Source organism: Trachinotus anak, unplaced genomic scaffold (genome assembly GCF_046630095.1).
Source record: "Trachinotus anak isolate AG129_WGS33_773 ecotype Australia unplaced genomic scaffold, CSIRO_AGI_Tana_v1 ptg000009l, whole genome shotgun sequence".
In the NCBI taxonomy this organism is placed as follows: Eukaryota; Metazoa; Chordata; class Actinopteri; order Carangiformes; family Carangidae; genus Trachinotus; species Trachinotus anak.
Genome location: NW_027273860.1, coordinates 9344103 through 9581418, shown reverse-complemented (window position 1 = coordinate 9581418; position 237316 = coordinate 9344103). Strand labels below are relative to the sequence as shown.

Genomic DNA, 237316 nt, shown 5'->3' with positions numbered 1-237316 from the left:
GTATGGTCCATAACCTGAGCAGGACATAAACTGAAATGAGGTATTGAAACTACATTGGGGCACCTCTGTAACATTGGTAATAACAATACAGGAGCTGCTTTCAGGCCCTGACCACGTCAGCTAGTGCACTTTATTCATTATATGTATATGTATACGTGGAGTATGCACATATACCCCTGAGGCCCTGGGCCTCTTGCTACTTGCCATGAGATAAAACACACACACACACACACACACAAAAAACCACAAATGCCAGAGAGACTTCAACTCAATCGATCAACTGAACACTGGTTATGCCTAATTCTTTTTATTGTGTCAAGCAATGAAGTGGATCTTGATAGCTACTGACTGCAAGAAACTTTTTATTTTTCAAATATCTGGTGAATTCTGTACCCAATGTTTCCCACATAGGAAACATATTTTTAATCATAATAACTCTACCTCATTCAAGTGCACACTTTGACAGCTGGACACTGTCAGTAGAGAGTCTTGTATGTAGAAGGAGGAAGTTTTGGCCAAAACCATAGAGCTTCATGTGCCCAAACAGACCATCTAATCCTCGCTCGTGGTTAAAGTCACTGTTAAAAAGCTGCTGCTATATTTTGGTTCTACTTAGGTTCATCTGGACATTTAAGGAGGTTATATTTGATAATTATCATCTATTATTTGTCTTTTTAAGTATCGTTACTGACATTGTGCAGCTTTTCTTTCTTGTACTGTTCACTTTGCTTCTTTGACAGACTAAATTTTCCCAATAAAGACTAGTAAAGGACCATCTTGGTCTGAATCATAAAGCAGCATACATTTTCCAGACCTATCAATTAACAGCTGAGGCTTTGACCCCAGTATCCCCATAAACACTAACAGTTATTCTGTCATGACATGTTTTGAAGCTCTTCGTCCCATTTTATTTTGCTGGTGGTGGTGGAGCAGGGGTGTGGCAGGGACCACTGGACATTAGTGGCTGTACTTCGCTCTGTCTGCCACCTTTTCACAACTTGATAGAAAACATTACAGTTGTATGCCCGTGTCCAGTAAGTGCTGGCTGTTTTTATTGAAACTGTTAAATATCTCGATCCAATCTGCCTGAAACCTGGAATGGTGGAAGCCTCCTTCCACTGACGACTCAAAACAACCTGATTACATTTTCTCCCTTTTAAAACATCAACATGGTCATACATGGATGAAATGTTGCTCATCAAAAGAAACAACAGTCCTGTGCAAGCTTTTCCACAACTGTTAGATATGATGAATACATGACATTTTTAGTGATTGCAGTGGTGGAGAACACAAGGAGGGCTCGGTGCACCACTATAGCTTATTACAATACAGTTGCAATATTTTCTTTCCTTGTGATGCATACGCAACAAGTCTGTGGATTTTCACGGAGTGGCTGGCAGATGAGTGAGTTTTACTCTTCAACTGTGTCCTTCTTGCTGGTCTCTTGTCCTTCAAAGATGGGGTACTTGTTCTCCACTTCTGCCCAGGTCAATGTACCGTTGGCCAAATCCCGAACAATCACAGGCAACTCGCTGACCTGAGGAGAGAGCAGGGTGTTTACTTGATTCTGTTGAATGGTGTGTGTAATGAAAATCACTGTCAAGCTATTCACCAAGGACTGCTATTCATTATTCAAAAGAATAGTGCCATTTTGATGGCTATGTATAAACACACTGACTGCATTGTTCAATTCCTTTTCATTTGACACCCGTGGCACAAATCTGATGCATTACACAGACAGAAAAAAGTGACTGTACAGTAGCCGCAATGTCAAGACTGGCAGTTGCCACTTTTCTGGAGTGCTGACATGCACTGACGCCGAGACACGACACAGTGACACGCCTTAAAGTGATGTCATTATGCCACCTGGAGTGTGTAGCCCTTTGCACCTTTCTACAAGGGATTCATAGTGAAAGCAGCAAACCAGCATCTGCAGTTCAACTGTTTAGTGACTCATGTTTTGACAGCACTCAGACCCCAATACACACTCACTGTAGTTACACAAGTTACACTGTCTAATCAGCTAAAATGCCTCCTGTGAACACACTGTGTTCAGCTCAGTCTCATTCCACCCAGTATCCCCCTTGACCTTTACACTCAACCTGTGTTTGTGGCATCCCGCGGAGGGCTTGCCACATATACTAAAAAAAAAAAAAAAAAAAAAACAACATGTGCACACACAGTAAACCCTTGCTACATTCACTTTGTCCCTAAATTATTTGAGCTTGTCTTGTTATTATAAACAGTCTTTATACATATAAATTTGAAAAACAGTCTATAGTGAAGTGGTACAAGGGAATGATGAATTAGCTGCATCTGATTAGTAGTAGTATTAATTGAACCTAAAAGCAAAATAAATACATTTTACACACACACACCCACACATATATATAAAAATAAAAAATAATCAAGGGAACTGCTGTTGTACCTCGGCCCTGATCTGCCTCATTGAGTCTCGGTCTCTCAGCGTGGCTGTGTGTGGCGTTTTGTTCACGGTGTCAAAGTCGATGGTGATGCCAAACGCCACTCCAATTTCATCAGTCCTGGCGTAGCGCCTCCCGATGGATCCTGAGGAGTCGTCCACCTTGTGAGACACACCATTCTTAGTCATGGCCTCAGCTACGGGGGAGAAGGAGAAAAATAAAAGTTAACCAGGGCTGTAGAACATACCATTTCTCCTCTTGAGACAAAAATGGAACACATACAATATCATTATGTGGGTACTTACATAATTCCTTGACGAAGGGCACGAATTCCTGGTTTTGACTCAGAGGCAGGACGGAACATTTGTATGGAGCTACAGTAGCAGGGAAGCTAAAGAACTGTCCAAAAGAAAACAAATGGTCATTACATAGAACATGCAAAATACAACAGTGTACAAAAGCAGTGGTTGATTGGGCCAAGTTTTTATCAATACTCAGCATTATTTCTAAACAGCTTTCATCTACTCTGTATGGTTTGAGTCATTGAAGAGTATGTGCAAGTTGTGAACTATTTCAGTTTGAGTAATATTGTCAAAGTTAGCAGCCACAAGTAACCTCTGTTATCTTCAAGGTCATTAATGCACAGTAAACACAAAGCAGATGTTAGACTCAGATTCTAATAATGTATCAACTCCATGTTCCTTAAAGCTGAACCTACCACCTGACTTAAGTCTAAATTTATTCAGATAATAAAAACATTTATGTATTCTGTTTGTTCATAAAGAGCTTTCACATTGATGTAATGAGGAAAACAAGCTCTTTAACAGTTCTTACATAGAGTGCCATTAAAACTGCATTAAATACTGTAAAATTGGTACAGTAATCCTCGACAGCACAGTAAGGCTTTTACTGTGAAGCAGCTGCACATTTTCAACATGCACAGACGTGTTAAATTAGTCTCTAAATCCAAAATCTGTAATAATAGTTATAGTCACTATAACGAGCAGAACAGGAAATGCTGTTATGTGAATGGATAAGAACATAAACAGATAAACAGTAAGAGTACAGGAGCATAGCAGTACTATAAGTAACAGCAAATTCAGCGAGGCTAGCAGGGACAGTAATGTCAACATCATTACATAAATCATATCACCCACTCCCAGTGTACAATGGTCATCAAAATGATCTGCTCACCGTTCTTTGTTCGTCACCTTCTCTGACGTGGAATGTGTGCTCAAAGATGGTGTACATGATCCTACCAATGCCAAAGGAGGGCTCGATTACATTTGGAACAACTTCTTCCACTGTGGACAAGAAGGACAGAAAGAGGCTGTACGTTGCAGAAGTTGTCACACTCAGTTTCCCCAACATAATCTACCTCCCATCTTTAATTAGCGAATCTCACCGTGCAGAGTCTTCTGGAAACGCTTCACACTGACCATGTCCTTTGTGAGTTTGAACGTCTTGCCTTCTGTCTCGATGGTGAACTCTCTGTGGAGTAAAAACAAAGACGGTGACCTATTTAGAAATTACAAAACCACAATGTTTCACCAGGTGCCCATTTTGCACCATATGACTGCCTGCCATTGACAGCACTCACCCATTCTCATTAAGCAGCTGCTCCTGCTCTGTAATGAAGCATTCGTCACACACAGACAGATACTCCATGGCTATCTTGGCATCCTTCTTATACGCTTTTCCAATGGCTCCTTTGTTGGGCTCAAACTGGACGACATTTACAACTTTGTGTGGAGAAATTAAGGAGAATGACTGAAGAACTTAGAATTTGTTCCACATTTGATGGATCAGACGCTTTTTTGTTTTGCAGCATTAAATACAACAATTTAAGGATATGGGTTCTTTAAGAGGCTTCTCAGCAACCAGAGGGACCTTTGTGGCTCTTGCATGGCATTTCAGATCATAGCAAGACCGGTCAGCACACCCCACAATCTCGATCCAGCCCTGCAAGGGACAGAACATCACTCTGAGTAACAGTATGTGGACTTCCTGAAAAGACATAAGAGAAAAAGTACAATGGAACATACATAAGAGGTTTTGGCTTCGGCGTCCCAGCAGTCACAGGCATAGTGAGCCATCTCGTTGTCCATGTGCTGTCGGAAACGCAGCTTGTCTTTGGCGATACCAACTTTAGTAAGGTAGAGGTAGATCCTCCCAATGAAATATCCCAGGACGGAGTTATTGATCACTCCCTGCATGAGACAGGAGGTAAGGAAAAAAAGAAAGTAATAATTTTGACCTTGGAAACGGCAGTTTGACAAATCACATTCAGTGACTCAGTTTCTGAGCTTGTTTTACTGAGTGAGTGAGTCTCTCTGTAAGCTTGGTTCCATAGCAATATTACTTGAGATGTTATTCATTAATTAAATTTAAATCTGAAACCACCAATATTGATCTATAGTTTAAATGTACTTAGTCCAAATATCAGTGTTCGTGTAGTGGTTCCTACCTGCTCCACAGCATCTCCCAGCCTCATGATATGTGCAGACTGTCCACTGGTCTGGGCCTTGGAGGAGTATAAAATTATGTCCAGATCAGCTACACTGGAGAATTTAGGGTGGACCTTCTCAATGGGATCCACAAAGTGCTCAATCTCAGCCATGGTGAACTCTCTGTGTGGAAATGTAGAGTGGTTACATTCCTATTTAATCTCTTGAATCATTTCTCTTCAAGTACAGAGACAAATGATGGTTGAGCCAGAGTACCGCTCACCTAACTCGGATGAGTCCAGAGCGAGGAGAGATTTCGTTCCTGAAGGAGTTTCCGATCTGAGCAGCGGCAAAGGGCAGTTTTCCCTGGTTAAACTCCAAAAGACGCTTGAAGTTGAGGAAGATTCCCTGAGCTGTTTCAGGCCTCAGATAGCTGCACATCAAAATATACGTTAGAATAACTCAACAATGTTGCAGATTTGAGAACATTTAAAAACATTTTTATGTTGCATCTTACCCTGGCATATTCCCCCCTGGTCCAATGGACGTCTGAAACATCAGGTTGAAGGAAATAGGAGGTGTGAGGTCATTTCCTGTGGTGGGTGACTTGACGTTGTATTTCACAAACAGATCAGTCAGTTCTTGCTGGGTGTAGTTATCCATCTGAAATATATGTCAGAAAAAAAACAGTACAGTGAACCATCTATAGCTTTGTTGGCAACAGCTTTTCCACATGACCCCTGAAAAAAAGCATTTTCACTCAGTTTCCACTGACCTGAGTGATGACTTCCTCCATCTCAGCCTTCTTCTCTGCTGCACACTTCTTATCAGACATCAGCTTCTGGAGATGGGCTGTAAGACACAAACATGAAAACAATACTTTCACAAACAGCCTTGATGATACTTCACAGTGCAAAACATTAAAGTTACTGGTTCCTTTGCCAAAAGTGTGAGTATTCGCTCAAAACAAATCAGCAGGATGAAATGTACATCTTTATAGACTCAGTCTGTAATGCCAAGATGTCACTTGACACATCTCAGGTGTTACATAACATTATCAAGTTTCATAATATGCTTTGTTTCGGCATTTGGGCCAATTTGTCATGAAGTCTTTCAGGGACTGACATGTTCTCCCTATATCTGAATTTTTCGCACCAGCTTTTTGGCACAGCTCCAGCCTCTGATTCTACCAGCTTGTATTGCTATGAAAGCCCTGTGTGATTTCTGCTGGTCCAGTCACTTCCATTCTCCCTCGGGCACAACAGTGATACTCAGAAACTAGCCAACCAGCAGCAGCCACAGACAGTGCAAGTTTGGACTGTGTCCATGCCTCCCACTGCAGAATCCCATGAATAATACAGATGAAAAACTTTCAAAGACCTCCGCTGCAGGAGCTGTTAGGATGACTAATCTTTAGCTTACACAGAAGTGGAAGCTGAGTCTCTACAAACAGATGTACAAAAGGCTTACCTTTGAGGAGGTGGTCAGCCCTGAAGCATTCACCATTCTTGACATCTTTCACCATGTAGTCAGCGAACTTGTCCACATGCCCTGACGTCCTGGTAAAATATAAAACCACAAACAAGGAATCAGACGCAGCATAATAAAAAGGTGGCAATATTTGATTCTATTCATAAATGTATCTACAGCCGGGCTATGGAAGGCTGCTAATGTGACAGCTTCCATGCATAAAACTGCAGAATCAATATGCGCCTGTTAATAAAAACCTACAGTTCAGCACTTTGGAGCTGACTCTAGGAACCACCAGGCACTTTCTTCATATGTAAACAATAATCAAAAACTGTTTAATACCTATGGAAGATGTGATATAAAAGGAAATTACATTGGATTTAATTCCTGCACATTTTATGGTGTCAAAAACACATTTGTATCGGCAGACAGAAAGCATTTACGTGCACGTACTTGAGGACAGGCTCAGGGGTCAGCATGGTGCAGTCGATCTCCAGGATCTGCTCCTCCTGGATGAAGTGCTGCCTCCAGGCCTGCAGGATGTTGTTCTTCAGGGCACAGCCCACAGGGCCGAAGTCATACAGGCCGCTCACACCTAAGAGGAATTACTACATGGTAACAAAATGCCTAAAGACTATGTGTGCTGTCATATCGGAACAACCGAAACCTTAATTCCCACTGTTAGCTGTCCTTATCTTACCTCCATAGATGGCAAAGGCCTGGTCGTAGAAGAATCGCCTCTTGAGGGTATCCTCCATCTTGGTTCTGTCAACGATGTCATCTTTGGGTTGTAATGCCAGCTCCTGCAATGAAAATTATGTTTTATGACAATTTTGCTATTATATACTTGTAATCTCTGAGCCGTGCTAGTTTTGGAAAGAGTATAGAAATTCATGCGATAAATATTATTTTTTTTTAAAAAATAAGTCACACATGCTAGTATGTGGATGTTTTATCTTACATTTTATTACATATAATTTAGGAATAGATTCCATGTTTGATGGCATATTCATAATGTCTGAATCGAACCCACCCTCTAGTTGAATCTATCATTATGTCTTGAGCCAGCACTGTGTATGTGAACATGTGAACAAAGGTGTGGGTAAACTCATCAAAATCATTATTTTGTGGTGAATAAACACAATTGCAGATCATATTTCACATGTCTGTTATTCTCCAATAAACGATGCAAGAGCTGGCAGAGAATGTGGAAAAATTTTGATTCACTAATAAGACTGCATTCAGATTTAATGAAGTGCATCACATTTGCGGTCGAACTGGATTTTAATGACTCACCTTGGCCTCCAGAGCTCTCTTCCTCGCTTTCAGTTCAGCCACAGCTCTGGTGACATCCACATCAGGGGCACCGTCCTGTTTCATTTGGCGAACCAGGTCCCCCTAACACAGAGAGGTGGCTTGAGATTTCCACACAGAAAATCCCTGAGCCAGTTCCAACTACTCGACTCAAGTCTGGGCATATTTAACAAATCCATTAGCCAACTGTTGGATTTTTTTTTTGTAGCAGCATTTACTTGACCTCCTTTCTTAACCCCACCCTGCTCACAAATGTCTGCAACACTGAAACGTGGCAAAGGGCGCAGACATGACTGTCAGCTAGCGTTAGCGCTTAACTAGCCAAAAAAAAAAAAAAAAAAAAAAATGGCTCTCCTCATTCATTGACAGCTTTACAAGCAGCCGGTCTGTTAGCCGGTTAGCCTGGGCAAGCTACCCGGCTGAATGTGACTGAGTCTGAGGCAATAAAAGTATATCTAATCCTAAGAAAACAAACTTAGTTATCAGTTGAGAGTGTAAGATAAGTGAGCTTTACCTGTTCTTTGACTGCGAGCCTCAGAGGGGCGAGAATCTCCTCAATGTTGCCGTCCATGGTTTGTACTTCCGCCAGCTGCAGCCACAGGCTTTTCTTCTTCTTCTTACACAAGCAGACCGACGCTGAAAACGGCCTGTTTTGGGGCGGATAGCGGAGCGACTGCCGAACAAACCGGACCGTGGCCACCGGACAGAAGGAGGAAATCTCAGTGCTGGTCCTCAGCAGTGCTGATGCTGCGCTACGAAGAAGCATGGACCGCCGTAATGCGAGAAGAGGAGAATGATGAAATCGCTGAACATAAGTAAATGCTGCTTCCGGTCCCGACGAGCACTTTCGCTACGCGCCGGAGGCACTTGGCGACTTATCGGCAGATTCGCCACAAACTGTAACCTAAACTAAAAATGAAATAATCAATCAGAATCAGAAGCTGGTTCATTGCCAAGTAGGTTTTCAACATACAAGGATTTTTTTTTTTTTTTTTTTTTTTTTGGTGTTTTGGTGCATAACGATAAACATAGTTTGAACAAAAGAAATATAAACAAAGACAAAACAAGCAAGTACTGCAGATTAGATTAAATATGAATAGAAAAATTAACAATGAAATATAAAATATCTACAATAAAACTGTGAAGAAGCAACCAGGCAAAATATATTTTAAAAATATCCTATGGCTATTACATGTTATTTTTGGTTTACGGTTGTCTGGAATCCACCTTATGCCAGGAAAAAAATTAAATAATAAAATACAATGAGGTACACATTCATGGTAAGTCAAAATAATGACACATCATGAAAAAAATCAAACAGGAAAAATTATGAGCTTGAATCAAATAAAATAAAATCTGGACTTACAGTGACTTGCTCTCTCATTATTTTGATTAAAACTCCCTATAGTAATTGTGCCTTCTATTTTTATTTTATTTTTCTAACTTATTTAATAATTATCACTTAGTTTTGACTTACCATGCATATTGTACTCATTTCCAGAATTCAATTTTGGTCTGTGCTGCTTTAAGTACTGAATGTAGTCTTACATAGACAATTGTCTTCCAAAAAAAAAAAAACCCCAAAAAACAGTGATCACATTAGAGACAAGGGAAAACAAAGGGTCTTCCTGTGATGAACACTTAGTTCATCATCAGTTTATTTATCACCAAGACCATTGGAGCTTGCAGTAATCAAGACACAGTGAATTCTGCTTGTATTTATTTAAGGGTCAGAACTCCAGAGCAATACTTGCAGCATTAAGAAAATTTTTCCAACACATTTTGGATTGTGGCCTTTTCCAGGGTCAAGATAGTAATTATTAAAATGAATAAAACAAGATTTTTTTTTCACTCTAATTCTGCTTTCCTTTCTCTTAGCACCTTGGAGGTAGATGGCATATCAGAAATGCTTTATCTACTTCTGCAATTCAGTGTTTAAAATAATACATGTTTGATACCCTCCTAATCAACTGTATTTGCACAGTCATGCTGCAGGCATTGATTTAATTAGATTTTTTAAAGATTGATTTTCTTTTTCAAGGCTCAGAAAACCATGTAGTAGTCTTCCTGTAGCTTGTTCTAAAACTCTGTAGTACATAAACACTTATTAAGAAGTCTGCTTGGGAACAAGGGATAATGAGCATTTTTCAGATCCTCTTTGTTATTTTAGAGTCTTGTTATGTAGGAGCAGCAGAAAAGCAGATTTAATAAGTACTTCACATACTTCACCCAGATATCATTGAAGCCGCAGTAATAATCCATCCTGTGATATCTGCTCTATCTGAATCCTTTACCAGAATTGCATTTTGGCAAAGACGGTCAATCAGTCTTTCTACAGGATAAATCCCAGAGACTCCATGTATCCCCAGGGCTCAAATCTAATAATCTCAGCCTTATTAAAACCTGTTCTGATTTTGCAGGGGAATGACAAGATGTGCTCTTTACTGTTTCAATCATTTTAATACCTGTCAATGATAGAAAGATTTCCTGACATTTGATTGATGATGGCTGGCTTCTTGAGCTCTTCTCAGTTCTTTTCAGTTCCTGCTCTTTTGAAGGGTTGGTTTGTGTGCTGCTTGACAGTAAACAGCTCGGAGCACAGGTGGTCATGTTGGATTGTTGACTCAGCAAATACCATTGATCAAATAGCCCCTTTTCACAAATGTCCAAGTGTGGTGACATGTGCACATTTTCATTGTACAAATGATGTATAGTTATATCTATAGGCTACTAATATTTATATGTTACAATATGCAGTGTTTGCTGAAACTGTTTTCGAGAGATGTTGATTCAACTTTTCAACATGATCATCATAATCATCATTCAAGATATATTGTAGGTGTATTTCTGGAGGCTGTAGATTGTGTTGTCAGACTGTGATTATGTTGAATTGTATTGTATTTAATTGCTGCATTAGACTGTAGGAGCTTTGGTTAGGTCTACTTAATAAACTCTGAACTGAGAGTATGTGACTTGACATTAAAAAAAAAAACATCCACAAGGTGGCGCCACAGGAAAACAAATCATTGTTTTTGTGTAGAAGCAAACACACAAAAACACCAGTACAAAATTTCCAAGTACATTTTATTTTGTACAAAGAGTGATGTGAGGGAGCTCTTCAGCTCTTTAATCAGGTGTACATTTACTTTTATACTTTAAAAGGTTGCAATTGGAGTCTGTAATCAACAATTAGACAACAATTAACATGCATTTTCAGTTGTTAAGCTTACTTTTGTAACATCTGTTGGCTATCAGCTTGCTCAAGAGGAAAAGCAAGCAGGTTATATTTACATTTACACCTGTTTTTAACTTGTCTCAGGTATTTTCTTATTGTTTGTGTTCTTTAATTTGTGTCCAGGCCTCTTGAAACTTCCTGAACTGAAACGTGTCTCTTTACAAGCCTCACCATGCTATTGTTTAGCTGTGTTTAACAGCTTCAGGAATTAAAGTGAAAGAGGCCCATGCAGAGAGAGAGGATTATGTGATTGCAACTCCTTACTGAACTACACCCACATTCATAAAACATTCAAGCACCCACAGTCTGACAGCACACCAGATGTATTTGAAGGCAGTGAGAAAGATCATCTGTGTCCTATCAAAGTTAATATCAAGACCATATTTATTTTAATTATTCATCAACAGAAAGACGCTGCTGGAGGGCATCGCCACTCAATTCTCTCAAAGAGAGAAATTTCAGAGGCCAGCAGTGTTTGATGTCGATGATCAAGAAGTGAATACTCCAGTGTTTGGTCTCATGTCTTAAGGTAATGTTGGTGCATTATGTGTGGATCTTTCTTTCCCCCTTCAACACTCACCACACCCTTTACCAGAAAGGCTGTGAGGAAGTGTTCTTGCCCTGTAGCTATAATTTATCAAAAAAAATGATTATGGGTATCCAAATAAGCTCACATGTTTGTGCTCTGTCTAACAATGATACAAAAACCACACAAACATTCATTCTAGACTGACTGTTGTTGGCTGGCTGCTTGTTTCATTAAATTGATTTTAATATATGCAATATTTAATATTTTGCAGACCAGAAATCAACCAGGAGAGAGTGTTTGAGTTAGACAATCCACCAATCAGAACATGGCTTTAAATCAACCAATAAGAATGCGCCTTTAAATTAACCATACAGAAGCCTGTTTTAAATCAACCAATCAGAACGCAGCTTTAAAGCGACCAATAAGAATGCGGCTTTAAATTGACCAATCAGAATGCGACAATAAACCGGCCAATCAGAAGCCTGCTTTAAATCAACCAATCAGAGCCCAGCTTTAATTCGACCGACCAGAAGACTGCTTTAATTCGACCAATCAGAATGCAGCTTTAAAGAGACCAATCAGAATGCAGCTTTAAATCAACCAATCTGAAGGCGGCTTTAAATCAACCAATCAGAAGCCTTCTTTAATATGACCACTCAGAACGCGGCTTTAAATAGACCAATTAGAACTCTCATAACATAATGAGTAATTGTAGTATTACATTTTATTAGGATTATTATTATTACGGTAGTAGGTGTTCTACTACTCAGTCAGTCCTACTTATGTGTTACGCTGCTGTAACTATTATTATGTTTGGTTTAGGTTTATTCATAAATGACCATTAGAGTCATATAGGGTAATTAGATATATATCCTCTAATATCCTCTAATGATCAAAGTGATCCTCTAATCTGGACCATTTACTATTACCAAAAACCAACTGAAAGGATAAACAGTACAAGGTCGTTTCCTATTTGTGTATTCCTTATAACTGATCTATAAAGCATTCAATTCTTTATCAATCACTGATAAAGCCATTGATCACAATGTCTAACCCTCTTTATAAAGATGGTTTGGATATGATTACTACTGTACCTGATGTTAAACCGCCATCATTAACCATTCACTGATCGATCATTTCTTTCTGACAGGACACTTTTGCTGCAAAACTCCCACTACCTCCTCTTTCCCCTTTGAAGAATTATTCATCTCATCTACATGAAGTAACCATGCTGTGGTTACACATACGCTCTGTGTCATCAGATTTCAAGAGGCCATGTAGTCTTCACAGACACGGAAACCTGACACTGACTAACAAGTGCTGAGAAGAGACTGTGATTGTGTAAAGTGGTTTGGAGACCTGTGTTGAGGTGTCAATTGTACACATACATTATAGTAAACACTGGGACAGACGCACTGACCCGCACCAAGAGCATCATATCAGCTGTGAGATTACATACTAATTATGAGTGGTATCAACAGATGACAGCCTGCACTTACTGGTGTTTTCCACCTGTCCGTATGCCATCATACACTTGTCTCTCAGGTGGGGTCATTCAGGGCTGTGTCGGCCTCAGCTCCATTAAAGTGACAGCGAAGGTGAAGAGGGACGAACACTCAGACACGTCACTGCTGGCAACAGACCAGAAAACCACTTTATCTCCCTTGTTGTTATTCTACGGTCCACCGAGTCTGAAATAGCATGAATAATATTTGTTTATCACTGCATGTGGAGGGTGTAGGTCCCTGGTGCACAGGAGGATATCAGATCAAGGGACGGGGATGGGCTACATGATGTAAACCTTAGAGTAAAGGGGCACTCCACTGATTTTACACACACGGTGTAAAGGTAATTCATCATAGGGAGAATTTGTAAGCATGTGAAAACAGCTTTTTAAAGTCTTCTGTGTCTCTAGAGTTTTGTGAAGTCTGAGAAAATAACCCTGATGATATCACTATGATGTCATCAGGGTTATCTCAGCCTGGGCCTGGACGGTATTTATTTTTATGGGAACACACTAGTATATATCTTTTCTTCCTATTCACTCAAGATTATACTCAATATATTTAGATTTTGTGCTTTGGGGAGTTGATAAATGATGTTGGCCGGCAATGTTTTTGCACATACTGTATATCCCTTACAATATAACACACAAACCCTTTGATTAGATTTCCTTGTAGATGTACTAGAGAGTGTACTGACCTCAGTGTTGTTTTCAGGGAATTTTAGGGTACACCACCCTGACTCTTTTTTTACACATACATTTTACATAGTTAATTTTTGAAGCCTTGTTAAAATGTTTTTGTTCAGTCTGACCTTTTAGGCCAAAAACAATCATAAAAATAGCAGGATTTGTTAAAACTCCACCAGGATTTTATAAATATTAATAGATAGGTTTGATAATAATTTTAAATATTATTATAAATATTTTTGTGCAATATATATTTGAAAGAATCAAACATATTCTCATTCCTGTTTTGAATTTCTTTTAAGTCTGTCCTGAGGCTGTAAGCTGTGTGAAACGTTGTCCTCCAGCGTTTAAGGATAAGAGAGAATAAGAATAAGAAAGCAGTGAGCGGTGGGCGGACTGAGAGGTTTTTCAGGGATAATAGAAATGTTGAAGGCGTGTTGCTGTAGTGAGCTTGCATGGCTCTGTGGCAGGAGGACGGTCGCCATCTCCGGGTAAACACTGTAACCGTATCACGCAGTTGATATTGTAGTGAGCGGAGCGGAGCGGAGCCGGAGCGCACAGTAGCAGCAGCGGCGGCAGCAGCAGCAGCAGCAGCAGAAGGCGGGGGCTATGCTGCCTGCAACAGCCACAGCGGACACACACGGCTTCAATGCAGGACTGACGCTTTGTTTGTCTCCTGCACATCGGACTGTCACCTCAGATGTTGGACGCGCTGTGGCCGCTTTCCCCCGCTGACACTCCGCCTTGTCTGTAAGCTCCGGGGAATGGGACTGCATGCTTCGAGTAAAATGGGATTTTAATGCTGCAGACAGCGGACGCTCTAGCCTGTGCACAGCCAGGGGACTGTAGTACACTTGGTAATGTTCACCAAGGAATAAAACGGTGTAGCCGAAGGTGCATAACATCTCGTTTCCATGGACAACACGTCCATAATAACACAGGTTGCAAATCCGAAAGAGGAGGAGAGCATTTCTTCAAGTCAAGATAAAGGTAAGGCGCACAGAAACTGCGAATTGCCACACGCTGCTGTTATTCTGATGCTCACATGCCTGAATTTTTGGATTCCCATCTAATTTGGTGCAGCCGCGGATTGTTTACGCTGCTCGGTGCCAATCTGATCTGCAGCACCTCAGTGCAGGGAGAATACTGGGCTGCAATAGCAAACCAGAGTATCGACGGAAAACCTCCATTGTTCAGCTGAAGCGGAGAAACATTAAGAGCTAGAGCCCTCAGCCAGGCTGGCAGTAAATATCATGTAGTGTGAGCACTGTAACTTTATTGTCAAGAGCATTATTTTGTAGCCTGACAAGATCTGATTTTTCAATCTTAAACATAAAACATGTGATATTTTCTTATCTGTGTGGAGTGAGGTGGGTTTACTACAGGGGGCGGGTACTCTACTCCTTTTCCCTTGCACTGGCGACATCCCTGTATGCATCACTGACACTGTAAAATGCCTGGTATACTACCAATAACAAAACCCACCAAGTATAAAGGGTAAATCAGCAGTTTGGCTATAGTACATGCAAAAAAAAAAACAAAACACATTTTATTTTAAAAAGTATTGAAATAGCAACGTATATAACTGTGCATTTGTGAGTCCCTTTATATGTGTTGTAGAAGCTGCCTCTGCACGTTTATCAAACACAAAGCAAGGAATAACATTAGATACACACCCATTTTGCACGTTTTGTCCCTTTCAGAGTAAAAGCATAATACTGAATCGAAAATGTGGGGTGGTAATGCTTCTACAGCAGAAACTGTATTGTTTATCAGTGTTATCTGCTCCTTTGTGCAGCGGTTGATGATAATAAAACAATTATCATCATATAGCTGGGAGTGTAAAAACACATTGTTAGAAATGTCCACTTCCAGCTGTGCAAAAAGTGCCTGAAAACAACAGCTCGGCAGCTGCTCTGCAGATTACAGAGGCTGAACGAAAACACATTTTCTCTCTGTTGTTTTGCACAAGAGTCGCCACTAACCATGTGGTGATGACATCAATGACAAATCCCCCTCATGAGTCAGGAGCTTTTCAGTTTCCATTAATGTTGAGAGGGGTTTTTGCTGGTCTATGCAGGCTGTGGCTCTTTTTTGAACTCTAAATAGAGCGGAAACTCCTGCATATTTTACTCATTTCCATTTTGATTGGAGTTCACATAGCATATGCTCATGTCCACACAAGAAAATCAGGCTTTGAATACACACGTGAGGGACATACAGGTGTCCATGGGAGATCACAGCAGGAGGGCATGGTTGTTTGGAGCTCAGGGCCCCGTCATTCCCCCAGCACCCAGGGTGCTTGGAGGCCAGAGGGACCACAACTTCCTGCTACACCCAGTGCTCTGTGGGAGGAAAGGTCACCTTCCTGCATCACCCTCTGCTGAGCAGCACTGACAAACATGAACCACTCTGACCTCACAGCTGGTGGTCATGAAATGAAGTAATATTCTGGACTTGCATGCTTTGATAAGTAATTGGACACAAACTCAATTCAAAATCAGAAGTGAGGCTTTGATCAAATCTTTATTTTCATGACAATAATGCATTACGTTGCTTGAAACCACTCCATGATGGACCTGCATGATCATGGCAACCAGAGTCATTGTGATTTATGTGACATATTTTTTTCCCCTCATCAGTTTACTCCAATCTTATGGTGCTACTTTGGTAGTTCAAAAACATTTTTTTTAAAAAGCAAATATTCTGCTTCATCAGTCTCTGTACCGCACTGGAAAGGAATAACATCACCCAGGAAATTTGTTAGGAGAAATATCTAACTGTTGCTTTTGTCCTTTTTAGCACATTGCTTAATCACTTGCACAGAATTCCCACACTTTCTTGTCTGCAACATCCTGCTCGTCTTGAACAGTAAATCCCAGATGATCTGGAATCTGACAATTAATCTGGCAGGATAAAATCCAGGCTCAGTCGCTGACCAGAGCGGTCAACACACACACACACACACACACACGCAAACACACACACACTATCACCAGGGAGCTTCCTGAATGGAGTCCCTGCCCTTCACTACTGGCTCTGTCAAAGCAGACAACAAACAGCACTTGTTGTCCAGGACAGTTACTCTGTGACCTGCTCCGGCTGCACTGAAGCCACAAATGATTCCACACACACAGACACACACACAGACACACACACGCTGAATATTTCAGAACACTGGCAGGCTATTTTCGGAGTCCTATCAGTTTCATTCCAAGCAAAGATGTAGTAACTCATTAGAGCCAAGATTTCTAGACATTTGGTCAGGTGGAGATTATATTTTTATGCATTATGGATTATGTTAAATGAGGTTAGGGTTGGAATCATAATGTGGGTGGTTTCTCTCTGTAGACAGAGCACGTGTACTGGTACAAAGTCAACCATGTTATACTTATTGAAGTGTGACAAGGTTATGCTTGCTCTACAGAGTCAGCTTTGAATGTATGTTTTGTAATACATAATTGTGAACATATTCATATTACAATGATAAAGATAAAAGGTAAAACAGCAATGTTGTACTGATTTAAAGCTAGATACTTTACAGGAACATAGGAGGCTGAGAAAACAGCCTTTCTTGTCTCCAAACCAAAATTAGGCGTTTCATTTGGCATCCGTTTACTTTTCAGGGTCTGATGCAATGAAATGTAATGGATGGACTAACAACGCACAGGGAGTCAGCTACCGGCCAGCCTCCGTCTCGCTTCACAAATCAGTTAGGCTTTGCTCTGATGACTTCACAGTCCAGTAGGTATCAATGGACGAGCTGTTTACCTTAATCAGATTATCTCAAATCTGAGTTTAGCTCTTCACTCCTGCCGGGTGGCTGATGATGGACACTTAGACCAACACATACAGTTGCAAATCTTGAGTTAAGCAAAGATTATAATATTGATGGGTTTGGTTGTTTTTTTTTCGGAAGGACAACTAATTTGTCTCTTGACTAGATTGCTTGTCAGTTTTTCTAAATTTTCTTAGTCAACAAATGCCATTAAAAGTCCAAAACCAGGAATGTGTTTAACCATCTCTCAGTAATTTTTGACTTCCCTAATTCCTCTACCAGAAACACAAGTCTTAAGGAAGGGTCAGTAATTTCCTCAAATAGCTGGACACTGTAGTTTTTAGCAAACATTACCCAAACAAGCCTAAATTGTGGCTTAGTTGGGGACTATCTTCAGCCATGGATTAATACACATTTGATAATCAAGTAAATATTTACAATATAATATCTGGTATATGTAGGTTGATTCAAAATAAACTACAGTGCTCATGTTCATGATAATGAAGATACATGTACAATATTCAGTTGTATCAGGCTTTGGGTACACAGACAATACTTGTGAGTGGGATCAATTTATTGCTGAATTGGGCTTTTCAGGGGATTTACTGACAATAAGAAAAATACAGAATATCACCAGTCTTATTCTGTAAGTCTGTGCCTGTGTCACACAGGGATAAAGCAGTGTGTTTGTCAGCTTTACTTCTTCCTCATGGCTGAATATCTGTTGAATTTTTCCCTAGAGTCTGTGGAATAACTGTTTGCTTTTTTAAAATCCCTTTTTGGGGAAGAACAAGAAACACAAATTCATTTTTTTTATTGCATGTTTGGTTTTCCTGGCTGAGGCTGAGTAATATACTGTACATTCTCCTGAACAGACATAATGTCATTCTCCCCTGTCATTACTCCAGTGGCAGCTCAAGGCTCCAACAACAGTGTAGACACTAAACTGTATATTTTACAGAGCCCATTAACCTTCAGCCTTTTCAAAACCCTGTGGTCAGTGTACTCTACCTGTCCTACTGCATGTGAATGTCTCTTATGGTGATGAGATGTATAATTTCAGTTGACGCATAGACAAGAAGGAGCAGCAGACGCTTATATTTATGTATACTAATGGAAAATGGCAAATATCAAGATTCCCTCGAAGGCTTGTTGGTTAGAAAACATTTGGACTGCCATAAGGAAAATGAGAAGGAAAATACTGAAACTCTAATTTTATATTAATCTGGAGAAAGGCCCATGAGTATATACATACTTGGCTTTCGTGGTTATTCCTGGAACTCGCTGCTGTACATTAATAAAGTGTTTACGATGTGTGGACCACACCTGCAGGGGTGAGCACAGCACAGTATGCGAGGGGAGCTTCTGTGAGTTTTGGCTGCCCTGGAGTCCCTGGCACAAGTTGCCACTCTGCTGTGTACAGCACTTTGCTGTAATGACTATACTCAAAGTGTAGGGTAAAGGAGGACAAATATATTTTATGTGATCATAGGTGACATAGATTTCTTTGATGTATTTTGGCGATACAGTATATCATTCTCAAGCCGTCCACCACTCTTGAGAATCACATTGGATCACTGGGTGCATTCAGTGAAGTCAATATTCAGGGCACCATTTTGACTGAGAGAAAGAGGGAGAGAAAAGCTGGACTCAGTGCTCTGAAGTGCATGTCCTTATTACAGATTTATGAGCCTATTTCAGCCAATGTTGCTCAGAAAAGCTGATTATCTGCACCTCCAGGGAAGTGTTGGAGTGTTAGATGTTTCCCAGCACATCTTCATTACTTTAGTCCAATACCATACTGGGCAGCTGATTGGGAGGAGTTGAATGTTTTTCTTCCGAGCCTAAGCTACTTGACTTTTTTTGTTAACTGTATGTGCGAGATCGGCCCCCACGTCAGTGTGTGCATGAACGTGGCTGAAGTGGAACTTGGGGGATTGTATTAATTTATGTCTTTAACATTCATTCAGCCCACAGCAAGAAACAGTGTAGTGTTTTTACAGCTGTAAGTAGAAAATAAATGCTTTGTTGTAGTAACTTTGTGTTATTGTTGCTCTGCATGGAGCTTGTTTGGCATTGTAAGTAACCACAGTGGACTTGCCAGCACTGAATTTCACATTATGTATGAGCTCATAAACAGTCAATCACCAATAGTGGCTCCCTTAGGTGTCTGCTGATGTATCAATCTCTTGTTTTGACTTGAAAATAGTGCATAAAAATCACAGTTTATGTTAATATGTTCCCAATGATGTTGTGTTTGAGGCAGTGCTGCAATTTTAACCAAAAGTGTTAGCTTTGAGAAATTTCTAAGATGTTGGCAAGAGGAAATTCATAGGCTATTGATGTTGATGTCAGCGAAGATAGTTTTTTTGCTAACTATATTGTAATTAAAAGAGTACTTTGACATTTTGGGAAACACACTTATCGCTCTTTTTTACAGAGAGTTAGATGAGAAGACCAGTACCACTCTTATATGTGCCCATTTAACAAGAAGTTACAGCACTGGAAACAGGCAAGGAGAAACAGCTAGATTTGCTGTATCTAAACATAAAAAAAAAAAATCTGCCTACCACATCTGAAGCTCACTAATTAACACTTGATATCTCATTTGCTTAATACATACAAAAGCTCAAGTGTTTAAACAAGATACAGTGCCAGGCTAGCTGTTTCCCCAATTCCAGTCTTTATGCCAGCTTAAGCTAACCTCCTGCTAAGATACATCATATTACTACCTCATACAAGGCAAATATTTCTTAACTTAAAAAGTAATGTTTATGGACAAAAATGCTAACATTAGATATTGGCCCACTCTGTTAGGTCAATGTTGAATGTTACCTAATTTTAAGGAACCACATTATCTTTAAAATATATAAATATTTTGATATCAGGAAGTTGGCTGAATATTCTCTCTCTTTTGTGCATTTACTCATTGGTGCACTTTAATCCTGGCAATATAGCTATTATAAAAATGTCTTTTTTTTTTTTTTTAAGTGTAATTACGGCTGGTGGAGTTTTTTTCCAGAGCCCATAAGGGTTATCTCTTCTGACACAGAATGTATTAGAAAGATTCATGTCAGATTTTCACAAGTTAAAAATCAGCAAAGTGGCCCTTAATTAGGAGGAAGCCTGTAGATCTATGGATTGTAAGACACAATGAAGTAGATGCAATCGCACTGCAATCCGTCCTCGGAGAGGCCACAGGGGAAAATAGTGTGGGTTGACTCTTTCTTCACTCCTACACTGGCTGACTGTGAATACTTCAGCCTTCACTCAAAATGCAGTTAACTGGGAAAATAGAGAAAAGAGTTCACATCACTCCGGCTCTGAAGTCCAAGCACTGGCTTCCAGTTTAAAATAGGCCGTTAACATCCTTTTACTTGTTTATAAATCTTGTCACAGACTGTATAGTTGATATGCTGCCAGTATGTCTCCAGCAGAGCACTCAGATCTACAGATACTGTGCTACAATCTGCACTTAGGGACCTGAACTCAGTAATAATCTCCCTGTGGGTCTGACCTGAGAACAGTTTAAAGTGAAAGATACTTTCAACGCTGGTGACAGTAACTAGAAATTTAGCGTTCAAAATCTTAAGTAAGTATTTTGTAGGAGAGTGACTGTCAGTGTTATATTATTATATCAATAATGCATTATAGTGGAAGTAGCATTTTAATGGTGTAGCTGGTTACTTTATACACTGTTAAGCAGTTAATCTATAATAATGCATCACATTTAATCATTTGAATATGCTTTTTATAAAAAAGAAAATATTTATATATGCATTGTAATAATTAATTGTATAAAAACTACCTTAAAATTTATGTAAAATGTAAATCACATCCAGGCTACACTGACTCTTACTATGTCAAATTGTTTTAATTAAAACTTATTGTTTCATCTTACTTATCGTATTGTTTTTTATTTGTGTAATTCAGCTATCCTGTTTTTGTCAGCGAAAGTACTGTAGGTCCTGAGAGTCACATGAGGACGTGTTCCTGTTTCTATTCCTGTTCATACAGTTCATACCAAGAGTTTCATTCCTGTGTTACAAGATGATGATGGGCTTGGCTACAGCACAGTAAATACACAATACACAAAAATGTATATGCTTTATTCCTTTTCTTACATTGTGAGTGGAGAGTTTCAAGATGAAAGCTGCACATCAAAAACTCAACATTTCTCTGCATTCTGCAAGTACTTAGCCCTGTTAGTTGGTTCCGCTGCACAACAAGGTTTGGGTTTTTCTGGGCCTCTTTTTATGTCTGTGTGCTTTGGACTTTATGTTTGGTGGCATTGTGGGAAGTTTTATGTTCAAACGTGGTCTCAAGTTTAGCTCACTATGCTGTGGTTGCTTGTTTTGGAGCAAACACTGTTTCAAAATGAAAATGAAGAGACTATTACAGTAACATTTCAAGCAAATTCTTCATAAAACGATATTCTGCCCAGTTGGCCTGAGTAGTGACGTTAATAACGTTGTTTATATTGACTTACATGAGAAAATATAACAGAGAAACTCTATTGATACTAAGCTCTAATGAACCCCAGCAGATAGGGGCATTGTCTTGTATCCAGTTTCAACCTTTGGTTTGATTGACTGCAGCCACAACTGAAGACAAACAACTAACACTCTGGTTCTTCTTGTGTGTGCTTGTCATGCTCAGCATTAAATGCACAGTATTGTTGTGGGATTACATCACTTGGCCTTTCCTGTATATCTTGACACATTGGCATTCAATGGCTGTGAATGAGTGAAGACCATTATTAATGCTCCGAAAGCCACAATCCCACCGGAGCAAAAGGACCGCCTGCCACATGGCCGCAGCAGCCTGGATGCTACTGCTCTAAACCGTCTCTAACAGGACGGGACTGTTGAGCACAGACTCGGACAGGCCACGAGCTAGAATTAATTTAGCATCCATTCAGCCAAACGGACATTGTCAAAACAGATCAATACAGTCAGAGAAAGGTAGGGGTCAAGGAAGGAAGAGTGGTGTGTGTGTTTGTGAGGAAGGGAGAGCAGAAGAAAGTGTTCCAATAGCATCTGTGTGTCTCTGGGGTTGCAGGCAGGTACCCAGCCTGGCTCTGACAAGGGGATGGCCTTTCTGCATATTTTGCCCTCTTCTGGCTGGCATTCATCACCAGTAATTGGCTATCTAAAAGGGAGATCATGTTTTGTCCGTAATGATTTTCTGTCACCCTTCCTGAATTATGCTGCGTGCCAGTTTGTGAGATATTTGACAGAACATAAAAGGTTTATACATTTTTAAAGGGATGAGCAAGGAATACGCAAGTACAGGAGTGCAGAGGCTGGAAGACACACAAGGAGATATTTCTCTGCCTCTCCAGAGGTAAAGGTGAATACTGTTTAACTGTAAATCTCAAGGGGCACTAAGTAGGACATGCCGCGTGTGGAAACGTAGAGATCAACCCCTCTCAGTGAGCAGAAGCATGGGAAACTGTAGCAGCGATACACAAGCAGGGTACGCACGCGCTCACACCAACACATGCACAAAAATATGACCTATTTGTTTATTTCCTTTCCACTCATAGCAAGCAGCATTTTAATGCGCCTTAATCTGATTTACCATTATTTTGATGCCTGCTATGTTTATGGGTGAATTTGTATGTGAGAACAAGACTTAAAGGGTTTAGAGGGTTTTACACATTATGGTTTGCTTCACCCGTTATAGTACTGTTCAGCCAGTGATGTGAGTTGTGTAATGTTTTTTTCTTTTTTTTTTTTTGTGGCTGTAGAGAAGTTTTATAAATCCTAAAAAAAATAACCCCAATGATGTCATAGTGATGTCACCAGGGTTATCTCAGCTTTGACTTTGACGGAAAGCCTAAGTTACAGACTGTGGCTGAGGACATTGAAAGATGTGACCATTCATTAGGCAGGGAGGGTCTAAAAAAGATGTTGGTCTCACTGGATGAACGTCCAGGATCCAGTTTTACAGCTACATGGACAGCATCTCTTACTCTGGGGTCACCAAGTGTACGAGCATGTCCATGTTCAAGTGAAGCCTGAAGCCAGGCCTTTAATTTCATCTGACATTAATTCATCAAATGTTTTTCTTTTTTAACCAACAGATAGGCAAGCAGGATTCCCCATCAGTCGCTGAGCCTCTGGCATTGAGCGCACAGTTGTAGATGAGAATATAAAAAGATATATAAATAATGAACTGCCACAGCCCCAAACAATGTGGGCTGTGTTGCTGCCGGTTGCGTAACTCCAGCAGAATAGTCAGATCTCCCTCATTATTTCTCCCTGAGCTCTCAGTTGGTTAATTCCCCCATGCTTGTCATCTCCTTCATTTCGCCAAGCGCTCAAGAAGCAGCAGCCCTCGTCCCAGAGGGGTTACATGCAGGCTGGCACTGCCACCACAGCGCCTACACTGCTATACTGCCAGGGCTGCAAAACCGGGGCAGACCCACCCACGTCTCTTTGTCAGGGTTCACAGCAGTAGAGAATTTGTACTTTCATGACATGGGTGCCAACTGAATAGTATATGTGTTCAGATCTCAGAAAACTGCGTCTTGACTTGTTCAAGTGTAACTGGGTTATTGAGTGAATGTCAGTTACATAAAGTCATGTAGGATGCAAATGTATATATAAATCCTCCTGGTTAAGTAGGGAAATAAACCCAGAAGGGCAGCTGAGGGTCAGTCAGTGTGAGTAAAGGCATCTGCTAGAACTAAGTGTACCTCCACAGCCTGTAATTTTCACCCCAGCCTCAGCTGTCTGTGTGGGGAAGTAAGAAGGCTTAATGGGAGTTTATTTTATCATACTGTGCTATTATTGCCTTGATGGCCTCACACATAACCCACCAAGGACCTCGCCACATTGAACACACACAGGCTGAACTGTCAGGCTCAGCTCATCTAACGTTACCTAACTCCATTCAGCTGTTTGGATTTACTGTTTGTGTGTGTGTGTGTGTGTGTGTGTGTGTGTGTGTGTGTAACCAGGCACATGTTCAAGTGTATTGTGAAGCAGATGCTTTTCGGTGTAAATATTGTTTTGGAAGCCGATCTGTTGTAATTATCATCGCCTCTCTTGGTGGGATTTTGCTTCGCCTGGAAACAATCAATAATCTGCTTTTGATAAATGAGGACACAAGTCATTCGTTAAGATTCTGTGTTTTAAAATTCTTAACTAGTAGTGAAACAATTATTTTGTTACTTCAATTAATCAAAGAACAAAACACACAGGGTGACTACAGCTCTGCTGGTGCAACTGGCCTGCACTTTAGACGAAAGCATCTGCTAAATGTGTGTAATGTAATATACTGATTCACTAACCATTTAAATAACTTAAGCAACATTTTTCCAGCTTCACAAATGTGATAATCCTTGGCCTTTAGGTTGCTGATCAAACAGAATTAGCATTTTGAAAACATCTCATTGGACATTCTTACGGGAATTTTCCACTATTTTCTTACATTTTATGGACTAAGTAAATAATAAGACTAAATATTTACAAAATGCTGTATTTAAGCACAAGGATGCTTTATGGCATATGCTAACATCAACATGCTAATACGCTCTCAGTTACAATGCTAATATGCTGGTGTTTAAGTATAATGCTTACCATGTTCACCATCTTAGGTTACAATCTTAGCATGCTAACCTGCTTAGTTAATTTGCTTAGTACTCAACTTAGAATATAGCTGAGGCCGAGGAGAATGTTGTAAGTTTGGAGGTATTTTAGTCATAAATCAAAGCACTAGACACATTTTCATATGTTGATGGCGCTAAATCAACAGCCAGTGGATCACCAAAGTGAGTACGGTTTGTCCTGTCGGGAGCATAATTGCAAACAAAAATGTCAACCTGTTAGTGGCGCTACAGAAAAAGTCAAACTCAGCAGGTTTCATCCATTTGCGGCAGTGAATGTCCTTACCAACATTTGTGCCAATTTACTGAGTACAATCAGGGTAATGCCAAAGTCATTACAATTTATCCTCTTGGCACTCAGCAAACTCAATGGCAATCCATTCAATAGACAGACTTTGCCATCCCAAGAGTCATCAAGCATGTACTTCGCATCAAAAATGCCAGTGCTGGTTTCTTTGCTGTTCATGCTTTGTTTCATGTAATAGTTATTTTAATATCATTGGGTGGACTGTTGGTCAGGCAGAACAAGCAATTTGAAGATGATACCTTAGGCTTTGGGAAATTATGATGGACAAAATTTTCACCATTTTTGGACATTTAAAACTATGACTGGATAATTAAAAAACAGGCAAGAGATTAATTCAAGTAGCTATAAATTGCAGCCCCTGTTGAAACATAAGAAGATAAAAATGTTTCCTTCCTCAGTATCATTGCAGTTGGAGATTACTGCAGGGATTTCTTCCATAGTGTAATTTTGCTGACACAGTGCACAACAAGGTGTTCCCCCTTGCTGCTGTGTGTTGCTGTTAGTAATAGCCAGGGACAGAAACAGCTTCATCTTCAGGTGCTCACTACCTGTTGGTGTATGCATGTATGTGTAGAGTACTGTTCCTCATTTTGGCTGCAGCCGAGTAAGTACTTTATCTCACATGGTGTTATATAAGCCCTTGACAGCTGGTTCCACTTGCAACGCAAACACCCCTCACTCAAAATCTCAGTGACAGGAGGTGGCGAATAATCTGTAAAATTGTGCCCACTGCTTGTGGGGATGCCAGGCTTGTAGCATGTAATTTTAGGCTGCTGGTGTCTCTTTACCATGATGTCAAGTTCTCACTGTATCATGAAGGCTTTTTCTGAGTTTTTCAATAGCTTCACACAGCAGCGATGGCATGGAAATCCCACTGCCTGCTGGCTGTTTTATTCCAGTGTACGTTAAGTACCCAGCCGTGCCATTTAAAACCGACCTGTTTTCCATCTGAATTATTAAAGCCACCTTCACGTGGAGTGTTCTCACATTTACCGTCATGCCCCCCCAGGACTGTACACTTTACCTGCCTGGGTGCTCAACTAACTGCTGCTGGAGTGCAGTTCAACACTTGTCAAACAGGCGTTACCAATACCAATATATTATAGGATAGCTTCTGTCTTTTGTTTGTAGTTTAGACTACATCAGTCATGAACGCATTACTTACAAATTACAAGAATGTGATTAGTATTTTAAGTTACAAGCAGTTAAAGAATTAGAACTTCAAATAAATTTCATTCGAGTTTCTAATACCAGTAATCGACTTGTTTACCGTTTTATTGTTTCTGTGCATTCAGAGGACAGACTCTAAAGGGACAGGACATCAAGTTAGCCTCTACTAAAAGTAGAGAAATAAACCTGCTTTCTCAAAAGTTGTCTTGTTGAGTTTTCAATCGAGGACAGGATTTCTTCGGCTAAGCTAACTGTAGACTGGCTGATTGCTACAGTGAATCACAATGTCATGTCATGTCAAATGTTTTCCATTTCTGTACGTGTCAAATACAGAAAATGTGACGTGTAGGTGTGGACTCAGTAATGAAAGTAACATAATTAGGTTTGCAATTGAGTAATTTGTGAAGTAATGTCGTTTTCAATGAGTTATATGTAATGAGTGATTATATTTTTCACTTAAATTGCCCAACACTGATACTCACCAAGATAACTGCTGAGATCTGGGATTCTCTGACACTGGGAAAAAGTCAGACGGGGCAAGAAACGTAAGTGGTTAGATAATGAGACAGGTTTTTTAAACAAACTCCCAGGTCTGCCAAGCAAACTGAAGGAGAATGGCGAAATTATTACACAAATAAATTCATTCCATTTTTTTGTGCACACACACAATATTCTTATGCAACGAGGGATTATTAGAGATGTTACATGCACGGTCTTTTCGGTTTATCCTCCAAAAAATTGTTTAGATAATGTGGCTGGTTTACAATCTTAAGTTTATTTTTTGTTCACAGCTCTTATGAATTACTTAGGCAAGTACAGTGTTATTATAACCAATAGTAATGACAGTCACACTGACAAAAAACTCAAGTTGTAATAAATAGGAATTATTTAATTTTCCGCCTCGCCCAGGACCAAATGTCCCAAGGGGGATGAATGTCCTGCCTGACATAAACCTTTGAGACTTCATGCACTGTAAAGGAAGAGACAGCTCAATTTAAACCTCCTATCATCTTCTAAATGTGTCGTGTTGTGTTTTGATTGCTTGCATACATTCTGTGCTTTTAAAGCTACAGTAAAAGAGCCCACCTCAAAAGTCTTGAGCTAAGCCGGGGATCATATTGCCTCTCGGAGCCTGGCATTATTCCACGCTGTGGGTCACGGGGTGATTATCTCTTCCTGTCAGGAATGCTGAGAATTTCCTGCGTTTTCTCCCTCTTCCGGCCTTGTTAGTGGTTGTGCCTGAACATGTGACAGAGAAGCCTGGGCCCAGCTGGCTCTGATTGACTAGCGAACGTTACCTAACGTTCAGCAGCAGCGTTGACACAGCCAGTGACTTAAAGGGCTGTTTTCACAGCTTTCAGATCAAGGGAACATGCTGAATCGAATGAAGTGTATTCAGTGGGTAAATAATATGCACCTGCTCAGAGGAGGCCACAGATTTGGCTTAATATCTCTCTCTCTCTCTCTCTCTCTCTCTCTCTCCAGGGAGCTTTTGTTAGATAAAACCACTTGCATGCACCACCCTTTACCGAGATTTTAGAGGGGACTATTCCTTATTAACAAGACTGCAGACTGTCAGCTAACTCTTTTCCATCTGGGTGCTTTAGTGTCGTATTTGCTAGATTTAACATGTTGTGCTGTTGCAGCTTGTGCAGGTTTAGGCGCCCGTGTTCTTAATGGCAAATGCTGCACTTTAACCTTACTCTTGTTATTCTCAGGGCTGACGAAAGCTGCATTACTATGCAATGCAAGCTGACTCCAGTCACATTCCTGGGCAAGGACATTGAAAGGAAAAAAGTTTCTGTGTCCTTCATGTGTGTCAGCGTGTGAAGTATTCGGTGCATACACTGCACACGTGGCCATTTGCCTAAACATGTGAACATATACTGCATATGTGTGTGTTTGTTCAGTCTCCGGCACCACTCGACTCTCAGCTATGTTATTTGTGTCAAAGGGAGAAAGGAAAGCTCTGTTTGTGTAGGGTGGTGTTGCAGGAGGGGGTGGAGTAAGAATCAGACCCAAGTATAGGCTGTCTCACCACAGTAACTCTCCCCACCCATTCTACGCCCTTCTCTCCCCCTTCCAGCTCCCTCTCCTTTCTTTCTCTCTCTCTCTCTCCCTCTCTCTAGCACTCCCACCTGCTTTTTCAGAGCAGTCGATCGGGGCAGCCGACCAGGGCGGGAAAATGTTAGACGGTCTCAAAATGGAGGAGCGAAGAATGACATCAAGGCATTTGAGGCCAACTTTAGAGAGAGTGAGGGATGATTCTGGAGCTGGAAACTTGCTATGTTAAAGGGTCCAATCGCTCTAATTTCACAGAAGCATTTTCCCCACTTCCCTCTCGTAGTATCCAGCCATGCAAATACTTTTGGCTTCATCAGCCGATCATTCTCTCAGATTTCTACCTTCACACAAATACAATTGAATACAATTACATTTTGTTTGTTGAGCTCACAGCGATGTAAAATCACATTTACAAAATTCAAGCAAGCATGCTGCACTCATTTTTAATAAGGACTTTTTTTTTAATTATTTAAAAACATGTCAGAAAATAGTAAAAAATGCATGTCACAATTTCCAAGGCTCAGGGTGGCATCTTCAAAATTCCTGGTGCGTTTGACAAACAGCCTAAAATTGAAAGATCTTAAATTTACAACTATACAGCAAAGAGGAAAGCAGCAAATCATTTTTTGTAATTTTTTACAAATTAATCATCAAATCAAATACATTTTTTGCTTGTAGTAGATTAATTAATTGTTATTTAATGAAGCGACTCATCATCACAGCCCTAAAAGCAGCATGTCCTGCTGGAGGAAGAATCACAAAAAGACAAAGAATGTCTTCTTATTAATGGCCTTTAAGTCATGTATAAGGCATTGGTCAGTGTTTTATTGACAAGTAAAAAAGCTGTTAGTTACAACCTAGAAACCCTTTATAAAAGGCACCTTATTAGAAAGTGGCTGTGAGCACCACAAACGATATTCCACTCACCTAAAATTAAACCAAATCTGATTTGTTAGTTCACAAATGTCTAAACATTGTGCCACAATATAAAGTTTGGCATATATATTTCATTCCACCTCACAAACTCCTGGCAACTTTATGAGATTTTCTCAAATGTATGTGTGTGTGTGGACATGTGTGTGTGTGTGAGTGTGGGACCTTGGTTTTATGGGTTTAATGCTTTCAGTGGGTGTTGTTTTCCCTGTTCTGTAATCAGATGAAGTCTTGTTGTGCTTCAGCTACCATTATATCCTCACACAGAGAGAAGTATAGACTCTGTAGCAGTTTACTGTTGTCAGTTTTCTGTGCTGCAGTGAGGGAATCAAGTCTGCAAGAGCGGAAGATCTCCTTCAATCACCGCACAGCCTGTAGTAACACAGGATGTTGCCTTCCTTTCCTGACCATATAGCTGTGTTTGTTTACTGAAGTTGCTTCTTCACAACATCTATCAGGGAAGAGGAGGAGCTACAGTGAGTTTTGGACTACAAAGATGGAGAGAACAAAGAAGTCGAACTGCCCGCAGCCTGTCAGATCCAGTTGGAGCAACCCAGCTATAGTTCCAGGCGTCAATCTGAAGACACTCAGAATAGGAGCGAGCTGCAAACAGCCTCATCATGCATGGCTAACTGGGCTGCCTGTGTCACACGGCTGTATGAACACGTTAACAAGACTGCAGTAAACAGGGACACTGTGTGATGGCCGCTCCAAGGCACGAAAATGATGATTGCAGCTAAAGTCAGCCTATGGACACTTCAAAGTCCCAAACTGATTTGGAATTTCCATGCCCAAAAATTACCTTTGAAGCAATTAAACTGGCTGAATTTCTACTTCAGGAACACCTTGGGATAATTTCACTGTCAGATTTTACCCTTTGTACTGTAGCTGCCCAAATTTCTATTTTTATCCACTCATCCTCACCAACCGAAAATATAAAAAACATAATCCATGGAGGCCCACAGACCATTCGAGACCGCTTGTTTCTCCTCTTTCAGCGTGAAAGTAGGCCATGGACTTTAGAGACAGGGAAGGAGGAATGATGTAACCAGGGACCTATATGTGTATGTTGTTTTATCCCTGGAGCTTTGCAGCACTCAGCCACTGATCAGTCCTTTTTTTTGCCCATGCATGTGAATCTAGGTTTCATTATTGTTGGATATAGTCACATAACAGAAATAATTTCATCTGATTAAAATATTGAATCAACTAAGTGTTTATAGCAATTTTTAATCTTAACTGGACTTTCAAGGTCTCTTTTGTATAAGAGGTATAGCGTTTTCTTTCATTTCTATAGTATCTAATATATTAATCTGTCTATTTTGCTGTCATCTCTCTTTTTGATGTTAATTAACTGGACTACTTTCCCAGAGGGTACACTGATGACAGCTATTTTTGTCCCTATGCTCCCTATTGCATGAACCGATGCTGCACTGTGTTGTACAACATACATTTCAGTTCCTTTTGTCACGATGATGCGATGATGCATATGAAACACAGTGTGTCTGCATCTCTGAGCATCACACGTGTCCTTTTGTTTCAGAGGCTGCAGCTTTCATTAGCATGAAGGTTTTTAAACACCTACTCTCAACAGGTTACATTGCAGTGAGATGCCCTTAAAGCAGCACTAGTCAAGTCGAGAGAGGCTATTTTTTGCCTCACAGTGTTCTTCATTGGCATCGTTGGTTGAATGTAATTAAGCACATTAACTCAAATAATGTACCTAAGTACGTTTATTTGGCAGCTACTGTTACTAGTTATGCTAAAAAATAAGATTTAATGTACAGAACATAAAATAAGCTTATTAAAAGTGATGCATTTGCGTCCCCAAAAAATTTCAAGAGTCTGTGGATCTATCTTAAACTAAATAATATTTTGAAACTAATATTATAGAAGATGTTGCATAGGCTACTTTTATTTTGGATACTTTTGAGTAAATTTTAGTAATACTACTGAGAGTTAGATGAGAGGTAATAATAACACTCACATATCTGACTATCAAATCTGAAGCTATAGGGAGCTGTTGTCTTAGCTTAGCACAAAGACTTGAAATGGGGAAACCACAGCCTTGCTTCATCCGAATGTGACTAAATTCACCCACCAGTACATCGAAAGCTCACAGATTAACATGTCTTTGTTGAAGTTGTACAAAAACCAAGTGTAAAAATTTGACATCTTATAGTCAGTTATTTGCTGGACTATTTCTTGGCGAGGCCTTGTGTTTTAATTCGTGAGGTTTAGCTATGCTTTCTAGCATTTGCGCTAAGCTAAGCTAACTGGCTGCTAGCTGTAGTGTCATATTGAATGGACAGACATGAGAGTGGTATCTTCTGATCTCTCTCTCTCTGCCAGAAAGCAAATTATTATATTTACCAAAATGTTGAATTATTTGTAACTCCTTAAATCTGGGACATGTGAGGAGTTTTTAAGAGATGAGTTTTTATGCAGTGTTGTATTGCTACCAAAGAAAGGGATCAAAATGTTTCCTCCACCACTGGTTGGCATATGCAAAGCAGCCTAATCTAACCTTGCTTCTTCTGTCTATTTTGGTTGTTATCTCTTCCAGTCTCCCAGTCCAACAGCAGCCTAAAGAAGCACCGGAGCCGGAGCATTTTCAGCCCCTTCTTCTGCTGCTTCCGCAACTACAATGATTACCACGTGGAGCCACCACCCGCCAACAACAAGACACTTTCTCTGCCCCCACCACCAGAGGAGAATGGCAGTCCTCCCAAGGTGAGGCTCATTTTTCTCTCACATCATAGCTGGCCAGAAGCCAAATTACATACGATTTGCATCCACATGACCAAAAAAAAAAAACAACATTGTGGGAATTAGTTAATATTTTATTACAGAAATCCCAGTTTGACTCAAGAGATCCAGTAACGAGTAACATTTGTTTGGTTTTGTTACAGTAAGCTTGTTAGGGTTTGCCTTTTCCTGCAGAGAGCCGAGGCTGAGGCGCTGTGCAGCCTCACTGAGCTCCCTCCACAAATTTTTCCAGCTGCTTCAAACCCGTTGAACCCAGAGCTTGTTTACCATCCACTGCTTGAAAATACGGGCTCGCTTCCCATCTTGCATTCTTCGATATCTGCCTACGCACACAACCGCACACACAAAATAACACACAGAGCACACAGCACGCTGAGAAGCTCAAAAGACGCACACACACACACGCGCGCTTGCTCGCTCGCTCTCTCTGGCGCCCGCTCACACAAGCTTGCACAAGCCTTACCGTATACCCATGACAACACATGTACGCACACACACACATGCACTCAAACTGCTGCTTCTTTAATCCCCATAAAGCGGGCCTTGTGTGTGTCCAGTGTGATGGATTGCCTGGCACCCACGCCTCCCCCTCTCCTCACACACACTCTGACCAGTGTAGTGAGGATGTGTGAAGCGAACGTTCTGGCCGTGGAAAAGGCGCCAAAACCCCGAGCTCCTCCACAAACACGGTGTTCTGCTGCCAAGGCAGGTACACGGGGCTATAAATGGAGCAGAATCATATCACATTTCCACTCCTGTTTACCTGTAAATGTCTCTCATTCAGGGGAGGAATGTGTGGCCCCTCACAGACACTATACATGTGGTCAGCGCTGACCCGCTCCGGACCCCTCCTTAACAAATGAGTTCCCATTAATTTAGAGTGAACCTAGCGAACCTTGCCATAAAAAGCCTTGTTATAAGAGAGGGGCTGATTTCTGAGCTGGGTTCTTGCCCACAGTCCCTCCCAGCAGTGTACTGTTGCTGGATTTCTGGCCAGCCATATTTGTTACTATGGCAGCTCTGTTTGTTTTTGAGCGAGTTGTTCTCACTTTCTATCACCATGTGTACTATATGTCCTTTCTTTCTCTGTCCCTCTCCCTCCTTTTCTCCCTGTGCATTTGTTGATTAGAATATTGACGTTGTCGATTTCTTCCTTGCAACGATTTTTTTCACTGTTTTTCTTTTGCTTCCCTGTCTCCTTTCTCTGGTTTTCCACCCTATCTTTTTCAATCTCTCTCTCTTTTTCTCTCTCTCTGTTTATTTTCTCCAGTGTGACCAGGTCCAGGTCATCCCCATCCCCAGTGTATGTATTATTATCTTTCATTTTTCTTCATCTCACTCCATCACAGTAGTGTTCTCCCACTGCTTGCTGTGCTTCATCATTCTAGCTGCATGAGGATGTTGACAGAGGTGATTTTTCTTTGTGCTGTCCCATTCTGATAATCATGTGGTTTTCCAGGCTTCGCTTTGTGCTGCTTACCCTCCACTCACACAGTTGGTAGAAATAAGTCATTTAAATTCATTTATTATCATGATTTATTTGTTGCTTTGTCCTCTTGTCTGTTCCTCCACTCTTTCTCCTATCACTGGAACAGAACATGAGATTGATTTTCTTATTAGATTAAATTTATTGAATCTTTGCACTAGACCTTTACAGCTGCAGTTTGGGTCAACAAATGGATGACTCACCCTTAAAAGACTTGATTAAATTAGGTATCTGTCTATATTGAGAAAAATTACATTGTGGTTATGCGCTCAGTGGTCAATGGACTACTGTTAGTCTATTAGAATAGGGCTTGGTTTCAGTGATTTGTACCTTGTCAGACACTCACCAGAAAGGGGGATTTATCTCATCCCTGCTTTGTTTGTGCTGAAACAGCAATTCATTTCACTATTTTGGACGGAACGTGGTGCCTGCGGTTTACTGTAATTTAGGATATTCACACTCACAGCATCCCACATCACAGCCAAGCTTTAAACTACACCACCCAGCAGACACCTCCCTTCAATGGCAGGAAGTGCATGTGGTGATGAGGTCTGCTCTTTGTATTCCCAGTGTGGTCCAGGCAACTTAAATAACTCAAAATGACCTGGACAGGTCACGTCTGCGTCACTATTTATTGTAACCCAATGTTACAACCGACACAAGACAGTCAAGTCAGCAAACAGGATGTCTCTGCAACTTTGTGATAAGTTTTTAGCCCTACTGCAGAAATATCAAACACTCAGTACAAATTAGTCACAAAACACTATGTTGAAGAAACTTTTTTTAGCTACAAAAGCAAAAACTCATCACAAATACATAAGGACACACAGGCACCACAAAAAACCTACAAATACGTGCTCATTCTTCACTTTCACCCTCCCCATTCAACACTTACATAGAGACACTTACCAAGTTGTTCACAACCCACTACAAATTAATAGTAAACAGATAAAAGGGCATTTTTCAACTGTTAATGTAGGGTAACTGGAAAATAATAATTTGCCAAACGATTCTTAATTCAAGGTCCAATAACTAGATTACATCCAGAGCTTTTGATAGCTACATCAGAAGGCCTTCATCAGTGTACAGAGTGTGCTCAGTTCTCATGATAGTGAAGCATAATCATTTATTAATACATAACTTCTTCATTATTAAATATAATATATAATAAGTCCCAAGTTAACAAATAGAATTTAAAACTGCCCATTTGACATTATTATATAATATACTTATGATCTGTTCCCTTCAGATATAACACAAATGTGTTCCCTGTGGGTTATGTCTGAATGTGTTCCCTTCAGATATAACACAAATGTGTTCCATACTCTGTTATATAATTTGAGAACTAAAAAACATGATGTACAAACTGGCTAGAGCTCCTTGGATATGTGCAGGGGTGACAGGAAGCTAAGCAGCTTACAAGTCTGACTCCAGTGTAATCACAAACATCACACAACAAGAATAAGAAAAATAACAGATAATAGAATATATATATATAAATGAGTGAGTCTTGAATAAACAATGCATTTAAAAAGATACTCTGAAGTTAAAATGGTAATTATATCATTAATGCAAATGGCTATCTTCTATACAACCTTAAATCTGATGCTGAATTCTTGCACCTTGAAGGTAGCCCATGTATTGCAAAGGATTTAATATTTTCGTTTGCTTATATTGCATGGAGCTTCAAGGTACATGGGGATTTCCATTGTCTCCCTTACTCCTAACAGACAAACATGTTTTCAGCATCTGTTTGTTGGAGTTTTCTGCTTCACACTGATCAAATGAAATTCTTATCAGTGAGCTTTGTTCACTGTGGTTGAGATTTTAATCAGTTTGGGAAAGCGCCCCCTGGCTGTGGTTTCAGGTGAAGGGCTTTTTCTCACAGTTGCAGCTGCTTGGTGAAAAGGTCAAGTCAGTCTCTCTTTCTTTGCTCAACATGCATGTGTAAATCACATTCATCATGGCCTGACAGTTTGTCATTCCGTGTCCTTGCTCACAGGGTTTTCTTCCTGTGATACATCAGCATGCGGTCCCGCGATAAGACATGAGAGATACAGTCAGCCTGGCCAAAACACACCAAAACACAGATACACGCAGAAAATGGCTGGCATATTGATACTAGTGTGTGTTTGTGTGTGTGTGTGTGTGTGTGTAAGATGGACAGAGTCCTTGCTCCTCACCTCTATATAGATTTGAGAGTGCATGTGTATGAATGTACGTGTGCATGGATGTGGTGAGTGCATGCCCCCCTATGGTAGTACCATCTGCCCCGTGCCTGTCTGTAACCCCAGGCCTGCTTGGCAGAGGACACAACTGTTTCTCCTTACCCCCCCCCCCCGACCCTGAAGGCAGCACAGTCACAGAGCTCAGTCACCATGAGGTACTACAGAAAATATCCGCAGGGACTCGTGAACAGTGAGCAGGCAAACACTACCTGCTGAAGAAGTCATTTTTTTATATGTAATATCTGGTGACTGTCACCATGTTTTTGACACAATACCTCATGTTACTGAAGATCTGATTATAGGTACTCCAGCACAATATTGTGATGTGGGTGTTATGGTTACCAAATAGCAAATTCAGTTTACAGCTGAGCAATAATTCAATATTATCTCGTATTATTTATTAACATTCGTGAGATGAATGATAAGGTGGAATACACATTTTTTTTGCATTGAATGTTTGATTCTGTTTCTTTTATGAGAAATTTGGCATACATATTGTGATGTACATAGCTCAAGTAGTAAACAAAACAAACAAACAAAAAAAATCTGCTCTCTACTGTCTATAATAAAAGTTTTAAAAGCCCAGAAAAACACATGGTCTTCCTGAGTGGATGGAGTTTGTTCAGTTGTCATAGCAATAGCTACTAATGTCTTCAAGTCATCTTCATTTCCTGAGCAGTTTCAGAACGTCTCGTCCATATTATCTTAAAATATGAATGCAGACTTAATCTGATATATATGTTAATATTGTAAAAATGTTCTAATTAATATGCCATCAACCATATTGCTCAGCCTTAATTCAGCTTCTAAGAACGGAAAAGAGTACATTTAGGATACTTCTAATAATACAACAACCAAAGTCCCAAATAAGTATCGTATCAAGTCATCAGTGCATTGACACAGCTCTCATCTCAAGCCCTCCTGCAGGTCATTAACGCTCTTAAGTGTTTCTTTAGTGTCACCCAGAGCGGACAAGGAATCATCTCCAACACTCTAACTGAGCTGCCATCACACCTACAGAACTGTATGATTCTGTGTGTGTGTGTGTGTGTGTGTGTGTGTGCGTGCGTGTGTAGCAGTCTGTTCCCTCTAATCAAGCTCTGTATATCCATGATATTGTAAAGGGTGTGTGTTGTCTCTGCAGCCTCCAGCCAAGTTCCTCCTGCCAGAGGTCAGTATAGCAGACTACGGCAAGAACTGTGTGGTGATCGACCTGGACGAAACCCTCGTACACAGCTCCTTCAAGGTATTTCACCACACTAGCTCTCTTAAACACACATTTACAAGACACTCATGTTCTTTTTTTCATTGTTTCACTTGTGTCATACTGTTATTTCAAAGCCTTAGAGGGATAATAGGATTATACAGAAATAAATCCTGAGTATGCCATTCTTTTCTGTGAATGTACGATGGTATGATGACAATTAATATGAGGTGTTGCTGAGCACTGGCAGCATTACTGACGTACACATAATCACAAGAAAGACTGTCTGTGAGGGTATTATAGGCTTTTATACACCAGTTAAAATACTAGAAGGCGAGAGGAAGGCCTAACTACTATAACAAGCTGTTGGCATAGCAACCAATACATCCTGTGCATCACGCAATTGATCAGCGTGAGTGGGATTTAGCCTCTGCCAGTCCAGTTGTTTGGCAGGAGGTACCTCCAGTATCATCTCTGCCCAGTGAAAACCATGCAGTACATCCAAAATGTCAGATTTCAAGAGCTTACAGCTAACAGCCATTAACCCTTTAAGTACAACTCCCCCTCTGAAAGTCATCCACGGACATAATACATAATACACCAAATTGACTTTTGATGCCACGTTTTTAAAGTTTCAGTGTTATACATTGTTGTATTTTTTGAAACACAGAGGCAAACAACAGTGACCCTAAAAGATGAAGATCTTAACAATCAAAGGGTTTTCTTAGATTAAGTAGAGCGACAATTCTCTCAACCCATAAAGGACTTGTCTGCAGCCACGCTAGCAGCTCTGTGACTTTGTACTTATTCTATTATATACTACAGTTCCTCCTGATGGGGACATGAATGGCTGTACCAAATTTCATCACAGTACGTCCAATACTTAAACTACCAAAGTGGTGGACCAACAGACCAACAGAGGACATCCTCAGAGCCCATAGTGTTAACACCACATCATTACTCAATCCCCAAAATGTGTCCTACTACTGCCCAGCTCTTCTTCGTTTGTGTTGATGACCTGAGCCTGTATCACTCTGTCAAAATGTTCCCTCTACTGACACACCTGGCACACCTAGTGACCCACTTCAGCACAGCCCTGCCTCAGCCCCAGCTGATCTTATTCTGCCTGTGTGCACTGTATCTGCTTCTTTTGTCCTCAGCGTGTGTACAGCTCGAATAATAAAGCCAAAAAGGTGAGCAACAAAACAGCTCAAGATGAAGCTGAAGAGTCCTTTGTGTTTGCTCCAGTTTTATTCAGCAGTGAAGGGAAAGTATTTGTCAATTTAAGAAATGATGAGAAAACACTTGCAGGACATTTTTATATTCCCTGGAATTAATTCATCATTTACTGTGGAAAGGCAAAGGAGAGAGAAAAATGTACAACACTGTACTGGACCCACCCATTACACTCACATGCCAGCAGTACAGGGCCACACACACGTACATGCTCACCCACACACAAGGGTGTGTCCAGTAGTGTACTGTTGCCTTGAATGACTGCGGGATGAATTTCGCAGAAATCCTGGATCTGTTCTAAAAGTCTGAAGGATTTTATTTTCTCTCCTGACAAAACAAGAGAGAAACTCACACAGGAGCTGGTTTTTCCCCTTTGATGAAACTCGGTTGCACATCGGATACTCAGTCCATCAAAATTCATTTAGTTCATCAGTATGCGGTATGAAATGGATTCAAGCAATGCAGTAAATGGAGATCGGTTGGGAGAGGAAGAGCAGGAAACAGAAAGCAACACACGCGCAGCATTTTCAGTTCCGTTCAGAACCCTGCAGGATTTCCTGTCGATTTTCTTTTTTTTCTTTTTTTTTTTCTAGATGTGGGGTTTGGAGGTAATTGTGGATCAAAATATGAAGCACTTCAATATACAAGTTAACACTGGAATTGGACAATCAGTGCAGTGAAAAAAAAACACAACCACAACTAATAAGGGACATTTCACACAGATGGACATCAACTAAAAAAGATATGTTACATAATACGTCACATACTGTATCCTTTATCCTGCATGTTATGAATGAGAGGATAATTCCAGGGCCCGCTGTAGGATTAGATCCAGTGTGTGTTAAATGTGTAGAAGTAACTGAAGGAATTTATATATTATATATACATGACAAGTGAAGTTTATTTATATGGCATTTCTCAAAACCAGCGTTTCAAAGGGCCTTATATAAATAGGAAAACATACACTTTATGGTCAAAAGTTTGTGGACAAGCAGACTTTACACTCGTATGTGACTGTTGAACATCTAATGCCAAGGGCTTCAATCTGATATTATATCAGCCTCCACTCTTCTGGGAAAGCTTTTCACAAGGGACCTGGTTGCAGGGATTTATGATCCCGTTCAGCCTCCAGAGCACAAGAGGGGGGGGGTCAGGCACTGATGTGGGCGATAAAGCCGGGCTCACAGTCACCATTACAGTTGATCTTAAAGGTGTCAGATGGGGTTGAGGTCAGACTCTGTGCAGGCCTGTCAAGAAGAAAGCCTTTGATTTATGGACCAACAAGCATTGGCACTGTAGTGTTGAAACTACTGCCAAAAAGTTGGGAGCACGCTATTGGCTAAAATATTATGAGCATTAATGTTTACCTTATCTGGCACTAAAAGGCCAAAGCACGTTGTGAAAAAGCCAAAAAGCACCAAGTCCATGAACAGAGTCAGGCCCTTTGTGTTTTAAATCCATATGCAAGTCTAAATAAAGGCTTTACAGCTGAAATAATTAGAAGATTCATCGAAAAATGCAAAAATTCAGTATCTCAATTGTGAATATTCCCTTAGTTTTTTATGATAATCTGAATATCTTTGGATTTTGGAGTAGTGGTTGTACAAAACAAAGATGCCTTGGCCTCTGGGAACTTGTAATTGCCATTTTACAGTGTTGTTCCATTTTACATTACATTTGGGTAAAAAATGTATTGATTAATTGAGAAAATAATTTGCATATTAACTGATAGTGAAAATAATTGTTAGATGAAAAACGAAACAGTTTGCGGTGCATAAAACAAAATTTTAATACCAATGTGTATATGAAGGAAACACTGGATCCCAGCCAGACCATAGTCATCCAGTGAAACAACCCAGAAGAAATTCCCTCCATCAACCATGATGAGATCAGCTCTGGTTCAGCAGAGAGCCATAAAACAAACCCTCTTCCTTCTTATCATTTACTTCATCCCTCTCCCTCCATTTCTCTCAAACATACATCCTCGCCCTCCTCCATTTCCATATCTCTTGCTGTCTCGATCTGGGTCCATTACAGAGCAGCGCGACGAGCAGCTGTTGTGTGTTCAGTCTTCAGATGATGGAGTGATTCAGCAGAAGAGTGATAGGCAGAGGCCAAGTCTGTTTCTGCATCTCTTCCTCCATCTGTGTCCCTCCCTGTTCCTTCTCTTCTCTTTGTGAAAGTAGGACTAATGTTGCCTGTTTGTTCTCTCTTCTGCCTGTCACTGGCTTGGCTCATTACTGCTTCTGTTTTTAGAAAACTGAAGCTTCGGTCTATACGCTCCGCGGTGGTAACGTTAAACTGAGCTGAATGTTACCAAACCTCTCACAATACATGAAAAAACCAAACATCTCTGATAGATCCATTCTCCTACTGTCATCATAATGTTCATAAAAGACACTTTATACAGGTGACAAGTGGAAGGTCAAAGTGCTGTGTTAGTAGCAAAGACCCTGTCTACTGGATGGTATTAAACACTTCCTGCTCTCTGTGGTTTTATGCCTGAAGACAAATGGCGCTGAAATTGCATATACCGTAGAATCACTGAGGATGTGGGAAGGTTCACATTCGAAAGCAGCTGCTTCAGTGTTCATTAAAAAATGTCAAAGTAGCTTGATGGGAATAGGAGTGAATCATTTCAAGACCTGAGGACAAGCCTCCCCTAAAACCCAGGTAACACCTCCCTTTGTCCATTATTTAGCATTTATAAGCACTATACACATTTAATACGTGCTTATAACACACTATAATGCAGTTCTACACAGATATTAGGGCAGTTAAAGAATTTATTAATGTACAGTAATTTTCAACAATTATAATTGTGTTTTACTATACTGTCATTCATCGTTTATGCAGCAGCCTCCAACAGGAGTTATAGTTGTTGCCAGACACATTAAGAAACAGTTATATCTTTCATTTCTAACTACACATTAAATGTTTATATACTGTCTATGTCTACATTGGGATAGTGTTGCCAGAAATTATTAAAAGGACATAAAGTTAAGGTTTTACCACTGACATAGCTGAGAACTATTTTTTCTCAACTTGACTATATGCGTGGTTACTGCTGTCTGACTTTGTGAGGCAGAAATGTAAATTAAAAACAGATGAAAGCACATTCTTGGATACAAAGTAAAGATTATTTATCAAAGAGTAATGTTTTGGTTTTTTTTTGTTTTTTTTGTTTTTGTTTTTTTTATCAGCGGATGAATTAGTCAGTTTGAAAAATGATACTCCTAAATAACCCTCTGTTCTTTTCTGTTGCTGGAACAATCTATCCAAACCGGTGACAGCTGAGGTCTTATGGAAGTATCTGTCTTTGTGTTCTGAAAATACAGAGAAACATTTTTTCCTCTGTCTCTGTCACCTATTTTTCTTTCTCTCCCCTTTCCGAAATGACACCGCTGTGCCTCCTACCTAATCCTTTCATCCTTGTCTTTACGCCCTCCACTTGTCTTCCACCCACACCCCTCTGGCATCTCCCTCCCTCTACCTCCTGCACCTCTCGTCTCCCTTTTCTTGCTTTTAAAGATGACACGAGTCACGCTGAGAAAACGCTGGCACTCCTCCTGTCCGCGCTCACGTCTGTCATCTTGTTCAGCTCCTAGGTTTCTCCCCGGAGTCTCACTTCTGGTTTTTAACTAACATTGAGACGTAGAGCACTGGAGCAGAGGGAACCACATTATGCTTAAAGCCTCCCTAGTTTGCCTGGGGCACCTTAGAGGAGCATTTTATCATTCCAACCAAAAATGTGGCGTGTGGTTAACCCGCGGTCTTGTCAGATTGTGTTGTTTTGAGTAAAAAATAACTCAAGTTTAAAATCCTTTCTGTATTTTGCCTCATCCTGCAGCCTATCAGCAATGCAGACTTCATCGTTCCAGTGGAGATTGATGGGACCGTTCATCAGGTAATATTGCGCTGATATGGAGCACTTCCAGAAGTGGGCTTGAATTAAATAATATGCATCAATTCATAAGCGCTCCCAAGAAGGGCTTGGCTCCATTTTCTTTCCTTTGGAATTTATTATTCTCTGTTATCTAACAACTACGTCAGAGTGGGACGACTCAAATTCTCCTCCCTGAATTTGATATTCTCTGTTTTATTCTTTGTGTGTTTGGAGTCCTTGCTCACTGTAAAGAAACAGGAGCCATGACACGACTGTGTCACCAGCTAAAGAAATGTCACAAGTTGTCTGGAAGATGCTGTTGAGTGCACAACAGAAGAGATGTTTCACTGCATACAAATGTGTGTGTGTGTGCATGTGTGTGTGCGTGTGTGTGTGTGTGTGTGTGTGTGTGTGTGTGTGTGTGTGTGTGTGTGTGAGAGAGAGAGAGAAAACTGTCAACAGAGAGTAAGAAACAGAGGCGCCCTTTACACTTGCATTGTAACAAGAGACAATGTGCCTGTGTTTCTACACTATATTGATGTTAAAGGTTTGTTTTCTGTGTCCTGTTTAAAGCAGAAGAAGCGATACTGTAGCTGTAACCTGGTTCAAGTAATCCAGGATAGGCTTTCTGTGTCTGCTTCGGCCTATGCTTGATTACTTGCACTTGGGGGCAGTAACTAACCCGGAGACGCTGACTGAAGAGGACGAAATTTAAGTCTGGAGTTATTTGTGCCACTTGCATTTATCTAACTCTTTTCAGCATTAAATTTAGATGTGCTGTATATATATCTTTTTTTCAGGATGACTAGGGTGATTTGGAGATAGGAGACATTTTTGATGTAAATAATTGTATTCAAGATTTATGACGCATTATAAAGAATGTAGATTTTAGGTTCACCGTGAAAAAAATTCAGTTACAAAATGCATTTTATTAGAATTTTAAAGGTATCAAATATAACAGTTCATCACAGAAATCCAACTCACCAATGACATCTATGGTGAAAACAACACAAAACTGATAAAGTGCAACAACAAACATTTACTAAAAGTGACTTATATTCAAGTCATACACTGTCACAAATCTTTCTGACTTCATAAGGGTCAAAATATAGAAATAATAGTAATTTGTTTTAAAAAAGCATCATAACCAATTAATAAGCTAATGAATGAATCTTACATGGCCTCTTTCCCCTTAAAGGAAACTGGGATACATCCAAACTTTGATGCAAACTCGCCAAAATGCTCATTTTGCTCACTCGGACCAGAGTTATTGGAATATGGACTGTTGTGCGATTTTGTGAAAGCATCAAAATTGTACGGGTGTGTTTATTTTTGTGTCCGTGTTTCAGGTGTACGTGCTGAAGAGGCCCCACGTGGACGAGTTCCTCCAGAAGATGGGGGAGCTCTTTGAATGTGTCCTCTTCACAGCGAGCTTAGCTAAGGTTGGCTCTCAGGTTCCACCACTGTTTTCACACAGTCACATTAATGTTTCAATATATACCCCGTATCAACCCGATGTTTGTCTGGTTTCAGTACGCTGACCCTGTGGCAGATCTGCTGGACCAGTGGGGGGTGTTTCGCGCCCGGCTCTTCAGGGAATCATGTGTTTTCCACAGAGGAAACTATGTCAAAGACCTCAGCCGGCTGGGCCGAGAGCTCAGTAAAGTCATCATTATAGACAACTCACCTGCCTCCTACATCTTCCACCCTGAGAATGCAGTAAGTTGTATTTCTGCTTGACATTTTGACCTTAAACCTCCATTATCCTTGACAACAGCATCCTCTGTTCACGCTACGGTTGATTTTGAACATTAAAATGATCTCAGATAGGTGAGGGAAGGCTGGGTGATGTGTTTGACTCCGGAATCTCATTGCTTTTGTTTACACAAAAACTCTACTACTATGTAGAAAAAGTCTGGATGCTTTTAAGACGAAGCTGCTTTGCAAATGAGGCCAACAATGAAATTAGATGCATTATGTGGTTTTAGACCCCAAAATCCTGTCTGAAAGGAAGAGCAAAACACACTTGTGGAGCAGAAATAAGTTCGCTGTAAAGTTAATAATGATGTAAATTATTATCTCTGTGAGGACTTGTCAAAGTTTTGATCTGAAGTGCTGTTTTAAGCCAGAGGCAGTGTTCCCAGTTTTATGATATTTCTCTCCTCTGTAGAGGAGTTCCTCTGTGGAGCTGCTGCCAATCCTCATGCCTTTGATGCATTTCCCCCATTAATTATTTACACAAAACTCGCACCAGCTCCTCACCTATAATGCAACATTTTAGCATCAACTGTCAGCTGAGTTTTCTCCCTTGATCATCTAAATTTAATCTTGTCCCTCTACCGCTCTCTCTCTCTCTGTTTCCTCTGTGCTGTTGTTTCCCCACAGGTCCCAGTGCAGTCCTGGTTTGATGACATGACAGACACAGAGTTGCTGGACCTGATTCCTCTCTTTGAGGGCCTCAGTAAGGAGGAGGACATTTACAGCCTGTTACAGAGCCTGAGGAACAGGTAGCAGATGACAGCTCCAGTTGGTCCTTCCTGCCTCGGCCCCGCTGCACAGAGGCCTCACCTCGCTGCCACGGCCCTGCAGCCCGGCTCCCATCGTCCGACCGGCCCTGGAAGTCCCAGCGTGGCTCCCGATCCGAGGACTTCAGGCAAATTATCTGGTTATAATCAAATCTAAAGAGAACCTCTGTATGGATTCTTACCATCTCTGGATTTTTGGACTCTTTGTACAGGACTCGTACTGACAAAAGATTATATTACTGTATGTACATACTATATGTTTCTAAGAGCAAGACATACATAAAGTAATTTTTCTATCAGAGAGATGAGGTTTTACTATTCTATCTAGTAATATTTTAGTTACCAAAAATAATCAAATACACAGAATGAAGAGTTTTTTGTTGTTGTTTTTTTCTGAGAATGGGTGACCTTTTGTTTTTTGTGTTAAGCTATGCTATGCAGGCTGTTTTCTCTTGTCTGACCTTTTGTTCAAACAACTGTGATTTATCTTCTCTTACAGAATGAAGTGCCTTCATTACTGTGCTGATTTTGTTGTGTCGGGTTATGGGGTGCACATTTTTATGCTGCATATTTACTCAAATCTCCAAAAGCATATAAATCTTTAAATTGAAGTTGAAAATGAGTCTTTGGTAACTGTCATTTAATCTGAGAAAAATGAAAGGATTGATTCCTAGAAATTTATAAACTAGCTTGGATGATTTTTTCTTTTGAGCTTAGATACATTGAATTGTTAAATTTACCAAAGATTTGTACAATTCAATGTGATTGTCATCATTTGATCTTCGACAGTGACTGTAAATTGATGACATTGATGACAAACCCCACTTTATAATGAAAAAAAAAGAAACCTTTGTAATAAAATCACCGTCCACCAATAAATGTTAAACTTTTGAGGAAAATATAATAATTAGCTTAGATAATATGAAATTCTATTTATTGGGGTAAAGGGGGTTGGGTGCATTGTAAAGAATGCTGTTGAAATCGTACTGTACAACATTATTAAAGTTGCAAGTTTGCACACTGTCAGTTTGCATTGTGGTGCTAATCAATAATTTTACATGAACATTGAATCAAATGAGACTCTGCAGCTCTACTGAGCATTTTAGTGTCTTTCAGCTCATTGATTTGGTTTTGTGGCCCTCAACTTTACTGTTTCAGTTCCGGCTCACTGGTGAACATGGTGGATAATTCAGCAGCTAAACAGCCAGATATTTACCTCAGGGAAATATCTGGAGAGTAAGACAGAGCTTAAAGGAGAGTGATTATTGAACTTACATCCATCAGGTGGACAATATTTGCCACATGACCTCTTGATAGGCAACTGTTTGCTAACTGGTTCACCATATCAATTTAAAAGGTGAGATTATGTCAGTGTTGTGTTTATGGCTTGTTTCTGCTGCCCCCTAGTGAGTAGAAAATCAGTTGCATGTTAATAATGTTTTAGTTTGCATTTTGAAACATCTGAAAGCTATTTTTCTTTAAATTGTCTTAAGTTTCAGGGTCAAAGTTCATACTAGACCTTGGAAACAACAATTAACAAAACAATGTCACACATTAGGTTCATTTAGTAACTGTTCGGGAGCTTTCAATCATGGCATTGTGTTTTGTTGATGTAAGTCAACATGGAGGAGGGAGGCATGCTCAGAAAAAAAAATGGGAATTTGAATATAATAGGCCATTTTTCACCAAACACTTGACGTATCACAGTTGGAAAAGCACAGGTATAAATGATCAAATTAGTGATGGCTGAATTCCATTTTGCTACCTCAGGGTCCTACTGTTGTGTAAGCAGCCCCACTGTAACACTGTCATGTCTTACTGGGACACTTGAATACATGACTAATGTTATTAGTAACACCTGTGCTTTTCCTACTACATGAAGTCAAAATGTCAGCTTTGAAAAAGGCCTATTCCTGTACACAATACCTGGGAATGATTATGTGATATGATGAAAGATCAATACAGCTACACAATGGACCTTGTGGTGTCTTAAGATTGTTATTACTAGTTATTTCTATTTTTTCCCTTCTCTTTCATATCCTTTTAGTTAAGAGTTGTTTCAGTGGATCAAACTGCAGTGACATGAGATTGTTGAACTGCTGAACTGAATTCCTTTGAATCATCACGTTTCCCATCTGCAATGCAGAAAAAATTGTATGGAAGAACAGAATAATTCTCTTTCAGCAGTTAAATCAAGCAACAAATACAAAGCTTGACCAAAACTTCATTTGTCAAATGCTGAATAACAGCTGAAGAACATCCAAGTATTTTGTGGTAAGCCTGTATGCTTTGAATTCAAGGACATTTTAACAGAGGAAACTACTAAGCTTCTCTTCAAAGGGTCAAGCTCCATTGTCTGCAGAGTTAAATGATCTGCAGGTGCATTAATTACATGCACTGGTTAATGTGCAACCAAGAGCAGCTTAGCTTCATGTGATATCTTGATGTGAGTTTTTCGCTTCCGCTTACGTTGCAGCCACTTTAACTGCAGCAGTGGATTAGGTATTGCAGAGCCTATTGTTCAAGCCTGAGGAGTTTTCTTTTTTTTCCACTTCACTTTCCACTTGCCCCTCAGATATGTGGGGACTGAAGTTCACCATATTGTTGAAATGATCATATTTTCATAATGGAGTACAGGACTGAATCTAAAAATGAAAAGCCGTGGTCAAAGGTAAGAAAAACTTCAGCCTGATAACTTGAAACTGTTGGTTAAGAAGAAAGCTAGTTTGGTTACATAACATTGTGGTCTTCAGGTTCCCTCGCAGGGATTGCGTGAACTATATAAGACAAAGAGTATAATTAGATGTATCCCTGAACAGAGAACATCACTAAGAAGCCTGATCCATGATTCATGCTCTGACTGCAATGTGTAACAAAAGAAGTTTAGATTCTTCACACAAGCTAGGTTTGATGATTTTGGTGGAGAAATCTTTAACTCTTTATGAAAGCAGGCTGTGTGAATACTGATGTGCCATCTTCTTGTAGCTCAAGGTTATCTTTAGCTACAAAAGCAAGCAACCCATAATTTATTTTTTCTTGTATCTTTACATACAATTCAGTGTTGACTAAGGATTAACATCCGCACTCTGCAAAAAGACTCCCCCTTTCTATTACTTTAAGAAAGTGTGCAAATCACTTTGGATACAGTGTGTTAATACATCTCTGCAGTCAGCAAACAAATGCAAACACAAGCTGCCAATGCTGTCTCCACTGGGAGATCAAAGCCCAGAGCTGTAAACCTTCAATAATGTCAAGCGTCCCTTCTTGAGTGTCTGTGTGAGTAGGCACAGAATGAGAGATTTAGCCACAGAAAGCCTCTGATTCCTTTCCAATACCACTCAGAGCTCCTTGAGTCCAATTCCCCCATCTGCTAGTCGTAACAGTTGTGAAATGAATAATTGGTGTCAAGTGGCTCCTGTAATGCCCACTGTGCTGCTGAGGGCTCACTCGAACATAAACACAACTCGGGCAGGCTACTTAAAACCAGGACCACAAGTGAGGCTTGAGTCCATCGCAACCCAGGAAGTGTAGATGATTTTCTCAAGCATCTTGACTTTGTGATGCATTTTGCAAGTCTGGCTCCCTTCATTCAGGATAAAATCAGGCCGGTATCTCCACATCAAAACTGGGAAACAGTGTGAGAGGAGGCACATTTAAGGCTTGTAAATATCAGAACAGGAAATTGCAGGTGTGTTCAAACCTGGGCGTGGAGATAAATACATCCAGCCCTCCTTGCCACATACACCCCAGAGTACACACAGGAGGAAAAGCCAGCAATACTATTACATAAAGACATCATCTCACCAGTCTACCTCCACAACTTGCAGGAGACAGCCAGGTCTTCACTCTGCCAGACACAACACAAGGTAAGATCCATACTTTTATTTTGGTGACATATTTCCAGAGATTATTTTAAATATCTGTATTCATTTCTTTTAACCGACACATTTCTCTCCAATTTTGAAAGAATAACATCTTTATTATCATATTTGTTGATAAATATTCTTTCAAACAGACTTTATATACCATTTTTGAACCCACATCATTTCATGTTATCCTCAGATGACCACATTATGAGATTAAAGGGCATTAGGATATATTTAGAGCATTAACAAACCTCATTGTGTATGCTGAGGCAGTGGACACCGCAGGTTAATTGATGTGGAACCAGTCTTTCCTGTCACAGTAATGGAAGCAATGCTGGTCTTCATTTTACATTGTCAGAAATTATTTGCTCAAGATTTTCATCTATTTTGAACAGGATCAGATTTCACAATACAATAGTTATTTTCCATTCACAACAGGGAGTTGTCACCGAGGCCTAAGACTTCTCCGGCTTGGAATCAGCAGTGCTGTTTAGTCATGTTATTATGTCAGTTAAGTTCAATAAATCAATTAAAGCAAAGTGGGGAAGAGAGATACTTATTTTCTTGTTCATCCAATTTTTGTGGGAAACTGAATTAGATAATAAACTCTTGTAACTGGTTATTTCATCTCATCGACTGAGAGTCAGATCCTGCGTTTCAAATGTAAAGTAGGTTTGCTTTGATTTGATTTTTGTTTGACAAAAAATCAATAGTCTTGTTGACCTTATATTCTCTGCCATATTGCTACTTGGTTTAATTTCACTAAGGAATACTGTTACCTTAGTCACAGGCTGATATGTGGATTAGACATGCCTGCAGGGTGTGGTCCCTTCTTTGCTCACATAATAGATAAACCTGTGAATGGGAAATGTGATTTCTTTTTTTTTTTACTCTATCTTTTTAGCATGTACAATACTAAACATAAATGTTACCATTTGATTTACTGGACCAGAGTTAGCTTAGAGCTACTTTTTCATCTGCAGTCACTTAAAACATACATACAGCAAACAGGGCAGGACACATAATACAAAAGTAAACCTTATTCATTATTATAACATTACATTGCATGATATGTTATGATGTAAATACTTGTCATAATAAGAGTTGCTTAGCCTTTTAGCACACTATCCAGTTCAGCTTCAAAGTGAGACTGTGTAACTCTTGAATTAACACGTAACAGTCTTGCCCTTACAATCAATAGTTGAGCGATAAGCAATAAGCAATAAAACAAACCTTTGCTCAATTTAGTGCACTCAGGTTGATACAGCCTCACTTGGTCTGGTAAGATCAGTGGCTTATCGCGGCTAACATTAGCTAATGTTAGCAAACTTAAAGATAGATATTGCTGTGTAATTGATATTAGTCAATCAGTTGGCTGATTTTATGACTCTTCTTTAAGTACTCCTATTACTCTATGTTTTAGCATTCATTGTAATACCATACTTGTTACTATTGGCCACATTGACAGCAGTTCATATAAAGTTAAGTAGTATTGCTTTAAAGCTACTAACTGTAGTGCAACTCTTTATGTATTATATCATTCTTAAGATATTGTAAAATTATTTCAGCATGACTCACTCTTTGCTTTTCAGCCCTCCTCAGACTCACACACCCAAAGCCAGATTCAGCAGGACTTTCCAACTACTGCCTAAACCCCATCATTTTATTCAAATGTCAATCTTATTTTCTTTGTATTTTCTTCTTTGCTTTGTGCGTGTCACCTCTTTATCTGAATACCAGAATGCCAGAGCCTTGATTAGGGCGTGGTTAACATCCTGGTCGAGTACAGCTGACCTGATCTATCTCACCTCACCTTACACCAACCGCTCCATTAATCACTGCTCAGTGAGCCATTTTGTTACCTAACCTGGGGCAATGATTAGAGTCCGAGGCAGAGGGCAATATAAAAATGAATTATAGAGTAACTGCAATCACAGTTCCACAAGCTATTGACAAACATAGGCTATCCTGTATGCACGGACACTGTATTTGCATTCCTGATATGTTGCAAGCAGCCTAACATCCCACTGAGCCTTTTTCCATACAGCGTGTCACCACTAAGCCTATATTCTTGGTTCAGCTGGCGATAGTGTGTTTGTTCATCAGTGCTGTTGTTTCTGATATCTGAGTCAAGAGGCAGTTTAAGCGCTGCTGATTGCAGAACTTGAATGTTGCTATGGCACCAAGCTGACACTCATTAGGGGAATAGAGGTGTTTTGCTGTCAGTGATCCAATCTTTTGAAATGGTTCAGTTGTCACTTTAGAGACATCTGTTTCCAATGAAAAGATAGAAAACTCTACAGGGTTAGCAATAAGGAGGTCTCAGCACTTCATTTTGGAAGGGTTTCAATCGAACATGTGTTCTCTAATGGACTATTTACGGTTCTCATCTGTGGTTATTAATGTTTGACATGAGCAATAGTGAAGGATGTATTAAAATCTGAGTTCTCAGTTTACTGTTTTGGTTTTCCTGCCAGCAACCTCATCGTTTTGATTCACTCTTATTGCTCATTGCATCATTTTTCACAACAGGTAGCCATTTACCGAAAAGGCTAAAAACCAACTGTACACTACGTACTGTAACAGCACCAATGGCAGACAGACAAAACTCACAACTAACTGGTGAACATAGTGGAGCACTTAGCAGCTAAATAGCCAGATGTTTCCCTCAAAGGCTGTAGACCAAAAACAGCTAATGTTGCTCTGTAACTGATGGATGCATAAACTAACTAATAAGGAACCTGTTGACACGTTTTTGTAGGCCAACCCAGAAGTTAGCATCACCCTGGTTCCCTGGACAAAAAAAAGAAAGGATAAAGAAAGAAAGAATCAAATATAGTAAAAGTTAAGTAAAGTAAAAAGCTATAAATGGCTATAAATGAACTACACCATCGTCACATGACTTCAACATCAAACTTCCAACTAGTTAGATTTTTGCGCACTTGCCTCTTCTAAAAAAGCCCTTCCTCCTCTTACAAAGTTAGTAATGATTTGCAAAAGCGCAGGTATTAACACAATGAGGCCATCAAGGCGGACTGGTCAGTAGATTAGTTTGCGTAATACGGTTGATGACATTTAACATTCCCAATTTCTATAGTCTCATTTAGCCACTTATTAGCAATTGGCCTTAAAAGCTTAAAGAAATCTTGACAGCAGTATTTAATGACGTATTTTATGCCACAGAATAAAACGTGAACATGTCTTGAGCTTGTGTTAACCACAGACCTCATTTGAGGCATTGAACCAAAAATCCATTCAAAAAACCCATAGACTTTTGGACAAGGAAACCGGAAGTGCTAAAATGGGAGTGCTAATTTTTGGTATTAGAATTAATTCTGGGACTAATAAATCAATACTTTTATCAGTCACTTAAAAATGAACAGGGAACTGGAAAAATAAAATGTTTCAACACAGGAGCTGTCAAGTAAAATACAAATACCTTAAAACTGCACTAAAGTACAATACATAAGTAAATTCATAAGCTACATTCCACAATTGATCTCAAATTCTTTTAGTTAAAACAGACATTATGCTTCAGTATCAGAAACAGTAGTCATGTAAATTTCATACAGCTCACCTTCTTTAAATTTCTCTTGTTGTATAACTCAGACACATGTAAATGTATATACTTAAATATACTGTACATTGCTTGAGAAAAATAGTGAGTTTAGTGCACGCAAATGAGAATCTCATTGCTCTTTGCTTTATATGTGTTTTTGTTTCAGTTCAGCAGAATGATGAGCGATGACAATCAAGATGCATTTAGAAATGTCGGTCGAAAGCCAGGCCTGCAGATATGGACCATCAATGTGAGTCAGCCCTAAAACAAATATCATGCAACCCACGTTACTATGAATGTGGGCATTACTGTGGCTCTACTCTAAGTCAGGTGTGACCTGCTGAAATATTTACATGTTTTTGTTGTTATTCAGAACATGAAGATGGTGCCTGTTCCAGCCCAAGCCTTTGGTAACTTCTTTGAGGGAGACTGTTATATTGTTCTGTATGTAAGTACAATGCTGGCTGATTTCCCAAGAGGCTGCAATGAGACTCAGCATTAATGAAGGCATGTGACTTGTGCATGCCTGGGTAGTATGTGTGCAAGTGCTAAACCTGTGTCTCCATCTGTGTTTTTCATACTTACCATCAGATAAGTCAGAACAAGGGCTCAGGCCAGTCTACTGACATTCACTACTGGATAGGAAAGTCCTCCTCTCAGGATGAGCAAGGTTCGGCGGCCATCTATGTGACCCAGCTGGACGAGTACCTGGGTGGGAGCCCGGTGCAGCACAGGGAGGTGCAGGGCAGTGAGTCACCCCGATTCAGGAGTTACTTCAAAAATGGCCTCATGTGAGTCAAAGAAAGGGGATGGTATGTGAGCTAGAGGTTGGTGGTGACCAAATAAAAAGAAGGAGTCACACGCGCGTGCGCGCACGCACACACACACACACACACACACACACACACACACACACACACACTTATGCTGTAATCTCCCCCCAACATGTCTTATAACACTAATCCCTCTGTATGAAATCATTATGACACAAATTACACTTGTTGAGGCTTAGCAAAGAAAAACATTATTTTCTCTCATCCAGTGAATTAACCTCCAACTTCCCACTGTTATTTTGTTTCATGGTTATGAAACATTGAGGAAAATTTCAAAATTAACAAACAAGTTTGCATTACTTCACACTGCATTACTTCATACTGTCATAGTTGTTTTTTTATCACACTTGAACTTTGGTCATGTACAATATACTGATGTCTCCTCAGCTACAAGAAGGGAGGAGTGGCCTCAGGCTTTCACCATGTTGACATCAATGTCTACAATGTCCTGCGACTGCTGCACGTCAAAGGGAGGAAGCATGTCACAGCGACAGAGGTATACAAAGAGGAATATAAAGAGCTATGACAGAGATTAATGACCGGGGGGTACTGCCTGCCCAGTACTTCCCACTGGAGCTAACTCAGACTTCACACAGTATTGGCACTCCCTCTTTTTAAAATTATAAAGAATTATTGCATGCTTGTTAATAGAGCTGTAAAAGTGGGTGTTAATTGTGTGAGGAGTGCTTTGGCTGCGTGATATCTGTTTAATATTTTCTTATGTTGACAGTATTTGTTTCTCCCAGAACATTTTATGACTATGGCAAACCGTGTAACTGTCCATTTAAATAAAGGGAAATTAGTTAATAACCCTCCATCATGTTGAAGTTTGTACACTTGTGTGCAGGTGGAGGTGTCGTGGAACAGCTTTAACAATGGAGATATATTTCTTCTGGATATGGGGAAAGCCATAGTGCAGTGGAACGGCCCCCAGAGCAACAGGAGAGAGAAGCTCAAGGTAATCCTCCTCTCTGATTATTCACAAGGGGATTTGAAGTATTTGGTATCATTTATGTTCATGTTGTTTGCCAGCAGCCTTCTTCTTCCCTGCCGTTGTTGAAGCATTGCTGTGTATTGGTGTCAGCAGAGTAGCATAAAAAAAGATGCCACCTGTGTTCACGTCTGTGCACAATACCAGTAAAACTGGGATCCACTCTGAAAAACATTGCTACTAATGGTCAACAATGGCGATATATGAAAAGACATTATTCACAAATGTGTGGAATCACATTTCAATATATATAAATATATAAACTATATTCAAATGTATTAGATTTGATGTTTAAATTTCATTGCATTTTCAGTTTTTATACATCATTACTATCAGAGCACGGGCATCCTTCTCCATCTTCAAGAATCTCTTGAAGACTCATCTCTTCTGAGAGCACTTCCTCTCCTAACACCTGTAACACCCTAAATGCCTAAATAGCACTGGGCACTTTCAGTGCACTTCTTTACCTGATCTCCTTGCACTTATTGAATAGATGTATTACTTTGCACTTATACCAAGGCCTCCTGCTGCACTGAAGCTTTAGTGATGACCCTTACTTGTAAGTTGCTTTGGATAAAAGCGTCTGCCACATGAGTAAATGTAAATATAAATCCTTGCATAGACCATTACACATTACATCCAAATAAAAGGAAAAATGAAAATACAAAGAACATTGTTGCCAGACACCATGCTGCAGTGACTGAAATGTAAGGAGAACATTTTTTTAGCTGTAAGTTTTTAAATCTATTAAATGCAAAGAACACAACAGAAAGATAAGGAAGAGGTAAAGTTGTTATCCATTTTGCCAGTCTCATAATTTGTAGATAATTTTTTAGTATTAGCAATGAAAGCTTTCCATCTTGTGGGTCCTTTTATTGACTACAAGCTGGTGAAGTCTGTAATCAATAGCAAATATTTGTCTTCAAATATGTTTGTATGTCACGAAGTTATACTTTATTCTGTATTTCTTAAATGGGTTTTAAGTGTAGAAAGCCAAAAAAATAAAAATGATTTTGAGCAAGATTTAAGTCACTTGGCTTCATATCTCCCTTCTCTGCAGGCGGTGTTGTTGGCTCAGGACATCCGTGACAGGGAGCGAGGAGGCCGTGCTCAGATTGGTTTGGTGGAGGGAGGAGATGAGCACGACTCCCCAGAGCTGATGAAAGTCATGACGGCGGTTCTCGGCCAAAGAACTGGGCCGCTGAAGGAGGCTGTGCCTGATGACAAATCTAGTCAGGTCCAGAACACTAACGTCAGGCTGTACCAGTAAGGACTCTCTCTTGATCCATTGTATTGCTGTCACGATAGAGGGATAATGGGACCTTTTTAACAGTATCATAAACAGGTTTTTCTTGTTTCTGTCCTCAGTGTTTTTGAAAATAGTGGGAACCTAGTGGTTCAAGAGGTGGCCACACAACCTCTGACGCAAGACCTGCTGCACTCCTCTGTAATTGGCTTTTATCTTTCAAATATGTTCCACGAACACTGTTATACAGAAAATGGGTCCTGTCTCAATGTCTATTCTTCTTGTGCTGTCAGGACTGTTACATTGTGGACAAGAGTGGCTCCAGTGTGATGGTGTGGAAAGGCAAGCAGGCCTCCAAGGAAGAGCGGCGAGAAGCTCTGAACAGGGCAGTGGTGAGTTTACTGAATCATAAAATGGACAGTATATCAGAGGTCAAGCCAGAGCAATATTTTCTCTACATGAGGTCAGTAGATTACAAATAAAAGGTAGGTAATACCCTAGGTGATTTTTACTTTTTGCTCTGTAAAAAACTATATAATTATTCAATATTAAGCTTCTCTTTTGCTAAAATTGCTAAATTAAATTTTAACAATTTATCATAAAAAATACTTAAACCCTTTCTACCAGGGCTACATCAAAGCCAAGAACTACCCATCCAGCACCACTGTAGAGGTCATGACAGAGGGAGGAGAGTCAGCAATGTTCAAGCACATGTTCAAATCCTGGAGAGATAAAGGACAAACTCAGGGTCTGGGCACCACCTACAACGTGGGAAAGATAGGTAACATCTACAAAGCTCTTGTCTATTTTACGTCTGGGTCAGATGTCTTTTTAAAATTTCTAATACACCAAAGACATTTTGGCATACAGTGCATAATGCCCAGTAGGTTTAAATAAGGACTGATATTGATATTGGTGATTGATATGGTATTTTTGATCTTGGTCAGCCAAGCTATGTGAAGACCCAAAATATTCAATACTAGATGATTAAACAAGATCTTGCAATAAATGTTTAAAACTCTGTTCAGTATTATTCAATATTTTTCCATCCCTCTTCTTTTCATAATTGCTGAATTTGTTGTCTGTCCTTTTTGTTTTCAGCATTTTTTTTATTCTCAATATGTTCTTTTCTTTCCTAATGACCGTTTATTATATAATACCACTTTTCATCACAAAGCCTTTCTTTGTGAGCCAAAGAAAACAAGGCAGTCATGTCTGCTGATTGGCTGTGTGATTATTCAGAGCAACAGTAATGACCTGCAATTCAGCTCTTGTAGTCTGAAAAAAAACAAAAAACACTGAATAATATTGAGCAAAGTTTCAAAGATATTTTGAATTATTTCACAATTTGTGGTTACATAATATATTGTGTCTATATGTACAGAACTTCAATTTATTATTTATTTCTAAATTGTGTTTTAATGTGTGATTTATTAACTTTACTGAACATTTTGGGTATCTATACAGCTAAGGTTGACCAAGTGAAGTTTGATGTGATGCAGCTCCATGCACGTCCTGAACTGGCAGCACAACAGCGTATGGTAGATGATGCATCTGGAGATGTTAAGGTGAGGATCCAGACGAACCCGCCAAGCAGATTCACAGCTGACTTCATTATCGATGATCCAGATGACAAACATCTGTCACTTCTTGAAATGTTTCTGCCTTCATTAGGTGTGGCGCATTGAGAACTTGGAGCTGGCCGAAGTAAACCCAAGTACTTACGGACAGTTCTACGGAGGAGACTGCTACTTGGTTCTGTACACGTATCAAAGATCGAACCAGCAGCACCACATCCTCTACATGTGGCAGGTCAGAATCATCACAAATACATCTGAACTTTGATTTCATTTTAAAATTCCTCTCTGTTTCCGGACGACTACTCAAAGAACACCAACTTTGTTTTAACATAATTTTATGTCTTGCACCAGGGCCGTCACGCCACTAAAGATGAGATCACAGCATGTGCCTACCAGGCGGTCAATGTTGATAACAAATACAATGGAAGCCCAGTCCAGGTCAGGGTGGTGATGGGAAAGGAGCCGCGTCACTTCCTGGCTATTTTCAAGGGCAAACTTGTCATCTTCGAGGTATGATTTTTCACACTGAGGATTTTTTTTTTCCTGTTGCATAACAGATGCTCACATGCAAAAAAGGTCATGTGAAATTATAATAGAAGGCTGGAGGAATTATTACTGTACTATGGTATGAAAATGCCTTTATTTCTCAGGGGGATTGTGCTCTAGAAAAACATCATAATGACATTAATCCTCCAGGCTCACAAATAACAATGATCAAAACTACAATTAAATGAAAGATGCAAAAAAAAAAAAAAATGTTAGTGGTAAAGTGTATATATATGTTTGTGTTCAAATCTCAACATGCATTATTTTCTATGTTTGTGGTTAAAGGGCGGTACAGGTCGCCCAGGTGTGGTAAACCCTGATCCCGGTGCCAGACTCTTCCAGGTGCGAGGAACTAATGAGCTGAACTCCAAGGCCACTGAAGTGCTGGCAAGGGCGTCGTCTCTAAACACCAACGACGTGTTCCTGCTGAAGACTGATCAAATATGCTATCTGTGGTATGGAAAGGTAAGCGCTTTGTTATGGAGCTTTAATACAGGCTGCAAAAGCCTGACATGAGTCACTTTCAAATAATAAAAATGTGCTTTGTTTGTGCTTTCACACAAATCCATATTTGTTTGATGCCTGGTTCTGTCTGTGTCCAGGGATGCAGCGGGGATGAGAGGGTGATGGGGAGAGCGATGTCTGATGTGCTGTCCAGGCAGGACAAGCAGGTGGTGATGGAGGGCCAGGAGCCAGCTGAATTCTGGGTAGCTCTGGGAGGAAAGGCCCCTTACGCCAGTGACAAGAGGTAAACACAGACAGCAGCAACATCACACCTTTTTTGCAGATTTTGCGCTTTTTAGGGGATATTTTGACAGTTATTTGATGTTGCGCAGAACAACAAATTTAGGGACTCCTGCTTGGTGATACCTCAGAAGCCACATGTTTATGATAATGCCTTTCAGCCAGCTGGCAATCCTTCTGTTCATTTCTCCTCCCTGCTAGATATATTGCATGTCTTTTTTGTTCTCAAATCAGGCAGAAAACAACTATTATAATAACCTATAAACAAGGGACTGTCTTCAGAATTCATTCCAAAAGGCCCTTTAATCATATTTTGACCCTTTAATAAGCTTACATTTAAATCTGCATGGATTATTTTTATACCAAGGTCAGTGAACTATGCCCAGTGTCATCTGAGGCCAGTGAAATAAAGCATGCACACCCCCACACGCACACGTAGACAGAGCAGATTATACAGTTTTTATGATGGACAAGGTCTGTGTGATTTCAGACTGCAGAAGGAGGAGCCTCCTCACAGTCCCCGGCTGTTTGAATGCTCCAATCAGACGGGTCAGTTTAGGATGACCGAGGTGGATGACTTCGCCCAGAGCGATCTGGATGAGGAGGACGTCATGCTGCTGGACACCTGGGAGGAGGTGAGAGGCCACAGGGCTGGAAATGTATCATCGGCTTTGACCTGGGAAATGGGAATTGGACAGTAAAATTTATGAAACAAACAACAAATTAGATATGGTTTTAATTAGTTATGTGTGTAGGATGTTCCTATATAAGATACTAATATATATACAAAAACTAAAACATTTCCTGAAGGCATTTTAAGTGTACTTGCTTAGTCTAATGTAGGCAGAATTCTTTAAACAGATGTTTCCAGTCTTTATGCTAAGCTAAGCTAACCTGGCCTCTGGCTGCAGCTTCATATGTAGTAGAAAGAGGTGAGAGTGGCATCAATCTTCTCACTCATCTATTTCTATATTACACTTATAGGTGGTTAAATTGTCAATTTTTGTGTAAACCCTGAAAGAAGTTGTAGCTGACTAACAGTTAAGTGTCAGCTGAAAAGTAAGAGCACACGAAATGTCTTCGGAAGTCTTCTGCAAGCCATGGAAGCAGTTGAAGTGTAAACTTACGTTACACTTATACGTATACGTTTTTTCATTTTCCCTACTACTCGTGCTCTGGAATGGATTCTTATAATGAATTAATTTTCTATTTTCTTACTTCCTTCCTCCAAATCACCTCAGATTTTCCTGTGGGTTGGAAACTTAGCCAACCAGCAGGAGACCAAAGAGGCGTGGAAGAGTGCACAGGAATACCTGAGGACCCACCCTGCGGGCCGTGACCCCGACACACCCATCGTCTTTGTCAAACAGGGACATGAGCCACCCACCTTCACTGGCTGGTTCAATGCATGGGATCCTCATAAGTGGAGCGTGAGTTCAATAGTCTCTCTTTGATGGCAGAGGGAGGCACCGGAGTATTATTAATAGACTAACAGCACGATCAAGGCATTACAAATCACCATTCATGGTATTGTATTGGTGTACATTTCCATTACATCAATGCTGATTGTGGCAAAGAGCCACAAATATCACATGAATGCTATGAATAATCTTATGTGAACAAATGATCTCAGAAATTAGGCGGAGTGTACAGTCACGTGTGGATGATTTAATGGATTGTTTGAAGATGAAGAAGACCCTGCATGCTTACTAATCCTCAGTCCTGGTTCACCTGATCTTTTCAACAGGGAGGCAACTCCTATGAGGAAATGAAAAAAAAGCTGAGTGATGCAGCATCTCTCTCACAGATCACTGTAGTAAGTGATTGACACTAATCCCAACTCTAATTGACTAAATGTACTAATACCACTCATGTAATGTCTCCAGTGTGATACATTTTGTCACTAATCTATGAGTGTTTAAACTTTTGATGTTTTCTCTTAAAGTCATGTATAGATTTGTTAAAAATATGATTTCACAAGTTCACCTGTCTTGTCTGCAGGACCTGAATAATACTAACCTGAGTAAGAGTCCTACTGTGATGGATGGGGGTGGTTACAGGGCTCCAGGTGGCCCTGTGACCTCCCCTCCTCTCTACAGGGTCCATGGAGGTGATCTGTCCCCCAGACCCTCCACTCCCACCAGCCCATCCATCCAGAGAGTCTGGCCCCCTGCGTCTATGACCCTGTCCCCGTCTGGTAGCCTCACTCCGTCATCCCCAGCTGGTGGCACCGTGTCCCCCTCTGCTGGAGGCTCAGGGATGTATCTGGACCCAGAGCTGCTCATCAACAAGTCTCCCAGTGAGCTGCCGCAGGGAGTGGAGCCCAGCCAGAGAGAGGTTGGTGCAGGATTTGGATCTGGTGCAAATGGCACAACAACATGGAAATCATTATGTGCTAGGTGTTATCAGTGTGGATGTAGCTGCCAAATCCAACCAAATCCAATGCAATATTATTTTCGTACTGAGGCTACAGTAACATTTCAGTCAAATATAGTAACATTACATAACTTCATTTGATATTTTTTATAGCGTGTTATAGTATTTAGTGTAATAGCTTTGCAGAGGAGTGTCAGTGGGGAGCAGCTTTGGCAGGAAGCTTTGGACAGGAGTCAGACCGCCTCTCTTCATCTTCACTGTGAACTAAATGCTGAAGTTTGGCAGCTGTTTCTCAACCAGCAGCACCTTCACCTGTTGCTTCACTCTTCACAACAACAGAGAAACATAAAATAAGCAAAAAGAAACAAACTTGCGACAGAGATACACAACAACACACACCACAAAAAGAAACAAATCAACTGCAAAAACACATAAAATGACCACAAAGCATTGCAATATGACCACACTCAGGGTGTCTTAAAGGAGGGGTGGGGCCTTTAACATGATGTGATGTGTGTGCTAATGCACTAACAGTGCCTGTACAGTAGAGGTCAGACTAACTGCTTTCTGTCCTCTGTGCTCTGATTGCAGGCCTACCTGTCTGATGTGGACTTTGAGAACCTGCTTGGCACAGGTCGCTCAGACTTCCAGCGTCTGCCGAAGTGGAGGCAGAATGACCTGAAGAAAAAAGCAGGACTTTTCTGAGAGGGATTTCCTGTTGGGTTAAACCTGTCTCACTGTAACGCAAAGAAAGTCCTCTTTTAAAGCAAACCACAAGGCTGCATTTTAGCTGTTGCTGAGAGAGACAGGACCGTTAGAAGCCTCATTTCATTTGAATATTTTTTTATTATCATGAGCAAAAAATTCTTAGCCAAGTTATAGTGATTAAAACAGTTGCATAGAAATATATAGCTTAACATGATTGTTATTAAAATCAGATATTTTATGGACATGACTGACTAATTTATATAGATTCTTCAGCTTTATACTTTTATCTATATTTAAAAGGTTTGAATGTGATCACAAAGAGATCAAGTTTTCATCATATTATTGTCATTTGCTGAATCACGCATATTATGAATAAATACACCAAACCATCTACCAGAGACTATCAGAGTTTTATTTGAGAGTTAGTGCAAGGGTGGATAAGTGAGACACTGAAGGCACTGACAGTCATGAATTTGTCATGGTAAAACAGCTTTTGCGCATCAAATGGTAAAAAATACAAAGTGTGATTTAAAATATTAGGATTGGCTTGACACAGAATACTTGGTAAAGTGAATTAAAGTTGAACATTTGTAGAGCAGATTGATGTATTATACAGTATGTGTGCTCCTCATATCCACTGTAACACAAGCATGTTGAGTCTTTTTGAAAGAAACATTAATCACACTAACAGTGCAAAATTATTAGACACCTGGACACATGCGTACAGACACATATCCTACCATTCACACTGTTGCTACAGACTCCAATGGCCAACAATATTATGGAATTAAAATCAAGATAATCTAAATAAAGAGCTGTCCTACTCAAAAGAGGCATATAAAGCTAAAACAGTTGAGTGCTTGTTATATTGCTTGACAAATACACTGTTTCCATGAGTTATAGCCTGTATGATTCTGAAGGGAAATACAAAGTCTGTAAAATACTGAAATACTTTTCAAAAATTCACACATTGGTCTTCTAAATATTGTACTTCTCTGCAATATGGCAAACACAGTTTAATGACTTCCTTTAAATAATTTCCTACACTGCTCTTTCACAGCTCATTCATTCACATTTTCATTCATTCTCGTTTTGTTGCCGCACAGGAGCTCTCAACCACTATTTAAAAAGCTAAAAGTACATAATGACGGGAAAGTGTCACAGACAACTGTGAGTCAGCGGCTGTTGTTTGGCAGACGACAAAATGTTTTTCTCCATGAAGAGGCTTTTGAAGTATTTGGTCAGAGTTATATTATTTAGCTTTAAAACTGGACAAAATCCTTTCGAGTTTCCAAAAACATGCTCTTCCTTTTCCTCATGTGGTTCTACTGGACGTCCAGGAGCATGAGGTGCACAAACAGTCCAGCGGAGCAAATGACGTCACCTCTCTTGGTGAGCAGCGGGACGTGACGATATCCTGTGGCGGGGAAAAGGAAGGAGTTTTCGCTTTGTCAGCAAGTTTAAGTTTGAGTTATGATAAATTGTTAACAATTAAGAAAATTCAGAGGTGTTTAACCGTAGAAATGCAGCAAAATATTGGACTTTCATTTTGAAATGCTCAACAGCAACAAAGAAGGTCATAGTTATGAGTGAATATTAAAACCAGAGAGTGCTGATTATCCAGTTGTAGTAATCACATGATTCTTTGTCTTTACTTTGCACTTGATTGTCTGTTAAATAGTGAAACACCTTAATATTTCAGTCATTGTAGTCTTGAGGATAACTTCCTGTTGTGACTGTACTCTCCCATGTGTGATCACCCTCTCTGCTCTCTGTTCAACATCTGGACTTTTTTACCGTTCTGTACACTGGTGAGTGGTAGACAGTACTGCCCGATGAAATCATTCTGGGTCGTTGAGTCATAGTCCTCCACCACAAACTGCACCATGGCCAGCTCTGGGACTTGGATGTTAAACTGGAAGCGCTCATTCCACATGGGGTTGAACCCTGCAGGGACGGATTATTGTTCAAACTTTGCAACTCACTAATCTGTCGATTTTTGGCAAATTGTGTGACGTTTGCTCTGAAGAAAACAGAAATTTTTTGTATGGAAAAATGAATTGTATGTATATGTGTGTTATGCTCACCATTGTTTTCAATGTAGTGTGTCTCCTTGCTGGCATTGTCGGCTGGGACACCGTGGATCTCCACTCTTACCAGAGGGTCCACAATGGATTTGTGTTTGTCCTTGTTGAGTTTTGGTAACTGCTGAGCTGAGATGACCTGTTGTACAAAGCACAAACACACAAAAATTTAACTAAACAAATCATTTTACTACAGTCATTATTAAATGCCAGAGTGTTTAAAATCAAAATTCAAATACAAAAACTTCAAGTTACTCTGTGGAGGTTTTGACCACTAGTGGCGCTGTGGAGCAATGTTTTTTCTGTGGTTCCTCACTTTGTTTGTATGTGCATGAGCACATGAAACGATCAGCGGTGGCAAGTAACTCAGCACATTAACTCAAGCACTGTGCTTAAATAAAAGTTTGAGATTTTTGTATTTAAGTTATTCTGCTTTATACACTTCTACCCAGCTTAATTTCAGAGACAAATATCACAATTTTACTCCACTGCATTTCTTTCTAAAGCTTTGATACAGTGGATCTTGACAGATTGTAAAAGTGGGTGGGATTACAGGTACAGTCATCTCTTGGTTCAGATCATGTCTTGTAGGAGGGCCTCTGCTGTTTCCATTGCTAATCATCAATCAGAGTGAATCACCATGATAGGTGGAGTCCCCTCATCTCTTTAGGAAGCAATCGGCTGATAAGACCTCAAATCAAAACCAACAGGGTGAAGCTTCTTTCAGCCACTACGCTGCACACCTCATCTACCCCAACTCTAGTTTATTTTCTTTGTTGCATTTGGGGCTTATTACAGCTATTTCTCTATTATTATTTGTGTCAATTTTTTTATTCTCATTTTATCCTGTGTTATTATTTATATTTCTGTTTTTTATTGCTCATTGTTTTTTAATGTCTTTAATGCTTTTCTTTGCCTGTGCGAAGCACTTTGAATTGCCTCTGTGTTTGAAATGTGCTTCATAAATAAAGCTGATGTGTCTTGCGGATTATGCAAAATATAATTAACAATTACTATCTATCATTAAACATCAAACTACATCAAAGTAGATCAGATATGCCCATCCAGCTGCAACAGAGAAATGATATTGCATCAGCAATGATAAACAATAACATAATATGATTATGAAACAAACAGTCATTCCATTATGAGGGTTTTACTTTTGGTAATTCAATTATATAAGGATTGTTTCTACATCATGATCTGGCAACTTTTACTTAAGTCAGACATCTGAGTACTTAATCCACCACTGCATATGATAAACAAATTGCTGCAAACTGTTTCCCTCTTCTCAACTGAGGCACAGGTCGTAGTCTTGTGCCAGGAAACACAAGGGAAATAATGTAGGTTTCAAATATTTTAAAAATCCCCATTGAAAATATTTTGAAGTATTTCAAATGTGTTCTTAGGCCTCAAGGATTCACACAAAGCTTGTTAATTAACACTAACCATAAATGATTTAAAAGAAAACACCTCATCCCTCAGGTTTAACCACAAATCACTCTCACCATGACATGGAAGACCTTCCTCTTTAGCCAGGGCCCTTTGGTAAGTGTGTTGGGATCAAACTGGGAGGACAAACTTCTCTGGAATTCAGGTTTCAGGATGTAGCCACAAAAACCATTTGGCAGAAACCGTCCCTGGTTTAGGTGCATCTCTTTGGAGGGAGTCTGGAAGTTCAGCGCCACTAAAATTCAAGTCAGAAGGAGAAGGGAGTGACACCTTTACTCTGCACTTAATAGTAGTGACAGTGACAGGTTGGATTTCTGCAGATAGTAATGGGAGTGTACCTATCTGGCAGCCGACGTTCCACATGGGCACGGGGTTGTAGTTAGAGGAGTCAGTTCTGGAGCCCGCTGGGTAAATCCTACTGAGTTTGTCCATGTTGTGATGCATGTAGGCAGTAGCTACGAAAACACATTAAAACACTGATGCTTTAAAACACTTCACCGGTCAGCTCCGGAGAAATCACAGATCAGGTTTGCTGTCTAGCTCGAACATGTCAGTCGGGCCAGTTAGATGCAGTCTTTACCTGAGGTATCAGCCAGGTTGAAAGCTTTACTCTCCTTAAAGGACGACATCTCATAGAAGGCCTGGTTGTCTTTTGCGTGCTCAAAGCCATTGAAATGGACACTCTTACAGTAGATGATGATGTCTGAGAGCTCTTTGGCAAGTTTGATCTTCGATTTCTGAAAGGACACAGGACAGCAGCTCAGGCATGTTCTGCACCAAACATGATATCTGCAACACAACAATGTCGTTTGCTTTATTTAGAACAAATGAGTAATTAGCGCTTGACACACCTTTGGCTTGGATTTTTGTTCATTCTCCTTACAATCTGCGGCCTCATCCTCCTCAGACACTGTGTCTTCCTCTATGGTGCTGTTACCAGTGAAGACAACATCCAGTTTGTTCAGTCGTTTGCCCTTGATAAGGAACTTGCCCTTCAGCTCCTGCACTCAGACAGACAATGTGTGTTTTTATTTGTTGTTGTGAAGTTTCTAAACACAGAAGTCAAGATATTGTGCAGTATTACGGCAGTGAGAAAAGGAAAATGTTGTGTAATGCATGCATCATAATTTCCTTTGAGGCTGACGGTGCCACAAGCATTCATCCCATGGGTGTTGCATTTTAAAGAGGAGCGCACTCAAGGGCTTAGGCGTGTCACTGAAAATTGATTTGACATTCTGGTACTTCCCCTCCTCTCTCTGTGTCTCTCCTAGCGTCTTCACATCAACCTGCAGCATTTTCAGTCATAATTTGCTGTCAAAGCTAAGCTGACCACAGTGAGAGTGGAAAATGTGGAAAAAAAAATTATACAAATAGAACAAGAAGTACTGAATAATAGTATAACATCAACAAGGAAAAGCAGAAAAGTTTTTAAAAGAACGACTCATCAAGAGCTGTAAACACCACTTTGTGTGTGAATACAAATCCAACTGCAGCTGTTTGTATTCCTTGCATGTCTGGTGGACAAACACTAAATACTTTTCATGCACAAATGAAATTCCACTTGCTAACAACATCTATCATCAAACAAGATATTCTTGCACACACTTCCAAGTCTCACAGTCAGATCTTAAAGCAACCTGTTATACAGCAGCTGCTGTCAAGGCGCTAAATGAGAAAAGCCAATAAAACGCAAAACTTGCGTCTTCATTTTGGTCTATCAGCACACACAGGAGGCGCAGAGGCTTCAGATGGATGCCGTTCTGATTATGTGGTATTTGGTGCTCAGATAATGAGATGGGCCTTACTTCAATCTAATCAGCTTCCTTTCCCAGACAAATCTAATAGTCAAGTTAAAGTAAACAGGAAAGTGAAAAAAAGCTGACACAGTAGTTCATTAGCTTGAGAGGTGGAATTTTTAGGTGTGGTCTTCCTTCCTGGTGTTTATGTGGGAGCATATTTACAGCAAGGCTCTAAATACGGTGACTATAATGTGTCTCAGTGAGTTCAGGTTACCTCAGGTGAGGGGAAGTGGGTGGGCATGGTTTTGCCCAGAGGCTTTGTGACCAAAGCCTCGCCCAGGATGGAGATCAAGTGATGGGCCATGACCTTCTGTTGGTCCACGGTGCAGTGGTTCTCCAGGGACAGGATCACTGGGTAGTCTGACGTCTGGAAAACAAGGGAAACAACCATTCAGTGAAGGTGAAGTCTCTACACAACTGTATGAATGAGAACAGGAAATTAAACGAAATCATCAACCTTAGCAGTTAGATACACCCTGTCCCACAAGTAATACAATATCTCACGTACTTTGAAGGCGTACTCTTTGATGGCTTTTATGACATCTTTGAAGAGCACTTTGGATGTGAGTGTGTAGCCATGATAAATAACAGGCTCTCCGTTAGCCCCGTCCCAACAGTCCAGCTCCACACAGCGACAGCTCTTCATAAGCGCTCTGCCAAGAAAACAAAGCCTTCATGACCATCAGCACACCACAGAGCTCACTCTTGGCCCCTTCACACTGCAGAAACGTTTCCAGGAACTTATAAATTTCACCTGAATTTTAGCAGAAAGGAGCTAGTGCTAGCTAGCTGGTTTTGGCTCCTGCCCCCTTAAAAGTAGCACTTTATGAAGACCCAGGAACTACTGGGGTCATTCAGTCCAACACTGGTTGTCACTTGCAAAAATATTAGGACATTGGGATTGGACAATCTTCTAATATAATTGACCTTTTAACAAGCAGATGTTCAGTTTCGTCTTCCCACCTTTATATGTATCCTTTCCAACTAAGCTAACCTTTGTATTTTTTTATTTTTTTTATATCTTCGTCTAATTTACCTAAATCTGCAATATTAGATGCAATGGAAACACATACTTTGAGCTCCTGTTTAGTTTAGTTTCTTTTCATTGGACTTTGGGGCTTTAGCCAGGGAAGTATTTTGACGAGCCCCAATTCTTTCTGACAGGGAAAAAAATCTATAATTCCCAACCACCCCAATCCTTGTTGTTGCCTGTTTGTGGATGTAGAAAGCCTGAGGGAGGGGGTGGGGCTGGGTAACGTCCTCTTGTATTCAAGCTCAGTCAGTGTACTGCAGTTTTCTTTTGGCAGTGATGCCGTGCACTCCAATGGCACGGCGTCCAATCAGTGCTGCCTCCGCTCAGCAGCAGTAACAGTAAAAGGTAAGGTATAAACAAAAGTTGAACAAAAGTTTATCGACCAATGTTAACCAAACAAACCCGAACTACTATGATATCTGCTGATGCTGCATTCTGACATTTTTGCCAAGTTCAGAAGTTGTGATGTTAAAGAGTGTATCTCCACCACCCACACACTGTACTGTTCCCATAAATGTAGAGATATAGCAGAAAAACAGGGGCTTGGCTCTGGGTTCAAGCAGCTGCCCCGTGGTCAGGGCTGAGGCTAGGGGCTGCTTCCTCTCTCATCCACACAACAGGAACAAAGCAGCAGCATTTTCCTCCTCAGCTGGAGAGTGTGTTACACAACTGTCATTTATATGTGACTGACTATTATAAATATTTAAGATCTTTGTCTCTCAGTTTTACATTTTTTGGCCTTGATGAAGTGTTGCTACAAGTTTACGTTGAAACACAGCATTAAACTCTTGATTTAAATGTCACTGTAATTATAGTTAAAAGAAATTTGACTCGACTTTCAGGTTTTGTGTGTGGCCCATACATTGCCATTGAGGATGTAGTGGGCAAATACATGCAGTAAATCAAATAAGAGTTCTGATAATCACCACAGTCCTGTATGGATGATTTTGAAATGGTAATAACTGGGCTTTCAAAACTTCCATCTGCTTATTTTGCAAACAGATTTTGACACACTCGTGGCCTACAAAAGCATGACTAATATGACCAAGCCAAACAGCCAGCATGCCAGCAGTGATTCCTCAATCGAGTTGGTTTTCAAGGCCACACATTTCCCTTTGTTACACAAGGGCACTCAAGGCTGATCTGCTAACACACACACACCTTGACCTCAGCCCCAGATGGTCTGGGCTTAGCCCCAGACCTTGTCAACTCCTAGATGTACAGCATGTTGGTAAAAGTAGTTACTTTATGTAGGCTTCCGTGCTGCTGGGCCCTTTGAGCTGGTCTTCCATCAGGTATGTGTTGTGTGAGGAGGAGATGTAATAATGGTTGAGGGGCTGGCTCATGTCCTGGTACACATTTCTGTGGGCTGGTTTGAGGATGGATCCCTCCTCCTGGTGCAGATACATCAGGAAGCCGTCTTTTGTCATGTGCTTCCTCTGCTTCGCTGGTGAACAGAGGACAGACAGACATGATGGATATAATACGATATGTGGAATGTGAGCTACATATAAAAATCAAAGCTGACAGGGTTTCTGAGTTAATCCTACCCATTTCATCCATCTCGTATTTCTCAATCATCTTGAGAGCGTCCTCCATGGACACCTGCTCCCTCTGCTCATTCAGCAGGAAGCTCAGCAGGTCCCTGGCGCTCATCTGACCCTCTGTTTGAGCGTAATTCCCATAAATCACATCTATCTCCTCCCGCTGTGTTAGTAGGTCGTAGAAGTGCTTGATCTCTGAGCCCTCTAGGGATCCTGAATTGGACTCATCACATGTCTATACAACATGAGAGATTATTACGCGATCAATCAACCAGATTACTTGATTTGATGATCTGATGAACTATAGGAAGTGAAAGGATTTTCGGAGAAGAGACTCACCTTGAAAATTTCCTCTGCGTAAGTATCATCGACCTCGATGTTTATCTGTCGCAGGAAGTGCTTCAGCTCCTTCAGGGTCATCTTGTTGTCGTCATTCTTGTCTGCTTTTCGCATGCAGTTGATGAGCCAGCTGGTATTTAGATGTAAGGATGTCTCAAACACTCTGCGATTTTGCAACATCTTTGAACTAATAAAGAAAAACATAACAAGAAATCTGGAAGTGCAAAAGGTAATTAGCAAATTTCTCAAGGATACTGCTCGCTCTTCTGCTGGCGGTTGAGGTTGCGCATGTTGCTGATGATCTTGTTCAGGCCTCTGACCCACTGTTTCGCCTCCTCCCCATTGGCTGCCATCAGGTCGAGATTTCTCTTGCGCCCCTTGAAGATGATGGAGAAGCACTGCTCTTCAACGCTGGGGTCGGTGTATTTATTAAGCCCCTCAGACTGACGGCCAGTGCGCACTGAATCAATGTCATCAATGGAGACTGTTTGGAGACAGGAGAGGAAAGGGAATGTTAGAAATTCTGGCCTTGAAGGCATCGCCGATGGTTGGTTTGGTAATAGCTTGAGTTTGCAGATGTTAGCCCTCAAGCCCTCTTCGAGAGAAGCTGAAACAAGTCGAAACAGTACTTCAACACGTCATAATTGACAAAGACAATATTCAAATTTAAGTTTAAATTGTGCTCTGAAAACACATGTCTTAAAGTTTCATTAACTAATTAGTCTAGCTTACAAACAAGATCAAAACAATGTTTCCTTTTCCAGTCTACAAATGTATTATTATAAATATATTTTTAATACTACATTACATTATGAAAATATGTATATAATTATAAATCTTTCTGTCCCATACATTTTGGTATGAGGTACCTCGTTCTGGGGATTATAGTTAGTATATATCGTATTATAGTATAGGACTTTAGTTTTAGATATCTACAGAAAAGATACAAGCCATGTGCAGTTTTGAGGGTGATATTTGGGAACAGCCAGGAAGTAGCTAACAGTCACAATTGGCACCTGGAAACACAACTTGATAATCCTTCCCCAGAATTGACAGTATCTTGTGGCAGCAGACAGCAGCACCGGGTGCCACAGACTGTTTGTACATCTTATCAACAGGAGGCTTTTGTTTCTGTGCGGCAGCTCGCTTCTGTGGCCTTCACTCACAGGGATTGTGTCGACAACAGATAAAAACATATAGCTTTTTGGCAACAACCTTCATGCAACAGATTTCTCTCTTGCTAAATGTCCAACACGCCCCTACCAAACATTTGACATAACATGAGCTTGATCCAGAATCTTGTTTACCGCAGACTGAAGCCAGCAATTTGGCCTGAATAGTTTGAAGGGTTGCAAGTCCTCTGAGACTCTAAGAGAAGGTTCTCGCCGACATTTTGTTGTTGTCTGCTGAACACTTGGATTCTTTGGCAAACCAAACACATTCCATGGAGATTTGATTACTGCACTTTACAACACTTTGATGCAATCTGTGCTGCCTTGCCTCACACACTGGCACACCCTGGTTACACATGCACCTATAAAATAGTATGATTGACATTTCTAGGGCTAAAAATATTTTGTTTTTTATCAGACACCCAAACACAAAGACAACAAAAACTGAAGGTCTCTGCATACAAAGCCTGTTTTGACCCATACACTGGGGGCCAGTGCTATTGTTGAGCAGCTTAATGTACGGAAGAGTGTGCATGACCATGGATGATGTAATCACGCCAAATGGCAACAACCGCGCTACTGACAAAACACTAAAGAGTAAAGGCTTAGCTAAGAGGCCATATGTTATAGCTGTGCTACAATCACAGTGTCTCTACCCTTTATGTTCTGAGGTTAGAGACTCTGATGAAGAGCAACCATTGTCCTGGTGAAAATCAGAGACTATCTAGGGGCAGTTTGAATCTAAAGGTCAGACTACTTGAAGAGAAAAACACAAGAGTGAGGGGGGCGGTGCGGTGAAATACACCCAAGGCTGGAGGGTGTACACTCAGCTGACTGCTGGATGAACAAAATACCTTGAAAGCGCTCACCAGAAGGGGAGTGTTTGTTTAATCTGTGCATGCACGTTATCCCCAGCAACAACAGACCACTGTGCAGGAGGTTAGGGTTGCGAATTTGGACCCGTTTCAGAGAATCCCATCTGGAGAGAGCGACCACAATGTCCAAGACATGTCAACCGTGTCACGCAGGCATTGCTTGAATACCAGATGAAATTGCACACAAAGAGATTATTGTCCCAGCCGCCAAAGTTCATCTAAAATTCTTTTCTCCAAAGAGAAGATGACAAAATTCAGCAGTGAACACAGTTTAGAGGGTTAGTTCGACATGTCAGAGTGTGTGCACAAACTTAACCTTCAGGTTAATATTCAGCTTGGGGTTGACTGTTGTAGGAAATTACAAAAAATAAATTTTGAGGAAAGGCATGCAAAACAATAACAACCTACTTACCCTGTTCAACTTGTTTGAATATGAGTCTGACAATATTATTTATGTTGGACTAGATTATTCACCCTCTACTCTGTGACCAACCACATATATTCAAGGGATGTGTCTCATGAGATATATATATGTCATATTCATGGTAGAATGGAAAGCCTCTGACATCTACCTCACATGACCCTGACAGTGTGTACTCGTGTGTGTGTGTGTGTGTAAATAGTATCAAGGCAAACAGCTGTCAGTGAGTGTGGGGAAAAAAGACCAGTAAAACAGAACTTAACACAGAGTGTGGATGTTTTACAGGCTCACTCCAAAATGTGTCTACAGTATCAAAACGTTCAGACGCAATACACTGAGCAGTTAGTGAATTTATTAAAAGTTGCAATAACTGATTGTTTAACTGCCTGGAGGCAGCTGACACAAGCAGAAACAATCTAAACCCATTGATTACTATTGATTCTTATATATAAGTTAATATTCCTCAGACTAAGGCATTGAATAAAATGTTGTTTTAGCCCTGATAACAAATGTCAGATATCTGTGGCACCAATACAGAAAAGTTTTAAATAATATCCACCACTGCATGTGCTGTATGTCTAAGCATCTTGTCAAGTCAAAACGAGTCAACTTTATTTATCAGGCCCAGAAATCAGATTTATCTTAGAGGGCTTTGTAGTCTAATCTGATATGACATCCTCTATTCATAGATCACTGAATAGGATCATTAAGGAAATTCATGAAAAAAAGTGGTAAAAAAAAAAAAAGGGAAATGGATCCCTCTTCCAGCACAGAGACAAACACGCAATAGACATAATGCCATGTGTATAACACTGAATTACAACATTGAAAAACAGACTGACAACATGTCATATAACTGCTCGTTGATAAAAGGCTAAACTTTGCTTTGCTCACTTTGACAAAATGCCTCAATAAAGCAGAGAAGCAGATGAATCCCAAACAAAAAGTGGTTACAAACAATACGTGCTGTCCTCCCACGCTCTCCTACCTTATGTCAAAGCACTTTAGAGCTGACTGGTAATTGTGGCTTGCTAAAGCCCACAGGAAAGCAATAAAACACGTAGCTTATTTCCGTAAACAAGGAAATGCCTATGAACTTAAGGCCCATCTCCAATCAAGTGTAGTCATGTTAAAAAAAAAAAAAAAACAGCTTTGGCACATGACCATTCCCTGCTTGATCACACCCCTGTGTCTGTATCTGTTGTGTCTGAATTGGGGCTATAAGACGCTCTGCTCTGCCTCTCAGTGTTTGTTCAAGGCTCAGGCTCAGGGCAGAGGTTATCTGGCCTAGAAGCAGCAACCGTCACTGGGATCGGCTGGGAGGGAAATCAGAGCAACCAGAGGCCCAGGGAGTTATATATATACTCACACCCTGACAATGGATCACTGAACCAGAAATCACAGGAAAATAATCTCTCTCTCAACACACGTGGAAAAACATACAGTCAGGATTCAAGCTAGTATTCTCCAGACTGTCCTTGGCCACAGCAGATTATCTGTGTCAGTTGTTTCCATTCCACGTCCTCTCATATATTCTCCACTACCACAGGGATTTGAAGGGTGTGTTGAGTTGTAAGGCAAAAAACCTTGTAGTTAAGCTCTGAAAGCAGAGCTCTAAATTGACAGGATAATAGAAAAAGGATGCACAGGTCCAAGTTTTACAGAGCCTCTCCCATTTTTGCTCTCTCTCACAATGCAATGACACATGTAACCCAGCAGAAGATGACACTCACAGGTGTGGTTTTTCTTGAACATTTTATGGGACTCATGCCACAAAGTCTTGCAGTCTTCTTGCAGTTTGAAGACACGATTCTTCTTCCAGGAGCTGGAGCGGATCTTGACCAGCTCCCCACCGATCAGCAGGAACTGGAGATCTGCATCTCCCTCCAAACCTGCAGGAGCGGGGACAAAAGGGAGAGACACACACATTTTTATAAACTCAGGTGACCCACTGTGTAAGATGTAGCAAGAAGTGTCTCTATGGAGAAAAAGGATGGTGTTGCTACTTCAAGGAAACGTGTGGTGATGTTCAAATTTCTTTCTATTATCAACCACAAAAACAACAATTCATCTATCATATTTATAAGTATGGTGTCTGTAGCCAAAGCCTGATTAACTATTTCTATGCAATTCTGAGGACTAATAAAAACTCCATGAAGGAGCTGCCATGTTCCTTCTCAATGAACCTGAGCACTGTAGTTTATGTTGAGCCATCAGACGTGACACTGTCCTGCTGCTGGAAATACTAACACACCAAACACTTTGCTGAAAATAGTCTCCAACAAAAAAAAAAAAAGGTCCACTGTGAGTACTGTTTGCTAAAAACTAGCAGCTGTTTTGAATTAATTTGGAGGTGTGTATCTGTGAGCACATTTAGGCTTTCAGTAAAAACCAATGGTCATAAGGCTGAGAGCCTCTTTCAGGACACACTACACAACCTAAAGTCCATTAAGAGTCCTAATTTAGCTCTACCTCCCTATCTCTGTGGAAATTTAGAATAATTGTATTGTAGGAGGGGTCAGTGCAGAAACTTTTTGACTCCCAGTTGAGCTTCAGACCACTTCACAGTCGGTGTTTTATCATTCGGGTGGCGCAATTTGCTGACTATGGCTTTCTGCAAAGGGTGTGTGTGACATCTGCTGAAAGCATGATTCATAATTCATGTTCGACACAACATGAAGCCATGATAAGTTCAAAGGACAGCGTTTGTAGTGCAGAGTTCAGTTTATTTGTTTTCCATCTGTTCAAAAGTTAGGTAATGCTCATGTGTTCGTCAGTGTATGTGGGTGGGACTGAACTGAAGCTACACACAGCTTTTTGCGTCACACAAGTTAAAGGAATACAGAGCGCCCTGTAACAGAAAAATGAGAGTAACTGATGTCCTCTCAGTACGCAAAGGGCAACCGGGGATAAGTACATTCACTCAGTTGGGACTGTGTCAGGGTCGTGGGCAGAGCCACAACATTACAGACATTTTTTTTTTCCCCCTGGGTCGCACCACAAACTCACAGAGGCTGTTTATGAATCTCTGGCCTCTGTGCAGGCAGGGCGGAGGGCTGGGCATAGCTGCTCCAGAACTTCAACACCGCCTCTGCTCAGTCAGGCTTTCTGCTGGGAGCTTAACTCCCTTCACGAGAAGTGGCAGCTCCTACTTGCTTGTCATCTCTGTTCTCACATCGTCTACTTCGCTGTAGTTATGCGTGGCTGACTGTTCTCTCACGAAAACAGAAAAGCCATCCACACATACGTTAGTCATTCTCAACACTTCCCAAATCATAAGCATGAGTCATATATACTTAAAGGAGCTTGATGAAAATCAGATGACCTTACTTTAACTTTTTTTTTTTTTTTTTGCAGTGTCATCAGATTCAGATGAAAGGCTGGATAAGACATGATCTTGAACCTATAACTATACTGCATACACCCTGTGAGGCAAGCCAGGGCAAGGAGAGGGCAAGACTTAAGGTAAAATGACAGGGAGTGATGCCTTGGAGGTATGAGCTAATGACGAGGGTTCACAGAGGGAGGGCAAGAGAGTCTGTGGGTACAACATGATAATAAGTGTGGTTTAAGATTTGAGGAAACTTTTCAAGTCCCATTTATGATTCCTGAGTAAAAAAGGTTGTCCAAAATAAATAAGGTGCAACATGTTGTATACTATTAAACGATGAATGAAGGGAAGATTGAATTTAAGAATTGAATTAGCAGCGCTCCCTGCGTATTATTCGCTCTGGAGAACTTTATAACAGTTTGCACTTCTCTGCCCTGCTCTTCTCTCTTTCAAGATGACTAATACATCAGGAAACTAAGCTGGTACAAAACCACAAGAAAACGCCTTCCTGTGTTTGTCCCTTCGTCTGAATCAGGGTATGTCGTGACAGCAGCACCACAACAGCCCCAAGAGCCACCGCCTCCTCTGAGTTATCATCATGGCAGAAATAATAAAAAAGAATGTAGCGCTCCAGGCGATGAGGAAGCCTCCAAACGGCCTCTTCAGGAGATGCGTCAAATCCCTGCTTTACGTGGTCAAGATTGTGATCTTTCACAGTCGAGGTTGTCTAAACATTAGGGGTGTGAACGCGGGTTTGTGCTAATGTTGACAAAAGAATGAGAGCGCTGCCACATTTGCACCTTTTCGGTGGGGGGGACTTACCTAGGCGTTTTCCGTTCTCCTGTGCAACTTTTTTCACCTGTTCCTGGAAAGCCAGCTCCTCGGAGTTTGTTCTTTTCGGACGTTTATGTAAACAAGACATTATGGACTAACTTTTTTTTTTTTTTTTTTTTTTTTTTTTGTTTACAGTTTTTTTTTGTTTGTTTTTTTAAAAAGTAAAATGTCCAGTCGCTGTTTAATATGCGCTCGCTGTGGAGACGAAGCAGGCACCGCGTAGTTTTCCCCTCATGGGGCGGGTCCTAAACTCATCTGTTGCTCTGTTACAGCAGATGTTCCTTGCAGTGGTGACTGTCCAGCTGTGCATGCTCTGGAGAGGACTTTTAACACATGTGGGGAAAAGGTATATGGTAATTTTGTTCCACCTTCAGTCTCAAAATCTTATTGGTGTTGAGACATCTTAATACCGCTGGGCTGGGACACCTCTGATTGGCTCCAATGGTCCATTCAGGTATTTTAGACGCTGTCAATACTGCCTATCTTAGATCCTTAGAGAAAGGAAGGTGTCTCACTCCAAGGATGATTATTCAGTTGTTTTTCAGAAAATCAGATGATATAATGGGCGACATTATGTCTTTAAATACATGTCGCATTGCGTTGCTTTGCACCAAGGCAGCTTTTAGTTGACAGACATTTTTTTCCGTGTCTACCTCTCTTATCTGTTTCGACACGCCATTAAAATCAGTGGTATTTCACTTCACCTGTTTGAATCCTCACAGAGCTACGAGCTGCGAAATAGCGCCACCCCATGATAAGAAATATATGAAAACGCAGCCGTGATTGGATTGCCTTTAATTGGACATAAAGTGATTCAGTGTCCTCGCAGAAAGGTTATAAGACAGGTTCACCCTGTCCTTTAAAATCTGCGCAAGTCACTGATCATCAGCAGACAACACAGGCTTTGTGGCTGTGCTTGTAAATTACAGTGAAGCCTGAGATTGTGAAACCGACATACTTCATTCTCCTGCGGTATGAAATGTGATATTGTCCTGGCAACAGAAACATGTCACCAAACAAAACCATTCTCCCCACCCTGAACATCAAGATACAATTTAATAAGAAGGGAAACAAAAAAGGAGAACTGGATCATAAAATTGGGAAACGGTTCACTGATGCCAAAACCACAAATAGTTTATGAACACAATATGTTGTGCCAGGAAGATAAAAGCAGGCAAACTATTTTTCCACACTCAAAGAGGAGTTCTCGCTTCAGCTCAGATATGACACCCAGGACGCAGATGGGAAACATTACAGCACGTGAGCTTTGATACAGACAGAAGAAGAAGTAGTAAGACGGTAAAGCTTTAAGTTACCACTCACCAAATTTCCCAGCTGTGCCATTTGCCTCCATTCTGATTGCAGTCAAAATAAATCACCATGTGCAGGGATAAAGTCCTCTTCTCGTCCAGAACGCTCAGTTATGTGACAGGAATTCTCACCACCATAAAGCTTGTCTGTTCGTCCTGTGTAGGGAAAAATCCAATCTGTGTCCCCCTCTGAGCCAGCCCACGCAGTGTGCAGTTAATGCCAGCCCGTCAGACTCTTATATGCACCCTCAGCCCACACCCACTGCAACACCGGTCTGACAAGTACACCACTGTGTTTTCTCTCATGACTTTCATTCAGCTCCCTGCCAGTGGAAACTACACCTTTGGATGGAATTCCACCAGCACAGACAAAAATAAACACTCGTACAGGATTAAACCTTGATAAGAGTGTGTTGCATTGAGTCTTTTCTCTACATGCATCAACCTGATGTTTATTTTGCTATTTTACGTAGATTCTCACCTAGAGTGTGATTTGATTTATTTAGGGTGTTGTCCCATTCTGGTACAGACCTGTCATTTACAGTGTGATGTGTGTTCCTGCCACTTCCCTCCACCTTTTTACACCACACAGTTAATGTTGTAAGTATCATCACTCCACATCACACCATGTCTGTAGCCATCATTACCGTAATACTTGAGGACTTTACAGGATGAAAACCTACTGACAGCAGCTAAAAGCATCAATCGTTAACAGACATTTCAGCACAGTGTTTGACTGAGCGCCGTCTCAAGCACAGAAATATGAGCAAAAGAAACAAATCAAAGCTGAGCAAAGCAGGTGTTATTTATCATGCATGTCTATCCCATCTCGTATGGACTATCTGGCCAGCTTGGTGCCACTAATATGGTAGATTGCTTTGAAGTAATAGTAGGTAAATAGTGTTTGTGCATTGGTTACACAAGCTGCTGTTCATTGTTAGAATGTCATATCTGAGGGCTTATACAGATCCCTCTTTGTGCCTCTCTATTATCAGTGTCTGCCAGCCTGTTCTGTCCTATGAACTCTCGTGCTGGGGCAAGTCTTGTGAAAAAAAAAAAAAAAAAAAAAAAAAGCTGCTCTGTCTGTGGAACCACTAGGAGCTACAAAGTGAGCTCAACAATCGCCTCTTTCAGAATCCCACATTTGCACTGCATGAGCTGATCAGCACAGTCAAAGAGTTTGTTTTGGGTGAATTTGGTTGATTTTTATATTTCATTAGCACTGGTTTTTCTACAGCAACTGCTCTTTTTGTATAATGCCCACAGACAAATGCCTTGCCTGGGCTCTGTGAAGCTTTGAAAACACTTTGCATGACACATATGGTGAAACCAGCTCTGCTTACATGAGACTTTTCAGTACCTGTTTGTACTTCTGCATTATGCAAGAACAACCAGCTATTCTATCTATGTGGGTTAATGGAAAAGTAATCACATGGGTAACAGGGACAACGACACGCCTCATATGACAGAACAGTATACACTAGTTATTGTTTAATAAACGTGTTGCATCTGTTCTGTAGAGTCTGCCTCATATAGTTCAGTGTATCAGGTGAGTCTCGTCTCAGAGCTGCAAAAATAATATGGATGTGAATAAAACAATGATATAAACTGATTAACATGTTCTTGTCAATGTCAACAGAAAAACTTAGTGAAAAACTTTAGAACTAGGGATCAATTATTGCAACGTCTTCTAATGAATTTATTGACTATCTTACTGATCACTCACAAAACTGATCAAATTAAGGCAAAATGTTATCTCTCTAATTTGCATACCTCCCATAAAGGGCTTACTCCACAGACAATAGTCTTTCATTGTAGGTGTGATTCTTGATGAAGAAAGAAAATAAATAGACAGGGTCGACCTATTTCTTATCCTGCACTGTTTATGGTCTGTAATATCATCTTTAAGGTGCAATAGAGAATGAATTGGCTTAAAATATGAAATAAGCTGCTAATTTCAGACCTAAGTCGCTGATTAACTGATTAAATTAGTTTAATAATCTAACTTAAAATACTTAATTAGTTGTGAACATGTTTCACTTAGAATAAATGTAAAATTACAAATTGTCTTTGAATTTATGAACATAAATAGATGTGTTTTAGTTGATATTTTTGTACTATATTCGCCTACTTATATAAATATAAATTAAGTCCTGATAAAGAAGAAAAAGATACAAATTTAGGCAACAGTCTTCAGATTCAACTGGACAATGTTCTCTCAAATATAATGACAGCTGTATATAAAAAGAGAATGTACGCTAAAAAAATAAAGGTGTGTAATGATAAAACTTCTTCTTCCTGCAACTTCTTTCTAATCCTTTGACCTTTGGCTGTCGCTATGGCAACCACACGTACACAAACATGGCCGACGAGCAACAAGCAGGTGAGGATTTCATTTACATTATGCTATAGTCACAACTTTGGCTGAATGTATACCTTTTAGCGTCTTGCTACATGTCCGGGTTTGACGTTAACTTTACATGGTCATAAACCAAGTTCTTTCACAGTTACCCTGCTAACGCTAAGTTAGCTCTTCAGCAAGTTAAACATTTAGCATTAGCTACATGGAGGCTGTGTCAGCTATGATGCAAGAACCAGAGACGGGAGACAAATCGCAGTTTGACCCGCCTGTGAACAGTCACAGACCCGCCTCAGGAAAATCACAGGTAGGATGCACAAAAGCTTTTTCACGCTTAGCTTCCCAGTAAACATCATGGAAATCACTGCTATTACAAAGCCGCCTCATCTTTATTGAATTTCAGGACATTTCTCACGTATTAGCAAGTGTTTTCAAGGACCTGTACACAAAAGACATCATTGGGAAAGACACTTTGTCCAACCTCATCAAGACAAAGAGTGGACGAAGCAGTTACCATGATAAATACGTTGAAGAGCTTCAACAGGTGACCTAACCCTGCCACTAGCAATGCCAAACCATATTGTATGGGTCACAATTCATTGTCAAGAGGGCTATTGAAATAATTAGTATCATTATTTTTCTTTTCCTCAATCACACAGGCTCATTCTGAATATAGTCGTCATATGAAAGAGGCAGACATGCTGGAGAATCATATAATTCAGGCCAGAGCTCGGGCTGCAACCACAGAAATCCAGGCTTATGAGAGAATGAAAGAGAAGATAGGGGATGTTTATGATGACCAGAGCCTCCTTGCAGGTTAGATAAAAGTTTTTTACAAACTGATATAATATGCTATACTGCTGCACAGCTTGCTTGTTTAATGTTGTTTATGAAGATGAACTGTAACTGTCTACTGTAATTTATCTCTATATATTTACTCTGATAATATATATTGTAATTGACTTTATTTGATGTTGATTTTTTTTCAGTCAAATCTGCCTTTTCCTGGTGTGTAGACAAAGATCTTCTCGAAATGAACAACCTGATTTCCCCCCAGGACTACTTAACTACACAAAAACCGCAAGTTAGAGCACCAAAAGCAGGTACCTGACCCTCATGGTATTTATCTTAAATAATTAATGTGTGTATTTTCACTCAATGTTTCACTTGTCCTTTTCTTGACAGTAAAATCAAATCCTGCCAAAGCCACCATCGCCTACACCATGCATGTGTCCAAGGAGCCTCAGGATGATGGTTATACACTGATTCCCTGTCCAGAAAAGACTGTATTAGAAAGAAACGAGTCAGATCTCAGCCTGACTTTCGAGTCCAGCTCAGATGCCCCAGAGAGGAAGAAAACTTCCAGAGAGGTGAGGAGTAAGGAGCCTATATCCTTTCAATTTAACAGAGCTAGCAAGAGTGATACTGTTGGCATGAATAATTTATGCAATAAATTTTTTTTTTCCAAAATACAATTAAAAAGTCCAAATGAAGACAATAAAAAGAGTAGATAAAACACAGGAAAAAAGGACTAAAACAACAAAGGAGACATTACAGGGCATAAAAAATCATTATTAAAAAGCGCTCCTCTGAGTTTTGTGAAATGACGTTCAAGATAATTCTGATCTGGCAAGCCTGAGTTCCTGTGGGAAGGAGGGAGTTCTAATTACATCAGTGTACTATAAATGTGGAAAATAAAACATTATTGAATTCTCTCCATAACGCTCCATGTGCTTCAGAAGCCAAATCAAACCAAACCCAGACCAAAGTGGAAGGGGGAGCCAAGCGCAAAGGATAAAGCAGAAGCGATGCAGAAACTTCAGAAACTGAAAGATCGACACAGTTTCCTACGCAATCCGCATTTCCTTCTTCCAAATGCACAGAAAGGTGGCATGTCCCTCATCCAGCCCAGGACCAAAGTGATGAAGACAGAACATGGGAGGAAAGGGGCGGAGGGGCAAAGGTACCTGGAATGTGCTGACTTATCATTTTGTCACAGGGCAACAAATATAGAAATGCAGGGTACTGACACAGTGGGTCACATGAAAATCATGTGTGGGTTATAGTTAACGAAATACAATAAGCTTAGGTCAGACAATCCCTCTTCAATTTTAAGTGGAAACATAAGTACCCTTTACCTCAGTGCAAACGACTGTGCACCTCATATTTTGCTCGTGGATACACATACTGTTAGTCACAATTGACTGTGATCTACCACATGAGTGCGGTAACTTTGCAACTGTACTTTGAATATGTAACATCCCTACTTTGTTAGATAGATAGATAGATAGATAGATAGATAGATAGAATACTTCATTAATCTCGAGGGGAAATTCAGAGGATGCACACAGTGTACTGTGACAGTAGTTCTAATTACATCAGGAGTGTGTACTGTCTGCATCATTAACACAACACAGAAACATTTATTTTGTGGTTTGGAAGAATGTTATGCTAGCAGCTTGTCACCTAGCTCACCACTTCCTGTAAGACTATTTCTGCCAGGTACACACAGATAACCCAGGTGTTATTTTGTTGTTTGTTTCTTTCTGTCTGAAAGCTCCACTGATGATCCTGTCCCAGTCTTCCTAGCAAAACCTTCGGTGGTGGTTTTTACTGACTACAGTGTTGGACATGTTTATGAGGTATGTTTCAGTGACTTACACAACCTTACACATCAGTGTGAAGAATTCAGGACTCGGCATCTTTTACCATGAGATGATGCACATTAACATGTCCTGTCCTGTCTTAGACAACACTGGAGCTGAAAAACTTGACTTCCTCAAGTCGTCATGTCCGAGTCATCCCTCCCACCACTCCTTACTTCTCCATTGGTCTGGGTGAGCTTTTCCTTTTTGTTCTGTTTGGATTACACAGCCTCCTTGTGCCTGATGTAGAGAAGAAAACATTAAGTGTGTCAAGATTGCATCAAAAAGAGTTTTGACAAATAAAATCAGAAATCTCTGGAATGCAGTTGGTGGTTTTTGGCCTTCCTGGTTTGCTGTTGCAATTCTATATGTGAATACTAGCACCACCTGCTATAACAAATACAACATATTTGGAACAAATATTGCACGCAAGTAAATGTAGAGTTACGCAAGTTTACTATGAGAAAGGTCTGATATTCAGGTATGCGTTTGCAGGGAGATTCCCAGGTGAAGGGGGTGTTGTTGCCCCTGGGATGAGCTGCAAGTACACGGTGCGGTTTGCTCCAGACTCCCTGGCAGACTATGAGGACTTCATAGTGGTGGAGACCCAAGCTGAGCACCTGCTTGTGGTACCCATCGGAGCCAGACGACCCCCTCCAATACTCACCTGTGAGTCTCAGTACAGTCTCTCCCAACCTTACATCGTTGTTTCGCTCACCACTGAACTTTATTTGCTCATGCATTGTTCATATGCTTCCCCCTAATTATTGTGCAGTACCAAGAGTTCTGGACTGCGGTTACTGTCTGATTGGAGGCGTGAAGTTTGTTGAGTTTCTGTGCCAAAATGTTGGCCTCAGCCCCGGGAAGTTCTGCATTATCCCCAAGAACCAGTGGCCAGCCTCGAATCTCAGGGTAAAATCTGATACATAATAACTCATCAGTAACCTTTATTGTGAAAAAGGAAACCTTCTTGTGCTTGACAGGTTCTCTTTTTTCTTTATGTAGCCTGTGGCCAGAACATATTTTTCAGAGCAGCCACCCTTTGCAGTCAGCCCGTCTCTTTTTGTGCTGCAGCCAGGAGAGGCCACTGTAGTGGAGGTGAGTCAGTCATAGAGGCAAGTTTAAATTCAGAGGGAATTATGATATGTAGCTGCAATACTCTGTAAACATATTTTATTAGACTGAATTAAATCCACAGTTATTGTTAGCACTAACTAAAAATGAGTGAAAGCTATCTCAGTCCCAGTTTTTGGGGCACAAGTTTCACTTCTATGCAGGTCTGCGTGTTTCAGATTCTGCAGTATTACGTGTGTGTGGGTTTGCAGGTGGTTTTCTTTCCTTCTGCTGCAGAGAGGAGCTGTCAGGTTTTCACTGTTGTCTGTGACAACTGCCAGGTGAAAGACATCTCCATTGAAGGTGAATCTTTTCAGTGATTAGCAGAGTTTCTAGAGATTTGCTCCAAAATGAGCGATGATTTAAAGTTACTCTAGTTTGAAGTTAAATATACTTCTCTGATTTATGTGTGTTTTCCAGGTGAGGGCCAGTTGATTGCTCTTGAGCTAGTGTCTGTATCTGGGGAGAAGGAGCCTCCTGTGATCGGGGAAGAGCATGACCTCACTGCACAGCACTTTGTCCGTTTCAGCCCATGTAACCCTCACTCTGTGCAACAGAAAAAACTCATCATTAGAAACAATGTGTAAGCTTTGCATCTTCATATATCATCAGTACGAAGTGTGAAATAGCAAAATAGTATTACGTTTATTTAATTGTTTGATTCTAATGCCTCTCCACAACAAATAAGGACATCATCCACGCTCTTTTTGGCCTCAGGATTACTTAGTGAGTAGGGAGACCACTCTTAAAGTGGAGCGCTGGGATTTCAGTCCCCGTGATGGCAGCATTCACATAGTTGAGGTGTCCTTGGGTAAAAAAAAAAAAAAGTACTGATTAACTGTCACTGACCCAGAGCAGAGAAAGAGTTTCTCTTCAGAGGTCATTGAACATCATGTTACATATCTCATTCTCTCGCTTGCTCTCTCTCTCTCTGGGGATGCAGCCACTTGGAGCTGCCTTTCCACTGGCAGATCTTGAAGCCCAACCTGCGCCCTCTGCTTCCAGGGGAAACCCCCGCACCTTCCCATATCCAGTTCCACCTGGCCACAGATGACACCTTCCATGTTAGCCCACTAACAGGCCTTCTGGCCCCCTGCCAGGACCAAGAGTTCCTGCTTACCTTCTGTCCTAAAGAGGTAGAGAGGACATACAGTATAAACCATGACAGAAAACAAGAATCAGGGGTTATTATATCACTAGTGATGCTTAAAGAATGCTGTGGCATTTCTTTCATACATTATTGAAAATATTTGTGTTTTCTTAAGTTGAAGGATTACCACAGTGTCTGTCACTTAGTCCTGAGGGATGTCCCGCAGCTGCCACCAGAGCCCAGTGAAAACAGGTCTGTGTACTGTAAATATTAATCAGTAAAAATAACAGCACAAAGTCATCACTACAAAAGCTCCTTCAACATATTTTATATCTTTCAAAGTGTTGGATTGTGTGTGTGTGTGTGTGTGTGTGTGTGTGTGTGTGTGTGGGAAATGTAGTGCCCTTCAGCCTGTGCGTGCTGGCTCCAAGGTGAGCGATGTCATTGTCATGGAGATAGAGGTTAAGGGGTCAACAGAGCCATACCAGATCCTGCTGGAGCCGTACGCTGTTGTGATCCCCGGAGAGATTTTTATTTACACAACAACCCACAGGCAGTTCAAGGTTATTTAAGTCACTGTCAGATGTTTTACTTTTATCAAATCATTGTTTGCCAGTATTACAGTAATAGATTGTATTTTCTTTGTGTTATCTTTATCAGATGTGGAACCACAGCAAGACCTTCATCTTTTTCCAGTGGGAAAGGATGAACAGCTGCAGCCACATAATAGAAGTAGCGCCCTCTACTGGCAGAATAGGTGTGTTACACAACACAATACAATAGGATCAATACAAATTCCCCACCAATTTGGCTCACTTGAATTTGTGCATTGTAAATTATAAACATCATTTCATGTTGTTTGATTTGCTGTTTTACTGACTGATCATGTGAATTTGTGTCCAGAGGAGAATGAGTGCTTTGATTTTGATTTAATCGTGACTGGAGGGAAACCAGAGAGAGTTGTGACCAGTCTGGTTTGCCACATAGAGCACCGCCATGAGCCCATCACCTTGGCTGTGGAGGTCTCCTTCAAGGCAAGAATAAACTTTAACACCATCACTAAATTAATGACTCTCGTCATGGATAAAATCCTCAAATTTCACAAAAAGAGTTGTGAAATTTCACAATATGAGTTTCTTGTTTTGGCATTTGTTAAGCATTGCTTCTCAGTGAGCTGTGACCTCTTTATGTTCATCATTCAATTTTGCACAGGGTCCCATAGTAACCTTCAGCATGCCCAGTGTGGACTTTGGACTCATGAGGCTTGGGGAGCAGGTGCAGACCACCCTCCTCCTCACCAACAGCACCCAGCTGGATGCCTCCTGGTCAATTGAGGACAGTCAACAAGAGCACCAAGACCCACAGGTACAGCGGACTAATATGACAACATATAACTTATTATACCCGTAATAAGATAATATGGATGTCGGGGGCGACCTGATAGCCGAATGGTTAGGGTGCATCCCACGTGAGCGCAAATGCTCCTGGCAGGTGAGTCACCAGTTTGACTCCACTGCCCTATCAAATAAAGGCACAAAAAAGCCCAAAAAGAAGATAATATGGATGTTAATTTGTACCTTTTTATTCAGTAATCTGTATTGTTACCTAGATATTAGTGAAGCCATGCAGAGGTGTGCTGCCCCCCTTGGCCTCTTGCAGTGTGGACGTGTTCTTCAGGCCACGTTTCTGCCAGCAACTTGAAACAGAGCTGGAGCTGAAGGTGGAGAATGGAACAGGATGGTAAGGATGCACAGTTTTGATAAACTTAATGCTTCTTCTCCTTAAGATTTATCGTGATGAGATATAGATTGTTCTTCACCAAACCAATGTACTTAAAAGGCAGCTGGAAGGTGGAGGGAGGGGGGGACATCAATATTACAGAGCACTAATGATGTTACTCAATGAAAGTGTCCTGTTGATAACAGGCAATAGTACCTGTGTGTTACTTGCAGTCACCTGTCAGTGCGAGCAGATGTGCAGTCTCCTCAGGTGTGTCTGCTAAACTGTGAGCTGCTCCTCTCTGAACTCTGCATTGGAGTTCCTGCCAAGGGCACTGTCACTCTTTTCAACCAGACCCTGCTGCCTTCACACTTCAGATGGATGGTATGCTGCACTACGTTTATCATTTTATCACCTGTGTGAAGACTATTGTATGCACGTTCATAATCTGTATAGTATAAGGTTGCTTGTGTACATATCATCAATGAGAAAATCATTTTCCCATTGAAAAAACTCACTAAATCTGGATATTTTTTAACACAGTTATAACTTAGTGATGTCAATTTGACATTTTCTCCACCAGGCTGAGCTGCAGGGTAAACAGGCTTCACTGTGTACAGTGAGTTTTGACCCCTCCTCTGGTACTCTGGGACCGAATGCCAGTGAGGAGATCACAGTTGATTTTACCTCTCACACAGATGTAAGTACCAGTCTACAGCACAAGTTGTTAACACACCTGAAACACAAGGTTTAACACCAAAGAGACAAATTTATCAAGTGAGAGCGAAGGGTGAAGTGTCTGGTCTGTTGTCACAGATTCTTATTCTGTCTTTTGATAGTTGATGTTCTCTCCTCCTGTGTGCCTTTCTGTCCAGCTGGAGCTGACTGAGGTGGCTGCTCTCTGTGAGGTCCAGGGGATGAACTCTCCTCTTGTTCTTGGCATCTTCGCTTCCAAAACCGAGAAACTCAGTGTATCTTACTCGCTGCCAAGTGTCTGGTAGTTACTTTGGCCTAAAACCTAGTGTCTAATCCCCCCACACAGCTGTATCACTTCATATCATAAGTGTTTAGTGAGTGAATCACACAGACTGATACATTACCACTCAAAATATTATCATCGTTCTTTGCTTTTAGCTCTACGCTGGATAATGAGAGCCCCTCAACACTGGTACTCGACTTTGGAGGTGATGTTGTTTTGAAGAGAGCCGTTACGAAGCAGTTACTGATAACTAATCACACTAGAGTCCCTGCCCCTTTCAACATAGAAGCAGAGTACTTCACCTGCCATACCCCAAAGCCAAACAACCAGTCAGAGAAAAGGTGAGCTCACTGACATACAGTGAATAATTCAACAAAGAGTGACTTTACCATTCTGTACATGTGACACCGGCTGCATCTTAATCGTAGATTCACATATGTTAAAAAGCCGCTTCACTCTGTCCAAGCTAAGAAAGTAGAGGAGAAAGCACATGAGGGTATGTTTTCACTTTTTTATTGTTTTATTTTTAGACTTAAGCCATATTGAGCTCCAACACTGTTAGTGAGTTAGTGAGTCTGCATTTCTTTGTCCATTGTCAGAGTTTGTGAGCAGCCTGCTGGCTCATGGAAAAGGTGCAGCTTTCTTTGTCCTACCAAACACGGGGACACTGGGACCATTTGAGACCCAGACTGTGGACGTGACCGCCTACACTGACATGTGGGGGGAATACAGGGATAACCTCATATGCAAAGTATGATGTTGTCTTAGTACTTTTCGCATATGTATTCTCTTGATTTTGTTGTGGACTGATGCATTATGTTGACAATGTTGGACTGATGGATAATCTGATTTTCCCCTTGCAGGTGGGGGACCTTGAGCCCAGACTCATTCCCATGCAAATGACAGTGAAAGGATGTCCGCTCTACTTCCAGATGACAGGCCCACGAATAGATAACCAGAACCAGGGGCCAATCATACAGTCTGTACCACTATCAAATTCTCCAATTTAATCCACCATTATTTGTGTATATTTGACAATGACTAAATCATTTTAGCAGTATCAAATACCTTTTGCTTTTTACATCATTAGATTTGGCACTCATGTATCTGGAGGTGACACAGTGTCTCGTTGTCTTCGCATCAACAATCCCACTATGTTTGGTAAGCATGATCATTAAAACATCCTGGCCGGGGTGAAAAATTGTTGGACCCTTGCATTTCCTGTTGGTTAGGTTAACAGTAACTGCAAGGATGCATTAACAATTTGTCAAAAAGACTGATTGACATTTCTCGTTAGGTTGCTTTTGGTGAAGAGTGAGGCTAGTATGAGTGGATTTTGTTTGTTACCTTGGCTTTTGGGGGTTAATAAATTTATTTAATCAAAGTCTTTCTTTGCTGCAAGATATTCGCATGGACTGGGAGACATATAACATAGATGAGAATGACCGTAAATTGGTGGATGTCGTGGTGGCATATGGAGATGCCTTCCCAGTCAAAGATGCTGATGGCAATGAGGTGATGAGTGGAGCAATAAGGCTTCCTGATGGGAACATTCAAGCGGCCTGGGAAAGGACTCACACTCCAGGCTCTGAGGGATCGAGTAGCTCCTTCCAAAGCAAGGCTGTGAGTGCATTTAACTGCACAGCACGGAAACACAAACATAAACTTTAATGATTTTTATGATGTTGCCTCTGGGAAATTCTTATGGCTACAATGCCAGTAACTGGACCCACATGGTGTGTTTTATTCTTTCAATGGTTCAAACTGTCTTTTTCCTACTGAGTTCAGGACATGGAAGAGGAGGAATATATAACCAAGGATGACTGTGATGAAAAGGAAACATGTATTTATCCCTTTCCTGCAAAGAAAAAACTCTTCTCTGTCCACATCCGACCTCATGTGGGCAACCTCTCAGATTACCCCTTCTGCATCACACCTCAGCAAATAGTATGTTTATAGGATTATGGCTGCATACATTCACTTTACCAGCAAAACACTGCTTTTAAACAACTATCAGTAATGGTGTATTTTTCTTTCTGGGGTGTATTTCAAGGTGATTCCAGCAAAGAGCAGCAGCACAATCCACGTATCTTTCACTCCTTTGACTCTTTCCGGTTCAGTTTGTGAATCCAGATGTGTGGGCTTAGCTCTGGGTTTCATGAGTCTAGACTCCAAGGTAACATGCTAAATTCATAAAATAGTATCTTTCAGTGTTAAAACCTGGAAAAGTCAAACAGTAGATCACTCTGATGCACTCTAAATTCCCTCACTGTGTGTGTTTACAGATGGCTGCCTGTGTCCCGGGGAAAGTTGGACGAGCTCAGGGTTTGGATTTGGAGCCTGTCAGGGTGGATCTACTAGCAGCCGTTAAGCCTGCAGTGTAAGCAATTACAATCATACTATTTATGTCCTCAAAACCCCCGATGCATCCAACTCAATTTATGCTTCCTAAATTAAAAATCAGCTGAGGTTAGGCAAAAGCAGCTCAGAGGTGGTCTGATTAAGTTGCATATCTTGCTCCTGGCTCCTGGTTGCTGCAGGCTGTTAGTGCAGATGGAAGAGGACGATGGGATGCTGGAGTTTCATGCTTCGGCTGGTGATTTACTGAGGGCAGAATCGGACAAGGAGGTCGGTCCGAGAACTCTACAACACTAATCAACAGTGCTTTGGCATACTGAAGTGTACATATGATGTATTAGTCCCACAAGTGTACAGTATTTCTGATCAGTCATGTTCAGTGGTTGATTTGTTCCACAGCTGGTAGTGCGGGAATTTGACATCATACAGACACTTCAGCTGAAAAACACCTCAGAGATGCCCCTACACTTCCGGCTGGTGACTGAGCCTCCATTTGTAGTGCTCAAGCCCCAGCTTCGAGCCCGGACCAGCACCTCCAGCAACCCATCAACTGCTGATGGTCACTCTCTGGTGCTGCAACTACAAAACAGCATGCAGGTGTGATGAGGAGAGGGGACTCATGGCCTGAATACAATATAGATACAGCAGCACAGAGGTGTTCTGTTACCTTGTTACTCTTGTCTGTGAATGCCAGGTGAAAGTGGCCTTCCGCTGCTCTCTGCTTCTTCTGGACCATGTGGACCAGAAAAGTGAGGAAGTCCCTCCCGGGGTGACACTGATCCAAGGTGCAAGCGGGCAGAGGAAGCTGAGGTTCCAGCAAAACCTTCTGATTCACTACAACAACAACAGCCTGCAGGTCAGAGACTGTAGTGAATTTTCACTGTAGAAGTTAGTGTTTAAAGTGAGAAATAGGAAAATTAATATGTAGGTAATTGCAAAACATTTGACCTCACAAAGTTGATCTCCTCTCTGCTCCAATCAGGCCGTGCCTCTCTGTGCGTATCTGGATCTTTCTACTCTACACCTGTCCACCAACAGCATCAACTTTGGGCTCTGCTACGTGGGGCAGATGGCGATATTAGAAGTAAATCTCTCCAGTGATGGAGCCCACACATACTGGAAATCAATTATAGGTAACCACTGCACCATTTTCTGTATTTTGTTTGCATTCACTTTAAGCTCTTACATCGGCTCTGGGTTTTTTTAGCTCTTCAAACTTAGACACAACATTTACAGGGTATTGTTTTTACACACTTTGGAATGCCAGTTATTACATATATTTGGTCTACCTCATTATTGTTTGTAGCAGTGGAAAGGTGTCAGGCTCTTCTTCCTTATAAAAAGCCCTTCCAAAGTCAGTTAAATATAATGAGAGAGTTTAACATTAAATGATTGCCCTCTATTATTTTACAGTAAGAAAGTGATCTCTATGATGTGACACCAGAATTTCAGATCTCATAATCCTTTGTTTGCATGACTTGTTCACCTATATGCCTGTGAGTTTTACTGTATATGTGTGTCTGTGTGTAGAGTCAGATGAAGGGGACTCCCATGTGTTCAGAGTGACACCAGACTGTGGGCTTCTCAGGTCCAAGGAGCTCCATGTCACCAGCTGCAGCCAGTGTCTACAGATCAGCTTCACTCCCAGGTAACAAACAACAGACCGCTTTTACAGTACAATGTCTACAAAGGGATTATACTAGATAACTACAAAGTTAAAAAAATATACATTTTGCTACCATATCCAAAATAAGTTCCAGTGTCTACTTTTTCTTATCTGTTGTAGTGAGGACAGAGAGTTCAGAGCCAGAGTGGTAATCCAGTCTGCTCTGGAGAAGATGCCCCTCACTCTGCAGCTCCAGGGAGCAGGAACTTTTGTTACAGAATACAAGTCTAGTTAGATGTTCCTGTAACATCAGTGACACAATCACCGCCTGCTGTTTAACATGCTCTCTGTAAATCAACTTATTTATAGTCATTTTGTAAGAATGTAAATAAATATAAAGAATAACTTACCAGGTCTCAATCAATTGATTACATATAACAGTCCTAAAGTTCTCTGAATGATCATGTGATATTACACATCAAATGAAGTTCAAGACACATCTGCTATTTTACGTGTGTTACATAGAGGTATTATCACCTTCAGTACAAAAGTGTTAGTTTAGTGGCCTTTGAGTACACTAAGAAGGTAATCAAAACCATACTGAACTGTAGACACTCAGGGCAGTTTCTCTCTCTCATGATAGACATTTAAATTACCATAAAATCTATTTTATTTAGTGATATTTCAAATCACTCTTGATTGATCTTGACTTCTAGTCTTCTCCTACAGTTCAGAAATCAAAGACGTCTCCAGCTCCTATTCTAGTCCCCAGTGCACACGGACATCGTGTGATGTACCCTAGAGACAATTTCCACAAGAGGAAACTGCAGGAGATGGATACCAGGAAAAGCTGTTTATGCATTTTTATTGGGGTTTTATCAAATGAGTCCTGTATTATTCCAAGAAATGAGCAGCAGTTCTATTAATGAAAACCCTCTGCCACTTTGTTTATACTTGTTGAGCAGTTATCACCTGACAGGCAGTTGAGAGGATGACCCAGAGCAATTGCTCCTCTATTGGGTTTCTTCACTGGAAATCCCAGCTTTGCCCACAGTCCGCTGAATAGGAAATCCATCATATAATGTGAGTTTGATGTGTAAAAAAAAAAAAAAAAGAATTCGCCAGTATTTTTAGGTTTTCCTGTAGAGCTCACCTGATTGCTAAGGGCCTTATTGATTTCCAGTAACTCAATACAAGCCACATTTCACCCTGAGTAGAGAATGGATTTTCCTTGAAGCCCATTTTAGAAAAGATAGAAAAAGACTGCCATGAGGATATGCACAAGTATGTTAACACACACAGACACACACGCACATAGGCTGGTTCAATACACATAACACAAGAGGGAATTCCCAACACTGCTGAGGGTTGACAAAAAAAAGTCTTAACTGCTGACCTGCAACAAATCAGCACCATTCACCTGGCTGGAGTTCACCTTGACATAATTTATATATGGGATTAACTCAGATGCCAGTTCAAGCATTACTGTTAAAGAAATACCTGCTCTAGTTCCATTTAGGCTACTAGGATTCACATAACTCATTATTTAAAGTAAAACCAGTTTTAATGAATTTTATCCATTAAAATGACCAAAGTTGCTGTTTTTTCAATGTAAATATATAAATTAATGCATTAGTACAATGTGCTTTAAAATCGAATTAGAGTTTCTGTATACAGAGCTCTGATGGGTGCCTGTGTGGTTAGTATGAAGTCTTATTTTCAGACAATCAGACACACAGATGTTATTACAAAATAATGGTTGAGGTGGAGGAAAAACTCTTGATATCCATTCACACAATGTAGGAAAAGCAGTTTGATTGCTTTCATAAAACTGACAGCAAAGTCATCCTGCTTTTCTCTGGAGACCCCAAAATCTCTCTGAAACATTCTCTGAGATGATGCTGCAAAAACCACAAGAAACACACACACATACACACTCAGGTTGTTATTGTTCATGACAGCTGCCTATGGTGTTCATCTAAAGCACAGTTCAGCTGTACAGGCATCTACAAGCACTGCAAATCCACAGAGAGATGCAAATGTCCAATTGATATTCATTGCACTCAAGAAGTCTTATACAGAGCAAGGGCATGTCTGATCACAATAAAACAGTGCTGTGTGGAACTAATCTGAACAGAGCAATGCTGCGACCAAGGTCAGTGGAGCATTTGTTATTTTGATAGTCTGGTCTAATGTGCTGAAGAGAGGAGATAGGACTGCCCAGGGTTGTATTTTTAGTGCCCATTATGAATACCTTTGGTACACAGGTTGCCTCTTTTCTGGCTGGTATTTGCAAAGGTTCAGCAATCTGACAAGCGACCAAAATGCTGTTTAGATGTGTAGTGACATAAATCATGCCACATCCAAATCCCCGCCTTACACCACACTGCTGCATTTGTTTGGTGTTTCTCATTGTCATGGCCCATTAGTGTGGAGCTCACGTTGACATGCCTGCTGATTGAACACAACATGCTCCTCACACTGCCAGAAAAATAGGGACTGGATGTCCAAATGTTACAGATGTTTATAGATGGTAAGGATGTCCTACCCCCGAGCAAGGTCCAACTTCCTAATGGCTCATTCAGACAGTGTAAAAGGAAGGAAATGTTTTGGTGGTCATTTTGTAAGGAGCTTAGCTTTTTCCCTACTATGTTTAAGAGGGCCTATAACCAAGAGGAGCTCCTGTCTGTTGACTGTGGACAAGTACAGTTACCACTGTGCACTAATGAGGACTGCTTATCACTGATCAATGATCAACCTGAGAAAATGCTGCTACACTGGCCAACACATACTGCAGAATGAATGTGTTTAAACAGAACCTGTAACAGCTGTGGCAAGATACAGAGTGGCTGTTTAGTAAATCCTAGAAGACTGAGAAAACTGAAAACTTATACTGTACATGTGCATATAAATGATGAATTACTACATGTATTTCAAATGTTTTCTATTACTTATTCTATGTCCTATTTAGAAGCACTATATCAACATTTGTTATATAACTTGTATGACACTATAATGTAGTCATAAGCAGCTATAAGGACATTTTAAGTGTGAATTAATGTACAGCATTAGTCAAAAATGATAACATCCTTTCTAGATGTATTTTACATGATTACAACTGTGTTATACTATATTGACATCATCATCTGTTTATACACCCGCTTCCAGTTGCATGGGGTATCGAAAACTCTCATATCTGCTTACAACTTCATTATAGTGTGTCATAAACTATTTAAGGCTAAATAGGCTGACTAAAAATGTTACCATGTGTTTTTTCTGTCACCTTTGTATGAACATATCATTGTACTATAAATATATGAGGTGTAATATATATATATAATATATGGTCTCTAAGTTATTTAGATGTATATTTTTTGTCACAATGACTTGAAGTCTGCGGATGAGAAGGTAGATGAGTAGGCCAGGTGTTGTACTTGCTCCAGGTGTCCACAGGGGGGCGTCGCCCCCTACAGTTTGACGCCCCTGCCTTGGAAACGCACCACCGGAGAGCGTCACCACTTCCTGGAGCTCACGTCGTTGCTGACATCAGAGGCGCAGCTCCAGGGAGAAACTCGGCTGCTCTCTGTTAGTGTGTGTGGAGACAAGCGAAGCGCAGGGTGGGAAAAAAAAAAAAAAAAAAACAACAACAAAAAAACTTTACTCTGAATCACAGCAGCCGTTTGCAGTTTATTCCCGCCGTGGAAACGCGACCGTGAGCTCTGGATTATGCACCTGGCAGAGAAGGTTTCAGTGCCTGAATACAGCTGCTGTTTGTAATTTCTGCGCTTCAGTGCAGAGCGCAGTTTCCGGATACCAGCCCACTGTTTTGGGAAGATTTGCTCTGCATCAGTTGGGATTTTTTCCGCTCACCCCCGTCGTTCATCTGTGATAACTTACACCCCGTTATCAATCCATCTTGAAAAGTCCTGCAGCCACAACGGGAGTATGGAGTCACACAGATAACAAGGTAAGAGTCTTGTCTGGATTTTTTTTTTTTTTTACTTCATTTTCTTATGCCAGTTATGAAGATCACTGCTTTCATACTGTTATTTCCTGTTTGAAGTGCCAGGACATTAGAATACACATGCATCTATTATTGATTTGGTAATTTGCAGTTGAAATTTCTCTTCTAATAAAGCCGAAGCATGTGTTTACTTAGAGCAACCTCACTGGAGAGGCCTTCTTGCAAGTGGAAACAGTTACTCGGACAAACCCCAAGTACATTTCAAAGCAAGTGTTTCCTCAGTCAATATAAATCTGGGCAGTGTAGGTCAATAATGAACCTTTACAGACATAACAGCCCATTTTTGTTGTAAGAAGATATGATTTGTTGGTAGATCATCAGTATTTTGTTGCTGGAATAAAGATTTGCATAGGCTTTTTAGTGTTTATTACCGGTGCAAAAGACTGTTTTCACAATGTTTTACCAATGGGAAATGGCATACATGGCACGTCTGGAGGTGTGAGTGATTTCTGAGAAGTCATTGTCATCCTGTGCCTGTAGACTCATTCATCCTCTCCGTGCTTTTTTTTCTCTGCTGTCAGTTTACCAGACCTCTGTGATTCACAGTGGTCAGTTAAAACAGCGTTCTCCTGAAAAAGTTCTCCTGTTCTGATTATTTCTTTCCGTCCAGCTGTCCTCCTGGTCCCTGCCCATTTCTATCCATGCATTTTCAAGGCGTTTTAAGTCCATGCCAAGGCCATTATTAGTGTAAAAGTGAAGAGGATGCTCGTGAGCTTCCTCCATTGCCCTACACTTATCCCCGTGATGGCAGACTTCTGAGGCAGTCCACCAAATTAGATTTTAATGAGGCCATCGTGTTCATCAAATCAAATCAATATGAACTACACTCACAGGAGTCTGAACAGCAAACTGACAGATGAGTTTATCAGCACATTGGCGTGCCCTTGGGGCTCTGAAATAGCCTTAAAGTGAGAGTCAAACTGTCAAGTGGAAACCGCCCACAGATATGGTTGGTGTGCCTCAAACAAAACAATCCATTTGGCTGATAACAGGCCTGGATCCCACAGTAAAAGTGCCAACCAGAGACTGAAGCGATAGGTTACTAATTGTGTTTTGATGGGACAACTGAAAAAAGGAGTCTGAAATTAGAGTTTATGGTGAGAGTTTATGTTCCACAGGTAAATTGGTGCAAGATTGGTATTGTTTTTATATCTACTTAAGGAGACTTTAAGGGTCTCTCATGTCATTCTAATAAAAAAGTGTAGAGAAAGCCTGGGTTGTCATTCCTGATAGGACTATTTGAAAGCATGTCATGAGACACAAAGTTCACCCAGACTTTGCTCCTCAGCAGCTCTCTTCTGAGAAAGTTCACCTATTAACTCTCCTTAACATCCCGCTGTCGACTCATGCTGGCTCCTTTGCGAGTCATTAGCTGAGTGTCTTCGTCAGAATGAGTGCGACCTCTTCGTCCTCACACTGTCCGCTCAGTGGAGTGCTATCATATGCTGAATTCACAGAAGCCCGATCAGGACTGGGGGTCAGAGGTTACTGTGACTCATGTAAGCAGACTGATTGTCGTCACTCAAAGGCGAACTTCAGATGTTGCTTGGCTACAGAAGAAAACAAAACAAATTTGTCATTAGAAACTTTCATTCTGTCTTAAATAGTCTGACACAGTCTTACTAGATGCTGGAGAGTGTTACATGCAAAATGTTAGACAATATAAATGTTAAGTTAAGTGGGAAATGGTTACAGGAAACATTCAGAACCCTTCACTTAGACATTTTCTGTCTTGCAGTCAAACAGAAAGCCTGCTGGAGGTCAAACTGGAGGTCTGGACTTTGAAAGACAAAGACAGGGAGGATCTAACAGAAAGATGCTACTGATTGTGTTTTGGGAAATGTAGGGTGCAGAGTTTTTTGGAGTATACTTGGAACTTAAAGTCAGAATATCTATGCCTCTGCACCTTTCTATTTTGAGGAATTGCAGTACTATAATGCTAAAGTAAGTTGCATTTTTACCATCAGTCTGTAGACATTTACTCATAAAGGCAAAGAAAACATGTTTTTTAAGATTTGATAATGTATTAAATATTAATACCTATTTTACATATGTAATCGAAGCCATTGTTATAAGTCTCCAAATCAGTCGTCATTGTGTAGAACTTGAGTTGAGTCCATGCTGGCCACATTTAGTCACTGGACGTAATAAATAAAAGCCCACACCAAACCAAACTATTCAGTCCAAGAGATTCTCTGTAGACCTCAGTGATGGCATTGTGCTGAGGCATAGAACTAACTAGAGACAGCGACAAAAGCATTTAAAAGTAGCTGTAGTTTGCGAGGGTTTCACTGGGACAACCACCCCTGTGGCTGTTGCTAAACCTGTCTGTCTGACCAAACTCAGTCGGGCAAGAAAGACCTTGAGGCGAGAAAAAACCAAGTAACCATCATAACTGAACTTCAGAGGACCTCTGAAGTGATGGGAGAGCCAGTAAGGGAGACGGCTATCCCTACAGCACTTCAGCCAACAATCAGGCCTTTGGCTAGAGGGAAGCCACACTTTGGTAAAAGACTTGAGAAGGCTGCTCAGACATTGCCAGATGGTACAGATTACTCTGCACATAAGAAGAAAATGATTTTCTAGTCTGATGAGACAAAAATATAACTATTTGGCCTGATTGCCAAGCACTGTATCTGGCAAAAACCAGAGACTGGCCACCTGGATTATACCATATTTACAGCAAAGCAAGTCAGTTGCTGCATCATGGTTCTCAGCTTCAGAGACTGCCAGACAGGACAGGACAGAGAGAGCAATGAACTGGGAAAAATATAGATAAACTGTCTCCAGCGTATATGTAACCTCTGAAATGGGCAATGATTCACCTCTCAGCTTGGCAAAGTCACAGAAATTGCTGCAACAGCTTGAAGATGAGTCTCTGGTTGTCCAATCAAACCCAGATTTAAACCCTGTTAAAAGAAAAAAGAAGAAACATCACAGTTTTAGAAGGTTTCCTTAACATTGTGACAGAGCTGGAGCTCCTGTGCAATGAAGAAGGCTTAGCACTGAACAAATACAGGTGTGCTAAGCTGGTTACGGCACACCCAAGATGACGAAAAGCAGGAACTGCTGACAGTGTTACTTCTGTGTGGTACTAGATTCAGAGCCCGCTTAGATATGTAAAAAAAAAAATCAGTGTTTTGTTTTTAGCGTTGTCATAATGGGGTACTAAATAAAAGCTAAAGATGGAAAATACGGCTGTGCTCAAGTTTAGATTAAGCCTAAAGCAGAACAAAATCAAAATAAGAAAGTGAAGGGGGCTGACTACTTCCCGAAGTCAGTCTGGGTTGCCTTTCTTTATCTGCGAAAGTCCAGTAAGGCCCGGCGCCCCCTCCTCTCCAGAAACCAAGAGGAAGTTGTCCTGATTGAGCTTTGTCTGCGTGGCTTGTCTGCCCGTAAGGACAATGGCATCAGCTGCAGCAGAGCCTGAGGCTGCAAGGACAGCCGGATAGACAACAGAGAGCCAGACTAGGTCATAAAATAACACTGAGGACAAGATTGTGTACAAAGTTACGTAAAATACCACAACTGGCAAGGAATCGTTGTTTTTGATGTCTGCTGGAGCACACGTATTCAAATATGAATATATAAATAAAGAGTGACACGGGTTTGCAGTTTGTTGCAGAGATGTTAAATGAAATTGATGGTGGGAATCTTGAAATTAAATCACAGAATTGCTTTTGGATTTTTCATTATCATACTCACTCAGCCTCTTGAGTATCAAAAGCCAAGAACCGAGACACTCCTCATGGATAAAAGGCTTGATGGTAAAGCAGAAAGACTTTTTTTTGCCTCTTCCTGAACCACAGCTGTTTGACATCTTGCCTCGTGAAATTGGTTTAAGTCTACGAGCTGTCTCTGCATGGCTGCATTTGGGTGGAGAAACACAATGAATGAATGTGCTTGTAATAGCATGTCACCACATAATGGAAAATACAGCTTACTTTACAGATTGTGCTTAGATTCCTCTCGAGGGGAGAATATGGGTCTAGTGATCCAAGGAGTGGATGTATTGTGAACGTCAGGAGAGTCACTCCTTCATTTGGCTATTTTTAGCATGTGTTGTGTGGTTGATGATAATGGAAGACAGCTCTACTTATCTCTGAGCTAATAGAGCCATCACTTTCACTGAGGAGGATCCTCTTACACTGGAGTCTGATTGGTACCAGTGGATTGAGTTAACACAGTACATCCATCTCCATGATTCATATGCCCCTCAGGGCTCTGATTGTACCAACTACTTTGTCCTATGACTGCTAGCATCTCCTTGGAATTTCATTTGTTCAAAACTGAACTGAAGAAACCAGTGTTTACACTTACAATCAACGAAACATTGAAGTCAAGCAGAAATGCTAAAGATTCACTGGCTCCTTCTTATCTCAGTTTTATACCAATAATAACTGAATATATTTTAAATTTGGCCTGTTAGTTGAAAGTTAGTTGACCTTCATATTTTTTCAACATTTAACAGAATGGGGACCTTTTTTGATACCTTGGGAAGTGTTGCATATTTTTCTACACACCACTTTTTTAAAGACACAAATCAAGGAGTCTACAGCCATAGTAAGTCTTAAGTGTTATGGTCAAAAGCAACTGTACTTCTTTTGGTGTCTTGAGGAGAGGATTTCCTTCTTGTCTTTGTTTTATATCCTTAAACACTGAATATACTTGTACTCTGGGCATTTGGTTGGATAAAAGAAGCTATTTAAAGACATCACATTGGGTTACGTGAAATTTTCTCTATTTTCAGACTAATGAATAATGATGAAATAATAATGACTAACAAAGAGATCAAGCATGCTTGAGTAACTGGCTCCCCAGTGCAGTTCCTTAAATTGAGCATGCATTTACAGTTGAAACAAAAGGTATAAAAGTGTAAATAATGGCTTCATATCAAAAGGGAAAATTCCTTTATTTGAAATAAAAGATGGATTTAGTGCCAGACGACAGGATGAATCCTCTTGATGTGTGGTAGGAAGGCATTATTAAGCCTTTATGTCCCCATTGAAGAGCCTGGATCTCCTCTCAGCAATGATTCCTGTGATACAAAGCTTAGGGAGCCAAGGTTATGATAAATGAGTGCTGAGGCCCCACATAGAGTGACGTCTTCCCGCCCACACACCCCTACCACCGCCCAGAACTCCTCAAGCATGTCCCTGCATAGAAATCCCTCAGTCTGCTCAGTGTGCACGAGGACGCACAGTATTGTCTTACTTCCCAGAATCAGCCTGTATAACCCTTCTGACTCATGTGGGGTGGCCAGAGTGCAGTCTTGGCAAGCATTCAGGGGAAAGGACACCCCCGCCGTTGACCTTTTAAAAAGAGTAAGTCACCTAAATATCCGTGGCTCACTAATCACCCTTCACTTCCTGCCCATGTTGCAATTCAGACAGCCTACAGGGTATTGTGACCAGCTCGCCATCTCTTCATGATGTCAGGCCTGTGATTAATTATATGTGATCTCATCAACCCACCTAATTTGTGTTGCTCATTTTTATTATGGATACAGCATTTGAAAGCCAACATTATCGGCCTTCCATAAGATATGAGTATCAGTTACCAGACAGAAAGCTTCAGAAAAGAAGAAGTTTCTTAGTTGTTCTGATCGAAAGTCCGTGCTCTTGTGGTCTGTGAGGGACCAGGGTGCCCTGACCGTTTCCATGGCTTCCATCACTGTAGTGCCTTGACCCCATTGATCAAGCCGTTGCAGCTGTCTCATCCTCTCCACCTACCAGTCTCTGTGATCAACTTTATAGATTGTCTATTTTGGCATTCAGTGGTTTCTGCAGACAAGCTGTGATGGAGAATGAAAACAGGCACGTTGCAAAGTTTAGCAGTTGACCTCTGAAATGGTGATTTCTTTGGGACTCCACAAGAGTGATGTCAGACATGAGGTCATACTGCACAGGCCACCAGGCAGCTGCAGAGCAGGCCCTCCACTTCTCTAATCTGTGGAGGGGAAGTTTCCCTCAGAGACCTTCAGCCACATTGTTTACTTGGTTAGAGAGTGATGTAACAGAGCAGAGAGAAAGAGAATAGTGCATATGGATATACGTGCTGGCCTGCATAGTCTTGGCTGCGATTTCCTGTTCAATCATTCCAACAAAAATAAAATTGCTGCGTGTGGTTTGAGGAGCGCAGCGCTGCTTTGTCTGGCTCAGACAATTCCCCACAAACCTCTGAAATCCCATCCTCTGCTGTCCTCTTTTTAATTAACTTCCTCTGTCATTTCAGCACAGTCCTCACACTGTGACAAAAGGAGAGGCCTCTGCCAGTGAAACATTGGCCCAAATGGTGATGTTATCCGTTATTGACAGTGAAGTGCATCACAGTTTTTCAAGCACTTCTGGATGTGCTCAGCATTGTAGGTTTATCTTGCGATTTACTTCACAAATGATCTAGCAGAAAGACAGGCAGTCTTCTCTGGGAGGACGTGTGGCAGCAGAGCAACAAGAGCGAGTGGCGATTAGCATTTGATCTTCAACAAGCGGGGCTGTCACATTGCCCGCCCGCCAAGATGTGTGTGGAGAATTGGGCTGGCGATCAGTGGGCACCACTAGCCTGGTATCATGCTGGGCAGAGGGGCGAAGCAGATGGGCCATCTGGCGACTTGCTGGCACAGGACTGGGGCTGTTCTGTTCCCGTGTGTGCATGCGTGCGTTTGTGTGTGCGCAGCATCAACAGACCGGGCGACGCGGTGTTAGGAGACCACCTGTCTTGTGGCTGTTCTTCATCTCTTTCATGTGTGGTCAGCAGCACCATACTAGCACAGCCTGATACAGAGCTTTGACATATCATACCCCCATCCCTCTGCTGTTCACACTGTGCCACCTCATATCAGTGGTACTAACTAGATTGCATGCAGTTGGTACATTGCAGTTCTTTATAATGTTGTCCTGATATAGGTTTGTCCACATTTAGTGCTCATGTTGTGACGTATTTAGAACACCCTGTTCTCAGAAAGTGATCACCCTTGAAACATTTTTGCTCAGGCTTTATATTTATGCTTTGAAGCTTTAGCTGTTGTGATTGGGCCACTGACAGCAGTGTGCTGTGTGTTCCCATGTTCAAATTCTGATGGCACCCCGGGTCTCTGCCCCTCAGGCTGTAAATTGCTCCAGTGGCCTTTTTTGTTGCTTTTATGAAAAGTTTTCTGGCTGACACAAAGAGAAGCTTGCTCTTTGTGTCTCTGAAGACAGGCTGGAGAGTTTGTCTGTGCTGAATGTTTGGGGTAAAAGACACATACTGTACGCAGTGGTGCGGGCTTTAAAAATACAAAGACACATGCAACATGGACACTGGAGATAGCCAAACAAAAAGTAAATGAAGTTTCAAGAAAAATATCTAGGGAGTGTTGCCATTAATCTCTCTAGAGGCTCTTTAGTATCTTTCTTAAGAACTGATGTTGGAATTTGTTGATGGCCAGAAAAACTGAATCTGCAAGAAGTGGTTTATAAACCCTCACTCCTTTTCTTTCTTTTCTTTCTTTCTATTCTATAATTTTTGTGTATTATGAATTTTTTTTCTCTTCATTATTTCCTTGCATGCCATACTGCTATCCCCCCAACACTGATGTGTTACATTTGTACTTACCCCCATTGTATCTGAGCAGCCTTTGAATGCAACTATGCAATTAATCATGTGGAGTAGTGTTTAGTTTATGACAAAAAATAAACATAATATGTCATATAGCAGAAGGCAGAGGGATTTTTTGTCAAACAGTGCTGATGTCAAACGTTGGGCTTCTCATATGTGCTTTAACACTGTGAGAGTCGACTCACCAGTAGCTGTGATTCTGTGTTGTCTGTGGGTATCAACCAGCAAACGATGGCAGCTACTGCTCAGATTTCTCAGCCGTGATAACCTGTCGTTGCTGCTCTCATACTTCCTGTTTCATGAGATATGATCAGATGTGAGTCGTTTGTTTTTCCACCTGTGTAACTTTTGAAAAAAGAAATTGCACATTCCTCCTCTTACAAATTAAAGTTAGATTCATGAGCAATAAAATCTACCCTTGCTGTGGTGAATACAGTCAATGATTTTGCCCTTACAGCCATATTTGGTCTGGTATGACTGGTAGCTACTGTTGGTTAAAGTTAGCAAACCTTAGATAGAAATTGCTGTACAGCTGACATGAACGAATTCTCTGATCTGTTGACTTTTCTGTGCTTGTGCTACTCTTACGCTACATTTGTACCTTTTTTCCTTATCCCATAATTGTCACTTGTGACCAGAGTTGCTGTTCAGCAATATTTAGATAGGCTCGCTTTGAATAAATCCTAAATTTAGCTCCATGAATTATCTCTTTTTGGTTTTCTGAAACTTGCAGCTTCTTTTTGGTCAGACTTACATGGCTTTCTCATTGATGCGTTCACAGGGAACACAGCAGCTCATAACCACCACAGACATTTTAATATCACAACATACAATACTGCAGCTGTTTCTCTAGTTCCTGTTCCCCTTTTGCTAAGCTTGCATTTAAAGAAGAAACACTGTGTGTGAAATAGCCCATTACAGGATGTGACCTTCATCTTTGAGAAAAATCAGCCTTTCATCGGCCTGCAACACTTTGGACTTTTTGAAGTGTTTTACTCTGTAAAACTTTTGAATTTTCTCCCTTGTTCTTTACCTACTATCATCAGTGGAACAAAAAACTGTCAGATGTAAAAGACTCTTTTCTGTATTGCTCCATTATGGGATGTGACAACCGTTTTTCTGCTTTACGCTCACCAGTGTAATGCGTAAAGAAGGCTCTGGCTTTGTCTTTGAAGTGCTCATGGTCTTTACCTGAGGCAGGCAGTTAGGCAAACACCCACGCCTGCCTCGCTGCTGCACCATGGGATCTCAAGAGCACAAGTCTCCTCCATCATCAAACACCGAGAAATTCCTCCACGGCCGCTGGCTTGTGGCTCTCAGAGTGGCAATAAAGAGACATCAGGGCATGCACAGAATTTAGACGTGATCAAGCTGAGTTATCAGCTTCAAATGCAGCTCTTGGCTGCTGTGTTGTTATTTTTCTGCCAGGAGTTTTCAAAAAAAGGATATGTCAACCTCAGGAGACCATCCTGGTTAAATAAAGATTAAATAAATAAAAGAAGCGGGGACACCGATGTGAGGGGGAAAAAGCTTTGTGTTGAAACTACCACCTGCGTCCTGTTTTGTCATTGTTTTTGTGCAATCACAGAAATATTATGTGCACCAAGCTGAAGAAAAATGGCACACTTCTTGGATGTTGAAACTGTGTTGTTTTTGTTTTTTTGCTCCCAGGGTGAAGTCTTCGCTTGCAGAGAGAAGTTGAGCTCTGTGCTCGAGTTCAACAGGACCACTTCCTGATGATGACAGTAAACATGGGTGAGTAGTATTCGAAAGCAAGTTGCTGTACAGGGCGTACATAAGAAACGTGCCTTATTACTTGGAAACACACAAACATACACACCTTTCACAGTTCCTTTGGCAGGAACAGTACTGAGAAAAATAAAACATGCACGATAGAGGAAAAGTGTGAGATGGCTGTTAACAGCTCCAGATGGCCCTGTGTTGTACACTTGTATTGGTCTATTTACATTGTTGTTTGTAGAAATGTTGTTTTCCATCTTATTCAGACATGGACACTTGATTTTGCACGTAAGAAGATTATAGCACATAACTCCCTCGAACATTCAAAGTATACACGATTCCCGTTTGTTTATATTCACACCTACTATGCCTGTGAAGACACACATACACTCCTACATATTTACAAAAAGCAGTCACCCACCCTCCCACAGACACACACACACACACACACTTGGGTGCACCATACAATACACCATTGAAACAATAGACGCTCTCCTGTGCTATATTTGCATGTGCATAACACCTGGAGGAGCTGTGAGTTTCAACTGAACTGCTAACTGACCTCTGCAAACAAAGCTGACAATATTGAATCTATATATTTTGTCCATTATTTCCATTTTTCCATTCCATTCCATTATTTTTGACTTCTTTCCACCGTAATGTTGCCTTTTTTCCCACAGATGACGGTCTCCAAAATGGACCCGGACAGCACAGGAACTCACAAGGTAACCCTTATTCTCTCAAATAAAACACCTGCATTGCTTAATGAACCAGTGTGATATATTTGGCAAGTACACTTAATCGCTTTCTTTCTGAAAATTAGATGGCATGTTCAGTACCACCACCGTGTCTGTGCATTAAGTAAAGAGCTGGAGCCACAAGGTGTTTAGCTTGTTTTAGCTTAGCGTAAAAACTGGAAGCAGCTAACTGTTAGCTGCGCTCTGTCCAAATTTCGGAAATCCAATAACTGACAGTTAGCAAGCTAGCTAGCTAGCTTGGAAAGCTTTTTTTCTCTCCAATATTTTTTTATTTAATTAAATGTTAATGGAGTCTTGAGAGAAAAATGTACAGAAAAAAAAGTTAGAAAATCTGTTGTTGCTATCTAATACTAGTGTGTTCCCAGCCTGTTAGCTTGCTAGCCAATAGCTTGTAGCTACAGTATTAGGTTAGTCTCTATATAGATAAACTTTCTAACAGGTTCTGTAAGTGAGCTTTACATGTGTTGGTAGATGTATTTTTGGACCTAAGGGAGAGCCAGGCTAGCCTCCAGTCTTTTTACTAAGCTAGGCTAATGTTTTCCTGGCTCTAGCTTCATACCTGACAGACACTAAAGTTTTATAAGTAACTGTTGGGAATAAAAAAGCAAATTCATATTTCTCAAAATGTTAAACAGTTACTTTAATTCAGTATGCACAAAGCTGTCATCACATTTCCCTTACGTTATAGTGGTAATACAAGCATACCCAGGCTGAGAGAAGGAATGTCACAGCCCTCAGATGTATATTCTCCAATGAAAAGAGTTTAAGCATAGACCTTAAACAAATTGCTCAGCTATTTTCACATACTCACAATACCCCGCATTACAACAGAGTCATTATTCTTGGTCAAAGATTAACTATAGGGGTTTAGGTATTACACCCACTAGGTGTTAAATTGGCTGTATCACAGTTTCGACAAATATCAGGGTGCGTGAGAGTTTCGCGTGCCCCTTGGTTAGTATAGCTGGTGTGTGTATCTTAGTGTGAGTGTGTGTCGTGTGTCGGAGCTCAGCCCATGCTGCTGCTGCTGCTGCAGAGTGAGAACACGTTTGGCTCCAGCTGCTAATCCTGCTGGATGCCTTTGCCATGATGTGTCTCTCGGCACCAGGAAATCCCCTCAATGTCTTCATTCAGGCAGCCTGCCTTACACACAACACACACTCTCACACACAGTCACTGCCTCGCTGGTCCTTACACACTTTGTTAGCTTGCAAGTTGCAGCACTAGCATTTTAAAGCCAGTGCTGTTCTTTTACCACTCCTGGGGCTGCAGCATGTGCCTGCATCTTCAGCTCCAAACTCTTGTAGCTGTTCTGATTGCAGAGAACTTGAGACTATCTGCTTAAGCAGTAGTAACAGCTACAGGAGAATAACTCCTCTTATGTAAACTATCTTAGACTGGAGTTCCTACCTCATTTCACCCGCTGCCACTTTCACAGTTCTCAGCTTTAGCCTCAGAAAAAAAGAAAGATGTAGAGTGATGATGCAATGCCCAGCAATCAGCCACTATTGTGTAATGTTGCTCCATCTGCTTAGCTTCCTGGAATTCCCCTTTTCTCATGCTAGTCACATTTTACCCAAGACACAACAAGAAGCGCAGGAAATGAAGTACAGGTATCCGATCCTATCCACATACCAGAAGAAATTATCAGCCATTCTGGGTCACGTTGACTTGAGGCTCCTAAAGTTCCTGCAGTTGGTTTGTGAGGCTGCTCCTGGCAGTGATGTGCTGTTGGTGTGTGAGCTGGTTGCTTTCCACTGTGCTGGTGGTTAGCCTTGGCTGGCCTCGGCCTGGCAGTGGCTGTGGACCAGACCTAAGTGATGTAATAACTTCACTTTTAGGGAGCCATTTCAACCGGCACTGTGCACCACCACGCATTTCTCACACTCTTACTGGCCCCTTTTGCCAACCTAAACTCCCACTCTTCCCTCTCTGCTATTATCCATAGGTTATAGCACAGGCCTCGAACACACTAAACAACATCTACACACAGATATACACACATGCAGGCCTCTGTTGTTTGTTTTGTATCCTTGACTGCAAATGGACAGGGTAGTCTGGGGCACTGAGCCTGTAGAGGCAGGACTGATGAGATTATCTTTTGGCCACTGTCCAGCACTACATCCCCGATTGTCAGTGAGTGAGGGATTGAGTGATAAAGTTACACCATTGGTTTGTCAAGTGTTGGACGTTTCCCATTGGCCATTGTTCTTTCAAAATGGTTTGTCATGAACATTTTCTATAGCAAGGGATCCACCACAGTTTTCATTTTCAGACCATTTAAAAAAAAAAAAAAAAAAAAAGCACCCAGCAACAAATCAACTTTTGGACAAACTATAGCCACTTTACATAAAAGAAAATCACAAGTACTGCCCTGCAAGCAAGAGGGACACCTATCTCTTAATGGGCTGCATTTTAGTACTTCATACTTGTTTGATTGTCTGGCAACAGAAAGAGAAAAACATGTAAATGAGAACAGGTTTATTGGGGATTTGGATGTAATAAAATACATATATGTGAGCACAGAGAGGAGGAGAGAAGCAAACAGGTTAAGGGCTGAAACTGGCTGACACTAGGCAGAATGCAAATATGACACAATGATGTCATGATTATGATCATGAGCACATTACATCATGTAGTGACATTTAGCAACTTCCCAAGAAGGCTTTAACTGCTTTCCAATGAAAGTAGTTATTTACAGTCGTTCATTAGTTTTCAACTACATACTCAATTTTACATACAGTCCATACACAGTCCAGCCTTCTACTATCCTTTGACCTTGACTTGTTGCAAAATAATATAACAACATTTATTGCCTTCAATGAAATAATGCCCAACTTTACTTTGGGGTGTTTTGTTTTGTTTCTCTCAAATTTGGTTATGTACCTTTTTCATTTTTGTGATGGGCATTTTTCTCTATTTTTGGACATTTGATAGACTTAAGGATTATGGATTTATGAGAAAGAAAAAGAAATTGAAAAAAGAAAAACCAAAAAAATCCTGCAGACCTTTCTCTGCCATGCACAGTATATGCATGAGATAAGTGTTGATTATTTTCGGTGTGGCCACAGAGTAGCCATGGAGAAATGCTCTTTACCCTCGTGTCTGTCTTTGACTGATTCAATCAAAAATCCATTAATTTCCTGATGTGGAATAACGTGGTTAGCCCAGCTCCATATTCAGAACAGAGACAGTGACTCAGTTCCTTCCTGTTCAGAGAGGACAGGCCTGGTTGAGCTGTTAGTCACCCACTGCTGCTGACAGCTTATATTATAACCACCCGGGCCTCCTCTGTGAGTCCCAACAGGGAGTTTCAGTTTGACACAGTATGTAACCACTGTGTGGTGAAGGAACATTGTGTGGTTTTGTCTGTAGAGGTATGCGTATGTTATTTACATATGTAGGCGTGATTTCATTTCTTTTCTCTTGTGTTCTGTCTGTCTTATCTCTCTAAAAAAGCCAAGGGAGGAAGGCACTGGAAGTGGCTCACCTGTCACATAATTACCTGGTGTTATCACCATTAAACAACCCACACAAGTAGTAATAAAGTTGTTGCTACGTAAAGGAATGTGCTTATCGGGCACATTCTCCACATGGCAGGAAATACCTGTTGGGCTTTCTCTAATTATACTGAGTTTTCAGTCACCTTGTTGCTTTGACTTATTCAACCACATATATACCACATATATATATATATATATATGTGATATGAATATGTTGCCTGATTTGCCTGCATTCATTTCAAGAGTATCAGCCCTTTACTCATAGTCGTTTTTACTATTTACACTGTGGGCAGAGACTTTGTGGGTGTAACTTTTCTTATCACTGTGCCTTTTTTAGCCTCTGTTAGTGGAGGGAGTGTGCAGGTCAGTGGAGGGGAGAGTTACGTCATTCCTCACTTCACTCCTGCTGCTATGTTGGGGCTTGTCAAACAAGACATCCACCTCTGTGGCGAGCTGTTGATGTTGCTCGACCTCAGTTTATGTTAGCTCGCTGACTGGGCCAGATTGAAAGTTTGTGGTTGCCGAGAGAGATGGTGGAGAAAAATATTTTTGAGGGAAAAACAGAAAGATGATACAGTTTAAGTCAGCATACGTGTCCAGTTAATACTGGATTTAAGTGTTAAGTTCATCCAAATTAAACAAAACATATTATCTCACTGAACTCTCATGGTATCTGCTTGTTGTGACGTACCTCACATTTCCAGATTTATTTGATGAACATTGTGTGGACCTCTATCCAGGTGTGTAACAGCTAAAGTAAACTAATTCAGGTATATTTTCAAAAGCTTATTGAAAGGTACACATACTTTGAAGCACTAACCTATCTTGAAATAGATAAGGCAGATACTGTGGAAACATTTTTAATGATAACACTTTTATTATGGGCCAATTATTGACCTTTAAAGATTAAAGAGGGTATCAGCCCCATTGACAATTAAATACAGTTTCTTTGTCAGTGTCATGAGAAAATTCAGTGTCTCAGTTATGAGTTCCATTCATTCAGTCATGGCAGGTAGTTTATAGTCGCTGACCTCATGTTACCTTACCTAAAAATTATCCCACTCAGTGTGGTAACCAGGATTTAGACTTTGGAAAAAATACCAGGAATTGTAATAGACAGATATCCTGAGTTGAGATATCATGAGAGCAAAAATCAGATCGCTTCCCTAATTTGGGTGTGTAAATTGATGTTTTTGTGTGTGTGTGTGTGTGTGTGTGTGTGTGTGTGTGTGTGTGTGTGTGTGTGTGTGAACGCTGTGACCCCTGGGTGAACCCAACGGACTGGCCCACTGTTGGCAAACAGCTGGCAACAAGAGCTGTGCAGTGCGAACAAGATCAAATGGCATCAGACCCCATCTGCTCCCTGTGATACTAACACATTTGCTATGTGAATGACATTCCCAGTGGTCTTTCACATACACACACACACACGCTCTTTTTATTTTGAAGAATGTGGTTCTTTCTTTCCTGCAGGTGCTGTTTGTGTTGCATGGCACACACCTGGTCTGGTTTCCTGGTGAACATTTTGTGTGGGTGTGTGTGTGTGTTTATAATGAATGCACCCAGAGCTCATCTAAGAGGCAGGCAGGAGCTGAGGTCAACGACCTCTTCTTTATATTGTAATCACCGCACTCAGATAATTGGTTCTATTAAAGTCTCTTGATATGGTAATGTCTGACATGCTCATCTGCATGATTGCCCCTCTTACACATGAGAGTGTGTGTTATTGTGTGTGTGTGGGGCAGAAAGTGTGAAGTGAGAAATGGAGAACCATCTAGATGCTGAGCAAGGTTTTCACAAACACTGCAGAGCTGACACCTTTCCCCTGTGAGGAGCGAGTTCTGAATTGGAAACACACTTGACCGGCTTTTGTTTAGCCTCCGATTTCTTCATCAGAGTCAATAATCGCTGCTCATGTTGAAGCCTGCAGCCAATTTCATTCACAATCTGTCAGTGTTTGACAAAAGAAAACATCAATCTTTGTCTGATTACAGGAGAGCACATTTCAACTAAAGAAGAATGTTCCTGAAATCTCTCCACTGATATAAAATGAAATAAAAAGTGCTTAATTACTGAGCTCCAGGCTACACACTCGTGACCACATCGCCCTCTGCGGCAGGCGTTCGCAGACACGCATGCTGCATTATTAAACACCTTTGCTCTTTTGCAGCTTTTGTATGCAGAGTAGTGAGTTTGAGAGCAATCAGCACTGTGAGGTTTATCCACAGCATCAGAAATCCTCACCTTACTCACACCTAAATAGTGATACAGATCGTACAGTTATTTTCTATTTATTTTCTCTTTTCATAGATAATATCTTTTTATGCTTATGTAAGAGAGAAAGCACTAGATTCTTTCCATTAGTGGAAACTACATGGATGGCATCAGAGCAGGAAGTAACAGACCAGGTGTTGCTTCATTGTCTGGTTTGAGCCAACACAAGCACTAAGGCAAGGCACATGACAAATGATGAAACCACACTCATCTTCTTATTTATACGTTACACTAAATGTCAGTGAATGGTCACGTGGGTAGCTTATGTCAGATGTTCAGATAAATCTTTTTCAGTTTCTTCATTTAACCTAAAAGAAATGACAGTAGTTGCACATAGCTGATGTGTGTTTTCCATCTTTAGACGACGAAGAGGCGCTAAACTCCATCATGAAGGACCTGGCAGCCCTGGGTCGCTGCTACACCCAGCACAACAAGCCCAAGAGCAGAACCTTACTCTACAAACAGGTACATGTGAATCCGAGTTTTCCACCAACTTTGTCCACCTTTCAAACCTAAATTTGGATTTATGATGGAGTATCGCTTTAAAGCATTAACACAGTAGTTTACTGCTCAATTAGTTTCTGAGTTTACACACAAAACCTCAGCCTCACTTCCTTTTCAGTTTTTTTGCTGCACTGACACTTTGCTGGATGCCAAAGTCAAGTGAAGGTTGTGCTGTAGTTTTGGAGAGAATACAACTGAAAGCAGCTTATTTTAATTCAAGCATGTTGCAGGCGCTAATGTGACAGTGGACTATATTCTCTTCCATTCAGAATAATGAAATCCACTCAGAAAAGCAGAGGTGACACTTGGAGCCAAATCTGTGTTTTGTACATAGTTAAATCAAGTAGCTTGGTGCAGGTTGACACAAACAAAACACTCAAGTACTGACTTGTCTACTATGTCAACTCAATTTTAAAGCACTGATGTTAGAGAATTTTCAGTATATTATTTGGAGAAAAAAAATTTCACTGGCAAAGAACAGTTTACTGTCTTTTTATGTCCACTACCTATGAAATGGCCACAGTAGAGCAATGTAGAAACAGTTGAAAATAATGAACAGACACATTTTGAATGGCTTATCATTCTCCTTCATGGTTTTCCTATGCTAAAAACTTCAGTGCGTCCAGGATTTAATTCCTCTCAATCACCTTGTGCCTCTTTCTGAAGTCGTTTACTCGTGCGTTTGTTCCCTCTCTGTGGAATGATAATTGGCAAATCCTCTTAAAGCACCAATGTTTATGATGAGACATAAACAAACAGTGAGGAGCAGAGAGAGTTTCCGCTCAGAGTGCTGCTGTCCTCTGTGAGTTAGCTGCTTTTCACCCAATAGCCAGCACTGATATGATGTCAGTGTAGGTTTATCACCATGACCTCATGCAGACTTGCAGGCTCCTCCGGATTCCTGCTCCCTTGGGTAATGATATTATAAATAGAAAACTTAGATTGTGTTGTGCCATCCTTGGAGTCACGTTGAAGGATAATGTTGCCTTTGTGTTGCAGCACAAAATTCAGCAACAGCAATACAAAACATGTATCATTATGATGCTTTTTGTCACTTAAATTCCTTGCCTAGCTTATCGCTTCCATTTATTCAGCAGCCTAAATCCCACATACAACCGTGAATCATTTTTAATTTCCACTTCCATAACTCCCCTCTGTTGTTATTTTTCCTCTCAACAGGATTTAAGAGTCAAGCTGGAGCATGAGAGAGAAAAACGGTATGTTGGAACCTCCGTATTGTTTTTTCTACTCCTCTGTCCAAGCCTTAACTCCTCAGTTCGGATCCTTTTTGTTATGCTTTGCCATGCCTGGGATTTTGTGTCTAGGGGAAATCACAGCTACATGCCAGAGTAGCATAAAGAGAGGGAAAATTCCTGCTTTGACATTTTGCCGAGGCCTTGTGTTTCAGACTTGGACAGACCGTTTGGGGGGGGGGGGGCTGGGCGCTGGGCGCTGGGCGCTGGGTGCTGGGCGCTGGGAGAAGGAGTGCACATAAACACAGCGGGAGTGCCAAGTGTCTCAGTTCAGTGTCCAGTCTTCAAGGCACACCCCAAATTAATTCTTCATCTTATGTGTTTTCTTGTGCTTTCTCTCCGTCCTCCACATCCTTCACCCAGCAGCCATCTGTTCTCCCTCACACCGCCAGCTTTAGAGTTACTCAAGAGGCAGAGCGTGGTTACACTAACTCTGTCTGGAGACAGTCTTACGAGCAGTTTTTCCACCAAGGTGCCTTACAGTTTGTTTACCACATTGGAGTGCTTTGAAAGTGAAGCGCCCAGTATAAATAACGGTTCTTTTGAACAGGAGAAGCTTTATTTGGTGCTGAGCTTCATTTTGTCTGTACTTGGATTCTTACTACATCACTCCATGTATGGATGCCCTATGATTCTCTCAGGTCTTGTCTGGCCCTTAGCTTTGCATCCTGGGAGAGATCCAAGATCATAGACAGACTTTGTCCCTGTGAAACCCTCATTCGACAACCCACAGAAAGAATGAAGTGCAAACAACTCCTCTGGGGGGAAGTGACAAACACAGAGTTTACTGTCACAGTGGAAAATCATCAGAGGGAGACTGACCAGAACCTACAAGAATAATTGCTTTGATTCATCAGACTATAGACCAGAGGAGCAGGCATTGGTTCAGTGAGGCTGTGATTAGAAAGCCACAGGCTCACAGGAGTGAGAAAGAGAAGGGAAACGGCACGCTCCTCCAGCAGAATACGGCTTCACACTGGGCCTCTCACTTTTTCACAGCCCTAATTGGCTACTGCTGAGGAAGAGACGAGTTTTTCATGTTCCTGTCTCTCTGCATTTCTGCCTCCCTCTGTTTCTCTGTCTCACAGTCTTCCTCTCTTTCTCACGCACTCCCCGCACACTGCCCTGCTCTCATGGAACAGGCAGACAACAGCTCGCTCTGGAAGACACCATTCATAGATTTTGAAAGACTTTTTTTATTCATTTTTTATTCACTCTGTCAATTCAAACTGTCTTTTTCTCCTCTCTCTTCTCCTTTCATGTTGTTAGTTAGCTTGCTCCATGTTCTGCCTGTCTGAGCTCTGACCTCTTTCACTTTGATTTAGGGACTGGTTTGGAAATCAATGGGATATCCTGAAATTGTTACCTCCAGGGTTAAAATAATAATATCACATAGTAACATTAGCATGGCTTGCATATCTATTTATTTAAAGTGGCTATTATCAATAATTACATGACTAAATGTATATTGTATAATCTTGTGACGAACACACAGACAATTATCACCAGACTCTGCAGTTCCTCTCAGCTCTACAGAGCATTTTAGCCTCTTTCAGTTCATTGTTTTGGTTTTCCGGCGCACAACTATAATGTTTTGGTTCACTCTCACCATTTACACCAGCAGGCTGCAACTGTTTTAGCATGTACGCTTCCTGCCCTGCACCAAACAGCAGACAGACAACAGTAGCAACTAGCTGCAAACATAGTGAAGCATTTAGCAGCTAAAGAGAGACTTAAAAACTTAAAAATAGAAAAAAGAACTAAGCTTAAAGGAGAGTGAATCTCATATTTACATTTGTCAGGTGGACAGAAACGTGACTCCAAATTAATGCTAATACTGCTCTGTTTTTTTTTTTGTATGTTTAAACAGGCAACTCTTTGCTAGCAAGTTAGACACAAAATGTAATAATATATCAATGTTGTGTTTACTGCTTGGTTCCTCTGTCCCAAAATTGCCAAAAAATCAGTAATTGTATGTTTAATGATTACATGTCTAGGGATAAGCATGTAGCATTGACCAAAGCTGTATAACATAGCATTTATAATCTAAGCTAGTTAGCATCTTCAATCTCTAGATGGGCCTTTATGCAAATATTCACAGTTCAGAAGAAGAAAATACATACAGAAAACATAACACACAGGCAGTAATTCAATAGAAATCCCATAAAATTTGAATGAAAGGCAACGGAGCAATGTTGTTGAGTTCTCCCCAAAAACTGTTTCAAATTGAGTTATGGAGGAAGAAACTCCTGAGCCTCATTATGAAGGCACTTATGAGTAAGTTTAATATTTTGAAGTTTAATGAAAATCTGAAAATTTCCTTTCATTTTTTGAGAACATAGTGGTGACATTTTATTGGCTTTTTATCCCAACAAAAACTGTACAATTATAATCCAAGTTGCAGCACCAGTGTGAATTACATGTTATATCTGAGCAGCTTCCACAGCACTTGAGGTATTAGGAGTCCCTGAGTCAGGATAACCGTGTTGTCTGTTCACAATGGAATCAAATTGGACGGTCTCTCTTTTCATTGGCAAGCACTGAAGGTTTAGGGCAGGAAATAGGAGCTGTGTCTCTCTCTTCCCCTGGCTCTGCCTCAGGGTCTCCTGCCAGAAAGTGAAGGAACAGAGCCAGACATTTTTTTTTCTGTGTATATATGATTGTGATTGTGTTCATGAGAGAAAGAGAAAGAGAAAGAGAGTGTGCTGGGATGTGCGAGAGCATTCGTTTTACAAATCTGTGTTTTTCTGTGACTGAGTGTGTGTCCACATGCCTGCACAGAGGAAGGAAAGCCATATCTTTTGGAGCAGCATCCTCATACCCCTCCTCCTCCACATCCCTCCAGCTCTTTATCAGACACATCATCGCCGAGTATAAACAGAGACGGAGAGCGTTTAGTTGTGCCGCTGCTTGACTCTGATCTGCAGGCCTCCCTCTTCCCAGAATCCTCTCCTCAAATGAGGGAACCAGTGAGCAGTCATTAAGATAGGCAGAGCTTTGGCCTCTGATGAGGAAATGATGGGATAAAAACAAGTCCTTTATCAGGATACTATAAAGAGATGGTGGGCTGCGGATTCTTCAAAAGCAGAGAGTTAGCCAGAGATAGACAGAAAAGAGAAGAGAAGAAATGCCAGAGAGAATCTCTGTCTTTGTCTTTCCTTTATTTTCTCAGGCTGTCTCCTTTATTTTCTCTCTCACAGTCTGTAAATATCTCTGCGTCTCTGTATCTTTCACTTTGTCACTCTTTAAAAGAGGAGGGAAAGACACACATCCTGCTGCTTTTGCTGCCGCTCCAGATTTTTTCCCCTTTCCTCTCAGGAAGTTTCCCATCTGCCTTTGTGCTGGCTTAGTGGAGAGGCCCAGTGGTGTTGAAACAGTGTCCGATGCACACACTGATTGGGAAGCACACTCATGCATGTAGAGTTTTACAAACACACACGCATCCATATATACACGCACTACAAACACTCGCTGATAAGCTCGGTCTCGGACAGACAGACTAAGTGTGCACGTAGGCATACGGTAGATAAGATATTCATGTACATGAGAGTGGTTTACTCTGGTGCCTTTTGTTTTCATTGCATTGATTAATGCCCTGTTAGCATCTTCGCTGCCCAGCTCACTCCTCTCCTTGACCAAGCTGACCTGTCCATTTTTTCCTCTTGTTACCATGGAAACACTGTCATAACATGGCTTGCAAAGAGATTTCTTAAATGATCATCCAATCTGGACATACATTATGTACACATATAGATAGATAGTGGGGTATGGAAAACCAGAAAAGACACAATTAATAGAGAAAACTGAGCCTCTCTTTTTTCCTACCCCTCCTTTTTGCTCTGAGATGTCATATTATTGAGACCATGTTGATAGAATCATAAATGACTAGTAAACTATGAGCATGTACGGTGGCCACTCAGCTGTTTATTTTTCCAAAATCTCACCTCAAGCTGAGCTTCTCAGTCTGCACTTGTTAAAGTTGCAGCTAAACACAACATTAGCTTCTTTTGTCAACCTCTGACCTCACTGCCCTTCTCTGCTTCCCAGAATCATCCCGTTCCAGAGGCCGCTTAAGATCAAGGAGCTGCTGCAGAAAGTGACAGAGGCCTTTGGCCAGCAGATGGACATGTTCTTTATGGAGAAAGAGGTAAAAGAACAACTGGTCAAAATCCTAGACTGTTGTTATGACTTTCACATGACAACAACATCTGCAGTACGACATGCATGCACTGATTATGGAACAGTGGGGAAGGGAAAGGTTATGTGCTGTATGTTTTCTTGTCTTTTCAGTTGCTGCTGCCCCTGAAGACCCAGGAGGACCTGGATCAGGCAGTGCTGACATTGGGCTGCAGCTCAGGGACCAACGGGCTGCTCAGGATACTGCTCAAGACCCCCAAGAACAACCACGTTAGTCCTAACAATGTGCACTATGCTATGTGTATAATTTTCAGAGCAGCATTTTACAAGCACATAAAATGCATGTTATGCTGTCATACAGTGATTCAGTCATTGATCTTTATAATTGTGTAAGTTGTAGCCATAACAACCAAGATAAAATATAGTCATTTGCTGACAGTCTTTACTCAGCCGTAATTTTCTTTTTAAAACCACATAACATAAATTCAGTCAATTGCATCAGTACTTCTGTTTGCCAAAATCTGTAACTTAGAGGAAGCAAACTTCCTTCACTGATATGATGATGTAAATGGACAATGATGTAATGCTGTCCTTGCTTCCTCTTCTGATCCTGTTCACTTTCTCCCTTTTCTCCTACTTCCCATGTGTTTTCCCTTTATAGTACCTACAGGTGAACAGCAGGGACAAACAGAGCGAGATGAGATCATCGCGGTCACTGGGAGATTTGAAGGGCTCCCTGCTCAAGGGGTCAGAGAGGGTGCGCAAACACTCAACGGGTGAGCTGGCACGCAGAAACACACACAGAACAGATGAATCACAGGTGATCAGGACGATCAGAGGAGTTGTTAGACGCCATTTCTACAAATCTTAATTTTTTTATCGAACAGAATAGGAGGAAAGAGAGACGAGGCAGCAAAGCAAAAAGTACAGCCGAATCCTGCTGACGTCAAGGTTTCTTGGTCCCTCTGCTAAAACCTCAAGGGTGGCCTGTCAGTGTCAATTTACAACATCGAGTGATGCCAGTGTCATAGGAATGTTAATGGCAGGATGACGGGCATCCTTTGTCTGAACAGAAAAATGCAAATTGGAGGTGAAAGTGACAACTTTAACGGCTAAAGAGACGACAGGTCAAAGCAAGGACAAGTTTCTTCTCTCATACCAAGCAGCTCCCTGTCTGCATCATCACCTTGATCAGTCAGAGCTTTGATTCTGAAGTTGTTATATTAAAAGTGGATGTTAGAGGCATAGTTTGACATACGTTCGTTCACTTCAGAGTTAGATGGAAAGATTGATACTACTACTCACAAATGTATTTTCAATATAAATGTACAGCTGGGGACCCGTTAGCTTAGCATAAAGATTATGAACAGGCGAAACAGCTAGCTTATCTCTGTCCCAAAAGTGTCAAACTACACCTACCAGCAGTAGGCTACTACAGTTCACTAATTAACAATTTAAATGATATCTTTTGTGTTTCATCAGAAGGAAAACAAAAGTGTCAAAATAGTATGCTGTGGTTTTACAGTGGGTTATGAGCAGGGCTATTTCTTGTTTTTGTACAGATTAAATAAACCAAATACACCATGTCAATAAGTGAGTTTTAGAGATGCTGGTAATCAGTTTTCTTTAACTTTCAGATTGTTTAAAAGCCAGCTGTTTCTCCATGTCTCCAGGTGGTTAGCCGTCCAGCTGTAACTTCATATTTAACCTCAGGATATGAGAGGGGTTTCAGCCTTCCCCCCAACTCTTGCAAGAAATCCCAAAATGTCAAACTATTCCTTTAAGACAGATAAAGGTCCTTTTCTTGTCATGTCACACTTCACGGCTCCATAACACGGCACACTCTGGTTCTGTTGTCCCTCCTGGCTTGTTTGGTAACACAGCATGAAGGTTTATTTTTGCTCTGTGAAATACTGAGGCCCCCCCCCCCCCCCCCCCCCCCCCCCCCCCAATCTCCCATGTCTGAATCTTTTCACTCCCCTTATATCAGGTCTATCCAGAAAGGTCAATGTTTCAGTCATATCTCAAGCTCAGACACATGGAGAAACAGCCAGCGCTCACTTCTGTGTCGCATTTGCATTTTCACAGAACAGCTGAAAACACTTTATGATTGCTGTCACCACCAATCTTTCTCACGTAGCTCCAGTAACATCAGCACTGTCACCATCCCGACTCATACAAATTGTATAGAATTACCCGCTCTCTGTCAAATCCCCCGCCAGCAGCAAGTCAGAAGAGGGAGAGGCTGAAAGATGGAAGTGGAGGGAGTGGTGGCAGATGAAAGGTGACAGGAGAGCGGTCACAGTGGATGGTTGAGTGAAGATGTGATGTGAGCCTGGGTACCTCAGTGACGTATAGCAGCAGGAGGGGATAGAGGGAGGGAGACGGGGGAGAAAGGAACTGATCTGTGAAGAAAAAGGAGTTGCACTTTTAGTTTTCAGTCAAAATTTAGACTGTTTACGCAGATGTTCATTCGTATAGATTTTAGTATCCTAGCCTCTGAGCACTTTTTCAGTATCCCTGTTAGTGCAGTCAGCAATAGTCAGACTTTCAGCAGGTCTTCTTATTGTGTCAAGGACGAGTGCTCAGTCTCCGCTGTAGCTCAGCCAAGGGAGCGTTTGTCACAGTAATTGAGGTTAGAGGTGGCGGCAGTGTGGTTTAGTAAATCATCTCTCGTAGTCCTGGCACTGTTGAACTTGTACCCATGAATAACACCGTGACGCCGTTTTCTCCCCTCTGCCCCTCTTTTTCATCTCTTCATCATTTCTCCCTCATACACCCTCCATTCCCTCTCCCCTTTACATTTCTCTTCTCTTCTGTGCACCTTATCCTTTTATTTCCCTCTTTTACTTGCTGCTTCCTGTTCTTCCTTGTCTCATTTCGCTCCTCTATATTCTCACCTGCCCAGGTTCCCTCCACACAGGTCGGACATCCCCACCTCCAGGCAGCGTCCCTGAGGAGCAGCAGCAGATCGCCCGCCAGGGCTCTTACACCAGCATCCACAGTGAAGGGGAGTTCATCCCTGAGACCCTGGACCAGAATGTAAGAGCCTAAAAAGCCTCATTATTAAACCAGGCTCCAGATAAACACGTTATGATAGGCTGGAGGTGTGATTTAATATTAAGTCCTATGTAAAATTGTCATGTAATCAGTCATCCTACTTCATATACCAAACAGACACTTGCCCATTGTGTCAACATGCTGTAACATCTAATGACTAATTCTCATGACTTTGGCTAGTGACCCAGATATACACAGCAGAAATCGCTTTGAGATGTGTGTTTAACGATTCTAACATGACAGAGGTCGGACTTCTTTTCCTCTGTTGGACTAAACTGAGAGAATACCACTCTGCTTTGTAGTGACTTTGTTTGCATCTGACTTGTCCATTATTTTTAACTGGGATATCTCAAGAGAGTCGTGCTTGTCATGACCCCTTATCAAAAAACAAAAACAGAGGAAAGTCAGTCATTTTCAGACTTCTTGGCCAAGTCAGTCTCCTTTATTTAACCGTTCCTTTGAATGAGAAGTTTGAGATCATATTGAAATCTTGTTTCCGATCATATATTAATGTGTATAGCACAAAAGATGGGGCAAAAAGTTAGTCCTCGGAAACCAAGATCAATCATAACTGTGTTATTGAGATTTCAGCAGCCACAAACATCTTCATTTATTACAGATTTACAACACTTAATTCTGTTTCTTGTCTTTTAATATACATGAATATGAAATAGTGTGTTCTAATAATAGTAGTAGTCCTAGCAGTAGCTGCTTTGTACAAGAATGCATGAGTTTCTAAAAAATGTAATATGGCTGCATCTGACAGCTTTGGAATAGATCTGTCCCACACATACACTACTCATGCCCCTCCACAACCTTATATTCCACTGCAGTTATACACACTACTCTATCAGTACTGCTATACATTGTTCCCCAACATGATTGCATGCTCTGTGACACTTGATCCCTCTGTGTTATTATATCTGCCAGATGCTGGATCCCTTTGGGAGCGCAGACAATTCTTTGTCCAACAGCTGTCAATCAATAGATCAAGCACTTGACAGGTGAGTCATCATGTAGCGTGTGTGTGATTCATGGCCCTCGTCTGTGTGGATTTATATTTGTGATGTACACACTCTTACTGCTGACTGTTATTATTTGCAGAGATGTTAGACTTGGTTTGTATCACAGGGTTGGTGCCCGTTAACACACTTGGATGTAAGTGTGCATGTTGCAATCACGCACACACACAGAAACAACCAGAGGATCTAAGAGAAGTTTGTAAACAGTGTTAAAGGCCAGCAGAGCTGCCTGACCCTGCCTGGGCTGCCTATGTGGAAAAGGAATCAGGTCACTTTGCTGTTGCCATGGCGACAAAACTCTTATCTGGACGCCTGGATTCCTCCGTTATCATTGGAGAGAGAAGCAGCGACTGAGTGGGAGATGTGAAAGCGTGAGCAAGAACATGCTGGATGAGAGGAAAAATTGAGCCAGAGAATGAGAAGTGGTGAAAGAGTGAGAGTAAAGTGGAAGGGCTGAAGAGTGAAAAGATTGAACATGAATCAAAGGGAAAAGAAAAGTGAGCAAGACTGAGTCTGAGAGAGAGAGAGAGAGAGAGAGAGAGAGTAGGACGGAAGCAGCTCTACCTGCACGAGGCTTATCTGGGCTCCAGGCTGCAGAACAATGGCAGGAAACGAGTGCATGGAACTTTTCCCTGCGAGCGGGCATGCGTGCCCCTTATCCAGGGTCTCGTGGCCCCACGCCGCCCTGCGGTCAACAGAGACGTCACTCTCTGTCGGGTCGTCGGGGCAGGGCTGGCTACAGACGGCCAGGGAGAGTGGGAGGTTGGGGGCTGGATATACACTACCAGTCAAAGGTTTTACAACAGCTCCATTTTCCTGAAAAAGTAACACAGTGTAGCCTATCAGTCTACTTTGACATTAAAGTATAGAACAAATAAATAAAGATTAAAAAGAAAAGGAATCATGGAAAATTAAATCCTAAATTTAATCATTTAATTTTTTACTTGTTCAGCAGCTGAACACAGTGGAAATGAAACTTTGCAAATTTTGTATTTGTAAAGTTCCCACAAATGTGTTGTACTTGTAGTTTGCCCAAACCAGCTCGACAGGCTTAAAGTCTGCAGACTGTGCTGCTCTTCCATCATGTGAAGTCACCGTCTGGTTCTTTTCCTCTAATGTTTTGGGTCATTATCTTGCTGTAGGATGAAGCCCTGATAAACCAGTCTGTGTTCCTTTGTTACTTACCCTTTTCCTCACCATTCTGATGGCAAAATACAGTAATACTTCCTGCAGTACAATACTGTCCTAATGCATCATAATGCATCAGAGGGAGTAGTAACAGTTTGTCCCAAGACTGCCTTTGTGCAGACAGAGGGTTTGTAAGTCACCTGAAGGAACTGTTTGCATTTTTCAGTTTTTGGTGACCTGAACATTTATTTACCATGGGCAGTTTATTTAGCTTTGTACCATTCAAGGTCATTCAGACTTAAACTGCTTAAATTTCAATAAAAACTGGAAAAATTTGTATGTTCTAAAACTTTTGACCAGTTGTATACATCGGCACATTTAATCATAAAATTATAGTTTCACGGCCAGTTTTGGAATTCAGAACCATGCACGTCACTTTCACTTTCTCATTGTTAATCTCAACTTTCAGCTTATCTTTTCTAATTCAGTACCTCCCCTCTTGTTCTCTTGTCATTTCAGCCCTCCTTTCTCACAGAACAACCGTGACAATAATTACCTGAACCTCAACTATGAATACAAAGGTAAGAGAGGAGGAATCTGCACAGCTCTAAAAATTGCTTCATTCCTGTAGTGTTAATTCTCAACTCAAACACTACAGAAAGATAAAGAGAGGTGCAAAAAGCTTGTTCATTATAAGAAAATTTTTGTCTGTTTGTATTTTTTTTTTTTTTGTTCTGTGGTAATTATAGCCACTCAATCAGTTTCACAGAATCACAACTAAAGCTCTGTTCCTGTAGCTCAAATGTACCTAAAACGTTCCCCTCATTACAGTGTCCTCTAGAGATTACTAATGAGGAGGAAGATGATGATATTTGATGGTTTTATCTAGGAGTACATACTTAAAGTGAGGGATGGGTTATTAGCAAATATTTAATATATTAGTTGTATTTCTTGTGTCTCATGAGGTGATGAAAGGAGTGTGATAGTGTCATAACTCTTCTGCTTTATCTTCCACACTCTCCACTGTGTAGTTTTCTCCATCTTCTTTCCCCTTTTGTGTCTCCCATCCCATCTCCCCTCTCCTCTCTTCGTCTGCTTCCTGTTCCTAATACATTTCTGTTTTTCCTGTCTTTTCATGATCACTTCCTTGCTCCGTCCCCTCGCCTCTTGATGCCCCTCTGCCTGTCTATTCCTTGTCCCTTGGGTCCCTGTCTGTCCCTTTTCCCTCAGAACCCAGATCAAATAGAGCAGGATGACAGATAACGCCACGCTAATCCTTGTGAACAGTGGAGCAGCTCTCCAAATCTGGTCATTTCTTCCTCTCTTGCACCACCCCCATGCTGTAAATTAGAAAGGGAGAGCAGCACATTGTGTACACACACTGGGAGTATGGTAGCTTCATATAGCTGCACCAGCAGTGCTTGAGGACTCACTTGGGCATGCATGCATGCACGTGCCTGCACATACTCCCCTCCCTGATGTAAAGCTGTGTGGCCCTTCCTGCTGAGGGCTACAGTATTTGTTTACCATTCCCTGTGAGTAGATTTTTCCTCTCCATCCCGTGCTGCCAAACACAAAAAATAACTCCCGTCTCCATGGGACACGGCCACAAAAAGGGGAGGCAGTCATCTGACAGAACAGCTGTTTTCAATTGCAAGTGGCTCCGCCGCTCTCCATTTAGTGTGTATGTGTGAGAGTGAGTGTCAGTGCTTGCCTGCGTCAGCAGTGCTCCCCACCTGCCTTTAGTTACTGCTCCACTGGGTTCAGAGCTAAGGCTAACCTAGCGTACATGAGCTGTTTTCAGTTTCTCTCTTGGCTGCAGTGAGGCGATACAACAGCTCTGTTCAGTGCGTGAAAAGCTGCCTTCCATTCTGCTGGTTTTGAACTCGCCTTTGATTTGACATGCCGAGATGAGCAAAAGCAATGTAGTGTCTGTCAGAAGTTGAAATGTGAACTTCTGCTAGCCTTGGCACGTGTCAATATGTTTGTGCACCTGTGTCTCACTAGCTCAAAGCAATCAGAACTGCATAAAAGTGAAAAAACACACAGCTGCTAACTGAGGAGTGTTGTCTCTATACATTGAAAATTCAGTTGTGATGTGAGTTGCTGAGGCTTTAATTATTCCCTAACTAACAGCTCTGCCTCACTGCTCCCTCTTCAGGTCGCCATGGGAAAGGAGGGACTTTCCCTCGCCAGTTCCAGTTGCCCAATCGCAGCAAGGATTATGGAGACCGTAAGAAACAACAACAATATTATTACACAGATGAAACAGATACAGTATGTTACTATGGTTCAAGAGGACAACACAGACACACACCTCTACCAGATGCTCCCATGTCCTCAGACATTAAACTTCAGATATAGGGACTCTTTCTTTCCTCACATGCCACTTCATTCTACTTCCAGATGAAATATTTTAGATATTATAATCTGCTTTGGCATTTTTTCTTTTTGCGGCCAGTATAGATTTGGTACATGAAGTGCTGGCTTGCTGTTCCAGGCAGCTGCTAGTAATTGCTTACTCAGAGGCTAACCTTGGCTAGCAATGATTTACGTTTCCCTGTGGTGAACCCGAACTTGTATAAAAACACAGCGCCCTGCTTCCTGTCTGAGGGGAAGTGGGACGGAGTGGCAAGAGGCACTCTGCTCTAGCTGGCCCTAAGTCTTGGCCGAGAGCTCACTTTATGCACAACACCTGTAAAGTTACTGTGTGAAAACAGTGTAAAAATCATTCACAGTAAAAACAAAAGATGCAGGGCAGCACATGTAGGGTCATTAATATGTCTCTTTTTTATACATGTATGTGTTTTCAGGTCGTAGGACTCTTCCCCGGAGCTTCATGCCGCAGGAGAACCTGTTTCAGCTGGTTCCCTCTAGTCGCACACGCAGTTATAATGGAGACAGTACGCTGCAGTACAGCGACCTGCGCTCGCTGGGCCGCACCACTGACAAAAGCTGCCAGCGTGGTACAGCCAAGTGTGAGTTGTTCCATTAAAATCTTAAACACTTTGAAATAGAGACACTAAGGAGTGGGAAGGAAAATTTCACCCAAAAACACACACACACTGTTAAATAAACTCTGTTTCTGGGCCTTTGTTGTTGATTGGTGTTGTATTTGTCTGGTTCCTGTGGATAATCAGAAAAATTAAACCCTCATTTTTATCCCACAAATGTACACACAAAGTACAGACTTGTTTTTGTCTGCTTATCAAGAGCAGGGCCAAGTATCAAACCTCAGTACCTTTTACTTTAATGCTATAAACCTCATAATATAGAAGGGTATATACGGCTATTGTATGTCCTTTGTATTTATCGCATGATTCTGTACGTCTTTATGTGAGGCATGAACATGTGCAGGCTTTGACAACAAATACATCTCAGAGTAAGGGACTGAAAGGCAAATGATGTTGGCATCAAACTCACGTGGGTGCAATACAAAATACAAAACCAAGGAACAAGGCAAATCGATGATACATAATAGCGTGAGTATGTGAGGGTGATAGTGTTCTTTGAATAAACTGCTTACGCAGGACATAGTCAAACACATTGTAATGTCTTGAGTTTTAAATGTGTTACGCCATTATGGAAAGAGACAAAACAAGGATAATCTCTTTTCAAATAAACACTCTATGGTTGTCAAACATGTTTTAGTTCTACAGTGGTAGGTGGTAACAGGGAGGGGAAATATTGTAGCTACAGTAATAGTGTACGTCGCAGCAGGTAGAATTCCCCTCTTATCACTCAGAATGAGCAATGTCACAGACTCACTAATCACATCTGTCCTCATTCAGCACACGGTTGCTGTTTGCCCAGAAACTGTCTTTGTCATGAAATGAAAGCTCAATGACGCCTCAGCAGTCTGTGGTTGACGTGTCAGCCTCCGGTATCCTTCTCACCCACACACGACCAAATCGTCTAACCCGGCCACAAAGACGCCTGTTAATACCAAAACAAAGCCTGAGAGTCTGGGCCTGTGAGGATGAGAGTCATTGAGATGATCTTTCTAGGTTTTGACAACGTTGTGTCGGCTGCGGTGGTTTTGACTCATATCTGGGGTTTCTCCCTCTGAGAGGGTCTGCGGTGGGAATCATTTAACAACCCTGCGGTGGATTTGACGTCTGGTCCTGGTGAAGTTACTGTGCGAGTTGCAGTCAGGTCTTGTGGTGGATGCATGCTTTAGAGTTAATGTTTGCTCAAATCAGTATATCACAGTAGATCTGTCTGCCTCTGGGAGCTTAGCAACAAAATGAATTACTGGTGGGTTTTCATCATCTGGTATTTTGTTTCTGCAGCACCACGGGCGCCAGTCAACTGGCGACAAGGAAAGCTCCTGGGGCGTGGGGCGTTCGGGGAGGTCTACCTCTGCTATGACGCTGACACGGGACGTGAGCTGGCCGCCAAGCAGGTGCCCTTTGATCCTGACTGTCAAGATACCAGCAAGGTGAGAGAGAACATCTCACATCTGTTTGCAATAAGTGTGTGTATTTTAGGGCAAAAGACAGTGATTTTCTGTTTCAATATTATAGCTGCTTTCTGATTTTCTCAATTCAAATCCTTTCTCTCTCTGTAGGAGGTGAATGCTCTGGAGTGTGAGATTCAGCTGCTGAAGAATTTACGTCACGAGAGGATTGTTCAGTACTATGGTTGTCTTCGGGACCTCGAACAGAAAAAACTCACTATTTTCGTTGAGTTTATGCCAGGGGTACGTACTCTGCAGGGCATGTAATTTGAATTTATCAAAGTCACATTTTCATCATGAAAGTTGATTGAGCTAGAATAATAAATAATGTCTGTGAATGCCATAGTTTAAGTTGTTTTGGCCGTGGCAATAGGTACACAGACATTTTAAAACAAACATCAAATCAAACCCATACAAGCCACATCTGCTAAAAACCAATTTTGAAATGTCACCAGCTGTCAACAAACATGTCCTCAGTGGTTGATGTCAGCAGAGCAGCTCAGTTTATGAGATCATTTTCTCACTAAATGAGCGTCTTAATGAGCTGCTGTCGCCTGCGGACCCTGTCCCTGAGCCTGTTTTTAATATTTCCTAGGCTATTTTTTTTCTGAGTGGCATTGAGCGTCTTAGTCACACATTGTTTGGGATGTTTATGTTTCACTGGAAATCTGGCAGAGGCAAGTGGGGAGGTGACAAAGCCAAGTTTGTGTGTGACTGCTCAGTACGGCTGCACCGCTGTGGCTGACCGATAACACTTGAGTGGCTCGAGGGGGTGGAAGTTGGGGAGGGGGTGGAAGTTGGGGAGAGGGTGGGTGGGGGGATCCTGCCGAGAGCCGGAGAGCTGTTGAGGTGTCTTGTTGACAGCTGAAACTGAAGCGAGTCAAGTTTTGTTTTCACTGTGCGAGGCCAAAAGTGCGTCACAGGTGTTACTGGATCAGGTCTTTGCTCGTGCAATTTCCTCATGAGTAAATGAAAACAGGAAATGAAAGGAAATGCAGGAGATTGGAGGTGTTTGGATTCAAAATCAGCAGAGTTTTTTCTGCACATTGTATGTTTATATACTTAGTTTTTGTACTTAAAACTTGGCGAGGAATCTGCTTTTACAAAAAAGAGAAAAGCAAAAACAAAATAAATCCTCTTCAGCTGGAACAACCACATTTTCCTCAAAATCATATCAGGCACTGAACCGTTTTGCCTCCATCATGCACAACACTCCAAAGCAGATCTTCTATCTTTTTTATTCACTACAGCTGTGACAGTAATATTGCCTAAAAATACAGCCAGTATAAAGATCGCAAATGCATTTCTCAAGCTTTCTGAGTTCCACTCACTCTCTCACTGGCTTTCTGTTTTTCTCTCTGTGTTGCTGTCTCTCCAGGGCTCAATAAAGGACCAGCTTAAAGCCTATGGGGCACTGACAGAGAAGGTGACAAGGAGATACACCAGACAGATCCTCCAAGGAGTCTCCTACCTGCACAGCAACATGATTGTACACAGAGACATCAAAGGTAACAGAAAGATATAGCTTGCGAAGGTCAGGATGGGTTGTTAATTAGATTTGTAACCAGTGAACACCGTGCTTGAGACACAATGTGTAAACAGCAAATGAGACATCTTCATATTGCAACAACTGCTGCTGAGGAAACTACAGACTCATTCATTTTATTCTCTTTGACATTCCCTCATTTGGTTATTCATCGTCTGCAGAATGAGCCTGGAAAAATGTGCTATTTTGAACTCCCCTTTGAGATATATTAGGCTTCATGCTGGTGAAATTGTCCAGTCTAAAAATGTTCAACACCGGATGGAAAGGCTTTAGTCTGGCTGCCCACAGCTTTGGGAGTCACTGCCTCGTTCAGCCACAGCCAAGAAGAGGGAAATATACCGTCTGGTGGGGAAAAAATATAGTAGGTCTCACAGGACATAGCTGGGCTCTCTGAGAATGTATGTGGGTGGGATCTTTCACTTATAAATGCTCTTCATGTGTAATATATGTTGCGTGCTCATCTCACCACACAAGAGCTCTTCTGTATGCAGTAAAAAAAGTTGTCAGCACTTGCGGTTTTTGGATGAAACTTGGCATCACTGCCATGACATTAGACTATAAAGTTTCTGTAAATGTAATGTTCCAGAGAGCCAAACAAAACCTTAAATGTAGTTAACATGATTTATTGGAAAGCCTCACATCCTCACAACAAATGTACAGGCAATGGAAACAGATTGATGAAGTGAGAAGTAAAGAGTAAAGGGTTACAGCTTTAGTTGTCTCAATCTCCTCTTGTCACCCCTGTGCCCTTCAGTGGGTGTGGAGGGTGAGTGTTGAGTGGTGTACATTAGTCACTGATCAAACAAGTGGAGCGTCTGAAGGAAATGGGATAGACACAGCTACATGTTGGAAAATTACTAAGGCAGGAGGCAGAAGGGTGTTGGGGTTCGATCCTTATGGAACAGACAGTTTATTCAGTATTTTATTTTCTGATTTGTGTAAATCAGTGAGGCATTTCCCAATGTGAGAAAAGTGAGAGAAAGATAAACTTCAGTGTTTGTAGAGTTGAGTCAGAGTTTTTATATGAAGTTTGCTAAACGGTCTACTTGGGCATTTTTTAAAATATACGCCTGCAAGTGTTCCATCATCCCATACTTGTCAAGCCATAGGAAAAGTCTACCTTCCCCCTCAGGTTGTTCTGTCAGTTGAAGTGCAGGCACAGGCGCTGAAACGGCCAACTACATTAATGGAACCTCCAAACTGTCAAAGTATCCCTTAAAGGATATTGACAGTCCTTGGGAGACTCTTGAATAATTCTGAGCTCATTTTGTTTCGTTCCACCAGGTGCTAACATCCTGAGAGACTCCTCAGGGAATGTGAAGCTGGGAGACTTTGGAGCCAGCAAACGTATCCAGACCATCTGCATGTCTGGTACAGGAATCAAGTCTGTCACTGGCACCCCCTACTGGATGAGTCCAGAAGTCATCAATGGGGAGGGATACGGCCGGAAAGCTGATGTATGGTAAGGATAAGATCAGATGGAACTGTAATGAGGCCCAAAGGGGGTATTAGACTGTTGCAGAACAAAAATACACAGTAGTAAAACAGTAAAACTATCGCTGTAGCTGGGTGGTAAAGCAATAAATTCAGAGGGAACACTGTTGGAGGAATGTATGTGAGCACATACCTTTAAACATATTAATACAAGGCAGAGCTGAATAAATCAACATGCGGTTGTGTTAGATATATTGTAATCAAATGCAATAGTAATAGCATATAACATTCAATTTGTATTAGAAAAAACAGAAATATTGACTAATAAATACTTAATTTGTGAAGCCTATTATGTTCACTGTTCCACCTATGGGGTGATAGCACTATGTACAGACTGCTATGGCTATGAAAAGCTACTTGAGTATAACTTGTATTGAATGTTTTGAAGAATTCATCTTTTTTTGTTTCAGTCATTGTGGTCATTTTAACAAAAATAAAGTTAGTAAAATGTTAAATCTTAAAATTAATGCCTACATTACAAAAATTAATTTTGTAATGTAGGCAGGTGTTAAAGGTTAACTCTGATATTTGAGGATCAAGTTTGAGTTATTGGATTTATTGAAGTGCAATATTTGTATGTACAATAAATGTGCCATAATATAAATACATATAAAATAACAATACATCAAAAAGACATGTAGACTGATACTTGATGCCAGTATAATTATATTAGATGTTCTGACAATCAATCAACTCTTCTGGATGTTTTTTGTCTGTTTAGGAGTGTTGCCTGCACTGTTGTGGAAATGCTGACCCAGAAACCTCCTTGGGCAGAGTATGAGGCCATGGCAGCCATTTTTAAGATTGCCACCCAGCCTACAAAGCCCATGCTTCCAGAGGGTGTATCGGACGCATGCAGGGACTTCCTGCGGCAGGTGTTTGTGGAGGAGAAATGGCGGCCGACTGCAGACGTTCTGCTCAGCCACCCATTCGTCCAGGGCAGCTTCTGAAGCCTAATGGACCCCCCTCCCCTCCCCTGCCTGCGAGGCCTCCATGGCCCCGGTGCGTCCCCTCCTCTCCGGCCCTCCCCGTCCCCAGGGCCCCCTGCGTCACCAGGCTCCAGGACTCAGCACCACTCCAACTTCCTGCCCTGTCATCTATCACCAGTGTCTGCCTTGTCAGGACCCCTGCATTTCTCACCAACTAGCTCAACCCAGATTATTCACTGAGAGGCCAGGTTGACTGCTGTCAGATCTCCAGAGTCCTACAAGGCATCGCAGCGAGTTCCCTCAGGACGGGACTGACAAGAAAGCACTTAGCAGTCTCACAAGCACAGACTGCTGTCTCATAACAAGAGCAGGACAAGTGACCCACGTTAGAGAGAGAAGTGATGTCTTAAGTTTTCCGGGTCTTTACACTCATCTACTGCCGCAGAACAGTGTCTAGGACTGGCCAGGCACTATGTAATCGTGACTGACTGGTGATTGATCAAATCTGATAATACTGTAAGTTACTCATCAGTCTACGTTAGCTGTGAGTGAAATTGAGATGGTAAAATATTTTTATATGCCACATACAAAGTCATCTTAGCAGATGAGTTTTCTATTGTCACCTAGAAAAAATGTTAATGTATTTTCGTCAACGCCTTACAATAAGAATTTGTAAGTAAGAATGTCTTTTTTAACATCTTAGAGGGTTGCATTACCCTATTTTCATAGCACTCACAACCCCATGTAGAAGGACTGTCAACATTGCACTTTTGATATCATGCATTGAAACATTTCCAACATGCAGGATAATCAACTGAGGAGATATTTTTCTATTTGCATTGCAATTTTTTATATGATTTCATAAAGAACATTGTGTAGTTTGTTCAAATGTAAAGAAGAAGAAAAAAACCAAACGTTTGCATTAGTGTGCAATGTCTGTTAAGCAATACCAACACTACTGTTGGAGTCTGTGACATCCATTCCAGCATCCCATGCAGCGAGCCTTGTTCCATTCAGAAAGGCCAAAGAAAAGTTGCAGAGACAGAAGCTTTCATGAATATTAGGCTAATAATGTACAGTATTAGACATGTTGGATTGTTTTGTCACCTCAGAGCCCTGTAGCCTTGTCTATGTTATGGCAGCTTCGTGCACAGTAGACTGCACAGACCAAATCAGATGCATTGACATCACATTATGTTGCTATAAAAAGATCATGAAATTAGCATGAAGGAAGCGTCTCATTTACATTTTTTGTTGTTTCTTCAATATGAATCCAGTCACCCCATGCCTTTACTTTGCTTTTCACACTATAAGAATCGGTCACTCAATGACCACTTGACAGCACAGCTTGCTATGTGTCATGTCATGTGAGATAAAGCATAATATAAGTTGTCAAAAAGGGTCAAGTTGGAAAGACAGGGCTAAATGCTGTATTCTTGATAGTGGAGATGAGATGAAACTTCGGGGGGGATTGATGTGGGATAGTTAGTGGCTAGCTGTAATTCAGTGGCACCTAACGAATGATCAAATCTTTTTAGACCTTTGTCAGTGCCTTATCTGAATCTGCTTGTAAACACAAATGTTCACTGCCAAAGCAGGAAGCTTCTTAATAAAGTGAGCAGCTGTTCAGTAGAGAACACACACAAGACTTGCTGAGGTTCTTTTATATGAAAAAAAAAAAAAAGATTATACTGTAAATACATATTGTTCTGCACTTTTGTATGAAATTTCTTTTACATTATATACAAATCTATTTGATGAAATAGCTACGTTATACAGTAGATTGTACTGTGATTTAGACAGGAGGATGTATGATTGTCTCTTTGAGAGCTGGTGGGCAGTATGAAAAGGCTGAGAGGCTTTTGATTGGGACAGTCCGTTTTGTCTTAATGACAAAGCCTTGAAACATGAAATGTATCAAGTCATTGATCTTTTGTACATTTAACTTAATAAATCAAATGTCTAAAACTATTTCCTGAGTGATTTTATTCTGTTATCTTGTAACATGTTCATGAAAATGACTGTCTTTGTTGTGCAGTTTTATTCATTCTTAACTGATATTTCCATTCTAAATATACAGAGTAAATATCCATTTAAACACTGAGTTAATTTGCATTACATCCTCTGTTCTATGTAAAATACTGATTATAATAAACAACATTCAGTTGTTTTAATAAGGCCTAATTTTATCATTTATTGAAAAAGTTTTAAAGCTATTTTTCTTTATTCCTCACAAAAGAAAACAATCAGTTCTTCTATGAGAGATTGGCCAACAACAGGAACTTGGCAGCTGGAGGCAGCTGTTAGAAAACCACCTTACAAAACCTGACGTTGTGTAAGGTCGTGTCTGGAAACGTGAGGCAGCCAGTCCGCGGGAGAGCCGGGCGCAGGGACGACACGCAGCCCTCTGAAACGAAGCGACTCCTTCTTTGTGTCTCAGGAGCAACTACTGCTGTTTTCTCGAGGACGAAGAGCATGTCTGCCTCCAGAACAATCATATGTTTACTGAGAAACGACTTGCGCCTCCACGACAACGAGGTAAGGGAATGAAATGCTACGCGTCCACATAGTTGCGAGGTCGGATGTTATTTAACATCAGGGAAGCTAATTAACGTAAAAGTGGCCGCACCGACTGCTGGTGCGGGTCCAACGATTTGCATTTAATGTGTTAACATCATCAGGAGAACATTTTGATGTAGTTATTTGCTGCCAGAATCAATTTTATTTCACCAGCTACAACAACAACGACACATCCGGTTCAAAACTATGAGAATAAAAGCCTCATTTTCAAAATTAAATGGACACCACATTTCCATTCGTCCAAAAATCATATGTCATGATTATTCTTGCTGGTCTGCCTTTTATTCTCACATTGTAAATGCATGCCTGACTTTTTAAGATAAAAAAAGAAGCTGCAGGCCTTTCGGTGAGCTACACTGTATTATACATAACGTGTACGATTCCTGGAATCAGTTTTCAAAATAAGAGAAGGATTTTTCCAAACAAATTTGTATCCAAGAAAAATGTATTTCCTTACTTTATGTTTACAGCAGCTTACATTGAATCAAATGTTCTATATATAATTTATTTGTATAATATATAAATAAATTGAAATAATATATATATTATTTCAATTTATTTTTATTGCTGTCACTCTAACCACGCCATGTTCAATCTGTATATGCAGCTTTTCCATTGGGCTCAAAGAAATGCAGAGTACATTGTCCCACTGTACTGCTTCGACCCCAGACATTATGTGGGAACGTACAACTACAACCTACCGAAGACTGGGCCTTTCCGCCTGCGTTTCTTACAGGAGAGTATCAGAGACCTCAGAAACACACTGCTCAACAAGGGCAGGTAATTAAACTCAGGTCATTCACTGACAGATCTCCCTGTATATGACCTCAATTTACGTGTCTTCTCCTGCTTTATTTAATATTGCAGAATTTCTCCACAGTTCAGCTCTGCCCTTGTTATTAGCACCGAAGCTCAATAATCCGTTTAAACACTTTAAAAATGACCATGAACTTATGTGCTATGTTACTGTTACACATATGCTCAGTGCAGACCTTCTCTGTTTTCTAGGATTTCATTGATACAGATATAACAGGGTCAGGACACACCTGGGCTTATAGGGGGTTATGTTTACATTAACATGGCTGCTGCACACACTGTTCCCATCATTTTTTCCGGTCAGTTGGGGGGTGAGAGGAATAGCTCTACCCAGGATGCAGCTTGCCTGGCATGGTGTGAACTGGGACTGTATGTGTGTCTGTGTCTTTATTTTTGTGTGTGCGCTTGTATGACAGCAACCTGGTGGTGAGACGGGGTAAGCCAGAGGATGTTGTCGCCGAGCTCATCAAGCAACTTGGCACTGTCAGCACTGTGGCTTTCCAGGAAGAGGTAGTTTTAAGCAGTTTCTCTCTCTTTTTTTTTTTTTTTTTTTTTTTTTTTAAAGCATTAATTACCACAACTTTATTGCACTGTCTGGTCATTTTGACATTGTTCGTCCGTCATGTGTTCATTCATGTCCCAGGTGACTTCAGAAGAGCTGAATGTAGAGAAAAAGCTGAAGGATGTCTGTGCACAGATGAAGGTCAAAGTTCACACCTGCTGGGGGTGTACACTGTACCACAGAGATGATCTTCCATTTCATCACATATCTAGGTGAGAGTGGACATTGATTGCTGAAGACAAAACATCTAGTTTCTGCCCAACATCCTTTTTTTCCCCCCCGGCATTTGCTTGAAAATAAAAGTAGAGAGGAAATGTTACTTTTTTTTATTTGCGTATAGTTTAAGAAGTGTTAAGTGCTGGGAATGTCTTGTAACATTTCCCCCTGGTTTGTCAGCCTGCCTGATGTGTACACTCAGTTCAGGAAGGCAGTGGAAACCCAGAGCAGGGTGAGGCCTGCCTTTCCAACACCCGAGCAGTTACAGCCTCTTCCTCCAGGGCTGGAGGAAGGAGCCATTCCCACAGCACAAGACCTGCAGCAGACAGGTGAACATCCCAATGTCTTATTATGCTCAATATAAATGGTTGGATTCTTAAAGTATCTCTTGGACTCTCCTTTTGTGTCTTCATGTACAAGGAAATTACAGAAAAAATCCTACACATTCATTTAATGTGCTTACCAAATTGACTTTTCTGTAAATGTTTTAACATGCTGCTGGCAATAAGGAAGCAGAAATTGCCCCATTTATGGAGCCTCTCTATGAAGTAAATCGATACTGCAACAATTTTCAGGATTTAACAGGAAAACTGCTGAACATAGATTTCCTCATTAAGTGCCAACGAGCAGAATGGCTCGATTTCCATGTATATGATTAAGCTTTTATGATTCTGTGTCTTAGTGTACATCAGAGAGTGTTTAAAATGAATGAAGCAGCTTGATGCTGAAGTGCTTTTCTGTTTTATGCCTATAGAGCCTTTGACTGATCCTCGCTCAGCCTTCCCCTGTAGTGGTGGTGAAAGTCAGGCTCTGGCCAGACTCAAACACTATTTCTGGGACACTGTGAGTACAACATTCATTACAAATGACACTAATTGCTGTTTATAAAACAGTAAAAAAAAGAAAAACTCCTATGGTGATGAAGGTGTGATAAGTATAATGAATGTCTGTTTTGTAGGATGCAGTTGCAACTTACAAGGAGACTCGTAATGGCTTGATTGGTGTAGACTATTCCACTAAATTTGCACCTTGGTGAGTTTTATTGTTTTATTTCCTCTACTGCTGAATGCTTACTAGAGTATAATGTTGTGTGTAAGTCAGTCTTATAAGCATATCTCTAATGGTGCTGTGCTGGCATTCTGCAGGCTGGCGATCGGCTGCATTTCACCCAGGTATATTTATCATCAGATTAAGCAGTACGAGAGGGAGCGGACAGCCAATCAGAGCACATACTGGTGAGTTTGGAGTAAGGAAGGACCAGAATATTTAGATGAATTAAATACAGTAGACACTATAATAGGGCCATGCTGATAAGATATGTACAAATGCTCACCAGTAGTTCTGGTGCTGCCTCTGTAACCGATGATATAAAGCTTTAATGTGTATATGTATGTGTACTTTGGAAAAGTGACCAGTTTTAAGTGAAAATGAAATTCTATCATAGACCACTACTGAATCACAAATAATAAAAATTTGTCTTCACTGTCTGACATCTTCAGTGCTGTCTTACAGGGTGATTTTTGAACTTTTGTGGAGGGATTACTTCAAGTTTGTGGGTGCCAAGTATGGAAACAGACTATTTCAGGTCAAAGGTAACATAAGCTCAAGTTTTCAGCTTATTTTCTTTATGCACTTTAAGTGAATGTAAAGCTGATATCAAGGTCATTTCACCTCAGGACTTCAGGAGAAATCTGTGCCATGGAAAAAGGACATGAAGCTTTTTAATGCATGGAAAGGTTTGTACCATATTTTTCCCCATCATTGTTTATAAGATATTCTTCATTAAATAGCAATCATTGGCTTTAAGAAGTGTATGAACAGTATACTGTATGTTTAAACAGCTGAATATTTAAATATATTTCATTATTGCAGAGGGAAGAACAGGAGTGCCCTTCGTGGACGCCAACATGAGAGAGCTGGCAATGACAGGTTTCATGTCCAACAGGGGGCGGCAAAATGTTGCTAGCTTCCTCACAAAGGACCTGGGCCTGGACTGGAGGATGGGAGCAGAGTTGTTTGAATACCTTCTGGTAAGTAGTGTAGTCCAGGGTTTAAGTCAGTTTGGAAGTTTTGAAAAATGATATTGTATTTATGTTGTGTTACGTTGTGAAATACTTAAGTCATTTTATTTTAGGCCTAATCATTTTAAATTTTCCTCCAAAGATTGACCATGATGTCTGCAGCAACTATGGCAACTGGCTATACAGCGCTGGTATAGGAAATGACCCCAGAGAGAACAGGAAGTTTAACATGATCAAACAAGGCCTCGACTATGACAATAATGTAAGGTTGAGAACAAGCTCAATTGTTTGGTTCATTTCACTTTAACATTTTTCTCAAGCTTGGCACTGTTTAAATTACAACACAAAGTGTTTGAGTCACACTTCGTCACTGATGGTGATGAAATCAGTACAAATGTGAACAAAGTTTTGATATGGAAATTTCAGTCACTGATAAATTAATAACCATGTGTCTGCTTCAGGGTGACTACGTCCGGCAGTGGGTTCCAGAGTTGCAGGGGATCAGGGGAGCTGACGTGCACACACCGTGGACTCTCAGCACTGCTGCACTGTCACATGCTAATGTGTCCCTTGGTGAAACCTACCCCACCCCCATCGTCATTGCGCCTGAATGGAGTAGACACGTCAACAAGAAATCGGTGGGTGTTTTGAGAAAAGGGGAAGTGGATAGTATGATTATGTGCTGCTGCTATATTAGATCTTTTTTTAACCTTTATGCCTGCAAACAATAGTGGTGGAATAAAAGTAAGTCATTTACTCAAGTACTTACTGTATTTTTAGTAAAATTTTGGGAAACTTGTACTTAACTTGAGTATTTCACTTTACTTCTACTCCACTACAGTTCAGAGAGATACATTGTACTTTTTACCCCATTAGATTTATTTGACAAAGTTTTCAGTTAAAGTTTAACCTAAAACATTTCTGGTTTTATCAAACCCAGCTGTATACTGGGAGAGCTCTGTTGAACTCCCATCCAAATTAGAATCATACATGCTTTACTACTACAGTTAAGTTGTGCAAACCTTTGCAAAAGGTAAGTACATTCGGGAAAACCTACTAAAAAGCAAAGCCAACCTATCGACAAGCAGTGCTCTGAAAATAGTCAATTTGACAGAACGAATGCTAGCCAAAGCAAACAGCATGCTACTGGCAACACTAAGCCTGGTGGACATGGATATAATCCTTGAGTCAATGGAGGACTGCATATTTATCAAATCTGTCCCACTCTACTGACCAAGCAACTACCGATCAGCACAACCAGACAAATAAACACATGGAAACGTCACTCAACGACTTGGAGACCAGACTGGCAACCCTCAAATCCACCGGCATTGATCTGTCTAAGGAAAATTAGTCCCTTAAGCTTAAGATGGACGATCTTGAAAATAGATTACGGTGCAACGACTTCTGTATAGCCGGCTTATCTGGAAGAAGTTGACGGCTTTCAACCAAACACTTTCAAAAAGATATTATTGGAAGAAACATTTCGTACAGAGGTCTTACCTGCTCCTGGAGCTGTGAACATGGCCCATAGGGTTGCCATCCCACGTAAGAAACAGGATAACCCTCCATGCCAGTTGTGATGGATCCATCGCATGGATCCATCACAACCAGACCAAGGAGCATATCCAAAAGCTAGCTAGGGAAGCTTGGTCTTTTTCTTTCTGCGATCTGAAATATACATCTACCCTGACTTTAGCTTCGAGGTCCATGAAAACAGTCACACTGCACAGTCAAGTCATAGTTGAGAAACACTGGATTCAGGTATAGGATCTTCTTTCCTGCCAAGCTCCAAGTCACCGATAAGAACAGACAGAAAAACAGGCTTCATCTTTAATAGGTTAAATAGGCTTTCCAATTGTGTTTATTCCTCTCATCACGCTCACCTGAAATGGATATATTGCTTGACGCTAAGTGTTCACCTGAGTTAAATGGCAATACTTGTTTAGCACAACAACAAGTAAACTAAATTCTTTCATCTCTTGGCTATAACTCCTCAGTTATTAATGGACAGCAATCTGAGGATTTCTCTCTTGACCAGGGCTGCAGTCCATCCCCTCTATTCTTCGCTATTGCCATCAAACCTCTAGCCATTGCTCTTAGGCAATCTGAGGACTCTCTGGGTATAGAGCATGGGGGCCTTGTGCACAAATTATCCTTACTTGAAGAAAACATTCTCCTGTATGTTTCAGACCTTTTAAAATCTGTCCTCTCCATTGTCAATATGTGGGTGCATGGAGTATGTAGCCAACTTAATCTAGGCTCCGTAACATGTGTCTCATCCCATTTTTTTGTCTCACTGTCTTCTTTTAAACCTTCACAATAAGTGCAAATGTTTTCCCTGTCTTTCAGAGTGGCGCAGGGCCTTTACCCAGAGGAAAGAAAGGCCCATCTCACACTCCCAAACAGCATCGGGACAGAGGCATAGATTTCTATTTCTCCAGGGGCAAAAATCTGTGATCTGCTTTAAAGCAAACACTTAAGATGTGGATGATGCTCAGAGGATGGAAGTTTCAGTGATGCAAACCTGGACTGATGCTGTGTAGCACACTGTTTTGCTGATTGAGGGAAGTTGTTATGAGGATTTGAGGAAATGCATGTTCCATCTCACACTTTAATACTTGAACCTGACTGATCTACATGTGTGCTATCAGTCCTTTAATAGTTTGTTTGCTTTTCTTGTCATGCTGCAGCAACAGGGAAAAGCATACTGTGCATTTGTTTTGATACATGGATCAGTTACAATGATCTGTTCAATTTATTGTGCAGATTATTTTCTTGCAATTTTCTTATGCCTGTTTGGATACAAACATGTTGTTACTTTGTATTGATTTTCATGGTTTGCCTATTTGTGGCAGTTACAAAATAAAATGCTGAGCAGGACAGTTTTTCTTGTGTGATTTTTGTTATGCATCAAAGTAAATTACACCTTTTCAGCATTAGACTGAAACTTCAAATCTCAATTTCAGTGTTGTGCCAGTAAATTAACAGCTGTAGTCTTGTGGAAGTGCACCTCTTGGGCAGTGGTTGCGGAGGGTAAAAAGTACATCTCCTCCCCTGTGTGCCACCGTCCATTGCAAAGATCATCTGACATCACTTCCTTGTTCTGTAGTTTGGTCGGCTGTGGACCCCTGAGGCAACTTGGTGCTTCAAATCACCCAGTCTGTCGTTACTTCGTGTACCTTTTTTGTATTTTAACTAAATGTCCGTTGTTCCACTGAGGTCTTTGAAAACTCTATATCATGGCTTGTGCTGATTCAGATGTTGACTTGGAGACGATTCCTGTCACCACTCTGAATGTGACTGTGAGGAAAAAGTTGGGACTTTACCTAAATCCCAGAAACGCAGTGGCCACGGACTGCATGGCCGTGGCAGAGGCCATGGACTTCAGTTACCTGGAGATAAAGAACTATGAAGCATAGAAAAACCCCACCACAAGAGTTCTGGACGACTGGCAGGCTCGGTCCAAGATGCAACTGTGGGAAAGTTGTTGTCAATCCTGATGAAGGTGGAGAGAAATGACATTGTGGAGGATCTTCATCCTTTGATAGGTGCATTACTCTAGCAATCTTTTCCTGTTCTTTTTTCTTGAAACACTCATTTTATCAGGAAAAGTGTATATTTAGATTGAGCCTGTTTACACTGCATGTTCCCTTACTGTTCAGGAAATGAGTCAAATGCCTGAATTCCCTTATTGCAAAAAATATTTACACAGGTAATTCATGATGTATTAGGAAATATTTGCTCAAATCAGAGCTAGTCCTGACCTGCCTGGGGGCCCTTGGCAAAATTCTGCTAAGGGGCCACTTAAAAACAGTTCGCTCCATCCAGCCATCCACTTTGGTTAGGCAGAATACTTGATGGTTATTTTTTACTGTGTGATGTGCTACCATATTTCCCATTATACCTTGCTAATCAACATTTTAGGCTCAATATTCAATTAATAGTCAATTGTCGATGCATTGCTGTCCATCTTGCATTAATCCAGAGTTTTAACTAAACCTTGGATGAGAGACAAGATAATCATTGTCTTGTTTTGAAATTACGTGCGCCCATGAGCAGTGCCATCACGCCCTTGGCTAATTTGCGTACTGACCGTCTGGCCCAAACTGTCAAATTTTTTTCAATTCATCTTTTTCAACAAAATTGTATTCAAAATATTTTTCAGATAATTCTACCAACTTACAGTATGCACACACATCTGTATTTGTTTGTTTATGTGATGTTTGCATATGTACACATATAGTATACATCATGTCTTTTGCACCAGATGAGGATGCCAGGAGGCATTGCGAGAGTCTGGAGAAGAAGGCTGAACCCCCTCTTCAGGTTCCTGAGGTGGACAGCTGCCTCCCTCGCACCCCTGAGAAGAATGGTGTCATCCTGGATTATGCCCACAAAGGTGAGTAGGTCTATTTGTGTGAGCTTTATTTTTGTTTTCTTTTTTGAAATAGTATACAGATAGAGGGAAGTGCCTCTGAGTGAACACAATGATTTGTGTCTTACCTACACATCCCAAAAAATCCTATATTTCAGCTTCTGTTGGCCTTAATTGCATCACTTCAGAAACGCGTGTTGTGAACTATTCAGCACAATTTGACCAGTGTTTGTTTCTCTTAAATAGGAGTGTGGCATTGTAACCTAAAAAGCAGCACAAATAGCTGCAGCAACCAAGTACTTCCAAATCCAGAATATGTCAAGTCATTCTGGTCAGAGATAATCAGCAGTGTTGAAAAATAACTATATTCATTTACTGGAGTATTCTCATTAAATACAACTTGAAGGCATTTGTACTTTTTATTTGTTGCACTTTTATAGCAACAGCTCAATGTTGCTAGCTCCTTCACAAAGGACCTGGGCCTGGACTGGAGGGTGAGAGCTAAGCAGCTTGAATACTTTCTGGTAAGTAGTGTAGTCCAGGGTTTAAGTCAGTTTGGAAGTTTTGAAAAGTAATGCTGTATTTTTAAGACATAACTAATCATGTAATATATGATTTAATTATTGTTATGTTGTGAAATAGGCCTAATCATTTTAAATGTTCCTCCAAAGATTGACCATGATGTCTGCAGCAACTATGGCAACTGGCTATACAGCGCTGGTATAGGAAATGACCCCAGAGAAAACAGGAAGTTTAACATGATCAAACAAGGCCTCGACTATGACAATAATGTAAGGTTGAGAACAAGCTGAATTGTTTGGTTCATTTCACTTTAACATTTTTCTCAAGCTTGGCACTGTTTAAATTACAACACAAAGTGTTTGAGTCACACTTCGTCACTGATGGTGATGAAATCAGCACAAATGTGAACAAAGTTTTGATATGGAAATTTCAGTCACTGATAAATTAATAACCATGTGTCTGCTTCAGGGTGACTACGTCCGGCAGTGGGTTCCAGAGTTGCAGAGGATCAGGGGAGCTGACGTGCACACACCGTGGACTCTCAGCACTGCTGCACTGTCACATGCTAATGTGTCCCTTGGTGAGACCTACCCCACCCCCATTGTCATTGCGCCTGAACGGAGTAGACACGTCAACAAGAAATCGGTGGGTGTTTTGAGAAAAGGGGAAGTGGATAGTATGATTGCGTGCTGCTGCTAAACTAGATCTTTTTTTTAACCTTTATGCCTGCAAACAATAGTGGTGGAATAAAAGTAAGTCATTTACTCAAGTACTTTATGTACAATTTTTGAGGTACTTGTACTTAACTTTAGTATTTCCCTTTTATGTTACTTCATATTTCAACTCTACTACAATTCAGAGAGACACATTGCACTTTTACCCCACTATATATTTATTTGACAGATACAATTACTTGTCATTTTTCAGTTAAACATGTGTATCACTCATGAAATACAATGTATAGTGAAATATGTAAGCAGTGGTTCCCCACATCTTTGGCTTACGTACAACAAAGCAGTGTGTGGTTGGGGCCCCTTGTTTAGTTTCTAATTTGAACGAGTTGATAGAAGTTCCACCAAAGAGGCGGTTCATCTCTCAACTTCCCAAATGGTTTCATTTATATAATTGTTTGAGCTTCCAAAAAGTGAAATTACCCAATATTTCACAAACACAAAAAAGCAAAGATTGGGGGAAAAAAAAAATCTGAAAAAGTGAATACAGACTTGTCTCGTAAAAATCTGTTTTATTCACCTTTCTTACCCCAATTATTATCTTGAACCTCTAAAGACGGTCGAGCCCCAGATTTTGAAGCCATTAGACTAACTGTATAAAGTAGTTAAAACTGGCTTCAGCTCAACTACTTACAACAGTAAAAAAGCTATGTATACAATGAAGCATAAGTATTAACAATCTAATAATGTCATATTCAATGACCTATCACTCACATAAGCCCTACTTTTTGTACTTTTGATACTCTGAGTAAATTTTGCCGCTAATACTTTTTTATTTATATATGCATCGGATTTTGTCTCACTGTTTTTTGTCTCTTTTTTTCCAGGGTGGTAAAAAAAAAAAAAGAGGAAGAGGAAAGAAAGGCTCAGCTCACACTCCCAAACCGCATCAGGATAAAGGCACAGATTTGTATTTCTCCAGAGGCAAAAACCTGCTCTCTGCCATAAAGCAAAACACGTGGATGATGCTCAGAGGATGGAAGTTCCAGTGATGCAAACCTGGACTGTATGCTGTGAAATCTGTTTTGCACACTGTTGTCCTGATTGGGGGAAGTTGTCATGAGGATTTTAGGAAATGCATGTTCCCACTTGGATTTTCGTCCAGCTCGACCGATCTACATTTTTGCCACCAGTTCTCTAGAAAAATGGGTTTTGTGAAGCACCTCTCGTAGACTATCTGCTGTGTTTCCTGTCGTGTTGCAGCATCATGGAAAGCCACACTGTGGGGTTTTTTTTTTTTTGATGCAGAGGAGTTACAGTAATCTTTTTGCTTATGTTTTTGTGCAGATTATTTTCTTGCAATTTACTTATGCCTGTTTGGACACACACTTGTTGCTACTTTGTAGCAATTTGTAAGGTTTGCTTCTTTGTGACAATCACAAAATAAAACACTTAACAGGAGAGTTTGTTTTTTTTTATATGTGATTTTGCTATGCAGTGTAATAAATGACACCCTTTCAGCATCAGAAGGGAACTTCAAATACTGATTTCAGTTTTATATTATATGAGATTTCAAAAAACATCTACTTTAACTGTGAATTTCACTGAGAGCCCACTGCTGCAAGCCATCTTATTAATCGACGAGAAGGATCTCTGTGGTGGTTTCCGGTCGCCAAAGCGACAGTGTCGGGAAATTAACAGCTGTAGTCCTATAAAAGACAGAAAACATCTCTGCAGTGGTGTCAGTAGGTGAAAAGTACTTCTCCTCCCCCCCATGTGACGCGGCCCGACTCAAAGACCTGTTTGACATCACTTCCTTGTACTGTAGTTGGGGAGGCAGCGGAACCCGGGGCCGACGTACCGCTCTGCTGTCACTATGTTTACTCTTTAGTGTTTTAACTAAACGCCCGCCTTCCTCCTGGGGTTTCCAGAAAAGTCTCTAACATGGCTTGTGCTGAGACAGATGTTGACTTTGGGACGATTCCTCTCGCCGCTCTGAATGTGACTGTGAGGAAAAAGTTGGGACTTTACCTAAATCCCAGAAACGCAGTGGCCGCGGACTGGATGGCCGTGGCAGAGGCCATGGACTTCAGTTACCTGGAGATAAAGAACTACGAAGCGTCGAAAAACCCCACCACGATGGTTCTGGACGACTGGCAGGCTCGGTCCACAGGTGCGACGGTGGGAAAGTTGTTGTCAATCCTGATGAAGGTGGAGAGAAATGACATTGTGGAGGATCTTCAACCTCTGATAGGTGCGTTGAAGTTATTCTGTAAATCTATTTATTATTATTATTAATATTATTATTATTATTATTATTATTATTATTTCAATGGCATGTTCGGTTCTTACAGGAAATGATTGAAACGCCTGAATTCCCTTATTGCAAAAAGTATTTACACACGTGATTCAGAATGCATTACGAAATATTTACGTACTTTACGTAAGTGAAGTAATTTAGTGAATGTAGTTAATGTTTTACTCAGGTGAAAATATATTTTCAGTCAAGCTGATGTAACAGTTTTGTGTTCAAAGGACATTTTAAATAATTCAATCCACTTTCTACAATATCTCCCCCAACGTACACTGTGCAAACTGTATTTGTGTGTGTTTATGTGGTCTTTGCACATAACCTATGCTGCTTCATCTCTTTTGTGCCAGATGAGGATGTCAAGAGGTTTCATGAGAGTCAGAAGAAGAAGGCTGATCCCCCACTTCAGGTTCCTGAGGTGGACAGCTGTGTCCCCCGCACCCTTGAAAGGAATGGTATCACGCTGGAGGATGACCCCGAAGGTCAGTATTCGTATCAACTTTATTTTTTGATTTCTTTTTAAAGTAAAAGTTGCTGCACATTTGTTCTTGACTTGATAGTGACTTGTGAGTGTGTGCACAGGTGATTTATAAGTATGCACAAATCCATGTCAGATGAAACTGGTGAAAAAAGGAATAATTAGAATTACTTTTTCAGATTACGTGAAATAGCTTTTGCCGTTCTCTAAGGATTTCCATGCTACCTGTGATTCTCTCCAGAAATGTAACCTTAATTGAAATAAAATTAGCAACTCTAGTAATATAAAAATGATTAACTTGTGACTTTGTCATAATAGCCAGTGTACTTGTGAAGTCAAACTTGATATAGTGATTGCAGCAATATTTTCTGTGGTAAGGTTTAATACAGGAAAAGCTGCATCTGCCTCCTAATCGGACAAGCTATCTGAAACTCTAATCATACATCTGCACCGCTTGTCTGCACAGTCTTGTAGCTTCCGTATAATGCTTATGTTTTACTTCTGTGGAATATAATTCAGTTCCTTTTTTTAAGGTGTCTTCTGTAAATGTTGTATTTGGTTGCAAGCTGTTCCACAATACTGACCCTAAAGGAATCTGAACTCGTTTCAGGTACTCCTGAGCTGTTTGATGCCTTCATCTGCTACTGCCAGAGTGACTTCCACTTTGTCCATGAGATGATCCGGCAACTGGAACAGACAGAGTACAAGCTGAAATTATGTGTGTTTGACAGAGATGTCCTCCCAGGCTCCTGTGTATGGACCATCACTAGTGAACTCATTGAGAAGAGGTGGGATATCAACACATGCTAACCACTTCCAGGTCTATTCTGTTGATGTGGCTTCTTACTTTAATTTGAACTTGAAAGATTGACTAAAAAGACACTGGCACGTGGGGCAGAGTCTGCTTCTTAAAGACATGTCCTTTGTATTTGTAATTCTGATGCACCACAGACTGCTGTATGCTTAGTCATGGAGAATGTATTTAAGCACAGGATGTACACCGGGCCCACTGTTTATTAACTTCAGCAAATTCTATTCTACTATCTGCTCTATTAATAATCTGGGTGGACAAAGAATAGAAATGGAAAGTTCAGAGAAAAGACATGAGAGTATCAGATATTGTGGAAAGCTAAACATGACTAATAACAGTTTCATTTTGAATTTAGATATAGAAAGTCACGTGAGAGAAAGAAGTCTGTTGATGTTTCCTGTGAGATGGCTCACAGCATTGTTGCTGAAAATCTCCCTGTTTTGCTGGGTCTCATATTTTGTAATGACTACAACATATGTGACCATCTGCGCAGGTGCAAGAGGATGGTGGTGGTGATTTCTGATGAATACCTTGACAGCGATGCCTGTGACTTTCAGACCAAGTTTGCTCTCAGCCTCTGTCCTGGTAAGTTACATTTTTGTTATGTTAAACAGCTTGACGTTGGTCTTTTCTGACATATGCATAATTAACTTTTCTTCCTTTTGCCATTACAGGAGCCCGAAATAAACGGCTTATCCCTGTGGTGTACAAGTCGATGACAAAGCCGTTCCCCAGCATCTTGCGCTTCCTCACCGTATGTGACTACACCAGGCCTTGCACACAGGCCTGGTTCTGGGTGCGGCTGGCCAAAGCTCTTTCACTGCCGTGATCACGGACCAGGCAGTTAATTGTGTTTAAAAGTGCCTTGTTATTCCATCATATAGATTATGTTGGACAGTGGTCAAACGTTACAGGTTCAAGTATGAGCTGTTGCTTTCGATCCTCATCCTGCTAGCATATGAACCCACCTGGGATTTCCTGTGTATATAGGGTGTATATTGCTATGCTGCTTTTTGTGCTTCTTTTGAAGACAACACTGTTTTCTGTACATTATGGTTATTAAACTCAAGGTGCATTTTTCAAAAAGCACACAGCCATTATTATGTTGTTAAAATAACATAGGTTGTGCCTGTCATTATTCTATATTTATGTGAGTGATAATGGTGAGGAGGATGTGTTCGTATTTAGGGCAACGTACTATATGCTCTGTAAAAGCTTCTTTTTTTTTTCCACTGGCCACTTCCTCTTATGAGTCAACTTCTAGATGAGATTGAAGCCTAAAGAGGAAGAAATATTGTGCTTGTGACACTTCCACATTCATTTTTACTGACTGCTGACACCTGCCTTTCTCTCTCACTTTCTGTCACCACGATGTCTTTGCATTTGATATTGTATTTTTGGTAGTCTGTTTAAAACAGCTTCATAAAGAGTGAATTTATCATAATAAATATTTAATAAATGTTCTAAATATTATTTCATCTAAATAAATGTATTACATTTTCAGTTTTGAATTTCATTCATTGAAAAGCATATGTAGAGTCATAGTGTGTGCTGTGGTTCTCCAGTGTGTGTCGTGATTGTACAACTCTTGCATGTAATAAAATAAACCACCAGAGGTGTCGCTAATATATTACTGTAATGAGGAAGCAGGGTGAAATACGGTTTACAGTTAACTCATGAACATCCAACCACAGAGCAGTGTACGTGGTGGTATCCAATCAGAGGACAGGATGTTCCTGGCCCGCCTCTTTTCACACGCTTTAACCTGTACATGTTCTTTACCCTGATTTTAGTCTGTCAGGTGCCACTTCCTAGCCCGATAAATACCTATATATTGTCTAGCAGTCTAAATATTCAAAGTAGGCAATGACTTGAAGTACAATGTGTCATTCTGAGTAAAATAAGATAGAGTTTGTTCGGTGTATGAGGAAAAAGTAATACCTGCAATGCTGAACTCGGGGGGCAAAAAAACGTTTTTCGTTACCACAGTCCGCCATTAAAAGCGTGGCGGAACTAAACGGCTTGAATGGACTCGGTTTGGGGCACATTTTACTTAATTTAAACACTTTTTTTTTTTTTAGTGACATGTGTTTATCCTGGAAAATAAAATTCAGTGGCACAACTACGTATAAAAGTCTTAAAACAGATACTAGCTCCTGTTTGAAAACGGCAGGGCTTCTGTCGCCGTGGTTTGCGCCGCCCCTTCGTCTCTTCGTTCACCGCCAACTTGTGTCAATAATAATTTCCTCCACTGGTTTTAGCGGATTCCGGAGCTGGTGTCCCACACTCAATATGTCCGCCGGGAAGGTCCACATTTGCTCGGCAGGAATGCGGTAGGCGGGGCTGCTAGGCTAGTGTCAAACTTTGGGAATGACAGGAGTGCTGCAGGATTCTCAAAGAAGGGGAAGTGTCGCCCTTGTTGGTCCTGTTTGGATTACTTTGACTTCTTTTTACGCACAGTCTTTGGATTCACCGCCTTTCTACAGATAGTACGACCTCAGCAGATCCCTCAGCCATGTCGGAGGACCTGAGCTCCCAACCCTGGTCCATCAACAAAGATGATTATGAGCTACATGAGGTGATTGGTATGTATGCATTAGCCTGTTAGCTTAACGTACGTGTGAACCGGCAGTCTATGAATTTCTGCCGCTAGCTCATTGAAAAGCGGGCTTGCCACAGTTTTAACACAAGCCCTGATATTTTCAAGTCTAAAGCGAGCAGAGGGCATCTTCTTTCTCTTGAGCTAGGTGGAGTTCATCGCGTTTGGCAACTTGGAAATCCTACCCGGGCGGTGTTGTGACTTGGAGTCAGTGGAGTGTTTCCAGTGAGAGCGGTCACTCCGTCCGCTGGGGCTATGCAGAAGTAGTAAACGAGCGATATAACCTTACTGTTTATTCAGGCGATGTCTATTTGCTGGAAAAGAACCGCTTTCATTGAGCAGTTCGTTATATATGATGATATCAACTATCATTTTAAATTTTCCATTGTCGGTAGGTAAGAAATAGTCTAAACTGCAGAGTAGAGTTTAAACAGAAGTGACACTACAAATGACACTCAAAGTTATCATGTAAATTTAGGGAAGACAGTCAGTGAGGCAGACTATGTTAAACTTATACTGTGTGTGCGTTCACGCCCATTTCCAATTAAAATACACTGGATATTCTCATACAGGACTTTTTCCAAACCTCTAGTGTTACCAATGCAGAGCACAGAGATTATACTTCATGTTCCTTTCAGGAGTGAGGTATTGTTTTGGGCAATTTACTGCCTGAATCAATCCATTTATGCATAAGCTCTTTGGATACTAATTAGTATTATGGGGCTTCTAACCACATCCCTCACCAAAAAAAAAAACATTTAAATAATTTACTGGGTAACATCATCAATAATGTTTTGTTTGACCAAGTCTGGCGTTGAACCTGCCAGCATGTTAATCGTTGTTAGGCTAATTTTCATTTAAATCTCAATGATTGTTTTGAATGTATCCCAGATATCCGCAACTTTCCATGTGACAGGAGTCATACTGCACCTTTCCTGTGCAGTGTCAAGCCTCGGTGAGTCCAGAGGATGGCTTACAGGTTGGCTGGCCCAAGGAATGACAGCTTTTACTCGTGAAGTTCTGAAATGTCCCACCCCACAAATAGCTGCCCTACCTTTGGCTAACTTTGTTGAGGAGGGCGAAGGGGAATAAGAAGGAGTGTGTAACATATAAGCTAAGTATTGTCCTCTCAAATCAGCTAGTTTGTGCCTCTGGTTTACTTTACCCAAGTGGTGCGTGCTTCCTCTACAGGGAATCTGTGTTTATAGAGGGTCCATTCTGCAGGCTCTAAATTAACCTGTTTGTGTATTTCTAAAGGACTTGAATTTAACTTCATCCCATTTCTACATTTCCTCTCAGTTTCTTGGAAAATTTGAACTGGGGCACCCCACAAGATAACGCCCTGTAATTTAGCATGCACACAGCGATAAAGCCCCTCTTGTATAGAAACCAGTTCTGTGGCATTTTCCTATGCAGTGTGTGACACAAATTGTCAACATAGGTTTGAAACTGGTAAGGCTATTTCAAGGCTGGACTGCTGCATGCTTACTTGGGGTTAGGGAAGGGGATCATGATTATCATCTTAGCTTCGGAAATGAATTGTGCAGTTAGCCTAGTTCCTGCCTCTCATTTTATAAATTACCTAAAGCTGATTACCAGTTGTGTTTCTTACATTTGAAGGAGCTGATCTACCTTGTATATCATTTAAATTAGCAGAACCCTCTGTGGCTCTGTCCCAAGGGTGCTCATGAACGAAGGTTTAACAAGAAAACTCCTCCTGTTTGGCATCTGTTTCTGTTCATATTAAACCTTACTATAGAGTCCTTCAGAGCTTTGTCTCTCCCCCTGCCTTCTCACAGTCTTTACTTGATTACCTTATTACCAACACTTAAAAACCTTAAATCTGAGTTGCTGCAATTTTATCTTTCAGCCCTTTTGAAATCACTTCTCTGACGTGGTCTTGACTGCAGGGATTCCTTTAACATACTTCTCACTGTACAAACATAATAGAGAATTTGACTTTCTATGGAAAAACTTATAAGATAGAAGCTTCAATAGAGGATTCAGTAACTTAAATGACCAAAGAAACAGCTTGAGCTTTAAAGCCAGTAGTGTGTATTCATATTTGGATTGCATATGGTATGCTCAAAGTTGCACAATCGGTCAGGGTGGCCTGTTGTGGTGTGTGTTGTAGTGTTTATTTGGGGAGATCGGTGGGTATGCAGTGCTGAGTACTGCAAATTACCCAATTATTTCAGGCTACTGTTTGTCTTAGACAGTTAATATAAATAGATGTTTTAATTTAGATCTTTTTCTGAAGACTGTAAAAGCAACAACATCTTTTTCTTTTCCCAGTGCAAACTCCATGTATAAGATGTTTGCGCCTGCAACTAATTCATATTTTCATCATGAGACGACCTGCTAATTATTTTATTGATTAATCATTTGTTCTATAAAATGTTAGGAACCGGTGAAAAATGCCCATCACAGAGGACTAAAGTCCAACTAATGTCCAAGGTGATATAAAAAAAAAAAAAAAAAAAGTTACCAGAAGTATTAATTGCTGATCAAAATAGTTGCTGATTATTTTTCTGTTTATGGACTCATCACTGGGCCGACTAATTGTTTCAGCTCTACTTCAGTATGCAGCATTTAAAACCTCAGCAGGCAGCCTAGCTTCATCAAGCTAAACTAAATCTGCACATGAGAATAGCAGCAAGCCAGGCTCCCAGACATAAACCCGCCGCTGCTCCCCCACTCCTCACAGAAACTGTTGGGGAGATACTGTATAAGCTGTTTCATCCCAGTGATGCTGCCTACAGCCCTCCTGCTCAGCTGGAGGGTTGGTGTTCTGAGGATGGCCCTGCATACCCAGCAGAGCTATTGTTTTGGTAACTTACCCAGGGAGAGAGCACTTGTTATTACACGGTTCACACCCACTCTTTTCATCCCAGTGAGCATTGGATTATACTGGACGGAGCCCATGAGAGAAGAAAGTACAGCTCTCTCTCTCTGAGTTTGGATCAGACTTTGGATCATTCATGTTGGCAAATCTGGACTGGAAACTTTCTGCTCCCACTGTTTGTATCCACCGGCAACCATGTTTCCTCCCTGTTGCTTGTCCTGTCCCTCAGATGGTTTTAGAAAATGTCAGTCTGATCATGTTCTCGGCATCCTACTGCAACTGCAGGCAACCCCCAGGCTAACATTTCTCTCATTTAAAGTCAGCTTAAAGGTTTAGGCCACTTTCATTTTTAGAGTATTACATCCCAGGAAATCAGGGGGGAAACGGACACTAAAAGGCATTCGCTGGTGGTGCGATTGCTGGTCATGTGTGACATTTCTCATTGTATCTTTGAATAATGAGTGGAATGTCAGCCAGGTATGCAGAGGAAATGTAAAAAAAGACGGCTGACGTCAGGCAGCAGACTGGCCTGGTGAGGGCAGGGAAGACAAACTGAGAGCCGCTGCAAAACTGCTGGTCACAGCTCATGAAGGAGGACATTGACACAGGCCTCTCATAGTGACCTCCTCCATTAAGAAGCTCATTCAAGGCCAAGCTAATCTGATAAGATATTATTGTACACTATGTACCTTTTTTGCCTTTAAAAAAATGAACGAGAACAGTGAATGTTCTGTCTTGACCGTACCTAGCCCCTTCTTTGCCAAAAATGTTCACCTTTTCATCATGCAAACATTGGCCTGTAATGTGAGGTATCATTTTATCTGGAATCCATATCTCATGAGCAGTTAAATGAAACCTTGAGATTTAAATGGCCTCCTGGTGTGTTCATGGTCTTTGAACCGCTTTAATAATTTTAATTAAGTGTAATGCAGTAGCTTAGTTTGTATCCTTAGAAGGCCTATTATTCTCTTTACTATTCCTTTGTGTTTTGCTGTCATACATATTTAATAGACTTCATAGACATGCAGCAGAACAGCAGGCATGCAAACGTTCCCTACTCAGATGTCTATTCCTAAAAGAGCAAACATGTTAGCTTACGTGCTAATGGCAAGCTTCTATGGTATAGAAGCTTAAAACACTTAAGTCAATTACGAAGAGAAAGCCCTAGTTTCGTATGTCCCATTCAAATATTGCCAGGGTACAGTATAATACTCATGAGGTTTCCCATGCCAGGCTCAACTTGTTTGGGGGAAACATGCTTACAGAAAACATTGGCTGCCTTTTCAAAGATCACAAATGTTTTGTCAATGTTTCCCCCCACAGAAGTGATCATGTTGTTTCACGCTATCTGCAACCTTTTTCTGCTATCATAGAATAGATCTTGTTATTGTTGCACACACAGCAAAGGAAGAGTAAATGTCAGGATGGATGATGCATTTAAATTAAGTTGCATTTAAACACAAATTACTGAGCAGAACTTAAACTTACAACAGAAAGCAGGATCAGATGAAGCTGGACAGTGAATAGACGCTTTGGATCAATACTAGCTCCTGATTAATTGCTGGAATAACTATAGATCTTAATTACTGGAAGCATAAAAGAATCATCAGCAATATAACTGCTGAGAACATGTTTCCTTTCTGTGGGTTTTATGGCTTCAGCTCTGACACAGGAAAGGAAAGAACAACTGCCTAAACTGCATTTGTAGTGATATTTTTCTTTTCTCTTGCTTTTCTTCTATATATGATATTTATAAATGTTAAAAAACACTTTACATAACTTATCCCTCAGCCATGTCAACATGCCACATTTTCAGCTGGCAGCTGGATCATCTACATTTGATTTTGCCTAATGTGGTAACTTAATATATAGATTTGATTTAGTCATCCACCTCCAAAACAAGCCAAATGTTGTTGTGCCTCTGGAAATAGAAAACATTTGCCAAAGAACTTTGAAGTATTTTTTTATTTGTACAGTTTGACAGTAAATATAGTTTACTCCTTCTCTTATTAATTAATAACCACAAAAAAAACAACAACAACCCACACCTATTGCTTGACATGCAGCCAATGTCTGTGCCAGACTGTTTAGCAGATTGGATGTTGGCCTGAGTTTTTGGCTCTTTTGGATGCTTCCTCTCATCCTGATGGAGCGGGTGGTATTGATGTTATCTGTGTGAATGACCGAAATGTGACGGTGTGTAGCTTAGTTTATAAATCAGACATTTTTGTGACTTGTGCCTATTAATGTTTAATGCCTAATAATAAAAAAGTTCTGCATTCTTAGTTGAAAACAGCTACAGGCTAGTTATCACCAGCACTGTGGTTGGTGAATATGATGACAGGAATGGTCTATAGTACTTTTATTAGACCCTCAAAGGCTGCTTGAAGTATAATAATCATGTAACCGGATACAAATAGAAGAGACACTACTTCTCTGAGCCGTATAACCTTGTGCTAAGGTTGGAAGTAGCAAATATCAAGGAGCATCAGGTCTATATTAACTAAAGGTCCCAGCTGGCTGGTAGACTGGGCTTCTACAGGTCTGTGCCCCTTGACCTTGGCTGCTGCAAACGCATCAATGTCCCCCTTTTTCATCTTCTCCACACACACACACACACACACACACACACACACACACACACACACACACACACACACAAGAACACATGCTGTCCAGCTTGTCTGGCCACCCCTGACGACTGGCTGTTTGTTTGTGTGGAGGAATTTACACTCCACTGTGTACAGGGCAACTGGCTCCCTGACGCCCTTCCAGGGCTGAGCTCCCCATCACTGGCGAGCCTCCAGAGGTTTGTTTGGTATTGATGTTGTTTGTGAGAGGGGCCTGGAGGATATATTTACAGATCTGTTCAGCCCCTCAGTTTTGAGCAATAGTGGAGTGATCTAGGATTATTTGGATGCTGGAGAGATGAGCAAGGCCCAACCGCACATCATCAGCGGTTCCAGTCCACACACGGCGGCCACTACAGCTGCAGGAAGTAGGCTTTCACATAAATGATGATTCAAGTGACCCTGACTATCTGTCAATTTGCACGAAATTACAAGGAAATTGCAATTTTATTGGATTATATCAGAGAGCAAGAGTTCCTGGTTAATCTCAGTCTCAGATATATTGAATAAGTTTGTGCTGTTTTATTCTCTGCTTCTCATTTAAGCCTGAGGTGATAATTATCTGGAATGAAAACAGTTCAATAAAAACCAGTCACATCTTCAGGGACAGCTTTACTTTTTAATTAAAGTCAGGGAGCTTTTTTTTTTTTCATCAATACAGGCCCCGTTTTTAAAACCCCCATACACTGCTGGCCCAATGAAAACTCCAAACAATGAACACTTTGTTAATATTTGGGCATAGCGAAGATGAGGGCATGGGAGGTTAGGAAAAGCTTACTGGAGGGTGGACCGACTCACCGCTCACTATTTCTCTCACTAAAGCCTGTTGCCAGAGGAGAATGTGCTCCTAGCGTTGCTCAGCGTCACGTATACACCAGAGATCTTGGAAACGTGGAAACGGCTGTGTGTGCGTGCGTGCATGCATGGCGTTAAATAAGAGCATTGAGGGGGCAGTGAAATGACCTCACACAATGCAGGAACAACAGGCGTACCTCTCCAAGGGGAGGATTTTACAAGCTTTTTCTCAGGCTATCACATGTTATTCAAAATAAAGATTAGCTCAGTGTACAATTGAAGCTTTAATCAGGTTGTGATCAATGTTTTGTTTGCTAATACATGAAAATATTGGTTGTGGTGGTATAAACTAGTATAAACTTGCAATTGTTGCTAAGATCCAACATTATGCACTGTTCTGCAAAGTCTTAAAAGCACAGAAAATGAGTCTGATTTAAAGTTTCCAGATATTGAAAATATCATAAAATGCACATTATAAGTTATAGGCTCCAAATTTTATTTTATCCTTTAATTTTTTGTGTAATCCTTATTTTTCTCACTAGTCTTTCAGCACAGCCTTAGGGGAACACCATATTGCATATCTCTGCATATATTACTTATATGTGTGATTAAAAAAAAGTACATCTGAATATGTAAGTCCTCTCAGTTTAAGAGCTACTGACATGTTCTGGATTTTGCCAGTGTTCAATGAACAGTGAGCAAAATAATCAAATTGTCCCAAGGATATAAGAATACAAAAAAGAGGAGGGAGGTATTTCTAAAAAATGTCAGGACCCAAGCAGCGGGGCACCAGTGTAGGATCATCGCCATGTAGATATGCTTGGTTTAGCAGAGTCACTGGCCCCTGTCAGACCTGCTCCATCAGGCAGGATTTGAGAAAGCTGATTCATAATTGATGAATAGACAGATAAGCTGAACCAAAGAGAAATCGGATGAACCGTCGAAGCAGAACTCTGTTTAACTCTCTTGAACTATGGAGGATTTTGAGGTAATGGATAAAAGTTAGGTTTATTATCCCACGAAGACAGGGGTGAGGGAGGGGACACATAAGAAGCACAGGGATGTGAATATAGCCTGAAAAGATTGTGCTCAATGTGCCAAAGTTGGGTTCTACAAAAGCAAAGACAGTTTTGTATTTCCTGACATGACTGACATTATAATATTGAATCAACATCAAGGTGACGATTTGCTATTTTTCTGTGTGTTTCAGGGAGTGGAGCCACAGCGGTGGTCCAGGCAGCCTACTGTATACCACGCAAGGAGAAAGTGGCCATCAAACGCATCAATCTAGAGAAGTGCCAGACCAGTATGGACGAACTCCTGGTAAGACACACAACACTGCAAAGTAATTGCATATTAGAATGAGTATTTATGTGACCTTGTTACTTCTCATGTTTGATCAAAGGGAGCTGCTGGCTTACAACACGAGATTTCATTTAGGGCTTTGTGTCTGCGGTCTGTGCGTGTGGATGGAGTCAGTTCCACCTCTGCTTTTCATTACTGGTTTTCTCCGAGCCCTCCTCCAATCATCCCTGTCACTTCAAACACTATACTGGTTGTTCTCTGAAGGAGGACTCCGCTTGCTGCCAGGAAACTATTAGACCACCGTGGGACATCTTCCTGAGGGCTGTATTGTGTCTTTATACCCTCAATGCAATCTTGCGCCACAGCTCAGCTCATCATTTACTGCATGACGTGGTTTATGATGTAGCCTGAGAGGTGGAAGGATAATATCAAGCTCCCCTGCACGCAGAGATGATCAAGTGCTTGTTTGTGGCTCATGTTCTGGCGCTGGTGATGGCAACGTTTCTCACATATAATGTATCTGTCAAAGTCGAACCATCTATTTTTTAAGGCATGGCAGGATTATTTATATGGCATCACCATCACCATCCAAACACAAGACAATTCAAAGTGCTTAACAGAGGCATGGATGTTATACTTCAAAAATAGTCAGTTTAATATTTTGGATTTAGTGTTTTATTGTTACCAATGGGAAAAGGTGTAACACTACTTGGCTTAGGTAAAATTCAGGACAAAGTTGTGTTTTAGCTGTCACTTACCCTTTTGTTACCGAGCACCCAGAGACACCAGATCTCAGGATTTGGTCTGACATGGGAAATGACCTTTTGTTAACTTAGACCAGACGCTTGACTGATGGATTTTTCCAGGTCTCATCCAAAATTCTGTGAAAGCAACTTGTGGGAAATAAATATTGTGTAAGCCTATATGTGTGCATGGAAGATCATGACTAGAGATTGCTGGCAGGTTTCTCTCTACTCACCCGAAATACTAAACCGAGGAGGAGCCCCTCACCAAGATTTTTGGAGGATGAATCAGGGGAATGTTGCTCCCGGATTCTCTGAGCAGGCGGTCACATGGAATACAGCGAGGTCGGATTTCCTGCCTGCGGTCCCTCTGCCCCCCCAAACCAATTCCACAGCCTGCTGGGTACCCGGTTAAACGGCTAGGAAGCATTAAATTGAACCCAGATTGCCCCTCTACCCCTCTAAAGAAGCAGCTTTAGAAGAGGATGCCACAAGTTTTAAAGAAGCCTGCAGGTCTTAAACTTACCTGTGAAATTCAGACAAGCAGTTATCTGTCATGTGTCCGTGTCTCCATATGTAGAGGTATGTTGTAGTTATTTCTGGCACAGCAGTTTGATGGACAGGCACTTTTGAGTGACTCAAACTAGATCAGATGAGGAGGAGGTTTGTTTACACTTTGAGTGCGGTAGAGTTATCCTCCTGCATAATTACAGCTATCGATTTTAATTGTTTAGGAAAACCTGTAAGAAAAAGAAGATCAGTGCTGTTGATACTGTCGTTCCTATGTTGTAATGGACTTGTTGATTACACAGTATGAATCCATTACTTGCTTTAAAAAACCATAGAATACGGACTATGGTACTGAGAATATTGAGATGAAAATCATATTTTCATCACCTTTTTAATAAGTTAGATCATCAGCTGTGGATCAGCAGCTTCTCTGATCATCAGTAGTTTTACGTGTGTGTGTGTGTGTGTGCATGCTGCAGTGAGATTGGGTCATAGTGAGTGTGTGTGTGAGTGTGTGTGTGTGAGCCTCTGAGTAACTGATGGTGACGTAACATTGCTTCTATAGTGGCTTCTCTGTGTGTCTGCCATCAGTGTGATTCTGTGGCACCAGTTTGTGACCCAGCACTGTATTCACTTTGTGACAATAGGTCATTTATTTTTTTGCTCAGTTTCAAGGTCCTCAGCCACGCCAAATACTCAAAAGATCAAGCCTAATATAGATATATAATAATATAAGACAATTGGTGTGGACTGGTCTATTTCCTGGAGAACCTGTGTATAATTGGTCATTTGTGTTCAGCTTGGATGCTGCACGGCATCACTGTCAATTTATGGACAGAATGGGTTAGTTTCAGTCTTTTTTGTTAAATTAGTTAAATTAAGTTAAATCAAAGCCTCAGTTGAATGCTCAATTTTACCGACCTTTTTTTTTTGTAAAAACAGGAATTTGAGTTGTCATGTTTTGGAGATATCAGTCAAAGATTACAGACTCTGTAAACCAATGTGATTTCCATTAGGGAGAGAAAAACAATTTTATTCCATGGGTGGAACGAGGGGACGGAGGGGTGGTCTGATGTTGTTGTGTATTTGGATTTTTGGCCGGCTGTCTGCCTGCTGGTCCTCCATAAAAATATGGAGTTAAGCCATATTTTTACTTCATGGAAGTTAACTTCTCATGTCAAAGACTTTGACTCCAGATTAGGGGAAAATATTTAAACTGTTTGGCATGTATTGTTAAACAGCTATATGTGTATATAATGACTTAAATGTTTACAGTATATGGGAAGAAAATTTAATTGTGACTTTGAAGATATTTCTTGGCAGTTTATAATTAACAAGCTAATTTGTCGTTAAATTTATTTAATTAAATGATGGTATTTAATTGTTGAAGCTTAATTTCTCTCGATAAAATCCCTTACAATAGATTGTTTATAGGTAACAAAGGCAAAAACTGTGGCTAAGGAGAAATATACAGAGTAACACAGATGGTCATTATCACAGTTCATTTGGCAGTAATGCCCTACCCAGGTTACAGGTAAGTGCTTCAATGACTTTGTATATTAAATCCAAACATATAATCGTGGGACAGTGAAATCATTTGTGTTACAGGTGGCTTTGTGTATGGGGCCACAGAGGTGTGTCCCTTGTGGTTTGCAGGTTGGATGCATTGAATGAAATGCCTCTGAATGCCCATGTTTTGGGATGAGGTCATTGCAGCACCCACAATCAAACACAGAGGCCAAAAGAAAGAAGTGCCGTGAGAGGAATATTCCTGTTTTTGTTAGTATTTGTATCTTAAGATGAAACAATAAGTCCTGATTAAATTAATCAAATACATTTTTGCCCATCACCAAACATTTGAAGGTGACATCTTCAAAGCTTTTCAGTGTAAATGAAACACCTTTGGTTTCTTTGACTTCTTGTCAGACTAAATAAACAGATCCAACACATCACTTAGGGCCCTGGAAACGTGTAATTGGCACTTGTTATTATATCTGGCAGTAACTAATGAATAAATTAGTCACTTATGCAATTTAAGTGCTGATAAAACTATGAGGAATTTTCACTGAAGATAATTGGCTGTAAGAAATAAAGATTGAAGTTTTCAGTAGTAGTTTCAGGGACTAGTTGGATGGGTTTTATCTCTTGATAAAGATCACCGTACAGTATGACTGATGTTAAGATTGAGGAAGTATTTTACCCATCTGTTTCACATGACTGAGTCTGTAGGCAATGTAAAATTTATAGGCAAAGCTAGAGTTCATGCAGGAGATGTTACATAACCTGCCATGCATGATGCACCTTTACAGGAATGACTCTTACAGAGAGGCTATACAGCAAGTGCCTGTGCCATCATGCACATGTACATAAAACGTTTCTGTTTTCCAATCAGCACTGAGATGTCCTGCAAAATTATTTTCACAAAGCAAAATCTCAAAGGATACACACTGGAAGCTACTCAGATAGAAGCAGTATGCATGGGTTTTTAACCAATGAGAACATTTCCAGAGTCTTTGCTGCAGCATAGGTTTACAGTGACCTAATCCCCACAACAAAGGGTCTCTCTGATTCTCACATTGTCTGCTGGAAAAAAGATGGGAGAACCTGCCAACTCCCAGAGCACGATATCCTCCCAGTTATCCCTTTGTTTTTCTTTTCTGGGGTTACCCTGGCCCACGGAGCTGTGGTGACCTGCCCCTTCCACTGTGCTGTGAACAGAGGCTCCACTGAAGCCAGTTAGCAGCTAAGAGGCTCTATCATTATTGTTCTCTCTCAGCCTGTAGTGCCCAGACCAAGAATGATAGGGGAGACAACACACAGGGGTCGCCGTCTGGCCCCGACTGGAAGGTATTAGACAGCTTGATAATCAAGAACGGCTTTAGTTGAGAAGCAGAGTGGTATGTGGGCTCACCTGTTGGTCTGTTGCCGGTCAGTCTGGATACAGTGCAACCCTGTGCTCTGAAAATTTCTCCGACTTTCTCAGACGGATTTTTGTTCATTTAAACATGTCTGAACCCATCATGGTCTAATGGGTTTCTTTCATGCACAGCCTGTATCCACCCTTCTTATGACTCAGTTCAGGTTTTTAACCCTCTTTTGTCAAGTGCTTTCTACTGGCATCATGATGTCACCTGCCTGTCCTGGCCTTTCTTGGCTGAGGTGCTCACTAACGGCCCCATGCTCAATAATGATGACTCCGCAGCTGAAGCACACTGCTGCTAATGCACTTTGTGTTAGCTAAGCATTTATGCTGATGGGACATCAGGCTTTGGTTGCTTACTGTTTGACCTGCAAGCATGTATCGATTGATGTCTTTAATCTTGAATTGATGTTTTCCACTCGCGTGTCAAGGTTTCTCACTCGACAGGCTTGTGGCGCACCTGTCATGGTGCAACACTGCATTTAATAACGCTCTAGAATTTGGGGGAAAATGCTCTTTGTGGTGAAACCCACAATCAGATGAGAGGGTTGATATTGATTTCAGCTCTGTGTAACTGTGTGCATCTAGTACAGAGATGCTGTAGATCAAGGACATGTTTAGTTTAGCAAAAAGACTGGAAAGAGGCTGACTGTAGCACATATGAAGGAAATTCACGCTACCACAATCTAAAATAATATCAAGAATATTATTTTTAGACATCCAGGAGCAACAGTTTAGGACTGTTCGTCTTAATGTCTGAATACTCTTGTATCTCATTGCAGTCTCATTTTTTTATCTTAGTTTTTTTTTCTTCAGCAGCTGTATGGGGAATTTTCACACCAAGCACAGAGATGCTGTGCATTATTATGGAGCTCCAGTAACAGGTTCAGTCATTTGTCAAGTATTCAGGTGCAGAAACAAAAGCAAAGCCTCTGTGAATCAGTGGTCCCAACTCCAGAGTCAGCTAGATTTTCTTTTTCTTAGGGAAGCTTGTCTATCCTTAAATGACTTTGGGACTAGTGTTGAAGTGATGGATTAGACTTCTGTGCCAGCATTACCTCAGCTCTCCTGCTTTCCAAGTGCATACACATACTCTTACACACACACACGCACACACACAGAAAGAGACCTTTACCGCTATATAAAGGGCTGAGTACCGGCTGTTTTTCGCTTCTGCATAGATATGCATTATATTGACCTAGTCTATTTCCCTTCTGACTACTGACGTCATTGAGATCTTAAGTATCTCACTAAATTTCAAGAATAGCTGCAGCATCAAAGGCGTAGGCTTTTATTGTGACTGCATTGTGATTTCCTCCAGGCTTTTCTCATACATTTTAGTGGGAGGCTAATGAGAACATCTCGCGAGTAGGCACACTGTTTGTGTTGGATGAAAATGTGGAAGGTGTATACTGTGTTTCATGGTTCGTCTCATTGCCACCAAGCTTTTTAACAGCTCTAAATATGGTTGGAAAGTGATGCAAAATTATGAGTGTATAGTGTTAACAGATTACACCGGCTTTACCAGGTCAACAGCAAATACAGCAAGTTTGTGATTTGACGTCAAAATATTCTGTACCACTCTGATTAATTTCTTTCCTCTGTCTCTTTTGTGCGTTTTCCTCTAACAGAAAGAGATTCAGGCCATGAGCCAGTGCCACCACCCCAACATCGTGTCTTACTACACCTCATTTGTGGTAAAGGATGAGCTGTGGCTGGTCATGAAGCTGCTCAGTGGTGGTAAGTGCATACCGTATATCTTTTAAAGGATTTCTTGCTCCTCGTGATACACTGCTCTCACCTTCTACCTATCAATCTGAATGTCTTGATCCTGGACAGACAAGTTAAAAAAAAAAAATCTCATCATTTGCTAATGAAAAAGAAATTACTGTCAGAAAAGAGGACCTGGAGGATGATTTGGTGCAGAGTACCCTGGTGGCCTTAAGTCTTATTACGAGGGTCCAGAATTTTTTGGCAGGGCCCCTCATAATGAGAGAGGGGCAGTAGGAAGAGCTGGTTTACTTGCTGCCGATGATGTTAACAGTGATTGTAGGGAATGTGACAGCACTGATCCTCACTGTGTCCTGTGTGAGCTGCAGCTCTTTCCGGGCTTTAACCTCAGCACAGTGCAGTGCAGGAGCTAATGACAGGGCAGAGGTAATAACAGCCCGCAGGCTGGCGTCATGGCATCCATGTGGCAGCGCTGCAATTAACCAGTGAGAGGAGCATGAAGAGGAGGCCACCATGGAGAGAGAGACCGCAAAAATGCAACAATTGCATCTGCTTCTAATTGTATCGTTCATTTTTTTTTTTCCCGTAGCAACATATTCAAATCCATTATGAAGCTATAGTAAATAATATTTGTAGTTCCGGATTAAAATGTTAGAGAGAAGGGGGTTGTGAGGGCCCCCAGACACAAACATTACTATGTAAATGAAGGTGTCTTTTGCGAGTAGCAGTGGGCTTCTCTAACTCAGAGGTGACGACAGCCTGATAAGTGTATCTGTTTACAAAGAGGCAAAAAATCACCAGCCGTCTTGTGCCCGTCCTACTTTCAGTCTCTGTCACTTAATTTTACAAGCAGGAGTGTACTCAGATACATCCACACACTAAACATTTACACGCTGTTTTTACCCCTCCCCTGTCTCCCTCAGGCTCCCTGTGTAAACAGCGTCCCACTGTAACGAATAGTGCCCAGGTGGCATGCCTGGCTCCCCCAGATACACTGGAGTCATGAGCTGCTTGGCAGCCGCCCTGCAGCTGGGCCCAGGGCACGGTGCCCACCAAGCGACGCTTGAACAGGCAGCCAGCCTCACAGTGGGAGCAGACACCACTTAAGATGGCCTCTCTCATTCCCCTTATCCTAGTTAAACAGGGGCCCTTGATGTTGAGTTTTATTGTACGGAGTAATTAAATGATGGCCATGGTGACGTCTGCCATGGAGACAGACCTCAAATGAGGTCAGGTTTATAGACCATCACTCCACAGGGTAGAGTATAGCAGCCTTGAGGAGAGCCAGCTCCTGTCTGCTTCTCTGGCTTTATGGAGCGCTAGAAACCCTCCACACCGACTCTTCCCGTCCTGTGTCTCCTGCTTTTCAGCAACTGATAACAGCTTAACACTTGATGTGACAAAGCCCTGACACGTTTTTATATTGATATATTGGTATATTGTAATGTTGATAGTTTTTGCTTGTAAAGTTCCTCTGGATGAGGCAGAGTACATTCCTACAGGTCTCATTCCTAATAGAGAAAAATGTTGTTAGACTACAGTACTACATAGTATCATGTTTGTTTAGCAGTATTTTCAGCAGGAGTTTGCTTCAGATGCTCTTGACACAGATCCATCCAAGACTACAGTACAGAGAGCTGCGTATTTTGCAGAATAACTGCTATATAATCAGAAGATGTTTCCAAAAGCAGCCTTTGAACAGTCATATGTTATAATAGCCAGTGTTTTACTTTGCTAGGAGACAGAATTTACAGAAGGTCACTGTTGACTGTCAGGATGCCACTGCTGTTCTTCTGGCTTATGGCACTTGCAGGTGGTATGTACATCAGATAACAAAAGCTCTGAAGCAATACACGTGACGGTTCTTCTTTGACATACCGTCTGTGTGCGGTCAATGTTGATACTGTGGCGGGCTGCCACAAATAGATCAAATATACTGGAAACACTGTATTTCAATGGCAGATATCAGTTGGACCTCACTCCTGTTGTAGTGTCATATGCCAGTTCTTAGAGGTATGACACTTGGACTCATTGTATGTTGCTGCTCTTCTGCACTGGGCCTATTCAAAACGACACATACTGCACCACCACCCTGTATTTGACCCTATATATAGCCACATTTGCAAATCACTGTGAGTAAAGTAATGGGTCAGGTACTGTGTATCCCAGTCATAAGTTCAAATCTTCATAGAGACCACCCTCCTCTCTGGCACATCCATTCAAGGCCAAACCTGTAGAGCTGAGATCTGAGGTTGGTACGCTGTAGGCTCAGGGCTTTTCAGGAAATTCCTGTTCTGAATGTGACATGTGAACAACTGTTTCATTAGAGCACTGCATAACCTGTCACCGACTATATTCAAATCTGAGAGACGTCCACTGAAACCCACAGGGAGAGAATATGACTCATGCCAAAGCAAGCAGAGGAATGCATTCCCAGGAGATTAATGTGCAGCCTTCCCTGACCTACAATCACTGCTGCTGAGCTCAATCGAATGCCACTCACAGTGGAATCCGGCTAAAGTCAGATTGTCATTGACTGTTTGAATTTACCATATGAAAAGACTTTGTCAAGTTTGGAGCCAGTGGATTTGTCACATCATGATGTGGCCCTCAGCTATTGCCAGAATGCTGACAGGGAGCCTTGGTGATGACTCCATGTTCACAGAATTACAACAATGTAATTCTAACATGCAAAATTATCTTTGTTCACTTTTGTATTAATGTTCTTTCTCCCACTAGGAAATTATGTAACTTATTAAAGGTTTTGATAGACTCTTCCCTCAGGCTGAGCCAACAATTCTCTCTCCTCCACCTTGGTTGTGCACCACCCATGCCTCGCCACAGCCCCTCCCCAGCCCCACCCTATCTCTCCCCCTCAAACTTTGCTTGGCATTCCTCATCGTCCTTTAGCACAGTTGGCACCAGTTCTTATCTCTATTGTCCACCCCCCACCCACCCCCCCCACCCCCACTCCTCCCTGCTCCCCACTTTACTCGCTCATCCTCTCCCTCAGTCTCAAACCTCCTGCTCTGACCAGGAGAAAAGAAACACTTGAAAGGTGATGTTGCTGGATGACACAGGCTTTTGCACTTTCACAGTTTTTGTGTGAAATCCTGACAAAGAGAGAGTTTTGTCTAATCCAGCATGTAACAGAAATGATGATTTGACATTTTCTGGAGGGATTGCAAACTCGACAGCGGTCCGCTAGTCAAGACTTCATTAATTCCCTGTGATTTGTATAAAGTCCTCCTCTGTGGGCTCAGAAAAGCCCTGTTCAGATCAGGCCAACAGGTGTCATTTATCTTGGAAGCCATATTCTTTCTCATGCAAAGTGACCCTTTAGATTGTTAACCTGTCAGTCAGTGTCAACATGTTGAAACAACCTAATGAGGCATGAAGAGTTCAATCAGATGAATCTGAAAGAGGCTGACAAGGCTGGCATTTAGTGATCCTCCAAAGCCTACATCATGCTGTGTGACTGTGTGTGTGTGTGTGTGTGTGTGTGTGTGTGTGTGTGTGTGTGTGTGTGTGTGTGTGTGTGTGTGTGTGTGTGTGTGTGTGAGTGTGTGTGTGAGTGTGTGTGAGTGTGTGTGAGTGTGTGTGAGTGTGTGTGAGTGTGTGTGAGTGTATGAGTCTGCACTTGATGATCTTTTTCCCTTGGTGCCACCTCATCTTAAAGGGAGTGTATAATCTAAAAGAAAGTGTTTACTATACACCTTTTGTCTTGCTTTAGCCTCTTCCTTTATCTTTGCCAACATTTTTCTTTTCCCTTAAAGGAAAAGTTTGGCAGTTTGGGGAAGAACACTTAATTTGCCTTTTTTTGCCAAGAGTTAGATGAGAAGACTGCTACTGTTCTGGTTTTTGTGCAGTAAACATGTACCACAACTCACCAGGTGTTTGGCTTACCTTAACACTTCAGAACATAATCTGCCTTCTACCAGTTTTAAAGCTCGCTAATTAACAAAACAGACTTTTTTCCCACATCAGTTTTTGTCTGGATTAAACAAACTGAATACAACGTGTTAATTAGTGAGCATTAGAACTGCCGGTAGGCTAACCATTTCCCCCCCTGTTTTCAGGCATTTTGCTTTGCTAAGTTAGCCAGCTACTGTTGGTAGCCTTATACATTGTGTACAGACATCATATAGATAAATTGGGGCTGTAACTTTTCATATCCAGTTGAGTGAGCAAGGATAAGGTCCTGCACGTTAGCTACTTCATCACTTTGTCTTCTAATCACACGCTCTTCATTTGTTGGCTCATTAGGACGACATCTCCCCTGTAATTGGGACCTAGATCTATTCACTTACCCTCCTCCCCTCAGCGCTCTCCTCGTTGTCACCTGTCACTTCTTGTCACTTCCTCTCCTCCCTCCAGCCGTCTCAGACAAGGAGATGAACGTCAGCCTGAGCACAGAAGCAGAGAGAGAGAGGGGAGAGAACCGTGTGTGGAGAACAGAGGAGGAAAAAAAAATCAAACAGGCTGTCTTTTCTCAATGAGCTTCAAAGAGCTGTCACATCAGAGACATGAGGCTGCACTCTTCCTACACTCTTCCCCCCCGCTTCTTGCCAGTTCACTCACTCTCATGCTCACATGTGCACCCTGCTATCTCCCACTCTCAGACGCACACATCTAGGCTGCTTTTCCCGCCTTTCCTTGCCTGTCTTCTCCTTGAATGGGTTTGTCTCTTCTCCTCACTGCTGAATCACATTTCCCACTGTGCACTGTAACTGCACGAACAAACCCGTTGAACCCATCGTCACTCCCTCACTCCCTCCTTACTCTGCCTCCCCGTCTCGCTGTCTAAGACTCTCTGCAGTACCACTGCCTAGTCTCAGGTGGCCCGTCATTGTCAGCTCCTCCGGTTAATGCAGCAAGTGCTCGTCTGAGTGCTGCAGGCGAGGACATCCTGAAGTGATTGAGCAAATAAATATCTTTGCACCCCTGGCCTGGCACAGTTGCTGAAACAACAATCAATTCAGTCGTGGAACTGTGTCACGGACAGCGTTTCGGGAACCTTGAAAAGGCGATTTCCAGCTTTTGTTTGCAAGTGGTGTGTGTGTGTGTGGCTGAGGGTGTGTGTGAGCAAGAGAGGGGAGGGACAGATAGACAGAGTGGCAGTGTGATGTTTGTGTTTGTGTATCACTGCAGCACAATAAAGCTTGTCAGGCAAGTGGCATTCTTTTTGCTTCTCTGCTTTGTCCCCATTCACCAGTGTCGACCAATTTTCTGTCATGCCCAATGCAAATACCGAAACCTCTATTCAGGGAGACGTTCTTTATACTGTGGAAAGTTGCACAAAGAAATCATACACTGACAGCAGTCCAACTTTTCATCCAGAGCGCTCCTTTATTCAGCAGGAGCTGGGCTGAGGGAGATATGGTGAGTGACCTGTCTTTTTTTGGTCCTGACCAGGCCAGTGCAGTTAACCGAAGCTACACTAGTTCTCCATTCAGCCGGGGCAACTGAAGACAAAGGCAACAGCTTGACTCATAACCCCAAATGTTAATCTGCATAACCTGCACTTTACTGCAGATCTCGACCTACTTGAAAAGGCCTTGAAAGCAGATTCATGCTGCAATTGCACTCACACACAGCATATTATTTCTTGTGGAGCTCAGTTTGTATTTGTTAATACGACTGCAGAGAGACTGTAATGATGATGTCATCCAGAGTCATATCCTAGAGCTGCTTTGTAGACAGTGAATAATGAAATGGCTACAACAGTAGCCGTAGTGATTTCAACTGGGCACATTATCTGATTACCAGCTGTGAGCTCCACATCTAAATTAAACTCATTTGGGTAAAAAACCTCAAACAAAAATCCTCTGAGCCCATAATCTAATTTAAAGTCAATGGACCCAGTTAAAGAAAAGGTCCTGTAATGACATCATAAATTTGATTCCTCTTGCTGTTAAGTCAGTGAGACAGTTGTCTGTGTTGGTAGATGATGGTTTCCCTTTCTAAAAATATAGATTGCTCATCATAAATTATGAGGGATTTACCCTTGTGTGCTAATGAATGTTCGGATTTATCTCCCTGCACCATTGCTTTGTTTTGCCATGGCCAAATTAAAAGGTTATGATGATGTTTATGGTTAAAGGACTGTCTTAGCACAGCTAAATTATTTGTTTTTTCCTGTAGTAAAATTCGTCTTGGACTGGAACTGGAAAAGATCTTTGTGTACCCACAATCTAATTTATTAAAACAATATACAACCATACATGAATTAACTTGACTGAATGTCTGCCAATCCAGCAGGAAGTATGTGTTTTCATAAATAAGTTTTGATTTAGGGTAGGCTTAACAAATGATATCAGCCAGCCTGAGGGGACTTTCTCATAGATGCGGGAGCTTGATCATCAGTTGAGACCAGAAACAAGACAATTTATTTACCCAACGAGGTTGTCGGCTGGATAGTTTTCATTTCTCTCTGTCACTAATGTTGACAATCACAAATATAGTTTTCAACAAAGCTAAATGAAACATGACATTGTAAACGCGGCCTTTTTATTAACCACTATTCTTTATTTGTTTTGCCAGGCTCCGTGCTGGACGTGATCAAGCATATCATCTCACGAGGTGAACACAAGACGGGCGTCCTGGACGAGGCAAGCATAGCCACTGTGTTGAAAGATGTGCTCGAGGGCCTGGAGTACCTACACAAGAATGGACAGATCCACAGGTAACAATGCTCGTTTCCCTCCACACTGATGCTGTAATAAAAGTGACACGGGACTTTTCATCATGGCTGAGTACACAGGCTTTAACAGCCTTCACCTTGAGGGTTTATGAAGGAGTTATATGTTACTCTGTCCCTGACTTTCTCCTCTCCTGTAACAGATGTTGTACCAATTTTTTGTCCTCCCACCTTGACCACCTGGGACATGCTGTTTGTATAATGCAGTCTGATGTTTGTATTGACACATTTTTTTGTTGTAATAACATGCAGTGCAGTCTGGAGTTAGTTGGCATTTTAGTGAGGAATTAAACATTTTCCTGAGAATACCAGAATTCATTGTTTTTAAAAGACAGATTTCATATTAATACTTCATATTAATTGATATGTGTCATTATATGGAGACGTCTTTACACAGGAACTTTCCTAATACCTACTCTCATGGGGGCTCATTAACGTGATTATTAGCCTGGCTATTTTTATTTTTATCATGGTGACTAATTCCATCATTTTTCGCCCCTTGTTATTATGTGGTATCTGTTACCATCATAGTCTTTACATTCTTCAGAGATATTTCTTCTGTCTCAGTCAAAATTAAGTGGCAAGATCCTATGCAAATTAATTAACGCTCTTAGTACGTGGTTTAATCCAAAGTACAGTACATGGAAGTTCTTCATCCAATGACTGTACCTAGGAAGTGGCATTTTCAGCCACAGCCACTTTCACTCCTAAAGGTCATTGGGATCTGTACAAAGATAAGGCAGCATACTTCACTAATGGGGCTGCGACAAGTGTTCCAGTAGAAGGAGAAGCAGTAATGATGTGTTATGGCTCACAGCTAAAGAATGGCTCTGAATGGGGGAAAAAAAAACATTAGACTGTCCGCTCACTTGTTATCTTTCCTATTAATCTTAAATCTGTACACATCATACAAGCCCTCTGTGTTTTAATGAAACTGCAACAACTTTAAGTCAGAAACTGCTGCGAGACACCTCTAAATAGACTTAACACATACCACTTCCGAGCTGATAATCTTTAAGAGTTACTAACTGAATATGCAAAGGTGGAATGTGTCAATGGCAGATTTGCGTGCCACAGGAAATGTGGCGCTGAAAGCTCACCTCTAAGCCATTTCAAGACCTGGCTAAGTCCCTGCACTCAGGCTGTTACAATGAACCCAGTCAACACACTGACTGTAGAAGCCATCACACTACCTCCTCTGTATTTAATATTCATTACTCACTTTTTCATATGACTCCTTTTTTCTCCCACTGGCACACACACAGCCTGGGACAGGCTACATGTGTAAATAATGCATAGCTTTTTGGCTCGGTTAAGTGCTGAGCAGCTTTCAGAGGAGCAAGCCAATGAGGAAAAAAAAAAAAGAGAGAGAGGCTTGATTGAAGACTTTAACCGTGGGCTTGGATGAGGGATATATTGTCTTCAGCCATGCAGATGAAGCTAACAGATCATTAGAAAACTGCTTTATCCTATAGAAACTGTAGGTAGATATATAAGGAATTTACATAAACACTGATTAAAGTACTGTGTTAATTAAAAGGAAAGTCCACCGTGATAGATCTGCTGCAGCATTTCAGAATCCACTTCCAGCATAATGTGATAGGGTTATCGGTCAGTGCCACAGAGAGGGAAATGTTTTTCCTGAATTAAACCTGCCTTCAACTCTGTGCTCTCAGTAAAGAGACATTAGAGAATCATTAATAGATCATCCATTTATCACATCTGTCCAACCCCAGCCCCTGAGGTGTGACTCATGAAAAAGAAAATGTGAGGTGATCTCTCAGCACTGAAAATCATTGACATGCTGAGAGTGGAGAGGCCACGATCATTTGATCAGTGTCTGCTGACGAAAACGCGCACATATGGCTCTGTGCGTTCCTCATGTGTAAGCTGGATCATATGAGTCAGAGCCTCAAGGCAGGGGTGATGGAGAGAGTCAAGGGGGTGAGGCTCTACAAGGAGGGAGAGGAGAGAGAAAGTGTCACATGATATGTTCCATCCAGCCCAGGATGGCAGAAAAGCAATTAGAGTCTTGCAGCCTGGACTGTAGGCGCAAGCAGAGACATTTACCACAAGACAGCAAAGTGCTCCACCTCCACGTTCACAGCAGCTTGGAAAGTCAGTGATTCAAAGGTGACACTTGTTCTCTAACTTGGGCAGCAGGTAGACACCATGCACGTGACAGAAGAAGAAGACCAGTCTAGTCTGGAGTCTAGATATTCCAGAAGATCAGCCTGCAAGTCATTTATTGGAAAGTGATCTTAAAGTTGTGGTGAGCTCTTACTCGTTCTCAGAAACCTCATGTCCTCTGAGAATACATGGGAATTACTCGGTGTGTGGTTTACTACAGATCAGGTAATGGCTGTAGTTATGCTGCCTCTAGGAGGCTCCTGCTGTGGATTAAAGCAAAACTGACAAAGTAGGAAATAAAAAGTTGGTTTAGAAAAAAAAAAAAGCAATTCAGCGGTATGGAAAAAGCCATCAAAATACAACAAGGGAAGATATTTGTGTGGTCAAAAAGGGCACGGTTAAAAGACAGGAGGTATTTCATCTCCACAGAAGACCCAAGGGGCATTTCATAAACCCTCTTTTTACAGCCCTGTGAGGGGACTGTGAGCCTGGCACCAGGATGTGATGTCACAGGAGGTGACCTGGTGGAGCTGAAAGGTGTGAGGACTGCCAGATGAGGAGGATAAATCCTCTTGACAGTTTCATGGCCTGACTGCTCCCACCTGACTACTGCCTGGCTGTCGTTTCAGTAGGTCATAAATGTGACCGGACCTCACATATCTCGTTTAATTTTTGATAATTTTTGGTTGCATAAAACCTCCTTGTTTCTGGCAACATTTTTGACAGGCGTTAATGTCCTTCAGCACAAAGAAATATGCATGTTGTGTCAGTTATTCTTCAGGCTCAAGCCATTGAAGCATATGGCTGGATGACTAGTAGGAGTCGGGCCTTTAACGGCTTTTTTTTTTTCTCTGCTACAGTATTTCTTTGAACTTGCATGGTGCATTGTGTCACCACCTCCTCCCTCCTCCTCCTCTTCCTCTCCTGTGAATGTTAATGACTGTCTACACGCTGCAGACTTTTTCTCAGAGCATTACAATCTGCTGCAGTGAACCATAGCGTCCGTGCTCCTTGAATGAGTGCAGGAGGGACACGATCAGATCGCCTCGATCGCTCTTTTGTGAATGATGCAGCTTCATCAGTCGTCTGCTGTCTGAGGGGAGCATATTAAATTGAAGATCCGGCATAAAATAGTACTTAAATCACAGAGATTACAAACTGAACAGACATTGAGAAGTGAAATAACTAACATGGCTCTGATTCATAGCTTTAAGCTATGCATTCAGATAAATCTCATCTCAATGTGAACCCATGAAGTCACTCACTAATTTATTAATTTAACGACTTAAAAAAAGTTTGCTGATGACTTGATCATTCATTTATTTTTTTAGCCATGCTAGCAAAGTAGCTCGACAGATGGCGATATTGCTTGGTTTATCCAGCACTTGGGTGCAGACTGAAATCTTTCAGAATGAATGAATGACTTTTCCTGTAGTACCATTCTCAGGCCAAAATGTAAATTTGTCCAATGCTAAATATTGCACCTGACATTCCTTTCAGCCTGTGCTTCACTTTGTGTTCAATGTTAACTGGCTAACGTTAGCATGCTTACATGTTAAACTAAGATGGCAAATATGGTAAATCTTGTAGCTGCTTAACGTCTGCATGTTATCATTATGAGCATGGTAGTATTTAGCTAGGTACAGCTTCACAGAGCCACTAGCTTGGCTGCTGACTCTTAGTCTTGACAGATATTGACTTTTACTGTCCAAAATCAAGATCGCTCACAATAAGTTCTGCATTTGCAACTGTTTCCAGATGCAGAGGCAGAATACATTCCTACAGCTACAACTTTTCTTGGGAAAATGAAAGGAGTGAGATGACAAGTTAGCAGATCTTGTGATATGGCCAGAATGGGTAATTGGCCTTGACTGAACCCGCAATACATTCTTCAAATACTGTACGTCTTTAGTTTGTGCTTAAGCCTGAATCACAAATGTTAAAGGACATGACGGAACCCTCTGAGAGAGGGACAGTGGTTGTGTAAACAAGTAAATGTATTTTAGGATACTCCCAGACTTTCCTTTCAGCCTCAGGTGGTCCACTCTAATCCTTAAAAAGCAACATCTCAAATTACGTTGAGTACGTTAATCATACCTTTTGTAAGTGCTAACACCCAAGGGAGAGGGCGAGCGTGTTCTTGATTAAGAAGAAGTAGTGAGTGCAAGAACGGGGAAGATACCGTGACCTGATGTCACCGAGCGGTTATCTGAGGGCAGCGAAGTGACAGTGGGACAAGCTGGGGAGCCGCGGAGGACAGACGTCTGCACGGCAGCAGACATTTCTAACTGTGGTTTTTTTTGAAGCCACTAGCAAAGGCTGTCATGTCCGTTTTTCATCCACACTTTCCCATCCTCTGCATCATCCCCAGTCTGACAGTTACGTAATTGAACTCGTCTAGACACGAAGGCACATCAAAGTTTTGCCACATGTAGTTCACAGACAGCTCTTTCTGTCCGAGCTGATAACTGCGAACACAGTCAGAGAAGACACTGATACAGTCACCTAACATCCTACCCTGTATCTCAGTATCCCAGTCTGCTTCTGGACACTATTGCTATCCCAGTAGTCATTTTTACCCTGCAGTGGGAATCCCCATCTTCTGTTTTCAACCTATGGTCCCAATATGTCACATATGCTCCATTTCGTCTTCTGTGGCTCACTGTTTGCCACTCACTACCCTTGTTAGGGCCAGATCTGTTGGCTATGTGGTATTTTACTGGAGCGCTCTTAGCGAAAGAGGCCTCTACACTCAAGTATTCAGCAGCTTTTGGACAAACATCTGAACTGTGACCTGTAAGCTCTTGAGTCCTCTCAGCACATTGTGTGTCTTGAATAGACTGCTTGTAAAGACTGCAGTCCCCAAATACTTTCCCTCGTTTACACAACCACTGTTCCTCTTTTAGAGGATCCAGTCGTGTCTTCTACGGCTCTCAGCACCTTGTGAGTCTTGAGTAGGTTACTTGTAAAGATTGTACTTCTGGCTTGTAGCAGCAGGAGAAGGGGTTCTTGATCCAAACTGCCAACTCCACCTCCTTCACTTTTTTCTACAAAACAAGGGCCTCAGGAAGCATTCAGGTCCCCAGGTAACAGATTTTTTTAGAGATCCAGAGAAAGTTTTAGCACAGCAGCAAAACAGTCTTTGCAGCATTTGCCCCCCACCACCCAATAATCTGGTAAAGTGAGCCTTTGTTTCTTGGAAGCTGTGTCATGTTTCATCTCTAAACCAGTACTCCGAAGACCAGTCTATTTTGAGATTCATTGAGACCACATTGTTTCCTGGAATGATCCAACAGCATTTATGTCTCATCAGAAACTGCAAGCTTTTTACTCCAGTACCCCCATCTGGTAGCAAGGAGAACTGCTCAGCTGTTGAGACTGCATCTCTTTTGGATCTTTTGTCTGCATGTCAGTGCATTTTTAAGATCTGTCTGGGGGTAATTTGTAAAAACAAAGTCTGTTAGAAGACGTTTAAGTCAGTTTAATGGCTGACCATGTTCGGGGCTTCGCCCTGTCAAAGTCTTTCTCTCATTATTCTCTTTTGAAAATGTACATTCACTTCCTGAAAGGCTGGACAGCAGAAAGAGCTGACTGTTGTCCTCTGTGACACCGCTGCCATCCTTACTTTTTATTTCCTCGCCTTTCACTTGACCCTTCGACTTTATCTCTGAAAGTCTGTTGCTATGACAACTCTGTCTGGGTGGTGAGATGGCACTATTTGCTCCGTGTGGCAGTGTGTGCGAGTGCGCACGGAGGCAGACAGGCAGTCAGACAGCTGTCCCTGTTGAATCCGCTTATCACCACCAGGGGAGGCTGAACAGGGTTGAACAAATTAACTACAGGCTGTGTGTGTGTGTGTGTGTGTGTGTGTGTGTGTGTGTGTGTGTGTGTGTGTGTGTGTGTGTGTGTGTGTGTCATTAATAAAGTCTTTAAAAAAGCTCAGCCTGTGAGAAAGGTGAAAGCTGTGAAGCCTCTGTGTTGTACCAAGATGTTTAAAATCAATTGTTTTTGACAGGTTATCAGGAAGCAATCAAGTAAAGACAGGATCCTACACTTGCTTTGAGTCAGTGACACTGAGGGTGTTTATACTTTTTATGTTTATCATTTAATCTACATGAGACACTTTATCACTTTATCTTTGACAGCTCCTCGTGAGAGGCATTTATTGAACATACACATTCTTGTCTTGTCTTCCACAGAGATCTTAAGGCTGGAAACATTCTCCTTGGGGACGATGGCTCAGTGCAAATTGCAGGTATTTACCCACAAGGCAACACCACCTTCCAGCACCTGTCACTAGTGACCCAAATTAGGTGTGAAGAAGTGTTTTCCCTCACCTGTCCTGCAGCCTCATTTACCCCGTTAGACTGTTGACTCTGTTCCAATATCTTAGCGTACTTATGCACAGGAAGCCCAGTCTGTGGAGGAAAATTTATTCTCTCAACAATGTGATTATTGACTTATTGCTTTTTTTCCTTTGTGAGTTTGTCTCATTTTTTTCCTCTCTCTTTTCTTCCTTCAGACTTCGGCGTCAGTGCCTTTCTAGCCACAGGTGGTGACATGACTCGAAATAAAGTGCGCAAGACGTTTGTGGGAACGCCATGCTGGATGGCCCCAGAGGTCATGGAGCAGGTCGGTCCTTTATCTTAGCAGGCAAAAACAGCCATTCAAATCGACTGGCAACGAAAGTCACAAAGTCATTTTTCTTTCATTTTTTTTTACTTGCACTGTTTTAGAAATTTGAGCCCTCAAGCCATAATTCATCATCTGTCCAACCACAGAATAAGACTCTGGTACCCAAGCTTGTATGATTTGACAGGAGAAACAACTTACACATTGGAAAAAGACTAATTCACAAACAATTTTTTTTCCTTTTCTTTCCTTTTTTCTTAATGAATCAAACCAACTTTTCTGTGAACAAACTTCATGTTTTAGTTTTTTTATTTTTTAAACATTTATCCCAATACAAGACAAAGAAAGAGCTGATGTATAAAAGCTGAATGTGATCTGTTTCTGCAGGTGAGGGGTTATGATTTCAAAGCAGATATTTGGAGTTTTGGGATCACAGCCATCGAGCTTGCCACAGGGGCTGCACCTTATCACAAATACCCGCCAATGAAGGTCAGAACACAAAGCTAAAGCTACTAACTGTAGTTAATGACGCAGAACAAATGCAAAATCAGCTCCTTTGACTCACTATGGATTTGTGCCCTTGTGACATACGAGTAAAAGTGTTCCTGGTGTCTTCAGGTGTTGATGCTGACGCTGCAGAATGACCCTCCCCAACTGGAGACCGGCATCACAGATAAGGAGATGGTGAAGAAATATGGCAAATCCTTCAGGAAGATGATCTCCTTGTGTCTACAGAAGGACCCAGAGAAAAGGTGCTGCTTGTAATGCCTTAACATAAAGTCTCATATAACATGTCAGTGCCTTCCAGTAGATGCAGATGTTCCAGTGGCTATAATAGATGTTTAATGCAAGGTGTCAATGTTTTTGTTTCATCTGCAGTATGTTAATTATGTGCTTATCACAGAAGCATGTGACATGTGCAGTTGTGGACACTGATTTACTCAATTGAGCACATTTTAAGCAAAGCAGTATATAATTGCTTTTATTGTGCTCATCACAATCTCTTTGTTCCTTTATGCTTCAGTGGTTCCATTAAACATATCTCAAGTTTTTCTATGACAGGGAGTGTGAAAGACAAATTAACAGCACTAATTCATTGTTATTCTGCTGTTTTCCAGGCCAACATCGTCAGAGCTGTTGAAGCATAAATTCTTTCAGAAAGCAAAGGTGGGTGCTTGAGCTCCCTCTGGGCCTGAAACCGAATCAGTTACAGAATGAGTCAGCATCATCCCTGTTTCAGGCACCGCACAGGTCGAGCTGGTTGATGAGTAAAGGTCTGAGCCCGCAGAAGCGATTGTGTCTAAATTGCCTCAGTTTAGCCTCTGTTTACACTTTATCTGATTGCTTTCAATGACCATATGTTGGTTGTTGTTTAGCTCCAGAGGTTTTGAAATGACTGAAGGAGGGTTTAATGTTGGAAAAGGAGAAAAAACATCGGGCATCAAGAGATGAAAAAACCAATAAAGGTTCTCTCCCTGAGGTGTTTTGTGTGAGTCAGGCTACTTCTCACTTGGCTCAATTTGTCAGTGTATCTGACCCAAACTGAGGTCATTGCAGCATTCCTCTCATTATTGGCCGTGTAGAGCTGTTTCTAACAAAAGCAGGGATAAGCAGTCTAACTCCAGCCTCCGGCTGCCCAGTGCCCTAGCAACTGGAACAACTAGAGTGCTGGCTCAGCATGTTACGCAGCCCAAATACAACCTGGTTGGTTTACTGGACATGACCCTGGTCAGCAGCTGGAACCCAGTACTCTGTATGTACAGCAGAGGGCAGGCTTTGTCGCTGTTGTAGAACATATTTCTCTTCTGATTTAACTGGCTATCAAGTAAACATATGATCTTTGAATTGGTAAACTGCTAATCAGATATGCTTATTTGCCACTATCTGTTGGTAACAAGAAAAGTCAGTAAAACTTAATTCATACAGCACTTTAGAAAACCAGACTTACAAAACAGAGATAAATAAGAGAATAAAGATAACCTGGGAGCCAGAACAGAAAAAGCTCAGTCACTGTGAGTCTTGTACTTTGAGCAGAGAATAACCAGGAGCCCTTGTTTTGATGACCTGAGAGGCCAAGTGGAGTGACATGGGCTCAGCAACTCACTCATGGTGTGTGGTGGAGTCAAGTTGTGTGAGGCCTTAAAAGTAATTCAGTCCCACATTTGACAGTATGGTGGGCAGTACAGAGAAGAGTCTTAGCAGAGCACAGTCTCAGTTAAATTTCTGAATCATGAATAAAGACTTAATCAGACAACAGAATCAACAGATATAGAGGATTTTGGAGTGACATCCTTTTATTTCTTGCCTCTCATGACAGAACCATGAGTATTTACATGAGAAGTTACTTCAGAGGGCGCCCACAATAACAGAGAGGTCAAAAAAGGTAAGACCGCAAAAGTTTCAATGTTATTAAATAGCTGTGGTTATATCAAAATGCAATTAAATTGTCAATTAATTGCTAACAAGACAGTTTTGTGTGTGTGTGTGTGTGTGTGTGTGTGTGTGTGTGTGTGTGTGTGTGTGTGTGTGTGTGTGTGTGTGTGTGTGTGTGTCAGGTACGTCGCGTGCCAGGTTCCAGTGGCCGGCTGCATAAAACAGAGGATGGTGAGTGGGAATGGAGTGATGATGAGCTGGACGAAGAAAGTGAAGAGGGCAAAGCAGCTGTTGCTGCCTTAAGGGTGAGATGAACCTACAGTTAGTTTTTCCCCTCACGTGCACACATTAACACGTTTGTTACACTCCACATGTCTTGTCTTTTAATCGCTGTACTCTGTTTGTTTAAATTGTCATTCTCATGTCTGTGCAGTAGCATGTTTGTCTCTCCACTGAGTCTCCCCTGTATGTGTGTATGTTCTGTCTGACGGCCAAGGAGCAGCAGGTGAAGCCTGTTAGCGCCCCCAGGCGACAAGTGCGCTTCTCCTACCCACTCGAGCTGCCTGCGTCCAGGGTTGTTCACTTGCCACAACAATACAGATGGCATTCCCCTAACAAGGAAGGACTCTCCGCACATGTCAGCTAGGGAGCATGTGACAGTTTGGAAAGGGCAGGAAAGACCTTGTAGGGAGACAAGAAGGTGGAGAGTGGAGCAGAACCTTTGTTAGAGCGAGGGCTGTACACATGAGGGGTAAACTGTGTCCAGTTAGTCAGTTTTGATTAACCAGATTGTCAGGTCTCATTTAGACTTTTTGTTAAAAACACATTCACTTTACATATCTTTGTAGGAGAGATGAAATTGATTTCCCAGAGTTAATCTGTGCATGCTTAAGCTCTTATCCTCCTAATAGTACTGACTTTGTTCCAGCATTATATAACTTCACACTAACCTATCAGAAGACAACTAGCAATTACCAGGCTAAGTTATGCAATGGGTTTGTTGAAAGGAAAGGCTTGCTGCATCGTTTCTGAGCTGAAATCTGCCCATGCTGTAGATCACATGCGAGTGGAATTTGACCCACAAGTTAACCTCATCAGAACCCATTAGTCAGTACAGTAGGCGTCTTTTTACACAGTAAGATACTTTGTCACATGGGAAAGAAGAAAATATGTGGTTTTCACTGGAAAATAGCAAAGTTTATGGGTTAGTTCTGCCCATCAGGAATAAGATATAAAAGATATATTTTGTTACAGACAGTAAATTAACTGCATTTTTAATTAACCCTCATAATTTACTGTAAATTTGAAGGACTTCAGTTATAGTTGTTTAAGTCTAATGCTCTAGATTGATGCTCTGCTTTGAGAGAGCAGTAAAATCAAAGGAGTGAGAGTTCCCTTTCCTGGAAGCCATCTGTATTTCTATTTCTCTTTCTAAATCACTTTTTGTTTATACTGACTAAATCACTTTTAATCAATACAAGGCAAATTACTGATCAGTACCGTAAGTGATCTTCAGATTCATCTAATTACAGTCAAAGAATTCAAATTTGACAGTAGGCTATCTCTGCTGCTTTCATTCTGCTTTGTTACTGGCTACTTGCTGGCAAACTGAACTTAAATTTCTGACATCAGCTCTATCGGGAGTTATATCTCAAAACTCCAATGAACTGATGCTCAGCAGTACAAGCAATCCATGTTTTTCACGACAACATGAAATGATAACTCTTCTGCCAAGAACAAGATTCATATTCTTAGACTCTAAAGCCTGGCTGAGTACCTGTGTAGTGTCTGCCTGTTCTGTAAAGAGCAGCACAGTCTCCTCAGTAACAGCCTGAATACCAGTCGCTTTGTCTGAATCAGACAGCAGACGCCACATCACATTCTCTCTGTCAAGTCAGTTTGTCTTCATTTGGGCCTGCAAGGCTTCTGTCTGACTCTACGTTGCTATGATTGATTTGGACCTAAGCTTTTTTGTTTGACTGTATAACAGTGTGACTTTCTTCTGACTTACTCTGCTTCTTAGCTTTTCAAATCTAAAACTTGAAGGAAATATGAAACTCCAGAATATGTGTCTTCACTCGTTTACCACTCAATTATAGACATAATCTTATATCTTGATAGCAATGTATTCTACATAGTTTTCTGGTAAATTTTCTTGTGATTTTACTGAGAAACTGTCACTTTTCTGGCTAATCCATTGAATTAAATACGTGACATGTATTTGTACTGCATCACACTGATGAATCAGGCCTAATACCATCAGAAATATTGAAGGGAGAGCCACCCTGCTAGACACTGTGTAGCAAAATGTCTCACTAAATACTGTCATATCGCCCAATCACATCAGCAGTAATACTTCACGGGTAGTTGAGGTATCATCATGTGGTATCTCTGTTCCCACTGTATGTATATCACTGTATTCACCTTAAAGGAGATAATCATGTTAAACTAAGTGGGACGAGTAAACGAGTGAGCTATTTTTAATCTGTTTACCTCTCTTGCTTTCTGTGTGTTCTTTGCATCCATGCGTGCTGGTTTTTGCTTCGCTAAAAGCGTCACAGTGAAATCCTCCTCTGAGTTTTATCTCCTCTCATCTGTTTTTATCAGTCACCAAGAGTGAAGGAGGGATCGCAGAATTCAGAGGTGAGTGTCAAAAAACTCTCCACAGTCGAGTAGACTGGACACTGAGATTATAATTTGATTCACTTTTGATCAAACCCGTACAGGGGCATGAAGGCATGATGAAGATATAGTGAAATTTCTCCGTTAGGTTTTCCAGACTCCGGAGCCCTTAAGTAGTCAACCCCAGCCAATGGCCGCAGGTCAGGCAGAACTACCTCAGGCTGCAGGCCAGGTTCCACTGCAGCCCACACCCGTCAACACTCAATCCACTGCCCAGGCTGCATCTCCCACACCAGGTGTACCTGCTGCTGCTGCTGCTCCTACACAGGTCAGTCTGACCTGCCTTAGAGAATGTTTTCCATCATATGCTTCTATTTTAAGGCCATACATTTGTACAATATTACTTCCTTGTTCTTCTCCTATAGATATGCTAATCATTTTTATGCTTTCATTCTACTTATATTAATTGTTTTTGTCTGTGATTTGACAGGCTCCAACTGCTTTAGGGGACGTTAAGGCTCCTATTAGTTTGGTATTAAGGTTAAGGTATGTTTATACATTATCACATAAAAACTGGTTAACAAAGAGGTGATTTGTCAGTGTAGGTTTCACCACCTGTGTACTTGATACCCTGGTTTTGTTTTGTTTTACTCTCTACTTATGCAGTATATTGCAATTACAGGTGAATGAAATAAGTCTTATGTTTTACCAACCACTGAATGATCAGGTTAACTCATCTGATCTAGCTTCTGTTTCTTTCATCCCCGCAGAAATTCAAAGAAGGAGCTGAATGACATCCGCTTTGAATTTATGCCAGGGAGGGGTAAGTGGGCCTTCTTTTTTTTGAGCCAGTTTTATCAATCAAAGCCCAACCTCTGTTTGCTGGTGTCACCAAGTAGTTTAAAACATGTCCTAAAGTTAAGACCTGTTGGCTGAGGATGTGTCATTTTGGGTAGTCAGTAAGAGAAACTGACAATTTATACTTTTTTAGTGAAATTGTTTTAGTGCTGTCCTTCACAGCAACCCAAAAAACAAATACACAGAGGACTGAACTCTTGTAAACCAGAATCAAAATTGGCTCATTTCAATATTTGTCAGCACTGAGAACAGAAGTGGCTGCAACACAGCTCTGTTTGGTTTTTAGCAGTCCTTTAGCAGAGTACTATTTACTCAATAAGAGATCCCAGCTATTTTGACAGTTGCATCAGGATCCAGAGTGTTGTGGAACTTATTAAGCCACTTTGTTAATATTTGTTTTTAAAAAATGTTTTGGTCCATGTGTCACAGTCGGTCTCTCATGCTCTGAATTTTCAGACACAGCAGATGGTGTGTCGCAGGAGCTTGTGTCAGCAGGCCTGGTGGATGGGAGGGACTTAGTAATAGGTCAGTGGTTAAAAAAACATTCATTTATTTCCCCCAGAATATTCACCTGAAGGCTCAAAATCTTTTGTCTTTTGTCTTTGTCTTTTGATTTTATTTTTAAAAAGGCCAGACTACAGTACAATACGCACACATTTTCTCACATAGGCCTCATGCACGAAGCACTGGTGCAAGCAGATTGTACCTTAAGTGGCACGACCGAGTGATTTTTGAAAACATGTCACAAAACATGTTTCTCATTCTTTGAACTTGGTCTTTGTACTTTTTCTTTTATTGGCTATAATTCAGTTCTCGTTAGAAATGCTCTCACTCCAGCAGCTGCTAGTTGCAGTCCGGGGGAAGATCTTCCATTACATGTGAAAGTGTAAAGTCACCTGCTCTGTAAAGCAGCAGTCACACCACAAAGTGACATTTGCTTGCCCATGCGAAATAGTTGGAACCCAAATCTTGGCAGGACAGTGACTGCTCGCAGGGTTAGTGGTGAGCTGCTGTGGCCCTACCCATGAACTCGTGAGCTGGATGGTGACACACAACCAATAAGCTATGATAACTTCCTTCATTTTGGACTCTGCAGCTCTCTGTTCCCACATAGGTCAGCACTGTCCAAACAGCTGGCCGTTGGTCAAGTGCAGCGAATTGTGTGTGTCAAAGTTGACGAAAGAGAAACATTCCTGGTTGTGGATTCATTTCACCTCCTTGAGCAGCTGATTGGATCAAACCGACAGTAGCATTTTTGGTGTTGAGACTTTCTCATTTTTACCCTTTTGTGAATGAAACTTGCTCACAAAAGGTACAGTGTGTCACATTTTTGGGCCAGTGTTTCACATTTTTGTCACATTGTAGGTTTTCAGTTATTTTGTGAAATTGTTCAAGATTTGTATTGTGGGTTTTATTGGACTGAAACGTAGTTTTTCTTTGCAGTTGCTGCAAATTTGCAGAAAATAGTTGATGAGCCTCAAGCCAATAAAAATGTCACTTTCAAACTGGTGAGTGCAACATTTCAAGTATAAACCAAGTTGTTTTTAGGAAATCATACATCTCCAAGCATTGTAGTATGAGCTATTTTATTATAGTTGTATTATTGTATTAGTTAATGAATCTAAAAATGGGAAATTACTGATGAACTGACTTTTCTTGACAAATTACAGACTTTTTAGACAACCCTGATATAAAGCTGACTAAATTCAAATCAAAATGTTTCTCTTGATACTTCAGTAATAGTTTTGTAATAATAATAGCCTTAAAGTAAATACTGTAATGTGTCCCCCATGTTTTTGTTAACCATTTTTAATTGTTCCCCATTGTTTTCACAGGCCTCTGGAATTGAGGGATCTGAAATACCAGATGACGTCAAACTGATGGGCTTTGCTCAGCTCAGCATTAGTTAAACTGTTGTTCTACCTGGGACCGTGACTTGCCTAAAAAATGTGAAAATTAAAAAAAAAAAAAATAGTTTAATGCATTTTTTTCTTTCTATGGCTGTAAAGAAACCACTACTGCCAAAGAAAACAGTACCGTTTCGTCACCCATAGGATTATTCAACGCTGCCTCGTTGACTTAGGTGGTCGGCTGAAGTATCAGAACGTACAGTATGAGAATCACTCAAAAAAAGTTTACAGTGTATACATAGAAGGATGCAAGTATCTACAGCAACCAGTTTCCATTTCCCATCCTGGTCTCCCTCATTCTGTTATTTTTTTCTCTCTAATATGTGATGCATTTGCACAATCTGAACTAACACCCCTTGAATCCTGATAAGTGTAACAATGCCTTATATTCAGCAGAACTACTGAATGCACGTTTTGGGGAGGTCCCCAGTTACCATATGGAGCACTATGTACAAAAGTGGTTTCAAGTGCTGATGACAAACTTTTCACTTTATTTTAAACAGAAGTAAGCTCCAAACTAAAATTTAAGTTTGGTATACAACCTGAAATATTCTCTCACAGTAAGTTCTGATGTTATGTGGCAAAATTTAATGCCAGGTGACGTTTTCAGAGAGATGTGAACACTCCCAACAGTAGGTGATCTTTAAAGGATAAGTTTTAGTCTATATTTTTTTCTCATCAGCAGCAAATACCAAAAAGACCAAGATAAAACTTGCCAACTTCCTTAATGTGACCTTAAGCTCCAAACCCATTTGTTCCTAAGGAGGATTTAGATCTTTAAAAATGCACACCACTAGATAGTTTCATTATTTTTAAAGCAAAATAAAGTACCTGGGCACTTTAGTTTTGAGCAGAAGTTACTCAAAGAGAAGTAAATAATGCATTTGTTGGGAACTATTTTCAGCTGTTGAATGATATACATTTGGTGCTCTTGTGAATTTTCACAGCATCAGAATAGTGTATGTGGAATAGACTGAATAATACGATGCCCTTGTTCATTGTTTTGAAGGGACATGTCAGCCAGGGCAACAATGTGTCTCACTGATATGTTTCTAATAGTTTTTGACAATAATGGAGCCCATGAGGAACGAGCTATCAGGCTCTAGCTAACAATTCTTTTTAGTGGAATTAATTCAGTGCTGGCTTTGGTCTTTTCATAGGATTTATTGACTGGTGGAAAAATTTAGATAAAAGATATCTGATAAAAATGTCAACTAACTGCCACAATAATAAAAGTTAAATATTTAGGGAAATAGACCACAAGAAAAAATTCATTCAACCTGTTAAATTAGCTAATTTGTCTTTTTGGTGTTACCATAGTGCTCAAAACTCAAAACTCAAACATGATGTAGAATGAAATCAGGAAGTCTTCTTAGAAAACCAAATTGGCCTTTTTCTAAAGAGTGGCTTCTTTTGGATATGAATATTCATTGAATATTGTTGTAAAGTAAAATGTTTGACAGCAGCTGAAACCACACGTCGTATGAGCAGATGTGTGTCTGTTGGAATTAGTTTGTGTCTGTTTGGAATCAGTTTCTCAAATTCTTTAAAAAAAAAAAAAAAAAAAAAAGACTTAAGTGCATATTTGTTTATGTGGATGAAAATTGAGTACTTGATTTAACCTCTAGTATGTAAATAATGACATTTGGCTTTGATTTGTTTTTATACTGGGTGTTTCACTCTTGGCCTTTTTTCTGTCCTATGACACGATAGTGGGTTGTAGCGCTGCATGAAGGAAGACGACGACGCTGCAAATTTGGCTTTGAATTCCCCTCGTTTTGCAGAACAAACTATCACTTACTGTATGTCATGTAGGACGTTTATTTGCGTTTACTCATGAAAAGGAAAAAAAAAAAAAAAATCCAGCTTTACACTTTTTGCCTTTTGAAAAGTTTGAATTTATTTTGCCGTGGAGCCGCAGCTGTCTTGATGCACTGTTTAATGCCTGTCCACCATAAATTTCCCCAAATTTTAGCTGCGTACGAGCAAAATTGTCTCCAACTCTTAAAAACCAAGTGGAGGCTGTTTACAATAGTTATTTTAACCCATGTCTCAAGTCATATAACTGCATCATCACTTGACTAAGATGAAGATTTTACATCCTCCGCTTTGGAAAAGTTCAGCTATGACTTGATGACAGCTATAAACCTTATGAAAGATCAGAAATGTGTTTTGGATTTGGATGAAAAAGGCCATTATCAGCACATATGTTACATCCTCTCAGCCACACTGGATGTTTTTGTGCATTAATGACATGTTTTTGATGGTGAATGTGCATCTCACAGTGATTGGCACCGGCGGCAGTGGCAGGTTCATTTAACACACTGATCCATTCTGTAGATCTGAAATGCCAGTAAGGTTTTACTGTTTAATTCGGTGATGTGGTGATGTCATAACCCTCCAGATGCCATATTGAATGAATTTTTTGCTTGCAGATAAAATGTTAAGAGGAAATCTTTGTATTTTGACTTTAAACATGTAAAATTTTACGCTAGCCTTAAATTGAAAATGACCAAGTGTATCTTTTTTTTTTTTTTTTTTTTTTTTTTCAGACATAACGTCAAAGTTTTGATTCAGATTTTCAGTGTCTTTGAAATGTAGTTCTTGTTACATGTGAAGATACCTGAAATAAAGATGCGCAGGTGTGTCGACCCTGTCTTCTCCTCGAAGGGGAGCGGCAAAGTCAGCAACCCAATGTTACTCTTAAGTTTCTGAACTGCAGTATTTGGTGCCATTCTCCTGGTTTAGTCTGCAGCTGATAGCAGACAGGGACAGGATAGGTGTTTATTAGCCCTGAGGGAAGTGTGTTTGTATGTGTGTGTTGCATTGATTGAGCCCTGCTTCTAATGGAGTTGAAGATCTAATGGCTTTGTTCTCATCCCTTCTCCAACAGTCTCTTCTTTCCTGCTTTCATGTAGTCTAAAAAAAAAGTTGGAGCAACTAAACAGATGACCGACAAAATCACTTTTGTCCAGGCAATAACTCATCAAGGCTGTAATATATTTGAATTTTCCACCTCCTTTCAGTTTTTTCATTCTTTTCATTTGCTCTATTTTTGATCGTTTTGGAGTTCAAAGCATGTTCCTCTTGATTATTTTTAATCAATAAAGAATGAGCATATCAGCCTCTTCTTAGCACTTTCTGTTTTTTGGTTTTTCTTTTAATGCACATCATTTTCTGTGATTTTAAATAAGTTGCTCCTGTAAATAAGCACCTGTTTATAAAATGAATGATACAATGAGAACCACGAGTATCACCTCTGTATACTGAACTGACTCCAGAGCTACTTTAGGTACTATGCCGTTTTGACTTTATATACAGTCTTGTCTTCACCCTCATCCATGTATTCTGTTGCTGTATCGTTCTGTTAGAAAAGTTATTTTTCTCAGATTGTAATGGTTATTCTACACCTGTTTTTATAGCTGTATTTGTTCCTCTGCTCTCACTGCCTTCAAGTTAATTATCCTCGCTATCTTTCGTCATGGCTGCAATTATCCTTTTACAACCCATTCATCCAGAGAAAGTCCGTATGTCCACTTTCTGCTTTCTAAACATTAAAGAGGTGCTCCAGCCATTTAGTAATGCACTTTTAAGAAGCTGAAGGATTTTAAGAGATAAAATTTAAAAAAAGATAATACAACTTGGTGAAGCACAGATACAGATATCCAAACCTTTACATCTTTTAGATCCTGCGTAGTACTTGACAGACGATGGATAAACTAATCTTGATGTTAAAAACCCCCAAACAACTTTCTCAAAAACATTAAATGTCAGTGGCTAAATAAGCAACTACTATTATGTATTACTTATTAAAAGGCTTCCACACTCAGATAATCATCAGGACTGTGAAGGTGTGGTTTGATCAGATCTGATTGACAGTGAGCAGACAGGACACCAGCTGTCATCAGTTTCAAATGTTGCTGAATCCTGATTGGTGCATGGAAGTACATGACATCACGAGCCTTTCCTAGTCTGCGGTCTTTTCCATACGTATGAAGGGTCATCAGTCACAGCCTATGAAAGCAGAAATGTTCTCGCTGTGCCCGTTTTATCAAGGATACTTTGGGAGTTTACTTGTGGTTGCCAAGTATCCCAGAATGCAATTCACGCCAACTAGCAGTGATGGTGGAGTCAAGCTCAAAGCTGTTATATTTTTTATCCTTAGATTTACATTCACATAACTCTCTCAAGTGAAATAACAGAATCTGTTCTAATATTGTCAGAGAGTAGTGTGTTCATCTAGGAACCCATCACTAACAATGAAAAGCTGATTGAGAAAATAGGTTTTCAAGGCTGTTAAATCGGTGAAGCTGTGCTTTAACAAATCTACCACTTAGATCAAGTTGCATCTCCTAACAAAGCTCGAATTTGCTAACTTTGGAGGCCAAACACATTTAATCCAATCATACTTGTGTGGGACTCCATATGACCCAGGGGTTCTTTGCAGATACTGTATTATATTGAACTTCTGGAGTGCTTTCAGGAACTTGATATGGGGGCACTCCAAGTGGAAATTTAAACTAAAATAAACAGAAATCCCACAATATCTTAGAAAAGAACATCTTACAAACCAGTAACGGCAATTACCCTATGTCTTTCTTGCCTTTAGTTCTGATTGGATGTTTAAAACTTTACTCCAAGATAACATTACTCAAAGTTAAAGCAAGGTGAGCTTGTGTTTCTTTAGTGGTGAGTTTCACTGCCTTTGCTCACACCTTTCAGGTATTTATTCTAACATATTTGACTGTGTATATTGCAGCAGCATTTTGTGGAGTAGTAAGACTAACGTTCAAAAATGTGATATGCTATGAAAAAAAAAATGTGACTTTTAGTGTCTTAGCTGTTGCTACTGAAAGCAAAATCCAACCAGGATGTTTTGTGACTGGAGCAAATGGATTTTTATAAGTGTTGTGTTTTCTGCTTAGTAAGATTTCTGACTCCATGTTTGTGAGAGGTGCTTCTGGTTTGGAGATCAAGGCCACTCAATGTCCACTCAACTCAGACTTTGATGACCAATCCTGATAAGTTCCTGATAAGACTTTTAGACCAGCAATCATAAGTTCACAATGCTGCAGGCTTCGCTTGAGGGAATCATCCACAGGTTGTAGAGCTCTAGAGATAAACAGGAAAAGTCTGAAATCATAAAATGTAAGAGTTGGCAAGGTTAACTATACAAGTACATCGTGTAGCAGCAGGTACTGTATCAAGGCCTTTACTCTGTAGCTATGGAGGCAGGATCATGTAGATTTGATTTCATCTGAATGAATCAAACTTACTTACTTACTAACAGTCTGTTATATCCATAAAATGAGCAACATTTTTAAAATGACAAATCTCATAAGAGCCTCAAACATAACTCTCCACAGAAAGCCATCTGACTATGTAACGTGATTACACAAAGTGCTCCACCTGAAGCATTTTGAGCTATTGCACCCTCTCGTGCTCACACATTTTTACTGAGCACAAAGATGATGTTAAAGTCCAAAAGTCTTCAAGTAAACACTGGGCCCGTGCTGCAGAACTGAACAGCTGCACAACAGCTGGACTTCAGCCTGTCACATATTCATACTTTGGTAGTCTGTTTGTTAGCAACTTTGTGCGTCATAAAAGCACCGTGATTGTTAGTTTAACCATTAACTTGCAGGACGACAGTCAAGTTGATTGCTGGTGGCTTGAGGTTGCTTTAAGCTGGACGTGTCTCTGTCCCTCACTGCACTCTGACACATCCAGAGAGCAACATGAGCAACTTTGGGCAGATCCTGAAGGAGATTGGGGAGTTTGGTTTATTTCAGAAACGTTTAGTTGCTGCGTTATGTATCCCCAGCATTTTTGTAGCTTTTGATGTGATTTGTCAGGTTTTTATTGGCATGAACTTCCCACATCACTGTAACACTGACTGGATTTTGGAACGAGGACCCAACCTGACAGCTGAGAGACAAAGAAATCTCACCATCCCCGTGAACAAGGATGGAAAGTATGAAAGCTGTGAAATGTTTACACCTGTGGATTTGGATTTAGAAGCTATTGAAGCATATGGGATTAACACAACAACAAGATGCATAAATGGATCAGATTTTGAGGCACCCAAAGGTGCATCCAGTATTGTGACAGAGGTAAGAGACAGTCACTGTCCTATTGACTGTACTGTACTTTAGTCTCTGAACAGTAAAAAGTAGTGTTGGGGAAAACTGTGTGAACATCTCTTTTTGTACCACTTCATTTAATAAGAAATCATTTGTTTTCATAGGAATGTTAACATAGGGGATAATCCATTTTATTAAGCTAATGTTTGTTCTGTGGCTGCTGTACTGTGCTATCTGTGATTTGCTGACTTTCACTTTTAGTCCTTTCCGAGCCACCATACCGATCTGATAGCATTTAGCAATGACACTTGCCTCTTATCCTGGTTTAGCACAAAATATATTTGTTGGACATATGAATGAAAATCAAAAAAGAATTAAAGTAGAACACAGATCAATTAAAAACATAAAACTACACATCATAATGTCAAAACATAAAGCACCCAAAAATTCAAGTCAACCAACTTAATGTACACTAATTGTAATGATAAGATGAGGAAAAATAATAAACTGATTCACACCCACTCAAGAGAAGCTCAGACTATAAGCATGCCCTGCTCTATAGCAGCTGAATCATTAATGACAAGATTTGAAAACCTGTAAAACTTGGACTGGAGACCACCACCAACGTTAAGGTCCAGGTCTCCATCTCCCTTTTTTACTAATTTCTTTTTCCTTCCTGTCATCAGTTCGACCTGGTGTGTGACAGGAGCAGTTTGATTGAGGCGTCACAGTCCATCTACATGGCCGGTCTTCTGATTGGAGCATTTGTGTTAGGGCAGATGGCTGACAGGTACAGACCACCATTCTAATGCAACTGGGTATTAGAGCCTGATTAAACTGGAAATTAATTGCAATTAAAAGCTGACAAGTAGCTTCATGCTGGGCCAGCATGCTTACCTTGTAAATGAGACATTTTTCTGGGATGTATACAGTTCATCTGTCAGTATCATCTCATATCTGCCTATAGACTTATTTGGGCAACATGACACAAACAAAAAGGAAAAGAAATAAGAGGTTTTTCTTTTGACAGATGTATATAGAGATTTTAAAGAGAATTAAATACAAGCTAATATTCATTTGGCAACATTTGAAGACTAGAAATGATTCTGCATTCAAATATAAATATTTTATACACAAAGTGAATAATAGCTCTCTTCTTCGTGTAGGTTTGGTCGACGCTTTGTGGTCCTGCTTTCACACCTTCTCCTACTGTTGTTTGGTGTCAGTGCTGCTTTCTCACCCAACATCTATGTTTATATAGTTCTCAAATTTTTCGCTGGCATCTCAATTTCTGGCATTATTGCTAATGCATTTGTGATAGGTAAGTACAATCTTCATAACTGAAACTTAATGGCATAATATTTCACTGGCCTCATAGCTGTAATTTGTGGTTCTACCACCACGGGGTGCCAACATTAAAGGCACTAATAAATCAGATGCTGATGATACAGTGAACTTAAACTGAACGTCAAAACACAAGTTTGAAAAATCAGAGTCTGGGAAAATGCAATTGTGCTGCTGTCCAAATAGTAGTATTTACAGTGATAAACTTTGCCCTAATGCACAAGGACTTGACCATTTATATATGAGACAACCTTTGCATGTGAACCACATGACGAACTTCAGGTCAAACTCAGGAAACGTATTAAAATCTGTGATTTCACATCTTGCCCCAGGCAAAGACCGACCCAATTATGCTTTAATAAGCAAAACAAAGTGCCTGTGTTTAGCAAAGCAGAGTGCACACCAAGAGAGTTACTTGTAAAATACACCTGTGAGTCACTGAATGGTTGATTCTTCGCCTGCCGGGTTGCAATGCATATCAGCTGCAATTTACAGCACATATTGTACATTGAAAATAATCCTGTGGGGCCTCAGACTGTTGATCTGATTGCATTTTAGATTGCAGATGTGTCATATTGTGATCTATGTTGCATGCAGTTTTCATTACACACACACATACGAAAACATCACATAGAAAAGCAGAAATAATTCATTTTCTGTCTTATTTGCTGTATTTCTTTGAAGGTGGAGAGTGGAGTGATTCTTCCAAGTTTGCTCTCTGCACTATTATCTGCCACTCTTTTTTCCCTCTTGGACTGATGTTGCTGTCTGGCGTCGCCTATCTGGTCCGTAACTGGAGGATCCTGCAGTTCGTGCTCTTCAGTCCTCTTGTCCTTGTCCTTGGAATATTTTACTGGTCAGCAGCCTCATATGCCAAATTAGATGCTTATTTCTAAAATTGTAGCCACAGAAAAAATAGAAGTATATATTTGAGTTTGTGATCATGGACCTATATTTCAACTAGGATTCTTCCAGAGTCAGCTCGCTGGCTCCTCACCCAGGGCAAGAAGAAGGAAGCCATAAAGGAGATCCGGAGGGCAGCTAGGGTGAATGGGAGGAAGGTCCCAGAAGACCTGCTGGACAAGGTGAGCAAGCTCAAACACTCACACACACACAAAAAAAGCACTGAAATAAATATACACCCACTAAAAATGCTCCTAAATTATTCAGCTGGAGGTTGAGGGTACATCCAGAAAAGGAAACATGTTGGACATCTTCAGGATATCATATCTGAGAAAACGTGCTCTCGTGATGAGCTTCATCTGGTGAGTATTTATTTCAACCCCAACCTGCTGTCACATCTACCATACAGTTGTGGTGGCACTGAAGTTATCTCTTCCACTTCATAGGTTTGGAACAAGTCTTATGTACTATGGACTGAGCCTGAATGTTGGCAATTTTGGTCTGGATATCTACCTCACGCAGTTCATCTTTGGCGTAGTGGAAATCCCTGCACGTGTGGGCAGTTTGCCTCTTCTCCAGCGCTTTGGGAGGAGAATATGTCAAGCAGGGATGCTATTTTTTGGAGGGTCTGCTTGTCTTGGGATACTTGCTATTCCAAAGGGTAATGTGTTACAAAATAATAGGAATTTGTTGTAATCTGTCTAGAACATATCTTTAACTGACTATTGAAAAATAGGACAAATCACAATCTTATAAAAAGATTTAAGAATTTTTAAGAAAGAGCAAAAATTAACATGTCAAGCAGGGATTTTATTCTTTGCCTTGTGATCCTTGCTACATTCAGTGGTATCCTCTAACCCTAAAACATGTTTTGCATTCTGAGAAAACATACTGTAAATGTAATCTATTTGTCTCTACAAAGGTGTTTTTGTCTGATTTATTATTCGTCCATCAGATCTTCCTGTAGTGATAACCGTCATAGCTGTACTCGGAAAATTCGCTGCAACAGCAAGTTTCTCCACAGTCTATGTTTATACTGCAGAACTATACCCTACCATTTTAAGGTAAGGTAGGTAATGTCCCAGAGGTGAAACATCATATAAGCAGAAATGCTTGGTTATATTACTTGCTATGAGTTTGCTGACGAGCTCATTGTCTATACATGTAGGCAGAATGGAGTAGGTCTGAACTCCATGTGTGCTCGTGTGGCGGGCATCCTCGCTCCACTGATCCGACTCCTGGACGTCTACCATTACACCATCCCCATGCTCATATATGGCATCATCCCCATTGTTGCTGGAGGCTTCTGTTTACTACTGCCTGAAACCCGTAATGTTGAACTCCAGGACCACGCTGAAGTCAGGTGAGCTGATGGACCCTTTCACAACAGAGATCTAATTTCTCTTACAAGAAAATCAAAGCAATTGTATATAATCTTTTTTTTTTTAAATTTCAGTAAACCTGACAGCGGGATTGAGGCGGGACCTGTCACTAAAGAGGCCACTGCAGGAAAGAGCACAAAGATGTAATTTATATGAACACGATGGTTTTCACAGTCTTTTCATATCAAGAGGAGTTGTGTGCTCCCTCTCAACTGATACAGTGGTAACAGAAATTTGTTAGTATGCAGTTAACTGAAATGTAAAGCCGTAAATGAATCATGTTTAACTGTTATGTTTCATATTTAACATTAAAATTTTATTTTTTGTTGTTACAATCTGTTAAAAAATTGTTTTGCTATTGTTGATAACTGGAATTTGTACACATTAAAAATTTTATATGTATACCATATTTGCTATGTGTTTTTCTCACAGTTTAACTGCTGATTAATGGACAGTATGTGTGTTCATCTTTTCTGTGTATTTCATTTGCTATGAGCCAGCTGTAGAATATTATGGAAAATGGGAATAAGAAGATAATTTGTTGTCACTTTTCTTCATCTTCGAGCTGCAAATTGAGCATAGTGGAGCAATTAGCAGCTAAAGTCCCAGATATTTTTCTCAGAAGTCGGTAGATTGGATTTACATTCATTAGGCATCCAGAAACACAATCTTAGCTAATGTTTCTCTGTGTCTGCTGGATGTGTAAATAGGTAATGGCAACATATCATCTTTAATATGTCAAATGTGTGTGTGATGTTGTTGTTGTGGAGTTCTGGCCTCATGTGGTCAAAAACACTGACACTGTAAAAGAGGAGCTTTCTTACACATTTCAGTGCTTCATCCTGGTCAAAGGATGTTTATTATTTCATCTGGAATTGCTCATGCTTGTTTAAAAGAAACAAATGATAAAAAACATAGATAAAACCAATACACATGTTATGCATTGCAATACCAGCACTTCTTGATACCCAGTAACAGTGTCTATTATTGTGCAGTTCAGTCTTAAACAGCTATAACTGACTCATGTTTTGTTACAGAGGTTTGGATTATTTGATAACTGGATTTTTTATGCACATTGAATTTTGCATTTGTGTGTCAGATATACACTTGTTTGTTGTGAGTTCCTGATCTTGAACAACGCATTCAAAATTCAAATTAAACCATTTTTTTAAAATGATTTTTTATTGCACTTGACTTTTTTTGTAATTTGTTCTAAAACCATATTCAGTTCATAACGTGTCTCTTTTCTTATTTATCATCAGGTAACTAAAGTTACTAAAGTTATTTTTTTGTAGCTTTAACTGATTGTGTTGTATACTGCACAAGTAATCAGTCAGTGTTTAACAATGGTAAAACAGTTGGATTAAAGTTACACTTTGTCAAAGATGAAGCTGGAACTTTATTAGAATTTGATTTATTCACACAATTGGTTGTGTTTATTAAGTTAAATACAAGAAAAGACAGACCAGATAAAAACTCCTCACTAGGTCCTTGATCAGAGGTGTTTAGCAGACAGTCAATCCAAACATTTTCTGACAGATACAAACCCTTCACAAATCTGCTCACGCCCTACATTTTCTGTGAGAGACTTTATGTGATTTTCTTCTATGGTAAATGGTCATTTTATTATACTTGATCTAAAACAGACTTTATGAGACTTCAGGGGTGTCACTACATTGAAAAGAAAAAACAGAAGAATCTAATTTAAAAAAAAAAAAAAAGCCCTTAAAGTTTAATATGAAATATTAATGAAGTTGATGCAATGACTAGAAATAGCAACTGCCGTGCTAATGGCTCTGTGAGGCTGCACTTAGTCACAGCTAGCTTTGAGCTAAATGCTAACATGATGATGTTTAACAGGTAAACTTATCATGTTTACCAGGTTAGCATGCTAATACTTAGCCTACTAATTATCTCTGAGGCTGATGAGCATGTTATTAGTTTTCCAGGTCATAAACCAAAGCATTGGATCAAATTTAAATTTCGGCCTGCCGGTGGCTCTCTGGGAGAAGTTGATGAATCATCAAACTCATCAGAAGTTAATTTGAATGCCAACCAAATTCCAATGCAATCCATCAGATCATTGTTGAGATCCAGTATTTCAGCCTGGACCAAAGTGGGGGATTGACTAAGCAATCCTCAAAGCCTGACTGTTACACCACGCACAACATAGATGGACAAAGAACTAATAGACTTCATCTTTTGTGTCCTTCGGTTCTAATTCTTCTCTTCTCTCCTTGTAGGAAATCCTACTTTGTTTCTTTCTTGTACTGTTGTTTGGTGTGGGTGTTGCTTTCCCATCCAACAGTTGTATGGTTTTCTCTGCAACTGCTGTTGTCATTAGGATGAACACAGTTGTTATGGTCAAGTCTCTGTCGTTTTGACAGTTTCATCCAATTCTGTCAAGCAAGTAACAGCCCACCATCTTTAGGTAATGCCCTTCTGTCTTACTGATGGTCTATACAAAAGAATCTCCCTTACTATAGTTAACACACACATGGTAAAAATACATGTTAATGATTAAAAATTAGCAAGAGATTCCTGGTGAATGCATTATATATTCCTGCAGGCAGCATGGTTACAGTCTAAACTCCATGTGTGCTTGTGTGCATCCTGACTGTCTACCATTACACCATATGCTGATATATGGCATCATCCCCACTGCTTCTGGAGGTTTCTGTTTACTGCTGTTTGAGGGACCTGCAACACTGAAACCAAAGCACAACAACAAACTCAAGCGAGCTGGTGAATCTTTTGAACCCAGATTACTGCAAAAGCGGATGGATGAATCATTACAATAATAAAATCTGCATGGCATTGCCTCCAAACTGTGCTTCATTCTGATAAGGAAAAGACATTATATGAAATAATCATCTTATTTTTGAGTGTAAAATACTTAAGTATGATATGATTTTAAAGATAAATCACATGTATTATTTAAGTGTATGTAATTATATGCAATAATCCTGCTTGTTTTTTACTTCAGAAAATCAGAGGGTGGGCTATCAGGCAACTGCTGAGTCCATGCTGGACAAGTACATGAGGAACATAAACTGAAAAGCCGTTTTTATCAACACTCAAATATATATAAAAATATAATTATATATATATATATATATATATATATATATTTTACTGTCGGAATAATTACAGTTGGAAAGCTGGAAAACTGGAGCTAAGAATTGGATCTGTTTAATGAATTAAAGTGTTCCTTCCTTTCTTTCACTAAGTACCTATTTGCATCACAAGGGAGGACCTTTATCGTTCACTATAATGGTTCATCACATGTACAATATTATCTTACACTTTTTCAGGAATGGTTTTAAGGTTAATTTGGTCTGACTCACGATCTGATGAATTCATGATTTGGGCGTGCTTATATTGGAAGATCAGTCCATGAGCACTCTCTACACAAGGGACAATATGTGTTGTTAAAATCATTTTAATTTCTGATCCATCTTTGTTATCCTTGTTCAAATGATATTTAAAAACCTGGTTTTTAATTTTACTTATAATCCATTAAAAGGATTATGTTGGTTGTATTACAAAAAGCAATTCATTTAACAAAATGGAATGAATGAAGACAACTACATGTGTCAGCATCTGTCATACTTACGCTGCACAGTTTCTTACAATGATTAAGCCACTGTTGCAATTAAATTGTGGGTTATGTAGCAACACATTGTCAATTATTACCATTATATAGATGAACACCCTGTAAAATCTGGACAGCTGAAACATCGCACGGTGCCTCAGACACATCTTCAAGAAGACTTTTCATGTTGTTACAGTCACCATCTCATTAGCTGAGGACAGACACACAATACAGTTTTAACTGTGAAAAGCAACTATAATGATAAATCATGAAAACGATAAATAAACATCATCAAGATAATCTTGCCTTGCTTACTGATACTCACACTGACACTGCATGTTTATGCTTCAGACTCATCATGCGCCACCTCAGCAGTATTCCTCAGAAGCCATTGGTTCTTGTGTTGAACGTGTCCAAAGCCCTCATCATAATTCCCTTTTCTTCTGAACAGTTGTTGGTAGTGAAATATGCAGTAGAATTCCCCACGCAAAGGTGCATAATTGGACATGCTACAAATGAACACAATACGCCAATTACAGTGCAAATTAATTAGCATGTTTTGCTGGAGGAAAAAAGGGTATTCTTGTAGTGTGACTGATTTGTAGGGTTCACAGTTTTGTAAGTTAATGATGTAGATGATGTCTCTGGTTCAGCAGTTAGATTATTACAATACAATGCAGAAGTTAACAATGTCACTGTTTACACCTGTGTTTGATCAGAATGTCTCTTGTTAAAGCTGTAAAGTTGGTCATTTCTATCTCTTCAATTCTCTATAAAAAGCATGGCTTCTGTTAAATATAATCAATTAACCAATAAATCAATGAATCAATTCATTGTCTGTAGTAGGTATTGGCCCAAATATAAAATATTTCTTGTAAGTGTGCTCAAAAATCGGGGCTGCATTAAATTGCAAGTGTTCTCCATGAATGAAGTGTGTCTATATCTTAAGAAAAAGTGTTGCATTATTTAGCTTAGCTCTCAACAGGGGAGGTATTTGATTTTCTACTGTAGGCGCCGGGACTGACGAGAGCAGCGTTATCACCATAACCATACCAGTACTCTAGTCTGACCACAATCTGGAAGAGAAGAAGAAAGCAGGCGCAACAAAGTACACAACAACAACAACAGGTGGAGTGGAACGCAACATCTTGCGGGGGGGGGGACAGCAAAACTGGTGCATGGAGATATTTTGCATAAGATGCGGATCAGCAGGAACTACTTTTTTTAAAAAAAAAAAAAAAAGCCAGTTTGCAAACGGAGGCACTTCAAATGAAAGGAGGAAACATCTCAGAAGTATCTAAGCACACAGGATCCAGGGTGAGTGACTTTCAGTTGGCAACTTTATTTGAACAACATGTTCACGTCCTGAAATGTTAACTGTTTCTGTTTGTGAACTGTGACGGTATCTGGCATCTTTTATAGCAGTGCTCCACCCACAACCTTCACATAGGCTAACGTTAGCTTGTGCACTGGCAGCTCATGATATTAACAGGCTACAGTCATGACAGTTCACTTTTTTCATAAATATTTTTACACCGTGGGTCTGTCACCTAGTGAGTCAATTTAAACTATTGCTTGCAGGCAGGCTACATGGAGGTGTGTGCATGTGTGTATGTGTTAGCCTCTTCTGTTTTCTGTTTTGTGCTGTGGTATCAAGTTTGGTGTTGGGAGTCATGGAGTGTCCTTGGTAATTGTACTGACAACCAAAATTATATTATTATTAATAATTGTTCTCTTAATAATTTGTTGTTGCATAGGAGGGAGGTCAGCTGACAAATATATTTATATTCAGGCCAATATGAAATAAGAACAAGAAATAAGTCAAATATTGAGAATTCATCTATAAATATAGTTGATTTTCTTGTAGAATACTGCAGTATCTCACCTTAATTTTTTCTTGCACTGTTTGCAGCAGAAGCACGTTTTGTGAAAAATGTATTTGTCTGCAGTTATTTTTTCCATTGGATAAACTGGCTTCAGGCAGGCAGAGCACATCTCTTGACAAGTTGGTTGAAACTGATGAGAAAAGTTAGATTTTGAGCTTGATGAAACCAAAAAGATTCGTTGATAACAACAAACACAAAGACATAAATTAAAACCAAAAATTTGTATTTAATTTCAAATATAAGTCAAAAACAGCTTGAAAGAAAACACGCTTAAAAAATAAATCCTCAAGCATAAATAAGAACATCTTAAACCAATGGCATCCTCTTATGAATAAACAAAAAAACAATGATTAACGACATAATTAATATCTTAGCTAGTAAAATTATTTACATGACAACTTTGTCATAGAGACACTGCCCAGACTTAGCTATACAGTGACTAACTTCCTCCTGTCTGTGAATGATTTATGGTTTCTGATTGATCGGCAGCCGAACTTCTGGATATGTTGTGACCTGATATGTAGCTGGACTGACCACTATCTGACCTGTGGATGTTGTTGTGGTTTCTGGCTGGGTAGTGACAACTTTGGAAGTTTTGGATGAGTAAAACCGATTACCAAAGTTATCGGTCCGCTCGTAGTTCTCTGTGACTGTTTTGGTTCCTATGATACTGTTGCCCTCATGGTCAGTCTTCACCTCAAGTACACTGAGCTCTCGTTTAGGGTTAAGTGGACTGTTAGTGGATTGTTTTTGACCTCCTTTTCTGGGGTCCCTCTTTCTGTTTTGAGCAGGGCTGTTGCACGTCAGGGTCTTTGTTGTCCGGAATTTCTCCTCTGACTTTGGGCTTTGTTGACACGTTGGGCAGATTGTGGTCTCCGGGGGCACCAATTCTGTTTTATCTGTCTTTCTAGCAGCTGACTGTATGGAGATGAAGGCAGGTGAAGATGGGGGACTTGCTTGTTGTTTTGCAGAGACACTTTGCCCAGCTTGGAGAGCTGTGTTTCCCTTTGTGGTAGCACTTTCTTGTGTCTGTGGTGATTTTGTTCTGCTTGACCCGATGCTAATTTTACAAATATTACCAGAGGATGTGGATCCTTGTGCTGCTCCTAAGGACTCTTTGAACAGGCATGATAAACCTGCAATATCTGAGTCAGATTTCAGTGTAGAGACAGAATAAAGAGCCTTCTTTATGGCTTCTTCTATGTCCATAAGTCTGGCTAAGGTCTGCTCTTTTAGATTTATGATTTCCTCACTTGCTCTCTCGAGATCTCCAAAAACATGTGCCATGGAGGACTTACTTTCAGGGTCATCCTTCAATAGTGACTTTTCCTCTCTGGGTTCCACTTTTACCTTTTTTTGTTTCATTTTGTTGGAGCTGACAACCCAGTCAGGGACGTTCTCAAATACTCTCCTCAGAGACCTCACATCAACCTCGCTTGTGTCCCGTTCAATTTCTTCAACATGACTGAGAATGCTCTGCAGTTCCTCCTGCTTTCGCAAGTTGTCAAAAATTTCCATGGCTGCTGTTATGTTCCCCCTCATGATCTCATCCATGTGAACTGACAGCCGCTGTCGGCGCTCGTCCTCTGTCTCGGTTCGTCCTTTTTTTTCCCTCATCTCAACTTTGCTTTCTTGTATCATATCTCTCTTGTGCTTGTCTTTGCTGTCAGCAGTTTGTCCTCTGGTGTCTGCACCATTGTAGGATGGACCAGTTATAGTCAGTTGTGGTTTTGAATCTGCATGTGTGAGAATAGTTGAATTATTATCTCCAGATGTACCTTGTGTGTTTATGTTGTCAGGCTGGGCAATTTTTACTCTCTTTGGCTTTACTGGGGCATTCTTCACTGAAAATGCCTTTTTACCTCCAAATTTCTGGCATGCTCCATGAAAATCTACATGACTTTCATCTGTTTCATTCATATTCTCATTGACAGTGGGCTTTTCCAGTGGTTTCTCCACTCTTGCTGTGGCATTTATCTCCTGTGGTTTAAAAGTATTCTTGTCTGCATTATCAATTGACCCTTGGCCTTGATCTCTTATATTACATTTTTTCGAGATCTGAGTAGTTTCACCTTCATGATTTACTGAATGTGGCTCTGAGTCTGCACCACTGTTAATTTTGGATGGGTCTTTCATATGTTCATCCTTACATGACACTGATGTTGTCAGTGGTTGAGCAACAGTTTCTTCTTTGGATTGCTTTTTTATTTCAGGTCTTATCGTATTTGTTTGGGTTGCCTCCGGATTCTTTGTGTTTGTTGATTGATTATCTCTTTGTTTTGCTTTCAGATGCTCCGGTTTAGGTGGGAGGGCTGGTTTTGAACCAACAGGCCTTTTGCTCTTCTCTGGGAGAGTACTTGTAGCTGGTTTATTTAGGGTTTCACTTTGGCTTTGAGGCGCTGCGTCTGCTGCATTCACGTCCTCCTTGGAGACCTCTTTTCTAAGTGGTACCTGAATTGATCTGGATTCAGTCACAGGACAAAACTCCTCAATAATTGGGTTTTGAACAGATGCCACATCCACATTTTGAGATCTTTCTTTGTGAGGTCTGGAAGAGTTTCTATATATCATAGCTGCTTTGAAATCTCCCCTTGTAACATTAATGTTGGATCTCCCCAAGGAATCCAAAGCTGCTTGAAGTTTACCATGAAAAACAACTTCCTCTTCCTGTTGTTGTGGAGGTGTTTTTTCTGAACTATCAACCATAGCCTCAAAGTGTTGCTGGACCAAATCTGTGTCTTTTTGATCCTTTTTCCTGCAGGTCTCAGTAGTTCGCACTTCTTCAGAATTAGTGTCTGGATTGCATGTCTCTGTATTTTCATGTTGGTGGTCTGATTTATCTTCTGAAGTGAAGTTGAATGGAACGTCATCCCACCTTGCCTCAGTGCATATGTCCACTTTTTGGTGCACATTTTCTTGATGTAATTCGGAGACCATGGGTTCCTGGGAAGATTCTTGAACAAGACATTTCTGTTTGTTTTTTGATGAGTCATACAAAGATTTGGCCTCAATTGTAGCCTGTTGGAGGCAATGGATTGCATTTTGGAGGTTTGAGATTTCGTCATTGTCATCTACCACCTGAACTAATTCAGCTTGATGGACCCTGTCATCATCAAGTGTCTCCAGATGTTGACAAGACCCCTGTGGTGCAACTGTGAAGTTACACACTTCCTCTTGTGCTTGATCACCATGCTCCCAAAAGGTATTTTTGCTTTGCCCATGGTTGAGTGCTCCAGCACTGCATTCCCTAGGGGACTGGCTCTTTCTAGGTGGAACAATTTGACCTGCATGAGAAATGGTGGTGGATTGGGCATAGTTTTCATGGACAATTTGCTTTTCTTGATTTTGTGTTTGATCTCCAGAGAACATGCGTTTCAGTCTCTTCACATCCACTGGGATCCACTCAGAAGAACTCTCGTCTGATTGATCACCTCTCACTTCATGATCGGGCTTTGTGCTTTGTTCAGCCACAGTTTGGCTTGGAGTGAGTTCTTGTTCTTCCACTGTTGGCTCAGCTTGAAGAGTTTTCAAATATTCCAAATCTCCCTTTTCAATACAACTCTTAAACAGTTTCACATTCCCTTTCACTGAGACATCAGGCCTGATTGATCCTGTGCAGGTTTGGTCTTGAGAACTTTCTAGAAGACAGCTTATGGTTGATTCAATGATGCCTTTTCTTAGTCCTTGATTTTCTGTTTTATTAATATCAATTTTCTCTGTTTCTGGTTCATCATTCTCCACAGCATGCCCTTGTGGAGCACTGTAACTTTTCACATCTTCCTCATCAAAGTAATTGTAGAGGGAGTAAACGATGACTTCAGCACATTTGTTGGCATCCTCCTGAATGATCACTCCTTTCCTCAGAGAGTTATCTTGATTGAGAATATCCTCAACAAGCTGAACCACATTGGCAGTTTTAACCTCTGTGTCTTGGCTGGTAGTGAACTGACGTTGGTGCACAGGTACACTCACCACTGTGGCCTCCATAATTCCTTTACTGTCCTCCTTTAAGTAAGTGATCTGAGGCTTTAATTTTGTCCGTGGTAGCAACTGGAGTATGAAGTTTTGTGCACCGCCTTCAGCCACCTCATCATATTTTATCTCAGGCCCACTCTCTGATAGTGTAAATTTAGCCTTTTTAGCTATCATTGTCTCATTCACCTCAATGATCGAGCCATCTGAATGTACAGCATTAATGTGATATAGGGTATTCAATGTTTCCTTAATGTTCTCCACCAATGTCTCAATTTCGTCCTTGTTCTGATGCCTGATTTTGTCAAATGGCATTGATTCAAACAGATGGGCTCTGTTCTTGACATTAATTATCAGATAGTCCTCAGGGGCCCCACTGGGATTTGCTAGGATTTGGGATTTTGATGTATGCATATAGGAATTTTCTCTTTCTATGTTTGTTGAGATAAACGGGTTGTTTTTGAAAAGACCTGCACTTGTTTTTATCATTTCCTCAGATTCTGCTGCACCTGAAAGACTTGTAGGGTCATCCTCAAACGCAGCTTGACCAGAATAAACTTCTTCCCCAACAGGAAATTTACTTTCAGTGCTTTGACCAACAACATCAATACTTGGCTCTCGTTTATGGGGCTCATCTGTCAAACCAAGACTTTTGGCACACGCATTGCTTTTATTTTCACTGTGTAGATTTTCTTTGCTACACATTTCAAACTGTTTTTGGACTGGCCCTGTCTCATCTCTACAAATAGAAACTTTCCCTTGGAACTTATTATCTGGATTTGGCCTTGATGTTTTCACAGACTGACTCTCAAATATCCTCCTGGTAGCATGAACGTCTATTCTTATCTCCTCATCACACTCTCTGTTAGGGTCTGGACTACAACCAAGTGTTTTGTCATCCTCCATGATCCCTTTAACACATTGATTACATGGCCTCTGCTCATGCTTCTCAAACACAGCTGATGTTTTACTGACATCCCCTCCATCCACTGCTCCATCTGCCATGTGCATCTTGGGGCTGTAAGGAGATGTTTTGTTACTCAAGGCACAGTTCTCAAATATCAAGCGTCTTGAGAGGACTTCTCCCTCATATCCAGTTTCACCAGCTGTCACCCCAGGCTCTGAGCTCAAAACCTCAGCAAGCTCCTCATCCACCACTTCATCCAACATCTTCAGCTCTGGGTGGGTGTGCTTCAGGAGTCTTCTCAGCTCACATTTCTGCCGCTGCTGGTATAACTCTTCTTTGGAAAGTTGGGCAGGAATAGATTGTTGGAAATGTGCCCCATGGACGTCTTCTGGTCCTGGCTGATGTCTGGATAAATGTGGTGGAGGGAGATCGTCTTTCTTTTCTTGGGAGTCTTCAGCCATCTTAGAAGAACAAAGTAATGTTCTCATCATTGAGTCCTTTGTAACAGGAATGAGCTATCCAGTGAAAACCATGCTCCAGAGTGTGCACACGTGCAACAAGAGCCATATGTTACCTTCCAAATCATGCCAGTTGATTTGCTTTCCACACACCAGTCAGTGGGTTAGTTGAACTCCGAAGCAACCAGCAAATGCAACGTCAATGATAGATTAAGATAAAAGAATATAGTGAAGGTCTCCGATATCTGTTTCTTTCTTTTGAAGACAACAACAAAACTGCAACTCTTGGGAAAAGCAATCTTATTTTTGGTTCTTAAGCTATATGGAATATGATAATGAGGATGTTTATGTTATGATGACAGTGGAAGTTCAATGCACACCATCATGCAAAATGAAATGAAATTCTGCCTTACCTTGGTTAGTGTGACTCTTTTCCCAGATTCAGATGACTGATCTTTTGCCTGGAGGGAAACAATAATTATTCAGGTCAATTTGACCTTGAGTCATCCAATGTTGTTGTGACCTTGCCTAACAGAATATACTCAGTCATCATTACATGATATAGTTCAGTGTTACACTGTACAGTGTGTCATGTAAAATTGTCAAAGTGAACGGCTAAATGTATGAAAGATATTGCCATGGTGTAACTACTCAGGTAGACTAGATATTCGTACTCGTAGAAGAAAACAGCACAATCCAGATTCTATTTTTGCTGTTTTGTCATCATTCCTCTCTCCACAGTGCACCACCGATAAAACAACATTTTTATTACATTTAGCATTTTTTGTCCAATAATCTTGTATCTTTCTAAATAAATTGTTAGTAGTAATAGTGTGGCTGTAATGAAATCTCATAATTTAACAAATGTATGAAACATAAGACTATATTATACTGTTAAAGATATAACTGCTCAAACACATTTGTACTTTATTCTTCTGTCGTGCCCTAAAGTGTTTAGATTGTCTCTAAGATAATTGGGTAGGACAGATGTTTACCACTTTTACAAGGCTGTGTGATGGTTCCTGAGGCGCCACCTTTGACAGATAGAGGGCAGACATAGCTTTGACCGAGACACACAGTTTCTCCTTGGTTTGGATGAAGGAGCTGTCTCTGAAGTCTGCACACGATGTCCTCTTTTCATCTGCAAATCAGACACAGAAGGACTAATGTCTTAAATGAGGTTTTGAATATGAGATCCATGTTGACAGTGGTAAAAAATAAATGCTGTGATATAAACGTGTCATCAAATTCATCACATGGGATTTAGAGTAAAGAGAAAAGTAGTTGGAATTTAGTTTTATTTACTGGTTAACATTAGTTGTCAAAATAAACACTGTGTGTTTCTGGAGACTGTCACAACATCATGTGACTGAGAGACAATTTAAACAGAATTTAAACAAGTGAGTCATTTTAATAGCATACAGCTGACTGCTATGTTCACATCAATGTCACCAAAGTGTAGTGTGTTAATAGTTGTTGATTTTGGGTCACTCTTTCTAAGCTCATATTTAACAGCTGCCATGTGGTTGAGTTATAAATGTACCACTTGTGGTGGAGTAGCACAGATACCTGACGCCACTGACACACATACTGAGAGTTAAAAGGACTGACAAGTCTCTGCAGCTACAGTTGACTAAGCATAGAAAAGCAAAAGTAAACACATATTAACATTGCTTATAAAGGCACAGATAGCTAATCAGTAGTCCATCAGCAGCCGCCAATCAGGGAAACATTGCAAAACGTTTAAGTATAAAGCAAGAACTCTGCCAGCCTGTAGTGATTTTAAAGTCTCAACACTCTAGTATTTCCAGATTCACATAGCAGTCATCATTCATAAGTGCAATTAGCTGCATCAGTATACTGTAGTTACCAAACTTTATGGCTTTTAAAGGAGGTTATTAAAGTTTTTAAGACCATGTGCAAGCCATGTGACATGCGGATGAAATAGTTTGTAATCAGCTGACACACAGATTATTCTCCAGTTGCACCATTCGGTCAAAATACAAATCCGTACTCACAGAAAATGAACAGCCGCCAATTCCTTGTGTCCTGCCTGTGTCCTTATTTCCGATAAGTGTGTGTGAATGTGTTTTGGTCTAACTGTTGATGCTGTAGGTTTGTGTCCGGTAATGCAGCCTCTGCCACTTTCAGTCGCTCCCTCTCCCTGTCTCATTCCTGCCCCAGTGACAGCTGACCCTTTCACCCTCCGACACTTATTCAGGACTTGTAGCATGCCGGCTATTTCCGTCCCTCTCTGGAGTGGCCTGCTATGTGCACACCAGGTTGAGTCAATCATGGCTTCTTGCAGAGTCACTGTGCTGTTATTCATCTCAATTTCATCTTTCATTCACACCGTCCACAGCTTTGACCTGAGTCACTGTCTGGGAGATAGCTCTCCTGGGAATATTCACCAGGGAACTTGTATCTTGTTTGTGTTTTTCAGGTGGATGAGGATTCAGATGCTCAGTTTGGCTGAAAAGAAAAGCTAAACATTTTTTATATATGCTGAATTGGATGCTTGCCTATAGACTAATTTCGCATTTTTGCAAGTTTAGCTGACCAGCTGTTAATGAATTGGAAATATACTAGTTGAAAGTTGAAAGTTTTACACGGCTTCTGTCTTCTATAATTAGTACAATTTGTACCAAATTAGATTTGTTCTGTTGTATTTGTGTAACTTGACCAATCCCATGCTCATTAATCCATGCAGAGTGTCTTGTAAACACAAGTTTTTCAACCCAAAATTTTTTTGAGCCTTGATGAGGACATGATATTGGTCTTATGAACTGGTTCTGGAAGCACATATGCTGAGTTAATTTGTAGATGTGTTTATTATTGCTATATGTAGGCTGTGACTGGGCTTTTTACTATTTCTTTTTGTTGTGTTTTTGAAATTATTAATTATGGCTCCCAATCAGATTTCCCTCACTCAACATTAAAAAAGTTTGTTTGTTCTACTGATAACTACTCAACGGAAAGATCCTTTAAAAAAATGCTTAAAATTGCGCATCTATCAAGTGGAATTACACTTTTACAATTACACAACCTTTCATTCTTTCCCAAGCTTTAACTGGGCAGTAGGTGGGGAAACGCTGGCAGGTCATCACAGAGTATACTGTGATTAATGTTTTTGATCTAGAAGGAAATAACGTTGTACTCACCAGCTTGAGAGGCTGCAAGTTTCTCAAAATCAATACCCCCTATTGTTTTTCTCCTCTCTCTCCGGGTCTGATTCACCGCCTTGAGAGAAAAATAATGAACTGTCACTGCCGCTAAGTAGACGGTACAGAATATATTTCCATATGACAATATGCAGTCTTGATTCTAATTTTGGAAGTAAAATGATGGATTTGATTAAAAACATCGTGGTTTCAAGTTAAATATGTGATTTAAAATGAATCTGTTGGTACCTTCATACACAGAGTAACACTAGATGGCAACTTAATTAAGTTAAATATATGTTACTGATGCTTTCTGATGTGTGTTTACATCAGTAATATTTGTAAAAAAAAAAAAATGTTTTCTGTTCTCATCAGCTAAGAAATACAAAAAAATTGTCTACACTTATTTAATTGGCCTGACGTTGGATCTTTAAGCTTAAACCAGTCATTTTATTTACCTTTCGAGTCACTTGATCCTCTTTTGCATCAGTTTTAGTGTCATTTACCGGTGCATCAGCAGGAAGTTTTGTCTGTTCCTCTGCAGACCTCTTTACCTCCTCACCCTCTCCATTCACCACTGGCATGATGTCTGGTGCCTTGTAAGGTGATGTGAAGGTAGCAGCTCTGAAGCTGCTCTTCACATTGTTTTGTGTGGCAGCCTTTGACTCGAACAGAGCCTTCAGGGCCTCGATGGAGCCAGCGGTGTTTTGAAGGCTCCCCATTGACTTACTGCGCGTTAAACTGGTTTTGGCTCGAGACCGTTCCCTCTCGTCATTTCTCCTCATCAGAGTCTCCAGATGAGTCCCTTTACTCTCCAGAAGAGATGGTGAGATCTGACAGTAAAACACACAGAAAAAAACATGTTTTCCTGCAGCTGCATTGATTATTTTTCCCACACTGAAGCTGTTTTTTTTTTTTTTTGTGAAAACAAAAAAGCAGCTAAAAATGAGCTCACCTCTTTCAACACTTGCTTTGGCTTTGCTTCACCATTATTGAGTGAAGCTGATTGAACCGATGCATTTACTTCCACTGTAGTTTGATACCTGTTATGCACACAAAGCCATATTAATAATATATTAACAAGGTCAGCATGTAGAAGGTTACACAGTGTATCTAGCTGATGTTACAGATGTAGAAAGAGAACATGTTTCTTTCACCTTGCAACTAGTAGGGACACAGATGCTTTCTTGTCCCACAGTCTTGCGTCTGTCCAGGTAGGCTTGTCATATGATGAAGGGACGCTCTTCAGTGACTGGCTGCGCTGCAGGTTACTCTTCCTTTCCATGGCAAATTGGCAAATCACGTCACAGTGGAACAGAGCTTGCAAATAACTAAAGGACCTAGAACGCACGATGAATAATCACTGACATTATCTCCACAACTCATTGCAACTCATTGGATCTGCAGGCTTCAGATGTCATATTCTGTTTATTATTTAAGTCCAGCTATGAATTTGTTTTTAACCATCACCTTAACACCGCTATTGAGCATTTTATCTTCTCATAAGGCTGAACATATTCCCACTAACCCATAGTAATGGTAGGTTATAACATCAATAATGCAGAGCCTGGAATCAATGGGATATAGCAATGTACAATGGTTTGGAAGTGGTCATACAGTTTAACAGCAATGCAAAAGACTGATAACTAGAGATGATTATTTATCATTTGAGTGAGAAAGTGAGAAAAAGCATGTTTAAAATTGAATAGTTACCTCACAGATGTCAGTCAGTGTCTGCTCTCTGTGACAATCAGAAGCACTTCCGCAGCATCACAAGACTTTGCACACGATGTGAGCAAAGTCCTTTTTCTTCCTCATTACCACAGACCGTGTAAGTGATCTATGAAAGTGTCGAGAGTAGCAAACAAAAGGGTAGTACACACTTTCATCCGAATTACTTATACTGATGTTGTCAGTTCAGAAAACATTTATCCAGTTCACTCGATATCAAACATCCTTTGTACTTACTGTGTGTTTTGGTCCCTACATGAGTTTTCAGGAGATGCCTCAGTGTTTGATGTCAGGTTAAACCTCCAAAGCTCAGATGTAATTACTTGATCTTTGAGCTGCAACAGACCATGCATTAAGATAAAATGAGATTAACTTTATTGATCCTGAGGGGAAGTTGGGTCATTACAGCAGCAGGGAGTGGAACGTAGACATAGAACAACAAATAGAACATATTGGAAATGAAAGAATTATCTGTTGCTTTGAGGGTGTTTTGCGTGGGCTGAGCTTTGATACATACTGGTTAACAGAGGTAGTCAGGTTACACATTTACACATTTACAATGCAGTATAAAAACATATGAGCACAAAACACTTTCTGTCCACTAAAGTAAATTCACAGTGTAAATGTTGAAAGTGTGCATTGTTGTAGTTTAACCACAGCATTTCTAAACAATATAAGAAAAATGCTTAAATTATTTTAGAGAATTGTGCCTGTTTGAAACTAGATTGTACACTGTGGTTCATGCTTAAGAAATGACATGCATCACAAAACTGTATAAACTTTTTTGCATTGCTGAAAAGATGCATTATGCATGAGGTTATAATGCTTGTAGTCTTACAAAATTCCCAACTAGCACTTAACTGTCCAACTATGGGCTTGTTGAAGACAGAGCAATGTGGGCTCATTTAAATGATTTTAAGCAACTAATAGGAACACTGGAAGAGGTTTATTATAAATGCTGCTCATCCTCTCTTAAATACAAAACAGCATCCATATAGAGGTCCTAGTGATTCAGTGTGTTCAAGGACAATTCAGACGGCTGGATGCAACAACATCACCAGTTTCAGTTTTGTGCACTTTAGTACTTGTATAGTATTTTACTAATAAATCATTGCGGACAACAAACAAACTGAAAATGAAAATGACCAGAAACAAAGAGCAAATCTGACACACTTTACTGTGTAATTACAGAAATTTCAAGATACAAAATGTTGTGGTCAGCGCCGCCCTTTCTTAAGTCTTTGTCCCTAATTGGACAAACTATCATCAATATAACCTGAAAACTCCAGGTGAATGAAACTGTGAATTTTTACTGCTCTCTTAATGGTTTTTAGTTTTTAAATTAGATTTCTACAGGTGGGGGTTTAGGAGTCCTAGAAAGCAGGCAGGGAACAAGTGTTGTAGAAGTTTGTCTCCACCCAGGAATTCCAAGACTTCCTGACTGTCAGGGGTCAAGAAGTAAGAACAGGAGGAAGCTCTGCTCCCTCATGATCTCGCTGACAGCACTGACACCAACACCGACCCCAACCAGACTTCCCGTGACACGTACTGCAATCATCTGAGAAATGTACAGGCTGCTGAACACAGCTTTTCCTGAGAGTAAACTATGAAATGCAGCTTAAATGTCTGTTAGGTCTAAATACACAGCACTGGTCATGGTATTTAACACGTACCACAAAACATGCAAGTGTAATTACTATCACATGAATTATTAAGTAATTATTGCACATATTATTGCATGGTATAATCACAATGCATATATACACACATAGCTGTTTTCTTATGTAAAATCATGGCCAATTTTGATTATAAAAATTTGTATTATTATTACTATAATTAATATCCAGATTTAATGGGAAATTGTTGTTATGAAATAAATTTGCAGATTAAGCACAGTTGTAGAAGTTTTACTGTGCTTAAAGCAGCATTTGAACTTTTTGGCCACTTGGGGGCAGTGGAACATGCTCAAAATTGGCACTTCACCTTACAATTTTGTTATTTAATATTTCTATTCTGTGAAACATAATTCTTTTATTGCACTGGATTTTATTTTTGAAATATATTCTTTCTCTGCTACATAAAGGCTGTAGTTACAAGTTATCAGTGACTAGTTATTTTATATTTTAAGATATGAATATTTTACTTTCAAACATTATAAAAGAGCATAAAACATTCAAAACAGTATATTAAGTGTCAGAGCCACAACCAGCGAAAACATTAATAGCACTACAATATTTAAAGGAGCCTTTCTGCATGATGACTAATTTTACTTGTGATGCTTTAGTTCATTTTACTGCAGACGCCTCCATACTTTTGTTTTCTGGACAATCTGGAACACAGGACTTTTATTTGTAATAGAGTACTTTTACATTGTGGTATTTGTTTTTACTCAATCTGAACACATCTTTGTTGTGCCTGTTAGCTGGGTCTCTCTGCACTTCACACACTTGTAAAATGCAGTAGAGTTTTGAGACTATGACGGCTTTTGTCAGAGCACACAATTCATATTCACTCACTTTAGTCATGCTTTCTGTTAATCAGTCTTCAGACAAAGAAAGAGCAACAGCAGCAGCACACACCCCTGGGGCAAAAATGAGAGATTCAGCCTGGCTGTCTCCCCCTCCTATGCCCCTCCTTTTGACTACAACCCTCATCCCTCCCTTCAAAACCCACTCCTGCCTCTGTCTCAGAGGCACTAGAGAGATGAAAGGGAATATGCAATGCGCCGCCTTTGACTGTGAACTGTGCAGTGTTATTAAGGGAAGTTTACTAGCCTTGTCTGCGTTTTAAACACACTTGCTTCCACCAGCCAGCTGTTAACAAGGAGGGTCTGTGGCTGGGTGGAAGGAGACTCGAATACCTGCAGATTACACTCTGCAAAGAGGAATGCACAGATTCACTCATGGACACATCTGTCTGTCTCCCTGCTCATTCAGGAACATGCCCTTCCTGAATGAGCAAAAATAAGATTGGCCTTTCACATTGTTCTTGCATGACATTATTAGGGAGTCCAGTAGGGGGCGGTACAGACCACTAAAACACAGTGCTCTGTATTGTCTTACCCACATTTGGGTTATGTGGGAACTTTACAGTGGGGCTATTCAAGGCCAAACTAGGTTATTTCAGTGCACCAAAATAACCCAGAATGTACAGCAGTGAGAGCAGGGACCAGATAGTTGAGCAAGATAAGGTCAGTTCTGTGCTCAGTAATATTTGGCCAGTGATGGATACATGAGCGTGTTTTACCACAGATAGTGATATCAATTGATACTCGTCACGTATTAGAGAAATATTCTGCTTATCAGAAGGTGTTGAACATCTGTTACCTCACTTAACCCTGCTGCTGTCAATTTTTTTCTTAAATCTTCATTTGCACAGGATCCTGTCTGCATCACAGGAAAGCCAGAAAGTCTGAGGTCTACAGAGCTTTACTGAGCTTGTGATACTGGTTAGATGACCTGCTTTCGCATGTGAATGACAATCATGCACGCTGACACGATGCGCCTCACACGGCCAGCCGTCATGAGTCTGCCTCAGATGGATAATATGCATGCATCACAACTCACAGGGCAGGCAGAGTGTGTGTGTGTGTGTGTGTGTGTGTGTGTGTGTGACTCAGCAGTGGTGTGTGTGCGTATGATTCATGCTGGCGCTACTAGTGATACTGCCCAACATGTAATTGAGTTAATCTAGTTGGTGTTTATTCAGAGCCTTTCGAGAAAAACAGACTTGTCATTTGTGAATGAGAGAAAAAAAAAAAAAACATGTTTATTTATTTATTTATTTATTTGATTCAAAACGTTTAGATAATCATTAAATACATTTTTTTTCTATAGCTGTTAAACACTGTTAATAATAGGGTTCTGTTAGCTGAGCTCGGCTTAAGTCATTATTCACATCGTTTCTGGCACATCCAGGAATATCTTATTTATTCATCAGTCATCTCCTGGCCAGCTTGCTTTGATGCCAGGATCAATTAGTTTGAAATGTTCCATCTGTAGTTTATGTCTTCTTTTCATAATCAGACCACATCGGAAGAGACAAACACATACAACTAGCAGGAGAGGTAGCATACTTTGTACTTAGGTTACAGTTTGAGACAATACGACAATATGAGCCCTAACTAGTCATTTGAACTCTGGTTGAACTTTGATGCTCTTTAACTTCGATGGTTTTTACATTTTAGAGAAGAAGTGTCGGGCCATTAAGACTTACTCATATCTCCCTCCGTCAGCTGTATGTACAGCTGCTGACTGCCTAAATGTCATACATATTCATTACATAAACAACACTTTTTCAATGCTTTAAATAGAAATATAAATGCTAATATTTCCAATGAGCTACAGTGCTGTAGATTTTCAGCATCCTGGACGTCATATTCCACACATGGTTAGTTATTAGTGAGCATGTCAGCTCTATCTCAATATTGTGTTCTTGTGCGTTCATCTGTTCCTCATGACGTGTTTGACGTAAGAGCAAATGTTCAGAGTGTCAATCCAAAACAGAAGCGCGCAGAGAACAGATGAAAGCTGCGGAAGTGTTGTGCCAAATGACAAAATCTGGAGGATTCATTGAGTGATGAGAAGACTGAGAAAAGAAACAACACTCCAAGACTTATTTTCCTCATGACATATCACTTCTTATAGGACCCAGTGCCACCACAGCCTTTCATGAATGAAACAAGAAAAGAAAACACCTGTGAGTCTTCACTATTGTGACGTAAACAACTAATTTTACACTTTATTTTGTACTTTATTTAATTTTACACGTTTCAGTTCTTATATTTTTGAAAAAGTTCTTTACCTACATAGTTAATTTTGTTTGTTTCTACGTGTGACGGATTGAGAAGATACTGTAGTAGCAGTGTCAGTACCTGGCAGTGAGGTTTCAACTTTGGTTTTTGACTCACCTGATGTTTGAAACTTCAAAACCACGACAGAGGAATCGGGTAAAAAAAAAAAACATGATAGAGCAGGTGTGTTTGAGCCTTAAGTAAAGGTAACATAAATATAAACATAAATGATCATTTCAAAAGCAAGAAAAGACTATTACATGTCTGATGTAACAGTGGTGGTAATAATAAAAGTGATTATGTTTATGGTATTGATGACAGTTATTAGAAAATAATTATTATTTTTAACTACTTTTAGCCTATAGTGTTTTTTTTTCTTTTTTTTTTAAATCTTAGATCCATGTATATTAGTACTATTAAGGTGATTAGCAGGACATGTGGATTGCACAGCAGTTTGCTCTCTATATTAGACCTTAGCAAACACAGTTTCAAATGTTTTGAGTCCAGATTTGAGGATATGTTTCAGATCCTCAGCACATCTTTGTGAATCCCTCTGCTTCTGATCGCTACTGGCTGGCTTAGCAGAGAAAAGTGAGGAGGAGGAGGAGGAGGAGGAGGAGGAGGAGGACCAAGAGGAGGAAGAATGAAAAATGGCAAGATAAAGGTGCACAAATTTAAACTTTAGCTGAGTCACAAATCAAAGACGCAACTGAAATGAAGCCACCGCTTCCAAAGAAATCACTGTGTAGAAAGAAGATTCATTGCCGATCTATGGTTGCTGAGCTTACAGTGCAATTTACATTTAGATTTAATTAACTCTCATTGAGGATAACAAAAGAGTATAAAAAGCTTAAGCTCTTTGATCACCAAATCACAAGCAACCAACAGTAGGAATCAAAACAAACCCTGTTAATATTCCGATGTCCACAGAGAAATAACACAAGAAGAATATGTTTTTGTGCTGTTGTCAGAGAAACTAGATGGTTTGGCTTTTTTTCTGGCCCATATTTGATTAAAATTAGGTGTAGCAGCTCACCCAGGCTGCATCATGTTTTGTAGAACTGTGAAGGAACGAGAACAAAACTAAAGCTGAGTTTTACCAAAGTATTTCTCATTTCATTTGTGCTCAGTGTGTGATGGAAGGATCTAAGTGGGAATCTATGTGTCATTAGGAAAGTGTATTCTTTCCAGTGCTGAAAAAAGAGAAAAGTTCAGGAACACGCTGTCAGCTTCTCCCAACACATGGGGATGATTTGTTGGAACATTCGTCCCTCCCTCTTTCCTAGGAGGAACATGAGAAGTGGTGAGAAGCAGTACATTGTGAGTGTAGCCTCTGTCCCTGTGTCCTGCATGTTTTTCTGCAGGTGTGTGTGCAGTGTGTTGCGCCTGAGGGGGAACGTGCTTTGGTACAGCTGAGTGGGAGTGTCTGTGACCTAACCCGTCCCCTTTTTGTTCATATGAAGCCGCACAAGCCCCGCCTGACTCATTGTGGCCATGCACAGGCAGTGGCGAGCCTGCCTGCATGTGTTTGTGTGTAAGTGAGAGTGCACGTTTCACACGTGTGACCACCGTGGAGGCGGCCGGAGCTCTAAGCTGCTTTGCGAGGCTTAGGAGGGCAGCCGCTCGCTGGCTACTCAAAGGGCTGTGTTTGCTACATGCCTAGAGGGGGTGACGGCATAGCTGAGCACTGGAGCATGGTGCCCAGGGTTTCACATAACAATGCTGGGTCAGGGGCAGCACACAGAGGCGCTGCATTGAACTGTACATGGTCACAAACACAGCTCTTGTTCAACAGTCAATGAAACTGAAAGTATTAATCTTTCTTTGCCCGATTAACCAAGAAAGAGCTGCTTTTTATTAATGAGGAATATCTTTGTGAGTGCGTGCACTTAATTTGATGTATTTTAGTCATTTACATATATTTAAATATTCTTTGCTGCATTTGGTGCTCAGATCTAATAAAGTTCAAGTGCATCAGGAAGCAGGTTCAACTCTGCACTGACACAGTTTCTCAACTTACTTGTGTCAAGGATGATTAATTGTAGTACTGAGGAACTGTTGACTCACACATGAACGCACATGCATTCAGCGTACCTGTCTGCGGAGAGCGTGTCATGCAGGACTTAATGTTCACTGCTGCTGATATCAAACACACACGAGCACACACACTCCCTCCCTCCAGGTTCAGTCCATGTCGAGAGCTGGAATATCAGGTTTCCTGTCTGTGTGCATAGTTTGTACTCACAGCTTCACCTTTGTTCCTACTCTGTCAGCGCACAGCAGCACTGCATCATGGCGCACTCTGCTGCTCTCTAAGGATACACAAAGCAAACCACTTGCAAACTCTGTCGCCAGTGGATTTCGGGTTGCCAGGAGATAATTATCAGAGGGAGTTGAAACAGCCTTTGCATACATTTGGATAATTGGTAGCATATGAGCAACAATGAATCCTAAAAGTGTTTAATGAGAGTCTCTTGGTCAGTGCTGCCGTTCTTTTGCTGGCCAGAGTTTTTTTTTTTTTTTTTTTTGGTGCTTTGTGTGTGGTTCATTCATCGTTTCATTCTGTAAAAATGTACGATTGTTGTTTCTACACATTCCCTTCTGCTGTGGAACCCCAGATGACCCTGCTGTGGCGCCAGTAGAGGCTGGGCGCTGCAAAGGAGGAAGAGGAGGAGGAGGAAAGGGGAGGAGGGCGTGGAGGACACGAAGTGAAGTATATGAGGATATTAGAGTAAATTTATGAAGCTCAGGGAAAAAAGATGACAAGCGCATAATACTGCAGCGTAGTCACATGCAGCACGAGAGAGGGAAAAGAGTTTGATTCTCTGCAATTGCTGAGGAATGAATTGCTCCTGTGTATATGCTCGCCTTTATCTAATAAGCCAGTCCTGAAGTTATTTAATGCTTGCAAGTAATCAGCTGCACCAGGAAGGAGGTCTGTGGTTTGACTGTGGGCCAGTGGAGCCGTGCCTTTTGAAATGTGATCCTCTACGGGAGACGTCATACAGTGCAGCTTCTGGAATGTCCTGTGCAGAGACAGCACAAACTCAAACAGAGGCCAACTGTAATCGCTTATCTCCGGCTATGACACTTTGTACTGCAATGCCGTCAACTACGCACATATCTGCACCGTTTATCTGAGAGAAACCACAATATTGACATTTCCTTGCTGGAGAACATTTTATTATCCACATGTAAAAAATATGCAGGATGATGATGTGAACAATTTTATACTTGCCACCTGTTTTAACTGTATCTCCTAGCTCTCAGTTTTACTACAGACAACAAAAAAAGCAATAAAGTGAAATAAAGGGGACCTACACTGATTTTCCTATTCAAGATCAACAGTGGTATAATGTCTTCTGTGGCTCTGAAGGGAGGTTTCCTCATCAGTTTCAGTCTTGGGTTGGGATTGGAAAGTAGTTACAAACTTAGGGTGTGGAGTTTGGAACATGTAGGCTTTTACCAGACAGGACAGGTTTAACAAACAGATGATATGAAGTTGCATTATGGGAAGTGTAGGATAGTGTTTGGCAGCTTGACTGTTAGTGTACTGGGGGCTTTTGTTGCATATGTTTTGACCTTTTACATTTTTGCAAATCCACAATTGTTGTTCACTTTAGAGCCTTGTTAAATTAGTATAAACACATCTTAGCTGCCTTTACACTCATATCACATACAGCAGTGGATAAAATAACACAACCACCTCACAGTATCACGTAATTCAACACTACTACTACATACTACAGCCTCACAAGAAACCATAGAACTGAATCAACACCTTTAATTTACAGTTTTTAATGAATAATGAATATTAAAGGCTTCATGAAACAAAAAAAAAAAAAAATTTATAGTCTATTTGACTGTAGTCAAAGGTGTTCATGTTATTTTGTCCACCCCCTGTGGCTGGTTCTCTGCTGTCATAAGGCCCTGTTTTGGTTATACCGACTCTCTTCACCGGAGGCAGTGTTCTGCAGGCTCTCAGCACACAGTCCTTGTTCATGAAGTGGGGGGTGCTACTGTAGACACATGATGCAACCATGTTGAATATCGTCACACTGTTGCAGCATTTATACACCTTTGATGTGCATTCGTCGTGCATGTTTTTAATGATCAAGACCGTAATAATGCATGACTGTCAGGAGAGGAGAGTGCTTGTTTCTGACACAGAGGTACAGTAAGAGAAAAATACATGCAAATGCACCAAATGAAGATAATTTGTCAACTGACCATGTCATGTGGGGAGTCTGACAACTGATCTGATGATCAGCTGGTATGAATATTGCATCTGACCTCAGTCGCACATGTGATGCTTTGCAACTGCACATGCAGAGTCCTCCCCTCTTACACAAGGCGAGCACTGGAAATGTGCATGTGTCTGTGTGTGTGAGCGTTGTGAGGGCTGGGGAGTGTGCACATGACCAGCAGAGGAGTGATTAATTACTGTGGCTGGAAAAGACATTCAGATAGAAAATGGACTGTACTTGCACATCTGTGTATGCTGCACAAACTGGTAGAAAATCCTCTTTACATTTTAATCAGCTCACTTTATATTAGATTATTGCATTTATACTCTATGTCTTGTTTGATACTCGGTTCCCTTTGCTTAACCCCTGTGGTTGTTCCCCTGATTTATTTTTCATGTTCAAATCTCACACAGCTGAAGCTCTCAGGAGATATCTGCAGATCTGCACTTTCTCAAGGCTGATTAGCAATGTGCACCTGGGATATTAGCCTGCTGTAATATAATTCATGCACTGCAGAATCCAGCCACAATCTGCAGTATGACCTGTGGTTTACTCTTATGATCACACTGATAGGCCTCGCTTACTCACATGGTTTATCATCTCATTGCGTAATAGAGACACTGTGTAGGGTGCTGTGGCTCTAGGAGACAGCATATAGTAATCAGGGTGCAAAAAGTAACGTGACTCAGATCCCGTCCTCCTTAAGCTGAGGTCAACTGCGCATACACATTGTGGAGAGACGTCAGAGAGTGAGACATAAAGAGGTCTTTTGTTGGAGCTTCAGCCTGCAGAGGGAGGTTGGAAGGAAGATGACAGCCTGCTGGTTGTGTGCAGTCCCGCTGAGCTGTGTCTGTACGTCCCTCTACCTCCCCTCTCCCCACACACACACAGACACACAGACACCTCCGCACCATACTCTCCCTCCCGAGGCACGACTCTGGTCACCGTGGATATTAATACACTGCTCTGCCACTGAGTGTGCTCAGCACAGGAGTGAAAATATCTGACAGGCACTATTTATAGACCCTGTAGGCGGACAGGCGGAATCCACAGCAACACGATCCAGCCTATTCTGGAGTCGTGTTCCACAGAAATCGCCTCAGCGGAAAGGAGCAGCAAAGCCCAGGGGCTGGGAGCACAACTTGGCCATGGCGGGGAAAAGGTTTTTTATAGAACGCCGGTGGCAATTGTGGGTGGGGAATGCTGTTGTGGAGTGTACAGATGAAAGACACATACATGTGGTTGTTAAAGCAAAAACATATGTTATGTAATATTCATGCAGGTGTGCACTTCTGCTTACCTCTGTGTCACTCTCCTGAGTATTTCTAAATACACACACATGCAACCACAGTGGGGGTTTTCACTGTGTATGTACATGTTGAAACAGTGATGAAGTGTCTAAAGAATGTATGTGTGTGTCATGCCTTTAATCAAGTCCACATTTAGATTTTAAGCAGACATGAATAATGTAGGCTGAATCACACACCAGCAGCATGAGAGTGTAATAGCAGAGTGTCAGGGGCAGGTCGGCTGGGTGGATTGACCTTTGTTTGGCTTAGGCATCCTGTGTCATCCTGAGAATGTGGACACAAACAGAGAGGCAGGGAGAGATGCATAATGAAAAGCAAGCAGGCTGCATGTTGACCTCTGTAACCTGCCTGATTATGCAAATCCCAGACAGAGCTAAGACACAAGGACAGAGGAGAAGTACAGCCTTTTCTTCCCTCCTCAGATCTACAGTGGAGACCTGGACTGGGCTGATTTAGCCTCATTCATCACCAGTGACATTTTAATAAGAGGTGCTAGTGATGAGTGCAGAGCTTGTTCCTGTGTCCCAACAAAACTGTTTGATTTGGCTAATTGGAAATCATTCCATTCCAAAACATGTCCATCCTAATCACACGTGGCTGCCAGGCAGTACGTGCATTTTATTGTGCTTTGGCAGCCTGCAGCTTTATAGCCTGATGATACTTTGTATTGTTGGATATGAACCAGAGGCTGAAGCCCCATCTCTGTATACGAGTAATCCGCCTGTGTGTCATGTACTGCAAGAGGAAACACTGCAGATAGCAAATTACTCACAGGCAGTATCTTAGTGATAAACAGAGTCAATAATAAACACTGTAACATCATGCTAATATTTCCTTCCAGTAACTGCGCACGTCTCTATGTACATGCTGCTAAGCAACACATCATTTTGCTCTTATTTTTAATCCATTTTTTTGTTGATTGAAACTTAATACTCTGCATTACTTAATTGCATTGTCTGTGTGTAAGTGTGAATCACAATCACAGAAAACACAGAAAAATACACGCTTTAATCCTGATCTTGTCACTTAATTCAAGTATTTATAGGCTCGTCTATAAAACTAACAGTATATGCACATATGAGAGTCAATGGTATCAGGTTTAAAAAAAATTCTTGAGGGTGATAACACCTGTTCTTCTCTGTGAGGTCCTGTAGTGGCTGAGCTTGCACAGCATGCTGGCCCACACTAAAACATGGTCATCTTTATGTTTCATTTGTGATTTGTGTTGTTCATTCTTAGTCTCAACAATGACAATAATGTTTTTTTTTCTGTCACAGCAAACAGTTATGTGTAATTTCTGGTCAGTCTGGTCACCACTTTGACCCAGACTGAAATATCTCCACGACTACTGGATGAAATGATGTACAGACATCCATGGTCCCCAGAGGATCAAGCCTGCTGATTTTGGTGATCCACTAACTTTTCCTGGTTGTGTTTAGTCACATGCCTTGGCAACTATTGGATGGATTGCCGTGAAATTTTCCCCTTCTGGGGAAATCCAGCACCGTCTTCAAGTCAAAATCTAAATGTATCCAGCAGTAGTTTATTAGCAAAACTAATGACATCCCCATGAGACTCAATGGTACTTTGTGTTTAGTGCTAATTAGCAAATGTTAGCATGCACTCTCAACTAAGATGGTGAACATAAAAATGGACAAACAGTTAAATGTTTGTTTTCTCTTCAGTTTATTTTTCTCCGAAGATGATCCTCCTCTCCTCTCCCGGTCATTTGCGTCTGTATCTTTTCATGCTCAGCTCACCCTGCTGCTCCACCATCTCCTTCTCCTTTTTGCTGCTGTAGCAGAACCAGACTTGATGTTCAGTGGGTATGACACATCTCAGTTGCCCCCCTGTGGGGTAGCCTCCTCCTCTTCTTCTGCACTCCACAGTATAGCGTGCGTGTTTGTGTGTGCATGTGTCACAGAGAGAGAGAGAGAGAGAGACAGACACAGAGAGCGGTAAACAGACGGACTGGCAGACTGGTCATCTGCTTGTCTGCTTGCAGACTTACTAAACATCGCCTTTTTGTGACTACACTGTGTACTTTCAAGTTTCAATAAAGGAGGGAGTTCGCCTCCTGTTATCTGAGAGTGTGTGCTCTGCCTGAGCATGTGGAGGGAGTCAAATGTTCTTCGCCATGCTTTCCAAGCCTGTCTGCTCACCTGGTGGTTGCCATGGGAACAGCCAGACAGCGGCAGACTTTGCACCAGCCTCCTCAGGGGGATTGTGAGAACAGAGAGGAGGTTTAAGGGCGAGGAATCTCTCCGGGTCTTTAAAAAAGCTTCAGGGAAAAACCTCAAAACTTCATGCTTTTCAGGGCTGTTAATTCTGCAGGAGTTGTGTGTTGTTTTTTTTTTTTTTGTGAAGATTTCAGCAACTTTTTTTTAATCTTAGGTTTTAATAGGACTCTTTGTTCTCTCTTGTTAAGCCATAAAGTTTTAAAACACCTTTTAACAATTAACTTCATATGAATATCCCACTGTGTGTTGTAGCTGCTGAGCAATTTAAGCTTTTGGGAATTTTAGACAAAGGCAGTAATGTTTGCACACACTGATATATCAGACCTCCCTTATAGTATCATGGCAGCACATCTGAAGTGAAAACACACGTGCTTTGTAGTCTCTCAGTTTGTCACTGTCTGATCATTTGCATTCCCAAGAAGGGGGTGGGGGTGGGGGGGTGGGGGGTAACAGAAAAGCTCTGTTGTCCTTTTTTCCTGTGTCCTAAAGACAACCCGCAGCTGGACTGAGGCGCTGAGCGCTGCTGCAGCACTGAGCACTTGTTCTTGTGGTTGGGGGATTTTTTTTTTCTTAATTGTGCCTCCAGTTTATTATGCTGACGCTTGAATAGCAAGATGTTCCCAGCTTTATCGCACCAGTTGCACACTTCTCTCCTTTGTGTTTTGCCAGCTGCCCCTGAGAGAAAGGGGGAAGGGGGGGGGGGGGGGGGGGGTGAGGGGAGAAAGGTGGCTGCGAGGCTGAATGTGTGTGGTGGTGTCTGTGCGTATACAGTATGTGGTTGATGTTGTATACTAAATGTTATTTATAGTATCTAAACTGATGAGCTTTTTCCACAGATATTTTCGGTGTTTGTGGTGTCACACAGGGGACTGTATGTGGTGTCCCTGACTGCACTCGACTGCAAGTTTTGTGTGTGACAGAGTCGATTTCAGACACTGTTTGTGTTTTGGGCTTGGCTCTGATGTCTACTATGTCTGCAGGGAAACGGATTCGGCACCACTGATCTGTTCTACTTCTTTTCCCGCCTCCCCTCACCCACCCTTTCTTTGGCCCCGCCTGTTCCTCTCTGTCCCAGCTGCAAGCCCTCGCAGCCAGGGGTGAACCAGGGAGCAGCAGCAGGAAAGGAAAGGGGGATGACAAGATGATGATGGGAGGGGTAGACAACAGAGAGACGCACAGACAGGGAATGGACACAAACAAACCAGCAATTCGTCAGACGGAGACAGAGGGCGATGATAAGTGGTTCGAGACAGGACACTCTGTGGTCCAGTCTGGCCGAGCCCACCCCCCGCCCCCTCCACGTCCACCCATGTGGGATGACCACAACACAAACATGTGAGGCTCTCCAGCAGTCCCACGGGCTGTCGGGAGACGCTTACATAAAGCAGCTCCCGTTCTTGCTTGGTTCATTCTCACATGGAGGAGCATGTGAGACAGACACTCTGTGTTGCTGCTGCCGCTTTCCCACCCCTTTGTCTCTCACTCTATCTGGACGGCACCGCGAGGCTACCGCGCAGACATCCAGACCGACACCGAGCGTCTATTATCCTGCTCTTGCTCTGATCAGTCAGTCTGCAGAGGAGAGAGGTTGACTGACCCCCACCCCCCCCCCACCCACCCACCTCCACCCCCTGCCCTGAAACCTCAACTCCTGTCCCCTTTGCTTTTTGTGCCTGTCTCCACTGACCTGTGTGCAGGGCTCCTGGTCGAGTCCCCTCCCCCTGGGCCCCACGGAGGATGGCCAAAGGTCAGTGTGTGATGTGCAGCTGTAGGGCGAAGAAGAAGAGGAGGAGGAGGAGGAGGGGTAAAAAGTGCTGACTACATAGGAACGGCCACCCACATGACGTCACGGTCACAGTTGCAGCTCACAGCATTGTTTCTGTGCCAGACTCCCATGCCTCTGTGCTGTAAGCAGCACAGCCTCAGATAAACATTCACGACTAAACTGGCTGCCTGGAAGCCAGCCCTGTTTGAGACATTACACAGAACTGTATGTAGAGGTCCCAGTGGTTCAGAAAAGAAAGGGATTTTGAGTGATTATAAACAAATTATTACATAAATTATTGTGTTCTCTTATACAGCAATATCTGCGACAAATGATTGTTTTCATTATTGATTAATCATTTTGCTGATGAATTGTTTAATCCTTTTTCTATATGTGAAATGTCAAAAAAACTGAGCCTCAGTGTCAACCTAGATCCTTTAAAGTTTTAATTTCACAAACATTTCACAACCTTAAGTTATTCAGTTTACGGTGATAAAAGAAAAGCAGCAAACTCTAACATCTGAAAAAAACCAAAAGAAATATTATTTGACAAATTTACCTAAACCAGCTAAACAAGTATTCTTCTTCTTTTCTATTCTATTCTATTCTATTCTATTCTATTCTATTCTATTCTATTCTATTTCCTATTATGCCTCCTTTTGAAAGCAGGATTTTGATCACCCATTCACAATGAATCTGCATGATAGAGTTACAGTGGACAGAGCTAAAATGTATTGAAATAACAGGAACATGAATGTGTCTTTTCATGCATGTTCCTGATGAGTTACTGCTATACAAAAAAAAAAAAAATCAAAAGCATGTCATCCAAACTACCCACGCTGTTATTATTATACTCTAGCTGCTTCTGTTTTATTGACAGTGCAAGATACACTTGTCATATTTAATTTGATCAGAGCAGTCTTTGTTTGTTTATTGTTCCTCTATGAAGCAGATCCTCAACTTTACATTCACTCCACATTTTAACCCCCATGATAATCAGAAGTGTTGTCAATGAATATTCTGTGAATCTAATTGACTAATTGACTAATCATTTCCGCATTACATCATCCACATGCTACTCTTGGAAGGACTTTGGCAGCTTTCCACGCCATGACTTGGCACCTCAGTGTTGCTTTCTATAGGAGGAACCTCCAGTAGCAGCATTAATAGCACATCCAGACTGAATTAATCCTGTGCTCTCTGACAAAAGCAGCTGCGTTGCCTCCTGTCACCTGTAGAGACGCCACACTATCACCCTCATTTCCTGCTTACTGTGTGGGGAAAAGATCCCTCAGATTGTTTTCTATCTGTACACATATTCTGGGCGAGCTTCCCAGTCGGCAGATCGCCCTTGGCACCGCCAGACATAGTGAGTGCTGATTCCTCCCTGTCCTTTACCTACTTCCCCTGCAGCTCCGCTCCAGTGTGCCGGCGGCGGCCTGCAGACTGAGGCTCCCAGGCAAACAGGCACAGTACACATTGAACTAGACGGATTATCTTTGTCGAGGGAAGAGATCGAGACAGATTATCACATAACAGTCCTCACCATCAGTATTTCACTCCCTCCAGGGAACCCAACAAAAGTCTCTGACTTATACAGATTATTATCGGCAGAATACGGTGGTTAGCTCATTTGGATGCTCTCAGGAAAGAGCTTCAACAAAAGGGTTTATCCCAAGCATCCTATTTAGATGTTATACGCCAAATATCAGCCTCTGATCTGTCTCTGACAAATTCTAGACATATCACCCTGATAATCTAATTTCTGGTTGTCAGACATAAATTGGTGGAACGGGACAAAACCATGAATAGTTAATGAGTAAGTGTGAATTAAAGCATCAACATTCTCTATGACTCTGAAAACAATCTGTGTTTGTGCAGACTTTCTAATCTCAGCACTGTTGGCTTTGTTGTGGAGCATTTTTTTTTTTTTTTTGCTGCTTATTGTCACATCCCTCTCAGAGGGAAAACACACTTCCATTGTGGCAGTGATTATTGGCATGAGTTTGCTCTTCAGAAGAAGGCAGGCTACTGACTTGGGTTGGTTTAGATGAGAGGTCATGACCCCTGTGGGCTCAGTGTGAGAGTAGTGGTGACAGGAAGTGTAGGGGTTGTCTCATGATCATGTTTGTGCCTTTTTTGTGTTCTTTCACATTCGTGACCTGCTCCTCATGCCTTTTAATGATAGGTTGTGGTAATTTGGGGAGTTTAATGATAAAAGAAAGAAAACATGGGACTACATTGTGACTCTCAGTATAATTTAAATGAATGACACCCTTTGGAATTGAAGCCTGCTGTATTGACTCTGACCTAATCTAAATAAAGCACTATCCAAGAGCTTTTGTGGTTGATACGCTAGAGGCAATGAGTGGTCGAGATTACCACAATTCTTGGGTTTTGGCAGTTGCAATCTACAGTAGATTTATGTCACGGGTATTAATCATTTTCAGCTGTGGATTTTCAACTGCGTTGTGGCTGTTCAGAGGCAAGTCCTATTTTAAAAGAATTACAGGCATGCATCCTTATTATCGTTGCCAACTGGACACATATTTAATACTTTTTTTTTTTTGATCAACTTAAACTGTGATGTTGCTGCTGTTGTATTTCAACATGTAAAGGTGAGTTTAATGGTGAGAAGAAAGACAGTAAAGTGGCATCGCATAGCATCACCCCCTCTGCTTGTTAGTGAAAAACAGGCTTATAGATAGTTAACAGTGGCAAAGAGTCAGGGTGTATTGGTCATATGGTTGCCACGGCAACCATGACATCAATGCAGACATAGTGATGCATGAAAACTCTAATAGCAGGGGACCGGTTGCTAGGCGACCTGAACTCAGAGAAGTCATGGGGCAGACGGCCAAAGTCTTGTGAACTGGGGGCTCAGCAGAGGAACGGTGGGATTATTTCCCCCCTCTGACTTCAATGTGCAGCTCTGTGATTCTGATCTGTGAGAAAACACTCAACTCACACTGGAAGTCACACTGAAACCTACACGTTCAACACGGCATGCAATCACAGCTTTTTATGTAGGTAAACAACATAATATGAGTGCAAGTCCTGAGAAAACCAAGACTGTAAGAGCTACTGACAGTGTGATATCAGGACAAATGCATGATTTTGTGTTTTTGCTATTTTTGCTGAACAACAGACTTAATTTGATCTGTAATTTAACTGTAATTTATTTCCAGTCATTGAATATATCCAGTGTGTCTAGATTTCTGTTTCAAAGCCGCCTCCTGACCCTTTCAACCCCCACAAGTATTAAGTGCTCGTGCTGGAGCTGCAGAGCTGTACCACACTCTGTCCGCCTACAGGTTTTGTCCATGAATTTCAAATCTTTTAAACAAGTAGAAATAAATAAACAAATCTCACAATAGAGTTGGTTGCCATAATTTCACACCAGTTAATTAGTTAACATTTCACATTTTATGTTGAATGTTATGTAACATTTCACAGTATTTCAGGCCCATAGCCAAAGAAAACTTCCCCTTTTCTTCTTCTCTTTTTCTTTTTTCTCTTCTTTGTTTAAGTCATTACAAAATCATGGAAGCACTATCAATATTTCCATTTTATTTCAACAATATTGGAATTCAAAATTCAAGAATTCAGGGATATATTCATGTTTTTTTGTTTGTTTTTTTTTTATTTACTTTTTGTGAAAACTTCTCATTCCTTACACGTCATTAATTACTCGTCTCTGACTGACTGACTGAGTGATCATATTTCCACCAGTGGTCAGCCATTTTTGGTGCAAGCAGGTTCTATTAGAGGGGTGTTCACAGCATGTTTTGTTGCCAACTTAGTGCATAGTTGCTAGATTTAGAGACTTTTTTTTCCAAACAAGACTGAACCTATATGGCTGGGCCATGTACAGATGCCAACTGTGGGTGTAGGGCTACCACTCTTGTTGCTGGCAGTCGCGCTGGCTTCCCAGCTGCCCAGACACTGCAGGGAACCATAGGAGCACTTCCAATACACTAAGCCTCAATTGCCTCCGTTAAGGCAAATAAACTACTTTCATTACTTGTATCATTGTTACTAAAGGAAACAGAGGAATAAGACACACCGAGCAGAGATAGAGAGAGAGAGGGAGGGAGAGAGAGAAATCAAACTGCTAAAGGAGCTGTTATGGATCCAGACAGAGGCTGTGAGCTGTGTGAGAGACAAAACAAGAAAGATATTCTGTAGCTTCTAACTTTATCTCTGAGTGATCATTTTATTAGTAAATATAGCTGGGTGCACTATGGGGGGGTGGGGGGTGTCACAGGATGCACCATGCACAACCCACTGCCCCCCCTTGGTGATGGCCCTGCATAGACGTACAGTAATAGAAGATTTTGATACTGACACATGCAAAGCCACGTTAGCTGAGAATGTAAGTCACATGACTTCATGTAAGCCTCAGGTCATGTGATGGCTTCATGCTCAGTTGTACAGAATCAAATAAGACTTGCACCAGTGACATTTCACTTGGACTTGAATCTTTTATATAATTAACCTGTGTGACAGTTTGATATTGTGTTGGTAAAAAGTTTCCAGCCAAACAGCCCTTCAGTTTCCTAGATATAATGATTCATTTACTACTACAGAGCAGATAGATGAAGGATGATGCCAGAGATGATTTGGATACCAATGCTACATTCAACATAAAACAGTACGTTGAGGCTACAGCGAAAGCTCAGCGCCAAGTTGCTAACATGAACTCAGTAAGCCCTTAACAGGTCAGATGTGACTGGAAAAGTAGGTCATTTCTGTGAAAGCACATCCATCTTCTATTGAATAATCACACCGCCTTCTCTCTCACTCTTTCTCTTTCACTTCTTTTTTTTAAGTTCGCTGCATTTTCAGTTTTGTAACGCTGTGGTGTTCCACATTGTTGCAGTTGTAGTAATGGTTATACTCACACACAGAGTTTCTGTTTGTGTGTGAGGGAGAATGAGTTGTTAAAGTATAAAAGGAAAAAATAACAGAGTGGGCTCTAACAAGAAGCACTGTGGTAAGGAATAAAGAAAATAAAAAATGTCAAATTAAAAATGAAGTGTAATGGTTTATTACACTTTTGCTCCAATTTTTGTAGATTTTGCCATCACTTCTGTCAATTATCATAATATTCTACTCATCAAGTTAATTGCTGAGATTTGTGAAGGTGGCATTGTCGCCTGGGCACAAAATCAAACAATCAACTGGGTTGTAAACAATCCAGTTTTCCAAATTATCTGAAGTGCTTTATTTGGAGGTCAAGCTGAGAATGAGTGCACCTGAAGTGGTGCTAATAATCCATCATTATAAAGAAAAATTCTGTGTGCACGCAACTACAGCAAGTTAATAACACTCTGGGTAATCAGTGCAACATTAGCCTTTCTTATCTCTTCCAAGTACATTTGGCTAACCCAGGGGTTTGTTTAAAACCTAAATGCTTGTGCTTCTTGCTCTGGCTGATTTCTTTTTAGCAATGTTGCTACGTTCCCAGTTTGAGAGAACAGTGTCAGTGTAATTGACTCATTTATGACTTGCAGAAGACCTGTGACAAGCTAGGGGAGCAAGGAGGCAGAGAGAGTAGGATTTATGATCTGCAGATGAGCTTCAACGTGTCAAGGCACTAATATTATGACTCAGGATGAGATCACCATCACAATGGAAGATGGATGATGAGGTGCTCCTCTCTCTCCCCCTCTCCCTCAGGTAGAGCACATGAGTCATACGCTACAGGAAATCTGTGCCATTGTGAATGAAGCCTGTCAGACGCCCTCGATATTATCAAGCTAATTAGAAAAGGGATTCATTCACACATTCACAAAGTTTGTGGTGGTTTTGTAATGATGAACGTGTTAGTCATAGTAATCAAGAGACATCTGGTGAGCTCTGACGAGAACAGGAGAAAAGTGGTGGAGGCAGGTGCTTCAGTACGAGCTGATCTGAAAACCAATTCAGTCCCAAGGCTGTTACTGAAAACATGCATCATCTTCACTTTCTGATGTCAAAATCTTGATACTAATACAATGACATCGTACACAAGTTACTCATCATCCCGACCTTGAGCTGCAATATCGGGATCTGAGCTATTTGTATTGGTACGAAATTGGCACATGACAACACATGCTTCTCCCCATATGTGGTAATGGGTAAATAGAGAGAAGTTAAAAAAGGAACCAAGCCACTGTGGTGGACTGAGGTACTTAGGTCATCTCTTTGGCCTCGGGTGAGCCTATTTATAGGAATTGTTGCCTTTTATATCAATGCCAGCAACAGTGGCCTTTTATCCTCCACAGACAGCACAGCATTAGTTATTGCTTGTTGATGTGGCTGGAACTTAATGACTCACATGGATGACCACAAAAACATGACCCCAAAATAGATGTGAACACAGTCAGGGCTCCTGTGCACAGTTTTTCAACCACTGCAATTAATGAAGAGTATCCTCAAATATTAAATCTGTGTTGATTTTGTCTTGTCTGATTTTCATGGTTTGTGGCAGCTAAAATCAGGATTTTGATCCTATTTTTTTTTTTTTTTAACACCAGAAGCTAGAAACAGGAATCACATTTCCTAAAACTATTCTTCAAAATTTAGTTCAGTTTCCTGTGACTTCTCAGAAAAACAAACAAGCCTCCAGCTACAGAGCCCTTTGCAAATGAAAGGTTTTGCAATGAGTGATGCTGTTTGCCAGAGCCTGGCTGGCTTGTTTTCGCTCTGAAACGCGATAGCCCCATGGGACACACCACTCAGCCTTCACCACCTAGGGACTTCTCGGGAACAGAGGGCTACATCTGCAGAACAAACAGCATGTCGGCCTTGTTGCCTTACTACCATCCCGCCAACTGCCCTTTCTGCTGGTTGCCATGACAGCGTGGGGAAAACTCCTGTAACCAAAACATCGCCCCAACTCAAAAATAATCCCTCGACCACATTTGGGGCACAGGACATTGGAAAATCAAGTTGAGCCAAATTAACTGTAAATATTAATCTAAACAAAACACTATGTATTTTCAAGCTTCCTTAAAGGATATAATTTGTTTTGAAAAAGGCACCAACATTCCCTTTTACTCTGAAAGGCACCAGGAGGGACCATAAGGCGGAGGGCTTTAACCTATAATAACACACAAAAGGCTCAGCTGCTCCTGACCGACTGTTGCAACCTCTCCTTACCTCACCTAGAGTAGCCTCCCCCTTCACCCTATCAGCAGAGAGTTGCGCAACACCGCCTGGCGAGAGTGACAGTCACCATGGTGATAGAATATGCACTGACAAATATTGTTCGGTGGGATTGTTCAAGGTTTTTGTACACTGCTAGTGGCTTAGTCTAGAGAAAAGCCTTGACACAGATTGACCAGAGAGCCTCCAAGTCTTGCCAAATATAGGACACGGATCAAGAAGGAATTTTTTTTATTTTTTATTTTTTTTTAAGATCAAAAGTCAACGGCTGATGTCTGAGCAGAGCGAGGGTTTCTGCCTATAGTTTGACATTATCCACAGGATCTTAAGATATATTTTGGATGAGAAAGAGAGTGCAGGAGTGTATGAGGGCACAGAGAATGAGGGTGGGAGGAATTTGTGTGTTTCACTACAAAGGCAGTAAAACTGTGTCACCCTGCTGCTGCTGCTGCTGCTGCTCAGCTCAGCTCAGGGTTTATTTCAAGTTCAGGGTAACTTCAGAGTCGCTGACAATCCGACTGTCGCCACGACTGACTATGTGGAACTAATGTATGCCTGACCCTAGACTTCTTGTCCCCTGTCTTTGTCTGTGCAGCTCTCTCTGTCTCTGTCTCTGTCTCTCTCTCTCTCTCTCTGTCTCTGTCTCTCTCTCTCGCTCTCTCTCGCTCTCGCTCTCTCTCTCTCTCTCTGTCATGACTCATATGTGCCTCTGTACGCCCAAACACAGACAGATTCATGACTTGATGATTTCTGGCTATGCCGTGAGTCAGCCTCAGCACATGCCTCCTCCGTAGTGGTGTGGGCTCAGCAAGTGTTGGTGCCTGAATGTACTTTACTGCAGACTCAATTGAAAGAAAAAAAAAGAAAAAAAAAGACCCATAAGTATATTTAAAAAATTTTTTTTTAACTTTGTATAGGAACAATATTATTTTGTTTGTTTTGTCTCACATAATTATAGCCACTTTTCCCGTCTTAATCTATTATGGGCATAATGTTCTTTCCGTGAGGTACATACATGCAAATATATAAGCAAACCACGTGGGACACATAATGCACATGGTAATAACAATAATGACAGTAATTTTATTTAGAGAGCAATTTTCATTCAGGCTGCACAAAGTGCTTGGTAGAGGACAGCAAATGTCACACATGGAGACCTTAAAATAAGTAGAGCAACAAAACAGCAGGAAAAAAATGGAAAAAGTAGACTGGAACAAAGGAATATGATGAATATATGGTATGAGGGAGAGGTTACATGATGACAAAATGAAATGACATGGCACCCAGAAGTAGTTGAAGATGAATTGTCAGCAAATGAATCTGAATCGATTTTGAATTACATTAGTTTTTTTTTTTTATATTGGGTGCTTTGTGTCCCTCTGTGTGTGCAGGATGTAGGTGTGAATGTACTGTATGTGGATGTGCAGTATATACTGTGTTATTGTGGTGTAGTCTTCAGCCACGTGTCTCTGTTTGGGTGAACAGGCAAGAAAAAGAGACGGAAAGTTTTTGACCAATTGTTCAACCAATCGGCATTCAGATTTTTTCCTAGTGGGTGTTTGATGGTTGAGTCAGATGTTCCTCAGACTAACTTGAAATATGATGTTTTTGTAAGAACTGCTGAGCAACAAAGAAAACACCTGAAACGTCTAAAGGAGGATAGAGAGTGGTCTGTTTTATGACTGCACAATTTGTATTTCACACAACTAGATAAAACCAGAATAACTTAATGATTCACCCTCACCACAGCGCCTTGTAACATACGAGCAGTCACAACTCTTCAGGATCAGGCAACATAAACACACATTAAAGCAGATTCTGACACCAGCAGTGACCAGTGTATTGTGTGTGTGTGTGTGTGTGTGTGTGTGTGTGTGTGTGTGTGTGTGTGTGTGTGTGTGTGTGTGTGTGTGTGTGTGTGAGACGTTGAGGCCGGCTGGTGCTCCATGCAGGTGGCAGGCCGGGCAGATTGTTACGTGGCTGGAGCTCAGAGGTCAGAGCTTGGTAGGCCAGTGGTATCAGGCTGCAGCTGGGTGTGATATATAAAGCACACACACACACACACACACACACACAATTTTCCCTGCATCTGCACACTTGTACACTTTACTACACTACGTACACTAAGATCAGGGTTGTCTAGTTAATGAATGTCAAAACCAGACCTGTAACAGCCTGCTCACTTGTTTTACTTACAAGTGATTCAGAGCCTTTTTGGCCAGTTTATCTTAAATACACACACAGTCGATGATCAGCAGCGCGTTTGTGTGTATGTGTGTGTGTGTGTGTGTGTGTGTGTGTCTGCACATGATGTCAAGGCCCCACTACTCAGATTGCTGTGTTTGCTGATGAAAGCAAAAAGGACAGACCTGGCACATTTGCATGTTGCTGAATATGACGCAACAGAGGAGAAGAAAGATTGTTTTTCCACTGAAAACTGACTTTCACTCTTTCTCACATCAAATATATATGTATGTCAGTTACTGAAAACAAGTCGCTACCAAAGACTAAAGAATTTGATTTGTGCTATGTAAAGAGCCTCTGTCAGCAGAGTAACATCTATAACTATTTGAACCAATGCCAGGCTGGTTTTGTGTCGACAGGGCACATTTTAGTGGGAGGGGGTTTCGAAAAAAAAAGGTATTTGGTGGTGTTTATTTTAAATATGTCAAAAGCTGATGGAAATCTGATGGAAAAAAAACATAATCTATGAGTTTATGTTACATTTTTATTTTAATAAATAGCATCTACAGCCCAAATATTATAGTTTAATAATTTTTTCCCTATTATACTAAAACAAAATAAGATTGCGATAAAAATCAACTGAGGATCAAGGTCTTGTTTTGTCAACTTATCTTATCTAACTTGTCTTAAGTCAACTTATAGTAATAACACTTCCATACATAGTAAAATCAAAACCTGTAGTACAACTGTAAGCAAACAAACAAACACAAATAGAATAAGCAGTGGAAATAATTTAGGGACATTTATATGATTCTACTTCATATTATACTTAGAGGTTGTGTCTATATCAAGTGCTAAGGTTCCTGATTTCATAATCATCTTTCAAGTAACACCGTGGGAGGTGAAACAATGCTTTGATTGCATGAAATTTCTCCGCGCATCGCGGCAGTATATCAGGTCTCCCAGAGGTGATGTAAAATATTAGTGTGCCATTACCCAAATGGTGCTATTACCCTGAGAAAATCCCATTTTTATGAAGAGCAGGTACTACAGACCAACCCCGGCATCGCAAATAAACTAAGTTTATGGTCACATGTGGATGGGCTCATCAAATATGGTCTACGTGCATTATTCATAAAATAACTGCTTGTGAAAGCCAGGCTTTTGCAATCTCGTGGTTCATAAATCTGCACAGACTGTCTGAATGCTGATGACTGTCCTGATTAAAACTCTATCAACTGTTTGTTTTATTGACTCATCATGTGCAGTCTGTGGCAACGCACCTGTCTGGAGTATTCCCCTATGTATTCCCTCAGTTTATGTGTCTGTAATGTTCATATGACTTGCTATCCCCACAGACACACACACACACACACACACACACACACACACACACACACACACACACACACACACACACACACATAGACTGGCCTCTACACAAAGGTATTATTCAATCCCTTCTCTTCAAGTAGACGAGCTATTTCCCCAGCGGGCTTGTCCTGGTCCCACCCCTCGGCTCCTCACAGAGAGCTTTTAGGCTCCTCTAACTCGCTCTTTCCCAATTAGCTGATCACAGAGATGCAGGTCAGGGGTCAGGCTCTGGGGGAAAGGTCCCCCGTCTCCACCAGGGACCATTGCACCTTTTCAGTAACCCCTATCATGTGGGAAAGAGGTTGGTTTCCTAAGTTGATTATTTGATGAGGGACAACTGGCTTCTATGAGATTTACAGACCGTAAGGACACTGAATTAAAAGCAAAACATTCACAACATGTAAACTATCAGTTCAACCAATTAACAAATCAAATGGTGAAATGGTTAAAAAATGCCCAGTGCAGTATCCTGGAATACAGGTTGCAGTCATCAAATAGCTTGTTTAGTCTAGATAGCACCAGTCACATTGCTTTGGACCAACATCCATTTCCACATTCAGAGCACCAGCCTCTGTTTATTTGGGAGCTAGTTGATAAATCAAGATGTGCTAGAGGCCTGCTGCGATGTACAGACAGCCCAGGCAAGCTTATTGTGTCAGTCACTCTGTCTCCCTGGAGCACGTCTGGTATGTAAACACAGAGGTGCCACAAGACTGGAGAAATATGTTCATCGTGACCTCTCCTTAAGTCTGTGGAATGTGTGTATCATACAAACACACACAAGAATGCGCACCTATACCCCTGGACACACACCCACACACAACAAAAAGTACTCTGCATGGTGACAGCAACAACCCAAAAAAGAAAGAAGATTGACGAAAAGAATTTCACCACAAAATCTACTCGGTAGCTGCTCTTGAGCTATTTTCAGTTTTTGTACATAATTGCTTAAAATTCATTAAATTTCATTCGTGACCTTTGAAACTGCGACTGCAACTGCCACGACGAACTGTATCTGTGGTGTTTGTGGTGACTGGTTGATGTTGATGTAATCTTGTCGTGTGCTCAGCGACACAAATATTTAACGTCTAAATGTTTAAAACTTGTTGCAGGCTTTCATTTATTGGTTTTGGATTACATTTAAGGCAAACAGGAAATTTGTTCTTACATATATTTTTTTCCCCCCTCTCTGTTTTTATCTGAGCAGAAGCCGGCCGCACCTGAGAATTCAACATTATCAGCTGAGCCCTGCTCTGCACCCACAGGACCACGGACCACAAAGCAGTAACCACTAATGCTGAACAGATGTTCATCAGCTGCTGAAATGGGATGAACTCTTGCCGCACGGTGGCTGGTTTCATTGGGGCTTTAGCTGCATTAAGGCGTCGCCGCAGTTTATTCGCTTGCTGCGGTATAAAATCACATGATAACAAGGTAAACGGTCGTGACCTAAATTCAATGCCTGGTTCCACAGCAGGGGAGATGGGTTTGTAACATAAGACGCAAAATCTAAAACAGGATATGTGTGCATCAGGGGTATTAGCACCAGGCTACTGTTTTTAATGTATCTGTGATTTGAACGAGATCTGGTAACTGATTCTCCTCCTGCTCTCGACGAGTAGAGTAAAAGTGCTTATGTGACCCACAAAGAGATTGAGGGGGATTGAGGGAGCCGTATGGAGTTCCTGTGACTAACCCGGCTACACAGATGGGCTATGTGGGAGGACAAGGTCACCAGATTTCAGAAAAATAAAAACAGAAGCAGAGATTGGCTTTGCTCAGAATTGACAGTAACTTCTGTTTCCTTTTCTCGAACATAGGCAGGTATTTGGTATGAGGGTCATATGAGCTGGAAGCCTTTATCTGGGTGGACAGCAGTTTGGAACCTGCATTACCATATCATTAGCATTTTTCACAGGGGATATGATTTATCAAACCATACAGCAATCAGTGTGGGGGAGAGAGGAATCAGCCAGGGGATAGGAGGACATATGGCTGCCTGATTAGACCAGCATTCACCTGCTGACTGAGATCTACATCCTGAATTAAGATGCTTTGGTCCCAGCAGGAGAGGGATAGCATCCAGAGCTATTAAATGCAACGGTTAAGACATGCATCTCCTCAGCGAGATCAAAATGCAGCTTGTAATTCAGGGTCATACAGTACAGCAGAGACAGCTCAGATGCACAACATAACAGAAAGATCATTCACAGCATCTAGGTTATGTGTGCATGTTGCATACAGCAGACTTGTTATGGTGTGTTTATGTAAGTGGCCCAGGCAGTGTGGGTCATTAGACCTAATCCTGTGTGTGTTGAGAGTGGCTGTCTTATCCAGAGCCATTTGATTGACTTAACACAGGTCATCCACTGAGGTGACCCATGAAGTAGATCAGATGTGACTTACTTTCTATTGTATGAGCTTACAGATGGCTTTAATAACAACTCTTACTTTTTACTGTCACTTTAAGAAGATGTAGCCTTTGAAAAAAAAAAAAAAAAAGATGAAATTACATTTTTCATCTTCCAGATGAAAAATCGAACTTATATGCTATAAAATGCAGTGTTGCTCAAAGTTTTTGCCGTTTTACCTTCACTTTGTCTGGTAGCTCCTGTTAGTCAATGTTAGCTGACCTTTAGAGTGATATTACTTTGTTGCTGAATTTTTCATCCTTTTATACTTGTTTACTGTGGTATTTACTGCATAATAGTCACTCATGGTCACAGTGGCTACTATTTAACAAACGTTAAGCAGTTAAAGTCTCTGACTCACAAAGTCACCAAACTGGCTCAGTGATGTGAGTTACATAACTATCTATCTAAACTTTGCTAACGTTATCTAATACTGGCCTGTAGCAGCAAAACCTTGGAGCGTACTGAACTAAAGAAGGATGTATTTCATAGCTTGTGAATTTAACTTGAAGAGTGTGTTACTTGTTTCGGAAGTTTCTTAGTGTATTTAAATGATTGTCCTAAATACTAAAGCAAGTCCTTGTACTTGTTTTATTGATTGACAGTAAGCCCACGGGGTGTAAGATATGGATACAATCAGAGTATATTTAATTTTATGTCACAATATATTATATATATATTCAGCATCCAGAGCTGTCAAATGCAACTGTAAATACAGCTCCCATAATATGTTATCTGATATATATCTCATATATCTGAGTTTTGTATATTTGTTGAAAATGCAAAAGTATAGAAAAAATAACCAGATGGGAATGTCCACCAATGCAATAAATTATTCACATGAAAACCATGGTATTTCACATCACACTGATGCAACAGTCCTGTAAATCCAATATAGCTGTAAAGCAGTCCTGATTATTGATTTGCAGCATTGCCAACAGTGGCCTAATACAGCCAGAGATATTAAAGGGATTGCAACCTTGGCATAAACAGTGTAGAAA

At 40.9% G+C, this 237316-nt stretch overlaps 13 protein-coding genes and 1 non-coding gene across 21 annotated transcripts; 9 read left to right on the top strand and 5 right to left on the bottom strand.

The window, feature by feature from the left end:
- Positions 1–1030: 1030 nt before the first annotated feature.
- On the bottom strand, positions 1031–8461 carry LOC139625281 (glycine--tRNA ligase-like). Its single transcript, XM_071485127.1, has 17 exons — positions 8169–8461; positions 7637–7738; positions 7041–7143; positions 6794–6935; positions 6341–6429; positions 5646–5722; positions 5388–5533; positions 5154–5303; positions 4891–5053; positions 4469–4633; positions 4278–4385; positions 4024–4169; positions 3829–3914; positions 3618–3727; positions 2729–2822; positions 2429–2619; positions 1031–1537 (listed from the first exon to the last, which is right to left on the bottom strand). The coding sequence occupies exons 1-17, from the start codon at positions 8418–8420 to the stop codon at positions 1412–1414; spliced, it is 2250 nt and encodes a 749-aa protein (XP_071341228.1). The 5' UTR covers positions 8421–8461; the 3' UTR covers positions 1031–1411.
- On the bottom strand, positions 6506–6640 carry LOC139625757 (small nucleolar RNA SNORA84). The gene has a single exon (XR_011692012.1). It is a non-coding gene; the product is annotated as a small nucleolar RNA SNORA84 (small nucleolar RNA).
- A 5584-nt stretch (positions 8462–14045) lies between the features above and the next one.
- Positions 14046–45836, top strand: ctdspla (CTD (carboxy-terminal domain, RNA polymerase II, polypeptide A) small phosphatase-like a). Of its 2 annotated transcripts, XM_071485124.1 has the most exons (8): positions 14175–14599; positions 32043–32209; positions 33516–33548; positions 37104–37205; positions 42250–42306; positions 43635–43727; positions 43819–44004; positions 44671–45836. In XM_071485124.1, the coding sequence occupies exons 1-8, from the start codon at positions 14524–14526 to the stop codon at positions 44794–44796; spliced, it is 840 nt and encodes a 279-aa protein (XP_071341225.1). In that variant the 5' UTR covers positions 14175–14523; the 3' UTR covers positions 44797–45836. The 2 variants fall into 2 exon arrangements, with proteins under 2 accessions (XP_071341226.1, XP_071341225.1); XM_071485125.1 differs by lacking the exon at positions 33516–33548 and having other exon boundaries at positions 14046–14599.
- Positions 45837–47226: 1390 nt separating this feature from the next.
- vill (villin-like) lies at positions 47227–61652 on the top strand. Of its 2 annotated transcripts, XM_071485111.1 has the most exons (21): positions 47229–47481; positions 48638–48676; positions 52402–52485; positions 52609–52683; positions 52827–53026; positions 53456–53564; positions 53916–54026; positions 55120–55325; positions 55428–55506; positions 55599–55697; positions 55933–56086; positions 56773–56873; positions 56980–57117; positions 57237–57395; positions 57717–57896; positions 58034–58179; positions 58666–58810; positions 59417–59605; positions 59923–59991; positions 60177–60512; positions 61143–61652. In XM_071485111.1, exons 1-21 carry the CDS (start codon positions 47437–47439, stop codon positions 61254–61256), a joined length of 2778 nt encoding a protein of 925 aa, XP_071341212.1. In that variant the 5' UTR covers positions 47229–47436; the 3' UTR covers positions 61257–61652. The 2 variants fall into 2 exon arrangements, with proteins under 2 accessions (XP_071341213.1, XP_071341212.1); XM_071485112.1 differs by lacking the exon at positions 59923–59991 and having other exon boundaries at positions 47227–47481.
- plcd1a (phospholipase C, delta 1a) lies at positions 61651–77675 on the bottom strand. 2 transcript variants are annotated; one of them, XM_071485114.1, is made up of 15 exons: positions 77467–77675; positions 73712–73870; positions 69766–69994; positions 69511–69640; positions 69178–69406; positions 68873–69074; positions 67103–67247; positions 66809–66961; positions 65647–65796; positions 65376–65532; positions 65134–65250; positions 64852–65030; positions 63347–63482; positions 63057–63206; positions 61651–62676 (listed from the first exon to the last, which is right to left on the bottom strand). In XM_071485114.1, the coding sequence occupies exons 1-15, from the start codon at positions 77495–77497 to the stop codon at positions 62585–62587; spliced, it is 2259 nt and encodes a 752-aa protein (XP_071341215.1). In that variant the 5' UTR covers positions 77498–77675; the 3' UTR covers positions 61651–62584. The 2 variants fall into 2 exon arrangements, with proteins under 2 accessions (XP_071341215.1, XP_071341214.1); XM_071485113.1 differs by lacking the exon at positions 77467–77675 and adding an exon at positions 76132–77282.
- A 1960-nt stretch (positions 77676–79635) lies between these two features.
- On the top strand, positions 79636–95214 carry dlec1 (DLEC1 cilia and flagella associated protein). Its single transcript, XM_071485109.1, has 39 exons — positions 79636–79836; positions 79950–80119; positions 80216–80356; positions 80472–80628; positions 80802–80915; positions 80998–81182; positions 81552–81775; positions 82370–82454; positions 82562–82649; positions 82953–83126; positions 83233–83369; positions 83463–83555; positions 83783–83873; positions 83991–84153; positions 84514–84706; positions 84836–84912; positions 85061–85223; positions 85321–85417; positions 85564–85694; positions 85873–86025; positions 86270–86400; positions 86613–86763; positions 86963–87079; positions 87255–87376; positions 87514–87699; positions 87787–87854; positions 87958–88109; positions 88222–88337; positions 88449–88519; positions 88761–88981; positions 89147–89305; positions 89412–89534; positions 89644–89738; positions 89899–89986; positions 90116–90313; positions 90411–90572; positions 90699–90849; positions 91247–91364; positions 91503–95214. Exons 2-39 carry the CDS (start codon positions 80018–80020, stop codon positions 91615–91617), a joined length of 5112 nt encoding a protein of 1703 aa, XP_071341210.1. The 5' UTR covers positions 79636–79836; positions 79950–80017; the 3' UTR covers positions 91618–95214.
- map3k22 (mitogen-activated protein kinase kinase kinase 22) lies at positions 94900–132720 on the top strand. Its single transcript, XM_071485118.1, has 18 exons — positions 94900–95289; positions 104614–104697; positions 105363–105407; positions 111579–111682; positions 112901–112938; positions 117022–117121; positions 117265–117381; positions 117773–117887; positions 120020–120153; positions 121102–121175; positions 122841–122902; positions 124483–124554; positions 125135–125299; positions 126614–126762; positions 126892–127023; positions 128159–128288; positions 129611–129788; positions 130542–132720. The coding sequence occupies exons 2-18, from the start codon at positions 104679–104681 to the stop codon at positions 130768–130770; spliced, it is 1863 nt and encodes a 620-aa protein (XP_071341219.1). The 5' UTR covers positions 94900–95289; positions 104614–104678; the 3' UTR covers positions 130771–132720.
- A 341-nt stretch (positions 132721–133061) lies between these two features.
- Positions 133062–139827, top strand: LOC139625276 (cryptochrome DASH-like). The gene is made up of 14 exons (XM_071485120.1): positions 133062–133287; positions 133937–134109; positions 134562–134655; positions 134789–134919; positions 135104–135252; positions 135678–135766; positions 135882–135955; positions 136069–136158; positions 136436–136515; positions 136600–136659; positions 136796–136953; positions 137087–137206; positions 137406–137582; positions 139297–139827. The coding sequence occupies exons 1-14, from the start codon at positions 133225–133227 to the stop codon at positions 139402–139404; spliced, it is 1566 nt and encodes a 521-aa protein (XP_071341221.1). The 5' UTR covers positions 133062–133224; the 3' UTR covers positions 139405–139827.
- A 135-nt stretch (positions 139828–139962) lies between these two features.
- Positions 139963–144134, top strand: LOC139625278 (cryptochrome DASH-like). Of its 2 annotated transcripts, none has more exons than XM_071485123.1 (6): positions 139963–140495; positions 141215–141346; positions 141769–141846; positions 141994–142113; positions 142313–142489; positions 143403–144134. In XM_071485123.1, the coding sequence occupies exons 2-6, from the start codon at positions 141215–141217 to the stop codon at positions 143565–143567; spliced, it is 672 nt and encodes a 223-aa protein (XP_071341224.1). In that variant the 5' UTR covers positions 139963–140495; the 3' UTR covers positions 143568–144134. The 2 variants fall into 2 exon arrangements, with proteins under 2 accessions (XP_071341224.1, XP_071341223.1); XM_071485122.1 differs by having other exon boundaries at positions 141763–141846.
- Positions 144135–144322: 188 nt separating this feature from the next.
- myd88 (MYD88 innate immune signal transduction adaptor) lies at positions 144323–147741 on the top strand. Its single transcript, XM_071485121.1, has 5 exons — positions 144323–144769; positions 145177–145308; positions 145915–146092; positions 146609–146700; positions 146790–147741. The coding sequence occupies exons 1-5, from the start codon at positions 144460–144462 to the stop codon at positions 146942–146944; spliced, it is 867 nt and encodes a 288-aa protein (XP_071341222.1). The 5' UTR covers positions 144323–144459; the 3' UTR covers positions 146945–147741.
- Positions 147742–147990: 249 nt separating this feature from the next.
- On the top strand, positions 147991–186555 carry oxsr1b (oxidative stress responsive kinase 1b). 3 transcript variants are annotated; one of them, XM_071485117.1, is made up of 20 exons: positions 147991–148448; positions 148576–148700; positions 156195–156307; positions 162094–162202; positions 168737–168878; positions 175223–175278; positions 175546–175655; positions 176043–176144; positions 176274–176407; positions 176774–176822; positions 177973–178038; positions 178211–178333; positions 178525–178602; positions 180636–180671; positions 180799–180978; positions 181141–181196; positions 181421–181473; positions 181965–182033; positions 182952–183016; positions 183344–186555. In XM_071485117.1, the coding sequence occupies exons 1-20, from the start codon at positions 148201–148203 to the stop codon at positions 183416–183418; spliced, it is 1989 nt and encodes a 662-aa protein (XP_071341218.1). In that variant the 5' UTR covers positions 147991–148200; the 3' UTR covers positions 183419–186555. The 3 variants fall into 3 exon arrangements, with proteins under 3 accessions (XP_071341218.1, XP_071341216.1, XP_071341217.1); XM_071485115.1 differs by lacking the exon at positions 178525–178602 and having other exon boundaries at positions 148011–148448; XM_071485116.1 differs by lacking the exons at positions 147991–148448; positions 178525–178602 and having other exon boundaries at positions 148455–148700.
- A 2378-nt stretch (positions 186556–188933) lies between these two features.
- On the top strand, positions 188934–194307 carry LOC139625268 (solute carrier family 22 member 13-like). 2 transcript variants are annotated; one of them, XM_071485106.1, is made up of 10 exons: positions 188935–189531; positions 190188–190291; positions 190668–190822; positions 191530–191701; positions 191810–191930; positions 192016–192110; positions 192195–192409; positions 192704–192812; positions 192917–193111; positions 193205–194307. In XM_071485106.1, exons 1-10 carry the CDS (start codon positions 189157–189159, stop codon positions 193275–193277), a joined length of 1614 nt encoding a protein of 537 aa, XP_071341207.1. In that variant the 5' UTR covers positions 188935–189156; the 3' UTR covers positions 193278–194307. The 2 variants fall into 2 exon arrangements, with proteins under 2 accessions (XP_071341208.1, XP_071341207.1); XM_071485107.1 differs by lacking the exon at positions 193205–194307 and having other exon boundaries at positions 188934–189531; positions 192704–192817; positions 192917–193044.
- A 537-nt stretch (positions 194308–194844) lies between these two features.
- On the bottom strand, positions 194845–208967 carry LOC139625270 (protein-methionine sulfoxide oxidase mical3b). The gene is made up of 10 exons (XM_071485108.1): positions 208823–208967; positions 208267–208449; positions 208065–208152; positions 207568–207942; positions 207110–207188; positions 204944–205089; positions 204362–204409; positions 198611–198741; positions 197051–197234; positions 194845–196936 (listed from the first exon to the last, which is right to left on the bottom strand). Exons 2-9 carry the CDS (start codon positions 208392–208394, stop codon positions 197066–197068), a joined length of 1164 nt encoding a protein of 387 aa, XP_071341209.1. The 5' UTR covers positions 208395–208449; positions 208823–208967; the 3' UTR covers positions 194845–196936; positions 197051–197065.
- LOC139625267 (xin actin-binding repeat-containing protein 1-like) lies at positions 198818–203560 on the bottom strand. The gene has a single exon (XM_071485105.1). The coding sequence runs from the start codon at positions 203487–203489 to the stop codon at positions 199077–199079; it is 4413 nt and encodes a 1470-aa protein (XP_071341206.1). The 5' UTR covers positions 203490–203560; the 3' UTR covers positions 198818–199076.
- Positions 208968–237316: the final 28349 nt, after the last annotated feature.

Excerpts from the sequence above, each read along its gene's own strand:
- LOC139625281 (XM_071485127.1), bottom strand. The coding sequence starts at position 8,420 with ATGCTTCTTCGTAGCGCAGCATCAGCACTGCTGAGGACCAGCACTGAG. Across the intron at positions 5,054-5,153 it reads TCTGGACTCATCCGAGTTAG|AGAGTTCACCATGGCTGAGA; the intron begins GTGAGCGGTACT and ends ATTTCCACACAG. Across the intron at positions 4,170-4,277 it reads AGAAGCCTCTTAAAGAACCC|AAAGTTGTAAATGTCGTCCA; the intron begins ATATCCTTAAAT and ends ATTTCTCCACAC.
- ctdspla (XM_071485124.1), top strand. The coding sequence starts at position 14,524 with ATGGACAACACGTCCATAATAACACAGGTTGCAAATCCGAAAGAGGAG. Across the intron at positions 14,600-32,042 it reads TTCTTCAAGTCAAGATAAAG|TCTCCCAGTCCAACAGCAGC; the intron begins GTAAGGCGCACA and ends TATCTCTTCCAG. Across the intron at positions 43,728-43,818 it reads TCACAGCGAGCTTAGCTAAG|TACGCTGACCCTGTGGCAGA; the intron begins GTTGGCTCTCAG and ends GTCTGGTTTCAG.
- vill (XM_071485111.1), top strand. The coding sequence starts at position 47,437 with ATGGAGTACAGGACTGAATCTAAAAATGAAAAGCCGTGGTCAAAG. Across the intron at positions 56,087-56,772 it reads CTACAACGTGGGAAAGATAG|CTAAGGTTGACCAAGTGAAG; the intron begins GTAACATCTACA and ends GTATCTATACAG. Across the intron at positions 59,992-60,176 it reads CTCTCTCACAGATCACTGTA|GACCTGAATAATACTAACCT; the intron begins GTAAGTGATTGA and ends TCTTGTCTGCAG.
- plcd1a (XM_071485113.1), bottom strand. The coding sequence starts at position 76,231 with ATGTCTTGTTTACATAAACGTCCGAAAAGAACAAACTCCGAGGAGCTG. Across the intron at positions 73,871-76,131 it reads GGAGAACGGAAAACGCCTAG|GTTTGGAGGGAGATGCAGAT; the intron begins GTAAGTCCCCCC and ends CCGCTCCTGCAG. Across the intron at positions 69,995-73,711 it reads GTTCAAGAAAAACCACACCT|TCTCCATTGATGACATTGAT; the intron begins GTGAGTGTCATC and ends GTCTCCAAACAG.
- dlec1 (XM_071485109.1), top strand. The coding sequence starts at position 80,018 with ATGGAGGCTGTGTCAGCTATGATGCAAGAACCAGAGACGGGAGACAAA. Across the intron at positions 85,224-85,320 it reads CAACCCACAGGCAGTTCAAG|ATGTGGAACCACAGCAAGAC; the intron begins GTTATTTAAGTC and ends TATCTTTATCAG. Across the intron at positions 88,338-88,448 it reads AACCAGGGGCCAATCATACA|ATTTGGCACTCATGTATCTG; the intron begins GTCTGTACCACT and ends TTACATCATTAG.
- map3k22 (XM_071485118.1), top strand. Across the intron at positions 105,408-111,578 it reads ACAGCACAGGAACTCACAAG|ACGACGAAGAGGCGCTAAAC; the intron begins GTAACCCTTATT and ends TTCCATCTTTAG. Across the intron at positions 124,555-125,134 it reads CAGCAAGGATTATGGAGACC|GTCGTAGGACTCTTCCCCGG; the intron begins GTAAGAAACAAC and ends ATGTGTTTTCAG.
- LOC139625276 (XM_071485120.1), top strand. The coding sequence starts at position 133,225 with ATGTCTGCCTCCAGAACAATCATATGTTTACTGAGAAACGACTTGCGC. Across the intron at positions 133,288-133,936 it reads TGCGCCTCCACGACAACGAG|CTTTTCCATTGGGCTCAAAG; the intron begins GTAAGGGAATGA and ends CTGTATATGCAG. Across the intron at positions 134,920-135,103 it reads CCATTTCATCACATATCTAG|CCTGCCTGATGTGTACACTC; the intron begins GTGAGAGTGGAC and ends CTGGTTTGTCAG.
- LOC139625278 (XM_071485122.1), top strand. The coding sequence starts at position 141,215 with ATGAGGATGCCAGGAGGCATTGCGAGAGTCTGGAGAAGAAGGCTGAAC. Across the intron at positions 141,847-141,993 it reads AGCAGCTTGAATACTTTCTG|ATTGACCATGATGTCTGCAG; the intron begins GTAAGTAGTGTA and ends GTTCCTCCAAAG. Across the intron at positions 142,114-142,312 it reads GCCTCGACTATGACAATAAT|GGTGACTACGTCCGGCAGTG; the intron begins GTAAGGTTGAGA and ends TGTCTGCTTCAG.
- myd88 (XM_071485121.1), top strand. The coding sequence starts at position 144,460 with ATGGCTTGTGCTGAGACAGATGTTGACTTTGGGACGATTCCTCTCGCC. Across the intron at positions 146,093-146,608 it reads AGTGAACTCATTGAGAAGAG|GTGCAAGAGGATGGTGGTGG; the intron begins GTGGGATATCAA and ends CCATCTGCGCAG. Across the intron at positions 146,701-146,789 it reads TGCTCTCAGCCTCTGTCCTG|GAGCCCGAAATAAACGGCTT; the intron begins GTAAGTTACATT and ends TTGCCATTACAG.
- oxsr1b (XM_071485117.1), top strand. The coding sequence starts at position 148,201 with ATGTGTTTATCCTGGAAAATAAAATTCAGTGGCACAACTACGTATAAA. Across the intron at positions 180,979-181,140 it reads CTGCTGCTGCTCCTACACAG|GCTCCAACTGCTTTAGGGGA; the intron begins GTCAGTCTGACC and ends GTGATTTGACAG. Across the intron at positions 181,474-181,964 it reads TGAATTTATGCCAGGGAGGG|ACACAGCAGATGGTGTGTCG; the intron begins GTAAGTGGGCCT and ends CTGAATTTTCAG.
- LOC139625268 (XM_071485106.1), top strand. The coding sequence starts at position 189,157 with ATGAGCAACTTTGGGCAGATCCTGAAGGAGATTGGGGAGTTTGGTTTA. Across the intron at positions 190,292-190,667 it reads TTAGGGCAGATGGCTGACAG|GTTTGGTCGACGCTTTGTGG; the intron begins GTACAGACCACC and ends TTCTTCGTGTAG. Across the intron at positions 191,931-192,015 it reads CAGAAGACCTGCTGGACAAG|CTGGAGGTTGAGGGTACATC; the intron begins GTGAGCAAGCTC and ends TAAATTATTCAG.
- LOC139625267 (XM_071485105.1), bottom strand. The coding sequence starts at position 203,489 with ATGGAGGATGACAAAACACTTGGTTGTAGTCCAGACCCTAACAGAGAG.
- LOC139625270 (XM_071485108.1), bottom strand. The coding sequence starts at position 208,394 with ATGGAAAGGAAGAGTAACCTGCAGCGCAGCCAGTCACTGAAGAGCGTC. Across the intron at positions 204,410-204,943 it reads CACACAGCCTTGTAAAAGTG|GCAAAAGATCAGTCATCTGA; the intron begins GTAAACATCTGT and ends GTTTCCCTCCAG. Across the intron at positions 198,742-204,361 it reads AAAGAGTCACACTAACCAAG|TTTCAACCAACTTGTCAAGA; the intron begins GTAAGGCAGAAT and ends TTTTCTCATCAG.